The sequence below is a fragment of the Ranitomeya imitator genome, chromosome 4, assembly GCF_032444005.1.
Source record: "Ranitomeya imitator isolate aRanImi1 chromosome 4, aRanImi1.pri, whole genome shotgun sequence".
Lineage (NCBI taxonomy): Eukaryota > Metazoa > Chordata > Amphibia > Anura > Dendrobatidae > Ranitomeya > Ranitomeya imitator.
In genome coordinates, this window is record NC_091285.1 from 695,583,514 (window position 1) to 695,871,871 (window position 288,358).

Here is a 288,358-nt window from a genome sequence, read left to right on the forward strand (position 1 = left end):
TCTCAAGGTATCATACTGAATTAATCTCAATAGTCGAGCAGGCCTTTGAAAAAGGAATCATTACCCGTAAAATGTTGGACACTGTTCAAAATCTAAGTCCCAAATTACCTACTCTATACCTCATACCAAAATTGCACAAAAATCCTGAGGACCCTCCAGGAAGACCCATCATCTCGGGCAATGGAGGTCTTTGTGAGGTGATCTCTGACTTTATTGATTACTTTTTGAAACCGATAGTGTCCACGTTACCATCATATATTCAGGATACCACATCAGCCTTACAAAAGCTTAATAATCTATCCCTGGAAAAACATATGGTTATGGTCACGGCCGATGTGGAGGCCTTGTACACCTCCATTAAACATCAGGATGGCCTAAAGGCAGCGGAATGGTTTTTGAGAACTAGCAATCTGGATCAAGCTCTAATCCCCCTGATCATCTCCCTCTTGGAGTTTGTATTGACTCATAACATCTTTATTTTTAATAAATATATTTATTTGCAGACACAAGGCACCGCCATGGGTGCTTCCTGTGCCCCGTCGTATGCTAACTTGTTTTTAGGGGCATGGGAAAGGGAGATTTTTCAGGGGGATTTGTATCCAGAAGTACAGTCAGCACACGGATGGATGAGATATATCGATGACGTGTGGTTCGTCTGGGAAGGCACAATCAGTGAACTCCACAATTTTATGACTAAATTAAATGACAACAATTTAAATATATACTTGACCTATCAATTTGGTCGAGAACTGGAGTTCCTAGACATCAAAATTGATGTCCTTCATGATGGCATGATTCGTACTAATCTCCATAGAAAACCCACATCCACAAATTCCATATTACATGCAGCCTCCTCGCATCCACCAACTACAATCAAAGGAATACCAGTGGGCCAATTCTTACGAGCAAAACGTATCTGCTCAGAACAACAGGACTTTGAAAACCAGGCCATTGACCTTACCAATAGATTTCTCGACCGGGGTTACAGCAGACGGTATATAAGAAACGGATATAGGAGAGCAAAGACAATCACTAGAGATAAATTGCTCTTTTCCTCCAATAAAAACAAAAAATCTAAAACAAACAGTGACCAGGTCAGATACATTTCAACATATAACAACCGTTGGAATGACCTCAAAACCCTATTTAAGAAACATTGGAATATCCTGATGACGGATCCTGTCCTACAGAAAATTCTCCCAGACGGTCCTTTACTAATATCAAGAAGAAGTAAAAATTTACGTGACTTACTAGTCCACAGTCATTACAAGCCAGCATCTAAATCAACTCAAAAACCATCACAGCAGGGTTTTTTCCCTTGCGGCATGTGTAAGGCGTGCCTGAATACAAAAAGGGCCCATCTATTCACTAACTTTGATGGATCTAAAACCTTTGAAATTCGCAAACATCTCACATGCTCTTCCAAGGGAATTATTTATCATGCCACCTGTCCATGCGGGCTGATCTATATTGGCCTGACAACCCGTGAGGCAAAAATTCGTGTCCGAGAACATATCCTGGACATTGAAAAGGCCAAAACCATAGACGACTTATCTTTATTGAAATCCGTACCACGCCACTTCAAAACTCATCATAGCTGTAATTCCAGAGGCCTCTTATTTAAAGTTATTGATCAGATCAATTTGGGCCTACGTGGAGGTGATTTGGCTAAGTCTTTAGCACAATTAGAGAGTAAATGGATATATAGACTTGGCACAATCACACCACGTGGCCTAAATGAAAGCTTCGGCTTCAATTCATTTTTGTAAACTGTATCTCTTCAATTTTATTTTTAGGTTTTTAAGGCATTTTTTAGTGTAATATACTTAGTATGTATTTATATATATTTATTAATTTTTGTAGGTAGTTAGCATCTCTTAGTATGTGGTTTTTAGGATTCTTGTTTTTAATTGTTGCAAACTTGTATTGTCTACTCCATATTCTTCCATACTAACTTCTGTTTTAATTTATAGGATTATGTATTTACGCTGCTTAACCCGTATAATACTCAGCATGAACATCTGAGAGGCTCGCAAGATCCAACGGAACTTAGCTACATTAAACCTCTTCTCCAGTTTCATGGAACTTACCTGATGCATGAAAACTCCTCTTTGCCTCCATGCGACTGAGACCCGCCTGGATTGGGAGTGGACACTTCGGGATGGGGGATCTCTGTTGACCTTCCAGGGAGGGGTGGTATGGTGCCTTGGACGTAGTACTCTGGGACTAGACGGAGTCAAAAGAGATAGATTGAGTGTTTTTTCTTTACTATAGTATTTATCCTTTTCCAGCCCCCCCCCCGTAGTCACATAGACACTTTATGTATGTCTGGTTTGCACATAGTTAGGTGTGTCAACAATTGTTTACAACATTTATTTATTACATAACTTGTATAAATATATACTTATATTAGCATGTCCCTCACTTTTGCCTGCTAAAATATTCTGGGGTCTTCCCCATTGTCACACAAGCACTTTGTTCATGTACAAATATATGCTTGCAATTAGCATATAAATCCTTATAAATGATGCCATAATATTTTCCCCATTGTCCCACCAGCACTTTGTTTACGTATATATAAATATATGCTTGCAACAGTATTTCTTTCCGTACATACTGTCACTATATTTGGTCCCTCCCCATTGTCACATTAGCACTTTATTTACGCCTACTCGGCACATATTTAGGTGTACCAATAACATCTTTTACAATATATATTCACTACCCAATATACATTAATAGACTTTTGTAATTAATATTTTCCCCCCCCCACTATAGTCCTAAATATCCTGCTTTCCCCTTAGCCACACAGGCACTTTACTTATGCTCAGCTTACACATGCCCAGGGGTTTCCACTAACATTTTTAATTATGCCCAATCCTTTCCCAACAGGTATTAATATACTGTGGTATCAGCACCTTTTTTCAGCATTTGTCCAAACATTCGGCTTTTATTCCCACTACGTATGTCCTTCATAATACCCCCTAATGTGGTATAGCCTTAGGCTTAGTTCTTTCAAGCACTTGGTTACTTTGCCCCCCCCCCCTTTCCTTTTAATAGCGGTCACTCCTTTCAACATCTTTTTCCTCACTCATCAACCTTCTTTGCGCCACACACGCATCAAAATAAACCCAGCCCCGTGATCTCACCCTCCCCATCTCTTCCCTCCTCGTTCAGTGCCGGCATCTCTTGGAGTTCTCGCGCGCGTGTGCGGGGTCCGTCCGCCTCTGACCTCCTGACGGCGCCGCCTCACGTGACCGCAGTGCGTTCCACTGCGTGTCACGGAGCGCCCCTGGGAGGTTCCCTTGGCAACGGTGGGGCGGCCCTGCATGCGCGCGCACCTTTGAACTCCTCCTGTATGCTTCCGGGTTATCCATCTAGCGGCGATATATAACTCCATATGCCTAACCATTCCTCACACGCCCCAGTTGAAGAAGCTTGTGCGAAACGGCGCTCGTCGGGCTCGGGACCATAGCACCAGCTATCCTGCACACCACACAGCCGGCCTCCTTATGATATAGCAGCGACACTACAGGTAACCATTACCCCCTCTTGGGCCGTTTGTACATTGAGTATACTACTTTATAGACTTTGAATTAGTGCTATGCACATGTACCAGATATATTAGCAATTTTTGCATTTTCTGGCACCAAAGCCTTGCATTGTCAGTTCCAATACTCTATGTGTAGTTGTCTGATTTTGGACAATCTGCACATTCCTTTGGGGAATTTTGGTCGCAATCTATATATTTTATACACTCCGGTACCTGCTATAACTTGGCCTTAGCTATTATGATCTAATGACAACACTATTGGCACATTATATATAAGTTTCATCGTGCTGTGTGGACTCTATGTAGCTACATAGCTCCAATATCCCTGTTTACAGGAACTATTATTTTTCGGTGCTACCTTTTCCCGTAGTAGTCTGGTGTTTTTCACCACCCCCCTGTCTATTGTTCTCTTTACGTATTTTATTGTTGTATTATGATTTGATTATGTAATAAAATTTACCTTTTTAATTTTTAAAAATATTCTTTTTTTTTTCTTTCACTTCTCCCCCGGTGCGGGATACCACACCGGGATATGTGTCTATGTATATCGAAGTGACCATAAGCAATATTGTGGACTATGGGTATATATACTTACAGATTTGGGCCTACTCTCTGTGTCAGCCTCTCATTCCAGTTGTCCTCCACTGAACAAAACAATGCCCCCTGGTTAGTCCTGTTGCCAATTTTGAACTGCATTTAGCCCACTTTATTCTTTGGGCCTATATCTGTGTTTCCTCCTCATCCTGTCCATTGCCCAGCCAGTGATAGATGAGTCTGCTGGTACATTGACCCATCACGCAACATTCCCCATGCACGCTACACTGCAAGATTGTGACCCTGCTGAAAGTCAGGTCCCCCTTCCCGCATACCATACCACCTTACATGGGGACAAAGAGGAAGGTGCAGATGAAGGTGCAGGTTCCTTCATCAGGTGGGGGGAGGAATACTCGTTGGCGACGTCACTGGCACAGGGCCCCTCATAGTACGCAAAAGTGTTGCTGCCGGTGGAAGGCGTGCAAACACACCGCAGTACTTTGAGGGGCCCTGTGCCAGTGCCAATGCCAACGAGGGGCCCCCCCTTCTTGCTCAGGATCACAGCACTTGCAAAGTTGAAATACTTACCTCTCCCTACTCCACTGCCGTGACGTGGTCCAGATTTACTGGGCCCACTAATTACTTGAACTGGCCCTACCCCCCACAACTTTAGCCAAATGACCCCCAATTTCAAATGCCTTACAATTATTATAAGCTAAATTAAGATTGACAAGCTTCAGTAACAAGAATGGATGTTTTTGCCATTAAAATGGGCTCTGTACATGTTTTCCTGGCCTCTACTCACTGCCGACTATACTCCCCCATTGACTTGCATTGGGTTTCGTGTTTCGGTCGATATCCGACTTTTCGCGATAATCGGCCGATTCCACCCGACTCGACTCTAAAAAGGTCAAGGTCGCTCAACCCTAGTTCTGTCTGCTAGCCTTGCTATACTGATTTTTTATTTTTTTCAAAAATTAACACAAAACATTAAAAAATATACAGTCTGTTATCTCAGGCTGAGGCCTGATGCATCTGTGGTGGAAAAATCTTCGCTTCACAGACATACGTTGCATAGTTCGGTCTGCTAGCCTTGTTCTGCTCATTTTTTATTGTTTTCAAAAATTAGCCAAAAGCATAAACAAATTTGTACAGTCTGTTATCTCAGGCTGAGGCCTGGTGTATCTGTGGTGGAAAAATCTTTGCTTCACAGGCATACGTTGCATAGTTCTATCTGCTAGCTTGTTCTACTCATTTCTTATTGTTTGAAAAATATTTAAAAAAACATCTTTTAACTGTCTGGTATGTCCGTCAGACGCTCTGTGTATCTGTGGTCTTCAAATACTTGCTTTTTAGGCATAGTGATCACATATAATTTTTCTCAAAATAAAATCAATTTGTTTTGAGCGTTTAAAATATTTTAGTAGTCCATTTCAAATGGGCAAGGCAAGGGGCAAGGGAAGTGGACATAATGCGGATGGTGCATGCAGAGGATGAAACCGTGGCAAGAAGAAAGTGGGCCACAACAAAGACCCACTTCTTCACACTCGACCTTCCAGTGCCAGTTTCTAGGGGACCACAGCACACCACTATTGATGCCAGACCAGTGTGAAATCATTGATGGTTGGATAGCGGATAATGATTCCCGTCACTTAGCCACCACCTCCACCATGTCTTCCACATGGTCAAGTCTGAGTAGCTGTGAGTGTGGAGAGGATATTCCTCACCCTGATACTCCTTCCTCCCATCATGTCGAGTGCCCTGAGAAAACTTATCCCACACATGGACACTTCAAAGAGCTGTTCAGTTTTCCCTTTCAAGATTCTGGACTCTCGGATGGTCAACTTGAAGTGGGGCCAGATGAGATTGCATGCAGCGATTTCCAAAAGCTTTAAAAAGCCACGGTCACAAAAACACGATGGTGAGAAAGTGTCACAAGAGGTAGATGATGATGAGACAACTGCTAGAAAGTCAGGAGGGGGAGCTGGGTGTGGATGTGGAAGATGAGGTGGTGGATGACATAGTGACTGACTCCACCTGGCAGGAGGACATGCAGAGTGAGTACAGCAGCACACATGGGGAAGGAGGCATATCACTCCAACAGGCAGGAAGAAGTAGTGTGGTGGCCACAGACAGAAGGCATGCATCCATTCCCCGTAACACTAACATCAGGGAGGTTGCCAATCTAACTGTTAGATTTTCCAGAGTCTAATTATTTTTTAAAGACTCTGCTGATAAACCCAAACAGGCCATTTGCAGCACCAGCCATGCCCGCATTAGTAAAACTACCAGCCTGACCACCACCAGCATGATCAGGCATATGGAAGCAAAGCACTCGACCTTGTGGGTTGAACCCCTAGTCCAGGAACACTGTCTGCAGGTGACAACACTGCTTCTTCCACTGTTTTGCATAGAAGCCAAACTCCATTTCACCGTGCATGTGAAGATGCCTCTAGCCCTGCACCTGTTGTGGACCACAGTTGCCATTATCAAGCCCATCCACATCCTTGTCCCAGAATAGCCTTCAGTTGTCTATACCCCAGTCAATGGAACGCAAGCGGAAATACCCAGCCAACGCCCCACAGGCCACAGTACTAAATTATTATGTTTCTCTTCTCCTTGCGCTTTAAATGTTGCCCTTTAGGCTCATTGAGATGGAAGCTTTCCCCAACCTGATGGTGGCAGCCATCCCAAGGGACTCAGTCCCCAGTCACCACTATTTCTCCTGGTGTGTCGTACCGGCATTACACCAGCATGTGTCCCACAACATTACCCGTGCCCTCAACAGTGCTGATACTGGGAAAGTCCACCTAACCACGGACACATGGACAAGTGTTTGTGAACAGGGAACGATACATCTCACTAATGGCACACTGAGTTACCATAGTAGAAGCCGGGACCAAGTAGGACCTTGGAATGGACCACATCCTCCCGATGCTGAGGATTGGGGGTCCTACATCAATCTGGGTTGCCCCCACAGTCTACATCTCCTGCACCTACTCCTCTTTCTCCTCCTCCTATTTAGCCTCTGTCTGTGAAATGAACACATCAGTCAGGAGCTGGAAGCACTGGAGCACTGCCTCAGCCAAGCTGCAACAGGCTGTGCTGAAGCTAATCTGCTTAGGTGAAAAACCGCACAGTGCTGAAGCGTTGTGGACAGCGCTGAAAGATCAGTCAGATATTTGGATGACACCGCTCAACCTACAGCCAGGCATGGTCATGAGTGACAATGGCCATAACCTGGCTGCGGCTCTGAGGCAAAGTGAGCTCAAACATGTTCCTTGCCTGGTCCATGTGCTTAACCTCGAGGTTCAATGTTTTCTGAAAAGCTACCCAAAGCTGCTGGATCTGCTAGTGAAAATGCGCCGTCTGTCTGCCCATTTTAGAAAGTCTGCTACAGCTTCAGCCGCTCTTGCTGTGCTTCAGCAGCATTTGCAGCTTCCGGCTCACTGACCGGTGTTTGAAATCCCCTCATGTTGGAACTCTACACTGCATACCTTGGAAAGGATTTGTGAGCAGAAGAGGGCAGTTGTTGTCTACTAGCATCAACAAGGCCATCGATATTCAGTTGAGACTCCACACATAAGACCTCAGGAGTGGACATGGATGTCAGACAAACAGTATGTACCATCCCCCAAAACTTTGAGGACTGCACCAAGATACTGAGCGGTGATGATGCCATAATTAGAGTCACCATTCCGCTTCTCAGCATTCTGAAAACCTCTCTGCTCACAATTAAAGATGATGCATTGCCGACAGATCACGAAGACATGGAGCAAGGAACCATACAGGGAGATTACACTCAGCCCATCCTTATGTCTTCCCAACCTGGATTGGTAGACAATGAGGAGGAGGAGGAGGAAGAACAGGAGCTACTTTCATGCGCTGGTACTACAAGCACAGCTGTCATACCGTCTGTTTAGCGGAGATGAACTGAAAACAGGGAGTAGAAGGATGAGGATGAGGAGGAGGATGACAGCATGGTCACTCATCCTGTAGTGGAATTACTTAACAAATTCCCATGTGAGAATGCTGTCAGCAGACGTCAGAGTTTGTTGTACAACCAAGGAGTTCAAGCGAGAGAGACAGAAGTACAATACAGCTCAGGCAGGGGAACAATGGCAAAGTTCTAGGACAGTTTTCTCAGACCCTCCCTTCCTGCCAGCACAGAGGCAAGGTGTGCTGTCACAAGAAGTGCAATTTTTGAAAAGATGCTGAGGTAGTACCTTGCAGATCGTTCAAACATCCTCTGGGATTTCTCTGTGCCTTTTAATTATTGGCTATCCAAGCTGGAAATGTGGCATGAACTGGCTCTCTATGCCTTGGAGGTCCTGGCCTGTGCTGCTGTTAGCGTTCTGTCTGAGCGGGATTTTAGTGCCGCTGGTGGAATTAACAGATAAGCGCATCCGCCTGTCAACTGAAAATGCTGACTCTTATAAAAATGAACAAGGGCTGGATTTGGCAAGACTTCTGTACACCACCAAGTGAAAACAGTAAAACATAACCTCTAATACATTCTCTTTTTTTGGGTCTTTTTGGTGTTATCCTCCTTATCCTCATCCGCAACCAGTTAAACACCGGGGTGAACGGTTTTCTTGATGCCAATGTCACTAATTTGTTTGTGCAAGGGTGTTTTTCTGATGACCATTACTAATTGGAAACCAAAACAAATGTCACTCCCACAGGGGGAAATGTCATAAAAAAAGAGATGCACGTCTATTCTTCCCATTTCTTATATTTTCCAGTTTTCCTATCTCTGGACAGTCCTCTAATGAGGTAGTGTATACCTCTACAATAGAAAATTATTCAAATACTTTTATATTATATTTTTATTTGGATTTCTGTCTCTGAGCTGTTGCTACAAACAAATATATCTCGTTGGACATATTCTGGATTCATATTTATTAATCTGTCTTCGCCCCGCCCCCCCTTTTGTTATTTTTTTTTTTCATAGGTGGATTCACATGTTTTATTTATTTCTTTATTTTCAGTATGATTTATCTTATGTCTCCTCATTTTCAGCCACTAGATCACAAGATTTAACATGTTCTTTCCTGCTACACCAGTGCAATTTTTGGCAAGGGTGTCTTTGATGCCCATAAACTATTTTTAAAAAATTGAACCTGAGTGGGGAAATGTTTTGCAGCCCATGCACTTCATGTATGGGCATTACAAGTCTAGGAGACCCGCTCCTTTACATTGGGCCTAGTTTTTACTGAGGCATTCATCATTGTCTCCTCACTTTCCGCCACTAGATCACCAGGTTTAACGTGTTCTGTGCTGCTACACCAGTGCAATTTGGGCAAAAGTGTCTATATGATGCCCGTTACCAATTTGAAAACAAAAGAAATGTTACTCCCCTGGGGGAAATTTAGTAAAAAAGGAGATGTACGTATCTTCTTCCCATTTATTCTTCTATTTTCAATTTTTAATAGCTCTGGACAGTCCTCTAGTGAGGTAGTGAATACCTCTACAATAGAAAATTTTATATTATATTTTTAGACTTTTATATTATATTTTTATTTATAGCCCTGTCTCTGAGCTGTTGCTAGGGACAAACATATCTCATTGGGCACATTATGGCTTCATATTTATGAACCTGTATTCGCCCCTCCCTTTTGTTATTTTCTTTCATAGCTGGAGTCAAATTTTTTATTTATTTCTTTTATTTCAGTATGATTTATCTTATGTCTCATTTCTCCACCACTAGATTACCAGGGTTGACGAGTTTTGTGCTGCTACAGCCAGTCCATTTTTTCGAAAAGGGTGTATAGGATGCCCATAAAAGATTTTTTTAAAATGTACTCCCCATGGGGAAAAGTTTGGACAATTTTAGTACCCCAAATGATTTATTTTAGTGGCATAGCCAAAAAACGGAACACATTTTGATCACTCTGTTATCTCCGTCACACACACAGTGTATAGGCTCCTCTCCTCTTCTCGTCCGACTACATGCACCACCGACCCCATTCCCTCACACCTCCTCCAGTCTCTCTCTCCAGTCGTCACATCTCATCTAACTACAATTTTTAATCTCTCCCTCTCCTCTGGCATTTTCCCCTCCTCCTTCAAACACTCTGTCATTACACCATTACTAAAAAAACCACCCTTGACCCATCATGCGCAAACAACTACAGACCGGTCTACTCCCGCCTTACCCGTTACCTCTCCAATTATTCCCTCCTAGACCCTTCACAGTCCGGGTTCCGCCCCCTACATTCGACAGAAACTGCACTCATCAAGGTGACCAATGACCTTCTGACAGCAAAATGTAATGGTGACCACTCTCTGCTCATTCTCCTCGATCTTTCTGCAGCTTTCGACACTGTTGACCACCCTCTCCTGCTCTCTAGGCTCCAGTCACTAGGCATTAAGGACACTGCTCTCTCCTGGTTCTCTTCCTATATTTCTGAACGCTCCTTCAGTGTTCTGTTCTCCGGCTCCACTTCATCTCCTCTTCCTCTCACTGTCGGGGTACCTCAGGACTCAGTCCTTGGCCCCCTTCTCTTCTCCCTCTACACAGCCCCAATTGGACAGACCATCAGCAGATTTGGCTTTCAGTACCATCTTTATGCTGATGACACACAACTATACACGTCAGCCCCTGACCTTACTCCCGCTGTACTACAGAACGCCACTGACTGTCTGTCTGCAGTCTCTAACATCATGTCCGCTCTCTATCTGAAACTCAACCTCTCCAAAACTGAACTTCTTCTGCTCCCGCCATCTACTAACCTCCCTAAATCTGACATTTCCCTCTCCGTGGGTGGCACCATAATAACACCCCGGCAGCAGGCACGCTGTCTGGGTGTTATGTTTGACTCCGATCTCTCCTTCACCTCCCACATACAATCTCTTGCCCGCTCGTGCCGCTTACACCTAAAGAGCATCTCTAGAATCCGCCCTTTTCTCACCATGGAGACAACAAAAACTCTCACTGTCACCCTAATCCACTCCCGCCTGGACTACTGCAACTCTCTATTAATTGGCCTCCCCCTCACGCGACTTTCCCCTCTCCAGTCCATCCTTAATGCAGCAGCCAGGGTCGTCCATCTGGCTAATCGTTACTCGGACGTGTCCGCTCTTCGCCAGTCGTTACACTGGCTGCCCATTCATTACAGGATATAATTCAAAGTACTTGTTCTCACCCACAAAGCTCTCCACAGTGCGGCACCCCCTTACATCTCCTCCCTCATTTCTGTCTATCGGCCCAGCCGACCGCTGCGCTCTGCAAACGACTTTCGACTAACCTCTGCACTAATCCGTACCTCCCACTCTTGACTCCAAGACTTCTCCCGTGCTGCGCCAATCCTCTGGAATGCTCTACCCCAAGATATTAGGACCATCCACAACTTGCATAGTTTTAGGCGCTCGCTCAAAACTCATTTGTTCAAAGCGGCCTATCACGTTCCCTAATCAAAGTCATTTTATGTTTGTGTGTGTGTAGCCCATTCACTATCTCCATCTACCCCCCACCCCCTGAAGATGGCCGGACCCTCATTGTAAATACATCATTGTAAATACACACCTGTACTTTGTATCTCCCCCACCTCATTGTAGATTGTAAGCTCTCACGAGCAGGGGCGTCTTATTGTGCTTCATTACTGTATTGTTAACATTGTTACCTATGACTGTTGTGTTTGAAACTGTTAAACTGTAAAGCGCTGCGGAATATGTTGGCGCTATATAAATAAAGATTATTATTATTAATATTATCTGTGGTGTCCAAATCCTTCCTTTGCAGGCATACATTGCATTTTTTGGTCTGCTAGATTGCTACCCTTGGTCTATACAATATTTTGTTTTTTTTTTTATTTAAAAAATAAATCCCACATATTGATACAGTCTGTTATCTCAGTCACACATCTCGTCTATGCATGGTCTTCAAATCTTGGCTTTTCAGCCATATATTCCAGTTTTTGGTCTGACACCCCTGCTGTATACAGTATTTTTTGTTTTTTAAATATTTAAAAATACATCCCACATATTGAAACGGTCACATGTCTGGCCTATCAGTTGTCTTCAAACCTTGTCTTTTCAGACATACATTCCATTTTTTTTCTCTGATACCCTTGGTTTATACAGTATTTTGTGGTTTGACATTTTTTTAAAACACAGGCCACATATTGAAACAGTCTGTTATATCCGTCTGTTGGCCATTTTATGTGTGGTCTAAAAATAGCTTTTTTTCATGCATACATTCCAATTTTTGGTCTGTCTAATACCCTAGGTCTATACACTATCTTGCTTAAAACAAAAAAAAAAAGTACAGTGTGGTCGTTCCGTGATACGCCTCATCTATCTGTGGGCTACAAAGTGGGCGTTTGAGGCTTCCATTCTCCTTTCTTTGCTGTGTGTTACCCTAGCTTAAAACAGTAAACACTATTTTGTCATGGTTTTTTTTTTTTTAATTTACCCCCCATGGTGAAATGTTGGTCAGCCCATATACTTAGTGTATGGGCAGTACGAGTCTAGGTGACACGCTCCTTGGTAATGGGACAGTTTTGTTTAGGAGGCCCTCCTCCATGTTTCTTCCAAGGGGGGGATTGGGTGCGTGCAAATTTGGGTCAAGGCGACCCTTGCATTAAATGCATAATGAACCTGAATGGCCAACTGGAGACTGTGAACTGGGGCTTCCTGTGGCCATCCAGTATCTGGGTTCAAAGGCTTATTGGGGTGTATATGACTCGGTAGCAGGGCAGGCCTTGCATTCAATGCAACATTTTTTCAGAAGGCCCTCTTGTACCTCTCGGGATTGGGGTGCGTTGTAATTCTTGGCAGCCCAACCACTCATTGCATAGGCAATAACAGCATAGGAGACCCACTGTTTAATAATGGCCCTTTAAGAATATTAATGCCACCTGATGCCCCTCTAAAAATAGGACTTTAAGAGTCCCTCCTTCAGAAATGAAACAAGATGGGTCTCCTTATGTGTCACACACCACATGGCCAGCTAGGGTTGTTAAATGTTACAATGACATTTCCAAGTGAAGGCATTTGTAGTGGTTGAAAGCAATGTTGAAGTTGAAAGAAGCATCAAAACACTGCCTGTGAACATTTTTCCTTATATACAAGTTATTACCCTGGAAAGGATGTCCTTAACATATTTCCCAGCAAAATCCATTTTGGTTTCGTTTTTGCATGTTTTTTGGTGCACCTGTAAAAATGGCGAGAAACTCTGACAACATTGTTTACAGCTGTGACCTAAGAGTCAGAAATGCTTCCTGGGGCGATCCCAGTGATGTTCCTGTGTCATTTGAGAAGGGTTTCCATCATTTTCAGATGTTTTTAGACATTAAAAGGGGGATCGTGGTAAAAATACTTGTGTTTCCCATAGACTTACAGTTAGGTCCATATATAACTGCATCTGAATTGTTTTGTTTAAAATTCATTGTGGTAATGTCTATAACCAAAATTAGAAAAATGTTGTCTCTGTCCAAATATATATGGACCTAACTGTACATTGTGCTCGTTGCTTGGGTCGTGTACCCGAGTATTCCAATTTGCTCGACCTGAGCAATGAGCACCAGAGCATTTTAGTACTCGCTCGTCACTAGTGGTGAAATCATCCCCGCAGGTCAGAGAGCCGTGTTTCTTATGCTGTCAAAAGACAGTGAGCGTGAAGCTGTGATCAGAGGTATAAAGTTTACCTCCGGTCACTGGTGTCAACTTGTGGATCTACAGCTCCTATAAGCTGATGCCTGCTGCGACTAATAACCGAGAGAGCAGGAGTGGCTGATGGGAGGATTCATCAGCTGCTGCGCTGTACATAAATAATTACAAAACAACCTTGCCTGGGTTCCCTAATATTTTTGATAACCAGCCAGGTGGAGGCTGTAACCCTCAGTTGTCAGCATCAGCAAAGCTGGTTATCAAGAATAAAGGGGTCCCCACACTGTATTTTTCAATTATTTAAATAATTTAAAAAACACAGCATGGGGTCCCACCATTTTTGATAACCAGCCATGCTATAGTTATGCTACTCCCCGCCCTTTTCCTGTCCTCGTTCTGTGCAGTCCGGTGTTGTAAGCACCCTTCACTATCCTTCCTTTCCCACCTACGCTCCTTAGACTTCATCATGATAACACTTCCCCTTACGTTCATCTTCTCTGCGGCGTGTGCGCTCCATCGCTGCCTGGGTTACTGCGTTGCTGTGGAGACGCGTCCATGGCGTCACTGACTCCGCCCCCTGTCTTGACGCGTCGAACGGGGAAGCGAAGCGGTGACGTGGCCCAATTCAGCTATGTGAGCGCCATTACAATGCCGCTGCTACCAATGAAAGACAGGGTCTTAGGGACTGGCGGAACGCACCAAGTATAGATGATATGAAACTAGGTGCGTTCGCAGTCCGAGGTCCACCGTGCAGGTATAAACCCTGCTGCTAGTAAGACGGACTATATGGCGATACTATAAGTACACACGCATGGGTTAACTTCACCCTGCGTGAAGGAAGCGATCCTGTTGCGTCACAGGACCGCGGTACCGCACATAGAGCACGAGCAAGAAGTCAGCGAACACAACTCCAACTCAGGATTGAAGTCCAATTAGACCACTTGCTGGCACAACACCGCAACTGGGTGTGTAAGGAAACTATTAAATAATGTATAGAGGCACGAGAGTGCATGCGGTGCCGCACTGACGGACGCCACTAACCACTCAGGCTTGGGTAAGGAAAGCACAGAGGAAGCGCACGGCGCCGTACTGGCAGACACAGCCTGTTACGTGCAGATGGCTAGAGAGCTACCATCATCCGCGAGCAGTCAACAACACTAGGGAGGGATACTTAGGAGCTTTCATCCATCGACATACATCCATCTACACACACACATTATAACAAGACAATACCAGCGCATGGCCGTGCGGTCATGCGCAGTTTATATAGTTGCAGCACAGGAAGCAGCTACAGAAGTTTTGCCCTTTCAGGACCTTCCTGGAGGACCAATGGGATGTGCTGCAGTACCTGAGCATGTGACCTTTGATCTCCAACGGGAGATCTTGCCCTGGGCATGCTCAGTGTGTGCAAATAAGGACTTAGTCCCAGAGAAGCCTGCTCGCCACAGATCAGTGCAGGGTACAACAGGAGAGCCGGAAAAGGCAGCAGTAACCCTCTGCACAGAATCAGTCCCAGCAAGACGCTGGGAGCGACGCCTCCGCTGAGCAGAACCCACTGCGGCCGGTACAGAATGGGAGACTGCAGCAGACACGGATCGAGATTCCCCCTGTGCAGCAGAGGAAACTCGACTCCTAACACAGGGCTATAAAAGCCCCTGACACGTATACCCACACATACATTCCCCCGGAAGAAGCAAGATGCGAAACGCGCGTGCAGGTTAAATATTGCATCCATACTCCTCTGTTATTTATATGCGCATAATATGGGGCATATTGTGGCTACCAGCCCCCTATGCACAGCTTGCTTAGAGGACTGTTAACTATGTGATGGCAGCTATGTGAGAGAGTTTACAGAGCACTTAGCACTTTACTTTAATGGCAGCTATTTCTACATATCGGTCCATACATATTATAGTGAGGTGATAGTATTCCCCACATATTTACGACACTGTGTCATTTGCCTTGGACTGATTCCTATTTGTTTACAGTACTCTGTCCATATTTTTACTTATCAATACTTAGTTCTGTGCATTAAGATACTATTTTTGGAGACTTAGTGTGGTTGCGGTGCATGGACTTGTGCCTGCAGTTATATTTTGCATGTGCGTCTCTCAGAGGACGGTATAAAATATGTTTTATATTTAATGGTGATTTGTCTTGTGTATACTCAATAAAATTTGTTCTTTTTAGATACGTATGACATATGCTTCCATTGTTCTCTTTTTGTTTTTTTCATGCTATAGGCAGACAGTTGGGGGCTGCTACTCTCAGGCTGGTAAGAGGCTATGGATATTGGCCCTCCCCAGCCTAAAAATAGCAGCCTGCAACCACTCAGAAAAGGCACATCTGTTAGATGGGCCATTTATGGCACTTTTCACAGGTTTTCCCACTTGCCCTGTAGCAACCACAAACAAAATCCCTCACCTATCCATCGTTCTGTTCTACACCATAATCTATGTCTGGGGATAAACAGTTTTCAACCTGTACAGTGCAAAGATGGTACTGTCCAGGCTGAGAATCACTTGGACATGAGATGCTGCGAGCGAAGCCTCAGTGACTAGTGGAGATGTCATCAAGGTTACCTCCAGTCACTGAGGCTCCCAGGCTGAACTGTGGCAAAGTTAGCACTGTCTGAAAAAGTTAGTGATGAGGTCACTACAATTCAAGCTCATTGAATTCACAACAGATCACCTTGAGAATTTCTCACATTGGGGTGAGTGCCGTAGGAAAATATCTAGCGGCACTCACGCTACTGTGAGAAAGGTGAAATAGGTTTAATGGCTGTAAACTCCCAGGACCATTCTGACGGCACCAGCTGCGTGAGAACTTAAGAATAGGGTTGAGCGAAACGGATCGGACAAATTCAAAAATTGCTGACTTTCGGCAAAGTCAGGTTTCATGAAACCCGACCCGATCCTAGTGTGGGATCGGCCACGACATCGGCGATCTTCACACCAAAGTCACGTTTCGTGTGGCGCGTGCAGCTCCATTTTTCAGCCAATGAAGGAGGATGCAGAGTGTGGGCAGCATGTGTTAGGTGTCGAGTTCCCACCTCTGCACAGGGGGAATCTCTGCTGCGGTCTCCCATTCTTCTCCAGCCGCAGTGGAGTCTGCTCAGCGGAGACGTTGGTCCCAGCGTCTTGCTCAGTCTCACTCTGTGCAATGGATTACTGCTGCTTTTCCTGTTGTGAATTCTGTGGCAGAGCTCCCTCTTGTGGTCACAAGTGGTACTTCGGCTGATTCTCTCTGTAAGCTTCCGTTGGTGGAGGAAAGTGGTACTGCGGCTTCTGAGTTTCCTTCCTCAGGTGATATTGTGAAGTCGTTAGGTGCTACCCTATTTAACTCCACCTAGTGCTTTGATCCTGGCTTCCAGTCAATGTTCTAGTATTGGACCTGCTTCCTCCTGGATCGTTCCTGTGGCCTGCTGCTCTGCATAGCTAAGTTCCTCTTTGCTATTTGTTTGCTGTTTTTTTTCTGTCCAGCTTGTCAATTTGTTTTTTCTGCTTGCTGGAAGCTCTGGGACGCAGAGGGTGTACCTCCGTGCCGTTAGTTCGGTACGAAGAGTCTTTTTGCCCCCTTTGCGTGGTTTTTGTAGGGTTTTGTGTTGACCGCAAAGTCACCTTTCCTATCCTCGCTCTGTTCAGAAAGTTGGGCCTCACTTTGCTAAGTCTATTTCATCTCTACGTTTGTCTTTTCATCTTAACTCACAGTCATTATATGTGGGGGCTGCCTTTTCCTTTGGGGTATTTCTCTGAGGCAAGGTAGGCTTATTTTCTATCTTCAGGCTAGCTAGTTTCTCAGGCTGTGCCGAGTTGCATAGGCAGCGTTAGGCGCAATCCACGGCTGCCTCTAGTGTGGTTGGAGAGGATCAGGGATTGCGGTCAACAGAGTTCCCACGTCTCAGAGCTCGTTCTTGTTTTTTGGGTTATTGCCAGGTCACTGCATGTGCGCTGACCTCTATGTCCATTGTGGTACTGAATTACCTTTCATAACAGTATTGGAAGCCAAAAGTACTAATGATTCTCAATAGAGGGAAAAAAGAAGTTCTGAGACCATTTTTTTTTCTTTGCACTGTGTTTTGCCTTTTTTTTCCCCTAGACATTTGGGTAGTTCAGGACACAGGTGTGGACATGGATATTCAGGGTCTGTGCTCTTCATTGGATAATCTCGTTATAAATGTACAAAAGATTCAAGATTTGGTGGTTCAGAAGCCTATGTTAGAACCAAGAATTTCTATTCCTGATTTGTTTTATGGTGATAGAGCGAAGTTTGTGAATTTCAAAAATATTTGCAAACTGTTTCTGGCCTTGAAACCTCGCTCCTCTGGTGATCCAGTTCAACAAGTGAGAATTGTTATTTCTTTTTTGCGTGGCGATCCTCAGGACTGGGCATTTTCCCTTGCGCCAGGGGATCCTGCATTAAGTAATATTGATGCGTTTTTCCTGGCGCTCGGATTGCTGTACGATGAGCCTGATTCAGTGGATCAGGCAGAGAAGAATTTGCTGGCTCTGTGTCAGGGTCAGGATGAGATAGAGGTATATTGTCAGAAATTTAGAAAGTGGTCTGTACTCACTCAGTGGAATGAAGGTGCGCTCGCAGCTATTTTCAGAAGAGGTCTCTTTGAAGCCCTTAAGGATGTCATGGTGGGATTTCCTATGCCTGCTGGTCTGAATGAGTCTATGTCTTTGGCCATTCAGATCGGTCGACGCTTGCGCGAGCGTAAATCTGTGCACCATTTGGCGGTATTACCTGAGCTTAAACCTGAGCCTATGCAGTGCGATAGGACTTGGACCAGAGTTGCACGGCAAGAACATAGACGTCTGAATGGGCTGTGTTTCTACTGTGGTGATTCCACTCATGCTATCTCTGATTGTCCTAAGCGCACTAAGCGGTTCGCTAGGTATGCCACCATTGGTATGGTACAGTCAAAATTTCTTCTGTTCGTTACCTTGATCTGCTCTTTGTCATCGTATTCTGTCATGGCATTTGTGGACTCAGGCGCTGCTCTGAATTTGATGGACTTGGAGTATGCCAGGCGTTGTGGGTTTTTCTTGGAGCCCTTGCAGTGTCCTATTCCATTGAGAGGATTTGATGCTACGCCTTTGGCCAAGAATAAGCCTCAGTACTGGACCCAGCTGACCATGTGCATGGCTCCTGCACATCAGGAGGTTATTCGCTTTCTGGTGTTGCATAATCTGCATGATGTGGTCGTGTTGGGGTTGCCATGGCTACAAGTCCATAATCCAGTATTAGATTGGAAATCCATGTCTGTGTCCAGCTGGGGTTGTCAGGGGGTACATGGTGATGTCCCATTTCTGACTATTTCGTCATCCACCCCTTCTGAGGTTCCTGAGTTCTTGTCTGATTACCGGGATATATTTGATGAGCCCAAGTCCGATACCCTACCTCCGCATAGGGATTGTGATTGTGCTATCGATTTGATTCTTGGTAGTAAATTCCCAAAAGGTCGGCTGTTTAATTTATCTGTGCCTGAGCACGCCGCTATGCGGAGTTATGTGAAGGAGTCTTTGGAGAAGGGGCATATTCGCCCGTCATCGTCGCCATTAGGAGCAGGGTTCTTTTTTGTAGCCAAGAAGGATGGTTCACTGAGACCTTGTATAGATTACCGCCTTCTAAATAAGATCACAGTTAAATTTCAGTACCCTTTGCCATTATTATCTGATTTGTTTGCTCGCATTAAGGGGGCTAGTTGGTTCACCAAGATAGATCTTCGTGGTGCGTATAATCTTGTGCGTATTAAGCAAGGCGATGAGTGGAAAACTGCATTTAATACGCCCGAGGGCCATTTTGAGTATCTTGTAATGCCATTCGGACTTGCCAATGCTCCATCATTGTTTCAGTCCTTTATGCATGACATCTTCCGAGAGTACCTGGATAAATTCCTGATTGTGTACTTAGATGACATTTTGATCTTCTCGGATGACTGGGAGTCTCATGTGAAGCAGGTCAGAACGGTGTTTCAGGTCCTGCGTGCTAATTCTTTGTTTGTGAAGGAATCAAAGTGTCTCTTTGGTGTCCAGAAGGTTTCATTTTTGGGGTTCATCTTTTCCCCTTCTACTATCGAGATGGACCCTGTTAAGGTCCAAGCCATCCATAATTGGACTCAGCCGACATCTCTGAAAAGTCTGCAAAAGTTCCTGGGCTTTGCTAATTTTTATCGTCGCTTCATCTGCAATTTTTCTAGTATTGCTAAACCATTGACCGATTTGACCAAGAAAGGTGCTGATGTGGTCAATTGGTCTTCTGCTGCGGTGGAAGCTTTTCAAGAGTTGAAGCGTCGTTTTTCTTCTGCCCCTGTGTTGTGTCAACCAGATGTTTCGCTTCCGTTCCAGGTCGAGGTTGATGCTTCTGAGATTGGAGCAGGGGCCGTTTTGTCGCAGAGAAGTTCTGATTGCTCGGTGATGAAACCATGCGCCTTCTTTTCCAGGAAGTTTTCGCCTGCTAAGCGAAATTATGATGTGGGCAATCGAGAGTTGCTGGCCATGAAGTGGGCATTCGAGGAGTGGCATCATTGGCTTGAAGGAGTTAAGCATCGCGTGGTGGTCTTGACTGATCATAAGAACTTGACTTATCTCGAATCCGCTAAGCGCTTGAATCCTAGACAAGCTCGTTGGTCGTTGTTTTTTGCCCGTTTTGACTTTGTGATTTCATATCTTCCGGGCTCTAAAAATGTGAAGGCGGATGCTCTGTCTAGGCGTTTTGTGCCCGACTCTCTGGGTGTATCTGAGCCGGTGGGTATCCTCAAAAAGGGAGTAATTGTGTCTGCTATCTCCCCTGATTTGTGGCGGTTACTGCAAAAATTTCAGGCTGATAAACCTGATCGTTGCGCAGTGGAGAAACTGTTTGTCCCTGATAGGTGGACGAATAAAGTTATCTCTGAGGTTCATTGTTCGGTGTTGGCTGGTCATCCTGGAATCATTGGTACCAGAGAGTTAGTGGCTAGATCCTTTTGGTGGCCATCTCTGGCGCGGGATGTGTGTACTTTTGTGCAGTCCTGTGGGATTTGTGCTCGGGCTAAGCCCTGCTGTTCTCGTGCCAGTGGGTTGCTTTTGCCCTTGCCGGTCCCGAAGAGACCTTGGACACATATCTCTATGGATTTTATTTCAGATCTTCCCGTCTCTCAAAAGATGTCAGTCATTTGGGTGGTCTGTGATCGCTTCTCTAAGATGGTCCATTTGGTACCCTTGTCTAAATTGCCTTCCTCCTCTGATTTGGTGCCATTGTTTTTCCAGCATGTGGTTCGTTTACATGGCATTCCAGAGAATATCGTTTCTGACAGAGGTTCCCAGTTTGTTTCGAGGTTTTGGCGAGCCTTTTGTGGTAGGATGGGCATTGACTTGTCTTTTTCCTCGGCTTTCCATCCTCAGACTAATGGCCAGACCGAACGAACCAATCAGACCTTGGAAACATATCTGAGATGCTTTGTTTCTGCTGATCAGGATGACTGGGTGTCCTTTTTGCCTTTGGCTGAGTTCGCCCTTAATAATCGGGCCAGCTCGGCTACCTTGGTTTCACCGTTTTTCTGCAACTCTGGGTTCCATCCTCGTTTCTCTTCAGAGCAGGTTGAGTCTTCGGACTGTCCTGGTGTGGATACTGTGGTGGACAGGTTGCAGCAGATTTGGACTCATGCAGTGGACAATTTGACCTTGTCCCAGGAGAAGGCTCAACGTTTCGCTAATCGCAGACGCTGTGTGGGTCCCCGACTTCGGGTTGGGGACTTGGTTTGGATATCTTCTCGTCATATTCCTATGAAGGTTTCCTCTCCTAAGTTTAAACCTCGTTTTATTGGTCCATATAGGATTTCTGAGGTTCTTAATCCTGTGTCTTTTCGTCTGACCCTTCCAGATTCTTTTTCCATACATAACGTATTCCATAGGTCATTGTTGCGGAGATACGTGGCACCCGTGGTTCCATCTGTTGATCCTCCTGCCCCGGTTTTGGTGGAGGGGGAGTTGGAGTATATTGTGGAGAAGATTTTGGATTCTCGTGTTTCTAGACAGAAACTCCAGTATCTGGTTAAGTGGAAGGGTTATGCTCAAGAAGATAATTCCTGGGCCTTTGCCTCTGATGTCCATGCTCCCGATCTTGTTCGTGCCTTTCATATGGCTCATCCTGGTCGTCCTGGGAGCTCTGGTGAGGGTTCGGTGACCCCTCCTCAAGGGGGGGTACTGTTGTGAATTCTGTGGCAGAGCTCCCTCTTGTGGTCACAAGTGGTACTTCGGCTGATTCTCTCTGTGAGCTTCCGTTGGTGGAGGAAAGTGGTACTGCGGCTTCTGAGTTTCCTTCCTCAGGTGATATTGTGAAGTCGTTAGGTGCTACCCTATTTAACTCCACCTAGTGCTTTGATCCTGGCTTCCAGTCAATGTTCTAGTATTGGACCTGCTTCCTCCTGGATCGTTCCTGTGGCTTGCTGCTCTGCATAGCTAAGTTCCTCTTTGCTATTTGTTTGCTGTTTTTTTTTCTGTCCAGCTTGTCATTTTGTTTTTTCTTGCTTGCTGGAAGCTCTGGGACGCAGAGGGTGTACCTCCGTGCCGTTAGTTCAGTATGGAGGGTCTTTTTGCCCCCCATTGCGTGGTTTTTGTAGGGTTTTGTGTTGACCGCAAAGTTACCTTTCCTATCCTCGCTCTGTTCAGAAAGTTGGGCCTCACTTTGCTAAGTCTATTTCATCTCTACGTTTGTCTTTTCATCTTAACTCACAGTCATTATATGTGGGGGCTGCCTTTTCCTTTGGGGTATTTCTCTGAGGCAAGGTAGGCTTATTTTCTATCTTCAGGCTAGCTAGTTTCTCAGGCCGTGCCGAGTTGCATAGGCAGCGTTAGGCGCAATCCACGGCTGCCTCTAGTGTGGTTGGAGAGGATCAGGGATTGCGGTCAACAGAGTTCCCACGTCTCAGAGCTCGTTCTTGTTTTTTGGGCTATTGTCAGGTCTCTGTATGTGCGCTGACCTCTATGTCCATTTTGGTACTGAATTACCTTTTATAACATTTTCCTGCTTCTGCCATTGAAGCCAGTGTTGGGCAGCGGCGAGCAGACGCTTTTAGGACTAAGTCCTGCTTTTTCCCTTCTGAGCATGCCCAGGATGAGATCTCCCATTGGAGATCGAGAGTCACATGCTCAGATGCTGCAGCGGTTCCCATTGGTCTTCCAGGAAGGTCCTGAAGGTGCTAAACTTCTGTGTCAGCTTCCCATTGGTCCTTTATTGGAAGGTCCTATACATGCTGCAGCTATATAAGCTTCGCATGACCGCACGGCCATGCGCTAGTGTACAATTGTTTTCGTGTGTGTGTTGATGAGTGCAAGTCGTTCCTTAAAAAACCCATCCCTTGTGTATGATTGTTCGCGTAAGGTGTATGGCTGCAATCTAGCGCCCGGATGAACTCACAGCGTTAACACACGAAACAGCGCCTACTGCTGTGACCGCCAGTACGGTGCCCCGTGCCATTGGAGCGCTTCTTTAACCCAAGTCAGGGTGGTTAGTGGCGTCCGCCAGTACGGCACAGTTCGCACTCTGTGCTATTTAATTATTAGTTTTGTTACGTGCGGTACTGCAGCCCTGTGACGCAACATGGTTCGCTTCCTTCACACAGGGTGAAGTTAACCCATGTGTGTATATGCATTGTACCACCATATAGTCCGTCATTACTTGGCAGCAGGTTCCATCTCTGCACGGTGGACCCCGGGCTGCGAACGCACCTTATTCCATCTTATTATTTTGTGCGTTCCGCTAGCCCTAACAGCGTGTTGACATAGGTCTCGGTCCCCACCATCTTATAGAAGGGCATGGCAGTGATTGGCTTGCTTTCTGTGGCGTCACAAGGGCTATAAAGGGGCGAGCACGCCGACCGCCATCTTACTTCTGCTGATCTTAGCATAGGGAGAGGTTGCTGCAGCTTCATCAGAAGAAGGGATAAAGTTGGGGAGGGAATATTAACCCCCAAACCGCTTGTGCTGTAGCGATTTCCACTGTCCAACACCACCTTTTTTTGCAGGGACAGTGGAGGCTAGATTTTTGTGCATCAGCTCTGTAGCTTATTAGGCTGCCTTTTAAGGCTCCCTGATAGCTGCATTGCTGTTTGTATGCTGTGTGCAAACCAACTGCTTTTTTAAAAGCAAAAATCCTGTTGCTCCTTCCTGCACAGTTATCTTTCTTATTTGTCCACACTTTTGTGTGCAGCAGTCCTTTATATTGCTGCCATACTTGTCCTGAGATCATTGTAGGGAGATTGAAATTGTACCACAGTCCTTGTATTTTTCATATATTTTCCAGCCACTTTCTGCCACTTACATTATGCAGTGTAATACACTGGGCCAGAGTTTTAGTGCAGTCTCCCCCCCAAAAAAGGAGATTCAAATTGTTACAAAGTGGATCTACGTCAGTTCTGTTAGTTTGTCGTATATCTTCCAGCCACGTTCTGCCACTTACATTGTGTAGTGTAATACACTGGGCCTGAGTTTTAGTGCAGTCTCCCCCCCAAAAAAGGGAGATTCAAGTTGTCACAAAGTGGATCTACGTCACAGTTCTGTTAGTTTGTCGTATATCAGCCAGCCACGTTCTGCCACTTACATTGTGTAGTGTTATGCACAGGGCCTGAGTTTTGGTTCAGTCTCCCCCCAAAAAAGGGAGATTTAAATTCTCAACAAGTTTATATACACCTTCTACCTTGTTTTACAGTACCATATAACGGTTGTTATTTGATCCTTTAGTCAGTCCTATAAATTTAGTAGCATCTTAAGGGGTGCACGCGTGTGGGGTCAGGCACGCGCATCCCTGCAGCAAAGCATCACGGCAGCTAAGCATACAGACGCCGCAGTTATTTCAATGGCAGTTAGTCACGGCAGGAGTCAGGACCCCACTTTATGTTCTGTTTCTTCTGGGTGTGTCTTCCGAGTAAGCACTTCTTATTACTTGGATCTAGCTTTTCTATTAACCCATCTTACTACTTCGCCATGTTTACCTATGCCCCTACAGTGTTTGCTCCACTAGTCCTCTCTCTCCTTCGCTATCACAAATCCCAGCACTCTCTAACCTAATAATCATCTCCCCTTCCCTCTTACCTCCCCACCTTTCCTCCCCTGCTGACCTGCTCCTCAACCTCAAATCTGTCCAACAAACACATAAAACAAGTCGGCCACTCTCTTTCTCCCACCTGCTCTCTCTCTCTCATTCTCCTCACTGCTGGAGACATATCTCCCATCCCTGGACCCCCACATCTCATACCTCCCATTACTACTCCCTCCTATCACTCCCTATCCAACATGAACTTCCGCAATCTTTCCAACATAAAACCCGTGCCCCTGACGCCCACCCCCCTGCTCCCTCTCTCTGGAGCACTCTGGAATGCCCGCTCAATCTGCAATAAGCCTCATGTGATTCACAACCTTTTTCTCTCCCGCAATCTCGTCTTCCTTGGCCTCACAGAAACATGGCTAACACCCTCTGACACCGCCTCCCCTGCTGCGCTGTGTTACGGAGGCCTCCACTTCACCCACACCCCTCGACCCGGCAACAAACATGGTGGAGGAGTGGGTCTTCTCCTTTCTTCAAACTGCACCTTTAACCCAATCCCACCTCTACCCTCCCTTATCCTCCCCTCTTTTGAAGTCCATTCTGTCCGCATCTACTCTCCCTCCAACCTCCAAGTGGCCGTCATATACCGACCTCCGGGCCCAGCCACTGCCTTTATTGACCAATTCTCCACCTGGCTTCTTCACTTTCTCTCTGCTGACACTCCCACCATCATCATGGGTGACTTCAACATCCCCATTGATACCCTTCAGTCAACAGCCTCCAAACTTCTGTCCCTTACCTCATCCTTTGGACTTACTCAGTGGTCCTCCGCAGCCACCCACACGGATGGGCATACACTAGACCTGGTATTCACCCGTCTCTGCTCTCTATCTAACTTCACCACTTCCCCTCTCCCTCTATCCGACCACCATCTGCTCACCTTCTCATCCCTGTCCTCCTCACCAATCATCCATATCCAGCAACATGCGCACCCACGCAGAAACCTTGCATACCTAGACACCCACACACTCTCTGACTCCATCCTACCACTGGCATCCATATCCTCACTCCACGACACAGACAGTGCCGCTGCTTTCTACAATGCCACTCTCGCATCAGCTATTGACACGGTTGCCCCTCTCGTCCATGGCAGAGCGCGACGTATCAATAGACAACCTTGGCATAATAACACCACCAAAAAGCTCTGGCAAGTGTCCAGGGTTGCGGAGCGGCGTTGGAAGAAAACACACTTGCAAGATGACTTCACTGTATTCAAACAAGCAACACTCGCTTTTAAATCTGCACTCACCTCTGCTAAACAGGCCTACTTCACAACCCTCGTATCTTCCCTATCCCACAACCCCAAACAGTTATTCAAAACATTTAACTCCCTCCTCCGCCCCCCACTACCCCCTCCAACCTCCCTCATCTCTGCTGAGGACTTTGCCACACACTTTAAAAATAAGATCGACCAGACAAGGCAAGTCTTTATTGTTCAACCACCACAACCCCTTTGTATACCAGACCAATGCCCAAACCCCATAACCTCCCTATCCAACATCACTGAAGGGGGACTTAATTGTCTCCTCTCCAAATCCCACCTCACCACCTGTGCGCTCGACCCCATCCCATCCCATCTCCTCCCCAACCTCACCACCACACTTATCCCATCCCTAACCCACCTCTTCAACCTATCACTAACTTCTGGCACCTTCCCCTCTGCGTTCAAACATGCCACAATCACGCCTATCCTTAAAAAGCCAACCCTCGATCCAACTGCTATGTCCAGCTATCGCCCAATATCGCTGCTCCCATTTGCTTCCAAACTCCTGGAGCAGCACGTCCATGCTGAACTCTCCTCCCACCTCTCATCTAACTTGTTGTACGACAATATACAATCTGGTTTCAGCCCCCATCACTCAACTGAGACTGCCCTGACCAAAATCACTAATGACCTACTTACCGCCAAAGCTACTGGACAATACTCTGTACTCCTCCTTCTAGACCTGTCCTCTGCTTTCGACACAGTTGACCACTGCCTCCTACTGCAGATGCTCTCCTCCTTTGGCATCAAAGACCTCGCCCTATCCTGGATCGCCTCGTACCTTTCCAACCGCACATTCAGCGTCTCCCACTCCCATACTACCTCCTCATCCCACCCTCTCTCTGTTGGAGTCCCCCAAGGCTCTGTTCTAGGACCCCTACTCTTCTCAATCTATACACTTGGCTTGGGACAACTCATAAAGTCCCATGGATTCCAGTACCACCTCTATGCTGATGACACTCAGATCTACCTCTCTGGCCCAGACGTCACCGCTCTGCTGTCCAGAATCCCAGAGTGCCTATCAGCCATATCCTCCTTCTTCTCCTCTCGCTTCCTCAAACACAATGTGGACAAATCTGAACTCATCATCTTTCCTCCATCCCACAAATCTTCCTTACCTGACCTATCTATCGCAGTCAATGACATCATGCATTCCCCTGTACCCGAAGTCCGCTGCCTCGGAGTAACCTTCGACTCTGCCCTGTCCTTCAAACCACACATCCAAGCTCTTTCCACCTCCTGTCGCCTCCAGCTCAAAAATATCTCCAGGATCCGTCCTTTCCTCAACCCCCAATCTACTAAAATGCTTGTGCATGCCCTCATCATTTCCCGCCTTGACTACTGCAACATCCTTTTCTGTGGCCTCCCTGCTAACACCCTTGCACCTCTCCAGTCCATCCTTAACTCTGCTGCCCGACTAATCCATCTCTCTCCTCGCTACTCCTCCGTTTCCCCCCTCTGCAAATCTCTTCACTGGCTCCCATTCCCTCAGCGTATCCAGTTCAAATTGCTAATACTGACCTACAAAGCCATCCACAACCTGTCTCCTCCATATATCTCTGAACTAATCTCTCGATATCTTCCCTCACGTGATCTCCGGTCCTCCCAAGACCTCCTTCTCTCCTCCACACTTATTCGATCCTCATCCAATCGCCTCCAAGACTTCTCCCGAATATCCCCCATCCTCTGGAACTCTCTGCCCCAACACGTCCGACTATCAACCACAGTCGGATCCTTCAGACGGAACCTGAAAACTCATCTCTTCAGGAAAGCCTACAGCCTGCACTGACACCGCTGCTGCCTCATCACTATCGAAGCTACCGCCTCACCAACACCGGAGATACCGCCTCACCAACACCGGAGCTACCGCCTCACCAACACCGGAGCTCCTGCAACCTTCAACCTACTGTCTCCTTCCCCATAATCCTGTAGAATGTAAGCCCGCAAGGGCAGGGTCCTCGCCCCTCTGTATCAGTCCGTCATTGTTAGTTTGTTTACTGTATGTGATATTTGCAACTTGTATGTAACCCCTTCTCATGTACAGCACCATGGAATCAATGGTGCTATATAAATAAATAATAATAATAATAATAATTTTGGTTACATTTTCCCAAAAATGAGGAAGTCTGGTGGAAGAGACCGTGGGCGGTCGTTGCCAGCTGGTACTGATTGTGGTGGTGGTGGTGGAGCATCTGGTGGTAGTGGGAAAAGCACCTAAGGGTCGAGGTGTTGAGCCAGCGCCATCGTCTGGCTACACAAGGCCTCAAAGGCTCCCTTTTCTGGGAGTAGGAAAACTGCTTTTAATGCCGAAGCAGCAGGAAAAAGTTTTGTCTTTCCTTGCTGACTCAGCCTCTAGCTCTCTCGCCTCCTCTTCAGAAAGTTCCAAATCTAAAAGCAGCGAGTCGTCAGTGGATGCTCCCGGTCAGGAACAAGTCACTTTCTTGTGTTCTTCACTCAAACCAAAAGTGAAGGATGCGGCAGCCGACACTGCAGTTTACTCCATGGAGCTCTTTGCACATACCTTGCCTGGGTTAGAAAGGTGTTGTGAATTCTGCTTTTTGGGTTCCCTCCGGTGGTTGTAGGTGGTAATGCAGTTGTCCCTGGGTTGCAGTCCTGGTCAGGTGTATCTGCTGATTGCAGTTCTGACTGGGGTATTTAGGTGTGCAGGATTCATTAGTCCTTGCCAGTTGTCCATGGTTTTTGGGAGGTTTTGGATCTCTGTCTGGTTCCTCTTGCCTTGCTGCCAAATCAGCAAAGATAAGTGTCTGGTTTTTGTTTCTGTGGCACACATGCTGTGTGCTTAATAATTGAGTGCTATTCATTTGTTTTTTCTTGTCCAGCTTAGATTGTGTCAGTATTTTCTCAGTCTTGTTGGATTCTCAGGAGTTGCAGATATACGTTCCACGTCTTTAGTTAGATGGTGGAATTTTTGTACTATCTGCTGTGGATATTTTTGGGAGGGTTTTAATACTGACCGCTTAGTATTCTGTCCTATCCTTTCCTATTTAGCTAGAGTGGCCTCTTTTGCTAAAATCCTGTTTTCTGCCTGCGTGTGTCTTTCCTCTATTACTCACAGTCAATATTTGTGGGGGGCTGCCTATCCTTTGGGGCTCTGCTCTGAGGCAAGGTAGATTTCCTATTTCCATCTATAGGGGTATTTAGTCCTCCGGCTGTGTCGAGGTGTCTAGGGTTTGTTAGGCACACCCCACGGCTACTTCTAGTTGCGGTGTTAGTATAGGATTTGCGGTCAGTACAGTTTCCACCTACTCCAGAGTAAGTTACATGCGGCTCCAAGGTCACCGGATCATAACAGAAAGGTAAATTGTTAACAGCCCATTACAAGATGAATCGGACATGGAGTGCACTGATGCACAGCCACAGCTAGATTATTATGCTGTTCCATTGACTCAGATCACTACATTGCCCTCGCAGTGTACTGAGCCAGAATCTGACCCTGATGAGACTATAGTGCCCCGTCCCGAATTCTATAGCACCTTACACGGTGACACAGAGGAAGGTGCACATGACATTGAAGAGGAGGTAATAGATGACCCAGTTGTTGACCCAGATTGGCAGCCATTGGGGGAAGAGGGTGCCGCTGGCTGTAGCTCAGAAGCGGAGGAGGATGATCCGCAGCAGCCATCTACATCGCAACAGCTTTCATCTGGCAGGCCCATATATGGCCAAAAAGTTTGTCAAAAATAAAAACAGTTTTAGGACAGCGTGGCCATCCAGTGAAAGTAGCACAGCGTGCAATGCCTGAAAAGGTATTCGATAGTAGAAAGAGTGCAGTGTGTGGATTTTTTAACCAAGATCCGAATGATCAGTGCAAAGTTATCTGTAAGAAATGCTCAAAGACCTTTAGCAGAGGGAAGAATGTCCAAAATATAAATACAACGTGCATGCGTAGACCTTTAACCAGCATGCACTTGCAAGCCTAGACTAACTACCAAACGTCCCATTGCGTTGGTGCACCTGCTCAGAATGAAGGTGGTCAGCAACGCTACATTGCTTCCCTCACTGTAAGCCCACCACGTAGGACACCACCAGCAGCAAATATGGAGTTATCATCGCAAGTAGTGTTGAGCGATACCGTCCGATACTTGAAAGTATCGGTATCGGATAGTATCGGCCGATACCCGAAAAATATCGGATATCGCCGATACCGATATCCGATACCAATACAAGTCAATGGGACATCAAGTATCGGAAGGTATTCTCATGGTTCCCAGGGTCTGAAGGAGAGGAAACTCTCCTTCAGGCCCTGGGATCCATAGGGATGTGTAAAATAAAGAATAAAAATAAAAAATATTGATATATTTACCTCTCCGGCGGCCCCTGAACTCAGCGCGGGTAACCGGCAGGCTTCTTTGTTCAAAATCAGCGCTTTTAGGACCTGAGAATCACGTCCCGGCTTCTGATTGGTCGCGGGCCGCCCATGTGACCGCCACGCGACCAATCACAAGCCGTGACGTCATTCGCAGGTCCTTAACGCGCTCATTTTTTAAAAATGAGCGTGGTAATGACTTTCAAAGACGTAGCGGCTTGTGATTGGTCACGGCCACGCGACCAATCACAAGCCGCGACGTCACCGCAAGCTATTAACGCGCTCATTTTTAAAAATGAGCGCGTTAATGACTTTCAAAGATGTAGCGGTTTGTGATTGGTCGCGTGGCCGCGACCAATCACAAGCCGCTACGTCTTTGAAAGCCATTACCACGCTCATTTTTAAAAATGAGCGCGTTAATAGCTTGCGGTGACGTCGCGGCTTGTGATTGGTCGCATGGCCGCGACCAATCACAAGCCGCTACGTCTTTGAAAGTCATTAACGCGCTCATTTTTAAAAATGAGCGCGTTAATAGCTTGCGGTGACGTCGCGGCTTGTGATTGGTCGCGTGGCCGCGACCAATCACAAGCCGCTACGTCTTTGAAAGTCATTAACGCGCTCATTTTTAAAAATGAGCGCGTTAATAGCTTGCGGTGACGTCGCGGCTTGTGATTGGTCGCGTGGCCGCGACCAATCACAAGCCGCTACGTCTTTGAAAGCCATTAACGCACTCATTTTTAAAAAATGAGCGCGTTAAGGACCTGCGAATGACGTCGCGGCTTGTGATTGGTCGCGTGGCGGTCACATGGGCGGCCCGCGACCAATCAGAAGCCGGGACGTGATTCTCAGTTCCTAAAAGCGCTGATTTTGAACAACGAAGCCTGCCGGTTACCCGCGCTGAGTCCAGGGGCCGCCGGAGAGGTAAATATATCAATATTTTTTATTTTAATTCTTTATTTTACACATCTCTATGTATCCGATACCGATACCCGATACCACAAAAGTATCGGATCTCGGTATCGGAATTCCGATACCGCAAGTATCGGCCGATACCCGATACTTGCGGTATCGGAATGCTCAACACTAATCGCAAGGCCAAAGCAGTGAGGGAATCACAAAGTTCTTGGTAGGAAACACTGTATGTAGGCCAACATCAAGAATACCATCACCAACCCTCTCTCATTCTGCCATGTTCACCACCACCACCCCCGCTGGTTCCGCCATATGCAGCTCTCCAGTCCAGCTCACCTTACAAGAGACTCTCATTAAGAAAAGGAAATACTCATCTTCTCATCCGCGTACACAGGGTTTGAACGCCCACATTGCTAGACTAATCTTGTTACAGATGATGCCCTACCGGTTGGTTGAAAGCGAAGCTTTCAAAGCCCTGATGGCCTACGCAGTACCACGCTATGACCTACCCAGTTGACACTTCTTTGCGAGAAAAGCCATCCCAGCCCTCCACCAGCATGTCAAAGACCGCATTGTCCATGCACTGAGGCAATCAGTCAGTAGAAAGGTGCACCTCACAACAGATGCATGGACCAGTAGGCATGGCCAGGGACGTTACGTGTCCATCACGGCGCACTGAATTAATGTGGTGGATGCAGGGTCCACAGGGGACAGCCATAGTGGGACAGTTCTGCCTAGCCCACGGTCTAGGAAACAGTTGGCTGTAGGCGTTCGACACCCCTCCGCCTTCTCCTCCAGAAGCGAAAGCTCGTCCACAGAGCTCAGTCGCCCGACCACTCCATCCGCAGCTGCCAGTGTTGCACACGAGGTGTCCTATTATTGAGTGGTAAGTGTCAGCAGGCTGTGGAAATGAAGTGTTTGGGCGACAACAGACACAACGCGGAAGTTCTGGCCGAGTACATGCAGCAAGAAGCTCAGTCATGTCTGGGCAGTGTACATCTTGAGGCAGGAAAGGTAGTCAGAGATAACGGAAGGAATTTTATGGCTGCCATAGCCATTTCAGAACTGAAACACATACCTTGCCTGGCTCACACCTTGAACCTGGTGGTGTAGTGCTTCCTTAAAAATTATCCGGGGTTACCAGCTCTGCTCCTGAAGGTGCAAAGTCTTTCCTCGCACATCCGCCGGTCGCCCGTACACTTCAGCCGTATGCTGAACCTTCAGCGATCGCTGAAGCTTTCCCAGCACCGCCTAATAATCAATGTTGCAACAAGGTGGAACTCCACACTACACATGCTTCAGAGGCTGTGCGAACAGAGGCGTGCTGTAATTAATTTGTGGGAGGATACACATACATGAGCAGGCACTTGGATGGCAGACATGGAGTTGTCTGGTGTGCAGTGGTCGAAGCTACAAGACCTCTGTCAAGTCTTTCAGTGTTTTGAGGAATGCACACGGCTTGTAAGTGCAGACGAAGCCATCATAAGCATGAGCATCCCACTAATACATCTGCTGATGCAAAGTTTGATGAACATAAAGGAGCAGGCGTCTGCAGCCGAGGAGGAGGGAAGCCTTGATGACAGTCAGCCATTGTCTGCTCAGGGAACTCTCTTGGACAAGGTGGCGGACAAAGAGGAGGAGGAGGAGGATGATGGGGATGAATATTTTAGGGAGGAGGATGCTTCTAAGGGGGCAATAGAAACTGGTGGCGTTGCAAGGTCTTGTACAGGTTTTTTGCGGGAGACTAGTGATGTTGATTTGCAAGAAAGTGCTCCTCAACCCAGCACAAGCAGTGAATTGACACCTGGCACATTGGCCCACATGGCTGATTATGCCTTGCATATCCTAAAAAGGGACCCCCGCATTATAAAAATGATGACCCATGACGATTACTGGTTGGCCTGCCTCCTGGATCCACGATATAAAGGAAAATTACAAAATATCATGCCACATGAGAACCTTGAGCAAATATTGGCAACCAAACAAGCAACTCTTGTGGACCGTTTGGTTCAGGCATTCCCAGCACACAGCGGCGGTGATGGCTCTCACATGATCTGTAGGGGGGAACATGGCAGAGGTGTTAGAGGTGCACAAATCAGAAGTGGCATTAGACAGAGGTGTTTTATGACCAGGTTGTGGAGCTATTTCGCAATGACCGCAGACACGACAGGTACTGCTGCATCGATTCAAAGTGACAGGAGACAGCATTTGTCCAGTATGGTTACAAACTTTTTTTCCTCACTTATCGATGTTCTCCCTAACAGGTCATTCCCCTTTGATTACTGGGCATCTAAAATAGACACCTGGCCTGAATTGGAAGAATATACATTACTGGAGCTCACTTGCCCAGCTGCTAGTGTGCTATCAGAAAGAGTCTTCAGTGCTGCTGGTTCAATACTGACCGAAAAAAGGACTCGTCTGCCTACCCGAAATGTTGATGATCTAACCTTCATTAAAATGAACCAATCATGGATTTCAAATTATTTTGCCCCACCTTCCCCTGCTGACACGTAGCTTGCCTGAAAAATGTCTTGCTTTTGGCCTCCTCTTTCTGCTCCAATTCCTCCATTTGCAGCTGCTGAATATCCACCATAGGCCATTTTTATACCTCCCTAAATGTTCTGACTACACCCACAGGGCCGTGGTCACCACTTGGCACAAGCACCCGTTCGAGTGCCGTTTGCCTGGACAGGTGGATGTGCCCACTTTTGGGCGATGGCACTAGCTCAGGGTCCCTCATAGTACAATGAAGTGTCTCTGATGGTGGTGGTGCACACCCAACGTCAGACACACCATCGTAATATGAGGGGCCCTGTGCCAGTACCACCACCCACGAGAGACTGTTCCCCCCAGCTCGAACAGTGCTCTACCACTTGCAAAACTTACCTCTCACTGCTCCACCACTGTTTAGTCTGTGCTGTTAAATCCTTCAATGGCACTGCCAATACAAATTTGTTGAAATGATAGATGATAGTTAAAATATACAGGGGCCCTGCCCTCCATTTAGACCAGTTAATACTGTGCGCGAACTACCACTGTCTGCTACTCAGCAGAGGAGCCCACCCCTTTACCTAGCAATGCCACCTGTTTATTTAGGAACATTGTTTTGGCAGACATTTAGCCCACTTTATTATTTTGGCCTACTAACTGTGTTAGCCACTCCTTCCAGTTGTCCTCCACCGAACAAAACAATGCCGCCTGTGTACTCCTGTTACCAATTTTGAACTGCATTTAGCCTACTTTTTTATTTTAGGCCTACTACCTGTGTCTGTCTGTGCCACTCATTACAGCTGTCCTCCATTGAACAAAGTGATGCCGCCTGTTTAGTCCTGCTACCAATTTTAAACTGCATTTAGCCTACTTTTTTAATGTGGGCCTACAAACTGTGTCAGCCCCTCCTTACAATTGTCCTCCACTGAACACAGCTATGCCGCCTGTGTACTCCTGTTACCAATTTGTAACTGCATTTAGCCTACTTTTTATTTTAGGCCTACTACCTGTATCTGTCTTCGCCACTCAATACAGCTGTCCTCCACTGAACAAAGCTATGCCGCCCGTGTACTCCTGTAACCAATTTTGAACAGCATTTAGCCTACTTTTTTATTTCAGGCCTACTAAGTCTGTCTGCACCACTCCTTACAGTTGACCTCTACTGAACAAAGCTATGCCGCCTGTGTACTCCTGTAACCAATTATGAACTGCATTTAGCCTACTTTTTTATTTTAGGCCTAATAAGTCTGTCTGCGCCACTCCTTACAGTTGACCTCTACTTTTTTCTTTTAGGCCTACTACCTTTGTCTATCTGTGCCACTCAATACAGCTGTCCTCCACTGAACAAAGCTGAGCCTCAATTCTCATCCTGCTTCCTATATTAAACTGCATTTGGCCTACTTGTTTGTTTGGGCCTACTAACGGTGTCTGCCGCTGCTTGCTTTTCTCCTCTACTGAACAAAGCTGAGCTTCAATTTTCAGGCTTTCAGTCTATATTAAATATTAAACTGCATTTGGCGGCACGGTGGCGCAGTGATTAACACTGCAGCCTTGCAGCGCTGGAGTCCTGGGTTCAAACCACACCAAGGACAACATCTGCAAAGAGTTTGTATGTTCTCTCCGTGTTTGCGTGGGTTTCCTCCGGGCACTCCGGTTTCCTCCCACATTCCAAAGACATACTGATAGGGAATTTAGATTGTGAGCCCCAACGGGGACAGTGATGATAATGTGAGCAAAATGTAAAGCGCTGCAGAATATGTTACCGCTATATAAAAATAAAGATTATTATTATTATTATTATTATTATTATTTGGCCTAATTGTTTGGTAGGCTGTTGTGAATTCTGCTCCTGGGCTCCCTCCGGTGGTTGTAAGTGGCACTTTTGTGAGTTCTGCTCTTGGGCTCCCTCTTGTGGTTTCAAGTGGTATGGCTGCTCCTTGGAGTTAGCTGTCATCAGCTGCCTCCACTTATCGTCTCCTTTCTCGCCTATTTAAGCCTGGCTGTTCCTTCAGCTAGTGCCACTTGTAAATGGTTCCTGGTTGGATTCACATCTCTTTGGAGTTCCCTGTTATCCTGACCAGTTCAGCAAAGCTAAGTTTTTGCTTACTTTTTCTGTCCATAGTTTGTGGAATTATCCATTCTGTGCTTTCTTTGTTTGTCCAGCATTTTCAGTTTGAATTGTTTTCTGTCTTGCTGGAAACTCTGGGAAGCAGAGTGACCCTCCACACCTTTAGTCAGGTGTGGAGATTTTTTGTTTATTCTGCGTGGATTTTTGTAGTGTTTTATACTGACCGCACAGTGTTCCATCCTGTCCTATCTATCAAGCTAGACTGGCCTCCTGTGCTCATCCTGGTTTCATTCTGTGTATGTCTTTTTCCTCTCCACTCACAGTCATTATTTGTGGGGGGCTAATCTATCCTTTGGGGATTTTCTCTGAGGCAAGATAGTTTTCCTGCTTCTGTCTTCAGGGGTAGTTAGCTCTTAGGCTGTGACGAGATGCCTATGGAGAGTTAGGAGCATTCCACGGCTGCTTCTAGTGTTGTGTTGAGCTTAGGGACTGCGGTCAGTACAGTTACCACTTCCCTCAGAGCTCGTTCCATGTTGCTCCTCGACCACCGCATCATAACAGTACAAGTGGCCAAAAATGAATTAATTGCATCTCAAAAGAAGGAAAAAAAAGTTCTGAACCATATTCTTTTCTGTGCTCTAGTTTGTCTTTTTTTTTCTTTCCTCTTGATATCTGGGTGGTTCAGGATATATGCTTTGGCATGGATGTTCAAGGTTTGTTTTCTCGTGTGGATCAACTTGCTGCAAGAGTACAGAGCATCCAGGACTATGTTGTCCAGACTCCGGCTTTAGAGCCTAGAATTCCTACTCCTGATTTGTTTTTTGGGGACAGATCCAAGTTTTTGAACTTTAAAAATAACTGCAGATTGTTTTTTGCTTTGAAACCCCGTTCTTCTGGTGATCCCATTCAACAGGTAAAAATCATCATATCCTTGCTGCGCAGTGATCCTCAAGACTGGGCTTTTTCTCTTGAATCAGGGGATCCGGCATTATTGAATGTTGATGCATTTTTTCAAGCGCTCGGATTGTTATACGACGAACCTAATTCTGTGGATCATGCAGAAAAAACCCTGTTAGCCCTGTGTCAAGGTCAGGAAGAGGCAGAGTTATACTGCCAGAAATTTAGAAAATGGTCTGTGCTCACTAAATGGAATGAAGAGGCTCTGGCTGCTATTTTCAGAAACGGTCTTTCTGAAGCTCTTAACCCCTTAAGCCCCAAGGGTGGTTTGCACGTTAATGACCGGGCCAATTTTTACAATTCTGACCACTGTCCCTTTATGAGGTTATAACTCTGGAACGCTTCAACGGATCCCAGTGATTCTGACACTGTTTTCTCGGGACATATTGTACTTCATGATAGTTGTAAAATTTCTTTGATATTACCTGTGTTTATTTGTGAAAAAAAACAGAAATTTGGCGAAAATTTTGAAAATTTCGCAATTTTCCAACTTTGAATTTTTATGCAATTAAATCACAGAGATATGTCACACAAAATACTTAATAAGTAACATTTCCCACATGTCTACTTTACATCAGAACAATTTTGGAACCAAAATTTTTTTTTGTTAGGGAGTTATAAGGGTTAAAATTTGACCAGCAATTTCTCGTTTTTACAACACCATTTTTTTTTAGCGACCACATCTCATTTGAAGTCATTTTGAGGGGTCTATATGATAGAAAATACCCAAGTGTGACACCATTCTAAAAACTGCACCCCTCAAGGTGCTCAAAACCATATTCAAGAAGTTTATTAACCCTTCTGGTGCTTCACAGGAATTTTTGGAATGTTTAAATAAAAATGAACATTTAACTTTTTTTCACAAAAAATTTACTTCAGCTCCAATTTGTTTTATTTTACCAAGGGTAACAGGAGAAAATGGACCACAAAAGTTGTTGTACAATTTGTCCTGAGTACGCTGATACCACATATGTGGGGATAAACCACTGTTTGGGCGCATGGGAGACCTCGGAAGGGAAAGAGCTCCGTTTGACCTTTCAATGCAAAATTGACAGGAATTGAGATGGGACGCCATGTTGCGTTTGGAGAGCCACTGATGTGCCTAAACATTGAAACCTCCCACAAGTGACACTATTTTGGAAAGTAGGCCCCCTAAGGAACTTATCTAGAGGTGTGGTGAGCACTTTGACCCACCAAGTGCTTCATAGAAGTTTATAATGCAGAACCGTAAAAATAAAAAATCATATTTTTTCACAAAAATTATCTTTTCGCCCCCAATTTTTTATTTTCCCAAGGGTAAGAGAAGAAATTGGACCCCAAAAGTTGTTGTACAATTTGTCCTGAGTACGCTGATACCCCATATGTGGGGATAAACCACTGATTGGGCGCATGGGAGACCTCGGAAGGGAAGGAGCGCCGTTTGACTTTTCAATGCAAAATTGACTGGAATTGAGATGGGACGCCATGTTGCGTTTGGAGAGCCACTGATGTGCCTAAACATTGAAACTCCCCACAAGTGACACCATTTTGGAAAGTAGACCCCATAAGGAACTTATCTAGAGGTGTGGTGAGCACTTTGACCCACCAAGTGCTTCACAGAAGTTTATAATGCAGAACCGTAAAAATAAAAAATCATATTTTTTCACAAAAATTATCTTTTCACCCCCAATTTTTTATTTTCCCAAGGGTAAGAGAAGAAATTGGACCACAAAAGTTGTTGTACAATTTGTCCTGAGTACACTGATACCCCATATGTGGGGGTAAACCACTGTTTGGGCGCATGGGAGAGCTCGGAAGGGAAGTAGCGCCATTTGACTTTTCAATGCAAAATTGACAGGAATTGAGATGGGACCCCATGTTGCGTTTGGAGAGCCACTGATGTGCCTAAACATTGAAACCCCCCACAAGTGACACCATTTTGGAAAGTAGACCCCCTAAGGAACTTATCTAGATGTGTTTTGAGCGCTTTGACCCACCAAGGGCTTCACAGAAGTTTATAATGCAGAGCCGTAAAAATAAAACAAAAATTTTTTCCCACAAAAATTATTTTTTAGCCCCCAGTTTTGTATTTTCCCGAAGGTAGAAGGAGAAATTGGACCCCAAAAGTTGTTGTCCAATTTGTCCTGAGTGCGCTTATACCCCATATGTGGGGGGGAACCACCGTTTGGACGCATGGAAGGGCTCGGAAGGGAAGGAGCGCCATTTGGAATACAGACTTAGATGGAATGGTCTGCAGGCGTCACATTGCGTTTGCAGAGCCCCTAATGTACCTAAACAGTAGAAACCCCACACAAGTGACACCATTTTGGAAAGTAGACCCCCTAAGGAATTTATCTAGATGTGTTTTGAGCGCTTTGACCCACCAAGGGCTTCACAGAAGTTTATAATGCAGAGCCATAAAAATAAAACAAAAATTTTTTCACACAAAAATTATTTTTTAGCCCCCAGTTTTGTATTTTCCCGAGGATAAAAAGAGAAATTGGACCCCAAAAGTTGTTGTCCAATTTGTCCTGAGTGTGCTGATACCCCATATGTGGGGAGGAACCACTGTTTGGCCGCATGGGAGGGCTCGGAAGGGAAGGAGCGACATTTGGAATGCAGACTTAGATGGAATGGTCTGCAGGTGTCACATTGTGTTTGCAGAGCCCCTAATGTACCTAAACAGTAGAAACCCCCCACATGTGACCCATATTGGAAACTAGACCCCCCAGGGAACTCATCTAGATGTGTTGTGAGAGCTTTGAACCCCCAAGTATTTCACTACAGTTTATAACGCAGAGCCTTGAAAATAAAAAAATCTTTTTTTTCCCACAAAAAATATATTTTAGCCCCCAGTTTTGTATTTTCCCAAGGGTAACAGGAGAAATTGGATCCCAAAAGTTGTTGTCCTATTTGTCCTGAGTACGCTGATACCCCATATGTTGGGGTAAACCCCTGTTTGGGCACACGGGAGAGCTCGGAAGGGAAGGAGCACTGTTTTACTTTTTCAACACAGAATTGGCTGGAATTGAGATCGGACGCCATGTCGCGTTTGGAGAGCCCCTGATGTGCCTAAACAGTGGAAACCCCTCAATTATAACTGAAACCCTAATCCAAACACACACCTAACCCTAATCCCAACAGTAACCCTAACCACACCTCTAACCCTGACACACCAATAACCCTAATCCCAACCCTATTCCCAACTGTAAATGTAATCTAAACCCTAACCGTAACTTTAGCCCCAGCCCTAACCCTAACTTTAGCCCCAACCCTAACTGTGGCCCCAACCCTAACCCTAGACCTAACCCTAGCCCTAACCCTAACCCTAGCCCTAACCCTAACCCTAACCCTAACCCTAGCCCTAGCCCTAACCCTAACCCTAACGGGAAAATGGAAATAAATACATTTTTTAAATTTTTCCCTAACTAAGGGGGTGATGAAGGGGGGTTTGATTTACTTTTATAGCGGGTTTTTTAGCGGATTTTTATGATTGGCAGCCGTCACACACTGAAAGACGCTTTTGATTGCAAAAAATATTTTTTGCATTACCACATTTTGAGAGCTATTTTTCCATATTTTGGTCCACAGAGTCATGTGAGGTCTTGTTTTTTGCGAGACGAGTTGACGTTTTTATTGGTAACATTTTCGGGCACGTGACATTTTTAGATCGCTTTTTATTACGATTTTTGTGAGGCAGAATGACCAAAAACCAGCTATTCATGAATTTCTTTTGGGGGAGGCGTTTATACCGTTCCGCGTTTGGTAAAATTGATAAATCAGTTTTATTCTTCGGGTCAGTACGATTACATCGATACCTCATTTAAATCATTTTTTTATGTTTTGGCGCTTTTATACGATAAAAACTATTTTATAGAAAAAATAATTATTTTTGCATCGCTTTATTCTCAGGACTATAACTTTTTTATTTTTTTGCTGATGATGCTGTATGGCGGCTCATTTTTTGCGGGACAAGATGACGCTTTCAGCGGTACCATGTTTATTTATACGTGTCTTTTTGATCGCGTGTTATTCCACTTTTTGTTCGACGGTATGATAATAAAGCGTTGTTTTTTGCCTCGTTTTTTTTTTTTTCTTACGGTGTTTACTGAAGAGGTTAACTAGTGGGCCAGTTTTATAGGTTGGGTCGTTACGGACACGGCGATACTAAATATGTGTACTTTTAATGTTTTTTTTTTATTATTTAGATAAAGAAATGTGTTTATGGGAATAATATATATTTTTTTTCATTATTTAGGAATATATTTTTTTATTTTTTTTACACATTTGGAAAAATTTTTTTTTACTTTCTTACTTTGTCCCAGGGGGGGACAATACAGATCGGTGATCTGCCACTTTGCACAGCACTCTGACAGATCACCGATCTGTCTGAGAGCAGTGCAGCGTTACCAAGTGCCTGCTCTGAGCAGGCACTTGGTAAGCCACCTCCTTCCCTGCAGGACCCGGATCCGCGGCCATCTTGGATCCGGGTGCAGCAAAGAGGAAGGAGGTGGGAGACCCCCGGAGCAACGCGATCACATTGCGTTGCTGCGGGGGGCTCAGGGAAGCACGCAGGGAGCCCCCTCCCTGCACGATGCTTCCCTGCACCGCCGGCACATCGCGATCATGTTTGATCGCGGTGTGCCGGGGGCGGTCTGGAACCGCTCCTGGCACATAGTGCCGGATGTCAGCTGCGATAGGCAGCTGACACCCGGCCGCGATCGGCCGCGCTCCCCCCATGAGCGCGGCCGATCGCCTATGACGTACTATACCGTCGGTGGGAATTAAAGCCCACCCCACCTCGACGGTATAGTACGTCATATGGGATAAAGGGGTTAAAGATGTTATGGTGGGCTTTCCTACGCCTGCTGGTTTGAGCGAATCTATGTCTCTAGCCATTCAGATCGATCGGCATCTGCGCGAGCGCAAAGCTGTGCACCATATGGCAGTATCCTCTGAGCAAAGTCCTGAACCTATGCAATGTGATAGGATTTTCACTAGAATAGAACGGCAGGAATTCAGACGTCAGAATAGGCTGTGTTTTTACTGTGGTGATTCTGCTCATGTTAACTCTGATTGCCCTAAGCGCACTAAGAGAGTCGCTAGGTCTGTTACCATTAGTACTATACAGCCTAAATTTCTCTTATCTGTAACCCTGATTTGCTCATTGTCGTCCTTTTCTGTCATGGCATTTGTGGATTCAGGCGCTGCCCTGAACTTAATGGACTTAGAATTCGCCAGGCGCTGTGGTTTTTCCTTACAGCCTTTGCAAAGCCCTATTCCCTTGAGGGGTATTGATGCTACACCCCTGGCCAAGAATAAACCTCAGTACTGGACACAGATAACTATGTACATGGCTCTAGCACATCAGGAAGATTGCCGTTTTCTGGTGTTGCATAACCTGCATGATGTTGTTGTACTAGGTTTCCCATGGTTACAGGAACATAATCCGGTGCTGGATTGGAAAACTATGTCGGTGAATAGTTGGGGTTGTCAAGGGGTACATAGTGACGTTCCTTTGATGTCAATTTCCTCTTCCCCCTCTCCTGAGGTTCCTGAGTTTATGTCAGATTTCCTGGATGTATTTGATGAGCCCAAGTCCAGTTCCCTTCCTCCTCATAGGGACTGTGATTGTGCTATTAACTTGATTCCTGGTTGCAAGTTCCCTAAGGGCCGACTTTTCAATCTGTCTGTGCCGGAGCATGCCGCCATGCGAAGTTATGTTAAGGAGTCTTTGGAGAAGGGGCATATTCGGCCCTCTTCGTCACCATTGGGAGCGGGTTTCTTTTTTGTTTTTAAGAAGGATGGCTCCTTGAGACCCTGTATAGATTATCGTCTTCTTAATAAAATCACGGTCAAATTCCAATACCCCTTGCCCTTGCTTACGGATTTGTTTGCTCAGATTAAGGGGGCTAGGTGGTTTACTAAGATTGACCTCCGAGGGGCATATAATCTTGTTCGTATTAAACAGGGTGACGAATGGAAAACTGCATTTAATACGCCCGAAGGCCATTTTGAATATCTTGTGATGCCATTTGGCCTTTCTAATGCTCCATCTGTGTTCCAGTCTTTCATGCATGATATTTTCCGCAATTATCTTGATAAATTCATGGTCGTATATTTGGATGATATTTTGATTTTTTCCGATGATTGGAAGTCTCATGTGAAGCAGGTCAGGATGGTGTTCCAGATCCTTCGTGATAATGCTTTATTTGTGAAGGGGTCTAAGTGCCTATTTGGAGTTCAGAAGGTCTCTTTTTTGGGTTTTATTTTTTCTCCCTCGTCTATAGAAATGGATCCTGTTAAGGTCCAAGCTATCCATGACTGGATCAAACCCACATCTGTGAAGGCCCTTCAAAAATTTTTGGGCTTTGCTAATTTTTATTGCCGTTTCATTGCCAACTTTTCCAGTGTGGTTAAGCCCTTTACTGATTTGACGAAGAAAGGCGCTGATGTAACGAATTGGTCCTCAGAGGCTGTTGAGGCCTTTCAGGAGCTTAAACGCCGATTTACTTCTGCCCCTGTGTTGCGTCAGCCGGATGTTTCTCTTCCTTTTCAGGTTGAGGTCGACGCTTCTGAGATTGGGGCAGGGACTGTTTTGTCTCAGAGGGAATCTGATGGTTCTTTGATGAAACCGTGTGCTTTTTTTTCCAGAAAGTTTTCGCCTGTGGAACGCAATTATGATGTCGGCAATCGGGAGTTGTTGGCTATGAAGTGGGCGTTTGAGGAGTGGCAACATTGGCTTGAGGGTGCTAAACACCGCGTTGTGGTTCTAACTGATCATAAGAATCTGATTTACCTTGAGTCGGCCAAGCGGCTGAATCCTAGACAGGCTCGATGGTCCCTGTTTTTCTCCCGTTTTGATTTTGTGGTCTCGTATCTTCCGGGATCTAAGAATGCTAAGGCTGATGCCCTCTCTAGGAGTTTTTCGCTTGATTCTCCTGGAGTCCTTGAGCCGGTTGGCATTCTTAAGGAGGGGGTGATTCTTTCTGCTATCTCCCCTGATTTGCGGCGGGTGCTTCAGGAATTTCAGGCTGATAGGCCTGACCGCTGTCCAGTGGGGAAGCTGTTCGTTCCTGATAGATGGACAAGTGAGGTTATTTCTGAGGTTCATTGTTCAGTGTTGGCTGGTCATCCTGGGATTTTTGGTACCAGAGATTTGGTTGCTAGGTCCTTTTGGTGGCCTTCCTTGTCACGCGATGTGCGTGCTTTTGAGCAGTCCTGTGGGACTTGCGCCCGGTCCAAGCCTTGCTGTTCCCGTGCTAGTGGGTTGCTTTTGCCTTTGCCGGTCCCTGAGAGGCCCTGGACGCATATTTCCATGGATTTTATTTCGGATCTTCCTGTTTCCCAGAAGATGTCTGTTATCTGGGTTGTTTGTGACCGGTTCTCTAAAATGGTCCATCTGGTACCTTTGCCTAAGTTGCCTTCCTCCTCGGATCTGGTTCCATTATTTTTTCAGCATGTGGTTCGTTTGCATGGCATTCCGGGCCTTTTGTGCTAGGATGGGCATTGATTTGTCTTTTTCTTCGGCGTTTCATCCTCAGACTAATGGCCAAACTGAGCGAACTAATCAGACCTTGGAGACCTATTTGAGATGCTTTGTGTCTGCTGATCAGGATGATTGGGTGGCTGTCTTGCCGTTGGCCGAGTTTGCCCTTAATATTCGGGCTAGTTCGGCTACTTTGGTTTCACCTTTCTTTTGTAATTTTGGTTTTCATCCTCGTTTTTCTTCTGGGCAGGTTGAGCCTTCTGATTGTCCTGGTGTTGATTCTGTGTTGGACAGGCTGCAGCAGATTTGGACTCATGTGGTGGACAATTTGACGTTGTCTCAGGAAAGGGCTCAACGTTTGGCTAACCGCCGTCGGTGTGTTGGTCCCCGGCTTTGTGTGGGGGATTTGGTTTGGTTGTCTTCTCGTCATGTTCCTATGAAGGTTTCCTCCCCTAAGTTTAAGCCTCGGTTTATTGGTCCTTATAAAATTTCTGAAATTATTAATCCGGTGTCTTTTCGTTTGGCTCTTCCAGCCTCTTTTGCCATTCATAATGTTTTCCATAGATCTTTGTTACGGAGATATGTGGTGCCCGTTGTTCCCTTGGTTGACCCTCCTGCCCCGGTGTTGGTTGAGGGGCAGTTGGAATATGAGGTTGAGAAGATTTTGGATTCTCGTTTTTCGAGGCGGAGGCTTCAGTATCTTGTCAAGTGGAAGGGGTATGGCCAGGAGAATAATTCTTGGGTTGTTGCCTCCGATGTCTATGCCACCGATTTGGTTCGTGCTTTTCATTTGGCTCGTCCTGATCAGCCTGGGGGCTCTGGTGACCCCTCCTCAAGGGGGGGTACTGTTGTGAATTCTGCTCCTGGGCTCCCTCCGGTGGTTGTAAGTGGCACTTTTGTGAGTTCTGCTCTTGGGCTCCCTCTTGTGGTTTCAAGTGGTATGGCTGCTCCTCTGAGTTAGCTGTATTCAGCTGCCCCCCCTTATCGTCTCCTTTCTCGCCTATTTAAGCCTGGCTGTTCCTTCAGCTAGTGCCACTTGTAAATGGTTCCTGGTTGGATTCACATCTCTTTGAAGTTCCCTGTTATCCTGACCAGTTCAGCAAAGCTAAGTTTTTGCTTACTTTTTCTGTCCATAGTTTGTGGACTTATTCATTCTGTGCTTTCTTTGTTTGTCCAGCATTTTCAGTTTGAATTGTTTTCTGTCTTGCTGGAAGCTCTGGGAAGCAGAGTGACCCTCCACACCTTTAGTCAGGTGTGGAGATTTTTTGTTTACTCTGCATGGATTTTTGTAGTGTTTTATACTGACCGCACAGTGTTCCATCCTGTCCTATCTATCAAGCTAGACTGGCCTCCTGTGCTCATCCTGGTTTCATTCTGTGTATGTCTTTTCCTCTCCACTCACAGTCATTAATCACTAATCTATCCTTTGGGGATTTTCTCTGAGGCAAGATAGTTTTCCTGCTTCTGTCTTCAGGGGTAGTTAGCTCTTAGGCTGTGATGAGATGCCTAGGGAGAGTTAGGAGCATTCCACGGCTGCTTCTAGTGTTGTGTTGAGCTTAGGGTCTGCCGTCAGTACAGTTACCACTTCCCTCAGAGCTCGTTCTATGTTGCTCCTAGACCACCACATCATAACAGTTGGCCTACTAACGGTGTCTGCCGCTGCTTGTTGTTCTCCACTGAACAAAGCTGAGCTTCAATTTTCAGCCTATATCACATATTAAACTGCATTTGGTCTACTTGTTTGGTTGGGCCTACTAACGGTGTCTGCCGCTGCTTGTTGTTCTCCTCCACTGAACAAAGCAGTGCCGCCTGTTTTCTCCTGTTACCAATTTTGAACTTCATTTAGCCTACTTTATTACTTGGGCCTACTAACTGTGTCTACCACTCATTACAGTTGTCCTCCACTGAACAAAGCAATGCCACCTGTTTAGTCCTGATACCAATTTTGAACTGCATTTAGCCCACTTTATTATTAGGGCCTATATCTGTGTTTCTTCCTCATCCTGCCCATTGCCCAGCCACTGCTAGATGAGTCTGCTGGTACATTGACCCAGACTACTACATTCCCCTTGCACTCTACACAGCCAGAATCTGACCCTGCTGAAAGTCAGGTTCCCCTTCCCGTATACTATACCACCTTACACGGGGACAAAGAGGAAGGTGCAGAGGAAAGTGCAGGTTCCTTCATCAGATGAGGGGACATACTCGTTGGCAATGTCACTGGCACAGGGCCTCTCACAGTACGCAAAAATTTCTCTGCCGGTGGGAGGCGCCCCCGCCGTCAAACACACCGCCGTACTTTGAGGGGCCCTGTGCCAGTGCCAATGCGAAGGAGTGGGCCCTCCCTGCTTGCTCAGGATCACAAAACTTGCAAAGTTGAAATACTTACCTCTCCCTGCTCCACCGCCGTGACGTAGTCCACGTTTCCTGGGCCCACGAAAAACTTGAACCAGCCCTACCCCCCACAACTTTAGCCAAATTACCTCCAATTTTCAATGCCTAACTATTATTGTAAGGTAAATTATGATTGACAAGCTTAAGTAACAAGAATTGATGTTTTTGGCATTAAAATGGGCACTGTAGGTGTTTTCCTGTCCTCCACTCACTGCCGACTTTGATTCCCCATTGACTTGCATTGGGTTTCGTGTTACGGTCAGCCCCCGACTTTTCGCAATAATCGGCCGGTTTCACCCGACCAGTGTTTTGACAAAGTCGGGTTTCACAAAACCCCACTCGATCCTAAAAAAGTAAAAGTCGCTCAACTCTAATTATCGTTATTCCACAAAACATTGACTTCTGAACTCTCCCTGAGTTAAAACATTAGTATTGTTGTTTCTAAATGATTATGAACTGGTTTCCTTTGCATCATTTGAAGTCTGAAAACACTGGGGTTTTATTTGATTTTCACCATTTTTCTTTGTCAGAACAAAAATACAAAATTTATTGCTTGGAAATTTGGAGACATGTTGTCAGAAGTTTATAGACTAAGGCTAAGTGCACACGTTGCAGAATTGCCGTGGAAATTTCCGCGGCAATTCTGCGCCTCCTGACACGGGTATATCGCATGCGGAATTGGCATGCATATTCCCGCAGAAAACTAGCGTTTTGCAAGCATAATTAGCTTGCAGAATGCTAGCGTTCTCCAAGCGATCTGTAGCATCGCTTGAAGAACCGATTGACAGGTTGGTCACACTTGCCAAACAGTGTTTGACAAGTGTGACCAACTTTTTACTATTGATGTAGCCTATGCCGCATCAATAGAAAAAATTAGAATGTTAAAATAATAAAAAAAAATAAAAAAAAATGGTTATACTCACCTACCGCAAACCGCCGCTCTCCTCAGCGGCTTCCGTTCCTATAGATGGTGTTTGTGCAGGACCTTCGATGACGTCGCGGTCACGTGACCGCGATGTCATCGCGGTCAAGTGACCGCAACGTCATCGCAGGTCCTTCACACACCATCTACAGGAACGGAAGCGGCAGCGTGCACCGCTGAGAGGCAGGAAGACTCCGGGGGCCATTGAAGATGAGTATATCACGATTTTATTTTAATTCTTTTTTTTTTAACAATTATATGGTGCCCAGTCCGTGGAGGAGAGTCTCCCCTCCTCCACCCTGGGTACTAACCGCACATGATCTGCTTACTTCCCGCATGGTGGGCACAGCCCCATGCAGGAAGTAAGCAGATCAATGCATTCCTAGGTGTGTGGAATCCCCGCGATTCTGCAAATTTAATGAACATGTGCACAAAAAATGTGGATAGCATTCTATTAAATAGGATGCTTAATTTGAGCGTTTTTTTCGCAGTTTTATAGTGTTTTTATAGCGAAAAACCGTGAAAAAAACGTGAAAAATCTGCTACGTGTGCACACAGCCTAAAAGAAGAATTTACATTTTGCTCATTATATACCTGTAAAGGGAAAAATCAGACAAACTGAACATTTTGCAGTGGTCTCTTAATTTTTGCCAGAGCTGTATGGTACAACCTGGCTGCTATCTACGGACCCTTTCCTCGCCATCCTCCATAAATAAAAACGAAAACATGGCTGTATTCAGGAAAGGTTAAAAAAAAAGGTTGAGTTTTCCCTTTGTAAAATGTGAATTTCTTCCCCATTGCACAATTTTTTCATTTCGAATGGAAGTGAACATGAGTTAAACATTTCTGCAAATCTGAAATAGTTATTAATCATAAATTTTTTCCCAATCGAATAACTTATTTAGTCTGCAAATCATTGTGATAATTTAGCTTTTAATTATTCCCAAATTCCCTGAGCAATTACCAGTACATGAAGATGCAGACTATACATCCATAAATAGGGGGAAGAATAATGAGAATGTTCTTTACTATGGATGATCGTCCTCTTGGTATCTTCTGCCTCTGGCACAGGTAAGCTTCATATGACGGTTGTTTCCTAATAATATGTGGGGAAAGTCGTAGTTTCATTGTATACAAGGATCTGCTGCTAATGCTCGCTCATGTTACAACAGTGAGTTTAAGTCCTTGGACAAATGATAAGTCTGTAAGTCTCCGATGATATACTGACCAAACATTACTCTTGTCTTCCCTTCAGTGGAACCAAATGTACAATATAGATTTTCCAGAGAAATCCATATATTAGGGTCTTATTTGTAATAGGGAAATATAGTTTTTAAAATCATAATGGAAAATAAATGTGCAAATTGTCTCTTCCAAGAGAAGGACTCTAGTGCCATCTACTAGAAGTGGCAACCATGAAAGTCAATATCGACATTTAATGAAGCTTGTCATGTGGCTCAGAATAAAACTCAAGCATATACTCTATTTACAGAAACTTGTTTCAGGGTTTTGCTCCTCTTCAGTGCAAAGCAAGAGATTTGATATTGCTGCATGATAGGCCTCTGACCGGGTTCGAAGGGGTAACATCAAACCATTACCATTACAAAAACATGTCTGCTTTCTTCTAGAAACAACATTACCACATTTCCTTAAATAGAATATGGTATTCAAGATCTAGTGATAAAAAAATGGGCTTAGATTTTAAAACACACACAACCTGTGGACAGGGGTGGCCCTGTTTCTGGAAAGAAAGCAACCATGGTTTTCCGATCCTTGAAATCATTTTAAAAGTCATGCCTTTTTCTGAGTGTCAACTTGCCATTATGCAATTATTATTACTGCGAAGTGAACACGACTATCTAGAATTAAAAAAAATAAGGAGCAATCAGATAAATTGTGAAAAATAATATTTGACTCTCTGTTTTTTAAGGATAACAAGATGAAAACCAATTTGACCACTATGCATTTTTTACATTGATTGTCACTAGTGATGAGCGAGTGTACTCGTTGCTTGGGTTTTTCCGAGCACGCTCGGGTGTCCTCCGATTATTTGTAACTGCTCGGAGATTTAGTTTTCATCATGGCAGCTGAATGATTTACAGCTACTAGCCAGCCTGAGTACATGTGGGGGTTGCCTGGTTGCTAGGGAATCCGCACATGTAATCAAGCCGGCTGGTAGCTGTAAATCATTCAGCTGCCTCGATGAAAACTAAATCTCCGAGCAGTCATAAATACTCAGAGGTCAAGCGAGCGTGCTCAGGAAAACCCGAGCAATGAGTACACACGCTCATCACTAAATGTCACTCATCTTCTCAGACAATTTAACATCTTGGTGTTGAAAATCCTTTAACAGCTGCCTGGATTGTTTTTCACACTGTGTTTTAACTCATTGTCATTTTGTGGTAGCATCTATTTTCAAGACAAATTGAATTTTAAAGTATTTAATGGCGAGTAAGGTGAAAAAATAAGTAAACTAAACCACCATTTTGGGGATAGGCAAGGCCCAAACTCAGAATCATTGCCCTAGTGATTAACCACTCTGTTGTAAAAAGTCATATTTTGCCTCCTCCTTTTCTTTCCAGCCATGGCTGCATGACGTGATGGTCACATTGGTTTTATTAATTAAAACAATGGACAAAAACCAGACAACAGTCACCAAATTCTTTCTCCTTGGTTTCCAGATCTGGCCACCTTTCCATATGTTACTGTTTACTTTCCTCCTGCTGATCTACATGATAACCTTAACCGGTGACTTTCTTATAGTGATTCTGGTGACAATAAGTCATCGACTCCAGCATCCGATGTTCTACTTCCTCAAGCACCTCTCGGTTTCAGAAATCTTATTTACGTCTAATCTCACTCCCAATATGTTGTATGTCATTTCCAGAAGTGGTGGCTTCATATCATACACTGGTTGCATCATACAGTTCTACCTTTACATAGCTTCAGGCAGCTTGGAGTCTCTTCTCCTCACGGTTATGTCTTACGATCGATATTTAGCCATATGTAACCCGTTACGTTATGCCAACATGATGAACCTCCAATTTTGTCAAACCCTCGTCTTGAGCTCCTGGTTACTGAGCTTCACACTCGTTTTAATAACCGTTACTCTTTTATGTCAACTAAACTTCTGTTCCTCGAAAACCGTTGACCATTTCTTCTGCGACTTTGCTCCTCTTGTGGATCTCTCTTGCTCAGATACCTCTGTCATCAGGATGGAAGTTTTTTTCCTCTCCATCCCGATAGTGGCCTCCACATTTTCGTTTATCCTTTGGTCCTATATTTGTATTTCTATGACCATACTCAATATTCCTTCCACCACTGGGAGACGAAAAGTCTTCTCCACCTGCAGCTCTCATTTGACTTCCGTATGCTCATATTATGGTCCTCTCATCGTAATATACATGGTGCCATACAGGAGGGATTCCCTTAATGTGAACAAGTTCTTGTCAGTTCTGTACACTGTGTTTACTCCATTTTTTAACCCTTTAATATACAGTTTAAGGAATGAAGAGCTTCAACGTGTTCTCTGGAGGCTACTGAACCTTGAACATACATAACCAGCAGCACCCTTCTGGCGATAGTGTTGAATATGATTGTGTGGCGTATATTTGAGCTTACGTAGAATTAGGTCTGCATCAGTTAAAAAGGGCAGAACAGCAATAATAAAGAGTACAAATATAAATACAGAGTAATATTTTTTCCTGTTATTTTATTTTTTCCTTTAAATTATTATTTTAGATTTTAATTTATCATTGTGTTTGTTTTTAAATAAATAGCAAAATTAATACGTAATAACGATAACGATTTATTTTTTCACATAAACAAATCCCACTTTTTTTTTAATTATCCAGGAACATGTCAATCAATTAATTAATGAATATAACAAATTAAATAAATTATATTTGAATTCATTAAATTTATAAATTTATATACATATGTATATCATTTATTAATTTAATTTATTCATTAATTAATTCATTGACATATCCCCTGGATAATTTACAAACTTTGTGGGATTTGTATATGTGAAAAAAATAAAATTATTATTATTATAATTTATTAATTGTATTAAACTTTTAATTCATTGTATTAATGTGTTAAACTGAAATAAAATCATCCGTAAATATATTTTTAATCAAATGCGTTATATGGTAAACTTAAATAGGACAAAATAAATGAATCTGTCAAACCACATGGTAGTCAGCAATTAAACAATAACAATATCTCTGCAATCACCTAAACAATCAAAAGACTGGATATACATTTCCCAAAATGACGCACATAACACAATGCAGTGACTTATCCCGGAGAAGTAAAGTACAAGCATATTATCTCAGTTTCATTCTCCTTAGAGGGACTAAAAATAAAACATTTTTAAAAATATTTAAAAATGTCTTTAAAAAAAACAGGAGTTTACATTTTCTCTTTTCTCAAATGCAACAAAAAGAAATAAAAAAGTACAGTCATGGACAAAAATTTTGAGAATGAGACAAATATTATTTTTTCCAAAGTCTACTGCTTCATTTTTTCTAATGGCAATTTGCATATACTCCTGAATGTCAGTGATCAGCTTAACAGCAATTACTGCACTTGCAAAGTCAATATTTGCCCAGAAAATGAACTTTAACCCCCAAAACACATTTCAACATCATTGCAGTCCTGCCTTAAAAGGAGCAGCTAACATCGTTTTAGTGATTGATCCATTAACACAGGTGTGGGTGTTGATGAGGACAGGGCTGGCGATCAATCAGTCATGATTAAGTAAGAATGACATCACTGGACACTTTAAAAGGAGGCTGGTGCTTGGTATCATTGTTTCTCTTCAGTTAACCATGGTTATCTCTAAAGAAACACGTGCAGCCATCATTGCACTGCACAAAAATGGCCTAACAGGGAAGAGTATCGCAGCTACAAAGATTGCACCTCAGTCAACAATCTATCGCATCATCAAGAACTTCAAGGAGAGAGCTTCCATTGTTGTCAAAAAGGCTCCAGGGCACCCAAGAAAGACCAGCAAGCGCCAGGACCGTATCTTAAAACTGTTTCAGCTGCGGGATCGGACTACCAGCAGTGCCGAGCTTGCTCAGGAATGGCAGCAGGCTGGTGTGAGTGCTTCTGCACGCACTGTGAGGCGGAGACTCTTTGAGCAAGGCCCGGTTTCAAGGAGGGCAGCAAAGAAGCCACTTCTCTCCAGAAAAAACATCAGGGACCGACTGATATTCTGCAAAAGGTACAGGGAGTGGACTGCTGAGGACTGGGACAAAGTCATTTTCTCTGATGAATCCCATTTTCGATTGTTTGGGACATTTGGAAAACAGCTTATTCGGAGAAGAAGAGGTGAGCGCTCCCACCAGTCTTGTCTCATGCCAACTGTAAAGCATCCTGAAATCATTCATGTGTGGGGTTGCTTCTCAGCCAAGGGAATCTGCTCACTCACAGTCTTGCCTAAAAACACAGCCATGAATAAAGAATGGTACCAGAATGTCCTCCAAGAGCAACTTCTCCCATCCGTCCAAGAGCAGTTTGGCGCCCAATAATGCCTTTTCCAGCATGATGGAGCACCTTGCCATAAAGCAAAGGTGATAACTAAATGGCTCATGGAAATAACATAGAGATTTTGGGTCCATGGCCTGGAAACTCCCCAGATCTTAATCCCATTGAGAACTTGTGGTCAATCATCAAGAGACAGGTGGACAAACAAAAACCAACAAATTCTGGCAAAATGCAAGCATTGATTATGCAAGAATGGACTGCTATCAGTCAGGATTTGGTCCAGAAGTTGATTGAGAGCATTGCAGGGAGAATTGCAGAGGTCTTGAAGAAGAAGGGTCAACACTGCAAATATTGACTTGCTGCATTAACTCATTCTAACTGTCAATATAACCTATTGGTATTCATAATATGATTGCAATTTTATTTCTGTATGTGATATAAACATCAGACAAACGCTAATAAAAACCAGAGGGCAGCAGATCATGTGAAAATATAATTTTGGTGTCATTCTCAAAAATTTTGGCCATGACTGTATATGGGGTATCCCATAAATAAACGCAGTGTAGCTCAAAAAATTGAAACAACAGAATTGCCTTTTTTTGGTGTTTTTACTCCCAAAAATGGAGCAGAAAGTGATTAAACATTATACTGTATGGATACAAAAATTAGACCAGTGAAAACAATAAAAAAAAACTAGCAGCATCATTGAAAAACATATGGGTCTCAGGGAACAGCAACAAAAACTACATTTGTTTTTCTTCAAAGTTCTGTTTATTTTTACCTCTAAAATATACAAATGTAATATCACCAAAATCATACTTGCCTGGGAAATAAGCCTGCCAAGTAATTCTTACACAACGTATGCCATAAAAGCAAAACACCAAAAACCTTTTCCAGCATTGTATTGTGGTTTTCACAATTTCATCCTACTTGGATTTTTTTTACATAGTAAAGTGAATGGTGTCATTCAAACTACAACTGTTCTTGCTAAAAAGCAAGATGTCACAGGTCGATTGAACAAAAAAAAAGGAAATGGCTCTTGGAGGAGAAAAAAACTAAAAGCGATAAAGCAAAAACTGGCCACCTTAGGGCAAGGTGACAAATGTGTCATTTAAAATCTTCTGCTCTCTTGATAAAACTATGAAGTGTCTGAATTTGCATCTTTGAAAGATATCTGCTCGTCATGAAATATGGGCTTCATAAATGAATTAATTAAATGGAATCCCTGTGGCTCAGTCATCGATAGTGGCATAGTGTGATCTGTTGCGCTACTTCAGTCTTCCGAGAGCACACAGTGCAAATTTCTGAAGAGGAGCATACCCCTTAATGAATTTGGGGCATCTCATCTCTGAGACTCCACACCCATAGCGTTACATCCAGCAATTAGGTATTTGGCCTTCGGTACCAATCACACAGTCAATGCAGTTTTGGTCCAAATGCATTCATTTTTTTTTGCTTTCCACAGGTAGCGCATCACCTAAACAAACTCATGAACATAAATCCAGGCCTTGTCTAGGCACTAACTAAACAGAATAATCCAAGGCTACACATTCACAGCCTGAGCTAGCCCTAGTCAGGCCAAACAAAGAAGATATTGTTCATAGCAACCACTGATAAATGTGATTCTCAGAGAGGGATTATGTCCTGTCTCTCTTTTTAGCCCCAAAACAAATCCAGTCTGGTCAGCTCACCTGACCTGACTTCCAAAGGTGACCAACTAGCCTGGTTATATGCAGGGTTAGCCAAGTAATCTAATGAGAACCTGTAGAGCTAGGATTTCACCCTAGCCTAGCCTAACTGGCTTTGCTATACAGCGAATAAATTTAGACATTTCTCACGCTCATAAATGCTTTAGAAAATTCACATAGCATAGAGAAGAGAGAAAATCCCACTTACGTTAAAAGCTTCCATTCTACAGATGACACAGGGAGGACACAGCTGACCATAAGAGATTACACTCTATGGGAGAGAGAGAAGACCCTGCTGAGCATAAGAGTTTAAAATCTACGAGAAGGAGAGACTTGGTCAATGACTCGCAGATGGAAAACAACTCTGCTGTATAAACTGGGCTTTACTGAGTGCTGCTGACTTTTAATTGCTCAGGTATTGACCACCACTGCACAAGGTAGCTGCAGGGTATTATGGGTGGCCCAAAATGCTAGCCTGCTCTGTGATGCTTCAGCTATGTAGGCAATCAATAACATCCCTGTCATCTATTAATGAGTAAAGATGAGCGAACCCAAACTGTAAAATTTGAGGCCCACACCGAACACCTAGTATCCATGCACGGACCCCGTACATCGCCTTCTCCAGGAAGTTAATTCGTGTTACTGTTCGTGTTTGGCACACCGATCATCTGTTGTTTACCAGGCTGTAATCCGCATGACAGTGCAGCAAACATCGGCGATTCCCACGCTGTCAAATAACAGCGTGACAAATAGATAAATGGCTGCACTCAGTTGTACTAATGCAAATTGATGTGTGATACATGAAATGTGAATAGCATAATGGCTTGTGAAATCTATGAAAAAAGACGGGATGCTTAGCACAAAATTTGGCCAAAAAATGTGAGCCCATCCACCAACGTCAAGGTAATCTCAAGAATCGGATGGGTCCCTGACCTAACTGCCTAGTGTGAACACTTACCTCTGGTTAATGTCATGGTAAAGCCTGTATTTATAGGAAGTTTGGAACCAAATGTGTTAGGATGTAATTAAAATCACAGCATCTATGAAAACATACATGAGATGCTTAGCACAAAATTTGGCCAAATAATTTGAGTGTTATGATCCGTTCCAGGGTTTAATCCTGTCTGCCCTTTTTCTGGGCGGATCATGTAAAGGGTTAACTTTGCTCTGCCTCATTCTGGGTTTAGATTTGCTATTTAGCTCTGATACATCCTGCTGGCGGTGTCAGCTATACTTCTGCTTTCGGCATGTGAACCTGACTCTGGTAGCTCTTGATTTGTCTTGCTGTGATCCCTGACTTGCGCCGTGTCTGACTCCCTCTGTCTGCCCTTTTCCCAGCATTTCCCTGTTTGTTGGTTTGATTCTCTGGTTTTTAACTTGGCTTGTAATCTGACTCGCTTCCGCCTTCTGTCTTTGCCTTATCCACTTCTGACCCTTTCTGAACCTCCTGGCTTGTTCCTGACCATGTGTACTGCTGCTACATTTGGTACTTCTGCCTCTGACTGTTTTGTGACCTGGCTTGTCTAACTACTCTCTCGCCACTTGGTGCACCCTGTGCTGCTGCTCTGTGGTGCTACTCTGTGAAAGCAGTCTCACTTCCCTCTCAAGCTCCCTCTGGTGGAGGTTGCGCTATACTGCACTGCAGCAGCATTACAGTGAGCCCATCCACCAACGCCAAGGTAATCCCATGAATCGGATGGGTCCCTGACCTAACTGCCTAGTGTGAACACTTACAGTACCTCTGGCTAATGTCATGGTAAAGCCTGTACTTACAGGAAGGTCAGAACCAAATATGTTTGGATGTAATTAAAATCACAGTATGGTGAAGAGTAGGGTGTTTGTTATGATCCGGTGACCTTGGAGCTGCATGAGAACTTTCACTGGAGAAAGTGGCCACTATACTGACCGCAAAACTGAACTTAACACCGCAACTAGAAGTAGCCGTGGAGTGTACCTAACACACCTAGACACCTCGTCACAGCCGGAGGACTAAATACCCCTAAAAGATGGAAATCGGAATACTATCTTGCCTCAGAGAAAATCCCCAAAGGATGGACAGCCGCCCACAAATATTGGCGGTGAGTCGGAGAGGAAAAAACATACACAGGCAGAAAAAACAGGATTTAGCACAGGAGGCCACTCTAGCTAGATAGGACAGGATAGGACAGAGTTCTGTGCGGTCAGTATTAAAACCCTTCAAAAAATCCACAGCAGAATATACAAAAAACTTCCTACATCTAACTAAAGATGTAGGAGCGTATATCTGCAACTCCAGTGAATCCTACAAACAGAGCAGGAATAAACTGAAACAAGCATACAGCAGTGTGCCACAGATACAAAAACAAAACACTTATCTTTGCTGAATTTGGCAGCAAGCAGGAGAAGCCAGAAAGAGATCTAAACTTCACAAGGAACATTGACAACTGGCAAGGGCTAAAGGATCCTGCACACCTAAATATCCCAGTCAGAATTGTAATTATTCGATACACCTGGCCAGGACTGCGAGTCAGAGACAACGGCATTCCCACCAACAACCACTGGAGGGAACCCAAGAGCAGAATTCACAACAGGTGTTCAAGTCAGAAAAAATAATACATAGCAAGTAATGGTAAACTGACTGAACAGAGAACTAGTCTGAACTGGTGTATAACCAAAAACAACTTACATAGGAAATAGATAAATGGCTGCACTGAACAGTAATAAAGCAAATGAATGTCTGATACATGAAATGTGAATAGCATAATGGCTTGTGAAATTATGAAAAAACACATGAGATGCTTAGCACAAAATTTGGCTAAAATATGTGAGCCCATCCACCATCGTCAAGGTAATCTCATGAATCGGATTGGTCACAAGCCATCATGCTATTCACATTTGATGTGTCTGTCACTAGTGTTGAGCGATACCGTCCAATATTTGAAAGTATCGGTATCGGATGGTATCGGATGATATCCAAAAAATATCGGATATCGCCGATACCGATATCCGATACCAATACAAGTCAATGGGACACAAATATCGGAAGGTATCCTCTATGGTTCCCAGGGTCTGAAGGAGAGGAAACTCTCCTTCAGGCCCTGGGATCCATATTCATGTGTAAAATAAAGAATAAAAATAAAAAATATTGATATACAGTTAGGGCCAGAAATATTTGGACAGCGACACAAGTTTTGTTATTTTAGCTGTTTACAAAAACATGTTCAGAAATACAATTATATATATAATATGGGGTGAAAGTGCACACTCCCAGCTGCAATATGATAGTTTCCACATCCAAATCGGAGAAAGGGTTTAGGAATCATAGCTCTGTAATGCATAGCGTCCTCTTTTTCAAGGGACCAAAAGTAATTGGACAATGGACTCTAAGGGCTGCAATTAACTCTGAAGGCGTCTCCCTCGTTAACCTGTAATCAATGAAGTAGTTAAAAGGTCAGGGGTGGATTCCAGGTGTGTGGTTTTGCATTTGGAAGCTGTTGCTGTGAGCAGACAACATGCGGTCAAAGGAACTCTCAATTGAGGTGAAGCAGAACATCCTGAGGCTGAAAAAAAAAGAAAAAATCCATCAGAGAGATAGCAGACATGCTTGGAGTAGCAAAATCAACAGTTGGGTACATTCTGAGAAAAAAAGAATTGACTGGTGAGCTTGGGAACTCAAAAAGGCCTGGGCGTCCACGGATGACAACAGTGGTGGATGATCGCCGCATACTTAATTTGGTGAAGAAGAACCCGTTCACAACATCAACTGAAGTCCAGAACACTCTCAGTGAAGTAGGTGTATCTGTCTCTAAGTCAACAGTAAAGAGAAGACTCCATGACAGTAAATACAAGGGGTTCACATCTAGATGCAAACCATTCATCAATACCAAAAATAGACAGGCCAGAGTTAAATTTGCAGAAAAACACCTCAAGAAGCCAGCTCAGTTCTGGAAAAGTATTCTATGGACAGATGAGACAAAGATCAACCTGTGCCAGAATGATGGGAAGAAAAAGTTTGGAGAAGAAAGGGAATGGCACATGATCCAAGGCACACCACATCCTCTGTATAACATGGGGGAGGCAACGTGATGGCATGGGCATGCATGGCTTTCAATGGCACTGGGTCACTTGTGTTTATTGATGACATAAGAGCAGACAAGAGTAGCCGGATGAATTCTGAAGTGTACCGGGATATAATTTCAGCCCAGATTCAGCCAAATGCTGCAAAGTTGATTGGACGGCGCTTCATAGTACAGATGGACAATGACCCCAAGCATACATCCAAAGCTACCCAGGAGTTCATGAGTGCCAAAAAGTGGAACATTCTGCAATGGCCAAGTCAATCTCCAGATCTAAACCCAATTGAGCATGCATTTCACTTGCTCAAATCCAGACTTAAGACGGAAAGACCCACAAACAAGCAAGACCTGAAGGCTGCGGCTGTAAAGGCCTGGCAAAGCATTAAGAAGGAGGAAACCCAGCGTTTGGTGATGTCCATGGGTTCCAGACTTAAGGCAGTGATTGCCTCCAAAGGATTTGCAACAAAATATTGAAAATAAAAATATTTTGTTTGGGTTATGTTTATTTGTCCAATTACTTTTGACCTCCTAAAATGTGGAGTGTTTGTAAAGAAATGTGTACAATTCCTACATTTTCTATCAGATATTTTTGTTCAACCCTTCAAATTAAACGTTACAATCTGCACTTGAATTCTGTTGTAGAGGTTTGATTTCAAATCCAATGTGGTGGCATGCAGAGCCCAACTCGCGAAAATTGTGTCACTGTCCAAATATTTCTGGCCCTAACTGTACTTACCCTCGGACGCGCCCTGGTTGTCACCGCTGCAACCGCCATGATTCCCTTCCTAAGAATGAGCGTGTTAAGGACCTTCGATGACGTCGCGGCTTGTGATTGGTCGCGTGAGCGTCATGTGACCGCTCACGCGACCAATCACAAGCCGCGACGTCATCGAAGGTCCTTAACGTGCTCATTCTTAGGAATGAGCGTGTTAAGGACGTTCGATGATGTCGCGGCTTGTGATTGGTCGCGTGAGCGGTCACATGACGCTCCCGCGACCAATCACAAGCCACGACGTCATCGAACGTCCTTAACGTGCTCATTCTTAGGAACGGAAGCATGGCGGTTGCAGCAGTGACAACCAGGGCGCGTCCGAGGGTAAGTACAGTGGGGCAAAAAAGTATTTAGTCAGTCAGCAATAGTGCAAGTTCCACCACTTAAAAAGATGAGAGGCGTCTGTAATTTACATCATAGGTAGACCTCAACTATGGGAGACAAACTGAGAAAACAAAATCCAGAAAATCACATTGTCTGTTTTTTTATCATTTTTTTTGCATATTATGGTGGAAAATAAGTATTTGGTCAGAAACAAACAATCAAGATTTCTGGCTCTCACAGACCTGTAACTTCTTATTTAAGAGTCTCCTCTTTCCTCCACTCATTACCTGTAGTAATGGCACCTGTTTAAACTTGTTATCAGTATAAAAAGACACCTGTGCACACCCTCAAACAGTCTGACTCCAAACTCCACTATGGTGAAGACCAAAGAGCTGTCAAAGGACACCAGAAACAAAATTGTAGCCCTGCACCAGGCTGGGAAGACTGAATCTGCAATAGCCAACCAGCTTGGAGTGAAGAAATCAACAGTGGGAGCAATAATTAGAAAATGGAAGACATACAAGACCACTGATAATCTCCCTCGATCTGGGGCTCCACGCAAAATCCCACCCCATGGGGTCAGAATGATCACAAGAACGGTGAGCAAAAATCCCAGAACCACGCGGGGGGACCTAGTGAATGAACTGCAGAGAGCTGGGACCAATGTAACAAGGCCTACCATAAGTAACACACTACGCCACCATGGACTCAGATCCTGCAGTGCCAGACGTGTCCCACTGCTTAAGCCAGTACATGTCCGGGCCCGTCTGAAGTTTGCTAGAGAGCATTTGGATGATCCAGAGGAGTTTTTGGAGAATGTCCTATGGTCTGATGAAACCAAACTGGAACTGTTTGGTAGAAACACAACTTGTCGTGTTTGGAGGAAAAAGAATACTGAGTTGCATCCATCAAACACCATACCTACTGTAAAGCATGGTGGTGGAAACATCATGCTTTGGGGCTGTTTCTCTGCAAAGGGGCCAGGACGACTGATCCGGGTACATGAAAGAATGAATGGGGCCATGTATCGTGAGATTTTGAGTGCAAACCTCCTTCCATCAGCAAGGGCATTGAAGATGAAACGTGGCTGCGTCTTTCAACATGACAATGATCCAAAGCACACCGCCAGGGCAACGAAGGAGTGGCTTCGTAAGAAGCATTTCAAGGTCCTGGAGTGGCCTAGCCAGTCTCCAGATCTCAACCCTATAGAAAACCTTTGGAGGAGTTGAAAGTCCGTGTTGCCAAGCGAAAAGCCAAAAACATCACTGCTCTAGAGGAGATCTGCATGGAGGAATGGGCCAACATATCAACAACAGTGTGTGGCAACCTTGTGAAGACTTACAGAAAACGTTTGACCTCTGTCATTGCCAACAAAGGATATATTACAAAGTATTGAGATGAAATTTTGCTTCTGACCAAATACTTATTTTCCACCATAATATGCAAATAAAATGTTAAAAAAACAGACAATGTGATTTTCTGGATTTTTTTTTCTCAGTTTGTCTCCCATAGTTGAGGTCTACCTATGATGTAAATTACAGATGCCTCTCATCTTTTTAAGTGGTGGAACTTGCACTATTGCTGACTGACTAAATACTTTTTTGCCCCACTGTATATCAATATTTTTTATTTTTATTCTTTATTTTACACATGAATCTTAATCCCAATACCTATTCTCGATATCACAAAAATATCGGAACTCGGTATTGGAATTCCGATACCGCAAATATCGGCCGATACCCGATACTTGCGGTATCGGAATGCTCAACACTATCTGTCACACATTCATTTGCTTTAGTTCAATTGAGTGCAACCATTTATCTATTTGCTATGTAAGTTATTTTTGATTATGCACCAGTTCAGACTAGGGTTGAGCAACCTTGACCTTTTTAGAGTCGAGCCGTGTTTCGCGAAACCCGACTATCTTAGAAGTCGAGTTGAGTGGAATCGGCCGATTATCGCGAAAAGTCGGGTATCGCCCGAAACACGAAACCCAATGCAAGTCAATGGGGGAGCATAGTCGGCAGTGAGTGGAGGCCAGGAAAACATCTACACTGCCCATTTTAATGGCAAAAACATCCATTCTAGTTACTGAAGCTTGTCAATCGTAATTTAGCTTATAATAATTTGAAGGCATTTGAAATTGGGGGTCATTTGGCTAAAGTTGTGGGGGGTAGGGCTGGTTCAAGTAATTAGTGGGCCCAGGAAATCTGGAACACATCACGGCAGTGGAGCAGGGAGAGGTAAGTATTTCAACTTTGCAAGTGCTGTGATCCTGAGCAAGCAGGGGGGGCCCACTAGTTGGCATTGGCACTGGCACAGGGACCCTCAAAGTACAGCAGTGTGTTTGCACGGCGGGGGCGCCTCCCACCGGCAGCAACACTTTTGCGTACTATGAGAGGCCCTGTGCCAGTGACGTCGCCAACTAGTATTCCTCCCCCCACCTGATGAAGGAACCTGCACTTTCATCTGCACCTTCCTCTTTGTCCCCGTGTAAGGTGGTATGGTATGCGGGAAGAGGAACGTGACTTTCAGCAGGGTCACAATCTTGCTGTGTAGCATGCACAGGGAATTTTGCGTTATGGGTCAATGTACCAGCAGACTCATCTATCACTGGCTGGGCAATGGGCAGGATGAGGAGGAAACACAGATGTAGGCCCAAAGAATAAAGTGGGCTAAATGCAGTTCAAAATTGGTAACACAGGACTAACCAGGGGGCATTGCAGTGGAGGACAACTGGAATGAGAGGCTGACACAGAGAGTAGGCCCAAATCAGTAAGTAGTCGAAATGCAGTTCAAAATTGGCAACCGTAGTAAACAGGCGGCACAGCTTTGTTCAGTGGAGGAGAACAGCAAGGAGCGGCAGACACTGTTAGTAGGCCCCAAACCAACTAGTACGCCAAATGCAGTTGTTCCATTTAACTACTATTTAACAAGAGCCTGAAGATAGAAGCTCAGGAAAGGCAACCTGGAGAACACCTTGTAGTGTAACACACCATCTCTCTACACCCCATACCCAATTTGTAGGCCTAATGCAGTGTAGTTTCCAACAACTACTAAACGAGAGCATGAAGATCGAAGCAATGGAGAGGAAACCTGGGGAACACCTTGGAGTGGAACACACCATCTCTCTACACCCCATACCCAATTTGTAGGCCTAATGCAGTGTAGTTTCCAACAACTACTAAACGAGAGCATGAAGATCGAAGCAATGGAGAGGAAACCTGGGGAACACCTTGGAGTGGAACACACCATCTCTCTACACCCCATACCCAATTTGTAGGCCTAATGCAGCGTAGTTTCCAACAACTACTAAACGAGAGCATGAAGATCGAAGCAATGGAGAGGAAACCTGGGGAACACCTTGGAGTGGAACACACCATCTCTCTACACCCCATACCCAATTTGTAGGCCTAATGCAGTGTAGTTTTCTACAACTACTAAACGAGAGTCGGAAGACCCAAGCAATGGAGAGGAAACCTAGGGAACACCTTGGAGTGTAACACACCATCTCTCTACACCCCATACCCAATTTGTAGGCCTAATGCAGTGTAGTTTCCAACAACTACTAAACGAGAGCATTAAGATCAAAGCAATGGCGAGAAAACCTGGGGAACACCTTGGAGTGGAACACACCATCTATCTACACCCCATACCCAATTTGTAGGCCTAATGCAGTGTAGTTTCCAACAACTACTAAACGAGAGCATGAAGATCAAAGCAATGGAGAGGAAACCTGGGGAACACATTGTAGTGGAACACACCATCTCTCTACACCCCATACCCAATTTGTAGGCCTAATGCAGTGTAGTTTCCAACAACTACTAAACGAGAGCCAGAAGATCGAAGCTCAGAAAAGGCAACCTGGAGAACACCTTGGAGTGGAACACACCATCTCTCTACACCCCATACCCAATTTGTAGGCCTAATGCAGTGTAGTTTCCAACAACTACTAAACGAGAGCATGAAGATCGAAGCAATGGAGAGGAAACCTGGGGAACACCTTGGAGTGGAACACACCATCTCTCTACACCCCATACCCAATTTGTAGGCCTAATGCAGTGTAGTTTCCAACAACTACTAAACGAGAGCCAGAAGATCGAAGCTCAGGAAAGGCAACCTGGAGAACACCTTGGAGTGGAACACACCATCTCTCTACACCCCATACCCAATTTGTAGGCCTAATGCAGTGTAGTTTCCAACAACTACTAAACGAGAGCATGAAGATCGAAGCAATGGAGAGGAAACCTGGGGAACACCTTGGAGTGGAACACACCATCTCTCTACACCCCATACCCAATTTGTAGGCCTAATGCAGTGTAGTTTTCTACAACTACTAAACGAGAGTCGGAAGACCGAAGCAATGTGGACGAAACCTGGGGAACACCTTGGAGTGGAACACACCATCTCTCTACACCCTATACCCAATTTGTAGGCCTAATGCAGTGTAGTTTCCAACAACTACTAAACGAGAGCCAGAAGATCGAAGCTCAGGAAAGGCAACCTGGAGAACACCTTGGAGTGGAACACACCATCTCTCTACACCCCATACCCAATTTGTAGGCCTAATGCAGTGTAGTTTCCAACAACTACTAAACGAGAGCATGAAGATCGAAGCAATGGAGAGGAAACCTGGGGAACACCTTGGAGTGGAACACACCATCTCTCTACACCCCATACCCAATTTGTAGGCCTAATGCAGTGTAGTTTCCAACAACTACTAAACGAGAGCATGAAGATCGAAGCAATGGAGAGGAAACCTGGGGAACACCTTGGAGTGGAACACACCATCTCTATACACCCCGTACCCAATTTGTAGGCCTAATAATAATAATAATAATAATAATTTTTATTTATATAGCGCCAACATATTCCGCAGCGCTTTACAAATTATAGAGGGGACTTGTACAGACAATAGACATTACAGCATAACAGAAATACAGTTCAAAACAGATACCAGGAGGAATGAGGGCCCTGCTCGCAAGCTTACAAACTATGAGGAAAAGGGGAGACACGAGAGGTGGATGGTAACAATTGCTTTAGTTATTCGGACCGGCCATAGTGTAAGGCTCCGGTGTTCATGTAAAGCTGCATGAACCAGTTAACTGCCTAAGTATGTAGCAGTACAGACACAGAGGGCTAATACTGCATAAAGTGAATGAGAACATGATGCGAGGAACCTGATAGTTTTTTTTTTTTTTTTTATAAATAGGCCACACAGGGATAGTTAGGTTAATGCATTGAGGCGGTAGGCCAGTCTGAACAAATGAGTTTTTAGGGTACTCTTAAAACTGTGGGGATTGGGGATTAATCGTATTAACCTAGGTAGTGCATTCCAAAGAATCGGCGCAGCACGTGTAAAGTCTTGGAGACGGGAGTGGGAGGTTTTGATTATTGAGGATGCTAACCTGAGGTCATTAGCGGAGCGGAGGGCACGGGTAGGGTGGTAGACTGATACCAGGGAGGAGATGTAGGGTGGTGCTGAGCCATGGAGTGCTTTGTGGATAAGGGTAGTAGTTTTGTACTGGATTCTGGAGTGGATGGGTAGCCAGTGTAATGACTGGCACAAGGTAGAGGCATCGGTGTAACGGTTGGTGAGGAATATGATCCTGGCAGCAGCATTCAGGACAGATTGGAGCGGGGAAAGTTTGGTAAGAGGGAGGCCGATTAGTAGAGAGTTACAATAGTCCAGACGAGAATGAATAAGTGAAACAGTAAGAGTTTTTGCAGAGTCGAAAGTAAGAAAAGGGCGAATTCTAGAAATGTTTTTGAGATGCAGGTAAGAAGAGCGAGAAAGTGATCGGATGTGGGGGGTGAATGAAAGGTCAGAATCAAGGATGACCCCAAGGCAGCGGGCATGTTGCTTTGGAGTAATGGTGGAACCGCACACGGAGATGGCAATGTCTGGCAAAGGTAGGTTAGTAGAGGGAGAGAACACGAGGAGTTCAGTTTTTGACAGGTTAAGTTTCAGATAGAGGGAGGACATGATGTTAGAGACAGCGGTAAGACAATCACTGGTGTTTTCTAAAAAGGTCGGTGTGATATCAGGAGAAGAAGTGTATAATTGGGTGTCGTCAGCATAGAGATGGTACTGGAAACCAAATCTACTGATTGTTTGTCCAATAGGGGCAGTATACAACGAGAAGAGGAGGGGGCCTAGGACTGATCCTTGAGGAACCCCAACAGTAAGGGGAAGGTGAGAGGAGGAGGAACCAGCAAAACATACAGTGAAGGATCGGTCAGAGAGATAGGAGGAGAACCAGGAGAGAACGGTGTCCTTGAGGCCGATGGAGCGGAGCATAGTGAGGAGGAGCTGATGATCCACAGTATCGAATGCTGCAGAGAGATCCAAGAGAATTAGCATGGAGTAGTGACCATTAGATTTAGCTGTTAGTAGGTCATTAGAGACTTTAGTGAGGGCAGTTTCAGTAGAGTGTAAAGAGTGGAAGCCAGATTGAAGAGGGTCGAGAAGAGAGTTATCTGAGAGATAGCGGGTAAGACGGGAGTGGACCAGGCGTTCGAGGAGTTTAGAGATGAAGGGAAGATTAGAGACAGGTCTATAATTAGCGGCACAGTTTTGATCGAGGGATGGTTTTTTAAGTAATGGATGTATGATGGCATGCTTAAATGAGGAGGGAAAAATACCGGAAGTGAGGGAAAGGTTGAATATTTTTGTTAGGTGAGAGGTGACAGCCGGGGAAAGGGACTGGAGGAGATGTGACGGAATGGGGTCACTGGTGCAAGTGGTCGGGCGAGAAGATGCAAGGAGCCTGCTTACTTCTTCTTCTGTAACTGCTTCAAAGTCAGAGAGTGAACTAGATGCAGTGGGGGAGGGAGGACAGTGCATGGTATGAAGAGATTGGGAGATGATTTCCTGTCGAATGTGGTCAATTTTTTCTTTGAAGTAATTGGCCTGATCGTCAGCACGGAGATCCGTGGTTGGGGCCTGCTCTCTTGGGTTGAGTAGGGACTGGAACGTGTCAAAGAGACGTTTAGGGTTATTGGACAGGGAGGTGATGAGGGTGTTGAAGTAGGTTTGTTTGGAGATGTGAAGGGCAGAATTGTATGTCTTTAGCATGAACTTATAATGGATGAAATCTTCGGGTAGATTAGATTTTCTCCACAGACGTTCTGCGCACCTGGAGCACCGCTGCAGGAAACGTGTTTGCAGCGTGTGCCACGGTTGTTGCCGTCTGTGCAAAGTTGTTTTATGTATAGGAGGAGTAGCTTCATCCAGAGCACTTTGCAGGGTTTCATTGTAATGCTTCAGAGCAGAGTCAGGACATGAGATGGAGGAGATTGGGGCCAATGAGGACTGCAAGTTCTTCATAAGTTTCTGGGTGTTAATGGCCTGTATGTATCTATAAGTGTGGAAAGTGGGGGTGACCTGAGCGGGATGGCAGTTCTTGATAGAGAATGAAAGAAGGTTGTGGTCCTAATACTATCTAATAGACCTGACAGAATAACAAATCTGCAGGTGGTTGGGCATTTAGGAAATAGCGACCACAATATTGTGCAGTTTCACCTGTCTTTCACTAGGGGGACTTGTCAGGGAGTCACAAAAACATTGAACTTTAGGAAGGCAAAGTTTGAACAGCTTAGAGATGCCCTTAATCTGGTAGACTGGGACAATATCCTCAGAAATGAGAATACAGATAATAAATGGGAAATGTTTAAGAACATCCTAAATAGGCAGTGTAAGCGGTTTATACCTTGTGGGAATAAAAGGACTAGAAATAGGAAAACAAAGAAGTAAGACAGGCAATTAACAGTAAAAAGAAAGCATTTGCACTACTAAAGCAGGATGGCACCATTGAAGCTCTAAAAAACTATAGGGAGAAAAATACTTTATCTAAAAAACTAATTAAAGCTGCCAAAAAGGAAACAGAGAAGCACATTGCTAAGGAGAGTAAAACTAATCCCAAACTGTTCTTCAACTATATCAATAGTAAAAGAATAAAAACTGAAAATGTAGGCCCCTTAAAAAATAGTGAGGAAAGAATGGTTGTAGATGACGAGGAAAAAGCTAACATATTAAACACCTTCTTCTCCACGGTATTCACGGTGGAAAATGAAATGCTAGGTGAAATCCCAAGAAACAATGAAAACCCTATATTAAGGGTCACCAATCTAACCCAAGAAGAGGTGCGAAACCGGCTAAATAAGATTAAAATAGATAAATCTCCGGGTCCGGATGGCATACACCCACGAGTACTAAGAGAACTAAGTAATGTAATAGATAAACCATTATTTCTTATTTTTAGTGACTCTATAGCGACAGGGTCTGTTCCGCAGGACTGGCGCATAGCAAATGTGGTGCCAATATTCAAAAAGGGCTCTAAAAGTGAACCTGGAAATTATAGGCCAGTAAGTCTAACCTCTATTGTTGGTAAAATATTTGAAGGGTTTCTGAGGGATGTTATTCTGGATTATCTCAATGAGAATAACTGTTTAACTCCATATCAGCATGGGTTTATGAGAAATCGCTCCTGTCAAACCAATCTAATCAGTTTTTATGAAGAGGTAAGCAATAGACTGGACCACGGTGAGTCATTGGACGTGGTATATCTCGATTTTTCCAAAGCGTTTGATACCGTGCCGCACAAGAGGTTGGTACACAAAATGAGAATGCTTGGTCTGGGGGAAAATGTGTGTAAATGGGTTAGTAACTGGCTTAGTGATAGAAAGCAGAGGGTGGTTATAAATGGTATAGTCTCTAACTGGGTCGCTGTGACCAGTGGGGTACCGCAGGGGTCAGTATTGGGACCTGTTCTCTTCAACATATTCATTAATGATCTGGTAGAAGGTTTACACAGTAAAATATAGATATTTGCAGATGATACAAAACTATGTAAAGCAGTTAATACAAGAGAAGATAGTATTCTGCTACAGATGGATCTGGATAAGTTGGAAACTTGGGCTGAAAGGTGGCAGATGAGGTTTAACAATGATAAATGTAAGGTTATACACATGGGAAGAGGGAATCAATATCACCATTACACACTGAACGGGAAACCACTGGGTAAATCTGACAGGGAGAAGGACTTGGGGATCCTAGTTAATGATAAACTTACCTGGAGCAGCCAGTGCCAGGCAGCAGCTGCCAAGGCAAACAGGATCATGGGGTGCATTAAAAGAGGTCTGGATACACATGATGAGAGCATTATACTGCCTCTGTACAAATCCCTAGTTAGATCGCACATGGAGTACTGTGTCCAGTTTTGGGCACCGGTGCTCAGGAAGGATATAATGGAACTAGAGAGAGTACAAAGGAGGGCAACAAAATTAATAAAGGGGATGGGAGAACTACAATACCCAGATAGATTAGCGAAATTAGGATTATTTAGTCTAGAAAAAAGACGACTGAGGGGCGATCTAATAACCATGTATAAGTATATAAGGGGACAATACAAATATCTCGCTGAGGATCTGTTTATACCAAGGAAGGTGACGGGCACAAGGGGGCATTCTTTGCGTCTGGAGGAGAGAAGGTTTTTCCACCAACATAGAAGAGGATTCTTTACTGTTAGGGCAGTGAGAATCTGGAATTGCTTGCCTGAGGAGGTGGTGATGGCGAACTCAGTCGAGGGGTTCAAGAGAGGCCTGGATGTCTTCCTGGAGCAGAACAATATTGTATCATACAATTATTGGGTTCTGTAGAAGGACGTAGATCTGGGTATTTATTATGATGGAATATAGGCTGAACTGGATGGACAAATGTCTTTTTTCGGCCTTACTAACTATGTTACTATGTTACTATGTGGTCGGAAAGTGGGAGAGGGGAGTTTGTGAAATCATCCACTGAGCAAAGCCGGGAGAAGACCAAGTCAAGGGAGTTTCCATCTTCATGTGTTGGAGAGTTAGTATGCTGCGAGAGGCCGAAAGAGGAGGATAGCGATAAAAGGTGAGAAGCAGATGGGGAGAGGGGAGAGGCAATGGGGATGTTGAAATCACCCATGATAAGGGTGGGGGTGTCACAGGAGAGAAAGTGTGGAAGCCAGGTGGCAAAGTGATCAAGGAACTGATGAGAGGGGCCGGGAGGACGATACACCACCGCCACTCGCATGGAGAAGGGGACGTAGAGTCTGACCACATGGACCTCAAAGGAAGGGAAGACAAGTGAGGGTACTTGGGGAATAACTTGGAAGGTACATTTGGGTGAAAGGAGCAGACCAACGCCTCCACCTGCTCTGTTGTCTGATCTTGGGGTATGAGAAAAGTGTAGTCCACCATATGAAAGAGCAGCAGCAGCGGTGGTGTCTGACTGCTGGATCCAGGTTTCAGTAAGAGCCAGGAGATTAAGAGAATTAGAAAGGAAGAAGTCATGAATGAAGGAGAGTTTATTACACACAGAGCGAGAATTCCAAAGGGCACAATTCAAAGAGACAGCAGGCATGCAGGCAATATTAATAAGGTTAGAGGGGTTTCTGGGTGTAGCAATTGGGAGGTTTGACTGGCTATAACATGGGGGGCCGGGGTTTGGAGATATGTCTCCAGCGACTAGGAGAAGGAGGATCGAAAGAGAGAGCAGATGGTTAAGTGATTTGTGAGAGCGTCTCTTGTGTTGGATGGTGGGACTGAATGGATCTGCGCTAGGGTTGAGCGAAACGGGTCGAACATTTTCAAAAGTCGCCGACTTTTGGCTAAGTCGGGGTTTCATGAAACCCGATCCGACCCCTGTGCGGGGTCGGCCATGCGGTACGCGACTTTCGCGCCAAAGTCGCGTTTCAATGACGCGAAAAGCGCCATTTCTCAGCCAATGAAGGTAAACGCAGAGTGTGGGCAGCGTGATGACATAGGTCCTGGTCCCCACCATCTTAGAGAAGGGCATTGCAGTGATTGGCTTGCTGTCTGCGACGTCACAGGGGCTATAAAGAGGCGTTCCCGCCGACCGCCATCTTACTGCTGCTGATCTGAGCTTAGGGAGAGGTTGCTGCCGCTTTGTCAGAAGCAGGGATAGCGTTAGGCAGGGTCCATTAACCACAAAACCGCTTGTGCTGCAGCGATTTGCACTGTCCAACACCACCCTCGGTGTGCAGGGACAGTGGAAGTTTTTTTTTTTTTTTTTTTTTCCCCTCAGCGCTGTAGCTCATTGGGCTGCCCTAGAAGGCTCCCTGATAGCTGCATTGCTGTGTGTACGCCGCTGTGCAAACCAACTGCTTTTTTCAAAGCACAAATCCTCTTGTTCCTTCCTTTCTGCACAGCTATCTTTTTTGTTTGTCCACACTTTTTATTTCATTTGTGCATCAGTCCACTCCTTATTGCTGCCTGCCATACCTGGCTGAGATTACTGCAGGCAGGGAGATAGTAGCTGCCTGCCATACCTGGCTGAGATTACTGCAGGCAGGGAGATAGTAATTGTAGGACATTCCCTGTTTTTTTTTTTGTTTTTTTTTTGGTGGGAGATTAAGATTGGCAATTTGGCATTTCTGCTAGAGTGCCATCCCTGTGTGTGCCATCTCTCTCACATAGTGGGCCATAGAAAGCCTTTTCATTTTTCTGTATTTTTTTTTGTGGGGTGTATAAATTCTCCCTGATAAAAATACAGTGGGAGATTAATATTGGCCTTTGGGCTTGTGTGCCAGTCCTGAGTGTGCCATCTCTCTCACAAATAGTGGGCCATAGAAAGCCTATTTTATTTTTTTTGGGGTTTTATAAATTCTCCCTGAAAAAAAGGGAGATTAATATTGGCCTCTGGGCTTGTGTGCCAGTCCTGAGCGTGCCATCTGTGCCAGCCCTGAGCGTGCCATCTCTCTCACAAATAGTGGGCCATAGAAAGCCTATTAATTTTTTTTTTTGGTTTTATAAATTCTCCCTGAAAAAAAGGGAGATTAATATTGGCCTCTGGGCTTGTGTGCCAGTCCTGAGCGTGCCATCTGTGCCAGCCCTGAGCGTGCCATCTCTCTCACAAATAGTGGGCCATAGAAAGCCTATTTAATTTTTTTTTTTGTTTTATAAATTTTCCCTGAAAAAAGGGAGATTAATATTGGCCTCTGGGCTTGTGTGCCAGTTGTGAGCGTGCCATCTGTGCCAGTCCTGAGCGTGCCATCTCTCTCACAAATAGTGGGCCATAGAAAGCCTATTTAAATTTTTTTTTGGTTTTATAAATTCTCCCAGAAAAAAAGGGAGATTAATATTGGCCTCTGGGCTTCTGTGCCAGTCCTGAGCGTGCCATCTGTGCCAGTCCTGAGCGTCCCATCTCTCTCACAAATAGTGGGCCATAGAAAGCCTATTTTATTTTTTTGGGGGGTTTTATAAATTCTCCCTGAAAAAAAGGGAGATTAATATTGGCCTCTGGGCTTGTGTGCCAGTCCTGAGCGTGCCATCTGTGCCAGCCCTGAGCGTGCCATCTCTCTCACAAATAGTGGGCCATAGAAAGCCTATTTATTTATTTTTTTTGTTTTATAAATTTTCCCTGAAAAAAGGGAGATTAATATTGGCCTCTGGGCTTGTGTGCCAGTTGTGAGCGTGCCATCTGTGCCAGTCCTGAGCGTGCCATCTCTCTCACAAATAGTGGGCCATAGAAAGCCTATTTAAATTTTTTTTTGGTTTTATAAATTCTACCAGAAAAAAAGGGAGATTAATATTGGCCTCTGGGCTTCTGTGCCAGTCCTGAGCGTGCCATCTGTGCCAGTCCTGAGCGTCCCATCTCTCTCACAAATAGTGGGCCATAGAAAGCCTATTTTTTTTTTTTTTGGGGTTTTAGAAATTCTCCCTGGAAAAAAAAAGGGAGATTAATATTGCCCTTTGGGCTTGTGTGCCAGTACTAAGCGTTCCATCTCTCTCTCTCTCTCTCTCAGTCAGTGGGCCATAGAACGCCTATTTTTGGTTTTATTTGTTTTCTAAATCCTCCCTGAAAAAATCATTTTATTTTATTTGGTTTCTAAATTCTTCCTGATAAAATCACATTTTTTTTATTATTTTTTTTTCTAAAGTCTCCCTGAAAAAAAAAAAAAAAACAGTGGGAGATTAATATTGGCCTTTCTGCTTGTGTGCCAGTCTTGACTCCTGGGTGCGTCATCTCTCAGTCAGTGGGCCATAGAACGCCTATTTTTGGTTTTATTTGTTTTATAAATTCTCCCAGAAAAAATCATTTTATTTTATTTGGTTTCTAAATTCTTCCTGATAAAATCACATTTTTTTTATTATTTTTTTTTCTAAAGTCTCCCTGAAAAAAAAAAAAAAAAACAGTGGGAGATTAATATTGGCCTTTCTGCTTGTGTGCCAGTCTTGACTCCTGGGTGCGTCATCTCTCAGTCAGTGGGCCATAGAACGCCTATTTTTGGTTTTATTTGTTTTATAAATTCTCCCAGAAAAAATCATTTTATTTTATTTGGTTTCTAAATTCTTCCTGATAAAATCACATTTTTTTTATTATTTTTTTTTCTAAAGTCTCCCTGAAAAAAAAAAAAAAAACAGTGGGAGATTAATATTGGCCTTTCTGCTTGTGTGCCAGTCTTGACTCCTGGGTGCGTCATCTCTCAGTCAGTGGGCCATAGAACGCCTATTTTTGGTTTTATTTGTTTTCTAAATTCTCCCTGAAAAAATCATTTTATTTTATTTGGTTTCTAAATTCTTCCTGATAAAATCATATTTTTTTTATTATTTTTTTTTCTAAAGTCTCCCTGAAAAAAAAAAAAAAAAAAAAAAACAGTGGGAGATTAATATTGGCCTTTCTGCTTGTGTGCCAGTCTTGACTCCTGGGTGTGCCATCTCTCTCTCTCTCTCTCTCTCTCTCCAATTGTGGTCCATAGAAAGCCTACATTTTTTTTCCTTGATTTGGGTTCCAAAATCTACCAGAGAAAATAACTCCATCAATCATTGGTAGAAAAATATTGGCCTCTGGGCTTGTGTGCCACTCCTGATTCCTGTGTGCGTCATCTCTCACTCAGTGGCCCATAGAAAGCATATAGTTTGTTACATTTGTTTTCTAAATTCTCCCTGCAAAAATCTTTTTTTTTTTTTTTGGGGGGTTTCTAAAGTGTTCCTGAAAAAAATAAAAATAAAAAAAAAATAATAGTGTGACATTAATATTAACATTTGTGCTTCAGTGACAGTCCTGCGTGTGGGGCATCTCTCTAATTTGCAGCCACCAAAAAAAGAGTGTGTAACATTGGGCCTGATTTTCGCTGTGGTCTCACCAACCTGTAAAGGGGTAGCTAAATCATACTGAAGTTATAGCTCACCGTGTAAGTTGTGTGACTGCAACAAATAACGTTAGTTTGGTTACGTTTTTAAAACAATGAGGAAGTCTAGTGGAAGAGGTCGTGGCCGGGGGCGTTCATTGTCAGCTGGTAATGAGGGTAGTGGTAGTGGTGGAGCATCAGGTGGTCGTGGGGGAAAAAATATTGCACCTAAGTCTGGAGCTGTGGAGCCAGGTTCGTCGTCCGGCTACACAAGGCCTCGAACGCTCCCTTTTCTGGGATTAGGAAAACCGCTTTTAAAGCCGGAGCAGCAAGAGCAAGTTTTGGCTTATCTTGCTGACTCAGCCTCTAGCTCTTTTGCCTCATCTCGTGAAACTGGTAAAAGTAAAAGCAGCGCGTCGTTAGTGGATGTTCACGGTCAGGGACAAGTCACTTCCTTGTCCTCTTCAGCAAAAACAACAACAGAGAAGAATGCAGCAGGCGACACAACGGGTTACTCCATGGAGCTCTTTACACATACCGTCCCTGGCTTAGAAAGTGAAGCAGTTAACAGTCCATGCCCATTACAAATTGAATCTGACATGGAGTGCACTGACGCACAGCCACAGCCAGACTACTATGCTGGTCCTTTGACTCAGACCACAACATTGCCCTCGCAGGGTGCTGATCAAGAATCAGACCCTGATGAGACTATGTTGCCCCATCACGAACGCTATACCACCGAACGACACGGTGACACAGACGAAGTTGCGCAGGAGGTACAAGAAGAGTTATTAGATGACCCAGTTCTTGACCCCGATTGGCAGCCATTGGGGGAACAGGGTGCAGGCGGCAGCAGTTCTGAAGCAGAGGAGGAGGAGGGGCCGCAGCAGGCATCAACATCGCCACAGGTTCCATCTGCCGGGCCCGTATCTTGCCCAAAACGCGTGGCAAAGCCAAAACCTGGTGGAGGACAGCGTGGCCATCCGGTTAAAGCTCAGTCTGCAATGCCTGAAAAGGTATCCGATGCTAGAAAGAGTGCAGTCTGGCATTTTTTTAAACAACATCCAATTGATCAGCGCAAAGTCATCTGTCAAAAATGTTCTACTTCCTTAAGCAGAGGTCAGAATCTGAAAAGTCTCAATACTAGTTGCATGCATAGACATTTAACCACCATGCATTTGAAAGCTTGGACTAACTACCAAACGTCCCTTAAGGTTGTTGCACCCTCGGCCAATGAAGCTAGTCATCAACGCAACATCCCTTCCGGCAGTGTAGGACCACCATTTAGCGCACCACCTGCTGTATCTGTGCAGGTATCTTTGCCAGGCCAAAGCAGTCAGGGTCAGGGAATCACCAGTTTCGTAGTAGGAAACACTGCATCTAGGGCACCGGCGGCAACAATACCATCTCCCACCGTCTCTCAGTCTGCCATGTCCACCGGCACCCCCGCTAGTTCCACGATCTCCAGCTCTCCAGTCCAGCTCACCCTACATGAGACTATGGTTAGAAAAAGGAAATACTTAGCCTCGCATCCGCGTACACAGGGTTTGAACGCCCACATAGCTAGACTAATCTCGTTAGAGATGATGCCCTACCGGTTAGTTGAAAGCGAAGCTTTCAAAGACCTGATGGACTACGCTGTACCACGCTACGAGCTACCCAGTCGACACTTTTTTTCCAGAAAAGCCATCCCAGCCCTCCACCAGCATGTTAAAGAGCGCATCGTCCATGCACTCAGGCAATCTGTGAGCACAAAGGTGCACCTGACAACAGATGCATGGACCAGTAGGCATGGCCAGGGACGTTACGTGTCCATCACGGCACACTGGGTAAATGTGGTGGATTCAGGGTCCACAGGGGACAGCAAGTTTGGGACAGTTCTGCCTAGCCCACGGTCTAGTAAACAGTTGTCTGTAGCCGTTCGCACCCCCTCCTCCTCCTCCTCCTCGTCCTCCTGCAGAAGCAAGAGCTCGTCCACAGACCGCAGTCGCACAAACACTCCATCCGCACCTGCCACTGTTGCACACCAGGTCTCCCATTATGGGGCAGCTACTGGCATACGTCAGCAGGCTGTATTGGCTATGAAGTGTTTGGGCGACAATAGACACACCGCGGAAGTTCTGTCCGAGTTCTTGCAGCAAGAAACGCAGTCGTGGCTGGGCACTGTAGATCTTGAGGCAGGCAAGGTAGTGAGTGATAACGGAAGGAATTTCATGGCTGCCATCTCCCTTTCCCAACTGAAACACATTCCTTGCCTGGCTCACACCTTAAACCTGGTGGTGCAGTGCTTCCTGAAAAGTTATCCGGGGTTATCCGACCTGCTCCTCAAAGTGCGTGGACTTTGCGCACATATCCGCCGTTCGCCTGTACACTCCAGCCGTATGCAGACCTATCAGCGTTCTTTGAACCTTCCCCAGCATCGCCTAATCATAGACGTTGCAACAAGGTGGAACTCAACACTGCACATGCTTCAGAGACTGTGCGAACAGAGGCGGGCTGTTATGTTTTTGTGGGAGGATACACATACACGGGCAGGCAGTAGGATGGCAGACATGGAGTTGTCAGGTGTGCAGTGGTCGAAGATTCAAGACATGTGTCAAGTCCTTCAGTGTTTTGAGGAATGCACACGGCTGGTTAGTGCAGACAACGCCATAATAAGCATGAGCATCCCCCTAATGCGTCTGCTGATGCAAAGTTTGACGCACATAAAGGATCAGGCGTCTGCACCAGAGGAAGAGGAAAGCCTTGATGACAGTCAGCGATTGTCTGGTCAGGGCAGTGTACATGACGAGGTACCGGGCGAAGAGGAGGTGGAGGATGAGGAGGATGATGGGGATGAGTATATTTTTAATGAGGAAGCTTTCCCGGGGGCACGGGAAATTGGTGGCGTGGCAAGGCCGGGTTCTGGTTTTTTGAGGGACACAAGTGACGTAGATTTGACTGCAACTGCCCCTCAACCAAGCACAACCGCAGATTTGACAACTGGAACTTTGGCCCACATGGCGGATTATGCCTTGCGTATCCTCAAAAGGGACACACGCATTACAAAAATGATGAACGATGACGATTACTGGTTGGCCTGCCTCCTTGATCCTCGCTATAAAGGCAAATTGCAAAATATTATGCCACATGAGAACTTGGAACTAATATTAGCAACAAAACAATCAACTCTTGTTGACCGTTTGCTTCTGGCATTCCCTGCACACAGCGCCCGTGATCGTTCTCACACGAGCTCCAGGGGCCAGCAGACCAGAGGTGTTAGAGGGGCAGAAATCAGAAGTGGCGTTGGCCAGAGGGGTTTTCTGACCAGGTTGTGGAGTGATTTTTCTATGACCGCAGACAGGACAGGTACTGCAGCATCAATTCAAAGTGACAGGAGACAACATTTGTCCAGTATGGTTACAAACTATTTTTCATCCCTTATCGACGTTCTCCCTCAACCGTCATTCCCATTTGATTACTGGGCATCCAAATTAGACACCTGGCCAGAATTGGCAGAATATGCATTGCAGGAGCTTGCTTGCCCGGCAGCTAGTGTCCTATCAGAAAGAGTATTCAGTGCTGCAGGTTCAATACTAACAGAAAAAAGGACTCGTCTGGCTACCCAAAATGTAGATGATCTAACCTTCATTAAAATGAACCACAACTGGATTTCAAAATCTTTTGCCCCACCCTGCCCGGCTGACACCTAGCTTTCCTATGAAAAGGTCTTGCCTGTGGACTATTCTGAATGACTTTTCCAATCTCGTAATTTTCTTCACCTGATTGTCCAGCATACGACATGTTTCCACCTCACGAAATGGCCAAACTCCCCACACGGGGCCGTGCTATCGCCACTTTGCGCTTGGACCCTTGAGAGTGCTGTTTGTCTGAAGAGGTGGGTGTGGCCGCTTTTGGTCGACGGCACTGCCACTGGGTCCCTCATAGTACAATAAAGTGTCTCTGGCGGTGGTGGTGCGCACCCAACGTCAGACACACCGTTGTAATATGAGGGGCCCTGTGCCTGTAACGCCGGCCACAAGACAGTTCCCCCCCCCAGCTCAAACAGTGCTCTACCACTAGCAAAATTATCTCTCACAGCTTCACCAATGTGTAGTCTAGGCGCTGACATCCTTCAATGCCTGGCACTGACAATACCATTGTTTTGACATTTTTGTTATGTTAGGCCTTCGAAGCCTGTCTGCGGTCCCTTCTTTCTACAACTACTACACTGACCAGGCCACTGCTGGCCGTGTTACCCTGGAACCAATTTAAAAGTGCCTACAGTCAGCCCAATTTTGTTATGTTAGGCCTTCGAAGACTGTCTGCCGTCACTCCTTCCACTAGACTTCCACTGACCATACACTGCTGCCCATGTACCCCTGGAACCAATTTAAAGTGCCTACAGCCAGCCCAATTTTGTTATGTTAGGCCTTGGAAGCCTGTCTGCGGTCACTCCTTCCACTAGACTTCCACTGACCAGACCACTGCTGCCCGTGTACCCCTGGAACCAATTTAAAATTGCCTACAGCCATGTGTTATTATTTTAGGCCTTCGATGCCTGTCTGCGGTCACTCCTTCCACTAGGCCTCCACTGACCACACCACTGCTGCCCGTGTACCCCTGGAACCAATTTAAAATTGCCTACAGCCAGCCCAATTTTTTTATTTTAGGCCTTCGATGCCTGTCTGCGGTCCATTCTTTCAACTACTACTACACTGACCAGGTCACTGCTGCCCGTGTACCCCTGGAACCAATTTAAAATTGCCTACAGCCAGCCCAATTTTTTTATTTTAGGCCTTCGATGCCTGTCTGCGGTCCATTCTTTCAACTACTACTACACTGACCAGGTCACTGCTGCCCGTCTACCCCTGGAACCAATTTAAAATTGCCTACAGCCATGTGTTATTATTTTAGGCCTTCGATGCCTGTCTGCGGTCACTCCTTCCACTAGGCCTCCACTGACCACACCACTGCTGTCCGTGTACCCCTGGAACCAATTTAAAATTGCCTACAGCCATGTGTTATTATTTTAGGCCTTCGATGCCTGTCTGCGGTCACTCCTTCCACTAGGCCTCCACTGACCACACCACTGCTGCCTGTGTACCCCTGGAACCAATTTAAAATTGCCTACAGCCAGCCCAATTTTTTTATTTTAGGCCTTCGATGCCTGTCTGCGGTCCATTCTTTCAACTACTACTACACTGACCAGGTCACTGCTGCCCGTGTACCCCTGGAACCAATTTAAAATTGCCTACAGCCATGTGTTATTATTTTAGGCCTTCGATGCCTGTCTGCGGTCACTCCTTCCACTAGGCCTCCACTGACCACACCACTGCTGTCCGTGTACCCCTGGAACCAATTTAAAATTGCCTACAGCCATGTGTTTTTATTTTAGGCCTTCGATGCCTGTCTGCGGTCCATTCTTTCAACTACTACTACACTGACCAGGGCACTGCTGGCCGTGTTACCCTGGAACCAATTTAAAAGTGCCTACAGTCAGCCCAATTTTGTTATGTTAGGCCTTCGAAGACTGTCTGCCGTCACTCCTTCCACTAGACTTCCACTGACCATACACTGCTGCCCATGTACCCCTGGAACCAATTTAAAGTGCCTACAGCCAGCCCTATTTTGTTATGTTAGGCCTTCGAAGCCTGTCTGCGGTCACTCCTTCCACTAGACTTCCACTGACCAGACCACTGCTGCCCGTGTACCCCTGGAACCAATTTAAAAGTGCCTACAGCCAGCCCAAGTTTGTTATGTTAGGCCTTGGAAGCCTGTCTGCGGTCACTCCTTCCACTAGGCCTCCACTGACCACACCACTGCTGTCCGTGTACCCCTGGAACCAATTTAAAATTGCCTACAGCCAGCCCAATTTTTTTATTTTAGGCCTTCGATGCCTGTCTGCGGTCCATTCTTTCAACTACTACTACACTGACCAGGTCACTGCTGCCCGTGTACCCCTGGAACCAATTTAAAATTGCCTACAGCCATGTGTTATTATTTTAGGCCTTCGATGCCTGTCTGCGGTCACTCCTTCCACTAGGCCTCCACTGACCACACCACTGCTGCCCGTGTACCCCTGGAACCAATTTAAAATTGCCTACAGCCAGCCCAATTTTTTTATTTTAGGCCTTCGATGCCTGTCTGCGGTCCATTCTTTCAACTACTACTACACTGACCAGGTCACTGCTGCCCGTGTACCCCTGGAACCAATTTAAAATTGCCTACAGCCATGTGTTATTATTTTAGGCCTTCGATGCCTGTCTGCGGTCACTCCTTCCACTAGGCCTCCACTGACCACACCACTGCTGTCCGTGTACCCCTGGAACCAATTTAAAATTGCCTACAGCCATGTGTTTTTATTTTAGGCCTTCGATGCCTGTCTGCGGTCCATTCTTTCAACTACTACTACACTGACCAGGGCACTGCTGGCCGTGTACCCCTGGAACCAACATCAGAAAATATAAAAATAAGTATTTTGCTTATAAAAAAGAAAATACTGGTGAGATATCAAATGCAGACATTTTAACATTAAAAACAAACACACAACTAAAATCTGGTACAGTACTAAAAATGGCCACCAGCTACAATTACTTTCTCCTGCAAGTAGTTAACTGAAAGTTTTTTTAAATTGAAAACACACATATGGCATCCACCGAGTATTGTCCTGTCGCGTCTTCTTTATATTATTGCCGAGAAGATGCAAAATAATGAAAATAATAAAATCATTAATTACCAAAATAATAGAGAAAGTCAACACCACATTGCAAATAAACATTCATTCCAAATAAAGAAGCAGGGCGCGTCCGAGGGTGAGTATATACCTAATAAGAATCTAATCACCCTCGGACGCGCAATGCTTATTTCCAACAGCCTTCTTTCCTAAGAATCAGCCCTTCCGTCGTGTAGAGAGACGTTGTGTTACACTCCAAGGTGTTCCCCAGGTTGCCTTTCCTGAGCTTCGATCTTCCGGCTCTCGTTTAGTAGTTCTTGGAAACTACACTGCATTAGGCCTTCAAATTGGGTATGGGGTGTAGAGAGAGGGTGTGTTACACTCCAAGGTGTTCCCCAGGTTGCCTTTCCTGAGCTTCGATATTCCGGCTCTCGTTTAGTAGTTGTTGGAAACTACACTGCATTAGGCCTTCAAATTGGGTATGGGGTGTAGAGAGAGGGTGTGTTACACTCCAAGGTGTTCCCCAGGTTGCCTTTCCTGAGCTTCGAAATTCCGGCTCTCGTTTAGTAGTTGTTGGAAACTACACTGCATTAGGCCTACAAATTTGGTATGGGGGAAACATTGGCGCATCTGCGGTCCCTCCTTCCTCTAGGCCTCCACTGACCTGTCTACTGCTGCCCGTGTTCCCCTGGAACCAATTTTAAATTGCCTACAGGCAGCCCAATTTATTATGTTAGGGCTTCGAAGCCTGTCTGCGGTCCCTCCTTCCACTAGGCCTCCACTGACCTGTCTACTGCTGCCCGTGTACCCCTTGAACCAACATCATAAAATAAAAAAAAAAGGATTTTGCTTATAAAAAAGAAAATACTGGTGAGATATCAAATGCAGACATTTTGACATTAAAAACAAACAAACAGCTAAAATCTGGTACAGTACTAAAAATGGCCACCAGCTACAATTACTTTCTCCTGCAAGTAGTTAACTGAAAGGTTTTTTAAATTGAAAACACACATATGGCATCCACCGAGTGTTGTCCTGTCGCGTCTTCTTTATATTATTGCCGATAAGATGCAAAATAATGAAAATAATAAAATCATTAATTACCAAAATAATAGAGAAAGTCAACACCACATTGCAAATAAACATTCATTCCAAATAAAGAAGCAGGGCGCGTCCGAGGGTGAGTATATACCTAATAAGAATCTAATCACCCTCGGACGCGCAATGCTTATTTCCAAGAGCCTTCCTTCCTAAGAATCATCCCTTCCGTGGTGTAGAGAGACGTTGTGTTACACTCCAAGGTGTTCCCCAGGTTGCCTTTCCTGAGCTTCGATCTACCGGCTCTCGTTTAGTAGTTGTTGGAAACTACGCTGCATTAGGCCTTCAAATTGGGTATGGGGTGTAGAGAGATGGTGTGTTCCACTCCAAGGTGTTCCCCAGGTTGCCTTTCCTGAGCTTCGATCTTCCGGCTCTCGTTTAGTAGTTCTTGGAAACTACACTGCATTAGGCCTTCAAATTGGGTATGGGGTGTAGAGAGAGGGTGTGTTACACTCCAAGGTGTTCCCCAGGTTGCCTTTCCTGAGCTTCGATATTCCGGCTCTCGTTTAGTAGTTGTTGGAAACTACACTGCATTAGGCCTTCAAATTGGGTATGGGGTGTAGAGAGAGGGTGTGTTACACTCCAAGGTGTTCCCCAGGTTGCCTTTCCTGAGCTTCGAAATTCCGGCTCTCGTTTAGTAGTTGTTGGAAACTACACTGCATTAGGCCTACAAATTTGGTATGGGGGAAACATTGGCGCATCTGCGGTCCCTCCTTCCTCTAGGCCTCCACTGACCTGTCTACTGCTGCCCGTGTTCCCCTGGAACCAATTTTAAATTGCCTACAGGCAGCCCAATTTATTATGTTAGGGCTTCGAAGCCTGTCTGCGGTCCCTCCTTCCACTAGGCCTCCACTGACCTGTCTACTGCTGCCCGTGTACCCCTTGAACCAACATCATAAAATAAAAAAAAAAGGATTTTGCTTATAAAAAAGAAAATACTGGTGAGATATCAAATGCAGACATTTTGACATTAAAAACAAACAAACAGCTAAAATCTGGTACAGTACTAAAAATGGCCACCAGCTACAATTACTTTCTCCTGCAAGTAGTTAACTGAAAGGTTTTTTAAATTGAAAACACACATATGGCATCCACCGAGTGTTGTCCTGTCGCGTCTTCTTTATATTATTGCCGATAAGATGCAAAATAATGAAAATAATAAAATCATTAATTACCAAAATAATAGAGAAAGTCAACACCACATTGCAAATAAACATTCATTCCAAATAAAGAAGCAGGGCGCGTCCGAGGGTGAGTATATACCTAATAAGAATCTAATCACCCTCGGACGCGCAATGCTTATTTCCAACAGCCTTCCTTCCTAAGAATCATCCCTTCCGTGGTGTAGAGAGACGTTGTGTTACACTCCAAGGTGTTCCCCAGGTTGCCTTTCCTGAGCTTCGATCTACCGGCTCTCGTTTAGTAGTTGTTGGAAACTACGCTGCATTAGGCCTTCAAATTGGGTATGGGGTGTAGAGAGATGGTGTGTTCCACTCCAAGGTGTTCCCCAGGTTGCCTTTCCTGAGCTTCGATCTTCCGGCTCTCGTTTAGTAGTTCTTGGAAACTACACTGCATTAGGCCTTCAAATTGGGTATGGGGTGTAGAGAGAGGGTGTGTTACACTCCAAGGTGTTCCCCAGGTTGCCTTTCCTGAGCTTCGATATTCCGGCTCTCGTTTAGTAGTTGTCGGAAACTACGCTGCATTAGGCCTACAAATTGGGTATGGGGTGTAGAGAGAGGGTTTGTTACACTCCAAGGTGTTCCCCAGGTTGCCTTTCCTGAGCTTCGATCTTCCGGCTCTCGTTTAGTAGTTGTCGGAAACTACGCTGCATTAGGCCTACAAATTGGGTATGGGGTGTAGAGAGAGGGTGTGTTACACTCCAAGGTGTTCCCCAGGTTGCCTTTCCTGAGCTTCGATATTCCGGCTCTCGTTTAGTAGTTGTCGGAAACTACGCTGCATTAGGCCTACAAATTGGGTATGGGGTGTAGAGAGAGGGTTTGTTACACTCCAAGGTGTTCCCCAGGTTGCCTTTCCTGAGCTTCGATCTTCCGGCTCTCGTTTAGTAGTTGTTGGAAACTACGCTGCATTAGGCCTTCAAATTGGGTATGGGGTGTAGCGAGAGGGTGTGTTACACTCCAAGGTGTTCCCCAGGTTGCCTTTCCTGAGCTTCGATCTTCCGGCTCTCGTTTAGTAGTTCTTGGAAACTACACTGCATTAGACCTTCAAATTGGGTATGGGGTGTAGAGAGAGGGTGTGTTACACTCTAAGGTGTTCCCCAGGTTTCCTTGCCATTGCTTCGGTCTTCCGACTCTCGTTTAGTAGTTGTAGAAAAGTACACTGCATTAGGCCATACAAAATGGGTATGGGGTGGAGAGAGATGGTGTGTTACACTCCAAGGTGTTCCCCAGGTTGCCTTTCCTGAGCTTCTATCTTCAGGCTCTCATTAAATTGTGGTTAAATGGAACAACTGCATTTGGCGTACTAGTTGGTTTGGGGCCTACTATCGGTGTCTGCCACTCCTTGCTGTTCTCCTGGTTTCCTGTCCTGAAATTCCATTTTCAGGCTCTCGTTAAGTAGTTGTTAATGTTAGACTGCATTTGGCCTACTAGTTGGGTTGGGGCCTACTATCGGTGTCTGCCACTCCTTGCTGTTCTCCTCCACTGAACAAAGCTGTGCCGCCTGTTTACTACGGTTGCCAATTTTGAACTGCATTTCGACTACTTACTGATTTGGCCCTACTCTCTGTGTCAGCCTCTCATTCCAGTTGTCCTCCACTGCAATGCCCCCTGGTTATTCCTGTGTTACCAATTTTGAACTGCATTTAGCCCACTTTATTCTTTGGGCCTATATCTGTGTTTCCACTTCATCGTGCCCATTGCCCAGCCAGTGATAGATGAGTCTGCAGGTACATTGACCCATAACGCAACATTCCCCGTGCATGCTACACAACAACATTGTGACCCTGCTGAAAGTCAGGTTGCTCTTCCCGCATACCATACCACCTTACACGGGGACAAAGAGGAAGGTGCAGATAAAAGTGCAGGTTCCTTCATCAGGTGGGGGGAGGAATACTAGTTGGCGACGTCACTGGCACAGGGCCTCTCATAGTACGCAAAAGTGTTGCTGCCGGTGGGAGGCGCCCCCGCCGTGCAAACACACCGCTGTACTTTGAGGGGCCCTGTGCCAGTGCCAATGCCAACAAGTGGGCCCCCCCTGCTTGCTCAGGATCACAGCACTTGCAAAGTTGAAATACTTACCTCTCCCTGCTCCACTGCCGTGACGTGGTCCAGATTTCCTGGGCCCACTAATTACTTGAACCAGCCCTACCCCACACAACTTTAGCCAAATGACCCCCAATTTCAAATGCCTTCCAATTATTATAAGGTAAATTACGCTTGACAAGCTTCATTAAGAAGAATGGATGGTTTTGACATTAAAATGGGCACTCTAGGTGTTTTCCTGGCCCCCACTCACTGCCGACTATGCTGCCCCATTGACTTGCATTGGGTTTCGTGTTTCGGTCGATCCCGACTTTACGTCATAATCGGCCGATTTCACTCGACCCGACTTTGGACATAGTCGGGTTTCGCAAAACCCGGCTCGACTCTAAAAAGGTCAAGGTCGCTCAACTCTAATCTGCGCTGTTAAGCAATGTGAATAGAGCATGAGTGCTATACATAGGAGAGGCAAGGACAGAGGGGCCGATATGGATGGAGTGTAGAGAGTTAATGCGAGGGCGGTGAATGTGAGTGAATGCAGCAGCCAGAATATAGATTATACAAATAAATATGGTGAGTATTTGTGCTGTTTCAAGTGAATATGGATTAGATTTAGATTGTCTTACCTGTCTCCTGCCATGTTATAACTGCCGAGTACTTAGAAAAAAAAGTACTTTGAATAAAAAAACACGAATAATAGTGCACGAATGCACCCCTGCACGAATGCATCCCCAAGCTAAGTCTACATTTATAGAAGGCTAGCCCTTAGATCTCTCTTTTTGTTTTTTTGTTTTTTTGGGTTAAAGCTCGTTAGCAATCAATCTAACTCAGTTGAGACAACAGGACACAATAAATGTAGTGATCAGATAAACAAATGTCCAGGTCTACATGGATCATAAACCGCTTTGAAACAGTTATGTGATCTCTCTGAATAAGGACATGCAAAAGTGAGTTAAATATCTATAAACACAAACAAATGTATTATATAACACAGAAGTTACCACGGAATATCACAGAATCTATGTCTATGCCATATATATATGCGACAAATTGTTTAAAATAGTGATTCCAGGTACTCTTGTGAAAAGATGTGTGTTTACCACCACCTCACGAAGTAAAGAAAACACTCCTACCCCGCGACTATAGACCTTCCAGAGATTACCACCACACCAAGATCTTAATCACTAAAATAAATTTTATTATACAGTTCAAGAATAGCAACATTACAACAACATATAAAAGTAAAAACAATTACCAGTACGCACCACAGGACAATAATATAATACCAATATAATATACAATATAATAGCAGCAATACCCAGAGTGATATAGATCCCTACCAATGTTATATGCAGTATCCAAATTTAATATATAGCAAGAAGAGCAATTTATACAGAAAATATTAATATGAACCAATAAAAAAAGGGGAACTACATGTAAAAATTAAAGTGTTTGGTAAAAAAATATATATATACGAAAATCCGTGAAAAAAACATAAAAATATATACATAAATATATAATATCTATATATAAGGAAATTGTGCCTATAAAACGGTCAATATATATTCTGCCACACACTAGTGTAATAAAAAAGATATCAAAACAATAATCAATATGTTATGGTGCTATAAATCAAAGAAGAATATATTACATGCAAAATTATGTAAACCCAACTAATGACTATAACCAACTATCGCTTCCTTACTAAATGAGTAAAGATCACCTGAAAGGTGACTCAGCTGTAGGTGATACACATGATACTCTAGATCGCTGTGCTACCCGGATTACAATGAGGTACTTATATACTTATAACAAATGCCAAAGGGGGATCTGAAAATATATTGCCAATGTATACCTTAGGGTCGCTGAGTCCTGTGGAAAACGCACCCCGACGCGCGTTTCGGATGATTTCCTTCGTCAGGGGGTGTTCTAAACACAAACAAATGCATAATAGGATGACTAACATATATAGATACATGCAGGATTCAATGCCGAAAATAGAATGACTCAGATACCATCCAAGCTGCTTGCTGTCAGGGACTGGAGCAATAGACATGCAGGATATTTCAGATCAGAGAATGAATGATATGTTTACCATCCAAGCTGCTTGCTGTCAGGGACAGCAGTGTAGTTTCCAACAACTACTAAACGAGAGCCAGAAGATCGAAGCTCAGGAAAGGCAACCTGGAGAACACCTTGGAGTGGAACACACCATCTCTCTACACCCCATACCCAATTTGTAGGCCTAATGCAGCGTAGTTTCCAACAACTACTAAACGAGAGTAGGAAGATCGAAGCAATGGTGAGGAAACCTGGGGCACACCTTGGGGAGGCAGACACCGTTAGTAGGCCCTACCAAAGTTGTACCCCCAATGCAGTTTTAAAATTCCTAGAGGCTGAAAACAAGACTATTGACGCTCAGCTTTTTTCAAAGGAACACAGCTGAATTGAGTGGCGCAGACAGACACAGGTAGTAGGACTTAAACCAAAAATGTGGCTCACTGCAGCTTAAAAAAGTTACAGGGGTACACAAGCAGCAGTGCTCTGGGCAGTGGAGGACAATTTCAATAGTGGACCGCAGACTGACTTTGTACGCCTACTATTAAAAAAAGGATGCTCTATGCAATTAAAAATAGGTTCCAGGGGTCCACGGGCAGCAGTGGTGTGGTCAGTGGACGAGAATTGGAAGGAGGGACCGCAGACAGGCGTAGTAGGCCTAACATAACAAAATTAGGCTGTAGACACTGTAAAATTGGTTCCAGGGGTACACGGGCAGCAGTGGTGTGGTCAGCGGAGGAAAATTGGAATTAGGGACTGCAGACAGACTTTGTAGGCTGTCCCCTGTGGACCATGCATCCAACACATTAACCCAGTGCGCCGTAATGGACACGTAACTTTTTGTGGACATGCCTACTGGTCCATGCGTCTCTTGTCAGGTGCACCATTCTACTGTTTGATTGCCTGAGTGCTATGACAATGCAGACTTTTTTATGCCGCTGGAGGGCTGGGATGGCTTTTCTCGCAAAAGAAATGTCGACTGGGTAGCTTGAACCGTGGTACAGCGTAGTTCATCTGGGCTTTCTAAATATAAAACAAAGAAAAAAAGGAGGCTACATGCACTTTCAGCTGGGTTCCAGGGGTACACGGCCAGCAGTGGTCTGGTCAGTGGAGAACTATTGGAAGGAAGGACCGCAGACAGGCTTCGAAGGCCTAACATAATAACAGATGGCTGTAGGCAATTTTAAATTGGTTTCAGGGGTATACGGGCAGCAGTGGTGTGGTCAGTGGAGGCCTAGTGGAAGGAGTCACCGCAGACAGGCATCGAAGGCCTAACATAATAACACATGGCTGTAGGCAATTTTAAATTGGTTCCAGGGGAACACGGGCAGCAGTGGCCTGGTCAGTGTAGTAGTAGTAGAAAGAACGGACCGCAGACAGGCTTCGAAGGCCTAACATAAAAAAATTGGGCTGGCTGTAGGCAATTTTAAATTGGTTCCAGGGGTACACGGGCAGCAGTGGTGTGGTCAGTGGAGGCCTAGTGGAAGGAGTGACCGCAGACAGGCATCGAAGGCCTAATATAATAACAGATGGCTGTAGGCAATTTTAAATTGGTTCCAGGGGAACACGGGCAGCAGTGGTGTGGTCAGTGGAGGCCTAGTGGAAGGAGTGACCGCAGACAGGCATCGAAGGCCTAACATAATAACAGATGGCTGTAGGCAATTTTAAATTGGTTCCAGGGGAACACGGGCAGCAGTGGCCTGGTCAGTGTAGTAGTAGTAGAATGAAGGGACCGCAGACAGGCTTCGAAGGCCTAACATAAAAAAATTGGGCTGGCTGTAGGCAATTTTAAATTGGTTCCAGGGGTACACGGGCAGCAGTGGTGTGGTCAGTGGAGGCCTAGTGGAAGGAGTGACCGCAGACAGGCATCGAAGGCCTAACATAATAACAGATGGCTGTAGGCAATTTTAAATTGGTTCCAGGGGTACACGGGCAGCAGTGGTGTGGTCAGTGGAGGCCTAGTGGAAGGAGTGACCGCAGACAGGCATCGAAGGCCTAACATAATAACAGATGGCTGTAGGCAATTTTAAATTGGTTCCAGGGGAACACGGGCAGCAGTGGTGTGGTCAGTGGAGGCCTAGTGGAAGGAGTGACCGCAGACAGGCATCGAAGGCCTAACATAATAACAGATGGCTGTAGGCAATTTTAAATTGGTTCCAGGGGAACACGGGCAGCAGTGGCCTGGTCAGTGTAGTAGTAGTAGAAAGAACGGACCGCAGACAGGCATCGAAGGCCTAATATAATAACAGATGGCTGTAGGCAATTTTAAATTGGTTCCAGGGGTACACGGGCAGCAGTGGTGTGGTCAGTGGAGGCCTAGTGGAAGGAGTCACCGCAGACAGGCATCGAAGGCCTAACATAATAACACATGGCTGTAGGCAATTTTAAATTGGTTCCAGGGGAACATGGGCAGCAGTGGCCTGGTCAGTGTAGTAGTAGTAGAAAGAACGGACCGCAGACAGGCTTCGAAGGCCTAACATAAAAAAATTGGGCTGGCTGTAGGCAATTTTAAATTGGTTCCAGGGGTACACGGGCAGCAGTGGTGTGGTCAGTGGAGGCCTAGTGGAAGGAGTGACCGCAGACAGGCATCGAAGGCCTAATATAATAACAGATGGCTGTAGGCAATTTTAAATTGGTTCCAGGGGTACACGGGCAGCAGTGGTGTGGTCAGTGGAGGCCTAGTGGAAGGAGTGACCGCAGACAGGCATCGAAGGCCTAACATAATAACAGATGGCTGTAGGCAATTTTAAATTGGTTCCAGGGGAACACGGGCAGCAGTGGCCTGGTCAGTGTAGTAGTAGTAGAAAGAACGGACCGCAGACAGGCATCGAAGGCCTAACATAATAACAGATGGCTGTAGGCAATTTTAAATTGGTTCCAGGGGAACACGGGCAGCAGTGGCCTGGTCAGTGTAGTAGTAGTAGAAAGAACGGACCGCAGACAGGCTTCGAAGGCCTAACATAAAAAAATTGGGCTGGCTGTAGGCAATTTTAAATTGGTTCCAGGGGTACACGGGCAGCAGTGGTGTGGTCAGTGGACGAGAATTGGAAGGAGGGACCGCAGACAGGCGTAGTAGGCCTAACATAACAAAATTAGGCTGTAGACACTGTAAAATTGGTTCCAGGGGTACACGGGCAGCAGTGGTGTGGTCAGCGGAGGAAAATTGGAATTAGGGACTGCAGACAGACTTTGTAGGCTGTCCCCTGTGGACCATGCATCCAACACATTAACCCAGTGCGCCGTAATGGACACGTAACTTTTTGTGGACATGCCTACTGGTCCATGCGTCTCTTGTCAGGTGCACCATTCTACTGTTTGATTGCCTGAGTGCTATGACAATGCAGACTTTTTCATGCCGCTGGAGGGCTGGGATGGCTTTTCTCGCAAAAGAAATGTCGACTGGGTAGCTTGAACCGTGGTACAGCGTAGTTCATCTGGGCTTTCTAAATATAAAACAAAGAAAAAAAGGAGGCTACATGCACTTTCAGCTGGGTTCCAGGGGTACACGGCCAGCAGTGGTCTGGTCAGTGGAGAACTATTGGAAGGAAGGACCGCAGACAGGCTTCGAAGGCCTAACATAATAACAGATGGCTGTAGGCAATTTTAAATTGGTTTCAGGGGTATACGGGCAGCAGTGGTGTGGTCAGTGGAGGCCTAGTGGAAGGAGTCACCGCAGACAGGCATCGAAGGCCTAACATAATAACACATGGCTGTAGGCAATTTTAAATTGGTTCCAGGGGAACACGGGCAGCAGTGGCCTGGTCAGTGTAGTAGTAGTAGAAAGAACGGACCGCAGACAGGCTTCGAAGGCCTAACATAAAAAAATTGGGCTGGCTGTAGGCAATTTTAAATTGGTTCCAGGGGTACACGGGCAGCAGTGGTGTGGTCAGTGGAGGCCTAGTGGAAGGAGTGACCGCAGACAGGCATCGAAGGCCTAATATAATAACAGATGGCTGTAGGCAATTTTAAATTGGTTCCAGGGGAACACGGGCAGCAGTGGTGTGGTCAGTGGAGGCCTAGTGGAAGGAGTGACCGCAGACAGGCATCGAAGGCCTAACATAATAACAGATGGCTGTAGGCAATTTTAAATTGGTTCCAGGGGAACACGGGCAGCAGTGGCCTGGTCAGTGTAGTAGTAGTAGAATGAAGGGACCGCAGACAGGCTTCGAAGGCCTAACATAAAAAAATTGGGCTGGCTGTAGGCAATTTTAAATTGGTTCCAGGGGTACACGGGCAGCAGTGGTGTGGTCAGTGGAGGCCTAGTGGAAGGAGTGACCGCAGACAGGCATCGAAGGCCTAACATAATAACAGATGGCTGTAGGCAATTTTAAATTGGTTCCAGGGGTACACGGGCAGCAGTGGTGTGGTCAGTGGAGGCCTAGTGGAAGGAGTGACCGCAGACAGGCATCGAAGGCCTAACATAATAACAGATGGCTGTAGGCAATTTTAAATTGGTTCCAGGGGAACACGGGCAGCAGTGGTGTGGTCAGTGGAGGCCTAGTGGAAGGAGTGACCGCAGACAGGCATCGAAGGCCTAACATAATAACACATGGCTGTAGGCAATTTTAAATTGGTTCCAGGGGAACACGGGCAGCAGTGGCCTGGTCAGTGTAGTAGTAGTAGAAAGAACGGACCGCAGACAGGCATCGAAGGCCTAATATAATAACAGATGGCTGTAGGCAATTTTAAATTGGTTCCAGGGGTACACGGGCAGCAGTGGTGTGGTCAGTGGAGGCCTAGTGGAAGGAGTCACCGCAGACAGGCATCGAAGGCCTAACATAATAACACATGGCTGTAGGCAATTTTAAATTGGTTCCAGGGGAACACGGGCAGCAGTGGCCTGGTCAGTGTAGTAGTAGTAGAAAGAACGGACCGCAGACAGGCTTCGAAGGCCTAACATAAAAAAATTGGGCTGGCTGTAGGCAATTTTAAATTGGTTCCAGGGGTACACGGGCAGCAGTGGTGTGGTCAGTGGAGGCCTAGTGGAAGGAGTGACCGCAGACAGGCATCGAAGGCCTAATATAATAACAGATGGCTGTAGGCAATTTTAAATTGGTTCCAGGGGTACACGGGCAGCAGTGGTGTGGTCAGTGGAGGCCTAGTGGAAGGAGTGACCGCAGACAGGCATCGAAGGCCTAACATAATAACAGATGGCTGTAGGCAATTTTAAATTGGTTCCAGGGGTACACGGGCAGCAGTGGTGTGGTCAGTGGAGGCCTAGTGGAAGGAGTGACCGCAGACAGGCATCGAAGGCCTAACATAATAACAGATGGCTGTAGGCAATTTTAAATTGGTTCCAGGGGAACACGGGCAGCAGTGGTGTGGTCAGTGGAGGCCTAGTGGAAGGAGTGACCGCAGACAGGCATCGAAGGCCTAACATAATAACAGATGGCTGTAGGCAATTTTAAATTGGTTCCAGGGGAACACGGGCAGCAGTGGCCTGGTCAGTGTAGTAGTAGTAGAAAGAACGGACCGCAGACAGGCATCGAAGGCCTAACATAATAACAGATGGCTGTAGGCAATTTTAAATTGGTTCCAGGGGAACACGGGCAGCAGTGGCCTGGTCAGTGTAGTAGTAGTAGAAAGAACGGACCGCAGACAGGCTTCGAAGGCCTAACATAAAAAAATTGGGCTGGCTGTAGGCAATTTTAAATTGGTTCCAGGGGTACACGGGCAGCAGTGGTGTGGTCAGTGGAGGCCTACTGGAAGGAGTGACCGCAGACATGCATCGAAGGCCTTACATAATAACAGATGGCTGTAGGCAATTTTAAATTGGTTCCAGGGGAACACGGGCAGCAGTGGTGTGGTCAGTGGAGGCCTAGTGGAAGGAGTGACCGCAGACAGGCATCGAAGGCCTAACATAATAACAGATGGCTGTAGGCAATTTTAAATTGGTTCCAGGGGAACACGGGCAGCAGTGGCCTGGTCAGTGTAGTAGTAGCAGAAAGAACAGACCGCAGACAGGCTTCGAAGGCCTAACAAAAAAAAATTGGGCTGGCTGTAGGCAATTTTAAATTGGTTCCAGGGGTACACGGGCAGCAGTGGTGTGGTCAGTGGAGGCCTAGTGGAAGGAGTGACCGCAGACAGGCATCGAAGGCCTAACATAATAACAGATGGCTGTAGGCAATTTTAAATTGGTTCCAGGGGAACATGGGCAGCATTGGTGTGGTCAGTGGAGGCCTAGTGGAAGGAGTGACCGCAGACAGGCATCGAAGGCCTAACATAATAACAGATGGCTGTAGGCAATTTTAAATTGGTTCCAGGGGAACACGGGCAGCAGTGGCCTGGTCAGTGTAGTAGTAGTAGAAAGAATGGACCGCAGACAGGCTTCGAAGGCCTAACATAAAAAAATTGGGCTGGCTGTAGGCAATTTTAAATTGGTTCCAGGGGTACACGGGCAGCAGTGGTGTGGTCAGTGGAGGCCTAGTGGAAGGAGTGACCGCAGACAGGCATCGAAGGCCTAACATAATATCAGATGGCTGTAGGCAATTTTAAATTGGTTCCAGGTGAATACGGCCAGCAGTGGCCTGGTCAGCGGAGGATGATTGTAATGAGTGTCTGCCAGTTAGTAGTCCAAAACAATAAATAAATGTGAATGTCTCACATTAAAATCCAGCGAAAACACTAAAGGGTGCAATCTTTAGGTACAGGGGTGGGATCCTCTGCGTTGTTTCTGACCTACTAATTTGGCGCAAAGTTTTTACTTTGGTAAATAAAGGACACTGCCCCTGACTATGTTAAGTACCATTATACATGTCAACACAATGGTATTGTCAGTGGCAGGAATGGAAGGATGTCAGCGCATAGTCTAAACATTGGTGGAAGTGTGAGAGATAATTGTGGAAGTGGCAGAGCGATGTTTGACCTGGGGGTGGGTGAACTCTCTTGTGGACGGCGGTAGAGGCCCAGGGCCCCTCATGTTACAACAGTGTGTCTGACGTTGGGTACGCACCACCACCGCCAGAGACAGTTTAGTGTACTATGAGGGACCCAGTGGCAGTGCTGTCGACCAAAAGCGGGCACACCCACCTCTTCAGACAAACAGCACTCTCACGGGTGCTTGCGCCAAGTCACGATACCACGGCCCCGTGTGGGGAGTTTGGCCATTTAGGGAGGTGTAAACATGTCATATGCTGGACAATCAGCTGCTGCAAATTAAGACATTTGAAAAGTCATTCACAGTAGTCCACAGGCAAGAGCTTTTCTACGGAAAGCTAGGTGTCGCCCGGGCAAGGTGGGGCAAAAGAATTCGAAATCCAGTTGTGGTTCATTTTAATGAATGTTAGACCATCAACATTTTGTGTAGCCAGACGAGTCCTTTTTTCGGTTAATATTGAACCTGCAGCACTGAATACTCTTTCTGATAGGACACTAGCTGCCGGGCAAGCAAGCTCCTGCAATGCATATTCCGCCAATTCTGGCCAGGTGTCTAATTTTGATGCCCAGTAATCAAATGGGAATGACGGTTGAGGGAGAACATCGATAAGGGATGAAAAATAGTTTGTTACCATACTGGACAAATGTTGTCTCCTGTCACTTTCAATTGATGCAGCAGTACCTGTCCTGTCTGCGGTCATAGCAAAATCACTCCACAACCTGGTCAGAAAACCCCTCTGGCCAACGACACTTCTGATTTCTGCCCCTCTAACACCTCTGGTCTGCTGCACCCTGGAGCTCGTGTGAGAACGATCACGGGCACTGTGTGCTGGGAATGCCTGAAGCAAACGGTCAACAAGAGTTGATTGTTTTGTTGCTAATATTAGTTCCAAGTTCTCATGTGGCATAATATTTTGCAATTTGCCTTTATAGCGAGGATCAAGGAGGCAGGCCAACCAGTAATCGTCATCGTTCATCATTTTAGTAATGCGTGTGTCCCTTTTGAGGATACGTAAGGCATAATCCGCCATGTGGGCCAAAGTTCCAGTTGTCAAATCTGCGGTTGTGCTTGGTTGAGGTGCAGTTGCAGGCAAATCTACGTCACTTGTGTCCCTCAAAAAACCAGAACCCGGCCTTGCCACGCCACCAATTTCCAGTGCCCCCGGGAAAGCTTCCTCATTAAAAATATACTCATCCCCATCATCCTCCTCGTCCTCCACCTCCTCTTCGCCCGCTACCTCGTCCTGTACACTGCCCTGACCAGACAATGGCTGACTGTCATCAAGGCTTTCCTCTTCCTCTGGTGCAGACGCCTGATCCTTTATGTGCGTCAAACTTTGCATCAGCAGACGCATTATGGGGATGCTCATGCTTATTATGGCGTTGTCTGGACTAACCAGCCGTGTGCATTCCTCAAAACACTGAAGGACTTGACACATGTCTTGAATCTTCGACCACTGCACACCCGACAACTCCATGTCTGCCATCCTACTGCCTGCCCGTGTATGTGTATCCTCCCACAAAAACACAACAGCCCGCCTCTGTTCGCACAGTCTCTGATGCATGTGCAGTGTTGAGTTCCACCTTGTTGCAACGTCTATGATTAGGCGATGCTGGGGAAGGTTCAAAGAACGCTGATAGGTCTGCATACGGCTGGAGTGTACGGGCGAACGGCGGATATGTGAGCAAAGTCCACGCACTTTGAGGAGCAGGTCGGATAACCCCGGATAACTTTTCAGGAAGCACTGCACCACCAGGTTTAAGGTGTGAGCCAGGCAAGGAATGTGTTTCAGTTGGGAAAGGGAGATGGCAGCCATGAAATTCCTTCCGTTATCACTCACTACCTTGCCTGCCTCAAGATCTACAGTGCCCAGCCACGACTGCGTTTCTTTCTGCAAGAACTCGGACAGAACTTCCGCGGTGTGTCTGTTGTCGCCCAAACACTTCATAGCCAATACAGCCTGCTGACGCTTGCCAGTAGCTGCCCCATAATGGGACACCTGGTGTGCAACAGTGGCAGCTGCGGATGGAGTGGTTGTGCGACTGCGGTCTGTGGAAGAGCTCTTGCTTCTGCAGGAGGACGAGGAGGAGGAGGAGGGGGTGCGAACGCCTACAGCCAACTGTTTCCTAGACCGTGGGCTAGGCACAACTATCCCGAAATTGCTGTCCCCTGTGGACCCTGCATCCACCACATTCACCCAGTGTGCCGTGATGGACACGTAACGTCCCTGGCCATGCCTACTGGTCCATGCATCTGTAGTCAGGTGCACCTTTGTGCTCACAGATTGCCTGAGTGCATGGACGATGCGCTGTTTAACATGCTGGTGCAGGGCTGGGATGGCTTTTCTGGAAAAAAAGTGTCGACTGGGTAGCTCGTAGCGTGGTTCAGCGTACTCCATCAGGGCTTTGAAAGCTTCGCTTTCAACTAACCGGTAGGGCATCATCTCTAACGAGATTAGTCTAGCTATGTGGGCGTTCAAACCCTGTGTACGCAGATGCGAGGATAAGTACTTCCTTTTTCTAACCAGAGTCTCATGTAGGGTGAGCTGGACTGGAGAGCTGGAGATCGTGGAACTAGCGGGGGTGCCGGTGGACATGGCAGACTGAGAGACGGTGGGAGATGGTATTGTTTCCGCCAGTGCCCTAGATGCAGTATTTCCTCCTACAAAACTGGTGATTCCCTGACCCTGACTGCTTTGGGCTGGCAAAGAAACCTGCACAGATACTGCCGGTGGTGCGGAAAATGGTGGCCTTACAGTGACGGAAGGGATGTTGCGTTGCTGACTAGCTTCATTGGCCGAGGGTGCTACAACCTTAAGGGATGTTTGGTAGTTAGTCCAGGCTTGCAAATGCATGGTGGTTAAATGTCTATGCATGCAACTTGTATTGAGACTTTTCAGATTCTGTCCTCTGCTTAAGGTAGTTGAACATTTTTGACAGATGACTTTGCGCTGATCAATTGGATGTTGTTTAAAAAAATGCCAGACTGCACTCTTTCTAGCATCGGATACCTTTTCAGGAATTGCAGACTGAGCTTTAACCGAATGGACACGCTGTCCTCCAACAGTTTTTTGCTTTGCCACGCGTTTTGGGCCAGATACGGGCCCGGCAGATGGAACCTGTTGCGATGTTGATGCCTGCTGCGGCCCCTCCTCCTCCGCTTCAGAACTACTGCCGCCTGCACCCTGTTCCCCCAATGGCTGCCAATCGGGGTCAAGAACTGGGTCATCTATTACCTCCTCTTCTACCTCGTGTGCAACTTCGTCTGTGTCACCATGTCGGTCGGTGGTATAGCATTCGTGATGAGGCAACATAGTCTCATCAGGGTCTGATTGTGGATCAGTACCCTGAGAGGGCAATGTTGTGGTCTGAGTCAAAGGACCAGCATAGTAGTCTGGCTGTGGCTGTGCATCAGTGCACTCCATGTCAGATTCAACTTGTAATGGGCATGGCCTGTTAACTGTTTCACTTTCTAAGCCAGGGACGGTATGTGTAAAGAGCTCCATGGAGTAACCCGTTGTGTCGCCTGCTGCATCCTTCTCTCTTTTTGTTGTTTTTGCTGAAGAGGACAAGGAAGTGACTTGTCCCTGACCATGAACATCCACAAACGACGTGCTGCTTTTACATTTACCAGTTTCAGAAGAGGAGGCAAAAGAGCTAGAGGCTGAGTCAGCAAGGTAAGCCAAAACTTGCTGTTGCTGCTCCGGCTTTAAAAGCGGTTTTCCTATTCCCAGAAAAGGGAGCGTTCGAGGCCTTGTGTAGCCAGACGACGAACTTGGCTCCACAGCTCCAGACTTAGGTGGAATATTTTTTTTCCCACGACCACCTGATGCTCCACTACCACTACCATCATTACCAGCTGACAATGAACGCCCACGGCCACGACCTCTTGCACCAGACTTCCTCATTGTTTTAAAAACGTAACCAAAGTAACGATATTTGTTGCTGTCAAACAAATTACACGGTGAGCTATAACTTCAGTATGATTTAGCTACCCCTTTACAGGTGAGTGAGACCACAACGAAAATCAGGCACAATGTTACACACTCTGTTTTCTGTGGCACCAAATCACAGAGATGCCACACACGCAGGACTGTCACTCAAGCACAAATGTCAATATAAATCTCCCAATTTTTTTTTTATTTTTTTTTTCAGGGAGACTTTATAAACAAAATAAAATAAAATGATTTTTTCAATGACAATTTAGAAATCAAATAAAAAAAAAAAGGCTTTCTATGGTCCACTGAGTGAGAGATGACGCACACAGGAGTCAGGAGTGGCACACAAGCCAAGAGGCCAATATTTTTCTCCCACTGATTGATGTAGTGATTTTTTCAGGTAGATTTTAGAACCCAAATCAAGCAAAAAAATTAATAGGCTTTCTATGGCCCACAATTTGAGAGAGAGAGAGAGAGAGATGGTACACCCAGGAGTCAAGACTGGCACACAAGCAGAAAGGGCAATATTAATCTCCCACCTATTTTTTTTTTTTCAGGGAGACTTTATAAACAAAATAAAATAAAATTATTTTTTCAGGAATAATTTAGAAACCAAATAAAATAAAATGATTTTTTCAATGACAATTTAGAAACCAAATAAAAAAAAAAAAAAGGCTTTCTATGCCCCACTGAGTGACAGATGGCACACACAGGAGTCAGGAGTGGCCCACAAGCCCAGAGGCCAATATTTTTCTCCCACTGATTGATGTAGTGATTTTTTCAGGCAGATTTTAGAACCCAAATCAAGCAAAAAAATTAATAGGCTTTCTATGGCCCACAATTTGAGAGAGAGAGAGAGAGAGATGGTACACCCAGGAGTCAAGACTGGCACACAAGCAGAAAGGGCAATATTAATCTCCCACCTATTTTTTTTTTTTTCAGGGAGACTTTATAAACAAAATAAAATAAAATGATTTTTTCAGGAATAATTTAGAAACCAAATAAAATAAAATGATTTTTTCAATGACAATTTAGAAACCAAATTAAAAAAAAAGGCTTTCTATGGCCCACTGACTGAGACATGGCACACACAGGAGTCAGGAGTGGCACACAAGCCCTGAGGCCAATATTTTTTTCCCACTGATTGATGTAGTGATTTTTTCAGGTAGATTTTAGATCCCAAATCAAGCAAAAAATAAATAGGCTTTCTATGGCCCACTGAGAGATGGCACACACAGGAGTCAGGAGTGGCACACAAGCCCTGAGGCCAATATTTATCTCCCACTGATTGATTTAGTGATTTTTTCAGGTAGAATTTAGAACCCAAATCAACCAAAGAAATAAATAGGCTTTCTATGGCCCACTGAGTGAGAGATGGCACACACAGGGATGGCACTCTAGCAGAAATGCCAATCTTAATCTCCCACAAAAAAAAAAAAAAAAAACAGGGACTGTCCTTCAATTACTATCTCCCTGCAGTAATCTCAGCCAGGTATGGCAGGCAGCAATAAGGAGTGGACTGATGCACAAATTAAATAAAAAGTGTGGACAAACAAAAAAGATAGCTGTGCAGAAAGTAAGGAACAACAGGATTTGTGCTTTGAAAAAAGCAGTTGGTTTGCACAGCGGCGTACACGCAGCAATGCAGCTATCAGGGAGCCTTCTAGGGCAGCCCAATGAGCTACAGCGCTGAGGGGAAAAAAAAAAATGTAGCTTCCACTGTCCCTGCACACCGAAGGTGGTGTTGGGCAGTGGAAATCGCTACAGCACAAGCGGTTTGGTGGTTAATGGACCCTGCCTAACGCTATCCCTGCTTCTGACAAAGCGGCAGCAACCTCTCCCTATGCTCAGATCAGCAGCAGTAACATGGCGGTCGGCGGGAACGCCCCTTTATAGCCCCTGTGACGCCGCAGACAGCAAGCCAATCACTGCAATGCCCTTCTCTAAGATGGTGGGGACCAGGACCTATGTCATCACGCTGCCCACACTCTGCGTTCACCTTCATTGGCTGAGAAATGGCGCTTTTCGCGTCATTGAAACGCGACTTTGGCGCGAAAGTCGCGTACCGCATGGCCGACAACGCACAGGGGTCGGATCGGGTTTCATGAAACTCGACTTCGCCAAAAGTCGGCGACTTTTGAAAATGTTCGACCCGTTTCGCTCAACCCTAGTTCAGACTACTTCTGTGTTCGCTCAGTTTACCATTACTTGCTAAATAACAGCGTGAGCCAGCAGATGTGACCAGCAATAAAAAGGTCACCGCCAGTCGCAGGCAACAGCTGATGAGCGAGTACTACTCTCATCAGCCTATGCCTGCTGATGCTGATAACAGCCAGAGCATGTGCTGCATGAGTTTTCATCATCCGGCGCCAATGCTATTGATAAATACATTATTTTTAAAAATGACCTGGGTCTCTTCTATTTTTAATAACCAGTGCAGGCATAACTGAGAGCTGTGGGCTGAACTCCAGTGTGGAAGTGTGGGGCCAGGTATTGTGAGGCCTGGTTGTCATCGCCCTGCGGCTGGGTGGAGAGACAGATATAACCAGAGGGGGCCAGGACGTGAGAACAGGCTGTGGTTTACTGTCCAGAAGCCTCCTCCATTGTGGTTAGATGGTAAGGGCCTCATCGGCCAAGGCAGCTGCTCTATCCATGGTGCACGACACACTCAATCTCTGCCAAACTTTGAGGTAGTGCCATGTGGATGGTCCATGGAACCACAGCCAGCAGAGACCTCAAAAAGCAAAAGTAACTGCTGCAGATCTTGGTGCTCAGACTTCTTGGCTGATTTCCAAGTGAGTGGGGTGGAGATGCACGGGCCTCTGGTGCAAAATCAGGGCCTCAGATGCGCTTTCAGCAAGGGACCGGGTGAAAGACAAATTGAAGAAACTGAAGATACTCTTAGCCAAGCAATTTAAAACTTGTTCTGGCCTCACAATTCATTCAACAGTACTCGGGCCTACAAAATTACACAGAACATCCTGTCGCCTTCTTACACCAAAGGAAGATGTTTAATTTAGACTCATACAGAGGGAAAAAAGTATTTAGTCAGCCACCAATTGTGCAAGTTCCCCCACTTAAAAAGATGAAAGGCCTGTAATTGACATCATAGGTGTCCGCAACTATGAGAGTCAAAATGAGAAAACAAATCCAAAAAATCACCTTCTCTGATTTGGAAAGATTTATTTTGCATATTATGATGGAAAGTAAGTACCTAAAAACATGCAAGATTTCTGGCTCTCACAGACATGTACCTTCTTTTTAAGAGGTTCCTGTCCTCCACTCATCACTTGTAGTAATGGCTCCTGTATGAACTTGTTATCAGTATAAAAGAAATCTGTCCACAACCTCAGTCACACTCCAAACTCCACTATCGTGAAAACCAAAGAGCTGTCGAAGGACACCAGAAACAAAATTGTAGCCCTGCACCAGGCTGGGAAGACTGAATCTGCAATAGGCAAGCAGTTTGGTGTGATTAAATCAACTGTGGGAGCAATAATAAGAAAATGTCAGGCATACAAGACCACTGATAATCTCCCTCAATCGGGCTCCACGCAAGATCTCATCCTGTGGGGTCAAAATGATCACAAGGATGGTGAGAAAAAATCCCAGAACCACATGGAGGGAACTAGTGAATGACCTGCATAGAGCTGGGACCACCATAACAAAGGATACCATCAGTAACACACTACACTGCCAGGGACTCAGATTTTGCAGTTCCAGACTTGTCCCCCTGTTTAAGTCAATTCATGTCCGGCCCATCTGAAGTTTTCTAGAGAGCACATGGATTATCCAGAATAGTATTGGGAGAATGTCATATGGTCTGATGAAACCAAAGTAGAACTGTTTGGTAGAAACAAAACTTGTCATGTTAGGAGGAAACAGAATGCTGAGTTGCATCCAAAGAACACCATACCTACTGTGAAGCATGGGGGTGGCAACATCATGCTTTGGGGCTGTTTCTCTGCAAAGGGACAAGGACAAGATGGATCCATGTACATGAAAGAATGAATGGGGCCATGCATCGTGAGATTGTGAGTGCAAGCCACCTTCCATCAGCAAGGGCATTGAAGATGAAACGTGGATGGGTCTTTCAGCATGATAATTTTCCCAAAAACACTGCCAAGGCAACAGGAGTGGATTTGTAGGGAGCATATGTCAACCCCATAGAAAAAAATTTGGAGGGAGTTGAAAGTCCGTGTTGCCCAGCAACAGGCCCAAAACATCAATGCTCTAGATGAGATATGCATGGAGGAATGGGCCAACATATCACCAACAGTGTGTGCCAACCTTGTGAAGACTTACAGAAAACGTTTGAGATGAACTTTTGTTAATGATCAAATACTTATTTTCCACCATAATTTGCAAAAAAATCTTACAAAATCAGACAAGGTGATTATTGGTGGCTGCCTAAATACTTTTTTCCCCACTGTACAGATGAATTATGCCCTCCGCCTCTCTGCAGCGGATAAACCACGACAACAAGTAACTCGGCCATGTCTTCTATTTGATGCTCTCCTCATTCTTTTCAACCCAAAAAATAGCAGAGTATTACACAGCCTGTATACAGAGAGAGAGAGGCCAGGAGATTATTACACTGCCTGTTTTTTGAGTACCCTCAAAAAAACAATAAAAACAAAACACAAAAACAGTGTTGGCTACCTCCCCCTCCTCCGCCTCATCCACCTACCCAGCCACCTCCACATCCACCACCTCCTCAACCTCCTGCTATACTTGGACTTGAATTTAAATGCAGTTTAATTGTTCTGCTCTTACCCCTATTTAGTTTCCTTTTGCAGCCCACGAGCCCTAACTACGACCATTGTACAGCCATTTTAAATCACCAAAGTCAGGGTCTCTTTTAACTTAAATTGGGTTCAGGGTCACGATCGGGGTCAAGTTTAATGTATATTTATCGAACCTGTAGAACTACCTACTGTATAAGTTTTCAATGTTGATGTGGATTTCATCTCCAGTTGTTTTGAAGGTTCATACGGTATAAAACTTATTTGTAAACTCCCCCTTATTCTTCACTAGATGGTGGCCCGATTCTAACGCATCGGGTATTCTAGAATATGTATGTAGTTTATTTATGAAGATTTCAGAATAACGTAATGAATACTCAGGATTTTCTGGGTAAAATATGTTTATTATCATTAAATTTTATTGCTCATAGAACTTAATACAATTGAATGAAATTATGAAACAGATCATCAAAATACATAAACCACTACATGAGTATCTAACTGTATTTAAATAAGTCACCAAACAAAAGAAATACATCGACACTATAATATATTTGTTAACAATATCATCCCAAAATATTTTTTGTACACCACATTTTTTGTGAATACCTTTTGACTACCTATAAGCAACTTTCCTTGTAACGGGGTAGGAAGAACTTGCACCTTGACGTTGGATCTCATTCTAACTCTTGAAAATGCAACGTAGAGTTGTCCCTGACCAAAAACAGGCTGCGGTAGATATATGCCAACACGGTGTGGAGTTTGACCTTGTGACTTGTTTAACTGGAAACTGTCAAAGACGAAGCCTAAATGGAAGACCGGTGTCTGAAGGATATACTGTAAATCAATGCGTGGAATGAACACTTCATCTCCTTTTGCTGATCCAGTGATCCAGTGATCACTCTTGCTTGAATGATGTTAGAATGGAGTCCAGTAACAATAAGGCGAGTTCCATTACATAGAACATTTTTCGTACTTAGATTCCACAGCAACATTATGATTGTTCCAACTTTGAGTTGAAGTCTGTGGGATGGCATTCCTGATGGCGTAAGACTATTTAAAAATTCAACTGGATAATACTTTCGTTCATCTTCATTGTCTACATCCACTAAATCATCACTTTTGTACAACTTATACTCTCCAGGCATTCTATCCATCACACGGGAATTTAGCAGAGCCACGGCATCATTCTTGGGACAGAGAATTGCAGGAGAAGAGGCCCTCTCAAAACTGTTTTGGTCATTCACATCAATTTCAATCCATTGCCCAAAAACATCACTTACGATGCAGTCAGTGCACAACATGTCTTCTGGTATTTCAATAATGTCTTCTCCAAGGTTGTATTCATTGCTAAGTTCACCGTTGCCAAGTTTAAGAAGACAGTTGCTATACATTGGGTCAGAAGATCGTATGTTGTTAATTAGTTGGAGTTTAGTAAACTGTTTCCAAAGGTCAGCCGTTTTTAAGCTGGACTCGATAACATCTGTTCTTGTTCCATTTGGTATGACTGGAAGGCATTGCCTAAAATCTCCGCCAATGACAAAAACTTTACCCCCAAACGGAATTTCATTTTTTTCAGCAACATTTGCAGTCATTACTTCACGCAGATGTCTGTCAATTAAGCTCAAAGCGTATTTGGGTGCCATGGTGCACTTGTCAAGTAAGAAAAGATTTGCCTTCAGTCTTCCTGCAAATGTGTCTTGTTTTATTCTGGAAACCGTGATTTTGTTTACTGGAACTGGTATCACAAAGAGTGAATGGATAGTGCGACCTCCTTGTAAAAGGTTTTCTGCAATCCCTGTTGTAGCCAATGGCAATACGACTTTTCCCAACCCTCTAACGTGATGCATTAAAGCTTCATAGATGTATGTTTTACCGCTCCCTCCTGGACCGTCAATAAAGAAACATTTTGGCCTTGCATATGATTGGTTTTCTATAGCGCTCACAATAGTGTCATATGCAATCCGTTGTTGTTCATTTAACCCCGCTGTTCTGTTCGCATTTGCTATACACCCTGGATCAACATGTTAGGGCATGTTAGGTGAGGCTATGGGTTGAACTAGATGGACTTAAAGTCTTCCTTCAACCTTAATAACTATGTAACTATGTAACTTGTACTGTTCCCGGGTCAATATGACCCGACCTATTAATTCTTGATTTTTAGCTACTCTAAGTGTTTTATTTGAATACTTTTTTTCATTATTATACTGTATGTGAACTTGGTTGATCATAAACAAATGAAAAATTTAAATGTAAACTTAATAATTTTTTTTTTTTCATAAAAAGGTTATACAGGCTTTATACAATTATCTTTGATTGTTGGCATTCTGCACACAAATAACAAAAAAGCTTTACATTACTATTACTAAAACATGAAATTTAACTTTTTGAAAACAATATTTATAAATCAACATATGAAAAATCATAAAAACTTCAGCCTTTTTAGAAAGAAAAAAGAAAAACTGAACATGTTCATGTGTTTTTACACTCAACACAATAATAAGACACATGTCCTTTACACAGATATTGTGAACATCCAGCACATGTCAGATTAGTCTTATTGTCACAGGAAGATGGACAGAAGCGACATCTCTTCCTTTTTTTGCTGGTAGCTGTGCTGCTGGTAGCTGTGCTGCTGGTAGCTGTGCTGGTGGAGGCCATGCTGCTGGTAGCTGTGCTGGTAGCTGTGCTGCTGGTAGCTGTGCTGGTGGTAGCTGTGCTGCTGGTAGCTGTGCTGGTAGCTGTGCTGCTGGTAGCTGTGCTGCTGGTAGCTGTGCTGGTGGTAGCTGTGCTGGTAGCTGTGCTGGTGGTAGCTGTGCTGCTGGTAGCTGTGCTGCTGGTAGCTGTGCTGCTGGTAGCTGTGCTGGTGGTAGCTGTGCTGCTGGTAGCTGTGCTGGTGGTAGCTGTGCTGGTAGCTGTGCTGGTGGTAGCTGTGCTGCTGGTAGCTGTGCTGGTGGTAGCTGTGCTGGTGGTAGCTGTGCTGGTGGAGGCCATGCTGCTGGTAGCTGTGCTGGTAGCTGTGCTGCTGGTAGCTGTGCTGGTGGAGGCCATGCTGCTGGTAGCTGTGCTGGTAGCTGTGCTGCTTGTAGCTGTGCTGGTGGTAGCTGTGCTGCTGGTAGCTGTGCTGCTGGTAGCTGTGCTGGTGGAGGCCATGCTGCTGGTAGCTGTGCTGGTAGCTGTGCTGCTGGTAGCTGTGCTGGTGGTAGCTGTGCTGCTGGTAGCTGTGCTGCTGGTAGCTGTGCTGGTAGCTGTGCTGCTGGTAGCTGTGCTGGTGATAGCTGTGCTGCTGGTAGCTGTGCTGCTGGTAGCTGTGCTGGTGGAGGCCGTGCTGCTGGTAGCTGTGCTGGTAGCTGTGCTGCTTGTAGCTGTGCTGCTGGTAGCTGTGCTGCTGGTAGCTGTGCTGGTGGTAGCTGTGCTGCTGGTAGCTGTGCTGGTGGAGGCTGTGCTGCTGGTAGCTGTGCTGGTGGAGGCCGTGCTGCTGGTAGCTGTGCTGCTGGTAGCTGTGCTGGTGGTAGCTGTGCTGCTGGTAGCTGTGCTGGTGGTAGCTGTGCTGTGGAGGCCGTGCTGCTGGTAGCTGTGCTGGTGGAGGCTGTGCTGCTGGTGGCTGTGCTGCTGGAGGCCGTGGATGTGGAGTCTCTCTCTTGAGCATGCTGGACACTTTTTACAATGGCTGTTGCTCCTTCACTTCTGGGGGTCACTTTTCTGCTCTCAATATATGGCCTAACCAGGGATTTGCCCAATTCCTCAAGAAATAATCTTCTTTTATGCAGCTTATTCCGGTTCCAATCGGGGTCGATTTCTCTCCATAAGACAAATGCATTGTATGCAGAAACGTCCAGTATGTTATAAAATAAAATCATTGGCCACCGATTGGTTTTGCGTTTGCATGTATATGTTGATATTGCTTGATCTAAAGTATCAACTGCTCCCTTTGTGGCATTATAATCCAAAATAATGTCAGGCTTTCTGTCTTCTCTATCACTTACGGCATTGTCATGGTGCATTGTGCTCATTAGAATTACCTAAGTTTGGAAAAGAAAAGAATAGTTGTAAAGATTTGTATTCACAGCGTCAGTCAATAGACATTTTAGAATCATTTTTATCCAAGTTTTGAAAAAAAAAGAATACCTGTAAAGATGTGTATTCACAGCTCAGTGCTCTCTCTCTCACAGATTCCAGTGTCTCTTTCACAGGACTTAGCTTCAGGGTGTAAGTCAAATGACTGGTGTCCAAATTATAAGACAACAGTGTCTTCTCTCACAAACTGAAAATGCATTTGACTAAATAATTACTTGATTACTGATGACAGTGAAACCCCCAGCCTTTGAATGATAGACAACTAGTCTCCTTTCTCACAAACAGCAAATGGATAATACTAGATAATTACTTGTTTACTGATAAGAACAGTGAAACCACCACCATTTTGAGATGAAGTACACATAAAAAAACATAACTTTTGCAGTCAGAAATAATCAGAGACCTGTAGAACAGTATAAAGTGCTATCGGGTCATATGGACCCGAACAGTACAAGTGTAACAATCAGCGTGTAGCAAAAAGTAAGCAAAATATATATATATATATATATATATATATATATATATATATATATATATATATATATAGAGCTCCACAAATGAGGAGAAGTCAAGATACCACTAGTTTCAAATCCTCATAAAAAAAATCTACAGGGTCTCAAAAATCATTTCAGGTCATATTGACCCGAAGAGTACAGCAGGGCTAATGGGAGGTAAAAACAAACATATAGATAACACCTTTAGAGATGGCAAAAAGCTTCACAAACATGTAAAATTAGGGGCACACACCAGGACAAGAAGCATCAATTGACCCACAGTAGAAGTTTTCAAATGGCACAGTAGCAGTCAGCCATGGTCCATGCATGAGGTATCAGGGTCGTGCCCAGCATTTACAGCTTGGAATTGAAGTTTTAATGAGGACCTGGTGGTTAAGGGAGCATTGTAAGCCTTCTTAGCTGGGAAATCTCAAACCTTATGCAAACCCCTTCAATATTTTTTTTTATTATTTCATCTATACTCACATGGCAAAAACATCAGTTTATAGAAAAATGAAAGGAAGGTAACACAGGTAGTTGACTGAATGTAAGTGCAGGCTTGCCTGTCAGTGAGACCTACTTACACGAGCAACCCACCAGATGGAGACCCAACTTGCAGTCTACATATTTAAAAAATTGTTTGTAACATCAGCAGCAGTAGCAACAGCAGACACAGAAGACAACACAAAGATGGCACAGACTGGAATAACACAAGCTCAATAAATGACACTAAATATGACACTACCACCTAGCCTGCCCAATCTGCAAACTGAGGTTCAAAAGTCATCGGAGAGCCATGACTTGTTCATGTTAATAAAAGTTAGGCAGTCTACACTTTGAGAAGACAGCTGGATACAATTATTCATCAGGACACCACCAGCAGTGCTAAAGTCATGTTCAGAAAGAACGCTGGCTGCCGGGCTTGACAAAACCTCCAAGGCGTGACAGGCGAGCTCAGGTCACTCTTCCATTTTTAAAGATCAAAATGTAAAAGGGTTAAAACTCCTCCTGATGGCATTGATATTGAGCTCAATATACTCCTGAACCATCCTCTCCAGTTATTCACAACGTGACAGACTTGTACTCTGTTCTGCTGGTGCATGGGCTGGTCTAAAAAATGTGTTAAATTACTCACAGAAATTGCCTATACAACTTACACTACTGCTGCTTCTACAAATGTTTTGGTGATGATGCCTTGACATTCCCATGGTTGCACGTCTACAACTGGTATGCACACTGTTGTGCCTTACTACTGTCTTGGGGAAAACCACTCTTAAGATTGTCTACAAGTGTATTTTGATATTCCAGCATGTGTGCATACCTTTCCAGGGGGGAAAGGATCTGGCTAAATTTACTCTTGTACCATGGATCTAACAGAGTGGCAACCCAGTAGTCAGCACTATTTCTAACCCTAAAAATGCAGGCATCATTTTGAAGACAGTGCAGCAAGAAGGCTCTCATTTGTCGGGTGCTTCCATGAGGTCCAAGTCCATGGTGTTGGTGGCAGGATAACACTCAAGGTTGCTTCCTCCATCCTCTCTCAATAACCACAGAAAATAGAGTGGATAATTAGACTCTTGATATCCTGACTGTTGCGAGTCCATAACCTTGGCTTACTGAATTTGTTCCTTTTCTTCTGCATCTTCACTAACAGTTTATCTGGTACTATGAGCTCCCCTTGATCGATTTAAGCCACATTCCGATGGCACCCGCTTGTGCGATGACAGTACAGAAATTTGAGATATTGTTATCCCCTCTGCATCCACCTCTGCTTTCATCCCATCACGCAGACTATTCAAAGTGTGCTCCAGAATGTAGATGACTGGAATTGTAATGCTGATAAAGGCGTCATGAGCACTAACCATCTATCACCTGTGCCCACTCCGTAATCATGATTTGCACCAGGTCCGAACTGCACTGGCCCAGGCTATGCTAAAGGACACACTGCAACAGAGATCATTGCTGCCACAGTAGCTGCTATATGTGCAGAGTGGAATTCCCCCAAGTCGATGACCTGCGTGGTGCAATCGGCAGAAGTGAACACACAGAGACCGTGCTTTCTGCAGCAGCACATCCATGCCAGGAAAGTGGCAGAGAAATTGCTGCATAATCAGGTTGAGGACATCAGCCATGCAAAGCATGTGTGAGGTTGCCATGGTGTAGGGTCACCCACAGACTTGCATTGAACAGTCTTCCCTGGCTCCAGATTTAGTGGAGACATCCATTACTTTAACTTGAGCTGTGTGACTGGAATCTCCAAGGCTTATTAATTTAAATACTGCCTGATAGCGGTGAGCCATGGCTGCACAGTACAGAGGTGGGAGAGATTCTATCTGCACTGTTGGAACTCGTGTCTGATTAAGGGAGAAGTTGAGGGCACAGGTGGAGGCCCTGGAGGAGGTGGAGGAGGCATAAGCAGAGGAGGAACAGTTAGATACAGACTTTTGTTCTGCAAGCCAAGGGGATTCAATGACTTGTGGAGCAGCCCCTTGACCTCCTGCCCCCACAGCCACCAGAGTCACCCAGTGCCCAGTCAGTGAGATGTAACACCCTTGCCAAAGTTTGCTTGTCCAGGTGTCACTGGTGAAATACACCCTGACAGACATAGATTTTTTCAAGGAATGGGTGATGTTGTCAGCGACATACTGGTGTAGAGCAGGCACAGCTTTATTTGAGAAGTAATGGTGACTGGATAACTGATACTGAAGGACTGCGGTGGCCATCAACTTTCAGAAACCATCTGAATCCACCAGGTGGAAAGGCAGCATTTCTGTGGCCAATAGGTTGGAGATGGTGGAGTTCAAGCTCTTAGCTTTGCCATATATAGGAGGGAACATTCTTTTAAGTGACCAAAACAGCTGAACTAAGGGGTGGCTGCTGTGCTGTGAGAGGGCAGAGTACAGAAAACAGCACAAACTGCTGGACTGTGAGTGAGGTGCAGGAGGAGATGTTATGATGGATTGAGAAAGATGTGTTGTGCTAGGTGACACAAATGCAGCAGTCATGTTCACTTGCATAACAGCTGACCAGTTCTCACTCATCCCGACTGTTGTAGTTAAAAAATTGTAGTTTCTCCGACCGGAGACTTGTATGTGAACACTTGGAAAGGTGATGGGGAAGGAAGAAGCAGATGGGGGTTGATGGGATGGCCGGTGGTTGGCGAGGCCCAACAGTATAGTGAGAATCCTACACTAAGGCATGCTAATATTGCATATGCCGTTTCATGCATATAGTTGTCAAATTATTGCAATTTTTGACTCTGAGTTTATTTAAGTTTAAAAAAACGCCCAGGTGGGCAACTCTTGCCACCCCTGCAAACTGCTTCCTCGTGACTGGTGCTGGCCACAGGCAGAGTTGGGGCTGAAGATGTAGTGCTAGTCGTGGTTGCATCACTTTGCTTTTGTGTGGGAACCTGCAAAGTAACCTCCTCATTTTCCTCCTCCTCCACCTCCTTTGCTGAGCTACTCAGCTGCATACCTCTGGGTTCACAACAGTTGGGATTTACAACCTCACCTTTATCCTCTCTGTTTTCACTCTCCTCACCCTGAGAGTCACCCTCCTCTTCCTGCCCTGACACCATAGTTCAGTCTGCATGCGCCTCTCATATCTGAGTTTTTTCAGGATCACCTCCACCCTTGGTGGTTAACATCTGGTGACAAGTGTCTGGATTCTGTTCACACACTACTTCGTCCAGCCCCATATACAGCATAAAATTTTTTTGGACATCTGTGCAGATGCTCTCCTCCTCTGGGTTCTGTGATTCTTCAGAGCAGACCTCTGATGCCCATGGAATTCAATATGGTAACAGCTCTTCAGAATGGGCCCAACTGAGGTTCCCCACAGTCAGTTGTGCATTTGGAAATTTTTGACACTGGGGCAACAAGGGTGATTGGGGTGCACCTCTGAGGATTGTGCTGTGTGTGATGTTAAGGTGGAGGAAGAGGAGGAGAGGATACTTGATGCAGCTCTTGCCATCCACTCAAGCACATGCTCTTTCTGAGCAGCATGTACAAACTGTACCACTGTGTGGCTGCCAAAGAAAGGGAGTCAAGGAGGCCAGCCAGTAAAAGATGTTTGTCAGTGGTCTTTGCAAAGGATGAGACAGTGTTTGTTCATTTGGGCTTTCATTCATATTGCAAATAACCAACGTTCATGTCGAACACCAAACCTATTCCCTTTTTGACCACGACCTCGCTTTTTCACCCTCGTGTTGTAAGTAGACCTCCACTCTTGTACCTTGCTATTTCACAACCTTAGGCCCACATCTGTCAGTCACCTGTCATTAAATGAACAATCACTATTTAATTTCTTAGAAAATATGCCTGAACAACACTGTTATGCCTAACAATTTTTAAGTGGAAATGTGGCCTTCTGATTTGCCACTGAAACACAGTTTTAGCACAAACGATTAGGAGTAGCTAATTGAACCTCGTGGATGCAATAGTATAGAAAGCCTAATTATTTTTACATGGAAAGCTGGCCTTCTGATTTGCCACTGAAACACAGTTTTAGCATATACTATTAAGAGTAGCTAATGGGGCTTCCGGAGATTGCCATACAGTTTTTTAACAATATACTTCGATGCTGGAAGATTGATTTCAAACAGGATCTTTAGCGCAGGAGTGACGTCTCTGCACTGTGACACTGTGCAAATGGCGCCAGCAAAACAAGATGCCCGCTTCTAATATGGCCAGGGACATGTGACTTCAGCAACCAATCACAGAACACCTTGTGTCATGATGTTTTGGATGGTTTCTACACTCCGAATGGTTGCCAGTTAACCTCTCAACATACTTCTCTGACCTAGACACTGTTAGCACCACGCCGGATCGATGCTCTGACAGGCAGGGCCTTCGGCGTTTCACTTTACTCACCCACGCTCTGGTCAGTTCTCCCCTTTCTTGTGCTCCACATGCTTCCAGCAGAGCTTCCAGCCGGGCCTCTAGCCATGTCCTTAGAGTGCGCATGCACACTTCTGCCCTCTTAAAGGGCCAGCACGTTCACTTGCTATTTCCTCCCCAGTATGTATATTGCTTCCTCCCAGTCTAGTTCAGATCCTGCCTGCTGCACTCTGATGCAGATCCTGCCTGCTGCACTCTGATGCAGATTCTGTCTGCTGCATTCTGGTTCAGAAACTGCCTGCTGTACTCTGATACAAACTCTGCCTGCTGCATTCTGATACGAATTCTGCCTGCCGCGCCATCCAGTCTGTCCTTCCGGGTCCAGCTGCTGAGCATCCATTGTTCTGTCTTGGAGTAGCACCTGGCATCAGGAGCCAAGCCTAACCTCACCATCAGAGGCTCTAGTGAACTGTCCTGTCCTCACTTAGTCATGCCCCTCCAGGCTCTCCGTGGTACGGCACACAGTGGTTCCACAACCACGTCCACGACTGACACATCCCTCCCTCATCAAACTCATCCCCATGCCTCATGCTCATCATACAGCACCCCACTATCATAGCCAAAGTTATAACAAAAGCATCAATGTAAACGCGATAATTTACTGAACTGCGACCGACTGTTGCCGAGTTTGAGTAAAAATGCACGAATCCGAATGTGCTACATTCGTGCCGAATTTGAGTTTGGCAAACGTGTTCTGAACACGTTTGCTCATCTCTACTCCTATATATATATGTATTTTGGATAGCATTTTGTGTCAAAATCATAATTTGAAGAAAATGTACATAGGCGTTCAAGGCACTCCAAGTATGACCAATTATTACTTTATTGTAGAGCATATGAGAAAAAAAACAGTGGTGCTCATTTCTCAATATGGCATGCCTTCTTCAGACCTGTGGCACACGGCACCCACTTGGAGAGTTGTACAATGACATTTGACAATATATGAAAACTACATTTGAAAGAATCTAATAAAACCATTGGGGTAGGAGACAGTACGAAGTCTCAACTGCTGACTGTAGGAGCATTTCCCGATGTGAACTAAACTATTGTATTGAGTTTATTTGTAATCTAGTTTCTTATTGATTGTTATTCTTTTTCTAAATAACTTTCCCATTGCAACTTTCATCTCTTGATTCCTTAAACAATATATGATCGGGTTAAATAGCGGGGTTACTACAATGTATAAAACCGAAATAAATTTGTTGATGGTCAAGGTTTCGTCATCTGCTGGAACTGTGTAGATAGTGACAAGGGTTCCATAGTACATGGTGACCACAGTCAGGTGGGAGCTACAGGTGGAGAAGCTTTTCTTCCTTCCATTTGAAGAAGAGATTCCAAAAATTGTTATAAAGACACAAATGTAACTGATTATAACTAAAATGAAAGGCATAACAATTATAGGGATTGATATGATCAGTATCTCCATCTGTAAGGCAAACTTATAAAAACAGGAAAGTTTAACAAAAGGAAAAATATCGCAGAAAAAATGGTCAATCAGATAAGGGTCACAGAACTCAAGTTGACAAAGAAAATTAAGAGTGATCTGGGTCACGAGAAAGCCAAAAACCCAACAGTAGATGACCAAGAGATGCTGAAGTCTCGTGTTCATGATGGTGTTGTAACGAAGAGGGTTACAAATGGCCAAGTAGCGGTCATAAGCCATGACTGTGAGGAGGTGACATTCTGCGCACCCTATGGCACAATACAAATAGGCCTGGGTGATACATCCAATAACAGAGATGGTGGCTCCTTCTAACCAGATGACACGGAGCATGTTGGGAACAACAACGGTCAAGAACGTGGATTCAACCAATGATAACTGCTGGAGGAAGAAGTACATGGGAGAATGGAGTTGCGACTTGATGGAAACCAACACCATGACCAAAGTGTTTATCATGAGTGTGAAGATGTAAAAAGCCAGAATGACAAGGAAGAAAACAATGGCCTTGTAGCCAGTAATATCTGGGAATCCCAATAAAAAGAACTTAGTAACTGACGAATGGTTGGCTTTAGCCATTGGCAGATGATTTTGCAATTTTAAACATTAGGATTCTTTTTTTATTAAGGATTTTCTTTTAGAGTTGATTATTGCACAGATTTATTTTGGTATTTCATATTTTTGGACATTTTAATGCATAATAATGTGGTTTGAGGTAAGATGACAGAAGAACCATGTCTTATGTCTCCAGTGATGAATCTATGTATTTCTTCCGTGACCTCATTCTTCTGTCCTAATTGTTAGAAAATATTCAGTAATTGATGTGTTAGTGACAATAGTGATCAACCAATTGTAATTTGTGTCATTAGATTAATTATCTAGAAATATAAAGCACTTACTGCCCCATAACATAATTATACAACTTGATTTGCATTATGGTAAATAAAGGCTACGGAATGTCCGCTCGCATCATGGTGTGTGGCTTGTGATTAACACAGCCCTTAATATACTGGATTCAAAAACAACCACAACTTTATGAGGTCTGACACAGAAAGGGGTGTTTATTGGCTCCCCATGACAATGTGTAGTTGTGTAAGTGTAACTCCCTTCATTACTGGCATACAATACAAAGTATTATGAATGCAATAATATGCTCCTTAGCGGGGGTTTAACCCCTTTCTGACATTGGTCATTTACACCGATGTCGGACACCCTCACTTTGATGTGGGCTCCGGCTCTGTGCTCACATCTTTTCTGGCACATGTCAGCTGATTAGAACAGCTGACATGTGCTTCTAACAGCCGCAGGTGGAATTGAGATCCACACTCGGCTGTTAACTAGTTTAATGCTAAACTCTGACAGCGGCATTTATCACATGCTTCTGGCAAGCACGCCGGAAATCCCACCCATTGGCACTCGTGTCACATGACCACAGGTCACCGATGGGTTAGCATGACAACGAGAGGTCTCCAGCAGACCTCTATCATGGTCACTGCTGGACTGCTATGAGCACCGACCGGTGGTGGGCAATCATTGCAAGTCATTAATTCTGCTACATACAGGCAGTGTCGAACTGGGGTGCCAAGGGGCCTCCAGTAATATTGACTTTAGGGGCCCACTTTTCACCTGCATGCAAATATTACACGACCCTGGTTCACAAATGTACCTATATATATAATAATAATCTGGGTAGTTCGGTAAGGGTATGTTTCCACGTTCAGTATTTGCTGCGGATTGAATGCTGCGTACAGTAGTAGCGTCCAATCCGCAGTGAACAGATGTTACAGCGTAGTGGATGGGATTTTATGAAATCCCATCTCCACTACGTGTTCCAAGACGCAGGTGGCAGACCCGCGTATACGCACATGCGACGCATCTTTATAGACTGCAGCATGTCTACTTATCTTGTGCAGAAGCTACCTCTCCGCAAGATAAATAGCATTGTCCTGTTTATTGGATGCGGTGATTCCGCCTGATTTCAATGAACACAGGCGGAATCACCATGCAGACAAAAGCCCTCAGCGCTTTGGAAAAAGTCATAACGCCAGAATTGCGTTTTTTATTTTTTCACTGCGACATTCCATTAAAATGCATTAATGGGCGATCAAAAGGTCGTATCTGCACCAAAATGGTATTACTAAAAAGATCAGCTCAGCATGGAAACAAATCAGCCCTCAACCAACTCCAGATCATGAAATATGGAGACTCTACAGGTCTCGGAAAATTATGCAATTTATAATTTTTTTTAACAGAGTTTGGAATTTTTTTCCCTACTTAGATAAAAAAGAACCTAGACGTGTTTGGTGTCTATGAACTCAGAAAGACCTGGGGAATCATAAAGGCAGATCAGGTTTAGCATCTAGTGAACATAATAAAAAATCAAAGCAAAAAACAATTGTGGAATTCCACTTTTTTTAAAATTTCACTGCACTTGGAATTTTTTCCCCCATTTTCCAGAACACGATATGTTAAAACCAATGGTGTCATTCAAAAGTACAACTCGTCCCACAAAAAAAAAGCCCTCAAATGGCCATATTGATGGGAAAAATAAAAAAAGTTATGACTCTGGAAAGAAGTGGAGCGAAAAAACGAAAACGCAAAATTAAAAATACCTCCGGTCATGAAGGGGTAAAGGAAAATAATGAAGTTTATAAACGAAAGCTTCATATGACTATACAACAGAGACGTATAAAATATATTAATTGGAACAAAATATTCTTACCTTGCAAAAGGATTACAATATAAAGCACAGACAAAATTATCATTCCTAGGAAACCTGTCACGTGAAAAATTGCTAATAACATGCAGATATGGGGTTAATCTATGGGGTAATAGTGAACCTGCCCGGCGTGGCACTCAGATCTCCTCTGTCGGGAGGAAATGAAATGTATTCTTCCTGGTAGTATTCGGTGGTACCGGCGCTAGTTCAGTCACCGCTCTGTGTATAGAGAGCGACAGCTGTATCTGCACCCCTGACACTGACTGACAGCCAGCTCAGCATTAGGGCCGGCGATTGCAAACTCTTCGCATTCAGGAGCCTTTAATTGCCCCTCCTGTCTCATATGGGTCTTAGGAACTACTTGGACAATACCAGAATGACTTGTGCAGCAACAGAGAAAATTGTATGGGGCGTATGGAGTTCTCTAAGGTTTTTATGTGTTGATGTTGGCTATCGGGGGACCAATATCCATTTAATGAACCGATACAGTTCACACGTGTTTATACTAATCATAGATCTATGAAGATCTTCTCAGCTCTGAGATTTGTAATTGTCCCTCAAATTATTATGTAATTGCTCTTTTAAATATAGAAAAATACATATTTAGAGCCAGTCATAAAACACAGTATAAGAAAATGAAGATTATGAACAAATGTAATGATGGCCTCTGTACACTGTTGTACAGATATTTTTGAGCACCTAAGGGGGATAACTGGTTAAACAAAGACCCCAATGCCGTTCCATTGTCACATACATATATGTATATGTATACAGTATACATACATATGCAGTATATACTGTATACACGGTATATGTTTCATTTTTTCTTCTTCTATGGTTTAACCCCTTAGCGGCAGAGCCAATTTTCACCTAATACAACAAAAAACATGGAAGAGGGCAGCATGAGAAGCACCAAGTGGTTTGATTGAGATGTTGCAATGGAAGGTCCCCCATTAGCCTTTCACCTGGAAGGGTTGTGCACCCCTGCACAACTCCGGTAGTTGATGTCTCCATGCAATCCTGCATGCTCCAGGACTGCTCCTGTGCTTCCTGGTCTGGTCACGTGGGCCCAAGATCCAGTCACGTGATGCCACTTCACTGGATGTGACTTCACTTCAGGTCCTGTTGCCCGGAGATGCACGCTATGGCCCCAAGCTGCTCCAGCCACAATCCCTCAAGGGGGATGTAAACTTTATTTGGGAAAAAATGTGATCAATTTAAGGAGCACTATGGCTATAGATTACACAACAATAGATTAGTGGTGAACAAACCTTTTATTGAACCACTATGCATTTCGGCAGCGGACTGCTACCTTCTTCAGGTGGATTAACCTGAGGAAGGTAGCAGTTTGCTGCCAAAATGTGTAGTGATTCAATGAAAGTTTTGTTCACCAATAATCTATTGCAGTGTGCTCTATAGCCATAGCGCTTCTTAAATTGACCACATTTTTCCCCAAAAAATGTTAACCTAATGATTAAGCCCCATTTTTCAAATCTGATTAGGGATGCGTTAACATGCTCGATGATACTCGCATATATCTTGAGTATCACGGTGTTCGGCACTCGGCAAGTATTAGCTGGTGCTCAATTTCAAACTCAAATCCCCGCCCTGCATCATTGGCACCTGTTACACGGCCATGTGACATCATTAAGGGTCATAAAAGAACAGGCACCGCCAGGCCACTATTACTGTGCATAAATAGGGAAAGGGGCACTGGAATGTCCCTAGGGATGGGACCTCAATAGTGATGACTGTGTATACTCATTGCTCGGGTTTTCCCGAGGACGCTCAGGTGATCGAGTATTTGTGACTGCTCGGATATTTAGTTTTTGTTGATGCAGCTGCATGATTTACGGCTGCTAGCCAGCCTGAGTACATGTGGGGGTTGCCTGGTTGCTAGGGAATCCTCAGATATAATCAAGCTGTCTAACAGTCACAAATCATGCAGCTGTGGCAATCTAAACTAAATCTCTGAGCAGTCACAAATAATCGGAGATCACCCAAGCGTCCTCGGGAAAACCTGAGCAATGAGTATACTCACTCATCACTAGAACTTAACTAACCCTGCTCTCAAAGGTGCCTCTAAAGGTGAGGAGGCTTGGGCCACCAGCCTTACTATTCTCCTGCTATTTCCGAAGCTGTCCCCTCTCCAGGAGGCGTGGGACAGAAATGTTAGTGTATAAACATGTGAGACAAACATGGATAGCAAAATGCAATTAACTAGAGATGCACAAACACCTGGAACTTCAGGTCGGGTGGGTTCGGCCGAACAGTTACAAAAAGTTCAGGTTCGGGTACCAGAGCAATACCCAGACTCGAACCCAAACCCGGACCCCATTCACTTGAATGGCGAGCCCGGACATCAAGACTTTACTGCACTGTAATGTGCAAGACAGCGCCGCAAACACGGCTTCTTATCAGCGGTGAAATCATCTCCGCCGGTCAGAGAGCTGTAATTCCCATGCTGACGAAAGACAGCGCGAGTGGTCAGCTGTGATCGGAGGTATAAAGTTTACCTCCGGTCACTGGTGTCAGCTGATGGGACAACTGCTCCCATCATCTGACACCTGCTGCCGCTAATAACAGTGGGAGCAGGATCGGCGGATGGGAATAGTCATCAGCCGCTCCTGCACTGTAAATAAATGTTTTTGTACAAAATGGCGTGGATTCCCCTGTATTTTGTTAACCAGCCAGGCAAAACTCAACTGTCAGCTTCAGCAAGTCTTGTTATCAAGAATAGAGCGGTCCCCATGACATATTTTTCAAATATGACATGACAGAATAACAAATACCTGGTGTTCGGGCAGCCAAGCAAAAACAGTAACACGGACATCCTGGTGAAGTCCGTGTTCGGTGTCTGTGCCCGCACTGTAGGTGTTCAGTATGGATTCTGAACTTTACTGTTCTGGTTAGCCCATCTCTGATTTTCTAACCCCTGATTTCCAAGGAGGGTGCGACCCACTCGTCACAGACAGTTGTTATTGGAGGGAGAGAGTGGTTGACAAGGCCTGTGTGTGCACAGTTTAATGAATCAGAGTCCTTTAATGTTGACACTGGTGCTGCAGCTGAACCATCAAACTAACAGCCCTTGTAAAGGTTAGTTTTGTGATTTGCTGTTTATATCACATACATTCTGCATTTAGCCTAGAGAGGGAGAAAAAATTGCAGGAGCAGGGAGAGTGTCTGAATACATTCTCTAGGCAGGGATTAGGGCTTTGCAGTCCGTTGCTACATATAGAGCTGCAGCAGTTGACCACATTTTTTTTATATATAAAAACCTACTACATATTTATAATATATAAAGTATTATGCGTTTTCTTTTTCATTTCAGTGTTATATAACATTCCCAAAAAATGTTGAAACATTTTTGTGCATTCAATTACTCAATTACTTATCCATATACTATTACTAGATGGTGGCCTGATTCTAAAGCATCAGGTATTCTAGAATATGCATGTCCACATAGTATATTGCACAGCCACGTAGTATATTACCCAGTCACATAGTATAGTGCCCAGCCACATAGTATATTGCCCAGCCACGTAGTATATTGCCCAGCCACGTAGTATATTGCACAGCCCACGTAGTATATTGCCCAGTCACGTAGTATATTGCCCAGCCACATAGTATATTGCCCAGTCACGTAGTATATTGCCCAGCCACATAGTATATTGCCCAGTCACGTAGTATATTGCCCAGCCACATAGTATATTGCCCAGCCACGTAGTATATTGCACAGCCCACGTACTATATTGCCCAGTCACGTAGTATATTGCCCAGTCACGTACTATATTGCCCAGCCATGTAGTATATTGCCCAGTCACGTACTATATTGCCAAGTCACGTAGTATATTGCCCAGCCACATAGTATATTGCCTAGCCACGTAGTATATTGCCCAGTCACGTAGTATATTGCCCAGTCACTTAGTATATTGCCCAGCCACATAGTATATTGCCCAGTCACGTAGTATATTGCCCAGTCACGTAGTATATTGCCCAGCCACGTAGTATATTGCCCAGTCACGTAGTATATTGCCCAGCCATGTAGTATATTGCCCAGTCACGTACTATATTGCCAAGTCACGTGGTATATTGCTCAGTCACGTAGTATATTGCCAAGTCACGTAGTATATTGCCCAGTCACGTAGTATATTGCCCAGAAACATAGCATATTGCCCAGCCACGTAGTATATTGCCCAGCCACATAGTATATTGCCCAGCTACATAGTATATTGCCCAGCCACGTAGTATATTGCCCAGCTACGTAGTATATTGCCCAGCCACGTAGTATATTGCCCAGCTACATAGTATATTGCCCAGCTATGTAGTATATTGCACAGCGACATAGTATACAGCACAGACACATAGTATATTGCCCAGCTACATAGTATATTGCCCAGTCACGTAATATATTGCCCAGTCACGTAGTATATTGCCCAGCGACATAGTATACAGCACAGAGCCATGTAGTATATTGCCCAGTCACGTAGTATACAGCACCGAGCCACGTAGTATACAGCACAGAGCCACGTAGTATACAGCACAGAGCCACGTAGTATACAGCACAGAGCCATGTAGTATATTGTCCAGTCACGTCGTATATTGTTCAGTCATGTAGTATATTGTCCAGTCACGTAGTATATAATACAGCACACTCAGTATATAACAGTGGCAGTGTAATATCTAGCACAGCCCACGGAATATATCACACAGCCCCCGCAGTATATCACACTGCCCATGTAGTATATAGCAGCCACGAGGTATCTAACACAGCCCACATAGTATACAACAGTGTGGGCACCAGATCCCTGTTAAAAAAATATTAAAATAAAAAATAGTTATATACTCACCCCCTAGGATCCACCGAAGCTCCGGCGATAGGCGCGCGGCTGCCGCCATCTTCCATTCCCAGGATGCATTGCGAAATTACCCAGATGACTTAGTGGTCTCATGAGACCACTAAGTCTTCTGAGTAATTTCACAATGTATCGCTGGGAATGGAAGATGGCGGCAGGTGCGAGCGGGTCGGCGGACAACGGAGGGTGAGTATAGCAGGTTTTTTGTTTTTTTATTATTTTTAACATTACATTTTTTACTATTGATGCCGCATAGGCAGCATCAATAGGTAAAAGTTGCGGACACACAGGGTTAATAGCGGCGGTAACAGAGTGCGTTACCCGTGGCATAACACGGTCCATTACCGCCGGCATTAATCCTGTGTGAGCGGTGACCGGAGGGGAGTATGCGGGCACTGGGCACTGGGCACTGACTGCAGGGAGTAAGGAGCGGCCATTTTCTTCCGGAAAGTTTGGAAACACCTTCTCATTTAAAGATTTTTCTGTAATTTCATGACTATGAAAATTGTAAATTCACACTGAAGGCATCAAAACTATGAAGTAACACATGTGGAATTATATACTTAACAAAAAAGTGTGAAACAACTGAACTTATGTCTTATATTTTAGGTTCTTCAAGGTAGCCACATTTTGCTTTGATGACTGCTTTGCACACTCTTGGCATTCTCTTGATGAGCTTCAAGAGGTAGTCACCAGGAATGGTTTTCACTTCACAGGTGTGCCCTGTCATGTTTAATAAGTGGGATTTCTTGCTTTATAAATGGGGTTGGGACTGTGCAGAAGTCTGGTGGATACACAGCTGATAGTCCTACTGAATAGACTGTTAGAATTTGTATTATGGCAAGAAAAAAGCAGCTAAGTAAAGAAAAATGAGTGGCCATCATTACTTTAAGAATTGAAGTTCTGTCAGTCCGAAAAATTGGGAAAACTTTGAAAGTGTCCCCAAGTGCAGTGGCAAAAACCATCAAGCGCTACAAAGAAACTGGCTCACATGAGGACCGCCCCAGGAAAGGAAGACCAAGAGTCACCTCTGCTTCTGAGGATACGTTTATCCCAGTCACCAGCCTCAGAAATTGCAGGTTACCAGCAGCTCAGATTAGAGACCAGGTCAATGCCACACAGAGTTCTAGCAGTAGACATATCTCTACAACAGCTGTTAAGAGGAGACTTTGTGCAGCAGGCCTTCATTGTAAAATAGCTGCTAGGGAACCACTGCTAAGGACAGGCAACTTGTTTGCCAACTTGTTTGGGCTAAAGAACACAAGGAATGGACTAATTAGACCAGAGGAAATCTATGCTTTGGTCTGATGAGTCCAAATTTGAGATCTTAGGTTCCAAACAATGTGTTGTGCGACACAGAAAAGGTGAACGGATGGACTCTACATGCCTGGTTCCCACCGTGAAGCATGGAGGAGGAGGTGTGGGGGTGCTTTGCTGGTGACACTGTTGGGAATTTATTCAAAATTGAAGGCATATTGAACCATCATCGCTACCACAGCATCTTGTAGCGGCATGCTATTCCATCCGGTTCACCTTTAGTTGGACCATCATTTATTTTTCAACAGGACAATGACCCAAACACACCTCCAGGCTGTGTAAGGGCTTTTTGACCAATAAGGTTAAAAGAGATGTGGTACATTTAAGTGTCATATAACTTAAGTGTTTTATAAAACTCCTAAAAAGCGTTGAAAAAATTGTTTGGATTTAATTAGTCATCCATGGAGTAGGTGTTTTCTGTTGCATTTTGGTATTACATAAGACTCAAAAAAGTGTTGAAAATTTTTGTCTCTATTCAATTAGTCGTCTATGAAGTATTAGGTGTGTTCTGTGACATTTTGGTGGTATATAATGCTCCAACAAAGCATCAGAAAAGTTGTCTGGATTCAATTAGTCATCGATACTGTATTAGATACTTTCTACGACATTTTGGTGGCTTAGAGCCCTCCAAAAAATGCATTGAAAAATTTGTCTAGATTCAGTTAGTCATCCATACAGTATTGGGTGACATCTGTTAAACTTCAGTGGTATATAACACTACAAGAAAGTGTTGAAAAATGTGACTGTATTCAACTAGTCACCCATACAGTGTTAGGTGCTTTCTGTGACATGAGGCAGCACTATGACACTCCAAAAAAGAGTTGAAAAATTTATCTGGATTCAATTGCTGTTTCATACAGCATTAAGTGCTTTTTGTTAATTTCCGAAGGTACATAACACTCAAAAAAAAGTGTTTAAAAAAGTTGCCTGAATTCAGTTACTCATCTATACAGTATTAAGTGTTTTCTGTGACTTTAAATTGGTATATTATACTCCAAAAACATGGAAAAATTGGTCTGGATACAATTACTCATCCATAGAGTTTTACGTGCTTTCTATTAAATTTTGGTGGTATATAACACTCCGAAAAAGCATTGAAAAATGTTTCTGAATTCATTTAGTCATCCATAGACTACACTGTGTTCCAAATTATTATGCAAATTGGATTTAAGTGTCATAAAGATTTAATTGTTTTGTTTTTCAAATAAATTTGTGGATGGTATTGTGTCTTAGGGCTCAATAGATAACTGAAATCAATCTTAAACACATGTGATAATTAGTTTTCCAGGTGATTCTAATTAAAGGAAAACTACTTAAAAATGATGTTCCACATTATTAAGCAGGCCAAAGGTTTCAAGCAATATGAGAAATAAAAAGGATCTATCTCCTGCTGAAAAGCGTTAAATAGTGCAGTTCCTTGGACAAGGTATGAAAAATTAGACACTTCACAAAAACTTTGTGATCATCATACTGTGAAAAGATTTGTGACTGAAACAGAGCACAGACAGAGTTCATGCAGATAAAGGCATAATGAGGAAGGTTTCTGCCAGACAAATTCATTGGATTAAGAGAGCAGCTGCCAAAATACCATTACAAAGTAGCAAATAGTTATTTGAAGCTGCTGGTGCCTCTGGAGTCCCTCAAACCTCAAGGTGTATGATCCTTCAAAGGCTTGCTGTGGTGCATAAACCTACTATTCAGCCACCCCTAAACAGTGTTCATGAGCAGAAACGGTTGCAGTGGGCCCAGACATACATGAAGACTAATTTTCAAACAGTCTTGTTTACTGATGAGTGTCGAGCAAGCCTGGATGGTCCAGATGGATGGAGTAGTGGATGGTTGGTGGATAACCACCATTTTGCAACAAGGCTGCGATGTCAGCAAGGAGGTGGAGAAATCATGTTTTGGGCCGGAATCATGGGGAAACAGCTGGTGGGGGCCTTTAAGGTTCCTGAAGATGTGAAAATGACCTCTGTAAAGTAAATAGCGTTTCTGACTGACAACTTTCTTCCATGGTCTAAAAGCAGAAACGTGCCTTCAGGAGCAAAATCATCTTCATGCTGACAATGCCCCATCTCATGCTGCAAATAATACCTCATTGGCTGCTATGGGCATGAAAGGAGATAAACTCATGGTGTGGCCACCATCTTCCCCTGACCTCAACCCTATAGAAAACCTTTGGAGTTTCATCCAGCACAAGATCTATGAGGGTGGGAGGCAGTGCACCTCAAAACAGCAGCTCTGGGAAGCTATTCTGACTTCATGCAAAGACGTACAAGCAGAAACTCTCCAAAAACTCAAGAATGCAAGAATTGTGAAGGTGATATCAAAGAAGGGTCCTATGATAACATGTAACTTGGCCAGTTAGGATGTTTTGGAGTTAAATAGCTTTTTTGTTCAGTGAATGTGACCTCCTAATGCTGCAAATTCCACAAATGAGCATTTTCAGCTCATTAAAACCTATCAAATGTTTAGAAATTCTACTGTGCCTAATAATTTGGAACAGTGCATTGTGAGGTGTTATTCATTTTGGAGATTATACTGTTATCATTGGGAGGTTTATTCAATAAAATTTGATGTATACTCTAACGAGTGATGACTTTTATTAGACTGACTGTCATTTGCACCTACCATTTAGGAAAATCTGAGAAAAATGTCATCTGCATAATAATTTGGAACATAGTGTATTTGGGGCTTTATGCAACACTATGGTGGTATATAATACTCCAAAAAAGCATTTTAAAATTTGTTTGGATTCAATTGCTCATCCATACAGCTTTATGGTAAATTTTGGTGGTATATAACACTTCAAAAAAGTTCATTTTTTTTATGGATTCAATTAGTCATCTATACAATTTTACACTGTGTGTTAAGGACTGGCGGAACGCACCAAGTATAGAAGATATGAAACTAGGTGCGTTCGCAGTCCGAGGTCCACCGTGCAGGTAAAAACCCTGCTGCTAGTAAGACGGACTATATGGCGGTACTATAAGTATACACGCACGGGTTAACTTCACCCTGCGTGAAGGAAGCGATCCTGTTGAGTCATAGGACCGCGGTACCGCACATAGAACGCGAGCAAGATGTCAGCGAATACAACCCCAACACAGGATTGAAGTCCGATTAGACCACTTGCTGGCACAACACCGCAACTGGGTGTGTAAGGAAACTATTAAATAGTAAATAAAGGCACGAGAGTGCATGCGGTGCCGCACTGACGGACGCCACTAATCACCCAGGCTTGGGTAAGGAAAGCACAGAGGAAGTGCACGGCGCCGTACTGGCGGTCACAGCAACTAGACGCTGTTATGTGTGTAACGTGCTGTTGGATAAGTCGGGCGCTAGATAGCAAACATACACCTTCTGCGAACAGTCATCCAATAGGGAGGGTATTTTAACCCCTTTACCCCCAAGGGTGGTTTGCACGTTATGGACCGGGCCAATTTTTACAATTCTGACCACTGTCCCTTTATGAGGTTATAACTCTGGAACGCTTCAACGGATCCCGGTGATTCTGACACTGTTTTCTCGTGACATATTGTACTTCATGATAGTGGTAAAATTTCTTTGATATTACCTGCGTTTATTTGTGAAAAAAACGGAAATTTGGCAAAACTTTTGAAAATTTCGCAATTTTCCAACTTTGAATTTTTATGCAATTAAATCACAGAGATATGTCACACAAAATACTTAAGAAGTAACATTTCCCACATGTCTACTTTACATCAGCACAATTTTGGAACCAAAATTTTTTTTTGTTAGGGAGTTATAAGGGTTAAAATTGACCAGCAATTTCTCATTTTTACAACACCATTTTATTTTAGGGACCACATCTCATTTGAAGTCATTTTGAGGGGTCTATATGATAGAAAATACCCAAGTGTGACACCATTCTAAAAACTGCACCCCTCAAGGTTCTCAAAACCACATTCAAGAAGTTTATTAACCCTTCAGGTGCTTCACAGGAATTTTTGGAATGTTTAAAAAAAAATTTACTTCAGCTCCAATTTGTTTTATTTTACCAAGGGTTACAGGAGAAAATGGACCCCAAACGTAGTTGTACAATTTGTCCTGAGTACGCTGATACCCCATATGTGGGGGTTAACCACAGTTTGGGCGCATGGCAGAGCTCGGAAAGGAAGGAGCGCCATTTGACTTTTCAATGCAAAATTGACTGGAATTGAGATGGGACGCCATGTTGCGTTTGGAGAGCCACTGATGTGCCTAAACATTGAAACCCCCCACAAGTGACACCATTTTGGAAAGTAGACCCCCTAAGGAACTTATCTAGAGGTGTGGTGAGCACTTTGACCCACCAAGTGCTTCACAGAAGTTTATAATGCAGAACCGTAAAAATAAAAAATCATTTTTTTTCACAAAAATTATCTTTTCGCCCCCAATTTTTTATTTTCCCAATGGTAAGAGAAGAAATTGGACCACAAAAGTTGTGGCACAATTTGTCCTGAGTACTCTGATACCCCATATGTGGGGGTAAACCATTGTTTGGGCGTATGGGAGAGCTCGGAAGGGAAGGAGCGCCGTTTGACCTTTCAATGCAAAATTGACAGGAATTGAGATGGGACGCCATGTTGCGTTTGGAGAGCCACTGATGTACCTAAACATTGAAACCCCCCACAAGTGACACCATTTTGAAAAGTACACCCCCTAAGGAACTTATCTAGATGTGTGGTGAGCACTTTGACCCAATAAGAGCTTCACAGAAGTTTATAATGCAGAGCCGTAAAAATAAAACAAAAATTTTTTCCCACAAAAATAATTTTTTAGCCCCCAGTTTTGTATTTTCCTGAGGGTAACAGGAGAAATTGGACCCCAAAAGTTGTTGTGCAATTTGTCCTGAGTGCGCTGATACCCTATATGTGGGGGAGAACCAGCGTTTGGGCGCATGGGAGGGCTCGGAAGGGAAGGAGCGCCATTTGGAATACAGACTTAGATGGAATGGTCTGCAGGCGTCACATTGTGTTTGCAGAGCCCCTAATGTACCTAAACAGTAGAAACCCCCCACAAGTGACCCCATATTGGAAACTAGACCCCCCAAGGAACTTATCTAGATGTGTTGTTTGAACTTTGAGCCCCCAAGTATTTCACTACAGTTTATAATGCAGAGCCGTGAAAATAAAAAAAAAAATTTCCCCTCAAAATTATTTTTTAGCCCCCAGTTTTGTATTTTCTCGAGGGTAAAAGGAGAAATTGGACCCCAAAAGTTGTTGTCCAATTTGTCCTGAGTGCGTTGATACCCCATATGTGGGGGGGAACCAGCGTTTGTGCGCATGGGAGGGCTCGGAAGGGAAGGAGCGCCATTTGGAATGCAGAGTTAGATGGAATGGTCTGCAGGCGTCACATTGCGTTTGCAGAGCCCCTAATATACCTAAACAGTAGAAACCCCCACAAGTGACCCCATATTGGAAACTAGACCCCCCCCACGAACTTATCTAGATGTGTTGTGAGAACTTTGAGCCCCCAAGTGTTTCACTACAGTTTATAACGCAGAGCCGTGAAAATAAAAAATCTCTCTTTTTCCCACAAAAATTATTTTTTAGCCCCCAGTTTTGTATTTTCCCAAGGGTAACAGGAGAAATTGGACCCCAAAAGTTGTTGCCCAATTTGTCCTGAGTACGCTGATACCCCATATGTTGGGGTAAACTCCTGTTTGGGCACACGGGAGAGCTCGGAAGGGAAGGAGCACTGTTTTACTTTTTCAATGCAGAATTGGATGGAATTGAGATCGGTCGCCATGTCGCGTTTGGAGATCCCCCTGATGTGCCTAAACAGTGGAAACCCCCCAATTATAACAAACCCTAATCCAAACACACCCCTAACCCTAATCCCAACGGTAACCCTAACCACACCTCTAACCCAGACACACCCCTAACCCTAATCCCAACCCTATTCCCAACCGTAAATGTAATCCAAACCCTAACTTTAGCCCCAACCCTAACTGTAGCCTTAACCCTAACCCTAGCCCTAACCCTAGCCCCAACCCTAACCCTAGCCCTAACCCTAGCCCTAGCCCTAACCCTAACCCTAGTCCCAACCCTAGCCCTAACCCTAGCCCTAGCCCTAACCCTAGCCCTAACCCTAGCCCTAGCCCTAACCCTAGCCCTAACCCTAGCCCTAACCCTAGCCCTAACCCTAGCCCTAGCCCTAACCTTAACCCTAACCCTAGCCCTAGCCCTAGCCCTAACCCTAACCCTAGCCCTAACCCTAATGGGAAAATGGAAATAAATACATTTTTTTCATTTACTTTTATAGCGGGTTTTTTAGCGGATTTTTATGATTGGCAGCCGTCACACACTGAAAGACGCTTTTTATTGCAAAAAATATTTTTTGCGTTACCACATTTTGAGAGCTATAATTTTTCCATATTTGAGTCCACATAGTCATGTGAGGTCTTGTTTTTTGCGGGACGAGTTGACGTTTTTATTGGTAACATTTTCGGGCACGTGACATTTTTTGATCGCTTTTTATTCCGATTTTTGTGAGGCAGAATGTCCAAAAACCAGCTATTCATGAATTTCTTTTGGGGGAGGCGTTTATACCGTTCCGCGTTTGGTAAAATTGATAAAGCAGTTTTATTCTTCGGTTCAGTACGATTACAGCGACACCTCACTTATATCATTTTTTTATGTTTTGGCGCTTTTATATGATAAAAACTATTTTATAGAAAAAAATAATTATTTTTGCATCGCTTTATTCTGAGGACTATAACTTTTTTATTTTTTTGCTGATGTTGCTGTATGGCAGCTCATTTTTTGCGGGACAAGATGACGCTTTCAGCGGTACCATGGTTATTTATATCCGTCTTTTTGATCGCGTGTTATTCCACTTTTTGTTTGGCGGTATGATAATAAAGCGTTGTTTTTTGCCTCGTTTTTTTTTTTTTTATTCTTACGGTGTTTACTGAAGGGGTTAACTAGTGGGCCAGTTTTATAGGTCGGGTCGTTACGGACGCGGCGATACTAAATATGTGTACTTTTATTGTTTGTTTTTTTTATTTAGATAAAGAAATGTATTTATGGGAATAATATATATGTTTTTTTTTTCATTATTTAGGATTTTTTTCTTTTTTTCTTTTTTACACACTTGGAAATTTTTTTTTTTACTTTTTTACTTTGTCCCAGGGGGGGACAATACAGATCGGTGATCTGCCAGTTTGCACAGCACTCTGACAGATCACCGATCTGTCTGAGACCAGTGCAGCGTTACCAAGTGCCTGCTCTGAGCAGGAACTTGGTAAGCCACCTCCCTCCCTGCAGGACCCGGATCCGCGGCCATCTTGGATCCGGGACTTACTGCAGGGAGGGAGGTAGGAGACCCCCGGAGCAACGCGATCACATCGCGTTGCTGCGGGGTTCTCAGGGAAGCACGCAGGGAGCCCCCTCCCTGCGCGATGCTTCCCTGCACCGCCGGCACATCGCGATCATCTTTGATCGCGGTGTGCCGGGGGTTAATGTGCCGGGGGCGGTCCATGACCGCTCCTGGCACATAGTGTCGGATGTCAGCTGCGATAAGCAGCTGACACCCGGCCGCGATCGGCCGCGCTCCCCCCGTGAGCGCGGCCGATCGCGCTGGACGTAATATTCCGTCCTTGTGAATTAAGGCCCACCCCACATGGACGGAATATTACGTCCAATGGCAGAAATGGGTTAAAGAGCGACTCTCACTCACAACACACACACATAATATCAAGACAATACTAGCGCATGGCCGTGCGGTCATGCGCAGTTTATATAGTTGCAGCACAGGAAACAGCTACAGAAGTTTTGCCCTTTCAGGACCTGCCAGAAGGACCAATGGGATGTGCTGCAGTACCTGAGCATGTGACCCTCGATCTCCAATGGGAGATCTTGCCCTGGGCATGCTCAGTGTGTGCAAATAAGGACTTCGTCTCAGGGAAGCCCGCTCGCCGCAGATCAGAGCAGAGTACAACAGGCAGCAGAAAAGGCAGCAGTAACCCTTTGCACAGAGTCAGTCCCAGCGAGACGCTGGGAGCGACGCCTCTGCTGAGCAGGCTCCACTGCGGCCGAAGCAGAATGGGAGACCGCAGCAGACACGGATCGAGATTCCCCCTGTGCAGCAGAGGAAACTCGACTCCTAACACTGTGTCTTTCTTCAAGGGTGTACAGATGACCCTGCTTGTAATTATTGGCAAGCTTTGCACGTTTTGAAGAGATGTTATGAGTAGAGTTGAGCGACCTTGACCTTTTTAGAGTCGAGCCGGGTTTCGCGAAACCCGACTATCTCAAAAGTCGGGTCGAGTGAAATCGGCCGATTATGACGTAAAGTCGGGATCGACCGAAACACGAAACCCAATGCAAGTCAATGGGGCAGCATAGACGGCAGTGAGTGGGGGCCAGGAAAACACCTAGAGTGCCCATTTTAATGTAAAAACCATCCATTCTTCTTAATGAAGCTTGTCAAGCGTAATTTACCTTATAATAATTGGAAGGCATTTGAAATTGGGGGTCATTTGGCTAAAGTTGTGTGGGGTAGGGCTGGTTCAAGTAATTAGTGGGCCCAGGAAATCTGGACCACGTCACGGCAGTGGAGCAGGGAGAGGTAAGTATTTCAACTTTGCAAGTGCTGTGATCCTGAGCAAGCAGGGGGGGCCCACTTGTTGGCATTGGCACTGGCACAGGGCCCCTCAAAGTACAGCGGTGTGTTTGCACGGCGGGGGCGCCTCCCACCGGCAGCAACACTTTTGCGTACTATGAGAGGCCCTGTGCCAGTGACGTCGCCAACTAGTATTCCTCCCCCCACCTGATGAAGGAACCTGCACTTTCATCTGCACCTTCCTCTTTGTCCCCGTGTAAGGTGGTATGGTATGCGGGAAGAGCAACCTGACTTTCAGCAGGGTCACAATGTTGTTGTGTAGCATGCACGGGGAATGTTGCGTTATGGGTCAATGTACCAGCAGACTCATCTATCACTGGCTGGGCAATGGGCACGATGAAGTGGAAACACAGATATAGGCCCAAAGAATAAAGTGGGCTAAATGCAGTTCAAAATTGGTAACACAGGAATAACCAGGGGGCATTGCAGTGGAGGACAACTGGAATGAGAGGCTGACACAGAGAGTAGGGCCAAATCAGTAAGTAGTCGAAATGCAGTTCAAAATTGGCAACCGTAGTAAACAGGCGGCACAGCTTTGTTCAGTGGAGGAGAACAGCAAGGAGTGGCAGACACCGATAGTAGGCCCCAACCCAACTAGTAGGCCAAATGCAGTCTAACATTAACAACTACTTAATGAGAGCCTGAAAATGGAATTTCAGGACAGGAAACCAGGAGAACAGCAAGGAGTGGCAGACACCGATAGTAGGCCCCAAACCAACTAGTACGCCAAATGCAGTTGTTCCATTTAACCACAATTTAATGAGAGCCTGAAGATAGAAGCTCAGGAAAGGCAACCTGGGGAACACCTTGGAGTGTAACACACCATCTCTCTCCACCCCATACCCATTTTGTAGGCCTAATGCAGTGTACTTTTCTACAACTACTAAACGAGAGTCGGAAGACCGAAGCAATGGCAAGGAAACCTGGGGAACACCTTGGAGTGTAACACACCATCTCTCTCCACCCCATACCCAATTTGTAGGCCTAATGCAGTGTAGTTTCCAAGAACTACTAAACGAGAGCCGGAATATCGAAGCTCAGGAAAGGCAACCTGGGGAACACCTTGGAGTGTAACACACCCTCTCTCTACACCCCATACCCAATTTGAAGGCCTAATGCAGTGTAGTTTCCAAGAACTACTAAACGAGAGCCGGAAGATCGAAGCTCAGGAAAGGCAACCTGGGGAACACCTTGGAGTGGAACACACCATCTCTCTACACCCCATACCCAATTTGAAGGCCTAATGCAGCGTAGTTTCCAACAACTACTAAACGAGAGCCGGAAGATCGAAGCTCAGGAAAGGCAACCTGGGGAACACCTTGGAGTGGAACACACCATCTCTCTACACCCCATACCCAATTTGAAGGCCTAATGCAGCGTAGTTTCCAACAACTACTAAACGAGAGCCGGAAGATCGAAGCTCAGGAAAGGCAACCTGGGGAACACCTTGGAGTGGAACACACCATCTCTCTACACCCCATACCCAATTTGAAGGCCTAATGCAGCGTAGTTTCCAACAACTACTAAACGAGAGCCGGAAGATCGAAGCACAGGAAAGGCAAACTGGGGAACACCTTGGAGTGGAACACACCATCTCTCTACACCCCATACCCAATTTGAAGGCCTAATGCAGCGTAGTTTCCAACAACTACTAAACGAGAGCCGGAAGATCGAAGCTCAGGAAAGGCAACCTGGGGAACACCTTGGAGTGTAACACACCCTCTCTCTACACCCCATACCCAATTTGAAGGCCTAATGCAGTGTAGTTTCCAAGAACTACTAAACGAGAGCCGGAAGATCGAAGCTCAGGAAAGGCAACCTGGGGAACACCTTGGAGTGGAACACACCATCTCTCTACACCCCATACCCAATTTGAAGGCCTAATGCAGCGTAGTTTCCAACAACTACTAAACGAGAGCCGGAAGATCGAAGCTCAGGAAAGGCAACCTGGGGAACACCTTGGAGTGGAACACACCATCTCTCTACACCCCATACCCAATTTGAAGGCCTAATGCAGCGTAGTTTCCAACAACTACTAAACGAGAGCCGGAAGATCGAAGCTCAGGAAAGGCAACCTGGGGAACACCTTGGAGTGGAACACACCATCTCTCTACACCCCATACCCAATTTGAAGGCCTAATGCAGCGTAGTTTCCAACAACTACTAAACGAGAGCCGGAAGATCGAAGCACAGGAAAGGCAAACTGGGGAACACCTTGGAGTGGAACACACCATCTCTCTACACCCCATACCCAATTTGAAGGCCTAATGCAGCGTAGTTTCCAACAACTACTAAACGAGAGCCGGAAGATCGAAGCTCAGGAAAGGCAACCTGGGGAACACCTTGGAGTGTAACACAACGTCTCTCTACACCACGGAAGGGCTGATTCTTAGGAAGGAAGGCTGTTGGAAAGAGCATTGCGCGTCCGAGGGTGATTATATTCTTATTAGGTATATACTCACCCTCGGACGCGCCCTGCTTCTTTATTTGGAATGAATGTTTATTTGCAATGTGGTGTTGACTTTCTCTATTATTTTGGTAATTAATGATTTTATTATTTTCATTGTTTTGCATCTTCTTGGCAATAATATAAAGAAGACGCGACAGGACAACACTCGGTGGATGCCATATGTGTGTTTTCAATTGAAAAAACCTTTCAGTTAACTACTTGCAGGAGAAAGTAATTGTAGCTGGTGGCCATTTTTAGTACTGTACCAGATTTTAGTTGTGTGTTTGTTTTTAATGTTAAAATGTCTGCATTTGATATCTCTCCAGTATTTTCTTTTTTGTAAGCAAAATACTTATTTTTATATTTTCTGATGTTGGTTCCAGGGGTACACGGGCAGCAGTGCCCTGGTCAGTGTAGTAGTAGTTGAAAGAATGGACCGCAGACAGGCATCGAAGGCCTAAAATAAAAAAATTGGGCTGGCTGTAGGCAATTTTAAATTGGTTCCAGGGGTACACGGGCAGCAGTGGTGTGGTCAGTGGAGGCCTAGTGGAAGGAGTGACCGCAGACAGGCATCGAAGGCCTAAAATAATAACACATGGCTGTAGGCAATTTTAAATTGGTTCCAGGGGTACACGGGCAGCAGTGGTGTGGTCAGTGGAGGCCTAGTGGAAGGAGTCACCGCAGACAGGCATCGAAGGCCTAAAATAATAACACATGGCTGTAGGCAATTTTAAATTGGTTACAGGGGTACACGGGCAGCAGTGGTGTGGTCAGTGGAGGCCTAGTGGAAGGAGTCACCGCAGACAGGCATCGAAGGCCTAACATAACAAAAATGTCAATACAATGGTATTGTCAGTGGCAGGCATTGAAGGATGTCAGCGCATAGACTAAACATTGGTGGAGCTGTGAGATAATTTTGCAAGTGGTAGAGCACTGTTTGAGCTGGGGTGGGGGGAAACTGTCTTGTGGCCGGCGGTACAGGCCCAGGGCCCCTCATATTACAACGGTGTGTCTGACGTTGGGTGCGCACCACCACCGCCAGAGACACTTTATTGTACTAGGAGGGACCCAGTGGCAGTGCCGTCGACCAAAAGCGGGCTCACCCACCTCTTCAGACAAACTGCACTCTCACGGGTGCTGTCGCCAAGTGTCGATACCATGGCCCCGTGTGGGGAGTTTGGCCATTTAGTGAGGTGTAAACATGTCGTATGCTGGACAATCAGGTGCAGAAAATTACGAGATTGGAAAAGGCATTCAGAATAGTCCACAGGCAAGACCTTTTCATAGGAAAGCTAGGTGTCAGCCGGGCAAGGTGGGGCAAAAGATTTCGAAATCCAGTTGTGGTTCATTTTAATGAAGGTTAGATCATCTACATTTTGGGTATCCAGACGAGTCCTTTTTTCTGTTAGTATTGAACCTGCAGCACTGAATACTCTTTCTGATAGGACACTAGCTGCCGGGCAAGCAAGCTCCTGCAATGCATATTCTGCCAATTCTGGCCAGGTGTCTAATTTTGATGCCCAGTAATCAAATGGGAATGACGGTTGAGGGAGAACATCGATAAGGGATGAAAAATAGTTTGTAACCATACTGGACAAATGTTGTCTCCTGTCACTTTGAATTGATGCTGCAGTACCTGTCCTGTCTGCGGTCATAGCAAAATCACTCCACAACCTGGTCAGAAAACCCCTCTGGCCAACGACACTTCTGATTTCTGCCCCTCTAACTCCTCTGGTCTGCTGGCCCCTGCAGCTCGTGTGAGAACGATCACGGGCGCTGTGTGCAGGGAATGCCAGAAGCAAACGGTCAACAAGAGTTGATTGTTTGGTTGCTAATATTAGTTCCAAGTTCTCATGTGGCATTATATTTTGCAATTTGCCTTTATAGCGAGGATCAAGGAGGCAGGCCAACCAGTAATCGTCATCATTCATCATTTTAGTTATGCGTGTGTCCCTTTTGAGGATACGTAAGGCATAATCCGCCATGTGGGCCAAAGTTCCAGTTCTCAAATCTGCGGTTGTGCTTGGTTGAGGGGCAGTTTCAGGCAAATCCACGTCACTTGTGTCCCTCAAAAAACCAGAACCCGGCCTTGCCGCGCCACCAATTTCCAGTGGCCCCGGAAAAGCTTCCTCATTAAAAATATAATCATCCCCATCATCCTCCTCGTCCTCCTCTTCGCCCGCTACCTCGTCCTGTACACTGCCCTGGCCAGACAATGGCTGACTGTCATCAAGGCTTTCCTCTTCCTCAGCTGCAGACGCCTGATCCTTTATGTGCGTCAAACTTTGCATCAGCAGACGCATTAGGGGGATGCTCATGCTTATTATGGCGTTGTCTGCACTAACCAGCCGTGTGCATTCCTCAAAACACTGAAGGACATGACACATGTCTTGAATCTTCGACCACTGCACACCTGACAACTCCATGTCTGCCATCCTACTGCCTGCCCGTGTATGTGTATCCTCCCACAAAAACATAACAGCCCACCTCTGTTCACACAGTCTCTGAAGCATGTGCAGTGTTGAGTTCCACCTTGTTGCAACGTCTATGATTAGGCGATGCTGGGGAAGGTTCAAAGAACGCTGATAGGTCTGCATACGGCTGGAGTGTACGGGCGAACGGCGGATATGTGAGCAAAGTCCACGCACTTTGAGGAGCAGGTCGGATAACCCCGGATAACTTTTCAGGAAGCACTGCACCACCAGGTTTAAGGTGTGAGCCAGGCAAGGAATGTGTTTCAGTTGGGAAAGGGAGATGGCAGCCATGAAATTCCTTCCGTTATCACTCACTACCTTGCCTGCCTCAAGATCTACAGTGCCCAGCCACGACTGCGTTTCTTTCTGCAAGAACTCGGACAGAACTTCCGCGGTGTGTCTGTTGTCGCCCAAACACTTCATAGCCAATACAGCCTGCTGACATTTGCCAGTAGCTGCCCCATAATGGGAGACCTGGTGTGCAACAGTGGCAGCTGCGGATGGAGTGGTTGTGCGACTGCGGTCTGTGGACGAGCTCTCGCTTCTGCAGGAGGACGAAGAGGAGGAGGAGGGGGTGCGAACGGCTACAGCCAATTGTTTCCTAGACCGTGGGCTAGGCAGAACTGTCCCAAACTTGCTGTCCCCTGTGGACCCTGCATCCACCACATTTAACCAGTGTGCCGTGATGGACACGTAACGTCCCTGGCCATGCCTACTGGTCCATGCATCTGTTGTCAGGTGCACCTTTGTGCTCACAGATTGCCTGAGTGCATGGACGATGCGCTCTTTAACATGCTGGTGGAGGGCTGGGATGGCTTTTCTGGAAAAAAAGTGTCGACTGGGTAGCTCGTAGCGTGGTACAGCGTAGTCCATCAGGGCTTTGAAAGCTTCGCTTTCAACTAACCGGTAGGGCATCATCTCTAAAGAGATTAGTCTAGCTATGTGTGCGTTCAAACCCTGTGTACGCGGATGCGAGGATAAGTACTTCCTTTTTCTAACCATAGTCTCATGTAGGGTGAGCTGGACTGGAGAGCTGCAGATCTTGGAACTAGCGGGGGTGCCGGTGGACATGGCAGACTGAGAGACGGTGGGAGATGGTATTGTTGCCACCGGTGCCCTAGATGCAGTGTTTCCTACTACGAAACTGGTGATTCCCTGACCCTGAAGGCTTTGGCCTGGCAAAGAAACCTGCACAGATACTGCAGGTGGTGCGGAAAATGGTGGCCCTACACTGCCGGAAGGGATGTTGCGTTGCTGACTAGCTTCATTGGCCGAGGGTGCTACAACCTTAAGGGACGTTTGGTAGTTAGTCCAGGCTTGCAAATGCATGGTGGTTAAATGTCTATGCATGCAACTTGTATTGAGACTTTTCAGATTCTGTCCTCTGCTTAAGGTAGTTGAACATTTTTGACAGATGACTTTGCGCTGATCAATTGGATGTTGTTTAAAAAAATGCCAGACTGCACTCTTTCTAGCATCGGATACCTTTTCAGGCATTGCAGACTGAGCTTTAACCGGATGGCCACGCTGTCCTCCAACAGGTTTTAGCTTTGCCACGCGTTTTGGGCAAGATACGGGCCCGGCAGATGGAACCTGTTGCGATGTTGATGCCTGCTGCGGCCCCTCCTCCTCCGCTTCAGAACTGCTGCCGCCTGCACCCTGTTCCCCCAATGGCTGCCAATCGGGGTCAAGAACTGGGTCATCTATTACCTCTTCTTGTTGCTCATGTGCAACTTCGTCTGTGTCACCGTGTCGGTCGGTGGTATAGCGTTCGTGATGGGGCAACATAGTCTCATCAGGGTCTGATTCTTGATCAGCACCCTGCGAGGGCAATGTTGTGGTCTGAGTCAAAGGACCAGCATAGTAGTCTGGCTGTGGCTGTGCATCAGTGCACTCCATGTCAGATTCAACTTGTAATGGGCATGGACTGTTAACTGCTTCACTTTCTAAGCCAGGGACGGTATGTGTAAAGAGCTCCATGGAGTAACCCGTTGTGTCGCCTGCTGCATTCTTCTCTGTTGTTGTTATTGCTGAAGAGGACAAGGAAGCGACTTGTCCCTGACCGTGAACATCCACTAACGACGCGCTGCTTTGACATTTACCAGTTTCACGAGAGGAGGCAAAAGAGCTAGAGGCTGAGTCAGCAAGATAAGCCAAAACTTGCTCTTGCTGCTCCGGCTTTAAAAGCGGTTTTCCTACTCCCAGAAAAGGGAGCGTTCGAGGCCTTGTGTAGCCAGACGACGAACCTGGCTCCACAGCTCCAGACTTAGGTGCAATATTTTTTTTCCCACGACCAGCTGATGCTCCACCACTACCACTACCCTCATTACCAGCTGACAATGAACGCCCCCGGCCACGACCTCTTCCACCAGACTTCCTCATTGTTTTAAAAATGTTAACAAACGAACGGTATTTGTTGCTGTCACACAACTTACACGGTGAGCTATAACTTCAGTATGATTTAGCTACCCCTTTACAGGTGGGTGAGACCACAACGAAAATCAGCCACAATGTTACACACTCTGTTGTTGTTGGCAACAAATGAGATGGCACACACGCAGGACTGTCACTGAAGCGCAAATGTAAATATTTATCTCCCACTGATTTGTGTTTGTTTTTTTTAAAAGGGAGACTTCAGAAAAAAAAAAAATTAAAAAAAATTATTTTTTACAGAAGAATTTATAAAACAAATAAAATGAAATGATTGTTTCAGGGAGAATTTAGGAAAAAAAAAAAAAAAAAAAAGGCTTTGTAGGGCCCACTGAGTGAGAGAGGACGCACACAGGAGTCAGGAGTGGCACACAAGCCCAGAGGCCAATATTAATCTCCCACCGATTGATTTAGTTATTTTTTTTGGTAGATTTTGGAACCCAAATCAAGCAAAAAAATTAATAGGCTTTCTATGGCCCACAATTGGAGAGAGAGAGAGAGATGGCACACCCAGGAGTCAAGACTGGCACACAAGCAGAAAGGGCAATATTAATCTCCCACTGATTTGTTTTTTTTTTTTTTTTTTTTCAGGGAGACTTTAGGAAAAAAAAAATAGAATAAAATGATTTTTTCAGGAAGAATTTAGAAACCAAAGAAAATAAAATGATTTTTTCAGGGAGATTTTAGAAAACAAATAAAACAAAAAAAGGCTTTCTATGGCCCACTGAGTGAGAGATGACGCACACAGGAGTCAGGAGTGGCACACAAGCCCAGAGGCCAATATTTATCTCCCACTGATTGATGTAGTGATTTTTTCAGGTAGATTTTGGAACCCAAATCAAGCTAAAAAAAATAATAGGCTTTCTATGGCCCACAATTGGGGAGAGAGAGAGAGATGGCACACCCAGGAGTCAAGACTGGCACACAAGCAGAAGGGGCAATATGAATCTCCCACAGATTTTTTTTTTTTTTTTTCAGGGAGACTTGAGAGAAAAAAAAATACCAAAAAAATGATTTTTTTCAGAATAATTTAGAAACCAAAGAAAATAAAATGATTGTTTCAGGGAGAATTTAGAAAACAAATAAAACAAAAAATAGGCTTTCTAGGGCCCACTAAATGACAGATGACGCACACAGGAGTTAGGAGTGGCACACAAGCCCAGAGGCCAATATTAATCTCCCACTGATTGATTTAGTGATTTTTTTCGGTAGATTTTGGAACCCAAATCAAGCAAAAAAATTAATAGGTTTTCTATGGCCCACAATTGGGGAGAGAGAGAGAGATGGCACACCCAGGAGTCAAGACTGGCACACAAGCAGAAGGGGCAATATGAATCTCCCACAGATTTTTTTTTTTTTTTTTCAGGGAGACTTGAGAGAAAAAAAAATACCAAAAAAATGATTTTTTTCAGGAATAATTTAGAAACCAAAGAAAATAAAATGATTGTTTCAGGGAGAATTTAGAAAACAAATAAAACAAAAAATAGGCTTTCTAGGGCCCACTGAGTGACAGATGACGCACACAGGAGTCAGGAGTGGCACACAAGCCCAGAGGCCAATATTAATCTCCCACTGATTGATTTAGTGATTTTTTTCAGGTAGATTTTGGAACCCAAATCAAGCAAAAAAATTAATAGGCTTTCTATGGCCCACAATTGGGGAGAGAGAGAGAGATGGCACACCCAGGAGTCAAGACTGGCACACAAGCAGAAGGGGCAATATGAATCTCCCACAGATTTTTTTTTTTTTTTTTTTTTTCAGGGAGACTTGAGAGAAAAAAAAATACAAAAAAAATGATTTTTTTCAGGAATAATTTAGAAACCAAAGAAAATAAAATGATTGTTTCAGGGAGAATTTAGAAAACAAATAAAACAAAAAATAGGCTTTCTAGGGCCCACTGAGTGACAGATGACGCACACAGGAGTCAGGAGTGGCACACAAGCCCAGAGGCCAATATTAATCTCCCATTTTTTTTTTTTTCCAGGGAAAATTTATAAACCCAATAAAAAAAATAATAATAAATAGGCATTCTATGGCCCACTATCTGAGAGAGAGAGATGGCACGCTTAGGACTGACACACAAGCCCAAAGCCCAATATTAATCTCCCACTGATTGATTTAATGATTTTTTCAGGTAGAATTTAGAACCCAAATCAAGCAAAAAAATTAATAGGCTTTCTATGGCCCACTGAGTGAGAGATGGCACACACAGGAGTAAGGAGTGGCACACAAGCCCTGAGGCCAATATTTTTCTCCCACTGATTGATTGATTGATTTTTTCAGGTAGAATTATGAACCCAAATCAACCCAAAAAATAAATAGGCTTTCTATGGCCCACTATTTGTGAGAGAGATGGCACGCTCAGGACTGGCACACAAGCCCAGAGGCCAATATTAATCTCCCACTTTTTTTTTTTTTCCAGGGAAAATTTATAAACCCAATAAAATAATAAAAAAATAGGCTTTCTATGGCCCACTATCTGAGAGAGAGAGAGATGGCACGCTTAGGACTGGCACACAAGCCCAAAGGCCAATATTAATCTCCCACTGATTGATTTATTGATTTTTTCAGGTAGAATTTAGAACCCAAATCAAGCAAAAAAATTAATAGGCTTTCTATGCCCCACTGAGTGAGAGATGGCACACACAGGAGTCAGGAGTGGCACACAAGCCCAGAGGCCAATATTTTTCTCCCACTGATTGATGTTGTGATTTTTTCTGGTAGATTTTGGAACCCAAATCAAGCAAAAAAATAAATAGGCTATCTATGGCCCACAGAGTGAGAGATGACACACACAGGGATGGCACTCTAGCAGAAATGTCAATCTTAATCTCCCACCAAAAAAAAAAAAAAAAAAAAAAGGAACTGTCCTTCAATTACTATCTCCCTGCAGTAATCTCAGCCAGGTATGGCAGGCAGCAATAAGGAGTGGACTGATGCACAAATTAAATAAAAAGTGTGGACAAACAAACAAGATAGCTGTGCAGAAAGGAAGGAACAAGAGGATTTGTGCTTTGAAAAAAGCAGTTGGTTTGCACAGCGGCGTACACACAGCAATGCAGCTATCAGGGAGCCTTCTAGGGCAGCCCAATGAGCTACAGCGCTGAGGAAAAAAAAAAAAAAGGAGCTTCCACTGTCCCTGCACACCGAAGGTGGTGTTGGGCAGTGGAAATCGCTACAGCACAAGCGGTTTGGTGGTTAATGGACCCTGCCTAACGCTATCCCTGCTTCTGACGAAGCGGCAGCAACCTCTCCCTATGCTCAGATCAGCAGCAGTAACATGGCGGTCGGCGGGAACGCCCCTTTATAGCCCCTGTGACGCCGCAGACAGCAAGCCAATCACTGCAATGCCCTTCTCTAAGATGGTGGGGACCAGGACCTATGTCATCACGCTGCCCACACTCTGCGTTTACCTTCATTGGCTGAGAAATGGCGCTTTTCGCGTCATTGAAACGCGACTTTGGCGCGAAAGTCGCGTACCGCATGGCCGACCACGCACAGGGGTCGGATCGGGTTTCATGAAACTCGACTTCGCCAAAAGTCGGCGACTTTTGAAAATGTTCGACCAGTTTCGCTCAACCCTAGTTATGAGTGCAGGAGTAACACAACTACACTTTGTGCACAATTTTTGAAAGAGGCAATAAAGTTGATGCCTTCAAGAGTGTATGGATGACTCGGCTTTTAATTTTTGGCAGGCATTCCACTTAGTGCATAGCATTTATGAATCTAGTAGTAACACTACATGACAACTTGAATAGAATGTGTATAAGGCCCTCCTTTATGTCTAATACAGGATGTATCTGAATCCCTCTTTGATCATATTTTTGGCATTCATGTTTCCTTCAATGACAATCAGTCGTCCTTTCCCCCATAGCATGATGCTGCCACAACCATGTTTCACTGTTGGGACTGTATTGGGCAGGTGATGAGCAGTGCCTTGTTTTCTCAACACATGCTGCTTAGAATTATCACTAAAAAGGTCTATCTTAGTCTCAAACCAGAGAATATTATTTCTCATAGTCTGAGGGTCCTTCATGTGCTCTTTAGCAAACTCTATGTGGGCTTTCATATGTCTTGCACAGAGGAAAGGCTTCCTTCGGGTCACTCTGCCATAAAGGCCCAACTGGTGGAGGTCTGCAGTGATAGTTGACTTTGTGGAACTTTCTTCCATCTCCCTACTGCATCTCTGGATCTCAGCCACAGTGATCTTGGGGTTCTTTATCTCTCTCACCAAAGCTTTTCTCCCACGATTGCTCAGTTTGGCTGGACGGCCAGGTCTAGGAAAACTTCTGGTGCTCCCAAACTTCTGCCATTTAAGGATTATGGAGGCCACTGTGCTTTTAGGAGCATTGAGTACTGAAAAAATTCTATTGTAACCTTGGCCAGATCTGTGCCTTGCCACAATTCTGTCTCTGAGCTCCTTGGCCAGTTCTTTGATTCTCATTTGGTCTTACATTCACTGTGAGCTGTGAGGTCTTATATAGACATGTGTGCACCTTTCCAAATCAAGTCCTCTCAGTTTAATTAAACACATCAGGTCTTCATTGAAGGAGTAGAACCATCTCAAGAAGGATCACAAGGAAATGGACATCAAGTGACTTAAATATGAGTGTCTGAGAAAAGGTTCTGAATACTTGTAACCATGTGATATTTCTGTTTTTCTTTTATATTAAATTTGCAAAAATTTCTACATTTCTGCTTTTTCAGTCAAAATGGGGTGTAGAGTGTACATTAATATGAGAATATGAACTTTTTGAAATTTACCAAATGGCTGCAATGAAACAAAAAGTGAAAAATGGTCTGAATACTCTACACCCACTGTATGTATCTATCTATCTATCTATCTATCTAGTTTCAAAAAATGAGGCAGCACTCCATTGTTCAATATAAAAACGTGCAGGGTTTAATTTACCCACATGTTCTGGCAACGTTTCAGCTCACACTGAGCCTTTCTCAAGCCTCAGTGTGAGCTGAAACGTTGCCAGAACATGTGGGTAAATTAAACCCTGCACGTTTTTATACTGAACAATGGAGTGCTGCCTCATTTTTTGAAACTATATGAAAACTTGGATGATCGATGGACTGATTGTCTGGGGGCTCTGCACCCGAAGATAAGTATTCCTGTGCTGTTCCTTTTTTCCTTTTGTTATCTATCTATCTATCTATCTATCTAATGTGACACAGCGATCATTAGCGGGTTGGGGAATGCTCTCTTGGCTGCGAGATTTAAGGCACACAGGAACACGTTCCACTTTAAACAGTCTATGCGGTTTATTATACAGTCATAAACCGTACCACGAACAGTCTATTACACACTGTATCAGAACATAACATTAAGTTGCGGTCACTAAGCATGTTGGATCTTACTCTGTCCAGTTACCATGGGTGACCGCACAGTTCATTAACTGACCCTCGTCAGTACACACAGTCCCCCAACTCTGGGTTACCTTCCAGGAGCTCCTGCTCGACACGCTGACCTCCTGTTAGTCCTCTCTCTTGGGGAAACTGTCTTACTGGGATCACTGTCCTTGTGACCAGGGCACTCACGACAGTCCAGACCCACAGAAGAAATGGTAGCTTTCCCATTGCAGTGCCGTCACAGACTCTGCACATACAGCCTTTCCATGTGCTATTCAGGAAGTCCTACGCCCAAGTCTTCCAACACAGATTGTGCTAATCAGGAAGTTCTACTCCCAGGATCCTCCAACACAGGCCTTCAGATCCATGGCCTCACCATGTGCTTTTCAGGGATCTGATCCTATTAAAATAAAAGGGGAGAAGCTAGCGCTGCTTATGGTCAGAACACAATACAAAAAGTGCACATGCACTTATTAATTTCTCACTGTATATCAAAATGAGACATTTAGCAAACAATTTATCAATTCTTTGAGCCACCCCACCACGCCAAGGCATTCTCATAATGAGGCAGTTCTACTCTACGATTTTTATATTCACTGTGCCATTACGGCCTCCTAAATGTGTTGGAAGCAAGACCACATTAACTTCACTTTACATTTTTTATATTCACTGTGCCATTACGGCCTCCTAAATGTGTTGGAAGCAAGACCACATTAATCCCACATTACGTTTTTTATATTCGATGTGCCATTACAGTATTAAAAGTGGGACCATATTGAATGCAAACTGTACCTGTAGCGTTTCAGAATCACTCCCATGGCTCCAGAAAGGGTACGCGCAGATAAAGGTCGACCAGGTCCAAACATAGACATTTCAGATCTGACCTCCACACTGCCTGACCAGCACCGCAGATAAATAGCGAGGCAGGCCCAGACACAGGTGCACAAAACAAACATTTATCAATTCTTTGAGCCAACCCGCCACGCCAACGCATTCTCATAATGGGGCAGTCCTACTCTACGATTTTTATATTCACTGTGCCATTATGGCCTCCTAAATGTGTTGGAAGCAAGACCACATTAACCCCACTTTACATTTTTTATATTCGCTGTGCCATTACGGCCTCCTAAATGTATTAAAAGCGTGACCATACTAAATGCAAACTGTACCTGTAGCATTTCAGAATCACTTCCATGGTGCCAGAAGGGCAAGTGCAGATAAAGGTTGACCAGGTTTGGACATAGACATTTCAGGTACAACCTCCACACTGCCTAACCAGCACCACAGATAAAGAGTGAGACAGGCCCAGACACAGGTGCAAAAATAAAACAGAGCCTGGGGCAGGGCAGGTCTGCTGTATGTGTATGCAGCAGCCTAGTTCAATCACAATGAAAACAGAAAGAATGGCCTAGTAGTGACACCCTTCTATTAGCTCAGGCAGGCTGCCCAGCACTATCCAAATGCACCCCATGTGATCAGACACCACAGTTTACAAGACAAAATGGGCCCAACTGCACCCCAAAAAAGTGCAAAAAACACATAAATGTGAGGTATTAGTTTATATTTTGGCCAAAATACGCAAGCTTGTAACCCACGTCACGAGTCCTCGCGCTTACGAGTCCTAACTCTAATTAGCAATAGCTAGTGTTGAGCATTATGATACTGCAAGTATCGGGTATCGGCCGATATTTGCTGTATCGGAATTCCGATACCGATTTCCGATATTTTTGTGATATCGGAAATCGGTATCGGAGTGTGCGGTGCGTATGGTTCCAAGGGTTTGGAGGAGAGGAAACTCTCCTTCAGGCCCTGGGATCCATATTAATGTAAGAAATAAAGAATAAAAATAAAAAATATGGCTATACTCACCCCTCCGAAGAACCCTGGCTGTCACCGCTGCAAGCGTCCGCCTCCGTTCCTGAGAATGTAGTGAGTGAAGGACCTTCGATGACGTCACGGTCAGGTGAGCGGTCACGTGAGCGGTCAGGTGAAAGGTCCTTCACTCTCTGCAATTCTCAGGAACGGAGGTGGACGCTTGCAGCGGTGACAGCCAGGGTCCTTCGGAGGGGTGAGTATAGCCATATTTTTTTTTTTATTCTTTATTTTTTATATTAATATGGATCCCAGGGCCTGAAGGAGAGTTTCCTCTCCTTCAGACCCTGGGAACCATCAAGGGTACATTCGGATATTTGTGTCCCATTGACTTGTATTGGTATCGGGTATCGGTATCGGCGAGATCCGATATTTTGCCGGTATCGGCCGATACCATCCGATACCGATACTTTCAAATATCGGAAGGTATCACTCAATACTAGCAATAGCACAAAAAGAGGAATCATAGATCCTCCAAAAATTCAGAAAACAGCAAAAAGGCAGAGATGCTTACCTGCCTAGGCCTCCAAACAAATGCAGGATGCAGTGGACCATGTGGTTAGGATGGCAGAATTACCGATGAGACAACCACTCACAACCTACCAAACTAATGGAGGGGGTGGCTGCTTGGCACATTATTGCACATAAAAGACTTGTATGTGGCGCTGTTCACACAATGGAGATGCACAGCACCCAGGTTAATAGCCTAGTGGTGACACCCTTCTAATACCTCACATATTTTTTATGTGTTTTTTTCACTTTTTTTCGGGGTGCAGTAGGGCCCATTTTGTCTTGTAAACTGTGATGTCTCTTCACATGGGGTGCATTTTGACAGCGCTGGGCAGCCCACCTGAGCTAATAGAAGAGTGTCACTACTAGGCTGTTAACCTGGATGCTGTGCATCTCCATTGTGTGAACAGCGCCACATACACGTCTTTTATGTGCAGTGATATGCCAAGCATCCTCCCCCTCCATTACTTTAGTAGGTTATGAGTGGTTGCCTCATTGGTAGTGTTGAGCGATACCTTCCGATATATGAAAGTATCGGTATCGGATTGTATTGGCCGATATCTGAAAAATATCGGATATCGCAGATACCAATACCCGATACCAATACAAGTCAATGGGACACAAATATCGGAATTTATCCTCGATGGTTCCCAGGGTCTGAAGGAGAGGAAACTCTCCTTCAGGCCCTGGGATCCATATTCATGTAGAACATAAAGAATAAAAATAAAAAATATCGATATACTCACCCCTCCGGCGGACCCTGGACCTTAGCGGTGTAACCGGCAGCCTCCGTTCCTAAGAATGCAGGGTGAAGGACCTTCGATGACGTCGCGGCTTGTGATTGGCCGCATGACCGCTCATGTGACCGCTCACGTGACCAATCACAAGCCGCGACGTCTTCGCAGGTCCTTCACTCGCTCATTCTTAGGAACGGAGGCTGCCGGTTGCAGCAGTTACAACCAGGGCGCATCCGAGGGTGAGTATATCATTATTTTTTATTTTTATTCGTTATTTTAGATACCCGATACCGATTCCCGATATCACAAAAATATCGGAACTCTGTATTGGAATCCCGATACCGCAAATATCGGCCGATACCCGATACTTGCGGTATCGGAATGCTCAACACTACTCATTGGTAATTATGCACCGGTGTTGCCGCCATCTTAACCACATGGGTCCACTGCATCCTGCATTTGTTTGGAGGCCTAGGCAGGTAAGCATCTCTGCCTTTTTGCTGTTTTCTGAGTTTTTGGAGGATCTCTGAATCCTCTTTTTGTGCTATTGCTGTTTAGAATTCTTCCAAGTAAACAAGAGACTTTGTCTGGGATTTGGGGGTCAGGGAGCATGCAGGGAGCATTCAGATGGACGACAGCTGTTTTGAGCAGTGAGCGCTTCAATGGGTCCACGTTTAAAAAATAATTGTAACACACCACTAAGGTGGCATCAAATTCCACAGTGTATTTAAATGCACTTTTCCTTTTTACTTCTTTAGCTACAGTAGGGTTTTTGCTCATTTTGTTTCTTGTACGTTTTGTTTGTTTTATGACCAATGTGAACAAGTGTTTATGTGCTGCATGTATATCAACTCAAACCAAGCTCAATTTTTTGTGTATTTTTTCTTTGTACTTTTGCATTCTTTGCAAGCCGGGGTGTGGGCTCCCTTTCCTGAGCTGGAAAGTACATTTAAAGGCTTTCCCAGACTAGTGTCCAAAGATTGGGACTCGGTCCTTTTGTCTGTCTTTATTCACAGACTGAGGTCAACTTTGACACATGGTAAGGCTTTTAATATTAGACAGGGTAGGTCCCTTCCCGATCAGGGGCACCTTTTTTTGGACGGTAGGATGGCTTTGGTTTTGTATGTTTTATTGTCAGTCTGTAAAAGTAGCGTAATACTCTGACAACATTGTTCCCTGCAGCAGCGGCCTGGGATTCACAGATGTGTCCAGGTGTCTTCCCCATGCTGTTTCCATGCCATTTCAGAGCTATTTCCAATGATTTGAGCAATTTTTAGATCCTCTTGACCTTCGTGAGGTTGGGGTGTGGGCGAAAAAATGCTCGAGTTTCCCATTGACTTTCATTATCCTCAATACTTGAGTCGAGCCCCCAAGCATTATAATTTGCTTGACTCGAGTAATGAGTACCCAAACATTTTAGTGCTTGCTCATCTCTACTACTTACCTGTTTATTGGTATATAGATGGAGATTAGGGAAACCTTGGAACCTGCTGATCGGGGTGGCTGATGTAGGGCCTGTGCTTTAACTTGATAAGCTTTAGCGATCATGCCATATTGCAGATGCCCTGTTTTGTGGCAAGTCACTTGGGTAACTTCCTTGAAATCCTGGTCAATTGACAAGTATGACATGACATGATGGCAGCAACCACGCCCTTGCCATAAAATACTCACACTCCTTCTCCAAAATAATTTCAGAACACATTCCACATTTAATGTTACTGATATTTGTACAAATCCACTGTGAAACAAATTGAAAGCGTTTTCAGGGAGAAAATAAAAATTACAAAATTAAAATACTTTGGTTGCAAAAGAGTGAACACCATCTCATAATTGGGAACATGGCTGTGTTTAGAATTTGCCAATCACATTGAATCTCATTTTATATAGTAGTCGCTAAGTCATTGTAATCTACCTCACATAAAGATTAGCTGTTCTTGTAGAATTTTCCTCATGTTTTCTTAGCTGCATTTTGCAGTAACAGCCATGGTTCATAAACAGCTTACAACACAACAAAGGGATCTCATTATTGAAGTTTATCAGTCCAGAGAAGTGTGCAAAAAATTTCCAAGGCATTAGATATACCATGAAATACTGTGGAGATGATTATCGAGCAGTGGATTAAATTTAGCATAACATTGACTTTATTTAGAACTGGAAATCATTCAAAAATTGATGAGAATACAAGAAGAAATTTTATCCCAAAGGTTGCCAAAAGGCCTACAACAACATTCAAGGAGCAGCAGAAAGTCCTGGTAAGTACTTGTTGTGTACTGTATATGAAAACAAAATCCTGTGGTCTTCATACATCTAGCATACATCTTCTTACAGAGGCCTGTTCTTCCAAGCTTGCTATGTTTTGCCGAAACCTACATCAATTCTTCTAAAAGCATGTATTAAGGAAGGCCTGATGAGACTTAGATTGACCTTTTTTAGCCAAAATTTCAATGGTATGTCACCAGGATCTTTGCTCTGATGGGCTTGAGAACTTTCTAGGGTTTCCACAAGTCGGACATAGTTGCCTTAGTTGATAGCTCTTACAAACTGGACAACATCCATGTAAAAACAGAGATTGTGCTATATGTAAGGTAAGAGTGGTCCTACTTATCCCAAACCTAGAGATTGGTGGAAGAAGCAAAATATGAACCTAATTGGAAAGCCGCTCCTCTTCTTTGTTAAGGTAATTCAAACAAAATCACAACAGAAGACAGTAACACGGACCCTTATTCTTGTAAGGCTTCCTGTATATAAGATAACACCTTACTTTATTTAAGATGCCTTGATGAAATAAAACTTTGTGTTGATGATGGTTTTGCAAATAATGTGAAGATGGAACAGTACTGGACTATCATGTGTGTATTTCTGGGTTACATTAATGTACCATTTCCTTCACATACATGCACTTAATATTGTGGATGGCTTAAATGGATGTCATTTTAGACTAATTCCGTCCATGTATTTTTTTTCTTACTGTAAGTTCACAGTTACGTGTGTTAGGTCTCGAGTTCACACTTCTGCACAGGGGGAATCTCGGGCCGTCTCCGCTGTGGTCTCCCATTCCTATCCAGCCGCAGTGGAGTCTGCTCAGCAGGGACGTCGGTCCCAGCGTCTTGCTCGGTCTCGCTCGGTACAGAGAGTTACTGCTGCTTCTTCAGCTCCTGCCATTAAAGTCAGTGCTGGTCAGCAGCGAGCGGACTTCTCTGGGACTAAGTCCTTATTTGCGCATACTGAGCATGCCCAGGGCAAGATCTCTCGTTGGAGATCAAGGGTCATGTGCTCAGGCTCTGCAGCGCATTCCATTGGTCATCTTGGCAGGTCTTGGAAGGGCAAAGTTTCTGTGGCCACTTCCTATCCTGCAACTATATAAACTGCGCATGACCGCACGGCCATGCGCTAGTGTACAATTATTATGTGTGTGTGTAGATGGATGTCTGTCGAAGGATGAAAGCTCCTAAGTATCCCTCCCTAGAGTTGTTGATTGCTCGCGGATGATGGTAGCTCTCTAGCGCCCGACTATCCATCTGTATGTTACACACATCACAGCGTCCTATAGCTGTGCCTGCCAGTACGGCGCCGTGCGCTTGCCTCGCGCTTTCCATACCCAAGCCTGGGTGGTTAGTGGCGTCCGTCAGTGCGGCATCGCGCGCACTCTTGTGCTCATATACTGCAGAAAAGGTTCTTTTCACACCCAGTTGCGGTGTTGTGCCAGCAAGGGTCTAATCGGACTTCAATCCCTTTTGGGGTTAAGTTCGCTGACTACTTGCTCGCGCTCTATGTGCGGTACCGCGGTCCTGTGACTTAACAGGATCTCTTTCTTCACGTTGGGTGAGGTTTAACCCACGTGTTTATACTTTTAAGTACCGCCATATAGTCTGTCATTTACTAGCAGCGGGTTTCTCCTGCACGGTGGACCCCGGATTGCGAACGCATCTATATCATCTTACTTGGTGCGTTCCGCCAGTCCTAACAACGTTGAAATTACTTAACTTTTGAATTAATAACTTTTCAATAATGACTCTTATCTCTTGATTTCTCAAGCAATATATTACAGGGTTAAACAATGGAGTTACCACAATGTACAGAAAGGAGATAAGTTTGTTGACAGTCAATGTTTGTCCATTTGGTGGAACCATATATATTGTGACCAACGTCCCAAAGTATGAGGTGACCACAATGAGGTGGGAGCTGCAGGTGGAGAAGGTTTTCTTTTTGCCTTTTGATGAAGAAATTCTAAAGATTGTGATGAAAACACGAATGTAACTGATGATAACTAAGACAAAGGGAATAATTATTGTAGGAAAAGCACCGATTAAGATCTCCAACTGCAAGGCAAAGTTGTGAGAGCATGAGAGCTCAACGAAAGGAACAAGATCACAGAAAAAATGATCAATGACATTTGGCCCACAGAAATAAAGTTGACAAAGAAAATTAAGAGTGACTTGGGTCAGAAGGAAGCCAAAAGCCCAGCAATAAATGACCAACAGTTGTTGTAGTCTCCTATTCATGATGGTGTGATAACGAAGAGGGTTACAAATGGCCAAGTACCGGTCATAAGCCATGACTGTCAGGAGGTGACATTCCGAAGTTCCTATGGCACAGTATAAGTAAGTCTGGGTGATGCATCCTACAGTAGAGATGGTGGCTCCTTCCAGCCATATAACGCGCAGCATATTAGGAACTATAACTGTCAGGAATACAGACTCAATGATTGACAGTTGCTGGAGGAAGAAGTACATGGGGGAATGGAGCTGTGACTTGATGGACACTAACACAACGATGGCAATGTTTATTACAAGAGTCATAATGTAGATAACCAGAATTATATAAAATAAAACAGCTGTATTGGAGCCTTTAATTTCAGGGAATCCCAAAAGTAAGAATTCCGAAACTGTTGTATGATTCTCCGTATTCATAGTGAAATGAGCTTCTTAAAGTTCAAGGAGATTAGAGTCATTATGACCTTTAACAAGAGCTACGTTTCTATGTTTCCTCATCTTGATTACATCCTAGGTATGTCATATAGATTTGAAAACATTTTTTCCATTACATTTAGTGATAATAGACTCACCAAAGATAATTATCATTTTCTTTAAATGAGAAAAGAGTATGCAGAAGAGGTCAGAAGATCAATAGATTCAACTCATCGAAGAGTCTAGTTAAAAAAAAAAAAAATTTGTAAATCATAAGTTTGCTTGTGCACCTTCAGGTTCAGAGCTCAGTGGTCAAACAATATATAATTAAAGTGTTTGAGTATACTACGCAACAATACTTTGTAGCTGCTCTGACCACGGATGCTCCAGGAGTAGTTTGAAGATGTTTTTAGGTATTTAAGCTATCGAAGGGTTTTCAAAAATAATGTTTTTAATTTTATTAGACAGCATTCCAGACCTCAATGAACTTTGTGGTTTTACTGGTAAAGTTAGTGCTTTGTCCACTTTTCACAGTGGGACTCTTTCTCTTATGATTTTATAAATTTAGATTATTGATGTCTAAGACAAGAGCTATCATGTGATCCCAAGGTTTCGTATCAGTATGTCGATATTGGGGGACACACAGTGTTTTTTTATAGCTCTTAAGTGCGAAGAACGTTCTTCATCAGATGAAAAAAACCTCAAAAACAAAACAGAATAACATGTAAATGTGGTGAATGCACTTGCGTAAAAGAACATATACAAAGCAAAATATCAACTTGTTTATGGTATCTGTTTAAAAGTAAACTGCAGCGTAAATATGAAAGGTTGGCAAACTTAAAGTTGGTCTTTTGTACACAATAACTCATTAACTATAAAATTATGAACATGAGTCTGGAATACAGATTAAAAAAAATGCTTGTGATTTAAAGACCTTAGGTCTTACGCGAATGCCTGCCCTACATACCTGTTATATTGAGCCAATTTTGCGAGTACTCTTTTTACAAAGTTTTTAAAATTATTTTGCCTAAAACTAATCCATGTATATGGAAATAAGAGTCTTGAATATCGGTAAGGTTCTGAGAATAAATTAATTCATTTGACGCAAATATAAAGAGAACTAATGACAAGATCATTTCTAATCTATTGTTTCTGGTTACATCAATCATATGCTTTTTTTCAGAAAGAGGTTAAATTGAATGTAGAAAATTATTTTTAGAAACTTGGAAGGCCTTGTTCTAAGATCTGTAATATCTTTACCAATTTTTCTATTTCCATGTTAAAAGAAATATCAGGGCAAAGTGGAATTTTGATATGTGCTCCTGAAATAAAATGTGAGGCAGCGACAGGTGTTATTTGCGAAGGTCGCTATGTGTCCCCCAGGATGCGCACAGAAGCATATTGAGGCCGCTTGAGTGCATTGCAGTCACAGGCATAGCTGTGATTGCAGTGCAAAAGAAAAGTAAGTTTTGGTCTTGGGTAAGCTATTTACCCAAGGCATATTTAAGAAAACTCAGCATTGGGCTTTTATTTTTGGAGTGGACTACAGGATGGTAGTGGGGCGATCTGCTTCCTCTCGGCCAGGTCTTACAGGTGGCCGATGGCTACAGATTCCTTTTAAAAACCTTGAAGCAAAAGGTTGGGTGTGTTAGTCTTGGTTTGCCAACTTGGAGAGCAGCTGTCTCTGCAAAGCTCAGCCTGTGTGAAGTAACATGGAGCCAATCGAAGCCAAAAGGACTGGCACCCCTCAGAGTAGCGCGGTGGTGCTGTCGCCCATGGCAATACAGTCTGTCTTGGCTCCTGGCTGCGTTCCGGAGGATACCATTTGCTTTTTTTGTTTGTGAGTACGTTGGACTTTAAAGAGACTTTGTTTGAACTTTTCCCGCGGTCACTGCCTGTCTGTCACACTGCACCAACCCTGCTGCACTAGAAACACAATCCGAATAATCTCAGGAAAAAATGATTTAATGTCAAGATTTTTCAGAAACCGTCTGACTCCTTCATGGAACCACTTTTTATCGTTAATTGTCCTGAAAAAGATGTCAGATGGACTCTAAAACACGTTGACATTAAGCCACTTTTTCCTGAGATAATTTGTATTGTGTTATATCAGCACCGCGTATCAAAAATCCACTGTGCCCTGATATTTCTCTTAAAACACTGGTGGATATTGCAGTAGCTGACTTTCTCGCCTCAACAATGGTCATGTCTAGCACCACCCCTTCAGATGAGCTTATAACTTTTTTCGCTCAACAGTTTACTGGAATTTCCTGCAGGCAACTGGACCCAAAATCAGCTACATTATTGTTTCCTATTCATTAGTACATAGTTTTGAAAATTAAAAATTATGACTAGGTTGTTGGGGAACAAGGTTGGGGGAAATTTGTATCTGGTGTACTTAAAATAAGAAAGATAGTGATATAATGCCACTTTTAAATAGTTATTAAGGTTGAAGGAAGACTTTAAGTCCATCTAGTTCAACCCATAGCCTAATCTAACATGCCCTAACATGTTGATCCAGAGGAAGGCAAAAAAAAACCCATGTGGAGGAAGATTAGGACAACAAGATAGTAGAACTTGACACTCTGCCTGTCTCCATTAGCAGATTTGATAGGGAGCAGTTGGAGAAAAAAGATTTGGTAAGCGCATGGCAATGCTACTCTGTTGTCCAGCATTCATCTACCATCGGTGAGATACTTGTAATGGTCATCAAAGTTACAAAAGTCACCAAGTTAATCAAAGGTCCAAAAATACAACTATCTAGATAACTCATTGTTTTGATCCTTATTGATATTAATTTTATCTACCGGTAGTGATCCCTCCTTACAAACAGGTATGGATTATCTTCTCCGAGTCCTGGAATAAATTGTCTTTCTTACTTTTCTAAGCAACCATGATGCCATAAACCAGTGAATTCCAACCATTGGCTCTCCACCTATAAGAAGACTACATCTTGCCGATGGCTATAGACAGCATCATAGAAGCATTTCAACATGTTATGGAAACATCTGTTGTAATATTCCAAGGAGTTTCTTACCAGAAAATGAAGAAGAAATGATGTTCACAAGAAAATACTGTTGTGGGCTTCAGAAAAGCAACCTTAAAATCAAAATGTCCTCATTTGGAGCATTAGCAGGTGACAGAGCGTGTGGATGACAATTTCAGTAATTGTTCTGACATACAAAGCTCAGCAGGCATTTTATAGCTAAAAAACACAGTGGAAATCATCAGTTATCGAAGAGTTAATGAGCCATCTAGGGACACCTATTTATTATACTAACCAGAGAATGTGTCCCTATTGAATTAATTATTTTTTTTTATAATTTCTAAACTGAAATATAAAATAGTATATACCTCGGTATAAACAGGTATGCGCTGGGCAGGAGAAGATGGTAAATAATGATAAAGAAATGAGGTCCTAAATAGTCCACACAAAAATGAAATATAGTGTCCCGAGATTTCTAATGTGAGCCATAGGCTATAAAACCCTTAGGTTGGTACAGAAAACCTATGGAAAGGAGTAAAAACAGATGTTCCTACCTTCAAATTTAAGCTTTCACAGTTTGGAAAGCTGTAATCATGCCGCTCGTAGACTGGATAAATCCGAGTGACAGTGTGCTATCCAAGCAGGTGGCTGCCCCGGCCGGTAGCAGCCACCTCAGACTGACCTCTGGGATAAAGCGGGATCCTGCAAGGCCAGTGCCGCGTGAGGTGTCAGCGGTGAATCCGGATGGTGCGCAAGACCTTCGTGATGTATGAGATCACGTGACCACTATCGGAGGCCGAAAGTGTCTATGGAGTGCAGTGAGGATAAAAATTCAATGCGTTTCGGAGACGAATGTCTCCTTCCTCAGGGTTGATCGCTGCAGGGATATTTAGCTTAGTGACACTTGGCGCCACCATATTTTGGCTATATTTGGAATTTCTAAACTGAACTGATGGAAACAAAAATTGAGCAATGATAAATTCTGAAGGATTCAGAGGATTACTTTGAAAAACTTTTGTTACAGACCTGTAACTTCTTCTTTAAGAGTCTCCTCTTTCCTCCACTCATTACCTGTAGTAATGGCACCTGTTTAAACTTGTTATCAGTATAAAAAAAAAACCTGTGCACACCCTCAAACAGTCTGACTCCAAACTCCACTATGGTGAAGACCAAAGAGCTGTCAAAGGACACCAGAAACAAAATTGTAGCCCTGCACCAGACTGGGGAGACTGAATCTGCAATAGCCAACCAGCTTGGAGTGAAGAAATCAACAGTGGGAGCAATAATTAGAAAATGGAAGACATACAAGACCACTGATAATCTCCCTCGATCTGGGGCTCCACGCAAAATCCCACCCCGTGGGGTCAGAATGATCACAAGAACGGTGAGCAAAAATCCCAGAACCACGCGGGGGGACCTAGTGAATGAACTGCAGAGAGCTGGGACCAATGTAACAAGGCCTACCATAAGTAACACATTACGCCACCATGGACTCAGATCCTGCAGTGCCAGACGTGTCCCACTGCTTAAGCCAGTACATGTCCGGGCCCGTCTGAAGTTTGCTAGAGAGCATTTGGATGATCCAGAGGAGTTTTGGGAGAATGTCCTATGGTCTGATGAAACCAAACTGGAACTGTTTGGTAGAAACACAACTTGTGGTGTTTGGAGGAAAAAGAATACTGAGTTGCATCCATCAAACACCATACCTACTGTAAAGCATGGTGGTGGAAACATCATGCTTTGGGGCTGTTTCTCTGCAAAGGGGCCAGGACGACTGATCCGGGTACATGAAAGAATGAATGGGGCCATGTATCGTGAGATTTTGAGTGCAAACCTCCTTCCATCAGCAAGGGCATTGAAGATGAAACGTGGCTGGGTCTTTCAACATGACAATGATCCAAAGCACACCGCCAGGGCAACGAAGGAGTGGCTTCGTAAGAAGCATTTCAAGGTCCTGGAGTGGCCTAGCCAGTCTCCAGATCTCAACCCTATAGAAAACCTTTGGAGGGAGTTGAAAGTCCGTGTTGCCAAGCGAAAAGCCAAAAACATCACTGCTCTAGAGGAGATCTGCATGGAGGAATGGGCCAACATACCAACAACAGTGTGTGGCAACCTTGTGAAGACTTACAGAAAACGTTTGACCTCTGTCATTGCCAACAAAGGATATATTTCAAAGTATTAAGATGAAATTTTGTTTCTGACCAAATACTTATTTTCCACCATAATATGCAAATAAAATGTTAAAAAAACAGACAATGTGATTTTCTGGATATTTATTTCTCAGTTTGTCTCCCATAGTTGAGGTCTACCTATGATGTAAATTACAGACGCCTCTCATCTTTTTCAGTGGTGGAACTTGCACTATTGCTGACTGACTAAATACTTTTTTGCCCCACTGTAATCAAGCTGTGGCAATCTAAACTAAATCTTGATAACAAGACTTGCTGAAGCTGACAGTTGAGTTTTGCCTGGCTGGTTAACAAAATACAGGGGAACCCACGCCGTTTTTTACAAAAACATTTATTTACAGTGCAGGAGTGGCTGATGAATATTCCCATCTGCCGATCCTGCTCCCACTGTTATTAGCGGCAGCAGGTGTCAGATGATGGGAGCAGTTGTCCCATCAGCTGACACCAGTGACCGGAGGTAAACTTTATACCTCCGATCACAGCTGACCACTCGCGCTGTCTTTCGTCAGCATGGGAATTACAGCTATCTGACCGGCGGAGATGATGTCACCGCTGATAAGAAGCCGTGTTTGCGGCGCTGTCTTGCACATTACATTACAGTAAAGTCTTGATGTCCGGGCCCGCCATTCAAGTGAATGGTGTCCGGGTTTGGGTTCGAGTCTGGGTACTGTTCTGGTACCCAAACCTGAACTTTTTGTAACTGTTCGGCCAAACCCACCCGACCTGAAGTTCCAGGTGTTTGTGCATCTCTAGTTAATTGCTTTTTGCTATCCATGTTTGTCTCACATATTTATACACTAACATTTCTGTCCCACGCCTCCTGGAGAGGGGACAGCTTCGGAAATAGCAGGAGAATAGTAAGGCTGGTGGCCCAAGCCTCCTCATCCTTAGATGCACCTTTGAGAGCAGGGTTAGTTAAAGTCTAGTGATGAGCGAGTATACTCATTGCTCGGGTTTTCCTGAGGACGCTTGGGTGATCTCCGATTATTTGTCTAGATTCAGTTAGTCATCCATACAGTATTGGGTGACATCTGTTAAACTTCAGTGGTATATAACACTACAAGAAAGTGTTGAAAAATGTGACTGTATTCAGTTAGTCACCCATACAGTGTTAGGTGCTTTCTGTGACATGAGGCAGCACTATGACACTCCAAAAAGCGTTGAAAAATTTATCTGGATTCATTTGCTGTTTTATACAGCATTAAGTGCTTTTTGTTAATTTCCGAAGGTACATAACACTCAAAAAAAAAGTGTTTAAAAAATTTGCCTGAATTCAGTTACTCATCTATACAGTATTAAGTGTTTTCTGTGACTTTAAATTGGTATATTATACTCCAAAAACATGGAAAAATTGGTCTGGATACAATTACTCATCCATAGAGTTTTACGTGCTTTCTATTAAATTTTGGTGGTATATAACACTTCGAAAAAGCGTTGAAAAATGTTTCTGAATTCATTTAGTCATCCATCGACTACACTGTGTTCCAAATTATTATGCAAATTGGATTTAAGTGTCATAAAGATTTAATTGTTTTGTTTTTCAAATAAATTTGTGGATGGTATTGTGTCTTAGGGCTCAATAGATAACTGAAATCAATCTTAAACACATGTGATAATTAGTTTTCCAGGTGATTCTAATTAAAGGAAAACTACTTAAAAATGATGTTCCACATTATTAAGAAGGCCAAAGGTTTCAAGCAATATGAGAAATAAAAAGGATCTATCTGCTGCTGAAAAGCGTTAAATAATGCAATGTCTTGGACAAGGTATGAAAAATTAGACACTTCACAAAAACTTTGTGATCATCATACTGTGAAGAGATTTGTGACTGAAACAGAGCACAGACAGAGTTCATGCAGATAAAGGCATAATGAGGAAGGTTTCTGCCAGACAAATTCATTGGATTAAGAGAGCAGCTGCCAAAACACCATTACAAAGTAGCAAATAGTTATTTGAAGCTGCTGGTGCCTCTGGAGTCCCTCAAACCTCAATGTGTATGATCCTTCAAAGGCTTGCTGTGGTGCATAAACCTACTATTCAGCCACCCCTAAACAGTGTTCATGAAAAGAAACGGTTGCAGTGGGCCCAGACATACATGAAGACTAATTTTCAAACAGTCTTGTTTACTGATGAGTGTCAAGCAACCCTGGATGGTCCAGATGGATGGAGTAGTGTATGGTTGGTGGATGGCCACCATTTCGCAACAAGGCTGAGATGTCAGCAAGGAGGTGGATAAATCATGTTTTGGGCTGGAATCATGGGGAAACAGCTGGTGGGGCCCTTTAAGGTTCCTGAAGATGTTAAAATGACCTCTGTAAAGTAAATAGTGTTTCTGACTAACAACTTTCTTCCATGGTCTAAAAGCAGAAACGTGCCTTCAGGAGCAAAATCATCTTCATGCATTACAATGCCCCATCTCATGCTGCAAATAATACCTCATTGGCTGCTATGGGCATGAAAGGAGATAAACTCATGGTGTGGCCACCATCTTCACCTGACCTCAACCCTATAGAAAACCTTTGGAGCATCATCCAGCACAAGATCTATGAGGGTAGGAGGCAGTTCACCTCAAAACAGCAGCTCTGGGAAGCTATTCTGACTTCATGCAAAGACGTACAAGCAGAAACTCTCCAAAAACTCAAGAATGCAAGAATTGTGAAGGTGATATCAAAGAAGGGGTCCTATATTAACATGTAACTTGGCCTGTTAGGATGTTTTGGAGTTAAATAGCTTTTTTGCTCATTGAATGTGACCTCCTAATGCTGCAAATTCCACAAATGAGCATTTTCAGCTCTTTAAAACATATCATATATTTAGAAATTCTACTGTGCCTAATAATTTGGAACAGTGCATTTTGAGTTTTTATTAATTTTGGAGATTATACTGTTATCACTGGGAGCTTTATTCAATAAAATTTGATGTATACTCTAACGGGTGATGACTTTTATTAGACTGACTGTCATTTGCACTGACCATTTACGAAAATCCGAGAAAAATGTCATCTGCATAATAATTTGGAACATAGTGTATTATGGGCTTTATGCAACACTATGGTGGTATATAATACTCCAAAAAAGCATTTCAAAATTTGTTTGGATTCAATTGCTCATCCATACAGCTTTATGGTAAATTTTGGTGGTATATAACACTTCAAAAAAGTTCATTTTTTTATGGATTCAATTAGTCATCTATGCAATTTTACACTGTGTCTTTCTTCAAGGCTGTACAGATGACCCTGCTTGTAATTATTGGCAGGCTTTGCACGTTTTGAAGAGATGTTATCAGTGCAGGAGTAACACAACTACACTTTGTGCACAATTTTTGAATGAGGCAATAAAGTTGATGCCTTCAAGAGTGTATGGATGACTCGGCTTTTAATTTTTGGCAGGCGTTCCACTTAGTGCATAGCATTTATGAATCTAGTAGTAACACTACATGACAACTTGAATAGAATGTGTATAAGGCCCTCCTTTATGTCTAATACAGGATGTATCTGAATCCCTCTTTGATCATATTTTTGGCATTCATGTTTCCTTCAATGACAACCAGTCGTCCTTTCCCCCATACCATGATGCTGCCACAACCATGTTTCACTGTTGGGACTGTATTGGGCAGGTGATGAGTAGGGTTGAGCGAAACGGATCGTTCATTTTCAAAAGTCGCCGACTTTTGGCAAAGTCGGGTTTCATGAAACCCGACCCGACCCCTGTGTGGGGTCGGCCATGCGGTACGCGACTTTCGCGCCAAAGTCGCGTTTCAATTACGCGAAAAGCGCCATTTCTCAGCCAATGAAGGTGGACGCAGAGTGTGGGCAGCGTGATGACATAGGTCCTGGTCCCCACCATCTTAGAGAAGGGCATTGCAGTGATTGGCTTGCTGTCTGCGGCGTCACAGGGGCTATAAAGAGGCGTTCCCGCCGACCGCCATCTTACTGCTGCTGATCTGAACCTAGGGAGAGGTTGCTACCGCTTAGTCAGAAGCAGGGATAGCGTTAGGCAGGGTCCATTAACCACCAAACCGCTTGTGCTGTAGCGATTTCCACTGTCCAACACCACCTTTTGTTTGCAGGGACAGTGGAAGCTACATTTTTTTTTCCTCAGCGCTGTAGCTCATTGGGCTGCCCTAGAAGTCTCCCTGATAGCTGCATTGCTGTGTGTACGCCGCTGTGCAAACCAACTGCTTTTTTCAAAGCACAAATCCTGTTGTTCCTTCCTTTCTGCACAGCTATCTTTTTTGTTTGTCCACACTTTTTAATTAATTTGTGCATCAGTCCACTCCTTATTGCTGCCTGCCATACCTGGCTGAGATTACTGCAGGGAGATAGTAATTGTAGGACAGTCCCTTTTTTTTTTTTTAATTCTCCCTAAAAAAAAGTTGTGGGAAATTAAGATTGGCATTTCTGCTAGAGTGCCATCCCAGTGTGTGCCATCTCTCTCACATAGTGGGCCATAGAAAGCCTTTTTATTTTTCTGTTTTTTTTTGGGGGGGTTATAAATTCTCCCTGAAAAAAAACAAACAGTGGGAGATTAATATTGGCCTTTGGGCTTGTGTGCCAGTCCTGAGTGTGCCATCTCTCTCTCAAATAGTGGGCCATAGAAAGCCTATTTTTTTTTCTTTTTTAAATTTGGTTTCTAAATTCTCCCTGAAAAAATAACAAAAAACAGTGGGAGATTAATATTGGCTTTTCTGCTTGTGTGCCAGTCCTGACTCCTGAGTGTGCCATCTCTCTCAAATAGTGGGCCATAGAAAGCCTATTTTTTTTTATTTGGTTTCTAAATTCTCCCTGAAAAAATTAAAAAAAACAGTGGGAGATTAATATTGGCCTTTCTGCTTGTGTGCCAGTCCTGACTCCTGAGTGTGCCATCTCTCTCTCTCAAATAGTACACACTTAGATAGGAGAAAAAAGGATCATCCCCGCACTGCCGCAAGAAGAATTTCAAAAATTGTAGAGGTTTCAACGTGGTTTATTTTACGCGTTTCAGGGTTCAGGTGACCCCTTCATCAGGACGTACCAAAAATATTTTTCTCCTATCTAAGTGTGTGCTTCAATCAGGTCCTGCACTGACCTGTGGATCTGCAGCAGCCGCCATTAATATATGTCCTTCCTTTAATCTCACCAGGTGAGTAGTTTTCTTGGTGGGCAACTTTGTGTAACGTTTGATAAGACCCTATTTGCGCTTTTGTGTCTCCCTCTTTTCACTGACTCTCTCAAATAGTGGGCCATAGAAAGCCTATTTTTTTTTATTTGGTTTCTAAATTCTCCCTGAAAATATTAAAAAAAACAGTGGGAGATTAATATTGGCCTTTCTGCTTGTGTGTCAGTCCTGACTCCTGAGTGTGCGATCTCTCTCTCTCAAATTGTGGGCCATAGAAAGACTATTTTTTTTTTATATTCAGTTTCTAAATTCTCCCTGAAAAAATAAAAAAAAAACAGTGGGAGATTAATATTGGCCTTTTTGCTTGTGTGCCAGTCCTGACTCCTGAGTCTGCCATCTCTCTCTCTCTCAAATAGTGGGCCATAGAAAGCCTATTTATTTTTTTGTATTTGGTTTCTAAATTCTCCCTGAAAAAATAAAAAAAAAACAGTGGGAGATTAATATTGGCCTTTCTGCTTGTGTGCCAGTCCTGACTCCTGAGTGTGCCATCTCTCTCTCTCAAATAGTGGGCCATAGAAAGCCTATTTTTTTTTTATATTTGGTTTCTAAATTCTCCCTGAAAAAATAAAAAAAAACAGTGGGAGATTAATATTGGCCTTTCTGCTTGTGTGCCAGTCCTGACTCCTGAGTGTGCCATCTCTCTCTCAAATAGTGGGCCATAGAAAGCCTATTTATTTTTTTTTATTTGGTTTCTAAATTCTCCCTGAAAAAATAAAAAAAACAGTGGGAGATTAATATTGACATTTGTGCTTGAGTGACAGTCCTGCGTGTGTGGCATCTCTCTCATTTGGTGCCACCGAAAACAGAGTGTGTAACATTGTGCCTGATTTTCCTTGCGGTCTCACCCACCTGTAAAGGGATATCTAAATCATACTGAAGTTATAGCTCACCGTGTAAGTTGTTTGACAGCAACAAATACTGTTACTTTGGTTACGTTTTTAAAACAATGAGGAAGTCTGGTGGAAGAGGTCGTGGCCGTGGGCGTTCATTGCCAGCTGGTAATGATGGTAGTGGTAGTGTAGCATCAGGTGGTCGTGGGAAAATAAATATAGCACCTAAGTCTGGAGCTGTGGAGCCAGGTTCGTCGTCTGGCTACACAAGGCCTCGAACGCTCCCTTTTCTGGGAGTAGGATAACCGCTTTTAAAGCCGGAGCAGCAAGAGCAAGTTTTGGCTTACCTTGCTGACTCAGCCTCTAGCTCTTTTGCCTCCTCTTTTGAAACTGGTAAATGTAAAAGCAGCGCGTCGTTAGTGGATGTTCATGGTCAGGGACAAGTCGCTTCCTTGTCCTCTTCAGCAAAAACAACAACAGAGAAGGATGCAGCAGGCGACACAACGGGTTACTCCATGGAGCTCTTTACACATACCGTCCCTGGCTTAGAAAGTGAAACAGTTAACAGGCCATGCCCACTACAAGTTGAATCTGACATGGAGTGCACTGATGCACAGCCACAGCCAGACTACTATGCTGGTCCTTTGACTCAGACCACAACATTGCCCTCGCAGGGTACTGATCCAGAATCAGACCCTGATGAGACTATGTTGCCCCGTCACGAACGCTATACCACCGACTTACACGGTGACACAGACGAAGTTGCACACGAGCTAGAAGAGGAGGTTATAGATGACCCAGTTGTTGACCCCGATTGGCAGCCATTGGGGGAACAGGGTGCAGGCGGCAGTAGTTCTGAAGCGGAGGAGGAGGGACCGCAGCAGGCATCAACATCGCAACAGGTTCCATCTGCCGGGCCCGTAGATGGCACAAAACGCGTGGCAAAGCCAAAACCTGTTGGAGGACAGCGTGGCCATCCGGTTAAAGCTCAGTCTGCAATGCCTGAAAAGGGATCCGATGCTCGAAAGAGTGCAGTCTGGCATTTTTTTAAACAACATCCAATTGATCAGCGCAAAGTCATCTGTCAAAAATGTTCAACTACCTTAAGCAGAGGTCAGAATCTGAAAAGTCTCAATACAAGTTGCATGCATAGACATTTAACCACCATGCATTTGCAAGCCTGGACTAACTACCAAACGTCCCTTATGGTTGTAGCACCCTCGGCCAATGAAGCTAGTCAGCAACGCTACATCCCTTCCGTCACTGTAAGGCCACCATTTTCCGCACCACCTGCAGTATCTGTGCAGGTTTCTTTGCCAGGCCAAAGCAGTCAGGGTCAGGGAATCACCAGTTTCGTAGTAGAAAACACTGCATCTAGGGCACCGGCGGAAACAATACCGTCTCCAACCGTCTCTCAGTCTGCCATGTCCACCGGCACACCCGCTAGTTCCACGATCTCCAGCTCTCCAGTCCAGCTCACCCTACATGAGACTCTCGTTAGAAAAAGGAAGTACTTATCCTCGCATCCGCGTACACAGGGTTTGAACGCCCACATAGCTAGACTAATCTCGTCAGAGATGATGCCCTACCGGTTAGTTGAAAGCGAAGCTTTCAAAGCCCTGATGGACTACGCTGAACCACGCTACGAGCTACCCAGTCGACACTTCTTTTCGAGAAAAGCCATCCCAGCCCTCCACCAGCATGTTAAAGAGCGCATCGTCCATGCACTCAGGCAATCTGTGAGTACAAAGGTGCACCTGACAACAGATGCATGGACCAGTAGGCATGGCCAGGGACGTTACGTGTCCATCATGGCACACTGGGTGAATGTGGTGGATGCAGGGTCCACAGGGGACATCAATTTCGGGACAGTTCTGCCTAGCCCACGGTCTAGGAAACAGTTGGCTGTAGGTGTTCGCACTCCCTCTTCCTCCTCCTCCTCGTCCTCCTGCAGAAGCGAGAGCTCGTGCACAGACCGCAGTCGCCCAACCACTCCATCCACAGCTGCCACTGTTGCACACCAGTTGTCCCATTATGGGGCAGCTACTGGCAAGCGTCAGCAGGCTGTATTGGCTATGAAGTGTTTGGGCGACAACAGACACACCGCGGAAGTTCTGTCCGAGTTCTTGCAGAAAGAAACGCAGTCGTGGCTGGGCACTGTAGATCTTGAGGCAGGCAAGGTAGTGAGTGATAACGGAAGGAATTTCATGGCTGCCATCGCCCTTTCCCAACTGAAATACATTCCTTGCCTGGCTCACACCTTAAACCTGGTGGTGCAGTGCTTCCTGAAAAGTTATCCGGGGTTATCCGACCTGTTCCTCAAAGTGCGCGGACTTTGCTCACATATCCGCTGTTCGCCCGTACACTCCAGCCGTATGCAGACCTATCAGCGGTCTTTGAACCTTCCCCAACATCGCCTAATCATAGACGTTGCAACAAGGTGGAACTCAACACTGCACATGCTTCAGAGACTGTGCGAACAGAGGCAGGCTGTTATGTTTTTGTGGGAGGATACACATACACGGGCAGGCAGTAGGATGGCAGACATGGAGTTGTCAGGTGTGCAGTGGTCGAAGATACAAGACATGTGTCAAGTCCTTCAGTGTTTTGAGGAATGCACACGGCTGGTTAGTGCAGACAACGCCATAATAAGCATGAGCATCCCCCTAATGCGTCTGCTGATGCAAAGTTTGACGCACATAAAGGATCAGGCGTCTGCAGCAGAGGAAGAGGAAAGCCTTGATGACAGTCAGCCATTGTCTGGTCAGGGCAGTGTACAGGACAAGGTAGTGGGCAAAGAGGAGGTGGAGGACGAGGAGGATGATGGGGATGAGTATATTTGTAATGAGGAAGCTTTCCCGGGGCCACTGGAAATTGGTGGCGTGGCAAGGCCGGGTTCTGGTTTTTTGAGGGACACAAGTGACGTAGATTTGCCTGAAACTGCCCCTCAACCAAGCACAACCGCAGATTTGACAACTGGAACTTTGGCCCTCATGGCGGATTATGCCTTACGTATCCTCAAAAGGGACACACACATTACTAAAATGATGAACGATGTCGATTACTGGTTGGCCTGCCTCCTTGATCCTCGCTATAAAGGCAGATTGCAAAATATTATGCCACATGAGAACTTGGAACAATTATTAGCAACCAAACAATCAACTCTTGTTGACCGTTTGCTTCAGGCATTCCCTGCACACAGCGCCCGTGATCGTTCTCACACGAGCTGCAGGGGGCAGCAGATCAGAAGTGTTAGAGGTGCAGAAATCAGAAGTGGCGTTGGACAGAGGGGTTTTCTGACCAGGTTGTGGAGTGATTTTGCTATGACCGCAGACAGGACAGGTACTGCTGCATCAATTCAAAGTGACAGGAGACAACATTTATCCAGTATGGTTACTAACTATTTTTCATCCCTTATCGATGTTCTACCTCAACCGTCATTCCCATTTGATTACTGGGCATCCAAATTAGACACCTGGCCAGAATTGGCAGAATATGCATTGCAGGAGCTTGCTTGCCCGGCATCTAGTGTCCTATCAGAAAGAGTATTCAGTGCTGCAGGTTCAATATTAACCGAAAAAAGGACTCGTCTGGCTACTCAAAATGTTGATGATCTAACCTTCATTAAAATGAACCACAACTGGATTTCGAATTCTTTTGCCCCACCTTGCCCGGCCGACACCTAGCTTTCCTATGAAAAGGTCTTGCCTGTGGACTACTCTGAATGACTTTACTAATCTCGTAATTTGCAGCAGCTGATTGTCCAGCATACGACATGTTTACACCTCCCTAAATGGCCAAACTCCCCACACGGGGCCGTGGTATCGCCACTTGGCGCAAGCACCCGTGAGAGTGCTGTTTGTCTGAAGAGGTGGGTGTGCCCGCTTTTGGTCGACGGCACTGCCACTGGGTCCCTCATAGTACAATAAAGTGTCTCTGGCGGTGGTTTTGCGCACCCAACGTCAGACACACTGTTGTAACATGAGGGGCCCTGGGCCTGTACCGCCGGCCACAAGAGAGTTCCCCCACCCCCAGCTCAAACATTGCTCTACCACTTGCACAATTATCTCTCACACTTCCACCAATGTTTAGTCTATGCGCTGACATCCTTAAATTCCTGCCACTGACAATACCATTGTGTTGACATGTATGATGGTACTTAACATAGTCAGGGGCAGTGTCCTATATTTACCCAAGTAAATACTTTGTGCCAAATTACTAGGTCTGAAACTACGCAGAGGAGCCCACCCCTGTACCGAATGATTGCACCCTTTGGTGGTTTCGTTTTGTTGTCATGCGAGAGATTAACATGTATTTATTGTTTGGGACTACTCACTCGAAGACACTCATTACAATCAGCCTCCGCTGACAACACCAATGCTGCCTGTGTACCCCTGCAAGAGAATTCCAAGTGTCTACAGCCATATTTTATTATGTTAAACCTACTACGCCTGTCTGCGGTCCCTCCTTCCACTAGGCCTCCACTGACCAGACCACTGCTGCCCGTGTACCCCTGGAACCAATTTTAAAGTGCCTACAGCCATATTTTATTATGTTAGGCCTACTACGCCTGTCTGCGGTCCCTCCTTCCACTAGTCCTCTACTGACCAGACCACTGCTGCCCGAGTACCCCTGGAACCAATTTTAAAGTGCCTACAGCCATATTTTATTATGTTAGGCCTACTACGCCTGTCTGCGGTCCCTCCTTTCACTTGTCCTCCACTGACCAGACCACTGCTGCCCGAGTACCCCTGGAACCAATTTTAACCCCTTCATGACCCAGCCTATTTTGACCTTAAAGACCTTGCCGTTTTTTGCAATTCTGACCAGTGTCCCTTCATGAGGTAATAACTCAGGAACGCTTCAATGGATCCTAGCGGTTCTGAGATTGTTTTTTCGTGACATATTGGGCTTCATGTTAGTGGTAAATTTAGGTCAATAAATTCTGTGTTTATTTGTGATAAAAACGGAAATTTGGCGAAAATTTTGAAAATTTCGCAATTTTCACATTTTGAATTTTTATTCTGTTAAACCAGAGAGTTATGTGACACAAAATAGTTAATAAATAACATTTCCCACACGTCTACTTTACATCAGCACAATTTTGGAAACAAAATTTTTTTTTGCTAGGAAGTTATAAGGGTTAAAATTTGACCAGCGATTTCTCATTTTTACAACGAAATTTACAAAACCATTTTTTTTAGGGACCACCTCACATTTGAAGTCAGTTTGAGGGGTCTATATGGCTGAAAATACCCAAAAGTGACACCATTCTAAAAACTGCACCCCTCAAGGTGCACAAAACCACATTCAAGAAGTTTATTAACCCTTCAGGTGCTTCACAGCAGCAGAAGCAACATGGAAGGAAAAAATGAACATTTAACTTTTTAGTCACAAAAATGATTTTTCAGCAACAATTTTTTTATTTTCCCAATGGTAAAAGGAGAAACTGAACCACGTAAGTTGTTGTCCAATTTGTCCTGAGTACGCTGATACCTCATATGTGGGGGTAAACCACTGTTTGGGCGCACGGCAGGGCTTGGAAGGGAAGGAGCGCCATTTGACTTTTTGAATGAAAAATTGGCTGCACTCTTTAGCGGACACCATGTCACATTTGGAGAGCCCCCGTGTGCCTAAAAATTGGAGCTCCCCCACAAGTGACCCCATTTTGGAAACTAGACGCCCCAAGGAACTTATCTAGATGCATAGTGAGCCCTTTAAACCCCCAGGTGCTTCACAAATTGATCCGTAAAAATGAAAAAGTACTTTTTTTTCACAAAAAAATTCTTTTAGCCTCAATTTTTTCATTTTCACATGGACAACAGGATAAAATGGATCCTAAAATTTGTTTGGCAATTTCTCCTGAGTACGCCGATACCTCATATGTAGGGGTGAACCACTGTTTGGGCACATGGTAAGGCTCGGAAGGGAAGGAGCGCCATTTGACTTTTTGAATGAAAAATTATCTCCATCGTTAGCGGACACCATGTCGCGTTTGGAGAGACCCTGTGTGCTTAAACATTGGAGCTCCCCCACAAGTGACCCCATTTTGGAAACTGGACCCCCCAAGGAACTTATCTAGATGCCTAGTGAGCACTTTAAACCCTCAGGTGCTTCACAAATTGATCCGTAAAAATGAAAAAGTACTTTTTTTTCACAAAAAATTTATTTTCGCCTCAATTTTTTCATTTTCACATGGGCAATAGGATAAAATGGATCCTAAAATTTGTTGAGCAATTTCTCCCGAGTACGCCGATACCTCATATGTGGGGGTAAACCACTGTTTGGGCACACGGCAGGGCTCGGAAGGGAAGGCGCGCCTTTTAACTTTTTGAATGGAAAATTAGCTCCAATTGTTAGCGGACACCATGTCGCATTTGGAGAGCCCCTGTGTGCCTATGCAATGGAGCTCCCCCACAAGTGACCCCATTTTGGAAACTAGACCCCCCAAGGAACTTATCTAGATGCATACTGAGCACTTTAAACCCCCAGGTGCTTCACAGAAGTTTATAATGCAGAGCCATGAAAATAAAAAATAATTTTTCTTTTCTCAAAAATGATTTTTTAGCCTGGAATTTCCTATTTTGCCAATGGTAATAGGAGAAATTGGACCACAAATGTTGTTGTCCAGTTTGTCCTGAGTATGCAGATACCCCATATGTGGGGGTAAACCACTGTTTGGGCGCACGGCAGGGCTCAGAAGGGAAGGCACGCCATTTGGCTTTTTAAATGGAAAATTATCTCCAATCATTAGCGGACACCATGTCGCGTTTGGAGAGCCCCTGTGTGCCTAAACATTGGAGATCCCCCACAAATTACCCCATTTTGGAAACTAGACCCCCAAAGGAACTAATCTAGATGTGTAGTGAGCACTTTGAACCCTCAAGTGCTTCACAGAAGTTTATAACGCAGAGCCATGAAAATAAAAAAAAAAAATTATTTTCTCAAAAATGAATTTTAGCCCGCAATTTTTTATTTTCCCAAGGGTAACAGGAGAAATTTGACCCCAAAAGTTGTTGTCCAGTTTCTCCTGAGTACGCTGATACCCCATATGTGGGGGTAAACCACTGTTTAGGCACATGCTGGGGCTCGGAAGTGAAGTAGTGACGTTTTGAAATGCAGACTTTGATGGAATGCTCTGTGGGCGTCACGTTGCGTTTGCAGAGCCCCTGATGTGGCTAAACAGTAGAAACCCCCCACAAGTGACCCCATTTTGGAAACTAGACCCCGAAAGGAACTTATCTAGATGTGAGGTGAGCACTTTGAACCCCCAAGTGCTTCACAGAAGTTCATAACACAGAGCAGTGAAAATAATAAATACGTTTTCTTTCCTCAAAAATAATTTTTTAGCCCAGAATTTTTTATTTTCCCAAGGGTTACAGGAGAAATTGGACCACAAAAGTTGTTGTCCAGTTTCTCCTGAGTACGCTGATACCCCATGTGTGGGGGTAAACCACTGTTTGGGCACACGTGGGGGCTCAGAAGGGAAGTAGTGACTTTTGAAATGCAGACTTTGATGGAATGGTCTGCGGGCGTCACGTTGCGTTTGCAGAGCCCCTGGTGTGCCTAAACAGTAGAAACCCCCCACAAGTGACCCCATTTTGGAAACTAGACCCCCAAAGGAACTTATCTAGATGTGTGGTGAGCACTTTCAACCCCCAAGTGCTTTACAGAAGTTTATAACGCAGAGCCGTGAAAATAATAAATACGTTTTCTTTCCTCAAAAATAATTTTTTAGCCCAGAATTTTTTATTTTCCCAAGGGTTACAGGAGAAATTGGACCACAAAAGTTGTTGTCCAGTTTCTCCTGAGTACGCTGATGCCCCATGTGTGGGGGTAAACCACTGTTTGGGCACACGTGGGGGCTCAGAAGGGAAGTAGTGACTTTTGAAATGCAGACTTTGATGGAATGGTCTGCGGGCGTCACGTTGCGTTTGCAGAGCCCCTGGTGTGCCTAAACAGTAGAAACCCCCCACAAGTGACCCCATTTTGGAAACTAGACCCCCCAAGGAACTTATCTAGATATGTGGTGAGCACTTTGAACCCCCAAGTGCTTCACAGACGTTTACAACGCAGAGCCGTGAAAATAAAAAATCATTTTTCTTTCCTCAAAAATGATGTTTTAGCAAGCAATTTTTTATTTTCTCAAGGGTAACAGGAGAAATTGGACCCCAGTAATTGTTGCGCAGTTTGTCCTGAGTATGCTGGTACCCCATATGTGGGGGTAAACCACTGTTTGGGCACACGTCGGGGTTCGGAAGTGAGGGAGCACCATTTGAATTTTTGAATACAAGATTGGCTGGAATCAATGGTGGCGCCATGTTGCGTTTGGAGACCCCCTGAAGTGCCTAAACAGTGGAAACCCCTCAATTCTACCTCCAACACACCCCTAACCCTTATCCCAACTGTAGCCGTAACCCTAATCACAACCCTAACCCCAACACACCCCTAACCACAACCCTAACCCCAACACACCCCTAACCCTAACCACAACCCTAATTCCAACCCAACTCTAAGGCTATGTGCCAACGTTGCGGATTCGTATGAGATTTTTCAGCATCATTTTTGAAAAATCCGCGGGTAAAAGGCACTGCGTTTTACCTGTGGATTTACCGTGGATTTCCAGTGTTTTTTGTGCGGATTTCACCTGTGGATTCCTATTGAGGAACAGGTGTAAAACGCTGCGGAATCCGCACAAAGAATTGGCATGCTGTGGAAAATACAACGCAGCGTTCCCGCGCGGTATTTTCTGCACCATGGGCACAGCGGATTTGGTTTTCCATATGTTTACATGGTACTGTAAACCTGATGGAACACTGCTGCGGATCCGCAGCGGCCAATCCGCACCGTGTGCACATAGCCTAATTCTAAAGGTATGTGCACACGCTGCGGAAAACGCTGCGGATCCGCAGCAGTTTCCCATGAGTTTACAGTTCAATGTGAACCTATGGGAACCAAAAATCGCTGTACACATGCTGCGGAAAAACTGCACGGAAACGCAGAGGTTTACATTCCGCAGCATGTCACTTCTTTCTGCGGATTCCGCAGCGGTTTTACAACTGTTCAAATAGAAAATCGCAGTTGTAAAACCGCAGTGAAATGCGCAGAAAAAAACGCGGTAAATCCGCCATAAATCCGCAGCGGTTTAGCACTGTGGATTTTTCAAATCCGCTGCGGAAAAATCCGCAGAGGACCAGAATACGTGTGCACATACCGAAACCCTAACCCTAGCCCTAGCCCTAACCCTAACCCTACCCCTAACCCTAACCCTACCCCTAACCCTAACCCTAGCCCTACCCCTAACCCTAACCCTACCCCTAACCCTACCCCTAACCCTAACCCTAGTTCTTACCCCAACCTTAGTGAAAAAAAAAAAATTCTTTATTTTTTTTATTGTCCCTATCTATGGGGGTGACAAAGGGGGGGGGGGTCATTTACTATTTTTTTTATTTTGATCACTGAGATATAATCTATCTCAGTGATCAAAATTCACTCTGGAACGAATCTGCCGGCCGGCAGATTCGGCGGGCGCACTGCACATGCGCCCGCCATTTTGGAAGATGGCGGCGCCCAGGAAAGAAGACGGACGGACCTCGGGCGGCCAGGTAAGTATAAGGGGGGGGAGATCAGGGCACGGGGGGGGGGCGTCGGAGCACGGGGGGGTGGATCGGAGCATGGGGGGGGGTGGATCGGAACACGGGAGGGAGGATTGGAGCACGGGGAAGGATTGGAGCACGGGGTGAGGGATCGCTGTGCGGGGGGGGTGGATCGGAGCACGGGGGGGGGTCGCTGTGTGCGGGGGGGGGATCGGAGTGCGGGGGGGTTTGATTGGAGCGCGGGGGGTGTGATTGGTGCACGGGGAAGCGGACAGGAGGACGGGGGAGCTGAGCACAGGACGGAGGGGAGCGGACCACAGATCGGGGGGCTGGGGGGGCGATCGGAGGGGTGGGGTGGGTGCACATAAGTGTTTCCAGCCATGGCCGATGATATTGCAGCATCGGCCATGGCTGGATTGTAATATTTCACCAGTTTTTTAGGTGAAATATTACAAATCGCTCTGATTGGCAGTTTCACTTTCAACAGCCAATCAGAGCGATCGTAGCCACGAGGGGGTGAAGCCACCCCCCCTGGGCTAAACTACCACTCCCCCTGTCCCTGCAGATCGGGTGAAATGGGAGTTAACCCTTTCACCCGGCCTGCAGGGACGCGATCTTTCCATGACGCATATGCTGCGTCATGGGTCGGAATGGCACCGACTTTCATGACGCAGCGTATGCGTCAAAGGTCGGGAAGGGGTTAAAGTGCCTACAGCCATATTTTATTATGTTAAGCCTACTACGCATGTCTGCGGTCCCTCCTTCCACTAGGCCTCCACTGACCAGACCACTGCTGCCCGTGTACCCCTGGAACCAATTTTAAAGTGCCTACAGCCATATTTTATTATGTTAGTCCTACTATGCCTGTCTGCGGTCCCTCCTTACACTTGTCCTCCACTGACCAGACCACTGCTGCCCGTGTACCCCTGGAACCAATTTTAAAGTGCCTACAGCCCAATTTTATTATGTTAGGCCTTCGAAGCCTGTCTGCGGGCCCTCCTTCCACTAGTCCTCCACTGACCAGACCACTGCTGCCCGTGTACCCCTGGAACCAATTTTAAAGTGCCTACAGCCCAATTTTATTATGTTAGGCCTTCGAAGCCTGTCTGCGGGCCCTCCTTCCACTAGGCCTCCACTGACCAGACCACTGCTGCCCGTGTACCCCTGGAACCAATTTTAAAGTGCCTACAGCCATATTTTATTATGTTAGGCCTACTACGCCTGTCTGCGGTCCCTCCTTCCAATAGTTCTCCACTGACCAGACCAATGCTGGCCGTGTACCCCTGGAACCCAGCTGAAAGTGCATGGAGCCTACTTTTTTTCTTTGTTTTATATTTATAAAGACCAGATGAACTACGCTGTACCACGGTTCAAGCTACCCAGTCGACACTTCTTTTGCGAGAAAAGCCATCCCAGCCCTCCACCGGCATGAAAAAGTCTGCATTGTCATAGCACTCAGGCAATCAAACAGTAGAAAGGTGCACCTGACAAGAGACGCATGGACCAGTAGGCATGTCCACAAAAAGTTACGTGTCCATTACGGCGCACTGGGTTAATGTGTTGGATGCATGGTCCACAGGGGACAGCCTACAAAGTCTGTCTGCAGTCCCTAATTCAAATTGTCCTCCGCTGACCACACCACTGCTGCCCGTGTACCCCTGGAACCAATTTTAAAGTGCCTACAGCCTAATCTTGCTATGTTAGGCCTACTATGCCAGTCTGCGGTCCCTCCTTTCAATACTCCTCCACTGACCACACCACTGCTGCCCGTGGACCCCTGGAACCTATTTTTAATTGCATAGAGCATCCTATTTTTAATAGTAGGCGTACAAAGTCTGTCTGCGGTCCATAATTGAAATTGTCCTCCACTGACCAGACTAATGCTGCCTGTGTACCCCTGTAACCTTTTTTAAAATGCATTGAGCCACATTTTTGGTTTAAGGCCTACTACCTGTGTCTGTCTGCGCCACTCAATACAGCTGTCCTCCTTTGAAAAAAGCGGAGCGTCAATAGTCTGGTTTTCAGCCTCTAGGAATTTGAAAACTGCATTGGGGCTACTACTTCGGTAGGGCCTACTAACGGTGTCTGCCGCTCCAAGGTGTTCCCCAGGTTTCCTCGCCATTGCTTCAATCTTCTGACTCTCGTTTAGTAGTTTGTGAAAACTACACTGCATTAGGCCTACAAATTGGGTATGGGGTGTAGATACGGTGTGTTCCACTCCAAGGTGTTCCCCAGGTTTCCTCTCCATTGCTTCGATCTTCTGACTCTCGCTTAGTAATTGTTGAAAACTACACTCCATTAGGCCTACAAATTGGGTATGGGGTGTAGAGACGGTGTGTTCCACTCCAAGGTGTTCCCCAGGTTTCGTCTACATTGCTTCGATCTTCTGACTCTCGTTTAGTAGTTGTTGAAAACAACACTGCATTAGGCCTACAAATTGGGTATGGGGTGTAGAGAGATGGTGTGTTCCACTCCAAGGTGTTCCCCAGGTTTCGTCTACATTGCTTCGATCTTCTGACTCTCGTTTAGTAGTTGTTGAAAACTACACTGCATTAGGCCTACAAATTGGGTATGGGGTGTAGAGACGGTGTGTTCCACTCCAAGGTGTTCCCCAGGTTTCCTCTCCATTGCTTCGATCTTCTGATTCTCGTTTAGTAGTTGTTGAAAACTACCCTGCATTAGGCCTACAAATTGGGTATGGGGTGTAGAGACGGTGTGTTCCACTCCAAGGTGTTCCCCAGGTTTCCTCTCCATTGCTTCGATCTTCTGACTCTCGCTTAGTAATTGTTGAAAACTACACTCCATTAGGCCTACAAATTGGGTATGGGGTGTAGAGACGGTGTGTTCCACTCCAAGGTGTTCCCCAGGTTTCGTCTACATTGCTTCGATCTTCTGACTCTCGTTTAGTAGTTGTTGAAAACAACACTGCATTAGGCCTACAAATTGGGTATGGGGTGTAGAGAGATGGTGTGTTCCACTCCAAGGTGTTCCCCAGGTTTCGTCTACATTGCTTCGATCTTCTGACTCTCGTTTAGTAGTTGTTGAAAACTACACTGCATTAGGCCTACAAATTGGGTATGGGGTGTAGAGACGGTGTGTTCCACTCCAAGGTGTTCCCCAGGTTTCCTCTCCAGTCTCCATTTCTTCGATCTTCTGGCTCTACTTTAGTAGTTGTTGAAAACAACACTGCATTAGGCCTACTAATTGGGTATGGGGTGTAGAGACGGTGTGTTCCACTCCAAGGTGTTCCCCAGGTTTCCTCTCCAGTCTCCATTTCTTCGATCTTCTGGCTCTACTTTAGTAGTTGTTGAAAACAACACTGCATTAGGCCTACTAATTGGGTATGGGGTGTAGAGACGGTGTGTTCCACTCCAAGGTTTTCCCAAGGTTTCGTCTCCATTGCTTCGATCTTCTGGCTCTTCTTAAGTAGTTGTTGAAAACAACACTGCATTAGGCCTACTAGTTGGGTTGGGGCCTTCTATCTCTGTCTGCCGCTCCTTGCTGTTCTCCTACAGTGAACAAAGCTGTGCCACCGGTTTACTACTGTTGCCAATTTTGAACTGCATTTAGAATACTTACTGATTTGGGCCTACTCTCTGTGTCAGCCTCTCATTCCAGTTGTCCTCCACTGAACAAAGCAATGCCCCCTGGTTAGTCCTGTTACCAATATTGAACTGCATTTAGCCCACTTTATTCTTTGGGCCCATATCTGTTTCCCCCTCATCCTGCCCATTGCCCAGCCAGTGATAGATGAGTCTGCTGGTACATTGACCCATAACGCAACATTCCCCGTGCACGCTACACTGCAAGATTGTGACCCTGCTGAAAGTCAGGTCCCCCTTCCCGCATACCATACCACATTACACGGGGACAAAGAGGAAGGTGCAGATGAAGGTGCAGGTTCCTTCATCAGGTGGGGGGAGGAATACTCGGCGACGTCACTGGCACAGGGCCTCTCATAGTACGCAAAAGTGTTGCTGCCGGTGGGAGGCGCCCCCGCCGTGCAAACACACCGCTGTACTTTGAGGGGCCATGTGCCAGTGCCAATGCCAAACAGTGGCCCCTCCCTGCTTGCTCAGGATCACAGCACTTGCAAAGTTGAAATACTTACCTCTCCCTGCTCCACTGCCGTGACGTGGTCCAGATGTCCTTGGCCCACTAATTGCTTGAACCAGCCCTACCCCCCACAACTTTAGCCAAATGACCCCCAATTTCAAATGCCTTACAATTATTATAAGCTAAATTACGATTGGCAAGCTTCAGTAGCAAGAATGGATGTTTTTGCCAATACAATGGGCTCTGTACATGTTTTCCTGGCCTCTACTCACTGCCGACTATGCTCCCCCATTGACTTGCATTGGGTTTCGTGTTTCAGTCGATCCCCGACTTTTCGCGATAATCGGCCGATTCCACTCGACTCGACTTTTGAGATAGTCGGGTTTCGCGAAACCCGGCTCGACTCTAAAAAGGTCAAGGTCGCTCAACTCTAGTGATGAGCAGTGCCTTGTTTTCTCAACACATGCTGCTTAGAATTATCACTAAAAAGGTCTATCTTAGTCTCATCAAACCAGAGAATATTATTTCTCATAGTCTGAGAGTCCTTCATGTGCTCTTTAGCAAACTCTATGTGGGCTTTCATATGTCTTGCACAGAGGAAAGGCTTCCTTCGGGTCACTCTGCCATAAAGGCCCAACTGGTGGAGGGCTGCAGTGATAGTTGACTTTGTGGAAATTTCTTCCATCTCCCTACTGCATCTCTGGATCTCAGCCACAGTGATCTTGGGGTTCTTTATCTCACTCACCAAAGCTTTTCTCCCAAGATTGCTCAGTTTGGCTGGATGGCCAGGTCTAGGATAACTTCTGGTGCTCCCAAACTTCTGCCATTTAAAGATTATGGAGGCCACTGTGCTTTTAGGAGCATTGAGTACTGAAAAAATTCTATTGTAACCTTGGCCAGATCTGTGCCTTGCCACAATTCTGTCTCTGAGCTCCTTGGCCAGTTCTTTGATTCTCATTTGGTCTTACATTCACTGTGAGCTGTGAGGTCTTATATAGACATGTGTGCACCTTTCCAAATCAAGTCCTCTCAGTTTAATTAAACACATCAGGTCTTCATTGAAGGAGTAGAACCATCTCAAGAAGGATCACAAGGAAATGGACATCAAGTGACTTAAATATGAGTGTCTGAGAAAAGGTTCTGAATACTTGTAACCATGTGATATTTCTGTTTTTCTTTTATATTAAATTTGCAAAAATTTCTACATTTCTGCTTTTTCAGTCAAAATGGGGTGTAGAGTGTACATTAATATGAGAATATGAACTTTTTGAAATTTACCAAATGGCTGCAATGAAACAAAAAGTGAAAAATGGTCTGAATACTCTACACCCACTGTATGTATCTATCTATCTATCTATCTATCTAGTTTCAAAAAATGAGGCAGCACTCCATTGTTCAATATAAAAACGTGCAGGGTTTAATTTACCCACATGTTCTGGCAACGTTTCAGCTCACACTGAGCCTTTCTCAAGCCTCAGTGTGAGCTGAAACGTTGCCAGAACATGTGGGTAAATTAAACCCTGCACGTTTTTATACTGAACAATGGAGTGCTGCCTCATTTTTTGAAACTATATGAAAACTTGGATGATCGATGGACTGATTGTCTGGGGGCTCTGCACCCGAAGATAAGTATTCCTGTGCTGTTCCTTTTTTCCTTTTGTTATCTATCTATCTATCTATCTATCTAATGTGACACAGCGATCATTAGCGGGTTGGGGAATGCTCTCTTGGCTGCGAGATTTAAGGCACACAGGAACACGTTCCACTTTAAACAGTCTATGCGGTTTATTATACAGTCATAAACCGTACCACGAACAGTCTATTACACACTGTATCAGAACATAACATTAAGTTGCGGTCACTAAGCATGTTGGATCTTACTCTGTCCAGTTACCATGGGTGACCGCACAGTTCATTAACTGACCCTCGTCAGTACACACAGTCCCCCAACTCTGGGTTACCTTCCAGGAGCTCCTGCTCGACACGCTGACCTCCTGTTAGTCCTCTCTCTTGGGGAAACTGTCTTACTGGGATCACTGTCCTTGTGACCAGGGCACTCACGACAGTCCAGACCCACAGAAGAAATGGTAGCTTTCCCATTGCAGTGCCGTCACAGACTCTGCACATACAGCCTTTCCATGTGCTATTCAGGAAGTCCTACGCCCAAGTCTTCCAACACAGATTGTGCTAATCAGGAAGTTCTACTCCCAGGATCCTCCAACACAGGCCTTCAGATCCATGGCCTCACCATGTGCTTTTCAGGGATCTGATCCTATTAAAATAAAAGGGGAGAAGCTAGCGCTGCTTATGGTCAGAACACAATACAAAAAGTGCACATGCACTTATTAATTTCTCACTGTATATCAAAATGAGACATTTAGCAAACAATTTATCAATTCTTTGAGCCACCCCACCACGCCAAGGCATTCTCATAATGAGGCAGTTCTACTCTACGATTTTTATATTCACTGTGCCATTACGGCCTCCTAAATGTGTTGGAAGCAAGACCACATTAACTTCACTTTACATTTTTTATATTCACTGTGCCATTACGGCCTCCTAAATGTGTTGGAAGCAAGACCACATTAATCCCACATTACGTTTTTTATATTCGATGTGCCATTACAGTATTAAAAGTGGGACCATATTGAATGCAAACTGTACCTGTAGCGTTTCAGAATCACTCCCATGGCTCCAGAAAGGGTACGCGCAGATAAAGGTCGACCAGGTCCAAACATAGACATTTCAGATCTGACCTCCACACTGCCTGACCAGCACCGCAGATAAATAGCGAGGCAGGCCCAGACACAGGTGCACAAAACAAACATTTATCAATTCTTTGAGCCAACCCGCCACGCCAACGCATTCTCATAATGGGGCAGTCCTACTCTACGATTTTTATATTCACTGTGCCATTATGGCCTCCTAAATGTGTTGGAAGCAAGACCACATTAACCCCACTTTACATTTTTTATATTCGCTGTGCCATTACGGCCTCCTAAATGTATTAAAAGCGTGACCATACTAAATGCAAACTGTACCTGTAGCATTTCAGAATCACTTCCATGGTGCCAGAAGGGCAAGTGCAGATAAAGGTTGACCAGGTTTGGACATAGACATTTCAGGTACAACCTCCACACTGCCTAACCAGCACCACAGATAAAGAGTGAGACAGGCCCAGACACAGGTGCAAAAATCAAACAGAGCCTGGGGCAGGGCAGGTCTGCTGTATGTGTATGCAGCAGCCTAGTTCAATCACAATGAAAACAGAAAGAATGGCCTAGTAGTGACACCCTTCTATTAGCTCAGGCAGGCTGCCCAGCACTATCCAAATGCACCCCATGTGATCAGACACCACAGTTTACAAGACAAAATGGGCCCAACTGCACCCCAAAAAAGTGCAAAAAACACATAAATGTGAGGTATTAGTTTATATTTTGGCCAAAATACGCAAGCTTGTAACCCACGTCACGAGTCCTCGCGCTTACGAGTCCTAACTCTAATTAGCAATAGCTAGTGTTGAGCATTATGATACTGCAAGTATCGGGTATCGGCCGATATTTGCTGTATCGGAATTCCGATACCGATTTCCGATATTTTTGTGATATCGGAAATCGGTATCGGAGTGTGCGGTGCGTATGGTTCCAAGGGTTTGGAGGAGAGGAAACTCTCCTTCAGGCCCTGGGATCCATATTAATGTAAAAAATAAAGAATAAAAATAAAAAATATGGCTATACTCACCCCTCCGAAGAACCCTGGCTGTCACCGCTGCAAGCGTCCGCCTCCGTTCCTGAGAATGTAGTGAGTGAAGGACCTTCGATGACGTCGTGGTCAGGTGAGCGGTCACGTGAGCGGTCAGGTGAAAGGTCCTTCACTCTCTGCAATTCTCAGGAACGGAGGAGGACGCTTGCAGCAGTGACAGCCAGGGTCCTTCGGAGGGGTGAGTATAGCCATATTTTTTTTTTATTCTTTATTTTTTACATTAATATGGATCCCAGGGCCTGAAGGAGAGTTTCCTCTCCTTCAGACCCTGGGAACCATCAAGGATACATTCCGATATTTGTGTCCCATTGACTTGTATTGGTATCGGGTATCGGTATCGGCGAGATCCGATATTTTGCCGGTATCGGCCGATACCATCCGATACCGATACTTTCAAATATCGGAAGGTATCACTCAACACTAGCAATAGCACAAAAAGAGGAATCATAGATCCTCCAAAAATTCAGAAAACAGCAAAAAGGCAGAGATGCTTACCTGCCTAGGCCTCCAAACAAATGCACTATGAGGATGCAGTGGACCATGTGGTTAGGATGGCAGAATTACCGATGAGACAACCACTCACAACCTACCAAACTAATGGAGGGGGTGGCTGCCTGGCACATTACTGCACATAAAAGACTTGTATGTGGCGCTGTTCATACAATGGAGATGCACAGCACCCAGGTTAATAGCCTAGTGGTGACACCCTTCTAATACCTCACATATTTTTTATGTGTTTTTTTCACTTTTTTTGGGGGTGCAGTAGGGCCCATTTTGTCTTGTAAACTGTGATGTCTCTTCACATGGGGTGCATTTTGACAGCACTGGGCAGCCCACCTGAGCTAATAGAAGAGTGTCACTACTAGGCTGTTAACCTGGATGCTGTGCATCTCCATTGTGTGAACAGCGCCACATACACGTCTTTTATGTGCAGTGATATGCCAAGCATCCTCCCCCTCCATTACTTTAGTAGGTTATGAGTGGTTGCCTCATTGGTAGTGTTGAGCGATACCTTCCGATATATGAAAGTATCGGTATCGGATTGTATCGGCCGATATCTGAAAAATATCGGATATCGCAGATACCAATACCCGATACCAATACAAGTCAATAGGACACAAATATCGGAAGGTATTCCTCGATGGTTCCCAGGGTCTGAAGGAGAGGAAACTCTCTTTCAGGCCTTGGGATCCATATTCATGTAAAAAATAAAGAATAAAATAAAAAATATCGATATACTCACCGCTCCGGCGGACCCTGGACCTTAGCGGTGTAAACGGCAGCCTCCGTTCCTAAGAATGCAGGGTGAAGGACCTTCGATGACGTTGCGGCTTGTGATTGGTCACGTGACCGCTCAGGTGACCGCTCACGCGACCAATCACAAGCCGCGATGTCTTCGCAGGTCCTTCACTCGCTCATTCTTAGGAACAGAGGCTGCCGGTTGCAGCAGTTACAACCAGGGCGCATCCGAGGGTGAGTATATCATTATTTTTAATTTTTATTCTTTATTTTAGACATGAATATTCATCCCGATACCGATTCCCGATATCGCAAAAATATCGGAACTCGGTATCAGAATCCCAATACCGCAAATATCGGCCGATACCCGATACTTGCGGTATCGGAATGCTCAACACTACTCATTGGTAATTATGCACCGGTGTTGCCGCCATCTTAACCATATGGGTCCACTGCATCCTGCATTTGTTTGGAGGCCTAGGCAGTTAAGCATCTCTGCCTTTTTGCTGTTTTCTGAGTTTTTGGAGGATCTCTGAATCCTCTTTTTGTGCTATTGCTGTTTAGATGTCTTCCAAGTAAACAAGAGACTTTGTGTGTGATTTGGGGGTCAGGGAGCATGCAGGGAGCATTCAGATGGACGACAGCTGTTTTGAGCAGTGAGCGCTTCAATGGGTCCACGTTTAAAAAATAATTGTAACACACCACTAAGGTGGCATCAAATTCCACAGTGTATTTAAATGCACTTTTCCTTTTTACTTCTTTAGCTAAAGTAGGGTTTTTGCTCATTTTGTTTCTTGTACGTTTTGTTTGTTTTACGACCAATGTGAACAAGTGTATATCAACTCAAACCAAGCTCAATTTTTTGTGTATTTTTTCTTTGTACTTTTGCATTCTTTGCAAGCCGGGGTGTGGACTCCCCTTCCTGAGCTGGAAAGTACATTTAAAGGCTTTCCCAGACTGGTGTCCAAAGATTGGGACTCGGTCCTTTTGTCTGTCTTTATTCACAGACTGAGGTCAACTTTGACACATGGTAAGGCTTTTAATATTAGACAGGGTAGGTCCCTTCCCGATCAGGGGCACCTTTTTTTGGACGGTAGGATGGCTTTGGTTTTGTATGTTTTATTGTCAGTCTGTACATGTAGCGTAATACTCTGACAACATTGTTCCCTGCAGCAGCGGCCTGGGATTCACAGATGTGTCCAGGTGTCTTCCCCATGCTGTTTCCATGCCATTTCAGAGCTATTTCCAATGATTTGAGCAATTTTTAGATCCTCTTGACCTTCGTGAGGTTGGGGTGTGGGCGAAAAAATGCTCGAGTTTCCCATTGACTTTCATTATCCTCAATACTTGAGTCGAGCCCCCAAGCATTATAATTTGCTTGACTCGAGTAATGAGTACCCAAACATTTTAGTGCTTGCTCATCTCTACTACTTACCTGTTTATTGGTATATAGATGGAGATTAGTGAACCCTTGGAACCTGCTGATCGGTGTGGCTGATGTAGGGCCTATGCTTTAACTTGATAAGCTTTAGCGATCATGCCATATTGCAGATGCCCTGTTTTGTGGCAAGTCACTTGGGTAACTTCCTTGAAATCCTGGTCAATTGACAAGTATGACATGACATGATGGCAGCAACCACGCCCTTGCCATAAAATACTCACACTCCTTCTCCAAAATAATTTCAGAACACATTCCACATTTAATGTTACTGATATTTGTACAAATCCACTGTGAAACAAATTGAAAGCGTTTTCAGGGAGAAAATAAAAATTACAAAATTAAAATACTTTGGTTGCAAAAGAGTGAACACCATCTCATAATTGGGAACATGGCTGTGTTTAGAATTTGCCAATCACATTGAATCTCATTTTATATAGTAGTCGCTAAGTCATTGTAATCTACCTCACATAAAGATTAGCTGTTCTTGTAGAATTTTCCTCATGTTTTCTTAGCTGCATTTTGCAGTAACAGCCATGGTTCATAAACAGCTTACAACACAACAAAGGGATCTCATTATTGAAGTTTATCAGTCCAGAGAAGTGTGCAAAAAATTTCCAAGGCATTAGATATACCATGAAATACTGTGGAGATGATTATCGAGCAGTGGATTAAATTTAGCATAACATTGACTTTATTTAGAACTGGAAATCATTCAAAAATTGATGAGAATACAAGAAGAAATTTTATCCCAAAGGTTGCCAAAAGGCCTACAACAACATTCAAGGAGCAGCAGAAAGTCCTGGTAAGTACTTGTTGTGTACTGTATATGAAAACAAAATCCTGTGGTCTTCATACATCTAGCATACATCTTCTTACAGAGGCCTGTTCTTCCAAGCTTGCTATGTTTTGCCGAAACCTACATCAATTCTTCTAAAAGCATGTATTAAGGAAGGCCTGATGAGACTTAGATTGACCTTTTTTAGCCAAAATTTCAATGGTATGTCACCAGGATCTTTGCTCTGATGGGCTTGAGAACTTTCTAGGGTTTCCACAAGTCGGACATAGTTGCCTTAGTTGATAGCTCTTACAAACTGGACAACATCCATGTAAAAACAGAGATTGTGCTATATGTAAGGTAAGAGTGGTCCTACTTATCCCAAACCTAGAGATTGGTGGAAGAAGCAAAATATGAACCTAATTGTAAAGCCGCTCCTCTTCTTTGTTAAGGTAATTCAAACAAAATCACAACAGAAGACAGTAACAAGGACCCTTATTCTTGTAAGGCTTCCTGTATATAAGATAACACCTTACTTTATTTAAGATGCCTTGATGAAATAAAACTTTGTGTTGATGATGGTTTTGCAAATAATGTGAAGATGGAACAGTACTGGACTATCATGTGTGTATTTCTGGGTTACATTAATGTACCATTTCCTTCACATACATGCACTTAATATTGTGGATGGCTTAAATGGATGTCATTTTAGACTAATTCCGTCCATGTATTTTTTTTCTTACTGTAAGTTCACAGTTACGTGTGTTAGGTCTCGAGTTCACACTTCTGCACAGGGGGAATCTCGGGCCGTCTCCGCTGTGGTCTCCCATTCCTATCCAGCCGCAGTGGAGTCTGCTCAGCAGGGACGTCGGTCCCAGCGTCTTGCTCGGTCTCGCTCGGTACAGAGAGTTACTGCTGCTTCTTCAGCTCCTGCCATTAAAGTCAGTGCTGGTCAGCAGCGAGCGGACTTCTCTGGGACTAAGTCCTTATTTGCGCATACTGAGCATGCCCAGGGCAAGATCTCTCGTTGGAGATCAAGGGTCATGTGCTCAGGCTCTGCAGCGCATTCCATTGGTCATCTTGGCAGGTCTTGGAAGGGCAAAGTTTCTGTGGCCACTTCCTATCCTGCAACTATATAAACTGCGCATGACCGCACGGCCATGCGCTAGTGTACAATTATTATGTGTGTGTGTAGATGGATGTCTGTCGAAGGATGAAAGCTCCTAAGTATCCCTCCCTAGAGTTGTTGATTGCTCGCGGATGATGGTAGCTCTCTAGCGCCCGACTATCCATCTGTATGTTACACACATCACAGCGTCCTATAGCTGTGCCTGCCAGTACGGCGCCGTGCGCTTGCCTCGCGCTTTCCATACCCAAGCCTGGGTGGTTAGTGGCGTCCGTCAGTGCGGCATCGCGCGCACTCTTGTGCTCATATACTGCAGAAAAGGTTCTTTTCACACCCAGTTGCGGTGTTGTGCCAGCAAGGGTCTAATCGGACTTCAATCCCTTTTGGGGTTAAGTTCGCTGACTACTTGCTCGCGCTCTATGTGCGGTACCGCGGTCCTGTGACTTAACAGGATCTCTTTCTTCACGTTGGGTGAGGTTTAACCCACGTGTTTATACTTTTAAGTACCGCCATATAGTCTGTCATTTACTAGCAGCGGGTTTCTCCTGCACGGTGGACCCCGGATTGCGAACGCATCTATATCATCTTACTTGGTGCGTTCCGCCAGTCCTAACAACGTTGAAATTACTTAACTTTTGAATTAATAACTTTTCAATAATGACTCTTATCTCTTGATTTCTCAAGCAATATATTACAGGGTTAAACAATGGAGTTACCACAATGTACAGAAAGGAGATAAGTTTGTTGACAGTCAATGTTTGTCCATTTGGTGGAACCATATATATTGTGACCAACGTCCCAAAGTATGAGGTGACCACAATGAGGTGGGAGCTGCAGGTGGAGAAGGTTTTCTTTTTGCCTTTTGATGAAGAAATTCTAAAGATTGTGATGAAAACACGAATGTAACTGATGATAACTAAGACAAAGGGAATAATTATTGTAGGAAAAGCACCGATTAAGATCTCCAACTGCAAGGCAAAGTTGTGAGAGCATGAGAGCTCAACGAAAGGAACAAGATCACAGAAAAAATGATCAATGACATTTGGCCCACAGAAATAAAGTTGACAAAGAAAATTAAGAGTGACTTGGGTCAGAAGGAAGCCAAAAGCCCAGCAATAAATGACCAACAGTTGTTGTAGTCTCCTATTCATGATGGTGTGATAACGAAGAGGGTTACAAATGGCCAAGTACCGGTCATAAGCCATGACTGTCAGGAGGTGACATTCCGAAGTTCCTATGGCACAGTATAAGTAAGTCTGGGTGATGCATCCTACAGTAGAGATGGTGGCTCCTTCCAGCCATATAACGCGCAGCATATTAGGAACTATAACTGTCAGGAATACAGACTCAATGATTGACAGTTGCTGGAGGAAGAAGTACATGGGGGAATGGAGCTGTGACTTGATGGACACTAACACAACGATGGCAATGTTTATTACAAGAGTCATAATGTAGATAACCAGAATTATATAAAATAAAACAGCTGTATTGGAGCCTTTAATTTCAGGGAATCCCAAAAGTAAGAATTCCGAAACTGTTGTATGATTCTCCGTAGTCATAGTGAAATGAGCTTCTTAAAGTTCAAGGAGATTAGAGTCATTATGACCTTTAACAAGAGCTACGTTTCTATGTTTCCTCATCTTGATTACATCCTAGGTATGTCATATAGATTTGAAAACATTTTTTCCATTACATTTAGTGATAATAGACTCACCAAAGATAATTATCATTTTCTTTAAATGAGAAAAGAGTATGCAGAAGAGGTCAGAAGATCAATAGATTCAACTCATCGAAGAGTCTAGTTAAAAAAAAAAAAAATTTGTAAATCATAAGTTTGCTTGTGCACCTTCAGGTTCAGAGCTCAGTGGTCAAACAATATATAATTAAAGTGTTTGAGTATACTACGCAACAATACTTTGTAGCTGCTCTGACCACAGATGCTCCAGGAGTAGTTTGAAGATGTTTTTAGGTATTTAAGCTATCGAAGGGTTTTCAAAAATAATGTTTTTAATTTTATTAGACAGCATTCCAGACCTCAATGAACTTTGTGGTTTTACTGGTAAAGTTAGTGCTTTGTCCACTTTTCACAGTGGGACTCTTTCTCTTATGATTTTATAAATTTAGATTATTGATGTCTAAGACAAGAGCTATCATGTGATCCCAAGGTTTCGTATCAGTATGTCGATATTGGGGGACACACAGTGTTTTTTTATAGCTCTTAAGTGCGAAGAACGTTCTTCATCAGATGAAAAAAACCTCAAAAACAAAACAGAATAACATGTAAATGTGGTGAATGCACTTGCGTAAAAGAACATATACAAAGCAAAATATCAACTTGTTTATGGTATCCGTATAAAAGTAAACTGCAGCGTAAATATGAAAGGTTGGCAAACTTAAAGTTGGTCTTTTGTACACAATAACTCATTAACTATAAAATTATGAACATGAGTCTGGAATACAGATTAAAAAAAATGCTTGTGATTTAAAGACCTTAGGTCTTTTGCGAATGCCTGCCCTACATACCTGTTATATTGAGCCAATTTTGCGAGTACTCTTTTTACAAAGTTTTTAAAATTATTTTGCCTAAAACTAATCCATGTATATGGAAATAAGAGTCTTGAATATCGGTAAGGTTCTGAGAATAAATTAATTCATTTGACGCAAATATAAAGAGAACTAATGACAAGATCATTTCTAATCTATAGTTTCTGGTTACATCAATCATATGCTTTTTTTCAGAAAGAGGTTAAATTGAATGTAGAAAATTATTTTTAGAAACTTGGAAGGCCTTGTTCTAAGATCTGTAATATCTTTACCAATTTTTCTATTTCCATGTTAAAAGAAATATCAGGGCAAAGTGGAATTTTGATATGTGCTCCTGAAATAAAATGTGAGGCAGCGACAGGTGTTATTTGCGAAGGTCGCTATGTGTCCCCCAGGATGCGCACAGAAGCATATTGAGGCCGCTTGAGTGCATTGCAGTCACAGGCATAGCTGTGATTGCAGTGCAAAAGAAAAGTAAGTTTTGGTCTTGGGTAAGCTATTTACCCAAGGCATATTTAAGAAAACTCAGCATTGGGCTTTTATTTTTGGAGTGGACTACAGGATGGTAGTGGGGCGATCTGCTTCCTCTCGGCCAGGTCTTACAGGTGGCCGATGGCTACAGATTCCTTTTAAAAACCTTGAAGCAAAAGGTTGGGTGTGTTAGTCTTGGTTTGCCAACTTGGAGAGCAGCTGTCTCTGCAAAGCTCAGCCTGTGTGAAGTAACATGGAGCCAATCGAAGCCAAAAGGACTGGCACCCCTCAGAGTAGCGCGGTGGTGCTGTCGCCCATGGCAATACAGTCTGTCTTGGCTCCTGGCTGCGTTCCGGAGGATACCATTTGCTTTTTTTGTTTGTGAGTACGTTGGACTTTAAAGAGACTTTGTTTAAACTTTTCCCGCGGTCACTGCCTGTCTGTCACACTGCACCAACCTGTTATGGCTGGCAATCAGGCAACACAGCGTGCAGTAATCAGCGCACATACAGAGATCTGGCAATAACCAAAAACAATAGGACGAGCTCTGAGACGTGGAATCTCTGTAGACTGCAGTACCTGATCTATCCTCACACAACTATAAGCAGCAGTGGATTGCGCCTATCACTACCTATGCAACTCGGCACTGCCTGAGGAGCTGACTAGCCTGAAGATAGAAATACAAGCCTGACTTACCTCAGAGAAATACCCCAAAGGAATAGGCAGCCCCCCACATATAATGACTGTTAGCAAGATGAAAAGACAAACGTAGGAATGAAATAGATTCAGCAAAGTGAGGCCCGATATTCTAGACAGAGCGAGGATAGCAAAGAGAACTATGCAGTCTACAAAAAACCCTAAAACGAAAACCACGCAAAGGGGCAAAAACACCCACCGTGCCGAACTAACAGCACGGCGGTGCACCCCTTTGCTTCTCAGAGCTTCCAGCAAAAGTTAATAGCAAGCTGGACAGAAAAAACAGAAAACAAACTAGAAGCACTTATCTAGCAGAGCAGCAGGCCCAAGGAAAGATGCAGTAGCTCAGATCCAACACTGGAACATTGACAAGGAGCAAGGAAGACAGACTCAGGTGGAGCTAAATAGCAAGGCAGCCAACGAGCTCACCAAAACACCTGAGGGAGGAAGCCCAGAGACTGCAATACCACTTGTGACCACAGAAGTGAATTCAGCCACAGAATTCACAACAGTACCCCCCCCTTGAGGAGGGGTCACCGAACCCTCACCAGAACCCCCAGGCCGACCAGGATGAGCCACATGAAAGGCACGAACAAGATCTGGGGCATGGACATCAGAGGCAAAAACCCAGGAATTATCTTCCTGAGCATAACCCTTCCATTTGACCAGATACTGGAGTTTCCGTCTAGAGACACGAGAATCCAAAATCTTCTCCACAATATACTCCAATTCCCCCTCCACCAAAACAGGGGCAGGAGGCTCCACAGATGGAACCATAGGTGCCACGTATCTCCTCAACAACGACCTATGGAATACATTATGTATGGAAAAGGAGTCTGGGAGGGTCAGACGAAAAGACACCGGATTGAGAATCTCAGAAATCCTATACGGACCAATAAAACGAGGTTTAAATTTAGGAGAGGAAACCTTCATAGGAATATGACGAGAAGATAACCAAACCAGATCCCCAACACGAAGTCGGGGTCCCACACGGCGTCTGCGATTAGCGAAAAGCTGAGCCTTCTCCTGGGACAAGGTCAAATTGTCCACTACCTGAGTCCAGATCTGCTGCAACCTGTCCACCACAGAATCCACACCAGGACAGTCCGAAGACTCAACCTGTCCTGAAGAGAAACGAGGATGGAACCCAGAATTGCAGAAAAATGGAGAGACCAAGGTAGCCGAGCTGGCCCGATTATTAAGGGCGAACTCAGCCAACGGCAAAAATGACACCCAATCATCCTGGTCAGCGGAAACAAAACATCTCAGATATGTTTCCAAGGTCTGATTGGTTCGTTCGGTCTGGCCATTAGTCTGAGGATGGAAGGCCGAGGAGAAAGATAGGTCAATGCCCATCCTACCACAAAAGGCTCGCCAGAACCTCGAGACAAACTGGGAACCTCTGTCAGAAACAATATTCTCAGGAATGCCATGTAAACGAACCACATGCTGGAAGAACAAAGGCACCAAATCAGAGGAGGAAGGCAATTTAACCAAGGGCACCAGATGGACCATTTTAGAAAAGCGATCACAGACCACCCAAATGACCGACATCTTTTGAGAAACGGGAAGGTCAGAAATGAAATCCATCGAAATATGTGTCCAAGGCCTCTTCGGGACCGGCAAGGGCAAAAGCAACCCACTGGCACGTGAACAGCAGGGCTTAGCCCTAGCACAAATTCCACAGGACTGCACAAAAGCACGCACATCCCGTGACAGAGACGGCCACCAGAAGGATCTAGCAACCAACTCCCTGGTACCAAAGATTCCTGGATGACCGGCCATCACCGAACAATGAAGTTCAGAGATAACTTTACTAGTCCACCTATCAGGGACGAACAGTTTCTCGGCCGGACAACGATCAGGTTTATTAGCCTGAAATTTCTGCAACACTCTCCGCAAATCAGGGGAGATGGCAGACACAATGACTCCTTCCTTGAGGATACTCGCCGGCTCAGATAACCCCGGAGAGTCGGGCACAAAATTCCTAGACAGAGCATCCGCCTTCACATTTTTAGAGCCCGGAAGGTATGAAATCACAAAATCAAAACGAGCAAAAAATAACGACCAACGGGCCTGTCTAGGATTCAAGCGCTTGGCAGACTCAAGATAAGTAAGGTTCTTATGATCAGTCAAAACCACCACGCGATGCTTAGCACCCTCAAGCCAATGACGCCACTCCTCGAATGCCCACTTCATGGCCAGCAACTCTCGGTTGCCCACATCATAATTACGCTCAGCAGCAGAAAATTTCCTGGAAAAGAAAGCACATGGTTTGAACACTGAGCAACCAGAACCTCTCTGTGACAAAACCGCCCCTGCACCAATCTCAGAAGCATCAACCTCGACCTGGAACGGAAGAGAAACATCAGGTTGACACAACACAGGGGCACAGCAAAAACGACGCTTCAACTCCTGAAAAGCTTCCACGGCAGCAGAAGACCAATTAACCAAATCAGCACCCTTCTTGGTCAAATCGGTCAATGGTCTGGCAATGCTAGAAAAATTACAGATGAAGCGACGATAAAAATTAGCAAAGCCCAGGAATTTCTGCAGACTTTTTAGAGATGTCGGCTGGGTCCAATCCTGGATGGCCTGAACCTTAACCGGATCCATCTCGATAGTAGAAGGGGAAAAAATGAACCCCAAAAATGAAACTTTCTGCACACCGAAGAGACACTTTGATCCCTTCACGAACAAGGAATTAGCACGCAGTACCTGGAAAACCATTCTGACTTGCTTCACATGAGACTCCCAATCATCTGAGAAGATCAAAATGTCATCCAAGTAAACAATCAAGAATTTATCCAGATACTCACGGAAAATGTCATGCATAAAAGACTGAAAAACAGATGGAGCATTGGCAAGTCCGAACGGCATCACCAGATACTCAAAATGACCCTCGGGCATATTAAATGCCGTTTTCCATTCATCTCCCTGCCTGATTCTCACCAGATTATACGCACCACGAAGATCAATCTTAGTAAACCAACTAGCCCCCTTAATCCGAGCAAACAAGTCAGAAATCAATGGCAAGGGATACTGAAACTTAACAGTGATCTTATTAAGAAGGCGGTAATCAATACACGGTCTTAGCGAACCATCCTTCTTGGCTACAAAAAAGAACCCTGCTCCCAATGGTGACGACGATGGGCGAATATGTCCCTTCTCCAGGGACTCCTTCACATAACTGCGCATAGCGGTGTGTTCAGGTACGGACAAATTAAATAAACGACCCTTAGGGAATTTACTACCAGGAATCAAATCAATAGCACAATCACAATTCCTATGCGGAGGTAGGGCATCAGACTTGGACTCTTCAAATACATCCTGAAAGTCCGACAAGAACTCTGGGATGTCAGAAGGAATGGATGACGAAATAGACAAAAATGGAACATCACCATGTACTCCCTGACAACCCCAGCTGGTTACCGACATAGAGTTCCAATCCAATACTGGATTATGGGTTTGTAGCCATGGCAACCCCAACACGACCACATCATGCAAATTATGCAGTACCAGAAAGCGAATAACTTCCTGATGTGCAGGAGCCATGCACATGGTCAGCTGGGCCCAGTACTGAGGCTTATTCTTGGCCAAAGGTGTAGCATCAATTCCTCTCAACGGAATAGGACACCGCAAAGGCTCCAAGAAAAATCCACAACGTTTAGCATAATCCAAATCCATCAGATTCAGGGCAGCGCCTGAATCCACAAACGCCATGACAGAATACGATGACAAAGAGCACATTAAGGTAATGGACAAAAGGAATTTGGACTGTACAGTACCAATAACGGCAGAGCTATCGAACCGCCTAGTGCGTTTAGGACAATTAGAAATAGCATGAGTAGAATCACCACAATAGAAACACAGTCTGTTCAGACGTCTGTGTTCTTGCCGTTCTACTTTAGTCATAGTCCTGTCGCACTGCATAGGCTCAGGTTTACTCTCAGACAATACCGCCAGATGGTGCACAGATTTAAGCTCCCGCAAGCGACGACCGATCTGAATGGCCAAGGACATAGACTCATTCAAACCAGCAGGCATAGGAAATCCCACCATTACATCCTTAAGAGCTTCAGAGAGACCCTTTCTGAACAAAGCCGCTAGTGCAGATTCATTCCACAGAGTGAGTACTGACCACTTCCTAAATTTCTGACAATATACTTCTACATCATCCTGACCCTGGCATAAAGCCAGCAGATTTTTCTCAGCCTGATCCACTGAATTAGGCTCATCGTAAAGCAATCCCAGCGCCTGGAAAAATGCATCAACATTACTCAATGCAGAATCTCCTGGTGCAAGAGAAAACGCCCAGTCCTGTGGGTCGCTGCGCAAAAAAGAAATAATAATCAAAACCTGTTGAATAGGATTACCAGAAGTATGAGGTTTCAAGGCCAGAAATAGCTTACAATTATTTCTGAAGCTCAGGAACTTAGTTCTGTCACCAAAAAACAAATCAGGAATCGGAATTCTTGGTTCTAGCATCGATTTCTGATCAATAGTATCTTGAATCTTTTGTACATTTACAACGAGATTATCCATTGAGGAGCACAGAGCCTGAATATCCATGTCCACAGCTGTGTCCTGAAGCACTCTAATGTCTAGGGGAAAAAAAAGACTGAAGACAGAGCTAAGAAAAAAAAATGATGTCAGGATTTCTTTTTTCCCTCTATTGGGAATCATTGGGCGGCTCCTTGTACTGTTATGGCTGGCAATCAGGCAACACAGCGTGCAGTAATCAGCGCACATACAGAGATCTGGCAATTACCAAAAACAATAGGACGAGCTCTGAGACGTGGAATCTCTGTAGACTGCAGTACCTGATCTATCCTCACACAACTATAAGCAGCAGTGGATTGCGCCTATCACTACCTATGCAACTCGGCACTGCCTGAGGAGCTGACTAGCCTGAAGAAAGAAATACAAGCCTGACTTACCTCAGAGAAATACCCCAAAGGAATAGGCAGCCCCCCACATATAATGACTGTTAGCAAGATGAAAAGACAAACGTAGGAATGAAATAGATTCAGCAAAGTGAGGCCCGATATTCTAGACAGAGCGAGGATAGCAAAGAGAACTATGCAGTCTACAAAAAACCCTAAAACGAAAACCACGCAAAGGGGCAAAAAGACCCACCGTGCCGAACTAACAGCACGGCGGTGCACCCCTTTGCTTCTCAGAGCTTCCAGCAAAAGTTAATAGCAAGCTGGACAGAAAAAACAGAAAACAAACTAGAAGCACTTATCTAGCAGAGCAGCAGGCCCAAGGAAAGATGCAGTAGCTCAGATCCAACACTGGAACATTGACAAGGAGCAAGGAAGACAGACTCAGGTGGAGCTAAATAGCAAGGCAGCCAACGAGCTCACCAAAACACCTGAGGGAGGAAGCCCAGAGACTGCAATACCACTTGTGACCACAGAAGTGAATTCAGCCACAGAATTCACAACACCAACCCTGCTGCACTAGAAACACAATCCGAATAATCTCAGGAAAAAATGATTTAATGTCAAGATTTTTCAGAAACCGTCTGACTCCTTCATGGAACCACTTTTTATCGTTAATTGTCCTGAAAAAGATGTCAGATGGACTCTAAAACACGTTGACATTAAGACACTTTTTCCTGAGATAATTTGTATTGTGTTATATCAGTACCGCGTATCAAAAATCCACTGTGCCCTGATATTTCTCTTAAAACACTGGTGGATATTGCAGTAGCTGACTTTCTCGCCTCAACAATGGTCATGTCTAGCACCACCCCTTCAGATGAGCTTATAACTTTTTTCGCTCAACAGTTTACTGGAATTTCCTACAGGCAACTGGACCCAAAATCATCTACATTATTGTTTCCTATTCATTAGTAAATAGTTTTGAAAATTAAAAAAATTATGACTAGGTTGTTGGGGAACAAGGTTGGGGGAAATTTGTATCTGGTGTACTTAAAATAAGAAAGATAGTGATATAATGCCACTTTTAAATAGTTATTAAGGTTGAAGGAAGACTTTAAGTCCATCTAGTTCAACCCATAGCCTAATCTAACATGCCCTAACATGTTGATCCAGAGGAAGGCAAAAAAAACCCATGTGGAGGAAGATTAGGACAACAAGACAGTAGAACTTGACCCTCTGCCTGTCTCCATTAGCAGATTTGATAGGGAGCAGTTGGAGAAAAAAGATTTGGTAAGCGCATGGCAATGCTACTCTGTTGTCCAGCATTCATCTACCATCGTTGAGATACTTGTAATGGTCATCAAAGTTACAAAAGTCAACAAGTTAATCAAAGGTCCAAAAATACAACTATCTAGATAACTCATTGTTTTGATCCTTATTGATATTAATTTTATCTACCGGTAGTGATCCCTCCTTACAAACAGGTATGGATTATCTTCTCCGAGTCCTGGAATAAATTGTCTTTCTTACTTTTCTAAGCAACCATGATGCCATAAACCAGTGAATTCCAACCATTGGCTCTCCACCTATCACAAGACTACATCTTGCCGATGGCTATAGACAGCATCATAGAAGCATTTCAACATGTTATGGAAACATCTGTTGTAATATTCCAAGGAGTTTCTTACCAGAAAATGAAGAAGAAATGATGTTCACAAGAAAATACTGTTGTGGGCTTCAGAAAAGCAACCTTAAAATCAAAATGTCCTCATTTGGAGCATTAACAGGTGACAGAGCGTGTGGATGACAATTTCAGTAATTGTTCTGACATACAAAGCTCAGCAGGCATTTTATAGCTAAAAAACACAGTGGAAATCATCAGTTATCGAAGAGTTAATGAGCCATCTAGGGACACCTATTTATTATACTAACCAGAGAATGAGTCCCTATTGAATTAATTATTTTTTTTTATAATTTCTAAACTGAAATATAAAATAGTATATACCTCGGTATAAACAGGTATGCGCTGGGCAGGAGAAGATGGTAAATAATGATAAAGAAATGAGGTCCTAAATAGTCCACACAAAAATGAAATATAGTGTCCCGAGATTTCTAATGTGAGCCATAGGCTATAAAACCCTTAGGTTGGTACAGAAAACCTATGGAAAGGAGTAAAAACAGATGTTCCTACCTTCAAATTTAAGTTTTCACAGTTTGGAAAGCTGTAATCATGCCGCTCGTAGACTGGATAAATCCGAGTGACAGTGTGCTATCCAAGCAGGTGGCTGCCCCGGCCGGTAGCAGCCACCTCAGACTGACCTCTGGGATAAAGCGGGATCCTGCAAGGCCAGTGCCGCGTGAGGTGTTAGCGGTGAATCCGGATGGTGCGCAAGACCTTCGTGACGTATGAGATCACGTGACCGCTATCGGAGGCCGAAAGTGTCTATGGAGTGCAGTGAGGATAAAAATTCAATGCGTTTCGGAGACGAATGTCTCCTTCCTCAGGGTTGATCGCTGCAGGGATATTTAGCTTAGTGACACTTGGCGCCACCATATTTTGGCTATATTTGGAATTTCTAAACTGAACTGATGGAAACAAAAATTGAGCAATGATAAATTCTGAAAGATTCAGAGGATTACTTTGAAAAACTTTTGTTACAGACCTGTAACTTCTTCTTTAAGAGTCTCCTCTTTCCTCCACTCATTACCTGTAGTAATGGCACCTGTTTAAACTTGTTATCAGTATAAAAAGACACCTGTGCACACCCTCAAACAGTGTGACTCCAAACTCCACTATGGTGAAGACCAAAGAGCTGTCAAAGGACACCAGAAACAAAATTATAGCCCTGCACCAGACTGGGGAGACTGAATCTGCAATAGCCAACCAGCTTGGAGTGAAGAAATCAACAGTGGGAGCAATAATTAGAAAATGGAAGACATACAAGACCACTGATAATCTCCCTCAATCTGGGGCTCCACGCAAAATCCCACCCCGTGGGGTCAGAATGATCACAAGAACGGTGAGCAAAAATCCCAGAATCACGCGGGGGGACCTAGTGAATGAACTGCAAAGAGCTGGGACCAATGTAACAAGGCCTACCATAAGTAACACACTACGCCACCATGGACTCAGATCCTGCAGTGCCAGACGTGTCCCACTGCTTAAGCCAGTACATGTCCGAGCCCGTCTGAAGTTTGCTAGAGAGCATTTGGATGATCCAGAGGAGTTTTGGGAGAATGTCCTATGGTCTGATGAAACCAAACTGGAACTGTTTGGTAGAAACACAACTTGTCGTGTTTGGAGGAAAAAGAATACTGAGTTGCATCCATCAAACACCATACCTACTGTAAAGCATGGTGGTGGAAACATCATGCTTTGGGGCTGTTTCTCTGCAAAGGGGCCAGGATGACTGATCCGGGTACATGAAAGAATGAATGGGGCCATGTATCGTGAGATTTTGAGTGCAAACCTCCTTCCATCAGCAAGGGCATTGAAGATGAAACGTGGCTGGGTCTTTCAACATGACAATGATCCAAAGCACACCGCCAGGGCAACGAAGGAGTGGCTTCGTAAGAAGCATTTCAAGGTCCTGGAGTGGCCTAGCCAGTCTCCAGATCTCAACCCTATAGAAAACCTTTGGAGGGAGTTGAAAGTCCGTGTTGCCAAGCGAAAAGCCAAAAACATCACTGATCTAGAGGAGATCTGCATGGAGGAATGGGCCAACATACCAACAACAGTGTGTGGCAACCTTGTGAAGACTTACAGAAACCGTTTGACCTCTGTCATTGCCAACAAAGGATTTATTTCAAAGTATTAAGATGAAATTTTGTTTCTGACCAAATACTTATTTTCCACCATAATATGCAAATAAAATGTTAAAAAAACAGACAATGTGATTTTCTGGATTTTTTTTTCTCAGTTTGTCTCCCATAGTTGAGGTCTACCTATGATGTAAATTACAGACGCCTCTCATCTTTTTAAGTGGTGGAACTTGCACTATTGCTGACTGACTAAATACTTTTTTGCCCCACTGTAATCAAGCTGTCTAACAGTCACAAATCATGCAGCTGTGGCAATCTAAACTAAATCTTGATAACAAGACTTGCTGAAGCTGACAGTTGAGTTTTGCCTGGCTGGTTAACAAAATACAGGGGAACCCACGCCGTTTTTTACAAAAACATTTATTTACAGTGCAGGAGGGGCTGATGAATATCCCCATCTGCCGATCCTGCTCCCACTGTTATTAGCGGCAGCAGGTGTCAGATGATGGGAGCAGTTGTCCCATCAGCTGACACCAGTGACCGGAGGTAAACTTTATACCTCCGATCACAGCTGACCACTCGCGCTGTCTTTCGTCAGCATGGGAATTACAGCTCTCTGACCGGCGGAGATGATTTCACCGCTGATAAGAAGCCGTGTTTGCGGCGCTGTCTTGCACATTACATTGCAGTAAAGTCTTGATGTCCGGGCCCGCCATTCAAGTGAATGGGGTCCGGGTTTGGGTTCGAGTCTGGGTACTGTTCTGGTACCCAAACCTGAACTTTTTGTAACTGTTCGGCCGAACCCACCCGACCTGAAGTTCCAGGTGTTTGTGCATCTCTAGTTAATTGCTTTTTGCCATCCATGTTTGTCTCACATATTTATACACTAACATTTCTGTCCCACGCCTCCTGGAGAGGGGACAGCTTCGGAAATAGCAGGAGAATAGTAAGGCTGGTGGCCCAAGCCTCCTCACTTTTAGATGCACCTTTGAGAGCAGGGTTAGTTAAAGTCTAGTGATGAGCGAGTATACTCATTGCTCGGGTTTTCCTGAGGACGCTTGGGTGATCTCCGATTATTTGTCTAGATTCAGTTAGTCATCCATACAGTATTGGGTGACATCTGTTAAACTTCAGTGGTATATAACACTACAAGAAAGTGTTTAAAAATGTGACTGTATTCAGTTAGTCACCCATACAGTGTTAGGTGCTTTCTGTGACATGAGGCAGCACTATGACACTCCAAATAGCGTTGAAAAATTTATCTGGATTCAATTGCTGTTTCACACAGCATTAAGTGCTTTTTGTTAATTTCCGAAGGTACATAACACTAAAAAAAAAAGTGTTTAAAAAATTTGCCTGAATTCAGTTACTCATCTATACAGTATTAAGTATTTTCTGTGACTTTAAATTGGTATATTATACTCCAAAAACATGGAAAAATTGGTCTGGATACAATTAGTCATCCATAGAGTTTTACGTGCTTTCTATTAAATTTTGGTGGTATATAACACTCCGAAAAAGCGTTGAAAAATGTTTCTGAATTCATTTAGTCATCCATAGACTACACTGTGTTCCAAATTATTATGCAAATTGGATTTAAGTGTCATAAAGATTTAATTGTTTTGTTTTTCAAATAAATTTGTGGATGGTATTGTGTCTTAGGGCTCAATAGATAACTGAAATCAATCTTAAACACATGTGATAATTAGTTTTCCAGGTGATTCTAATTAAAGGAAAACTACTTAAAAATGATGTTCCACATTATTAAGCAGGCCAAAGGTTTCAAGCAATATGAGAAATAAAAAGGATCTATCTGCTGCTGAAAAGCGTTAAATAATGCAATGCCTTGGACAAGGTATGAAAAATTAGACACTTCACAAAAACTTTGTGATCATCATACTGTGAAGAGATTTGTGACTGAAACAGAGCACAGACAGAGTTCATGCAGATAAAGGCATAATGAGGAAGGTTTCTGCCAGACAAATTCATTGGATTAAGAGAGCAGCTGCCAAAATACCATTACAAAGTAGCAAATAGTTATTTGAAGCTGCTGGTGCCTCTGGAGTCCCTCAAACCTCAAGGTGTATGATCCTTCAAAGGCTTGCTGTGGTGCATAAACCTACTATTCAGCCACCCCTAAACAGTGTTCATGCAAAGAAACGGTTGCAGTGGGCCCAGACATACATGAAGACTAATTTTCAAACAGTCTTGTTTACTGATGAGTGTCAAGCAACCCTGGATGGTCCAGATGGATGGAGTAGTGTATGGTTGGTGGATGGCCACCATTTCGCAACAAGGCTGAGATGTCAGCAAGGAGGTGGAGAAATCATGTTTTGGGCCGGAATCATGGGGAAACAGCTGGTGGGGCCCTTTAAGGTTCCTGAAGATGTTAAAATGACCTCTGTAAAGTAAATAGTGTTTCTGACTAACAACTTTCTTCCATGGTCTAAAAGCAGAAACGTGCCTTCAGGAGCAAAATCATCTTCATGCATTACAATGCCCCATCTCATGCTGCAAATAATACCTCATTGGCTGCTATGGGCATGAAAGGAGATAAACTCATGGTGTGGCCACCATCTTCACCTGACCTCAACCCTATAGAAAACCTTTGGAGTATCATCCAGCACAAGATCTATGAGGATGGGAGGCAGTGCACCTCAAAACAGCAGCTCTGGGAAGCTATTCTGACTTCATGCAAAGACGTACAAACAGAAACTCTCCAAAAACTCAAGAATGCAAGAATTGTGAAGGTGATATCAAAGAAGGGGTTCTATGTTAACATGTAACTTGGCCTGTTAGGATGTTTTGGAGTTAAGTAGCTTTTTTGTTCAGTGAATGTGACCTCCTAATGCTGCAAATTCTGCAAATGAGCATTTTCAGCTCTTTAAAACATATCAAATGTTTAGAAATTCTACTGTGCCTAATAATTTGGAACAGTGCATTTTGAGTTTTTATCCATTTTGGAGATTATACTGTTATCATTGGGAGGTTTCTTCAATAAAATTTGATGTATACTCTAACGGGTGATGACTTTTATTAGACTGACTGTCATTTGCACCTACCATTTAGGAAAATCCGAGAAAAATGTCATCTGCATAATAATTTGGAACATAGTGTATTTGGGGCTTTATGCAACACTATGGTGGTATATAATACTCCAAAAAAGCATTTTAAAATTTGTTTGGATTCAATTGGTCATCCATACAGCTTTATGGTAAATTTTGGTGGTATATAACACTTCAAAAAAGTTAATTTTTTTTATGGATTCAATTAGTCATCTATACAATTTTACACTGTGTCTTTCTTCAAGGGTGTACAGATGACCCTGCTTGTAATTATTGGCAGGCTTTGCACGTTTGGAAGAGATGTTATCAGTGCAGGAGTAACACAACTACACTTTGTGCACAATTTTTGAATGAGGCAATAAAGTTGATGCCTTCAAGAGTGTATGGATGACTCGGCTTTTAATTTTTGGCAGGCGTTCCACTTAGTGCATAGCATTTATGAATCTAGTAGTAACACTACATGACAACTTGAATAGAATGTGTATAAGGCCCTCCTTTATGTCTAATACAGGATGTATCTGAATCCCTCTTTGATCATATTTTTGGCATTCATGTTTCCTTCAATGACAACCAGTCGTCCTTTCCCCCATAGCATGATGTTGCCACAACCATGTTTCACTGTTGGGACTGTATTGGGCAGGTGATGAGCAGTGCCTTGTTTTCTCAACACATTCTGCATAGAATTATCACTAAAAAGTCTATCTTAGTCTCATCAAACCAGAGAATATTATTTCTCATAGTCTGAGAGTCCTTCATGTGCTCTTTAGTAAACTTCATGCGGGCTTTCATATGTCTTGTACAGAGGAAAGGCTTCCTTCGGGTCACTCTGCCATAAAGGCCCAACTGGTGGAGGGCTGCAGTGATAGTTGACTTTGTGGAACTTTCTTCCATCTCCCTACTGCATCTCTGGATCTCAGCCACAGTGATCTTGGGGTTCTTTATCTCTCTCACCAAAGCTTTTCTCCCACGATTGCTCAGTTTGGCTGGATGGCCAGGTCTAGGAAAACTTCTGGTGCTCCCAAACTTCTGCCATTTAAGGATTATGGAGGCCACTGTGCTTTTAGGAGCATTGAGTACTGAAAAAATTCTATTGTAACCTTGGCCAGATCTGTGCCTTGCCACAATTCTGTCTCTGAGCTCCTTGGCCAGTTCCTTTGACCTCACAATTTTCATTTGGTCTTACATGCACTGTGAGCTGTGAGGTCTTATATAGACAGGTGTGCACCTTTCCAAATCAAGTCCTCTCAGTTTAATTAAACACAGCAGGTTTTCATTGAAGGAGTAAAACCATCTCAAGAAGGATCACAAGGAAATGGACATCAAGTGACTTAAATATGAGTGTCTGAGAAAAGGTTCTGAATACTTAATACCATGTGATATTTCTATTTTTCTTTTTTATTAAATTTGCAAAAATTTCTACATTTCTGCTTTTTCAGTCAAAATGGGGTGTAGAGTGTACATTAATGTGAGAATATGAACTTTTTGAAATTTACCAAATGGCTGCAATGAAACAAAGAGTGAAAAATGTAAAGGGTCTGAATACTTTCGACACCCACTGTATGTATGTATCTATCTATCTATCTATCTATCTATCTATCTATCTATCTATCTATCTATCTATCTAATGTGACACAGCGATCATTAGCGGGTTGGGGAATGCTCTCTTGGCTGCGAGATTTAAGGCACACAGGAACACTTTCCTGTTGTGAATTCTGTTGTCGAGCTCCCTCCTGTGGTCGTGAATGGTACTTCGGTGAGTTCTGTCTATGGGCTCCCTCTGGTGGCTATGAGTGAAGCTGCTGCTTCTGAGGTTCCTTACACAGGTGACGTGGTTTATCCTTTGGTTGGCTTCTCTATTTAACTCCACTCAGATCGTTACTCCATGCCAGCTGTCAATGTTTTAGCATTGGTTCAGTTCGCTCCTGGATCTGCCTGGTGACCTGTCTTCTCCTGCAGAAGCTAAGTTCCTTATTGTTATTTTTGCTGTTTGTTTCTTTGTCCAGCTGGTTATCCTGATTTTGTCTTGCTAGCTGGAAGCTCTGGGATGCAGAGTGGCACCCCCCGCACCGTGAGTCGGTGCGGAGGACCCTTTTGCACACTCTGCGTGGTCTTTTGTAGGTTTTTGTGCTGACCGCAAAGATTCCTTTCCTATCCTCTGTCTATTTAGTAAGTCTGGCCTCCCTTTGCTGAAACCTATTTCATTTCTGCGTTTGTGACTTTCATCTTTACTCACAGTCATTATATGTGGGGGGCTGCCTATTCCTTTGGGGAATTTCTCTGAGGCAAGGTAGGCTTTATTTTCTTCTCTAGGGCTAGCTAGCTCTGAGGCTGTGACGAGGCGCCTAGGGAGCGTCAGGAGCGCTCCGCGGCTATTTTTAGTGTGTGTGATAGGATTAGGGCTTGCGGTCAGCAGAGCTCCCACATCCCAGAGCTCGTCTTGTATGAGTTTAACTATCAGGTCGGGTGCTCCTAACCACCAGGTCATAACAGTACAGCTGGCCCAAAGTATTAATGCATCTCAATAGAGGGATAAGAGGACTTCTGAGACCATTTTTTTTCTTTGCACTGTGTTTTGTCTTTCTTTTCCCCTAGACCTTTGGGTGGTTCAGGACACAGGTGTAGAGATGGACATTCAGGGTCTATCCTCTTGTGTGGTTTATCTCACTGCAAGGGTCCAAAACATTCAAGATTTTGTGGTTCAGAATCCTATGTTAGAGCCTAGAATTCCTATTCCTGATTTATTTTCTGGGGATAGATCTAGATTCTTGAATTTCAAAAATAATTGTAAATTGTTTCTTGCTTTGAAACCTCGCTCCTCTGGTGACCCCGTTCAACAAGTAAAAATCATAATTTCTTTGTTGCTTGGTGACCCTCAAGACTTGGCATTTTCCCCTGCGCCAGGAGATCCTGCATTGCGAGATGTAGATGCGTTTTTTCTGGCGCTTGGATTGCTTTATGATGAACCAAATTCAGTGGATCAGGCAGAGAGAATCTTGCTGGCTTTGTGTCAGGGTCAGGATGAAGCGGAGGTGTACTGTCAGAAGTTTAGAAAGTGGTCTGTGCTTACTCAGTGGAATGAATGTGCCCTGGCGGCAATTTTCAGAAAGGGTCTTTCTGAAGCCCTTAAGGATGTCATGGTGGGATTTCCCACGCCTGCTGGTCTGAATAAGTCTATGTCCTTGGCCATTCAGATCGATCGGCGCATGCGTGAGCGCAAAGCTGTGCACCATCTGGCGGTATTCTCTGAGCATAGGCCAGAGCCTATGCAATGTGATAGGACTTTGACTAGAGCTGAACGGCAGGAACACAGACGTCGGAATGGGCTGTGTTTTTACTGTGGTGAATTCACTCATGCTATCTCCGATTGTCCGAAGCGCACTAAGCGGTTCGCTAGGTCTGCCACCATTGGTACGGTACAGTCTAAATTTCTTTTGTCCGTTACTCTGATTTGCTCTCTGTCGTCCTATTCTGTAATGGCATTTGTGGATTCAGGCGCTGCCCTGAATTTGATGGACTTGGAGTTTGCCAGGCGCTGTGGTTTTTTCTTGGAGCCCTTGCAGTATCCTATTCCATTGAGAGGAATTGATGCTACGCCTTTGGCCAAGAATAAGCCTCAGTACTGGACTCAATTGACCATGTGCATGGCTCCTGCACATCAGGAGGATATTCGCTTTTTGATGTTGCATAATCTGCATGATGTGGTCGTTTTGGGGTTGCCATTGTTAGGGGTCGAGTTCCCGCTTCTGCACAGGGGGAATCTCGAGCCACTTCCGCTGCGGTCTCCCATTCTTGTCCAGCCGCAGTGGAGCCTGCTCAGCAAGGACGTCGGTCCCAGCGTCTTGCTCATTCTCACTCTGTTCTGAGAGTTAGTGCTGCTTCTCCAGTCTCTGCCATTAAAGTCAGTGCTGGTCAGCAGCGAGCGGACTTCTCTGGGACTAAGTCCTTGTCTGCATGTACTGAGCATGCCCAGCGTAAGGTCTCCCGTTGGAGATCGAGGGTCATGTGCTCAGGCTCTGCAGCACATTCCATTGGTCCTCTTGGCAGGTCCTAGAAGGGCAAAAGTGCTGTGGCCACTTCCTGTGCTGCTGCTATATAAACTGCGCATGACCGCACGGCCATGCGCTAGTATTGTCTTACAATTGCTTATGTGTGTATGTTGTGAGTGCAAGTCGTCCTTGGAAACCCCTACCCTATTGAATGTCTGTTCGCGGAAGGTGTATGGCTGCTATCTAGCGCCCGACTTAGCCTACAGCACTAAACACACATCACAGCGTCCTGTAGCTGTGCCTGCCAGTACGGCGCCGTGCGCCTGCCTTGCGCTTTCCATACCCGAGTCTGGGTGGTTAGTGGCGTCCGTTAGTGCGGCATCGCTCGCACTCTTGTGCACATAGATTTCTTAAGGTTCTCTACACACCCAGTTGCGGTGTTACGCCAGCAAGGGTCTAATCGGGCTCCAATCCCTTCTGGGGTTAAGTCCGCTGACCACTTGCTCGCGCACTAGTGCGGTACTGCGGTCCTGTGAATTAACAGGATCGCTTTCTTCATGCTGGGTGAGGTTTAACCCACGCGTGTATACTTTAGTGTACCGCCATATTGTCTGCAAATTGCTAGCAGCAGGTTCTCACCTGCACGGTGGACCCCGGACTGCGAACGCACCTTTATCATCTGTCTTGGTGCGTTCCGCCAGTCCTAACAGAATACTAGCGCCAGGGTCTGGCTAGTAAAATGGCGGACGATCAGCGTTTACAGCGGTACATCCAGCAGCTGGAGGGAAGGTTGGCGGCTCTTGAGCGTTCAACCTCAGCTGTGGATGTTACTGCTGTCGCTGTTCAGGCTGCAAGTGTGGCTGCAGCTACCTTGTCCACTGCCGCTCCTGTACCGACGCTATCTCGCCTCCCGCTACCAGAGAAATTTTCTGGTGACAGTAAGTCCTATAGGGGATTCGTGAGTCAGTGCTCAATACATCTCGAGCTTCTGGCCTCTCGTTTCCCTACAGAGCGGGCTAAGGTGGGCTTTATAATTTCCTTATTGTCGGACAAGGCGTTGCAGTGGGCTACGCCGCTGTGGGAGCGTGGCGATCATGTGGTGCAGAGTGCTCCGTTATTCCTGAGCACTCTGAAACAGGTCTTTCTAGGACCTCGTGTCACCCATGACACGGCGCTCCAACTGTTGGCACTGACTCAGGGCTCGTCCTTGGTCAGCCTTTTTGCCGTCCATTTCCGCACTCTGGCATCTGAGCTGGAGTGGTCGGATAAAGCCCTTATCCCTATATTTTGGAGGGGGCTGGCTGACCACGTTAAGGATGCTCTGGCCACTAGGGAGATTCCCGCCACACTGGAGGAGTTAATAGCAGTATCTACTCGCATTGACCTCCGTTTTCACGAGCGGAGGTTAGAGCGAGCCCAGTGTAGGCAGAGGTTTCGGCTGGCTCCTACCTTCGCCAAACCTTTGGAATCTCCAGTTCAGGCTCCTGAGTTCCAGGAACCTAAGGTGGTGTCACGAGCGGGATCTAAGTCCCAGACTGCTCGTGCACTCCAGGGTTGCCATGTTTGCCAACAGTCAGGACATCTTGCCACCAGATGTCATCAGCGGTCGAGGAAACGTCAGCGTCTAGTGGTAGTAGGTGGAGGTGCACTAGACACTGCGACGTTTGCCTCCAAATTGTCCTTTAAGGGGACAATTACCTTTGGCTCATCCTCCCACTCGGTAGACCTCTGCGTGGATTCTGGGGCGGAGGGCAATTTTATGTCTTCTGCCTTCGCCCAACGTCACGCAATACCCCTGGTTATGCTATCCCAACCAGTAACGGTACAAGTGGTGAATGGGTCGACACTCCCCGCACAGATAACACATCAGACCATCCCTGTTACTCTGTCCCTGTCGCCATCCCATCAGGAGATTATTTCTCTGCTCGTCATTCCTGAGGGTATTGATGAGGTCCTGTTGGGGATACCTTGGCTACGGTACCACTCTCCTCACATCGAGTGGTCCTCAGGCAGAATTCTGGGATGGGGTGAATCATGTGGGGGTAGGTGTCACCGAGAGTGCGTTCAGGTTGCTACTACTGAGGTACCCGCAGATCTATCCTCTCTCCCCAAGCAATATTGGTCTTATGCAGACGTGTTCTCCAAGAAGGCGGCGGAGACCCTTCCGCCCCATCACCCCTATGACTGTCCTATCGATCTCTTGCCTGGTGCTGAGCCTCCCCGGGGTCGAGTCTATCCATTATCTCTCCCGGAAACGGAGGCAATGTCTCAGTACATACAAGAGAATCTGGCAAGAGGGTTCATCAGGAAGTCAGTGTCACCTGCTGGGGCAGGGTTCTTCTTCGTGCAGAAGAAGAATGGAGAACTACGTCCATGCATAGACTACAGGGGTCTTAATGCTATCACAGTTAAGAACAAGTACCCTTTGCCGTTGATATCTGAGCTTTTCGATAGGCTTCGGGGAGCTAGAGTGTTTACGAAACTAGATCTGCGGGGTGCTTACAACCTGATTCGCATCCGTGAGGGGGACGAGTGGAAAACGGCATTTAACACCAGAGATGGGCACTATGAGTATCTGGTGATGCCCTTCGGGCTCTGTAATGCACCTGCCGTTTTTCAAGACTTTGTCAACGACATCTTCCGGGATATGCTTTCCACCTCGGTTGTAGTCTATCTGGATGATATTCTCATCTTTTCTCCAGATATTGACTCCCACCGGAGAGATGTTGGCAGAGTCTTCGACCTCCTACGGGCAAACTCTCTTTACGCAAAGTTGGAGAAGTGTGTGTTTGAGCAGGAGTCCTTACCTTTCCTGGGCTATATCATCTCCGCCCAGGGATTGGCTATGGATCCTGCCAAACTACAGGCTGTGATGGACTGGCAAGAGCCCCATTCTCTTAAAGCGGTGCAGCGCTTTATGGGGTTCATAAACTATTACCGCCAGTTCATTCCCCACTTCTCAACTCTGGTAGCTCCCTTGGTAGCCCTCACCAAGAAGGGAGCGAATCCCAAATTGTGGTCGGAAGAGGTCTCCAAGGCCTTCACTTCTATTAAGTCCCACTTTGCTAGCGCTCCCATCTTACATCGTCCCGATGTGGATAAGCCATTCCTACTGGAGGTGGATGCCTCATCCGTTGGTGCTGGAGCAGTCCTCTACCAAAAGGATGCTCAAGGTCGGAAGCATCCATGCTTCTTCTTCTCCAAGACCTTCACGCCAGCGGAGAGGAACTACTCCATCGGGGACAGGGAGTTGCTAGCAATGAAGTTGGCCTTTTCGGAGTGGAGACACCTTCTGGAAGGTGCGCGGTTTCCCTTCCAAGTTTACACGGACCACAAAAATTTGGTCTATTTGCAGACAGCCCAGCGGCTAAATTCTCGCCAGGCCAGATGGTCCCTGTTCTTCTCCCGGTTCCACTTTTCCCTTCATTATCTCGCCGGGGAGAAGAATATCCGTGCTGACGCTCTCTCTCGCTCCCTTATGTCAACTGAGGAGGAGGAAGAGGAGCCTCGGCTTATTGTCCCTTCCGAGAGCCTGAGAACCGTGGCGCCGGTTTCGCTAGAGTCTGTGCCTCCGGGCAAGACTTTTGTGCCCATTAATTTGCGACCGGAGGTTCTCTCTTGGGCTCATTCGTCCAGGGTGGGTGGACACTTTGGGACAAAGAGGACATCTGAGCTACTGGCGAGGACGTACTGGTGGCCGCATATGGTCCGGGATGTCAGGGATTATGTTCTGGCGTGTGTCTCCTGCGCCAAAAATAAATCTCCGCGTCAAAGGCCAGCTGGTTTGCTCTATCCCTTGCCGGTGGCAGATAGGCCCTGGGAGATGGTCGGGATGGACTTTGTTGTGGGTTTGCCCAAGTCTCGCGGCTGTACCATCATTTTGGTCATCACCGATCATTTCTCAAAAATGGTGCATTTGGTGCCGCTGCCGCGGTTACCTTCTGCACGGGCCTTGGCAGCGTTGTTCATTAGACATATCTTCCGCCTACATGGTATGCCAGACAAAATTGTCAGTGACCGGGGTCCCCAGTTTGCGTCTCGGTTCTGGAGAGAGCTCTGTCGTCTTCTCAGTATTGAGTTGAATCTCTCTTCCGCTTATCATCCCGAGACGAATGGGTTGGTAGAGAGGGCCAACCAGACCTTGGTCACATACCTGCGACATTTTGTTTCAGCCAGGCAGGATGACTGGGCATCCTTGCTATCATGGGCAGAGTTTGCACTGAACAACGCTGTAGCCGACTCCACTGGACAAACCTCATTCCTCCTCAACTATGGTCAGCATCCACGGGTACCTGTGCCTATGCCCGTGTCTTCCGCCGACTCCAGGGTGGCAGACTGGGCTGTGGAGGCACGGGATATTTGGGACCGCACTCAGGATGCCATTCGGGCCTCTAAGGAGAGAATGAGGTCCTCCGCTGATGCTCATCGGCGCCCCGCTCCGACCTTTGCTCCTGGCGACTTGGTGTGGCTCTCCGCCCGTAACATCAGGCTGCGAGTTGAGTCCACTAAATTTGCTCCTCGCTACTTGGGTCCATTCAAGGTCCTCGAGCAGGTTAATCCTGTGGTCTATCGTTTGGCCCTTCCGCCACGCCTGGGTATCACCGACACCTTTCATGTGTCCCTCTTGAAACCCGTGTATATGTCCCGGTTTTCCGAGTCATCTGCTGGGACATCGGGTTCATCTACGGACGATTATGAGGTGAACGCTATTTTGGGGTGCAAGGTGGTGCGTGGTAAAAAGTTTTATTTGGTGGACTGGAAGGGTTATGGCCCCGAGGACAGGTCCTGGGAGCCTGTTGAGCACATTCGGGCTCCGCAGCTCATTGCTGCCTTCGAACGTAGCGAGGCCCAAGGAGGGGGGGTAATGTTAGGGGTCGAGTTCCCGCTTCTGCACAGGGGGAATCTCGAGCCACTTCCGCTGCGGTCTCCCATTCTTGTCCAGCCGCAGTGGAGCCTGCTCAGCAAGGACGTCGGTCCCAGCGTCTTGCTCATTCTCACTCTGTTCTGAGAGTTAGTGCTGCTTCTCCAGTCTCTGCCATTAAAGTCAGTGCTGGTCAGCAGCGAGCGGACTTCTCTGGGACTAAGTCCTTGTCTGCATGTACTGAGCATGCCCAGCGTAAGGTCTCCCGTTGGAGATCGAGGGTCATGTGCTCAGGCTCTGCAGCACATTCCATTGGTCCTCTTGGCAGGTCCTAGAAGGGCAAAAGTGCTGTGGCCACTTCCTGTGCTGCTGCTATATAAACTGCGCATGACCGCACGGCCATGCGCTAGTATTGTCTTACAATTGCTTATGTGTGTATGTTGTGAGTGCAAGTCGTCCTTGGAAACCCCTACCCTATTGAATGTCTGTTCGTGGAAGGTGTATGGCTGCTATCTAGCGCCCGACTTAGCCTACAGCACTAAACACACATCACAGCGTCCTGTAGCTGTGCCTGCCAGTACGGCGCCGTGCGCCTGCCTTGCGCTTTCCATACCCGAGTCTGGGTGGTTAGTGGCGTCCGTTAGTGCGGCATCGCTCGCACTCTTGTGCACATAGATTTCTTAAGGTTCTCTACACACCCAGTTGCGGTGTTACGCCAGCAAGGGTCTAATCGGGCTCCAATCCCTTCTGGGGTTAAGTCCGCTGACCACTTGCTCGCGCACTAGTGCGGTACTGCGGTCCTGTGAATTAACAGGATCGCTTTCTTCACGCTGGGTGAGGTTTAACCCACGCGTGTATACTTTAGTGTACCGCCATATTGTCTGCAAATTGCTAGCAGCAGGTTCTCACCTGCACGGTGGACCCCGGACTGCGAACGCACCTTTATCATCTGTCTTGGTGCGTTCCGCCAGTCCTAACAGCCATGGCTACAGGTCCATAATCCAGTGTTGGATTGGAAATCTATGTCTGTGTCCAGCTGGGGTTATCAAGGGGTACATGGTGATGTTCCATTGCTGTCAATTTCGCCTTCCACTCCTTCTGAAGTCTCTGAGTTTTTATCAGATTACCGGGATGTATTTGAAGAGCCCAAATCTGGTGCCCTACCTCCTCATAGGGATTGCGACTGTGCTATTAATTTGATTCCTGGTAGTAAGTTTCCTAAGGGACGACTGTTTAATTTATCTGTGCCAGAGCACACCGCTATGCGGAGTTATATAAAGGAATCCTTGGAGAAGGGTCATATTCGTCCGTCGTCGTCACCATTGGGAGCAGGGTTCTTTTTTGTGGCCAAGAAGGATAGTTCTATGAGACCTTGTATTGATTACCGCCTTCTTAATAAGATCACAGTCAAATTTCAGTATCCTTTGCCGCTGCTGTCTGATTTATTTGCTCGGATTAAGGGGGCTAGTTGGTTCACCAAGATAGATCTTCGAGGGGCGTATAATATTGTGCAAATTAAACAGGGTGATGAATGGAAAACAGCATTTAATACGCCCAAGGGCCATTTTGAGTACCTGGTTATGCCATTCGGGCTTTCTAATGCTCCATCTGTGTTTCAGTCCTTTATGCATGACATCTTCCGAGAGTACCTGGATAGATTTATGATTGTATATTTGGATGACATTTTGGTCTTTTCGGATGATTGGGAGTCTCATGTGAAGCAGGTCAGAATGGTGTTCCAGGTCCTTCGTGCGAATTCCTTGTTTGTGAAGGGGTCAAAGTGTCTCTTTGGAGTTCAGAAGGTTTCATTTTTGGGTTTCATTTTTTCCCCTTCTACTATCGAGATGGACCCTGTTAAAGTTCAGGCCATTTACGATTGGACTCAGCCGACATCTGTGAAGAGCTTGCAGAAGTTCCTGGGCTTTGCTAATTTTTATTGTCGCTTCATCGCTAACTTTTCCAGTATTGCTAAACCGTTGACTGATTTGACCAAGAAAGGTGCTGATGTGGTCAAGTGGTCCTCTGCGGCTGTAGCGGCTTTTCAGGAGTTGAAGCGTCGTTTTGCTTCTGCCCCTGTGTTGTGCCAGCCAGATGTTTCGCTCCCTTTTCAGGTGGAGGTTGATGCTTCTGAAATTGGAGCAGTGGCTGTTTTGTCGCAAAGAAGTTCTGATGGCTCGGTGATGAAACCCTGTGCCTTCTTTTCTAGAAAATTCTTGCCTGCTGAGCGCAATTATGATGTGGGCAATCGGGAGTTGTTAGCTATGAAGTGGGCATTCGAGGAGTGGCGACATTGGCTTGAAGGAGCTAAACATCGCGTGGTGGTCTTGACGGATCACAAGAATTTGACTTATCTCGAGTCTGCCAAACGGTTGAATCCTAGACAGGCTCGATGTTCGCTCTTTTTCTCCCGTTTTGATTTTGTGGTTTCATACCTTCCGGGATCTAAGAATGTGAAGGCTGATGCCCTGTCAAGGAGTTTTGTGCCTGACTCTCCGAGTGTTCCGGAGCCGGCGGGTATTCTTAAAGAAGGGGTAATTTTGTCTGCCATTTCCCCTGATTTGCGGTGTGTGCTGCAAAAGTTTCAGGCTGATAGACCTGACCGTTGTCCTACGGAGAAACTGTTTGTCCCTGATAGATGGACTGGTAGAGTTATCTCGGAGATTTATTGTTCAGTATTGGCTGGTCATCCTGGAATCTTTGGTACCAGAGATTTGGTGGCTAGATCTTTTTGGTGGCCTTCTTTGTCACGGGATGTGCGTTCTTTTGTGCAGTCCTTTGGGATTTGTGCTCGGGCTAAGCCCTGCTGTTCTCGTGCCAGTGGGTTGCTTTTGCCCTTGCCGATTCCGAAGAGGCCCTGGACGCATATTTCCATGGATTTTATTTCTGATCTCCCTGTTTCTCAAAAGATGTCGGTCATTTGGGTGGTTTGTGATCGCTTCTCTAAGATGGTCCATTTGGTACCCTTATCTAAACTGCCTTCCTCCTCTGATTTGGTGCCATTGTTTTTCCAGCATGTGGTTCGTTTGCATGGCATTCCGGAGAACATCGTCTCGGACAGAGGTTATTATTATTATTATTATACATTTTTATAGCGCCATTTATTCCATGGCGCTTTACATGTGAATACGGGGCAAATATAGACAAATACATTAAACATGAGCAGATAACAAGGCACATGAGTACATAAGGAGGGAGGACCCTGCCCGTGAGGGCTCACAGTCTGCAGGGAATGGGTGAGGATACACTAGGAGAGGGAAGAGGTTCCCAGTTTGTTTCGAGGTTTCTCTTCAGGGCAGGTTGAGCCTTCGGACTGTCCTGGTGTGGATGCGGTGGTGGACAGGTTGCAGCAGATTTGGACTCATGTGGTGGACAATTTGACATTGTCCCAGGAGAAGGCTCAATGTTTCGCTAACCGCCGGCGTTGTGTTGGTCCCCGACTTCGTGTTGGGGATTTGGTTTGGTTGTCATCTCGTCACGTTCCTATGAAGGTTTCCTCTCCTAAGTTTAAGCCTCATTTCATTGGACCATATAAGATTTCTGAGGTTCTTAATCCTGTGTCATTTCGTTTGGACCTTCCAGCTTCTTTTGCCATCCATAATGTGTTCCATAGGTTGTTGTTGCGGAGATACGTGGCGCCTATGGTTCCCTCCGTTGATCCTCCTGCCCCGGTGTTGGTCGAAGGGGAGTTGGAGTATGTCGTGGAGAAGATTTTGGATTCTCGTGTTTCGAGACCGAAACTCCAGTACCTGGTCAAGTGGAAGGGTTATGGTCAAGAAGATAATTCCTGGGTTTTTGCCTCTGATGTTCATGCTGCCGATCTTGTTCGTGCCTTTCATTTGGCTCATCCTGATCGGCCTGGGGACTCTGGTGAGGGTTCGGTGACCCCTCCTCAAGGGGGGGTACTGTTGTGAATTTTGTTGTCGAACTCCCTCCTGTGGTCGTGAATGGTACTTCGGCGAGTTCTGTCTATGGGCTCCCTCTGGTGGCTATGAGTGAAGCTGCTGCTTCTGAGGTTCCTTACACAGGTGACATGGTTTATCCTTTGGTTGGCTTCTCTATTTAACTCCACTCAAATCGTTACTCCATGCCAGCTGTCAATGTTTTAGCATTGGTTCAGTTCGCTCCTGGATCTGCCTGGTGACCTGTCTTCTCCTGCAGAAGCTAAGTTCCTTATTGTTATTTTTGCTCTTTGTTTCTTTGTCCAGCTGGTTATCCTGATTTTGTCTTGCTAGCTGGAAGCTCTGGGATGCAGAGTGGCACCCCCCGCACCGTGAGTCGGTGCGGAGGACCCTTTTGCACACTCTGCGTGGTCTTTTGTAGGTTTTTGTGCTGACCGCAAAGATTCCTTTCCTATCCTCTGTCTATTTAGTAAGTCTGGCCTCCCTTTGCTGAAACCTATTTCATTTCTGCGTTTGTGACTTTCATCTTTACTCACAGTCATTATATGTGGGGGGCTGCCTATTCCTTTGGGGAATTTCTCTGAGGCAAGGTAGGCTTTATTTTCTTCTCTAGGGCTAGCTAGCTCTGAGGCTGTGACGAGGCGCCTAGGGAGCGTCAGGAGCGCTCCACGGCTATTTTTAGTGTGTGCGATAGGATTAAGGCTTGCGGTCAGCAGAGCTCCCACATCCCAGAGCTCGTCCTGTATGAGTTTAACTATCAGGTCGGGTGCTCATAACCACCAGGTCATAACACGTTCCACTTTAAACAGTCTATGCGGTTTATTATACAGTCATAAACCGTACCACGAACAGTCTATTACACACTGTATCGGAACATAACATTAAGTTGCAGTCACTAAACATTTTGGATCTTACTCTGTCCAGTTACCATGGGTGACCGCACAGTTCATTAACTGACCCTCGTCAGTACACACAGTCCCCCAATTCTGGATTACCTTCCAGGAGCTCCTGCTCGACACGCTAACCTCCTGTTAGTCCTCTCTCTTGGGGAAACTGTCTTACTGGGACCACCGTCCTTGTGACCAGGGCACTCACGACAGTCCAGACCCACAAAAGAAATGGTAGCTTTCCCATTGCAGTGCCATCACAGACTCTGCACATACAGCCTTTCCATGTGCTATTCAGGAAGTCCTACGCCCAAGTCTTCCAACACAGATTGTGCTATTCAGGAAGTTCTACTCCCAGGATCCTCCAACACAGGCCTTCAGATCCATGGCCTCACCATGTGCTTTTCAGGGATCTGACCTTATTAAAATAAAAGGGGAGAAGCTAGCGCTGCTTATGGTCAGAACACAATACAAAAAGTGCACATGCCCTTATTAATTTCTCACTGTATATCAAAATGAGACATTTAGCAAACAATTTTTTCAATTCTTTGAGCCACCCCACCACGCCAAGGCATTCTCATAATGAGGCAGTCCTACTCTACAATTTTTATATTCACTGTGCCATTACGGCCTCCTAAATGTGTTGGAAGCAAGACCCCATTAACTCCACTTTATGTTTTTATATGCGCTGTGCCATTACGGCCTCCTAAATGTGTTGGAAGCAAGACCACATTAATCCCACTTTACGTTTTTTATATTCGATGTGCCATTACAGTATTAAAAGTGAGACCATATTGAATGCAAACTATACCTGTAGCATTTCAGAATCACTCCCATGGCTCCAGAAAGGGTACGCGCAGATAAAGGTTGACCAGGTCCAAACATAGACATTTCAGATCTGACCTCCACACTGCCTGACCAGCACCGCAGATAAATAGCGAGACAGGCCCAGACACAGGTGCACAAAACAAACAGTGCCTGGGGCAGGGCAGGGCTGCTGTATGTGTGTACAGCAGCCTAGATCAATCACAATGAAAAGAGAAAGAATAGCGCACATAATCCAGCATGCACAGCAACAGTGGGGGTCCGTCACAAACCAATATTAAAATAAAAGGGGAGAAGCCAGCGCTGCTTATGGTCAGAACGCAATACAAAAAGTGCACTGCACATACTAATTTCTCACTGTATATCAAAATGAGACATTTAGCAAACAATTTATCAATTCTTTGAGCCAACCCGCCACGCCAACGCATTCTCATAATGGGGCAGTCCTACTCTACGATTTTTATAATCGCTGTGCCATTACGGCCTCCTAAATGTGTTGGAAGCAAGACCACATTAACCCCACTTTACATTTTTTATATTCGCTGTGCCATTACGGCCTCCTAAATGTATTAAAAGCGTGACCATACTAAATGCAAACTGTACCTGTAGCATTTCAGAATCACTTCCATGGTGCCAGAAGGGCAAGCGCAGATAAAGGTTGACCAGGTTTGGACATAGACATTTCAGGTACAACCTCCACACTGCCTAACCAGCACCACAGATAAAGAGTGAGACAGGCCCAGACACAGGTGCAAAAATAAAACAGAGCCTGGGGCAGGGCAGGTCTGCTGTATGTGTATGCAGCAGCCTAGTTCAATCACAATGAAAACAGAAAGAATGGCCTAGCAGTGACACCCTTCTAATACCTCACATATTTTTTATGTGTTTTTTTCCCTTTTTTTCGGGGTGCAGTAGGGCCCATTTTGTCTTGTAAACTGTGATGTCTCTTCACATGGGGTGCATTTTGACAGCGCTGGGCAGCCCACCTGAGCTAATAGAAGAGTGTCACTACTAGGCTGTTAACCTGGATGCTGTGCATCTCCATTGTGTGAACAGCGCCACATACACATCTTTTATGTGCAGTGATATGCCAAGCATCCTCCCCCTCCATTAGTTTAGTAGGTTATGAGTGGTTGCCTCATTGGTAGTGTTGAGCGATACCTTCCGATATATGAAAGTATCGGTATCAGATTGTATCGGCCGATATCTGAAAAATATCGGATATCGCAGATACCAATACCCGATACCAATACAAGTCAATGAGACACAAATATCAGAAGGTATTCCTCGATGGTTCCCAGGGTCTGAAGGAGAGGAAACTCTCCTTCAGGCCCTGGGATCCATATTCATGTAGAAAATAAAGAATAAAAATAAAAAATATCGATATACTCACCCCTCCGGCGGACCCTGGACCTTAGTGGTGTAACCGGCAGCCTCCGTTCCTAAGAATGCAGGGTGAAGGACCTTCGATGACGTCGCGGCTTGTGATTGGCCGCATGACCGCTCATGTGACCGCTCACGTGACCAATCACAAGCCGCGACGTCTTCGCAGGTCCTTCACTCGCTCATTCTTAGGAACGGAGGTTGCCGGTTGCAGCAGTTACAACCAGGGCGCATCCGAGGGTGAGTATATCATTATTTTTTATTTTTATTCTTTATTTTAGATACCCGATACCGATTCCTGATATCACAAAAATATCGGAACTCTGTATTGGAATCCGGATACCGCAAATATCGGCCGATACCCGATACTTGTGGTATCGGAATGCTCAACACTACTCATTGGTAATTATGCACCGTTGTTGCCGCCATCTTAACCATATGGGTCCACTGCATCCTGCATTTGTTTGGAGGCCTAGGCAGGTAAGCATCTCTGCCTTTTTGCTGTTTTCTGAGTTTTTGGAGGATCTCTGAATCCTCTTTTTGTGCTATTGCTGTTTAGATGTCTTCCAAGTAAACAAGAGACTTTGTGTGTGATTTGGGGGTAAGGGAGCATGCAAGGAGCATTCAGATGGACGACAGCTGTTTTGAGCAGTGAGCGATTCAATGGGTCCACGTTTAAAAAATAATTGTAACACACCACTAAGGTGGCATCAAATTCCACAGTGTATTTAAATGCACTTTTCCGTTTTACTTCTTTAGCTACAGTAGGGTTTTTGCTCATTTTGTTTCTTGTACGTTTTGTTTGTTTTATGACCAATGTGAACAAGTGTATATCAACTCAAACCAAGCTCAATTTTTTGTGTATTTTTTCTTTGTACTTTTGCATTCTTTGCAAGCCGGGGTGTGGACTCCCTCTCCTGAGCTGGAAAGTACATTTAAAGGCTTTCCCAGACTGGTGTCCAAAGATTGGGACTCGGTCCTTTTGTCTGTCTTTATTCACACACTGAGGTCAACTTTGACACATGGTAAGGCTTTTAATATTAGACAGGGTAGGTCCCTTCCCGATCAGGGGCACCTTTTTTTGGACGGTGGGAAGGCTTTGGTTTTGTATGTTTTATTGTCAGTCTGTAAAAGTAGCGTAATACTCTAACAACATTGTTCCCTGCAGCAGCGGCCTGGGATTCACAGATGTGTCCAGGTGTCTTCCCCATGCTGTTTCCATGCCATTTCAGAGCTATTGCCTATGATTTGAGCAACTTTTAGATCCTCTTGACCTTCGGGAGGTTGGGGTGTGGGCGAAAAAATGCTCGAGTTTCCCATTGACTTTCATTATCCTCAATAATTGAGTCGAGCCCCCAAGCATTATAATTTGCTTGACTCGAGTAATGAGTACCCAAACATTTTAGTGCTTGCTCATCTCTACTACTTACCTGTTTATTGGTATATAGATGGAGATTAGTGAACCCTTGGAACCTGCTGATCGGTGTGGCTGATGTAGGGCCTGTGCTTTAACTTGATGAGCTTTAGCGATCATGCCATATTGCAGATGCCCTGTTTTGTGGCAAGTCACTTGGGTAACTTCCTTGAAATCCTGGTCAATTGACAAGTATGACATGACATGATGGTAGCAACCACGCCCTTGCCATAAAAAACTCACACTCCTTCTCCAAAATAATTTCAGAACACATTCCATATTTAATGTTACTGATTAGGGTTGAGCGACCTTGACCTTTTTAGAGTCGAGCCGTGTTTTGCGAAACCCGACTATCTTAGAAGTCGAGTCGAGTGGAATCGGCCGATTATCGCGAAAAGTCGGGTATCGCCCGAAACACGAAACCCAATGCAAGTCAATGGGGGAGCATAGTCGGCAGTGAGTGGAGGCCAGGAAAACACCTACACTGCCCATTTTAATGGCAAAAACATCCATTCTTGTTAAAGAAGCTTGTCAATCGTAATTTACCTTATAATAATTGGAAGGCATTTGAAATTGGGGGTCATTTGGCTAAAGTTGTGGGGGGTAGGGCTGGTTCAAGTAATTAGTGGGCCCAGTAAATCTGGACCACGTCACGGCAGTGGAGCAGGGAGAGGTAAGTATTTCAACTTTGCAAGTGCTGTGATCCTGAGCAAGCAGGGGGGGCCCAATCGTTGGCATTGGCATTGGCATAGGGCCCCTCAAAGTACAGCGGTGTGTTTGCATGGCGGGGGCGCCTCCCACCGGCAGCAACACTTTTGCGTTCTATGAGAGGCCCTGTGCCAGTGACGTCGCCAACTAGTATTCCTCCCCCCACCTGATGAAGGAACCTGCACTTTCATCTGCACCTTCCTCTTTGTCCCAGTGTAAGGTGGTATGGTATGCGGGAAGAGGAACCTGACTTTCAGCAGGGTCACAATCTTGCTGTGTAGCGTGCACGGGGAATTTTGCGTTATGGGTCAATGTACCAGCAGACTCATCTATCACTGGCTGGGCAATGGGCAGGATGAGGAGGAAACACAGATATGGGCCCAAAGAATAAAGTTGGCTAAATGCAGTTCAAAATTGGTAACACAGGACTAACCAGGGGGCATTGCAGTGGAGGACAACTGGAATGAGAGGCTGACACAGAGAGTAGGCCCAAATCAGTAAGTAGTCGAAATGCAGTTCAAAATTGGCAACCGTAGAAAACAGGCGGCACAGCTTTGTTCAGTGGAGGAGAACAGCAAGGAGTGGCAGACACCGATAGTAGGCCCCAAACCAACTAGTACGCCAAATGCAGTTGTTCCGTTTAACCACAATTTAATGAGAGCCTGAAGATAGAAGTTCAGGAAAGGCAACCTGGAGAACACCTTGGAGTGGAACACACCATCTCTCTACACCCCATACCCAATTTGTAGGCCTAATGCAGTGTAGTTTCCAAGAACTACTAAACGAGAGCCGGAAGATCGAAGCTCAGGAAAGGCAACCTGGAGAACACCTTGGAGTGGAACACACCATCTCTCTACACCCCATACCCAATTTGTAGGCCTAATGCAGTGTAGTTTCCAAGAACTACTAAACGAGAGCCGGAAGATCGAAGCTCAGGAAAGGCAACCTGGAGAACACCTTGGAGTGGAACACACCATCTCTCTACACCCCATACCCAATTTGTAGGCCTAATGCAGTGTAGTTTCCAACAACTACTAAACGAGAGCATGAAGATCGAAGCATTGGCGAGGAAACCTGGGGAACACCTTGGAGTGGAACACACCATCTCTCTACACCCCATACCCAATTTGTAGGCCTAATGCAGTGTAGTTTCCAAGAACTACTAAACGAGAGCCGGAAGATCGAAGCTCAGGAAAGGCAACCTGGAGAACACCTTGGAGTGGAACACACCATCTCTCTACACCCCATACCCATTTTGTAGGCCTAATGCAGTGTAGTTTCCAAGAACTACTAAACGAGAGCCGGAAGATCGAAGCTCAGGAAAGGCAACCTGGAGAACACCTTGGAGTGGAACACACCATCTCTCTACACCCCATACCCAATTTGTAGGCCTAATGCAGCGTAGTTTCCAACAACTACTAAACGAGAGTCGGAAGATCGAAGCTCAGGAAAGGCAACCTGGAGAACACCTTGGAGTGGAACACACCATCTCTCTACACCCCATACCCAATTTGTAGGCCTACTGCAGTGTAGTTTCCAAGAACTACTAAACGAGAGCCGGAAGATCGAAGCTCAGGAAAGGCAACCTGGAGAACACCTTGGAGTGGAACACACCATCTCTCTACACCCCATACCCAATTTGTAGGCCTAATGCAGTGTAGTTTCCAAGAACTACTAAACGAGAGCCGGAAGATCGAAGCTCAGGAAAGGCAACCTGGAGAACACCTTGGAGTGGAACACACCATCTCTCTACACCCCATACCCAATTTGTAGGCCTAATGCAGTGTAGTTTCCAAGAACTACTAAACGAGAGCCGGAAGATCGAAGCTCAGGAAAGGCAACCTGGAGAACACCTTGGAGTGGAACACACCATCTCTCTACACCCCATACCCAATTTGTAGGCCTAATGCAGCGTAGTTTCCAACAACTACTAAACGAGAGCATGAAGATCGAAGCATTGGCGAGGAAACCTGGGGAACACCTTGGAGTGGAACACACCATCTCTCTACACCCCATACCCAATTTGTAGGCCTAATGCAGCGTAGTTTCCAACAACTACTAAATGAGAGTCGGAAGATCGAAGCTCAGGAAAGGCAACCTGGAGAACACCTTGGAGTGGAACACACCATCTCTCTACACCCCATACCCAATTTGTAGGCCTACTGCAGTGTAGTTTCCAAGAACTACTAAACGAGAGCCGGAAGATCGAAGCTCAGGAAAGGCAACCTGGAGAACACCTTGGAGTGGAACACACCATCTCTCTACACCCCATACCCAATTTGTAGGCCTAATGCAGCGTAGTTTCCAACAACTACTAAACGAGAGCATGAAGATCGAAGCATTGGTGAGGAAACCTGGGGAACACCTTGGAGTGGAACACACCATCTCTCTACACCCCATACCCAATTTGTAGGCCTAATGCAGCGTAGTTTCCAACAACTACTAAACGAGAGCCGGAAGATCGAAGCTCAGGAAAGGCAACCTGGAGAACACCTTGGAGTGGAACACACCATCTCTCTACACCCCATACCCAATTTGTAGGCCTACTGCAGTGTAGTTTCCAAGAACTACTAAACGAGAGCCGGAAGATCGAAGCTCAGGAAAGGCAACCTGGAGAACACCTTGGAGTGGAACACACCATCTCTCTACACCCCATACCCAATTTGTAGGCCTAATGCAGTGTAGTTTCCAAGAACTACTAAACGAGAGCCGGAAGATCGGAGCTCAGGAAAGGCAACCTGGAGAACACCTTGGAGTGGAACACACCATCTCTCTACACCCCATACCCAATTTGTAGGCCTAATGCAGTGTAGTTTCCAAGAACTACTAAACGAGAGCCGGAAGATCGGAGCTCAGGAAAGGTAACCTGGAGAACACCTTGGAGTGGAACACACCATCTCTCTACACCCCATACCCAATTTGTAGGCCTAATGCAGTGTAGTTTCCAACAACTACTAAACGAGAGCATTAAGATCGAAGCAATGGCGAGGAAACCTGGGGCACACCTTGGGGAGGCAGACACCGTTAGTAGGCCCTACCAAAGTTGTACCCCCAATGCAGTTTTAAAATTCCTAGAGGCTGAAAACAAGACTATTGACGCTCAGCTTTTTTCAAAGGAACACAGCTGAATTGAGTGGCGCAGACAGACACAGGTAGTAGGACTTAACCCAAAAAAGTGGCTCACTGCAGCTTAAAAAAGTTACAGGGGTACACAAGCAGCAGTGCTCTGGGCAGTGGAGGACAATTTCAATAGTGGACCGCAGACAGACTTTGTACGCCTACTATTAAAAAAAGGATGCTCAATGCAATTAAAAATAGGTTCCAGGGGTCCACGGGCAGCAGTGGTGTGGTCAGTGGACGAGTATTGGAAGGAGGGACCGCAGACAGGCGTAGTAGGCCTAACATAACAAAATTAGGCTGTAGACACTGTAAAATTGGTTCCAGGGGTACACGGGCAGCAGTGGTGTGGTCAGCGGAGGAAAATTGGAATTAGGGACTGCAGACAGACTTTGTAGGCTGTCCCCTGTGGACCATGCATCCAACACATTAACCCAGTGCGCCGTAATGGACACGTAACTTTTTGTGGACATGCCTACTGGTCCATGCGTCTCTTGTCAGGTGCACCTTTCTACTGTTTGATGGCCTGAGTGCTATGACAATGCAGACTTTTTCATGCCGGTGGAGGGCTGGGATGGCTTTTCTCGCAAAAGAAATGTCGACTGGGTAGCTTGAACCATTGCACAGCGTAGTTCATCTGGGCTTTCTAAATATAAAACAAAGAAAAAAATTTTAAATTGGTTCCAGGGGTATACGGGCAGCAGTGGTGTGGTCAGTGGAGGCCTAGTGGAAGGAGTGACCGCAGACAGGCATCGAAGGCCTAACAATAATAACACATTGCTGTTGGCAATTTTAAATTGGTTCCAGGGAAACACGGGCAGCAGTGGCCTGGTCAGTGTAGTAGTAGTAGAAAGAACGGACCGCAGACAGGCATCGAAGGCCTAAAATAAAAAAATTGGGCTGGCTGTAGGCAATTTTAAATTGGTTCCAGGGGTATACGGGCAGCAGTGGTGTGGTCAGTGGAGGCCTAGTGGAAGGAGTGACCGCAGACAGGCATCGAAGGCCTAAAATAAAAAAATTGGGCTGGCTGTAGGCAATTTTAAATTGGTTCCATGGGTACACGGGCAGCAGTGGCCTGGTCAGTGTAGTAGTAGTAGAAAGAACGGACCGCAGACAGGCATCAAAGGCCTAAAATAAAAAAATTGGGCTGGCTGTAGGCAATTTTAAATTGGTTCCTGGGGTACACGGGCAGCAGTGGTGTGGTCAGTGGAGGCATAGTGGAAGGAGTGACCGCAGACAGGCTTCGAAGGCCTAACATAACAAAAATGTCAATACAATGGTATTGTCAGTGGCAGGCATTGAAGGATGTCAGCGCATAGACTAAACATTGGTGGAGCTGTGAGATAATTTTGCAAGTGCCGCAGGGGTCAGTATTGGGACCTGTTCTCTTCAACATATTCATTAATGATCTGGTAGAAGGTTTACACAGTAAAATATCGATATTTGCAGATGATACAAAACTATGTAAAGCAGTTAATACAAGAGAAGATAGTATTCTGCTACAGATGGATCTGGATAAGTTGGAAACTTGGGCTGAAAGGTGGCAGATGAGGTTTAACAATGATAAATGTAAGGTTATACACATGGGAAGAAGGAATCGATATCACCATTACACACTGAATGGGAAACCACTGGGTAAATCTGACAGGGAGAAGGACTTGGGGATCCTAGTTAATGATAAACTTACCTGGAGCAGCCAGTGCCAGGCAGCAGCTGCCAAGGCAAACCGGATCATGGGGTGCATTAAAAGAGGTCTGGATACACATGATGAGAGCATTATACTGCCTCTGTACAAATCCCTAGTTAGACCGCACATGGAGTACTGTGTCCAGTTTTGGGCACCGGTGCTCAGGAAGGATATAATGGAACTAGAGAGAGTACAAAGGAGGGCAACAAAATTAATAAAGGGGATGGGAGAACTACAATACCCAGATAGATTAGCGAAATTAGGATTATTTAGTCTAGAAAAAAGACGACTGAGGGGCGATATAATAACCATGTATAAGTATGTAAGGGGACAATACAAATATCTCGCTGAGGATCTGTTTATACCAAGGAAGGTGACGGGCACAAGGGGGCATTCTTTGCGTCTGGAGGAGAGAAGGTTTTTCCACCAACATAGAAGAGGATTCTTTACTGTTAGGGCAGTGAGAATCTGGAATTGCTTGCCTGAGGAGGTGGTGATGGCGAACTCAGTCGAGGGGTTCAAGAGAGGCCTGGATGTCTTCCTGGAGCAGAACAATATTGTATCATACAATTATTAGGTTCTGTAGAAGGACGTAGATCTGGAGATTTATTATGATGGAATATAGGCTGAACTGGATGGACAAATGTCTTTTTTCGGCCTTACTAACTATGTTACTATGTTACTATGTAAGTGGTAGAGCACTGTTTGAGCTGGGGGGGGGAACTGTCTTGTGGCCGGCGGTACAGGCCCAGGGCCCCTCATATTACAATGGTGTGTCTGACGTTGGGTGCGCACCACCACCGCCAGAGACACTTTATTGTACTAGGAGGGACCCAGTGGCAGTGCCGTCGACCAAAAGCGGGCACACCCACCTTTTCAGACAAACAGCACTCTCACGGGTGCTGTCTCCAAGTGTCGATACCACGGCCCCGTGTGGGGAGTTTGGCCATTTAGTGAGGTGTAAACATGTCGTATGCTGGACAATCAGGTGCAGAAAATTACGAGATTGGAAAAGGCATTCAGAATAGTCCACAGGCAAGACCTTTTCATAGGAAAGCTAGGTGTCAGCCGGGCAAGGTGGGGCAAAAGATTTCGAAATCCAGTTGTGGTTCATTTTAATGAAGGTTAGATCATCTACATTTTGGGTAGCCAGACGAGTCCTTTTTTCTGTTAGTACTGAACCTGCAGCACTGAATACTCTTTCTGATAGGACACTAGCTGCCGGGCAAGCAAGCTCCTGCAATGCATATTCTGCCAATTCTGGCCAGGTGTCTAATTTGGATGCCCAGTAATCAAATGGGAATGACGGTTGAGGGAGAACATCGATAAGGGATGAAAAATAGTTTGTAACCATACTGGACAAATGTTGTCTCCTGTCACTTTGAATTGATGCTGCAGTACCTGTCCTGTCTGCGGTCATAGCAAAATCACTCCACAACCTGGTCAGAAAACCCCTCTGGCCAACGCCACTTCTGATTTCTGCCCCTCTAACTCCTCTGGTCTGATGGCCCCTGCAGCTCGTGTGAGAACGATCACGGGCGCTGTGTGCAGGGAATGCCAGAAGCAAACGGTCAACAAGAATTGATTGTTTGGTTGCTAATATTAGTTCCAAGTTCTCATGTGGCATTATATTTTGCAATTTGCCTTTATAGCGAGGATCAAGGAGGCAGGCCAACCAGTAATCGTCATCGTTCATCATTTTAGTTATGCGTGTGTCCCTTTTGAGGATACGTAAGGCATAATCCGCCATGTGGGCCAAAGTTCCAGTTCTCAAATCTGCGGTTGTGCTTGGTTTAGGGGCAGTTTCAGGCAAATCCACGTCACTTGTGTCCCTCCAAAAACCAGAACCCGGCCTTGCCGCGCCACCAATTTCCAGTGGCCCCGGAAAAGCTTCCTCATTAAAAATATAATCATCCCCATCATCCTCCTCGTCCTCCTCCTCCTCTTCGCCCGCTAACTCGTCCTGTACACTGCCCTGGCCAGACAATGGCTGACTGTCATCAAGGCTTTCCTCTTCCTCAGCTGCAGACGCCTGATCCTTTATGTGCGTCAAACTTTGCATCAGCAGACGCATTAGGGGGATGCTCATGCTTATTATGGCGTTGTCTGCACTAACCAGCCGTGTGCATTCCTCAAAACACTGAAGGACTTGACACATGTCTTGAATCTTCGACCACTGCACACCTGACAACTTCATGTCTGCCATCCTACTGCCTGCCCGTGTATGTGTATCCTCCCACAAAAACATAACAGCCCGCCTCTGTTCGCACAGTCTCTGAAGCATGTGTAGTGTTGAGTTCCACCTTGTTGCAACGTCTATGATTAGGCGATGCTGGGGAAGGTTCAAAGAACGCTGATAGGTCTTCATACGGCTGGAGTGTACGGGCGAACGGCGGATATGTGAGCAAAGTCCACGCACTTTGAGGAGCAGGTCGGATAACCCCGGATAACTTTTCAGGAAGCACTGCACCACCAGGTTTAAGGTGTGAGCCAGGCAAGGAATGTGTTTCAGTTGGGAAAGGGAGATGGCAGCCATGAAATTCCTTCCGTTATCACTCACTACCTTGCCTGCCTCAAGATCTACAGTGCCCAGCCACGACTGCGTTTCTTTCTGCAAGAACTCGGACAGAACTTCCGCGGTGTGTCTGTTGTCGCCCAAACACTTCATAGCCAATACAGCCTGCTGACGTTTGCCAGTAGCTGCCCCATAATGGGAGACCTGGTGTGCAACAGTGGCAGCTGCGGATGGAGTGGTTGTGCGACTGCGGTCTGTGGACGAGCTCTCGCTTCTGCAGGAGGACGAAGAGGAGGAGGAGGGGGTGCGAACGGCTACAACCAACTGTTTCCTAGACCGTGGGCTAGGCAGAACTGTCCCAAACTTGCTGTCCCCTGTGGACCCTGCATCCACAACATTCACCCAGTGTGCCGTGATGGACACGTAACATCCCTGGCCATTAGGGTTGAGCGAAACGGGTCGAACATTTTCAAAAGTCGCCGACTTTTGGCTAAGTCGGGGTTTCATGAAACCCGATCCGACCCCTGTGCGGTGTCGGCCATGCGGTACGCGACTTTCGCGCCAAAGTCGCGTTTCAATGACGCGAAAAGCGCCATTTCTCAGCCAATGAAGGTAAACGCAGAGTGTGGGCAGCGTGATGACATAGGTCCTGGTCCCCACCATCTTAGAGAAGGGCATTGCAGTGATTGGCTTGCTGTCTGCGACGTCACAGGGGCTATAAAGAGGCGTTCCCGCCGACCGCCATCTTACTGCTGCTGATCTGAGCTTAGGGAGAGGTTGCTGCCGCTTTGTCAGAAGCAGGGATAGCGTTAGGCAGGGTCCATTAACCACAAAACCGCTTGTGCTGCAGCGATTTGCACTGTCCAACACCACCCTCGGTGTGCAGGGACAGTGGAAGTTTTTTTTTTTTTTTTTTTCCCCTCAGCGCTGTAGCTCATTGGGCTGCCCTAGAAGGCTCCCTGATAGCTGCATTGCTGTGTGTACGCCGCTGTGCAAACCAACTGCTTTTTTCAAAGCACAAATCCTCTTGTTCCTTCCTTTCTGCACAGCTATCTTTTTTGTTTGTCCACACTTTTTATTTCATTTGTGCATCAGTCCACTCCTTATTGCTGCCTGCCATACCTGGCTGAGATTACTGCAGGCAGGGAGATAGTAGCTGCCTGCCATACCTGGCTGAGATTACTGCAGGCAGGGAGATAGTAATTGTAGGACATTCCCTGTTTTTTTTTTTTTTTTTTTTTTGGTGGGAGATTAAGATTGGCAATTTGGCATTTCTGCTAGAGTGCCATCCCTGTGTGTGCCATCTCTCTCACATAGTGGGCCATAGAAAGCCTTTTCATTTTTCTGTATTTTTTTTTGTGGGGTGTATAAATTCTCCCTGATAAAAATACAGTGGGAGATTAATATTGGCCTTTGGGCTTGTGTGCCAGTCCTGAGTGTGCCATCTCTCTCACAAATAGTGGGCCATAGAAAGCCTATTTTATTTTTTTTGGGGTTTTATAAATTCTCCCTGAAAAAAAGGGAGATTAATATTGGCCTCTGGGCTTGTGTGCCAGTCCTGAGCGTGCCATCTGTGCCAGCCCTGAGCGTGCCATCTCTCTCACAAATAGTGGGCCATAGAAAGCCTATTTAATTTTTTTTTTGGTTTTATAAATTCTCCCTGAAAAAAAGGGAGATTAATATTGGCCTCTGGGCTTGTGTGCCAGTTGTGAGCGTGCCATCTGTGCCAGTCCTGAGCGTGCCATCTCTCTCACAAATAGTGGGCCATAGAAAGCCTATTTAATTTTTTTTTTTGTTTTATAAATTTTCCCTGAAAAAAGGGAGATTAATATTGGCCTCTGGGCTTGTGTGCCAGTTGTGAGCGTGCCATCTGTGCCAGTCCTGAGCGTGCCATCTCTCTCACAAATAGTGGGCCATAGAAAGCCTATTTAATTTTTTTTTTGGTTTTATAAATTTTCCCTGAAAAAGGGAGATTAATATTGGCCTCTGGGCTTGTGTGCCAGTTGTGAGCGTGCCATCTGTGCCAGTCCTGAGCGTGCCATCTCTCTCACAAATAGTGGGCCATAGAAAGCCTATTTAAATATTTTTTTGGTTTTATAAATTCTCCCAGAAAAAAAGGGAGATTAATATTGGCCTCTGGGCTTCTGTGCCAGTCCTGAGCGTGCCATCTGTGCCAGTCCTGAGCGTCCCATCTCTCTCACAAATAGTGGGCCATAGAAAGCCTATTTTTTTTTTTTTGGGTTTTAGAAATTCTCCCTGAAATAAAAAGGGAGATTAATATTGCCCTTTGGGCTTGTGTGCCAGTACTAAGCGTTCCATCTCTCTCTCTCTCTCAGTCAGTGGGCCATAGAACGCCTATTTTTGGTTTTATTTGTTTTCTAAATTCTCCCTGAAAAAATCATTTTATTTTATTTGGTTTCTAAATTCTTCCTGATAAAATCATATTTTTTTTATTATTTTTTTTTCTAAAGTCTCCCTGAAAAAAAAAAAAAAAAAAAAAACAGTGGGAGATTAATATTGGCCTTTCTGCTTGTGTGCCAGTCTTGACTCCTGGGTGCGTCATCTCTCAGTCAGTGGGCCATAGAACGCCTATTTTTGGTTTTATTTGTTTTATAAATTCTCCCTGAAAAAATCATTTTATTTTATTTGGTTTCTAAATTCTTCCTGATAAAATCATATTTTTTTTATTATTTTTTTTTCTAAAGTCTCCCTGAAAAAAAAAAAAAAAAACAACCAAAAAAAACAGTGGGAGATTAATATTGGCCTTTCTGCTTGTGTGCCAGTCTTGACTCCTGGGTGTGCCATCTCTCTCTCTCTCTCTCTCTCTCTCTCTCTCTCTCTCTCTCTCTCCAATTGTGGTCCATAGAAAGCCTATATTTTTTTTCCTTGATTTGGGTTCCAAAATCTACCAGAGAAAATAACTACATCAATCATTGGTAGAAAAATATTGGCCTCTGGGCTTGTGTGCCACTCCTGACTCCTGTGTGCGTCATCTCTCAGTCAGTGGGCCATAGAACGCCTATTTTTGTTTTTATTTGTTTTATAAATTCTCCCTGAAAAAATCATTTTATTTTATTTGGTTTCTAAATTCTTCCTGATAAAATCATATTTTTTTTATTATTTTTTTTTCTAAAGTCTCCCTGAAAAAAAAAAAAAAAAAACAAACAAAAAAAACAGTGGGAGATTAATATTGGCCTTTCTGCTTGTGTGCCAGTCTTGACTCCTGGGTGTGCCATCTCTCTCTCTCTCTCTCTCTCTCTCTCCAATTGTGGTCCATAGAAAGCCTATATTTTTTTTCCTTGATTTGGGTTCCAAAATCTACCAGAGAAAATAACTACATCAATCATTGGTAGAAAAATATTGGCCTCTGGGCTTGTGTGCCACTCCTGACTCCTGTGTGCGTCATCTCTCAGTCAGTGGGCCATAGAACGCCTATTTTTGTTTTTATTTGTTTTATAAAGTCTCCCTGAAAAAATCATTTTATTTTATTTGGTTTCCAAATTCTTCCTGATAAAATCATATTTTTTTTATTATTTTTTTTTCTAAAGTCTCCCTGAAAAAAAAAAAAAAAAAAAAAAAAAAAAACAAACCCCCCCAAAAAATGGGAGATTAATATTGGCCTTTCTGCTTGTGTGCCAGTCTTGACTCCTGGGTGTGCCATCTCTCTCTCTCTCTCTCTCTCTCTCTCTCTCTCCAATTGTGGTCCATAGAAAGCCTATATTTTTTTTCCTTGATTTGGGTTCCAAAATCTACCAGAGAAAATAACTCCATCAATCATTGGTAGAAAAATATTGGCCTCTGGGCTTGTGTGCCACTCCTGATTCCTGTGTGCGTCATCTCTCACTCAGTGGCCCATAGAAAGCATATAGTTTGTTACATTTGTTTTCTAAATTCTCCCTGCAAAAATCTATTTTTTTTTTTGGGGGGGGTTTCTAAAGTGTTCCTGAAAAAAATAAAAATAAAAAAAAAATAATAGTGTGACATTAATATTAACATTTGTGCTTCAGTGACAGTCCTGCGTGTGGGGCATCTCTCTAATTTGCAGCCACCAAAAAAAGAGTGTGTAACATTGGGCCTGATTTTCGCTGTGGTCTCACCAACCTGTAAAGGGGTAGCTAAATCATACTGAAGTTATAGCTCACCGTGTAAGTTGTGTGACTGCAACAAATAACGTTAGTTTGGTTACGTTTTTAAAACAATGAGGAAGTCTAGTGGAAGAGGTCGTGGCCGGGGGCGTTCATTGTCAGCTGGTAATGAGGGTAGTGGTAGTGGTGGAGCATCAGGTGGTCGTGGGGAAAAAAATATTGCACCTAAGTCTGGAGCTGTGGAGCCAGGTTCGTCGTCCGGCTACACAAGGCCTCGAACGCTCCCTTTTCTGGGATTAGGAAAACCGCTTTTAAAGCCGGAGCAGCAAGAGCAAGTTTTGGCTTATCTTGCTGACTCAGCCTCTAGCTCTTTTGCCTCCTCTCGTGAAACTGGTAAAAGTAAAAGCAGCGCGTCGTTAGTGGATGTTCACGGTCAGGGACAAGTCACTTCCTTGTCCTCTTCAGCAAAAACAACAACAGAGAAGAATGCAGCAGGCGACACAACGGGTTACTCCATGGAGCTCTTTACACATACCATCCCTGGCTTAGAAAGTGAAGCAGTTAACAGTCCATGCCCATTACAAATTGAATCTGACATGGAGTGCACTGACGCACAGCCACAGCCAGACTACTATGCTGGTCCTTTGACTCAGACCACAACATTGCCCTCGCAGGGTGCTGATCAAGAATCAGACCCTGATGAGACTATGTTGCCCCATCACGAACGCTATACCACCGAACGACACGGTGACACAGACGAAGTTGCGCAGGAGGTACAAGAAGAGTTATTAGATGACCCAGTTCTTGACCCCGATTGGCAGCCATTGGGGGAACAGGGTGCAGGCGGCAGCAGTTCTGAAGCAGAGGAGGAGGAGGGGCCGCAGCAGGCATCAACATCGCCACAGGTTCCATCTGCCGGGCCCGTATCTTGCCCAAAACGCGTGGCAAAGCCAAAACCTGGTGGAGGATAGCGTGGCCATCCGGTTAAAGCTCAGTCTGCAATGCCTGAAAAGGTATCCGATGCTAGAAAGAGTGCAGTCTGGCATTTTTTTAAACAACATCCAATTGATCAGCGCAAAGTCATCTGTCAAAAATGTTCTACTTCCTTAAGCAGAGGTCAGAATCTGAAAAGTCTCAATACTAGTTGCATGCATAGACATTTAACCACCATGCATTTGAAAGCTTGGACTAACTACCAAACGTCCCTTAAGGTTGTTGCACCCTCGGCCAATGAAGCTAGTCATCAACGCAACATCCCTTCCGGCAGTGTAGGACCACCATTTAGCGCACCACCTGCTGTATCTGTGCAGGTATCTTTGCCAGGCCAAAGCAGTCAGGGTCAGGGAATCACCAGTTTCGTAGTAGGAAACACTGCATCTAGGGCACCGGCGGCAACAATACCATCTCCCACCGTCTCTCAGTCTGCCATGTCCACCGGCACCCCCGCTAGTTCCACGATCTCCAGCTCTCCAGTCCAGCTCACCCTACATGAGACTATGGTTAGAAAAAGGAAATACTTAGCCTCGCATCCGCGTACACAGGGTTTGAACGCCCACATAGCTAGACTAATCTCGTTAGAGATGATGCCCTACCGGTTAGTTGAAAGCGAAGCTTTCAAAGACCTGATGGACTACGCTGTACCACGCTACGAGCTACCCAGTCGACACTTTTTTTCCAGAAAAGCCATCCCAGCCCTCCACCAGCATGTTAAAGAGCGCATCGTCCATGCACTCAGGCAATCTGTGAGCACAAAGGTGCACCTGACAACAGATGCATGGACCAGTAGGCATGGCCAGGGACGTTACGTGTCCATCACGGCACACTGGGTAAATGTGGTGGATTCAGGGTCCACAGGGGACAGCAAGTTTGGGACAGTTCTGCCTAGCCCACGGTCTAGTAAACAGTTGTCTGTAGCCGTTCGCACCCCCTCCTCCTCCTCCTCCTCCTCGTCCTCCTGCAGAAGCAAGAGCTCGTCCACAGACCGCAGTCGCACAAACACTCCATCCGCACCTGCCACTGTTGCACACCAGGTCTCCCATTATGGGGCAGCTACTGGCATACGTCAGCAGGCTGTATTGGCTATGAAGTGTTTGGGCGACAATAGACACACCGCGGAAGTTCTGTCCGAGTTCTTGCAGCAAGAAACGCAGTCGTGGCTGGGCACTGTAGATCTTGAGGCAGGCAAGGTAGTGAGTGATAACGGAAGGAATTTCATGGCTGCCATCTCCCTTTCCCAACTGAAACACATTCCTTGCCTGGCTCACACCTTAAACCTGGTGGTGCAGTGCTTCCTGAAAAGTTATCCGGGGTTATCCGACCTGCTCCTCAAAGTGCGTGGACTTTGCGCACATATCCGCCGTTCGCCTGTACACTCCAGCCGTATGCAGACCTATCAGCGTTCTTTGAACCTTCCCCAGCATCGCCTAATCATAGACGTTGCAACAAGGTGGAACTCAACACTGCACATGCTTCAGAGACTGTGCGAACAGAGGCGGGCTGTTATGTTTTTGTGGGAGGATACACATACACGGGCAGGCAGTAGGGTGGCAGACATGGAGTTGTCAGGTGTGCAGTGGTCGAAGATTCAAGACATGTGTCAAGTCCTTCAGTGTTTTGAGGAATGCACACGGCTGGTTAGTGCAGACAACGCCATAATAAGCATGAGCATCCCCCTAATGCGTCTGCTGATGCAAAGTTTGACGCACATAAAGGATCAGGCGTCTGCACCAGAGGAAGAGGAAAGCCTTGATGACAGTCAGCGATTGTCTGGTCAGGGCAGTGTACATGACGAGTAGTGTTGAGCATTCCGATACCGCAAGTATCGGGTATCGGCCGATATTTGCGGTATCGGAATTCCGATACTGAATTCCGATACTTCCCGCGTATCGGATACCGGAATCGGAAGTTCCCAGAATTCAAATTGAACGCAGCAGCCAATGAGGAATGAATGAAAGTGTGGGCACATCCTGTTTAGCATGGTGGGCATGTAAGTACTGGCAAGGCTGGGATTGGCTGCTGAAATGATGTCACTCTGCACTATAAAAAAGCGCTGCCGCCATTTTGCGCTCACTCTGCTGTGATTTCAGTTAGGGACAGGACGCTGTGTTCTAACTGAGGGCCAGTCGAGCTAGCTAATTGCTTTATTTTCCTTTCCAAAGGCTAATTTAGCAAAACGCTGTGTGTTCTTCACTGTTCACCTTGCTCTTGCCTTGCAGCGCTGTTTTAACAGCGTTCTGCAAGGTCTCTGTGTGTGTGTGTGTGTGCAGCTCACTCTGTAGTCTGTGTGCAGCCATATACCCGGTTGTATTCAGCTCAGGGGGGGTTCACACTGCCTCACACAGTTGTTCTTTTTTGCTCTTAGTGCAGCCTGCTGCACATTTTTTCTCAAATTTCCTATTAGTGTTTTTCCACCAGTCTCCAGCTCTATTGTGGAAAAACACTACATAGGATAAGCTAGAGGGGGGTTTTTGGGCCTTGCAGCGCCGTTTACGGCTGTCTGCACGGTCTCCGTGTGAGCCCAGCTCGCCCTGTAGTCTGTGTGCAGCCATAGCCGGTTGGATTCAGCTCAGGGTTCGTTACTGGCTCATACCTTGAGAAAAATTTTCCTTTTTTTCAAATAGTGCAGCCTGTTTAAAATTTGAAAAAAAAAATTCCTATTAGTGTCTTTCCACTCGTATCCAGCTAAATAGTGGAAAAACACTATATAGGATAACCTAGAGGAGGGTTTTTTGGCCTTGCAGCGCCGTTTACGGCTGTCTGCACGGTCTCCGTGTGAGCCCAGCTCGCCCTGTAGTCTGTGTGCAGCCATAGCCGGTTGGATTCAGCTCAGGGTTCGTTACTGGCTCATACCTTGAGAAAAATTTTCCTTTTTTTCAAATAGTGCAGCCTGTTTAAAATTTGAAAAAAAAAATTCCTATTAGTGTCTTTCCACTCGTATCCAGCTAAATAGTGGAAAAACACTATATAGGATAACCTAGAGGAGGGTTTTTTGGCCTTGCAGCGCCGTTTACGGCTGTCTGCACGGTCTCTGTGTGAGCGCAGCTCGCCCTGTAGTCTGTGTGCAGCCATAGCCGGTTGGATTCAGCTCAGGGTGCGTTACTGCCTCATACCTTGAAAAACAATTTCCTTTTTTTCAAATAGTGCAGCCAGTTTAAAATTTGAAAAAAAAAATTCCTATTAGTGTCTTTCCACTCGTATCCAGCTAAATAGTGGAAAAACACTATATAGGATAACCGAGAGGAGGGTTTCTTGGCCTTGCAGCGCCGTTTACGGCTGTCTGCACGGTCTCCGTGTGATTTAAACTAGCTCTGTAGCCCGATCTGCACCAAAAAAAAGGTTAAGTTCACCAAACACAACTTACACTTGTGTAGGCCACATTTGAAAAATAATAAAGTTTAGTCCACAATTTACAACATTAGTGTTTCTTACACCTGTTAGGAGGAGCATTACAGGAATAAGCACACTAAGGCCTTAGTACTTTTCTGCTTATCTTTATCTGTCAACCAAGATGAAGAGGGCAGGGAGTAAGGCACGTGGGCGTGGGCGCGGAGCAGGGAGAGGAGCAGGGAGAGGACGTGGTGATTCTGTGCCTGCTGCGGGCGCCGGTGACTCGTCGTCACTCAGTTTCAGCAGGGAACAGTCCTTCATGCGCAGCTTTGTCGGAGAGCGCCGTGCACCGCTGCTGCGTGAAGACCAAATTGAAGCCGTTGTCGGGTGGATGGCAGCTAACGCCTCGGCATCGACTTCAGTTAGTGCCACATCCTCTCAGGCACAGAGCACTGGAGAGCAGCCATCTGTCTCTTCACCACCTGCCAAATTGGCCAGGCAGTCAGAGAGCCCAGGACAGGAGCCGTCTCTACTTCTGTTCTCTGAATCTCTTGGCTTGGAAACAGGGGGCCAGCCAAGCAGCATTGGAGAAATGGAAGAAGAGGCAGTGTGCAGTGATGCCCAACACCTTTTTCTCTCTGACTCTGAAGAGGCAGGTGGGCCAGTGCCTCCGGTGACCACAGCGCAGTACGCATCTGATGATGAAACTCAGGTGCCGCTTTCTCGTGCGTACTGTGCTGCTGAGACTACCCAGGAGGAGCAGTTGGTGGCAGAGGGTAGTGGAGATGATGAGGTCCTTGACCCATCGTGGCGTGAGGAACAGGAAGGTGGTGGGAGCAGCTCAGAGGAAGAGCTTCCTCTTACGGGCCAAAGAGGGAGAGGGAGGGGGAAGACTGCGGAGCCTGTAGCCTCCACTTTGGCACCCGTTAGGAGCCTGTCTCTTTCCAAAGCCAAAAAGGGCGCTCCCAAGACTTGCAGTGCCTGGTCCTTTTTTGACACAGTTGCAGATGACATTTGTTTTGTCAAATGCAAGCTGTGTCATCATAAAGTAAAAAGAGGGAAAAATGTCAGCAACCTCAATACCACAAATATGTGGAAACATGTGCGGACCAGGCACGCGGTGGAGTTACAGAAACACACTGAAGATGTAGGCCAACCAACAGCGGCAGCTACCACCTCTTCAGCTCGTGTTGCCTCTTCCTCCAGCTCACGCACAGCTGGTTTGGCTTCCTCCCAGAGACCTTGTGTAATTCCACCCACAGCACCACCTTCCCAGTCATCCTCACACTCCCAGTCTACTCTACAGCCATCGGTAGTCCAGGCATGGGAGAAAAGGCGGGCATTCTCGGCCAACCACCCCCGAGCACAGGCTCTGAATGCAGGCATTGCCAAACTGTTGTCCCTGGAAATGCTCTCGTTCAGGCTGGTGGAGACTGACAGCTTCCGTGACTTGATGGCATTGGCAGTCCCACAGTACAAGGTGCCCAGCCGCTTTTACTTCAGCAGGCAGGCTGTCCCTGCCCTGCACAGGCATGTTGAGGCAAACATAAAACATGCGCTACTGAACGCCGTCAGTAGCAAGGTCCACCTCACCACCGATGCGTGGACCAGTCAGCATGGACAGGGGCGATATGTTTCCCTCACTGCCCATTGGGTTAATGTTGTTGAGCCAGGTACAGATCGTGCGAGTGGCGCAGGACGTGTCCTGCCCACTCCAAGGATTGCAGGAATCCAGTCTGTACGCATCGACTCCTCCTCTTACACCAGTTCCTCTGATTCCTCTCTGCAGGATCCGTCACAGTCCACCCCCACATGGACCCGTGAACGTTTACCTATGACCGACATGAGCACAGCCGTGGCCAAACGTCAGCAGGCCGTCTTGAAACTAGTTTCATTGGGGCATCGAAGCCACACAGCGCAGGAGCTCTGGAATGCTATAAAGCAGGAGAGCGATGTGTGGTTACTGCCAGCGAATCTCCAGCCAGGCATGGTAGTGTGTGACAATGGCCGAAATCTGGTGGCAGCTTTGGCCCTTGGCAACCTCACTCACATCCCATGTCTGGCACATGTGCTCAATTTGGTTGTGCAGAGTTTTCTGAGGGACTATCCGGATCTTGATGCCCTGCTGCACAAGGTCCGCCTAGAGTGTGCTCACTTGCGGCGTTCCAGCTTGGCCAGATCCCGCATTGCTGCTCTGCAGCGCCGATTCCGCCTTCCGGAACACCGCATCATATGTGACCTACCTACCCGGTGGAATTCCACGTTACATATGTTGGAGCGGTTGTGTGAGCAGCAGCAAGCAGTTATGGAGTACCAGCTGCATCAGGCGCAAAGAAGTCGCAGTCAGCGCCGATCAGACTTCACAACCACAGAGTGGGCCACTATGAAGGACGTCTGCCAGGTTTTGCGTCCTTTTGATTATTCCACGCGGATGGCAAGTGCAGATGATGCACTAGTCAGCATGACTGTCCCCCTTATCTGCCTGCTTCAGCAAACTTTGCAAGGGTTAAGGGATGATGTGGTGGAAGAGGTGGAGGATGAGGAGTCACCTTTTCCATCAGCTTCTGGAGAGTCAGCGCCACGTGGTTCCTCACAAAGGGGTACGCAGGGGCCAATTTGTGAGGAGGATGAGGAGGAGTCAATGGAGGAGGAAGAGCTCCGTCCAGAGGAGGGAGCGACACAATTGTCCAGTGGTCAGTGTGTACAGCGAGGGTGGGGTGATGACGAGCGGGCAGAGATCATGTCTCAAGCAGGGGACAGCGTTTCTGGGCCGGTTGGCACTCTGCAGCACATGGTGGATTTCATGCTGCAGTGCCTGAGAAACGACCGCCGCATCGACCACATTCTCAACATGCCTGATTATTGGGTGTTCACCCTCCTCGATCCTCGCTACCGGGACAACGTCCAAAACCTCATCCCTGCGTTGACCCGGGAGCGTAAATTGCGGGAGTACCACGACACACTGGTGAATTCCATCATCTTCTCCTGTCCAACTGAGAGGAGTGCTGCTAGTGCTTTACAAAGCAGCTCAGTGCGTCGAGGCAGTGGGGGAGGCTCTGCCCAAAGAGGGAGCAGAAGCAGTGCCTCTGCCCAAGGCAAGCCCAGTATGGCACAACTCTGGCACACTTTTGTGTGCCCGCCCCAAATGTCTACACCATCACCGGCGGCTCCAGTCAGCAGGAGGCAACGGTTCCGTCAGATGGTGACAGACTACATGGCTTGCCCTCTTACTGTACTCCCAGACGGCTCTTCCCCGTTCAAGTTTTGGGTCTCTAAGCTGGATACATGGCCAGAGCTAAGCCAGTATGCATTGGAGGTGCTGGCTTGCCCTGCGGCTAGTGTCTTATCGGAACGTGTCTTTAGTGCCGCAGGTGGTGTACTAACAGACCGTCGCATGCGACTATCCTCCGATAACGTTGACCGGCTTACTTTCCTGAAAATGAACCAGGCCTGGATCTCGCAGGAATTTGCCACTCCTCTGCCTGATTAAGTAATTGGGTGTCATCCAGGTCTCCTGCTGTGTTCATCTTTCTACCACCTGAACTGCTATTCCTGGGCTCCAACACCGCCAGTTGCGGCTCAGAAGTGCAGGCTGCACAGTAAAAACATACGACCCAGTGTTATTGGGTTTCAGTAACGTCAGCTGATCCCCAGCTGTGTAGCCGGCAATGTGTCCTGCGACCGCCACGCTGGCACAACAACCTAAATGTAAGGGAACCTGTCCCCCCCCCCCCCCCCCGTCGTTTGTTACTGAAAGAGCCATCTTGTGCAGCAGTAATGCTGCACAAGGAAAAGGTAGCTCTTTTTTTTTAGCTCTTTGCACACGCAGAACTTAACACTTATAAAATGTGTTCACTGATACCGTTATACCGTCCCGGAGCTGGGACTTTCCTTCGTAATGTGACGCAGCACAGCCGTCATTCCTACCCCCTTGGTGCCATGCGCTGCCTCCTCAGCGTTGTTTTAAGCTGTCACGGAGCCTGCGCTGTTCTGTTATCCCTTGGGCATGCCCTATTTGCGCTGCCTGTCTTCTGACATAATTTGGTGTCAGGCTGGCTGCGCCTGTGCGGCCGCGGTGCCCGAGATCCCGCCTCGCAGTGTCTTCTGATTGAGTCACACTGCGGGCCTGGGATCCATGGGCATGCGCAGTGCATATCTTCCCCTCGGGCTCTCGCTCATTTCCCTCCGCATTCTTTAGACTGTGCGCCGTCAGCTGATCCCTAGCATGCCACGGCCGTGACACCGCACAGTCTGAAGAAGAGGGAAGGAGGGGAGTGAGAGTCGAGGTTATGCACTGTGCATGCCCATGGTTCCAAGGCCCGCAGTGGGATTACGTTAGATGAGACTGCGAGGTGGGATCTGGAGCAGCGTGGACGCACAGGCACTGACAGCCTGACACCAAATTATGTCAGAAGACAGGCAGCGCTAATTGGGCATGGCCAAGGGCTAACAGAACAGCGCAGGCTCCGTGGCAGCTTAAAACAACGCTGAGGAGGCAGCGCACGGCATCAAGGGGATAGGAATGACAGCTGTGCTGTGTCCCATTACGAAGGAAATTCGCACCTCCGGAACGGTTTAACGGTATAAAGGGACACATTTTTAGTGTTTACTTCGGTGTTTGCAAGGAGCATAATTAAAAGAGCAACCTTTTCCTTTTGCATCCTTAGTGCTGCACAACATGGCTCTTTCAGCTACAAACGTCTTGGGGGGGGGGGTTAAAGGTTTCCTTTCAACTTGCTCCAATCAGGCTTCGGCCTACACTCTGTTCCTCTGCTCCTCCTGCTGTCCCTGGGCTCTAACACCGCCAGTTGGTGCCTGGAAGTGCTGTGTGCACAGTCAACAGTCGCTCCTCTGTTATTGGGGTTCAGTAACGTCAGCTGATCCCCAGCTGTGTGTGCGGCAATACCTCCAATCTGCTCCTCCTGCTGTCCCTGGGCTCTAACACCGCCAGTTGGTGCCTGGAAGTGCTGTGTGCACAGTCAACAGTCGCTCCTCTGTTATTGGGGTTCAGTAACGTCAGCTGATCCCCAGCTGTGTGTGCGGCAATACCTCCAATCTGCTCCTCCTGCTGTCCCTGGGCTCTAACACCGCCAGTTGGTGCCTGGAAGTGCTGTGTGCACAGTCAACAGTCGCTCCTCTGTTATTGGGGTTCAGTAACGTCAGCTGATCCCCAGCTGTGTATCCGGCAACGTGTCATGCGACCGCCACGCTGGCACAACTAAAATGTAAGGGGACCTGTCCCCCCCCCCCCCCCCCTAGGCGTTTGTTACTGAAAGAGCCACCATGTGCAGCACTAATACTGCACAAGGGAAAGGTCGCTCTTGAAATTATGCTCCTTGCAAACGCTGAACTACACACTCATGTAATGTGTCCCCTCACACCGTCCAACCGTCCTGGAGGTGGGACTTTCCTTTGTAATGTGACGCAGCACAGCCGTCATTGCTACCCCCTTGGCACCGTGCGCTGCCTCCTTAGCGTTGTTTGATTCCGTCATGGACCCTGCGCTGTTATGTTATCCCTTGGCCATGCACAGTTTGCGCTGCCCGTCCTCTGACATCATTTGTTGTCGTCCTGGCTGCGCCTGTGCGTCCACGCTGCCCGAAATCACACCTCGCAGTGTCGTCTAATGTGATCCCACAGTGGGCCTGGTATCCATGGCCATGCGCAGTGCATATACTAGCCTCTCACTCCCCTTCTTCACGCTTCTTCAGACTAGGCGGCGTCAGCTGATCCCTAATAGCATGCCACGGCCGTGACGCCGCACAGTCTGAAGAAGCAGGAAGGAGGTGAGTGAGAGGCGATGATATGCACTGCGCATGCCCATGGATCCCTGGCCCGCAGTGGGACTACATTAGATGACACTGCAAGGTTGGATCTCGGGCAGCTTGGACGCACAGGCACTGCCAGCCTGACACCTACATGATGTCAGAAGACGGGCACCGCTAACTGTGCATGGCCAAGGGATAACATTACAGTGCGGGCTCCGTGACAGAACCAAACAACGTTGAGGAGGTGGTGCCCGGCACCAAGGGGGTTGGAATGACGGCTGTGCTGTGTCACATTACAAAGGAAAGTCCCACTTCCGGGATGGTTTGACGGTGTGAGGGGACACATTATATGAGTGTGTACTTCAGCGTTTGCAAGGAGCATAATTTTCGGAGCCACCATTTTCCATGTGCAGTATTACTGCTGTACAAGATGGCTCTTTCAGCAACAAATGCCTGGGGGGGGGGGGGGTTAAAGGTTCCCTTTCAACTTGCTCCACTGCAGGCTTCGGCCTACACTCTGCTCCTCTTTGATTCCCTGGGTTTCAACACTGTCAGTTGCCACCTGGAAGTGTTGTCTACACAGAAAAAAACACTAGGTGATGTGTCAGTGGGGTTCAGCACCGCCAGCTGTTCCCCTGCTGTGTAGTCGGCAACGTGTCCAGCACAAGCCACGCTGGCACAACAGAACAAAAGCTGCCACCAGTGCAGGCTTCGGCCTACACTCTGCTCCTCTCCTCCTCCTGCTGACCCTGGGCTCAAACACCGCTAGTTTTTGCCCGGAAGTGCTAGCTGCACAGAGAAAAACACCAGCCAATGTGTTAGTGGGGTTCAGCAACGCCAGCTGTTCCCCTGCTGTGTAGCCGGCAACGTGACCTGCAAACGCCATGCAGGCACAGGAACTGAAATTAAAAGGGAACCTGGCCCCACCCCCCCAGGTGTTTCTATGTATAACAGCCACCTAGTACAGCAGTACTGCTGCATTTGTACAAGGTGGCTGACTTTTTCTCCTTGCCCACGTGGAACTCAACACGTACAAAATGTGTCTCATTGAGACCATTCCACTGTCCCTGAGGTGTGACTTTCCTTTGTAATGATACGCAGCACCCCCCTTGGTAGCGTTTCCCGTCTTTTGTCATCATGGTTAGCTGGCTGCGCCTGTGCATCCGCCCTGCTAGAAACAACGCCCCTCGTTGTCATATTTATTTTGTCAGCGAGGGTGTGGTTTATGGGCACGAGCAGTGCATATGTTCGCCTGTCTTAACTCATCTCCTTCCGCCTTCTTCAGACTGTGCGGCCTCCTGGCCGTGGTAGGCGATAAGGGATCAGCTGAGGCCGCCCAGTCTGGAGCAGGTGTAAGGACATGTGTAAGCGGCAAACCTATTTACTGCACAAGGCCACGAATCCCAGCCACGCAGTGTGATTTTTTGAAAACACACTGTGGGTCTGGGATTCATGTCCATCGCTAACCGCAACGGCCGACATGAAATGAGGTCAGAAGACAGGAAGCGCTCACAGCGCATGGCCAAGGGATCACAATAGCGCAGACTCCTGTACAGCAAATAACAACGCTCAGGAATCTGCGCCCAGTACCTAGGTGCAAATTTTGACACCTGTGCTGCGTCTCGTTAAAAAGACAAGTCACGCCTCCACAACTGTTTGACAGTATAATGGGCTAAATAGTGTACGTGTTTTAGTCAGCGTGTGCAAGGAGCAAAACAAATAGAGCAACCTTTTACTTGTGCAGCATTAATGCTGCACAAGGTGTGGCTCTTGTACCTTGCAACACCTGAGGAGGGGGTTAAAGGTAACCTTTGAAATTGGTTCAACTAGGCTTCGGCCTACACTCTGCTCCTCTACTCCTCCTGCTGACCCTGGGCTCAAACACCGCTAGTTTTTGCCCGGAAATGCTAGCTGCACAGAGAAAAACACCAGCCAATGTGTTAGTGGGGTTCAGCACCGCCAGCTGTTCCCCTGCTGTGTAGTCGGCAACGTGTCCAGCACAAGCCACGCTGGCACAACCGACCAAAAGCTGCCACCAGTGCAGGCTTCGGCCTACACTTTGCTCCTCTCCTCCTCCTGCTGACCCTGGGCTCAAACAACGCCAGTTTCTGCCCGGACATGCTAGCTGCACAGAGAAAAACACCAGCCAATGTGTTAGTGGGGTTCAGCACCGCCTGCTGTTCCCCCGCTGTGTAGCCGGCATCGTGTCCAGCACAAGCCACGCTGGCACAACCGACCAAAAGCTGCCACCAGTGCAGGCTTCGGCCTACACTTTGCTCCTCTCCTCCTCCTCCTGCTGACCCTGGGCTCTAACACCGCTAGTTTTTGCCCGGACATGCAATCTGCACAGAGAAAAACACCAGTCAATGTGTCAGTGGGGTTCAGCAACGCCAGCTGTTCCCCTGCTGTGTAGCTTGCAACGTGACCTGCAAACGCCACGCAGGCACATGAACTGAAATTGAAGGGAGCCTGCCCCCCACCCACAGGTGTTTCTATGTATATCAGCCACCTTGTACAGCAGTACTGCTGCATTTGTACGAGGTGGCTGACTTTTTCTCCTTGCCCACGTGGAACTCAACACGTACAAAATGTGTCTCATTAGAGACCATTACAATGTCCCTGAGGTGTGACTTTCCTTTGTAATGACACGCAGCACCACCCTTGTTAGCGCTGCCCGTCTTTTGACATCATTGGTTAGCTGGCTGCGCCTGTGCATCTCCCCTGCTCGAAACAACGGCCCTCGGTGTCTTATTTTTTTGGACAGCGAGGGTGTGATTGATGGGCATGTGCAGTGCATATGTTTGCCTGTGTTCACTCATCTCCTTCCGCCTTCTTCAGACTGGGTGTCCTCATGGCCGCGGCAGGCGATAAGGGATCAGATGAGGCCGCCCAGTCTGAAGCAGGTGTAAGGACATGTGTGAGCGGCAAACATATTTAGTGCACCAGGGCACGAATCCCAGCACCGCAGTGTGATTTTTTAAAAACACACTGTGGGTCTGGGATTCATGTCCATCGCTAACCGCAACGGCCGACATGAAATGAGGTCAGAAGACAGGAAGCGCTCACAGCGCATGGCCAAGGGATCACAATAGCGCAGACTCCTGTACAGCAAATAACAACGCTCAGGAATCTGCGCCCAGTACCTAGGTGCAAATTTTGACACCTGTGCTGCGTCTCGTTAAAAAGACAAGTCACGCCTCCACAACTGTTTGACAGTATAATGGGCTAAATAGTGTACGTGTTTTAGTCAGCGTGTGCAAGGAGCAAAACAAATAGAGCAACCTTTTACTTGTGCAGCATTAATGCTGCACAAGGTGTGGCTCTTGTACCTTGCAACACCTGAGGGGGGGGTTAAAGGTAACCTTTGAAATTGGTTCAACTAGGCTTCGGCCTACACTCTGCTCCTCTACTCCTCCTGCTGACCCTGGGCTCAAACACCGCTAGTTTTTGCCCGGAAATGCTAGCTGCACAGAGAAAAACACCAGCCAATGTGTTAGTGGGGTTCAGCACCGCCAGCTGTTCCCCTGCTGTGTAGTCGGCAACGTGTCCAGCACAAGCCACGCTGGCACAACCGACCAAAAGCTGCCACCAGTGCAGGCTTCGGCCTACACTTTGCTCCTCTCCTCCTCCTGCTGACCCTGGGCTCAAACAACGCCAGTTTCTGCCCGGACATGCTAGCTGCACAGAGAAAAACACCAGCCAATGTGTTAGTGGGGTTCAGCACCGCCTGCTGTTCCCCCGCTGTGTAGCCGGCATCGTGTCCAGCACAAGCCACGCTGGCACAACCGACCAAAAGCTGCCACCAGTGCAGGCTTCGGCCTACACTTTGCTCCTCTCCTCCTCCTGCTGACCCTGGGCTCAAACAACGCCAGTTTCTGCCCGGACATGCTAGCTGCACAGAGAAAAACACCAGCCAATGTGTTAGTGGGGTTCAGCAACGCCAGCTGTTCCCCTGCTGTGTAGCTTGCAACGTGACCTGCAAACGCCACGCAGGCACATGAACTGAAATTGAAGGGAGCCTGCCCCCCACCCACAGGTGTTTCTATGTATATCAGCCACCTTGTACAGCAGTACTGCTGCATTTGTACGAGGTGGCTGACTTTTTCTCCTTGCCCACGTGGAACTCAACACGTACAAAATGTGTCTCATTAGAGACCATTACAATGTCCCTGAGGTGTGACTTTCCTTTGTAATGACACGCAGCACCCCCATTGTTAGCGCTGCCCGTCTCCTGACATCATTGGTTGGCTGGCTGTGCCTGTGCGTCCCCCCTGCCCGACACAACGCCCCCCGTTGTCTCATATATTTTGACTGCGAGGGTGTGATTGATGGGCACGAGCAGTGCATATGTTCCCCTGTTTTCACTCCCCTCCTTCCGCCTTCTTCTGACTGTGCGGCCTCATGGCCGCGGCATGCGATAAGGGATCAGCTGAGGCCGCCCAGTCTGAAGCAGGTGTAAGGACATGTGTGAGCGGCGAACATATTTACTGCACAAGGCCACGAATCCCAGCACCGCAGTGTGACTTTAGGAAAAGCCACTGTGGGTCTGGGATTTATGGCCATCGTTAACCGCACCGGCCAACATGAAATGAGGTCATGAGACGGCCTGCACTAACAGGGTATTGCCAAGGGATAACACAAGAGCGCAGACTCCTGTACAGCAAATAACAACGCTCAGGAATCTGCGCCCAGTACCTAGGTGCAAATTTTGACACCTGTGCTGCGTCTCGTTAAAAAGACAAGTCACGCCTCCACAACTGTTTGACAGTATAATGGGCTAAATAGTGTACGTGTTTAATTCAGCGTGTGCAAGGAGCAAAATTAAATAGAGCAACCTTTGACTTGTGCATCATTAATGCTGTTCAAGGTGTGGCTCTTGTACCTTGCAACACCTGAGGGGGGGGTTAAAGGTAACCTTTGAAATTGGTTCAACTAGGCTTCGGCCTACACTCTGCTCCTCTACTCCTCCTGCTGACCCTGGGCTCAAACACCGCTAGTTTTTGCCCGGAAATGCTAGCTGCACAGAGAAAAACACCAGCCAATGTGTTAGTGGGGTTCAGCACCGCCAGCTGTTCCCCTGCTGTGTAGTCGGCAACGTGTCCAGCACAAGCCACGCTGGCACAACAGAACAAAAGCTGCCACCAGTGCAGGCTTCGGCCTACACTTTGCTCCTCTCCTCCTCCTGCTGACCCTGGGCTCAAACAACGCCAGTTTCTGCCCGGACATGCTAGCTGCACAGAGAAAAACACCAGCCAATGTGTTAGTGTGGTTCAGCACCGCCAGCTGTTCCCCCGCTGTGTAGCCGGCATCGTGTCCAGCACAAGCCACGCTGGCACAACCGACCAAAAGCTGCCACCAGTGCAGGCTTCGGCCTACACTTTGCTCCTCTCCTCCTCCTCCTGCTGACCCTGGGCTCTAACACCGCTAGTTTTTGCCCGGACATGCAATCTGCACAGAGAAAAACACCAGTCAATGTGTCAGTGGGGTTCAGCAACGCCAGCTGTTCCCCTGCTGTGTAGCTTGCAACGTGACCTGCAAACGCCACGCAGGCACATGAACTGAAATTGAAGGGAGCCTGCCCCCCACCCCCCCAGGTGTTTCTATGTATAACAGCCACCTTGTACAGCAGTACTGCTGCATTTGTACAAGGTGGCTGACTTTTTCTCCTTGCACACGTGGAACTCAACAAGTACAAAATGTGTCTCATTACAGACCATTACAATGTCCCTGAGGTGTGACTTTCCTTTTTAATGACACGCAGCACCCCCATTGTTAGCGCTGCCCGTCTCCTGACATCATTGGTTGGCTGGCTGTGCCTGTGCGTCCCCCCTGCCCGACACAACGCCCCCCGTTGTCTCATATATTTTGACTGCGAGGGTGTGATTGATGGGCACGAGCAGTGCATATGTTCCCCTGTTTTCACTCCCCTCCTTCCGCCTTCTTCTGACTGTGCGGCCTCATGGCCGCGGCATGCGATAAGGGATCAGCTGAGGCCGCCCAGTCTGAAGCAGGTGTAAGGACATGTGTGAGCGGCGAACATATTTACTGCACAAGGCCACGAATCCCAGCACCGCAGTGTGACTTTAGGAAAAGCCACTGTGGGTCTGGGATTTATGGCCATCGTTAACCGCACCGGCCAACATGAAATGAGGTCATGAGACGGCCTGCACTAACAGGGTATTGCCAAGGGATAACACAAGAGCGCAGACTCCTGTACAGCAAATAACAACGCTCAGGAATCTGCGCCCAGTACCTAGGTGCAAATTTTGACACCTGTGCTGCGTCTCGTTAAAAAGACAAGTCACGCCTCCACAACTGTTTGACAGTATAATGGGCTAAATAGTGTACGTGTTTAATTCAGCGTGTGCAAGGAGCAAAATTAAATAGAGCAACCTTTGACTTGTGCATCATTAATGCTGTTCAAGGTGTGGCTCTTGTACCTTGCAACACCTGAGGGGGGGGTTAAAGGTAACCTTTGAAATTGGTTCAACTAGGCTTCGGCCTACACTCTGCTCCTCTACTCCTCCTGCTGACCCTGGGCTCAAACACCGCTAGTTTTTGCCCGGAAATGCTAGCTGCACAGAGAAAAACACCAGCCAATGTGTTAGTGGGGTTCAGCACCGCCAGCTGTTCCCCTGCTGTGTAGTCGGCAACGTGTCCAGCACAAGCCACGCTGGCACAACAGAACAAAAGCTGCCACCAGTGCAGGCTTCGGCCTACACTTTGCTCCTCTCCTCCTCCTGCTGACCCTGGGCTCAAACAACGCCAGTTTCTGCCCGGACATGCTAGCTGCACAGAGAAAAACACCAGCCAATGTGTTAGTGTGGTTCAGCACCGCCAGCTGTTCCCCCGCTGTGTAGCCGGCATCGTGTCCAGCACAAGCCACGCTGGCACAACCGACCAAAAGCTGCCACCAGTGCAGGCTTCGGCCTACACTTTGCTCCTCTCCTCCTCCTCCTGCTGACCCTGGGCTCTAACACCGCTAGTTTTTGCCCGGACATGCAATCTGCACAGAGAAAAACACCAGTCAATGTGTCAGTGGGGTTCAGCAACGCCAGCTGTTCCCCTGCTGTGTAGCTTGCAACGTGACCTGCAAACGCCACGCAGGCACATGAACTGAAATTGAAGGGAGCCTGGCCACCACCCCCAGGTGTTTCTATGTATAACAGCCACCTTGTACAGCAGTACTGCTGCATTTGTACAAGGTGGCTGACGTTTTCTCCTTGCCCACGTGGAACTCAACACGTACAAAATGTGTCTCTTTGAGACCATTCCACTGTCCCTGAGGTGTGACTTTCCTTTCTAATGATACGCAGCACCCCCCTTGGTAGCGCTTCCCGTCTTCTGACATCATTGGTTGGCTACTTGCGCCTGTTCGTCCGCCCTGCCTGAATAAAATGCTCCTCGTTGTCTTAATTATTTTGACTGCGAGGGTGTGATTGATGGGCACGAGCAGTGCATATCTTCGCCTGTCTTAACTCATCTCCTTCCGCCTTCTTCAGACTGTGCAGCCTCATGGCCGCGGCATGCGAGAAGGGATCAGCAGAGGCCGCCCAGTCTGAAGCAGGTGTAAGGACGTGTGTGAGCGGCCAAAATATTTACTGCTCAAGGCCACGAATCCCAGCACCGCAGTGTGGCTTTATGAAAAGACACTGTGGGTCTGGGATTTATGGCCATCGTTAACCGCACCGGCCAACATGAAATGAGGTCATAAGATGGGCAGCGCTAACAGGGCATTGCCAAGGGATAACACAAGAGCGCAGACTCCTGTACAGCAAATAACAACGCTCAGGAAGCTGCGCCAAGCACCAAGGCGTTATTTTGGACACCTGTGCTGCGTCTCATCAAAAAACCAAGTCACGCATCCACTACAGTTTGACTGTAGAATGGGGTAAATTGTGTATGTCTTTCATTCAGCGTGTGCAAGTAGACAAATTAATAGAGCAACCTTTCACTTGTGCAGCATTAATACTGCACAAGGTGTGTCTCTTGTACTTTGTAACACCTGAGGGGGGGGTTAAAGGTTTCCTTTGAAATTGGTTCAACTAGGCTTCGGCCTACACTCTGCTCCTCTCCTCCTCCTCCTGCTTCAACACGGGCTCTAACATCGCAAGTTTTTGCCCGCAAGTGCTAGCTGCACAGATAAAAACACACGCCATTGTGTTAGTGGGGTTCAGCAACGCCAGCTGTTCCCCCAGTGTGTAGCCGGCAAAGTGTCCTGCAAACGCAACGCAGACACAAAGCTGCCTCCAGTGCAGGCTTCGGCCTACACTCATCTCCCCCTGCTTACCCTTTGCTCCAACACCGCTAGTTGGGGCTCTAGGAAGACAATCTTTAATAGGCAAGGCAACGCATCCGGGTTCCAGCACCGCCAGCTGGTTCTCGGCAGTGTTCTTGTCACAGGTACTCCCTCGTGCCAAGCCTGGTTTCAGCACCGTCAGCTGTTTCCGGGTTGTGTCAACTTCACTGAGACGCCTATGCTTGCCCCGTCGTGGGGCGGTCGAGTTAGCCAACTCCAGGGTGCCTCCAGTTTAGGAGCTTCCTATGTGGGCTGCGTGAACTGGTAGTCAAGGCTGGTTCTGTAGTGCCAGTAGGCCCAGCTCCCCCTGTAGGACTGTTGGGGTTCGGTAACTGCGGCTGCCTCGCGGCCTAGCTGTTCTCTCCTCTCCTGTGGGCCTTGGGGTCCACCACCTGGTTCCAGCACCGTCAGCTGGTTCCGGGCCGAGCCTTTGGCTTAGGTGCCTCCTCCTGGGTATCCGAGTTCCGCCAACGCCAGGCGGTCCTTGGTAGTGCTTTTAAGCGCGGGCACCTACAGCTTAGTAACCGGGTTCCAGCACCGTCAGCTGGTCCTCGGTCGTGCCATTGGCTCTTGCACACTGGGGCAACGCATCCGAGTTCCAGCACCGCCAGCTGGTTCTCGGCAGTGTTCTTGTCACAGGTACTCCCTCGTGCCAAGCCTGGTTTCAGCACCGTCAGCTGTTTCCGGGTTGTGTCAACTTCACTGAGACGCCTATGCTTGCCCCGTCGTGGGGCGGTCGAGTTAGCCAACTCCAGGGTGCCTCCAGTTTAGGAGCTTCCTATGTGGGCTGCGTGAACTGGTAGTCAAGGCTGGTTCTGTAGTGCCAGTAGGCCCAGCTCCCCCTGTAGGACTGTTGGGGTTCGGTAACTGCGGCTGCCTCGCGGCCTAGCTGTTCTCTCCTCTCCTGTGGGCCTTGGGGTCCACCACCTGGTTCCAGCACCGTCAGCTGGTTCCGGGCCGAGCCTTTGGCTAAGGTGCCTCCTCCTGGGTATCCGAGTTCCGCCAACGCCAGGCGGTCCTTGGTAGTGCTTTTAAGCGCGGGCACCTACAGCTTAGTAACCGGGTTCCAGCACCGTCAGCTGGTCCTCGGTCGTGCCATTGGCTCTTGCACACTGGGGCAACGCATCCGGGTTCCAGCACCGCCAGCTGGTTCTCGGCAGTGTTCTTGTCACAGGTACTCCCTCGTGCCAAGCCTGGTTTCAGCACCGTCAGCTGTTTCCGGGTTGTGTCAACTTCACTGAGACGCCTATGCTTGCCCCGTCGTGGGGCGGTCGAGTTAGCCAACTCCAGGGTGCCTCCAGTTTAGGAGCTTCCTATGTGGGCTGCGTGAACTGGTAGTCAAGGCTGGTTCTGTAGTGCCAGTAGGCCCAGCTCCCCCTGTAGGACTGTTGGGGTTCGGTAACTGCGGCTGCCTCGCGGCCTAGCTGTTCTCTCCTCTCCTGTGGGCCTTGGGGTCCACCACCTGGTTCCAGCACCGTCAGCTGGTTCCGGGCCGAGCCTTTGGCTAAGGTGCCTCCTCCTGGGTATCCGAGTTCCGCCAACGCCAGGCGGTCCTTGGTAGTGCTTTTAAGCGCGGGCACCTACAGCTTAGTAACCGGGTTCCAGCACCGTCAGCTGGTCCTCGGTCGTGCCATTGGCTCTTGCACACTGAGGCAACGCATCCGAGTTCCAGCACCGCCAGCTGGTTCTCGGCAGTGTTCTTGTCACAGGTACTCCCTCGTGCCAAGCCTGGTTTCAGCACCGTCAGCTGTTTCCGGGTTGTGTCAACTTCACTGAGACGCCTATGCTTGCCCCGTCGTGGGGCGGTCGAGTTAGCCAACTCCAGGGTGCCTCCAGTTTAGGAGCTTCCTATGTGGGCTGCGTGAACTGGTAGTCAAGGCTGGTTCTGTAGTGCCAGTAGGCCCAGCTCCCCCTGTAGGACTGTTGGGGTTCGGTAACTGCGGCTGCCTCGCGGCCTAGCTGTTCTCTCCTCTCCTGTGGGCCTTCGGGTCCACCACCTGGTTCCAGCACCGTCAGCTGGTTCCGGGCCGAGCCTTTGGCTAAGGTGCCTCCTCCTGGGTATCCGAGTTCCGCCAACGCCAGGCGGTCCTTGGTAGTGCTTTTAAGCGCGGGCACCTACAGCTTAGTAACCGGGTTCCAGCACCGTCAGCTGGTCCTCGGTCGTGCCATTGGCTCTTGCACACTGGGGCAACGCATCCGAGTTCCAGCACCGCCAGCTGGTTCTCGGCAGTGTTCTTGTCACAGGTACTCCCTCGTGCCAAGCCTGGTTTCAGCACCGTCAGCTGTTTCCGGGTTGTGTCAACTTCACTGAGACGCCTATGCTTGCCCCGTCGTGGGGCGGTCGAGTTAGCCAACTCCAGGGTGCCTCCAGTTTAGGAGCTTCCTATGTGGGCTGCGTGAACTGGTAGTCAAGGCTGGTTCTGTAGTGCCAGTAGGCCCAGCTCCCCCTGTAGGACTGTTGGGGTTCGGTAACTGCGGCTGCCTCGCGGCCTAGCTGTTCTCTCCTCTCCTGTGGGCCTTCGGGTCCACCACCTGGTTCCAGCACCGTCAGCTGGTTCTCGGCAGTGTCTTTTGCTCTTGTACCTTCTGCTCCCCATCCTGGTTCCAGTACCGTCAGCTGGTTCCGGGCAGAGCCTTTGGCTTAGGTGCCTCCTTCTGGGTATCCAAGTTCCACCAATGTCAGGTGGTCCTTGGTAGTGCTTTCAGGCACGGGTACCTCCTGCTTAGTAACCGGGTTCCAGTAACGTCAGCTGGTCCTTGGTAGTTCCATTGGCTCTTGGACATTCGGCTACCCATCCGGGTTCCAGTACCGTCAGCTGGTTCTCGGCAGTGTCTTTTGCTCTTGTACCTTCTGCTCCCCATCCTGGTTCCAGTAACGTCATCTGGTTCCGGGCAGAGCCTTTGGCTTAGGTGCCTCCTTCTGGGTATCCGAGTTCCGCCAACGTCAGGCGGTCCTTGGTAGTGCTTTTTAGCACGGGTACCTCCTGCTTAGTAACCGGGTTCCAGTAACGTCAGCTGGTCCTCGGTAGTTCCATAGGCTCTTGAACCTTCGGGTAGCCATCCGAGTTCCAGTTCCATCAGCTGGTTCTTGGCATTTTCTCAGCCTTCTTGTACCTTCTGCTACATTTCCAAGTTGAAGACCCTAACGTCGACAACCCGGAAGACCACCCCGATGACGACGACCCGGAAGACCACCCCGATGACGACGACGACGGCGGAGACGACGACGGCTGAGACGACGACGGCGGAGATGACGACACTGGAGACGAAGACCCTGGAGACGACAACATGGAAGACCGAGAAGCAGAAGAACAAGAGGCTGCAGAACAAAGAGCAGAAGAACATTAAGCATAAGACTTAATATCAGAGCAAAAGATATTATCTAAATTATATGCAGAAGAAGACTAAGCAGTGTATGGGGGTGAGTCCGTTCCTCCTCGTGGTGCCCCTGGATAAAGCCTGATGCTGCAGGCCAAACTGAACGCGGACAAATGTAACTTTTGTGACTGGCAGAACGGAAGGTGTAATCTTCCAACTTTTATAGATAACAACTACGGGAATGCCTGTCACAAATGAGAATATGATGAAGAAGTAGAATAGGAAGAATAATAACAGTGGAATAAAAAGAATATGTAGAATAGGAAGAATAATAATAGTTGAAGAAAATGAATATGAAGAATGTAATAAAAAAAAAAATAGGTAGAAGATGAAGAAGAAGATGAATAAGGTGAAGAAGTTGATGTCAAGGATGCTGATGATGATGAAGATGAAAGTGTGGGAAAAGAAAAAAAAAAAAAAGAAAAAAAAGAAGGGGAAGGGCGTGGAATAGTGAAACATCAATATCTGACAAAATAAAAAAAATTTACATACTCAATATCTTTTTCAATCCGAACTTCTTTAAAAAAAAAAAAAAAACATGCTATTCTATTTGATTGGACTAATCCTCATTGCCTTTAATGTCTCCGCCACCTCCCCCATACATCCTACATTATTCTTAGTTGTTTTCCTTCAGGTAGAATGAACCTACAAGGAAAGAAAGGGTTTATTTTAATTCCGATATTTTGGTCCCATTGACTTGCATTGGGATCGGGTATCGGTATCGGCGATATCCGATATTTTTTGAATATCGGCCGATCCAAACCGATACCGATACTTTCCGATATCGGAAGGTATCGCTCAACACTAATGACGAGGTACCGGGCGAAGAGGAGGTGGAGGATGAGGAGGATGATGGGGATGAGTATATTTTTAATGAGGAAGCTTTCCCGGGGGCACGGGAAATTGGTGGCGTGGCAAGGCCGGGTTCTGGTTTTTTGAGGGACACAAGTGACGTAGATTTGCCTGCAACTGCCCCTCAACCAAGCACAACCGCAGATTTGACAACGGGAACTTTGGCCCACATGGCGGATTATGCCTTGCGTATCCTCAAAAGGGACACATGCATTACAAAAATGATGAACGATGACGATTACTGGTTGGCCTGCCTCCTTGATCCTCGCTATAAAGGCAAATTGCAAAATATTATGCCACATGAGAACTTGGAACTAATATTAGCAACAAAACAATCAACTCTTGTTGACCGTTTGCTTCTGGCATTCCCTGCACACAGCGCCCGTGATCGTTCTCACACGAGCTCCAGGGGCCAGCAGACCAGAGGTGTTAGAGGGGCAGAAATCAGAAGTGGCGTTGGCCAGAGGGGTTTTCTGACCAGGTTGTGGAGTGATTTTTCTATGACCGCAGACAGGACAGGTACTGCAGCATCAATTCAAAGTGACAGGAGACAACATTTGTCCAGTATGGTTACAAACTATTTTTCATCCCTTATCGACGTTCTCCCTCAACCGTCATTCCCATTTGATTACTGGGCATCCAAATTAGACACCTGGCCAGAATTGGCAGAATATGCATTGCAGGAGCTTGCTTGCCCGGCAGCTAGTGTCCTATCAGAAAGAGTATTCAGTGCTGCAGGTTCAATACTAACAGAAAAAAGGACTCGTCTGGGTACCCAAAATGTAGATGATCTAACCTTCATTAAAATGAACCACAACTGGATTTCAAAATCTTTTGCCCCACCCTGCCCGGCTGACACCTAGCTTTCCTATGAAAAGGTCTTGCCTGTGGACTATTCTGAATGACTTTTCCAATCTCGTAGTTTTCTTCACCTGATTGTCCAGCATACGACATGTTTCCACCTCACGAAATGGCCAAACTCCCCACACGGGGCCGTGCTATCGCCACTTTGCGCTTGGACCCTTGAGAGTGCTGTTTGTCTGAAGAGGTGGGTGTGGCCGCTTTTGGTCGACGGCACTGCCACTGGGTCCCTCATAGTACAATAAAGTGTCTCTGGCGGTGGTGGTGCGCACCCAACGTCAGACACACCGTTGTAATATGAGGGGCCCTGTGCCTGTACCGCCGGCCACAAGACAGTTCCCCCCCCCAGCTCAAACAGTGCTCTACCACTAGCAAAATTATCTCTCACAGCTTCACCAATGTGTAGTCTAGGCGCTGACATCCTTCAATGCCTGGCACTGACAATACCATTGTTTTGACATTTTTGTTATGTTAGGCCTTCGAAGCCTGTCTGCGGTCCCTTCTTTCTACAACTACTACACTGACCAGGCCACTGCTGGCCGTGTTACCCTGGAACCAATTTAAAAGTGCCTACAGTCAGCCCAATTTTGTTATGTTAGGCCTTCGAAGACTGTCTGCCGTCACTCCTTCCACTAGACTTCCACAGACCAGACCACTGCTGCCCGTGTACCCCTGGAACCAATTTAAAAGTGCCTACAGCCAGCCCAAGTTTGTTATGTTAGGCCTTGGAAGCCTGTCTGCGGTCACTCCTTCCACTAGACTTCCACTGACCAGACCACTGCTGCCCATGTACCCCTGGAACCAATTTAAAAGTGCCTACAGCCAGCCCAAGTTTGTTATGTTAGGCCTTGGAAGCCTGTCTGCGGTCACGCCTTCCACTAGACTTCCACTGACCAGACCACTGCTGCCCGTGTACCCCTGGAACCAATTTAAAAGTGCCTACAGCCAGCCCAAGTTTGTTATGTTAGGCCTTCGAAGCCTGTCTGCGGTCACTCCTTCCACTAGACTTCCACAGACCAGACCACTGCTGCCCGTGTACCCCTGGAACCAATTTAAAAGTGCCTACAGCCAGCCCAAGTTTGTTATGTTAGGCCTTGGAAGCCTGTCTGCGGTCACTCCTTCCACTAGACTTCCACTGACCAGACCACTGCTGCCCGTGTACCCCTGGAACCAATTTAAAAGTGCCTACAGCCAGCCCAAGTTTGTTATGTTAGGCCTTCGAAGCCTGTCTGCGGTCACTCCTTCCACTAGACTTCCACAGACCAGACCACTGCTGCCCGTGTACCCCTGGAACCAATTTAAAAGTGCCTACAGCCAGCCCAAGTTTGTTATGTTAGGCCTTGGAAGCCTGTCTGCGGTCATTCCTTCCACTAGACTTCCACTGACCAGACCACTGCTGCCCATGTACCCCTGGAACCAATTTAAAAGTGCCTACAGCCAGCCCAAGTTTGTTATGTTAGGCCTTGGAAGCCTGTCTGCGGTCACTCCTTCCACTAGACTTCCACTGACCAGACCACTGCTGCCCGTGTACCCCTGGAACCAATTTAAAAGTGCCTACAGCCAGCCCAAGTTTGTTATGTTAGGCCTTCGAAGCCTGTCTGCGGTCACTCCTTCCACTAGACTTCCACAGACCAGACCACTGCTGCCCGTGTACCCCTGGAACCAATTTAAAAGTGCCTACAGCCAGCCCAAGTTTGTTATGTTAGGCCTTGGAAGCCTGTCTGCGGTCACTCCTTCCACTAGACTTCCACTGACCAGACCACTGCTGCCCGTGTACCCCTGGAACCAATTTAAAAGTGCCTACAGCCAGCCCAAGTTTGTTATGTTAGGCCTTCGAAGCCTGTCTGCGGTCACTCCTTCCACTAGACTTCCACAGACCAGACCACTGCTGCCCGTGTACCCCTGGAACCAATTTAAAAGTGCCTACAGCCAGCCCAAGTTTGTTATGTTAGGCCTTGGAAGCCTGTCTGCGGTCACTCCTTCCACTAGACTTCCACTGACCAGACCACTGCTGCCCATGTACCCCTGGAACCAATTTAAAAGTGCCTACAGCCAGCCCAAGTTTGTTATGTTAGGCCTTGGAAGCCTGTCTGCGGTCACTCCTTCCACTAGACTTCCACTGACCAGACCACTGCTGCCCGTGTACCCCTGGAACCAATTTAAAAGTGCCTACAGCCAGCCCAAGTTTGTTATGTTAGGCCTTCGAAGCCTGTCTGCGTCCCGTTCTTTCAACTACAACTACACTGACCAGGCCACTGATGGCCGTGTTCCCCTGGAACCAATTTTAACTTGCCTACAGCCAGCCCTATGTTATTATGTTAGGCCTTCGAAGCCTGTCTGCGTCCCGTTCTTTCAACTACAACTACACTGACCAGGCCACTGATGGCCGTGTTCCCCTGGAACCAATTTTAACTTGCCTACAGCCAGCCCAATGTTAGGCCTTTGATGCCTGTCTGCCGTCACTCCTTCCACTAGGCCTCCACTGACCTGTCTATTGCTGCCCGTGTACCCCTTGAACCAACATCATTAAATATAAAAAAAAATTAATTTGATTATAAAAAATAAGATCGTGTTGAGATCTCAAATGCAGACATTTTAACAATCAAAACAAACACACAACAAATATCTGGAACTGTACTACAAAGGTCCAACAGCTACAATTTCTTTCTCCTGCAAGAAGTTAACTGAAAGTTTTTTGGAGTTGTTAACACAGATATGGCATCCACCGAGTGTTGTCCTGTCGCGTCTCCTTTAAATTATTTCCAATAAGATGTTAAACTATTAATTTAATAAAATCAATAATTAAAAAAATAATTGAGTAAGTCAAAAGCACATTGCAAATAAACATTAATTACAAATCAAGAAGCATGGCGCGTCCGAGGGTGAGTAGATACCGAATAAGAATATAATCACCCTCGGACGCGCAATGCTTATTTACAACAGCCTTCCTTCCTAAGAATCAGCCCTTTCGTGGTGTAGAGAGAGGTTGTGTTACACTCCAAGGTGTTCCCCGGGTTGCCTTTCATGAGCTTCGATCTTCCGGCTCTCGTTTAGTAGTTGGTGGAAACTACGCTGCATTAGGCCTACAAATTGGGTATGGGGTGTAGAGACAGGTTGTGTTACACGCCAAGGTTTTCACCAGGTTGCCTTTCCTGAGCTTCGATCTTCATGCTCTCGTTTAGTAGTTGTAGAAAAGTACGCTGCATTAGGCCTACAAAATGGGTATGGGGTGGAGAGAGATGGTGTGTTACACTCCAAGGTGTTCCCCAGGTTGCCTTTCCTGAGCTTCGATCTTCATGCTCTCGTTTAGTAGGTGTCGGAAAGTAGGCTGCATTAGGCCTAAAAAATGGGGAATGGGGTGGAGAGAGATGGTGTGTTACACTCCAAGGTGTTCCCCAGGTTTCCTTGCCATTGCTTCGGTCTTCCGACTCTCGTTTAGTAGTTGTAGAAAAGTACACTGCATTAGGCCTAAAAAATGGGTATGGGGTGGAGAGAGATGGTGTGTTACACTCCAAGGTGTTCCCCAGGTTGCCTTTCCTGAGCTTCGATCTTCATGCTCTCGTTTAGTAGGTGTCGGAAAGTAGGCTGCATTAGGCCTACAAATTGGGGAATGGGGTGGAGAGAGATGGTGTGTTACACTCCAAGGTGTTCCCCAGGTTGCCTTTCCTGAGCTTCGATCTTCATGCTCTCGTTTAGTAGGTGTCGGAAAGTAGGCTGCATTAGGCCTACAAATTGGGTATGGGGTGGAGAGAGATGGTGTGTTACACTCCAAGGTGTTCCCCAGGTTTCCTTGCCATTGCTTCGGTCTTCCGACTCTCGTTTGGTAGTTGTAGAAAAGTACACAGCATTAGGCCTACAAAATGGGTATGGGGTGGAGAGAGATGGTGTGTTACACTCCAAGGTGTTCCCCAGGTTGCCTTTCCTGAGCTTCGATCTTCATGCTCTCGTTTAGTAGGTGTCGGAAAGTAGGCTGCATTAGGCCTAAAAAATGGGGAATGGGGTGGAGAGAGATGGTGTGTTACACTCCAAGGTGTTCCCCAGGTTTCCTTGCCATTGCTTCGGTCTTCCGACTCTCGTTTAGTAGTTGTAGAAAAGTACACTGCATTAGGCCTAAAAAATGGGTATGGGGTGGAGAGAGATGGTGTGTTACACTCCAAGGTGTTCCCCAGGTTGCCTTTCCTGAGCTTCGATCTTCATGCTCTCGTTTAGTAGGTGTCGGAAAGTAGGCTGCATTAGGCCTACAAATTGGGTATGGGGTGGAGAGAGATGGTGTGTTACACTCCAAGGTGTTCCCCAGGTTTCCTTGCCATTGCTTCGGTCTTCCGACTCTCGTTTAGTAGTTGTAGAAAAGTACACAGCATTAGGCCTACAAAATGGGTATGGGGTGGAGAGAGATGGTGTGTTACACTCCAAGGTGTTCCCCAGGTTGCCTTTCCTGAGCTTCGATCTTCATGCTCTCGTTTAGTAGGTGTCGGAAAGTAGGCTGCATTAGGCCTAAAAAATGGGGAATGGGGTGGAGAGAGATGGTGTGTTACACTCCAAGGTGTTCCCCAGGTTTCCTTGCCATTGCTTCGGTCTTCCGACTCTCGTTTAGTAGTTGTAGAAAAGTACACTGCATTAGGCCTAAAAAATGGGTATGGGGTAGAGAGAGATGGTGTGTTACACTCCAAGGTGTTCCCCAGGTTGCCTTTCCTGAGCTTCGATCTTCATGCTCTCGTTTAGTAGGTGTCGGAAAGTAGGCTGCATTAGGCCTACAAATTGGGTATGGGGTGGAGAGAGATGGTGTGTTACACTCCAAGGTGTTCCCCAGGTTTCCTTGCCATTGCTTCGGTCTTCCGACTCTCGTTTAGTAGTTGTAGAAAAGTACACAGCATTAGGCCTACAAAATGGGTATGGGGTGGAGAGAGATGGTGTGTTACACTCCAAGGTGTTCCCCAGGTTGCCTTTCCTGAGCTTCGATCTTCATGCTCTCGTTTAGTAGGTGTCGGAAAGTAGGCTGCATTAGGCCTAAAAAATGGGGAATGGGGTGGAGAGAGATGGTGTGTTACACTCCAAGGTGTTCCCCAGGTTTCCTTGCCATTGCTTCGGTCTTCCGACTCTCGTTTAGTAGTTGTAGAAAAGTACACTGCATTAGGCCTAAAAAATGGGTATGGGGTGGAGAGAGATGGTGTGTTACACTCCAAGGTGTTCCCCAGGTTGCCTTTCCTGAGCTTCGATCTTCATGCTCTCGTTTAGTAGGTGTCGGAAAGTAGGCTGCATTAGGCCTACAAATTGGGTATGGGGTGGAGAGAGATGGTGTGTTACACTCCAAGGTGTTCCCCAGGTTGCCTTTCCTGAGCTTCGATCTTCATGCTCTCGTTTAGTAGGTGTCGGAAAGTAGGCTGCATTAGGCCTACAAATTGGGTATGGGGTGGAGAGAGATGGTGTGTTACACTCCAAGGTGTTCCCCAGGTTTCCTTGCCATTGCTTCGGTCTTCCGACTCTCGTTTAGTAGTTGTAGAAAAGTACACAGCATTAGGCCTACAAAATGGGTATGGGGTGGAGAGAGATGGTGTGTTACACTCCAAGGTGTTCCCCAGGTTGCCTTTCCTGAGCTTCGATCTTCATGCTCTCGTTTAGTAGATGTCGGAAAGTAGGCTGCATTAGGCCTAAAAAATGGGGAATGGGGTGGAGAGAGATGGTGTGTTACACTCCAAGGTGTTCCCCAGGTTTCCTTGCCATTGCTTCGGTCTTCCGACTCTCGTTTAGTAGTTGTAGAAAAGTACACTGCATTAGGCCTAAAAAATGGGTATGGGGTGGAGAGAGATGGTGTGTTACACTCCAAGGTGTTCCCCAGGTTGCCTTTCCTGAACTTCGATCTTCATGCTCTCGTTTAGTAGGTGTCGGAAAGTAGGCTGCATTAGGCCTACAAATTGGGTATGGGGTGGAGAGAGATGGTGTGTTACACTCCAAGGTGTTCCCCAGGTTTCCTTGCCATTGCTTCGGTCTTCCGACTCTCGTTTAGTAGTTGTAGAAAAGTACACAGCATTAGGCCTACAAAATGGGTATGGGGTGGAGAGAGATGGTGTGTTACACTCCAAGGTGTTCCCCAGGTTGCCTTTCCTGAGCTTCTATCTTCAGGCTCTCATTAAATTGTGGTTAAATGGAACAACTGCATTTGGCGTACTAGTTGGTTTGGGGCCTACTATCGGTGTCTGCCACTCCTTGCTGTTCTCCTGGTTTCCTGTCCTGAAATTCCATTTTCAGCCTCTCGTTAAGTAGTTGTTAATGTTAGACTGCATTTGGCCTACTAGTTGGGTTGGGGCCTACTATCGGTGTCTGCCACTCCTTGCTGTTCTCCTCCACTGAACAAAGCTGTGCCGCCTGTTTACTACGGTTGCCAATTTTGAACTGCATTTCGACTACTTACTGATTTGGCCCTACTCTCTGTGTCAGCCTCTCATTCCAGTTGTCCTCCACTGCAATGCCCCCTGGTTATTCCTGTGTTACCAATTTTGAACTGCATTTAGCCCACTTTCTTCTTTGGGCCTATATCTGTGTTTCCACTTCATCGTGCCCATTGCCCAGCCAGTGATAGATGAGTCTGCTGGTACATTGACCCATAACGCAACATTCCCCGTGCACGCTACACAACAACATTGTGACCCTGCTGAAAGTCAGGTTGCTCTTCCCGCATACCATACCACCTTACACGGGGACAAAGAGGAAGGTGCAGATGAAAGTGCAGGTTCCTTCATCAGGTGGGGGGAGGAATACTAGTTGGCGACGTCACTGGCACAGGGCCTCTCATAGTACGCAAAAGTGTTGCTGCCGGTGGGAGGCGCCCCCGCCGTGCAAACACACCGCTGTACTTTGAGGGGCCCTGTGCCAGTGCCAATGCCAACGAGTGGGCCCCCCCTGCTTGCTCAGGTTCACAGCACTTGCAAAGTTGAAATACTTACCTCTCCCTGCTCCACTGCCGTGACGTGGTCCAGATTTCCTGGGCCCACTAATTACTTGAACCAGCCCTACCCCCCACAACTTTAGCCAAATGACCCCCAATTTCAAATGCCTTCCAATTATTATAAGGTAAATTACGCTTGACAAGCTTCATTAAGAAGAATGGATGGTTTTGACATTAAAATGGGTACTCTAGGTGTTTTCCTGGCCCCCACTCACTGCCGACTATGCTGCCCCATTGACTTGCATTGGGTTTCGTGTTTCGGTCGATCCCGACTTTACGTCATAATCGGCCGATTTCACTCGACCCGACTTTGGACATAGTCGGGTTTCGCAAAACCCGGCTCGACTCTAAAAAGGTCAAGGTCGCTCAACTCTACTGGCCATGCCTACTTGTCCATGCATCTGTTGTCAGGTGCACCTTTGTGCTCACAGATTGCCTGAGTGCATGGACGATGCGCTCTTTAACATGCTGGTGGAGGGCTGGGATGGCTTTTCTGGAAAAAAAGTGTCGACTGGGTAGCTCGTAGCGTGGTACAGCATAGTCCATCAGGGCTTTGAAAGTTTCGCTTTCAACTAACCGGTAGGGCATCATCTCTAACGAGATTAGTCTAGCTATGTGGGCGTTCAAACCCTGTGTACGCGGATGCGAGGCTAAGTACTTCCTTTTTCTAACCATAGTCTCATGTAGGGTGAGCTGGACTGGAGAGCTGGAGATCGTGGAACTAGCGGGGGTGCCGGTGGACATGGCAGACTGAGAGATGGTGGGAGATGGTATTGTTGCCGCCGGTGCCCTAGATGCAGTGTTTCCTACTACGAAACTGGTGATTCCCTGACCCTGACTGCTTTGGCCTGGCAAAGAAACCTGCACAGATACTGCAGGTGGTGCGGAAAATGGTGGCCCTACACTGCCGGAAGGGATGTTGCGTTGCTGACTAGCTTCATTGGCCGAGGGTGCTACAACCTTAAGGGACGTTTGGTAGTTAGTCCAGGCTTGCAAATGCATGGTGGTTAAATGTCTATGCATGCAACTTGTATTGGGACTTTTCAGATTCTGTCCTCTGCTTAAGGTAGTTGAACATTTTTGACAGATGACTTTGCGCTGATCAATTGGATGTTGTTTAAAAAAATGCCAGACTGCACTCTTTCTAGCATCGGATACCTTTTCAGGCATTGCAGACTGAGCTTTAACCGGATGGCCACGCTGTCCTCCAACAGGTTTTGGCTTTGCCACGCGTTTTGGGCAAGATACGGGCCCGGCAGATGGAACCTGTTGCGATGTTGATGCCTGCTGCGGCCCCTCCTCCTCCGCTTCAGAACTGCTGCCGCCTGCACCCTGTTCCCCCAATGGCTGCCAATCGGGGTCAAGAACTGGGTCATCTATTACTTCTTCTTGTAGCTCGTGTGCAACTTCGTCTGCGTCACCGTGTAGGTCGGTGGTATAGCGTTCGTGATGGGGCAAAATAGTCTCATCAGGGTCTGATTCTTGATCATTACCCTGCGAGGGCAATGTTGTGGTCTGAGTCAAAGGACCAGCATAGTAGTCTGGCTGTGGCTGTGCATCAGTGCACTCCATGTCAGATTCAACTTGTAATGGGCATGGACTGTTAACTGCTTCACTTTCTAAGCCAGGGACGGTATGTGTAAAGAGCTCCATGGAGTAACCCGTTGTGTCGCCTGCTGCATTCTTCTCTGTTGTTGTTTTTGCTGAAGAGGACAAGGAAGCGACTTGTCCCTGACCGTGAACATCCAATACGACGCGCTGCTTTGACATTTACCAGTTTCACGAGAGGAGGCAAAAGAGCTAGAGGCTGAGTCAGCAAGATAAGCCAAAACTTGCTCTTGCTGCTCCGGCTTTAAAAGCGGTTTTCCTACTCCCAGAAAAGGGAGCGTTCGAGGCCTTGTGTAGCCAGACGACGAACCTGGCTCCACAGCTCCAGACTTAGGTGCAATATTTTTCTTCCCACGACCAACTGATGCTCCACCACTACCACTACCCTCATTACCAGCTGACAATGAACGTCCCGGGCCACGACCTCTTCCACCAGACTTCCTCATTGTTTTAAAAACGTAAACAAACTAACGGTATTTGTTGCTGTCACACAACTTACACGGTGAGCTATAACTTCAGTATGATTTAGCTACCCCTTTACAGGTGAGTGAGACCACAACGAAAATCAGGCACAATGTTACACACTCTGTTGTTGGTGGCAACAAATGAGAGAGATGCCACACACGCTGGACTGTCACTGAAGCACAAATGTAAATATTAATCTCCCACTGATTTTTTTTTTTTTTTTTTTTTCAGGGAGACTTTAGGAAAAAAAAATAATAGAATAAAATGATTTTTTCAGGAAGAATTTAGAAACCAAATAAAATAAAATGATTTTTTCAGGGAGAATTTAGAAAACGAATAAAACAAAAAAAGGCTTTCTATGGCCCACTGAGTGAGAGATGACGCACACAGGAGTCAGGAGTGGCACACAAGCCCAGAGGCCAATATTTATCTCCCACTGATTGATGTAGTGATTTTTTCAGGTAGATTTTGGAACCCAAATCAAGCTAAAAAAATAATAGGCTTTCTATGGCCCACAATTGGAGAGAGAGAGAGAGATGGCACACCCAGGAGTCAAGACTGGCACACAAGCAGAAAGGGCAATATTAATCTCCCACTGATTTGTTTTTTTTTTTTTTTTCAGGGAGACTTTAGGAAAAAAAAATAATAGAATAAAATGATTTTTTCAGGAAGAATTTAGAAACCAAATAAAATAAAATGATTTTTTCAGGGAGAATTTAGAAAACAAATAAAACAAAAAAAGGCTTTCTATGGCCCACTGAGTGAGAGACGACGCACACAGGAGTCAGGAGTGGCACACAAGCCCAGAGGCCAATATTTATCTCCCACTGATTGATGTAGTGATTTTTTCAGGTAGATTTTGGAACCCAAATCAAGCTAAAAAAATATTAGGCTTTCTATGGCCCACAATTGGAGAGAGAGAGAGAGATGGCACACCCAGGAGTCAAGACTGGCACACAAGCAGAAAGGGCAATATTAATCTCCCACTGATTTGTTATTTTTTTTTTTCAGGGAGACTTTAGGAAAAAAAATAATAGAATAAAATGATTTTTTCAGGAAGAATTTAGAAACCAAATAAAATAAAATGATTTTTTCAGGGAGAATTTAGAAAACAAATAAAACAAAAAAAGGCTTTCTATGGCCCACTGAGTGAGAGATGACGCACACAGGAGTCAGGAGTGGCACACAAGCCCAGAGGCCAATATTTATCTCCCACTGATTGATGTAGTGATTTTTTCAGGTAGATTTTGGAACCCAAATCAAGCTAAAAAAATATTAGGCTTTCTATGGCCCACAATTGGAGAGAGAGAGAGAGAGATGGCACACCCAGGAGTCAAGACTGGCACACAAGCAGAAAGGGCAATATTAATCTCCCACTGATTTTTTTTTTTTTTTTCAGGGAGACTTTAGGAAAAAAAAAATAGAATACAATGATTTTTTTCAGGAAGAATTTAGAAACCAAATAAAATAAAATGATTTTTTCAGGGAGAATTTAGAAAACAAATAAAACAAAAAAAGGCTTTCTATGGCCCACTGAGTGAGAGATGACGCACACAGGAGTCAGGAGTGGCACACAAGCCCAGAGGCCAATATTTATCTCCCACTGATTGATGTAGTGATTTTTTCAGGTAGATTTTGGAACCCAAATCAAGCTAAAAAAATAATAGGCTTTCTATGGCCCACAATTGGAGAGAGAGAGAGAGAGATGGCACACCCAGGAGTCAAGACTGGCACACAAGCAGAAAGGGCAATATTAATCTCCCACTGATTTGTTTTTTTTTTTTTTTTCAGGGAGACTTTAGGAAAAAAAAATAATAGAATAAAATGATTTTTTCAGGAAGAATTTAGAAACCAAATAAAATAAAATGATTTTTTCAGGGAGAATTTAGAAAACAAATAAAACAAAAAAAAGGCTTTCTATGGCCCACTGAGTGAGAGATGACGCACACAGGAGTCAGGAGTGGCACACAAGCCCAGAGGCCAATATTTATCTCCCACTGATTGATGTAGTGATTTTTTCAGGTAGATTTTGGAACCCAAATCAAGCTAAAAAAATATTAGGCTTTCTATGGCCCACAATTGGAGAGAGAGAGAGAGATAGCACACCCAGGAGTCAAGACTGGCACACAAGCAGAAAGGGCAATATTAATCTCCCACTGTTTTTTTTTTTTTTTTTTTTTTTTTTTTATCAGGGAGACTTTAGGGAAAAAAAATAATAGAATACAATGATTTTTTCAGGAAGAATTTAGAAACCAAATAAAATAAAATGATTTTTTCAGGGAGAATTTAGAAAACACAAACAAAAAAAGGATTTCTATGGCCCACTGAGTGAGTGATGACGCACACAGGAGTCAGGAGTGGCACACAAGCCCAGAGGCCAATATTTATCTCCCACTGATTGATGTAGTGATTTTTTCAGGTAGATTTTGGAACCCAAATCAAGCTAAAAAAATAATAGGCTTTCTATGGCCCACAATTGGAGAGAGAGAGAGAGATGGCACACCCAGGAGTCAAGACTGGCACACAAGCAGAAAGGGCAATATTAATCTCCCACTGATTTTTTTTTTTTTTTTTTTCAGGGAGACTTTAGGAAAAAAAATAATAGAATAAAATGATTTTTTCAGGAAGAATTTAGAAACCGAATAAAATAAAATGATTTTTTCAGGGAGAATTTAGAAAACAAATAAAACAAAAAAAGGCTTTCTATGGCCCACTGAGTGAGAGATGACGCACACAGGAGTCAGGAGTGGCACACAAGCCCAGAGGCCAATATTTATCTCCCACTGATTGATGTAGTGATTTTTTCAGGTAGATTTTGGAACCCAAATCAAGCTAAAAAAATAATAGGCTTTCTATGGCCCACAATTGGAGAGAGAGAGAGAGATGGCACACCCAGGAGTCAAGACTGGCACACAAGCAGAAAGGGCAATATTAATCTCCCACTGATTTTTTTTTTTTTTTTCAGGGAGACTTTAGGGAAAAAAAAAAATAGAATACAATGATTTTTTTCAGGAAGAATTTAGAAACCAAATAAAATAAAATGATTTTTTCAGGGAGAATTTAGAAAACAAATAAAACAAAAAAAGGCTTTCTATGGCCCACTGAGTGAGAGATGACGCACACAGGAGTCAGGAGTGGCACACAAGCCCAGAGGCCAATATTTATCTCCCACTGATTGATGTAGTGATTTTTTCAGGTAGATTTTGGAACCCAAATCAAGCTAAAAAAATAATAGGCTTTCTATGGCCCACAATTGGAGAGAGAGAGAGAGAGATGGCACACCCAGGAGTCAAGACTGGCACACAAGCAGAAAGGGCAATATTAATCTCCCACTGATTTGTTTTTTTTTTTTTTTTCAGGGAGACTTTAGGAAAAAAAAATAATAGAATAAAATGATTTTTTCAGGAAGAATTTAGAAACCAAATAAAATAAAATGATTTTTTCAGGGAGAATTTAGAAAACAAATAAAACAAAAAAAAGGCTTTCTATGGCCCACTGAGTGAGAGATGACGCACACAGGAGTCAGGAGTGGCACACAAGCCCAGAGGCCAATATTTATCTCCCACTGATTGATGTAGTGATTTTTTCAGGTAGATTTTGGAACCCAAATCAAGCTAAAAAAATATTAGGCTTTCTATGGCCCACAATTGGAGAGAGAGAGAGAGATAGCACACCCAGGAGTCAAGACTGGCACACAAGCAGAAAGGGCAATATTAATCTCCCACTGTTTTTTTTTTTTTTTTTTTTTTTTATCAGGGAGACTTTAGGGAAAAAAAATAATAGAATACAATGATTTTTTCAGGAAGAATTTAGAAACCAAATAAAATAAAATGATTTTTTCAGGGAGAATTTAGAAAACACAAACAAAAAAAGGATTTCTATGGCCCACTGAGTGAGTGATGACGCACACAGGAGTCAGGAGTGGCACACAAGCCCAGAGGCCAATATTTATCTCCCACTGATTGATGTAGTGATTTTTTCAGGTAGATTTTGGAACCCAAATCAAGCTAAAAAAATAATAGGCTTTCTATGGCCCACAATTGGAGAGAGAGAGAGAGATGGCACACCCAGGAGTCAAGACTGGCACACAAGCAGAAAGGGCAATATTAATCTCCCACTGATTTTTTTTTTTTTTTTTTTCAGGGAGACTTTAGGAAAAAAAATAATAGAATAAAATGATTTTTTCAGGAAGAATTTAGAAACCGAATAAAATAAAATGATTTTTTCAGGGAGAATTTAGAAAACAAATAAAACAAAAAAAGGCTTTCTATGGCCCACTGAGTGAGAGATGACGCACACAGGAGTCAGGAGTGGCACACAAGCCCAGAGGCCAATATTTATCTCCCACTGATTGATGTAGTGATTTTTTCAGGTAGATTTTGGAACCCAAATCAAGCTAAAAAAATAATAGGCTTTCTATGGCCCACAATTGGAGAGAGAGAGAGAGATGGCACACCCAGGAGTCAAGACTGGCACACAAGCAGAAAGGGCAATATTAATCTCCCACTGATTTTTTTTTTTTTTTTCAGGGAGACTTTAGGGAAAAAAAAAAATAGAATACAATGATTTTTTTCAGGAAGAATTTAGAAACCAAATAAAATAAAATGATTTTTTCAGGGAGAATTTAGAAAACAAATAAAACAAAAAAAGGCTTTCTATGGCCCACTGAGTGAGAGATGACGCACACAGGAGTCAGGAGTGGCACACAAGCCCAGAGGCCAATATTTATCTCCCACTGATTGATGTAGTGATTTTTTCAGGTAGATTTTGGAACCCAAATCAAGCTAAAAAAATAATAGGCTTTCTATGGCCCACAATTGGAGAGAGAGAGAGAGAGATGGCACACCCAGGAGTCAAGACTGGCACACAAGCAGAAAGGGCAATATTAATCTCCCACTGATTTGTTTTTTTTTTTTTTTTCAGGGAGACTTTAGGAAAAAAAAATAATAGAATAAAATGATTTTTTCAGGAAGAATTTAGAAACCAAATAAAATAAAATGATTTTTTCAGGGAGAATTTAGAAAACAAATAAAACAAAAAAAAGGCTTTCTATGGCCCACTGAGTGAGAGATGACGCACACAGGAGTCAGGAGTGGCACACAAGCCCAGAGGCCAATATTTATCTCCCACTGATTGATGTAGTGATTTTTTCAGGTAGATTTTGGAACCCAAATCAAGCTAAAAAAATATTAGGCTTTCTATGGCCCACAATTGGAGAGAGAGAGAGAGATAGCACACCCAGGAGTCAAGACTGGCACACAAGCAGAAAGGGCAATATTAATCTCCCACTGTTTTTTTTTTTTTTTTTTTTATCAGGGAGACTTTAGGGAAAAAAAATAATAGAATACAATGATTTTTTCAGGAAGAATTTAGAAACCAAATAAAATAAAATGATTTTTTCAGGGAGAATTTAGAAAACACAAACAAAAAAAGGATTTCTATGGCCCACTGAGTGAGTGATGACGCACACAGGAGTCAGGAGTGGCACACAAGCCCAGAGGCCAATATTTATCTCCCACTGATTGATGTAGTGATTTTTTCAGGTAGATTTTGGAACCCAAATCAAGCTAAAAAAATAATAGGCTTTCTATGGCCCACAATTGGAGAGAGAGAGAGAGATGGCACACCCAGGAGTCAAGACTGGCACACAAGCAGAAAGGGCAATATTAATCTCCCACTGATTTTTTTTTTTTTTTTTTTTCAGGGAGACTTTAGGAAAAAAAATAATAGAATAAAATGATTTTTTCAGGAAGAATTTAGAAACCGAATAAAATAAAATGATTTTTTCAGGGAGAATTTAGAAAACAAATAAAACAAAAAAAGGCTTTCTATGGCCCACTGAGTGAGAGATGACGCACACAGGAGTCAGGAGTGGCACACAAGCCCAGAGGCCAATATTTATCTCCCACTGATTGATGTAGTGATTTTTTCAGGTAGATTTTGGAACCCAAATCAAGCTAAAAAAATAATAGGCTTTCTATGGCCCACAATTGGAGAGAGAGAGAGAGATGGCACACCCAGGAGTCAAGACTGGCACACAAGCAGAAAGGGCAATATTAATCTCCCACTGATTTTTTTTTTTTTTTTTTTCAGGGAGACTTTAGGAAAAAAAAATAATAGAATAAAATGATTTTTTCAGGAAGAATTTAGAAACCAAATAAAATAAAATGATTTTTTCAGGGAGAATTTAGAAAACAAATAAAACAAAAAAAGGCTTTCTATGGCCCACTGAGTGAGAGATGACGCACACAGGAGTCAGGAGTGGCACACAAGCCCAGAGGCCAATATTTATCTCCCACTGTTTGATTTTTTGATTTTTTCAGGTAGAATTTAGAACCCCAATCAACCAAAAACATAAATAGGCTTTCTATGGCCCTCTATTTGTGAGAGAGATGGCACGCTCAGGACTGGCACACAAGCCCAGAGGCCAATATTAATCTCCCACTTTTTTTTTTTTTTCAGGGAAAATTTATAAACCCAATAAAAAAATAAATAAATAGGCTTTCTATGGCCCACTATCTGAGAGAGAGAGATGGCACGCTTAGGACTGGCACACAAGCCCAAAGGCCAATATTAATCTCCCTTTTTTTTTTCAGGGAGAATTTATAAAACCAAAAAAAAATAAATAAATAGGCTTTCTATGGCCCACTATTTGTGAGAGAGATGGCACGCTCAGGACTGGCACACAAGCCCAGAGGCCAATATTAATCTCCCACTTTTTTTTTTTTGTTCCAGGGAAAATTTATAAACCCAATAAAAAAATATAATAAATAGGCTTTCTATGGCCCACTATCTGAGAGAGAGAGATGGCACGCTTAGGACTGGCACACAAGCCCAAAGGCCAATATTAATCTCCCTTTTTTTTCAGGGAGAATTTATAAAACCAAAAAAAATAAAATAAATACCGTAGGCTTTCTATGGCCCACTATTTGTGAGAGAGATGGCACGCTCAGGACTGGCACACAAGCCCAGAGGCCAATATTAATCTCCCACTTTTTTTTTTTTGTTCCAGGGAAAATTTATAAACCCAATAAAAAAATATAATAAATAGGCTTTCTATGGCCCACTATCTGAGAGAGAGAGATGGCACGCTTAGGACTGGCACACAAGCCCAAAGGCCAATATTAATCTCCCTTTTTTTTCAGGGAGAATTTATAAAACCAAAAAAAATAAAATAAATACCGTAGGCTTTCTATGGCCCACTATTTGTGAGAGAGATGGCACGCTCAGGACTGGCACACAAGCCCAGAGGCCAATATTAATCTCCCACTTTTTTTTTTTTTGTTCCAGGGAAAATTTATAAACCCAATAAAAAAAATAATAAATAGGCTTTCTATGGCCCACTATCTGAGAGAGAGAGATGGCACGCTTAGGACTGGCACACAAGCCCAAAGGCCAATATTAATCTCCCACTGATTGAATTATGGATTTTTTCAGGGAGTATCCAACAATTACTATCTCCCTGCAGTAATCTCAGCCAGGTATGGCAGGCAGCAATAAGGAGTGGACTGATGCACAAATTAAATAAAAAGTGTGGACAAACAAAAAAGATAGCTGTGCAGAAAGGAAGGAACAAGAGGATTTGTGCTTTGAAAAAAGCAGTTGGTTTGCATAGCAGCGTACACACAGCAATGCAGCTATCAGGGAGCCTTCTAGGGCAGCCCAATGAGCTACAGCGCTGAGGGGAAAAAAAAAAATGTAGCTTCCACTGTCCCTGCACACCGAAGGTGGTGTTGGGCAGTGGAAATCGCTACAGCACAAGCGGTTTGGTGGTTAATGGACCCTGCCTAACGCTATCCCTGCTTCTGACGAAGCGGCAGCAACCTCTCCCTAAGCTCAGATCAGCAGCAGTAACATGGCGGTCGGCGGGAACGCCCCTTTATAGCCCCTGTGACGCCGCAGACAGCAAGCCAATCACTGCAATGCCCTTCTCTAAGATGGTGGGGACCAGGACCTATGTCATCACGTTGCCCACACTCTGCGTTTACCTTCATTGGCTGAGAAATGGCACTTTTCACGTCATTGAAACGCGACTTTGGCGCGAAAGTCGCGTACCGCATGGCCGACCCCGCACAGGGGTCGGATCGGGTTTCATGAAACCCGACTTTGCCAAAAGTCGGCGACTTTTGAAAATGAACGACCCGTTTCGCTCAACCCTAATACTGATATCTGTACAAATCCACTGTGAAACAAATTGAAAACGTTTTCAGGGAGAAAATAAAAATGACAAAATTAAAAAACTTTGGTTGCATAAGAGTGAGCACCATCTCATAATTGGGAACATGGCTGTGTTTAGAATTTGCCAATCACATTGAATCTCATTTTACATAGTAGTCGCTAAGTAATTGTAATCTACCTTACATAAAGATTAACTGTTCTTGTAGAATTTTCCTCATGTTTTCTTAGCTGCATTTTGCAGTAACAGCCTTGGTTCATTATCAGCTTACAACACAACAAAGGGATCTCATTACTGAAGTTTATCAGTCCAAAGAAGTGTGCAAAAAATTTCCAAGGCATTAGATATACCATGAAATACTGTGGAGATGATTATCGAGCAGTGGATTAAATTTAGCATAACATTGACTTTATTTAGAACTGGATTTCATTCAAAAATTGATGAGAAGACAAGAAGAAATTTTATCCCAAAGGATGCCAAAAGGCCTACAACAACATTCAAGGAGCAGCAGAGAGTTCTGTGTTCTTCATACATCTAGCATACATCTTCTTACAGAGGCCTGTTCTTCCAAGCTTGTTATGTTTTGCCGAAACCTACATCAATTCTTCTATAAGCATGTATTAAGGAAGACCTAATCAGACTTAGATTGACCTTTTGTGGCCAAAATTTCAATGGTATGTCAACAGGATCTTTGCTTTGATGGGCTTGAGAACTTTCTAGGGTTTCCACAAGTCGAACATAGTTGCCTTAGTTGATAGCTCTTACAAACTGGACAGCATCCATGTAAAAACAGAGATTGTGCTTTATGTAAGGTAAGAGTGGTCCTACTTATCCCAAACCTAGAGATTGGTGGAAGAAGCAAGATATGAACCTAATTGTTAAGCTGCTCCTCTTCTTTGTTAAGGTAATTCAAACAAAATTACTCACAACAGAAGACAGTAACAAGGACCCTTATTCTTGTAAGGCTTCCTGTATATAAGATAACACCTTACTTTATTTAAGATGCCTAGTGTTATAATCAGGTGGCCTTGGAGCAGCATGAAAACCTTCACTGGAGTAGGTGGCACTATACTGACTGCAAACCCTGATCTTATCACCGCAACTAGAAGTAGCCGTGGGTTGTGCCTAACAAAACCTAGACACCTCGACACAGCCGGAGGACTAAATACCCCTAAAGATGAAAATAGGAACACTATCTTGCCTCAGAGTAGACCCCCAAAGGATAGGCAGCCCCCTACAAATAATGACTGTGAGTTGGAGAGGAAAAGACACACGCAGGCAGAAAACAGGCTTAGCAAAGGAGGCCACTTCTAGCTAACTAGAAAAGGACAGGACAGGATACTAAGCGGTCAGCATAAAAATACTACAAAAATATCCACAGCAGAAAATACAAAACTCCACCACCTAACTAAAGATGTTGAGAGTATAACTGCAACTCCAGAGAATCCAACCAGACTGAGAAAAACAACTGACACAGTATAAGCTGGACAAATAGAAACAAAAGATCAGCACTGAAAATAACCACACAGCAAGTGTGCTTCAGAAAAAGAAACAGACACTTATCTTTGCTGAACTGGCAGCTAAGCAGGTGAGGCCAGGCAGAGATCCAATACTTCCAAAGAAACATTGACAACTGGCCAGGGCTAATGAATCCTGCACACTTAAATATCCCAGTCAGAACAGCAATTAGCAGATACACCCGGCCAGGACTGTGACTCAGAGACAACTGCATTCCCACCTACAACCACTGGAGGGAACCCAAGAGCAGAATTCACAACAGCCTAGATGAAATAAAACTTTGTGTTGATGATGGTTTTGCAAATAATGTGAAGATGGAACAGTACTGGACTATCATGTACATATTTCTGGGTTGCATTAATGTACCATTTCCTTCACATACATGCACTTAATATTGTGGATGGCTTAAATGGATGTCATTTTAGACTGATTCCGTCCATGTATTTTTTTTTCTTACTGTAAGTTCACAGTTACGTGGAAATTACTTAACTTTTGAATTAATAACTTTTCAATAATGACTCTTATCTCTCGATTTCTCAAGCAATATATTACAGGGTTAAACAATGGAGTTACCACAATGTACAGAAAGGAGATAAGTTTGTTGACAGTCAATGTTTGTCCATTTGGTGGAACCATATATATTGTGACCAACGTCCCAAAGTATAAGGTGACCACAATGAGGTGGGAGCTGCAGGTGGAGAAGGTTTTCTTTTTGCCTTTTGATGAAGAAATTCTAAAGATTGCGATGAATACACGAATGTAACTGATGATAACTAAGACAAAGGGAATAATTATTATTGGAAAAGCACCGATTAAGATCTCCAACTGCAAGGCAAAGTTGTGAGAGCATGAGAGCTCAACGAAAGGAACAAGATCACAGAAAAAATGATCAATGACATTTGGCTCACAGAAATACAGTTGACAAAGAAAATTAAGAGTGACTTGGGTCAGAAGGAAGCCAAAAGCCCAGCAATAAATGACCAACAGTTGTTGTAGTCTCCTATTCATGATGGTGTGATAACGAAGAGGGTTACAAATGGCCAAGTACCGGTCATAAGCCATGACTGTCAGGAGGTGACATTCCGAAGTTCCTATGGCACAGTATAAGTAAGTCTGAGTGATGCATCCTACAGTAGAGATGGAGGCTCCTTCCAGCCATATAACGCGCAGCATATTAGGAACTATAACTGTCAGGAATACAGACTCAATGATTGACAGTTGCTGGAGGAAGAAGTACATGGGGGAATGGAGCTGTGACTTGATGGACACTAACACAACGATGGCAATGTTTATTACAAGAGTCATAATGTAGATAACCAGAATTATATAAAATAAAACAGCTGTATTGGAGCCTTTAATTTCAGGGAATCCCAAAAGTAAGAATTCCGAAACTGTTGTATGATTCTCCGTAGTCATAGTGAAATGAGCTTCTTAAAGTTGAAGGAGATTAGAGTCATTATGACCTTTAACAAGAGCTACGTTTCTAAGTTTCCTCATCTTGATTAGAAGACTTCTTTTACATCCTGGGTATGTCATATAGATTTGAAAACATTTTTTCCATTACATTTAGTGATAATAAACTCACCAAAGATAATTATCATTTTCTTTAAATGAGAAAAGAGTATGCAGAAGAGGTCAGAAGATCAATAGATTCAACTCATCGAAGAGTCTAATAAAAAAAAAAATGGTCAATCATAAGTTTGCTTGTGCACCTTCAGGTTCAGAGCTTAGTGGTCAACAATATATAATTAAAGTGTTTGAGTATACTACGCAACAATACTTTGTAGCTGCTCTGACCATAGATGCTCCATGAGTAGTTTGAAGATGTTTTTAGGTATTTAAGCTACCGAAGGGTTTTCAAGAATAATGTTTTTAATTTTATTAGACAGCATTCCAGACCTCAATGAACTTTGTGGTTTTACTGGTAAAGTTAGTGCTTTGTCCACTTTTCACAGTGGGACTTTTTCTCTTATGATTTCATAAATTTTGATTATTGATGTCTAAGACAAGATATATCATGTGATCCCAAGGTTTCGTATCAGTATGTCGATATTGGGGGACACACAGTGTTTTTTTTATAGCTCTAAAGTGCGAAGAACGCTCTTCATAAGATGAAAAAAAACTCAAAAGCAAAACAGAATAACATGTAAATGTGGTGAATGCACTTGCGTAAAAGAACATATACAAAGCAAAATATCAACTTGTATATGGTATCTGTATAAAAGTAAACTGCAGCGTAAATATGAAAGGTTGGCAAACTTAAAGTTGGTCTTTTGTACACAATAACTCATTAACTATAAAATTATGAACATGAGTCTGGAATACAGATTAAAAAAAATGCTTGTGATTTAAAGACCTTAGGTCTTACGCGAATGCCTGTACTACATACCTATATTGAGCCAATTTTGCGAGTACTCTTTTTACAAAGTTTTTAAAATTATTTTTCCTAAAACTGATCCATGTATATGGAAATAAGAGTCTTGAATATCGGTAAGGTTCTGAGAATAAATGAACTCATTTGACGCAAATATAAAGAGAACTAATGATATGATCATTTCTAATCTGTAGTTTCTGGTTACATCAATCATAAAGAGAAAGAGGTTAAATTGAATGTAGAAAATCATTCTTAGTTTTTCTAGTATGCATGAATGAAAATTGCAAGTACTTTTCTAAGATCTGTAATATATTTACCAATTTTTCTATTTTCATGTTAAAAGAAATATCGGGGCAAAGTGGAGATTTGATATGTGCTCTTGAAATAAAATGTGAGGCAGCGACAGGTGTTATTTGCGAAGGTCGCTATGTGTCCCCCAGGATGCGCACAGAAGCATATTGAGGCCGCTTGAGTGCATTGCAGTCACAGGCATAGCTGTGATTGCAGTGCAAAATAAAAGTAAGTTTTGGTCTTGGGTAAGCTATTTACCCAAGGCATATTTAAGAAAACTTGACATAGGGCTTTTATTTTTTGAGTGGACTACAGGATGGTAGTGGGGCGGTCTGCTTCCTCTCGGCCAGGCCTTACAGGTGGCCTATGGCTACAGATTCCTTTTAAAAACCCTGAAGCAAAGAGTTGGGTGTGTTAGTCTAGGTTTGCCAACTTGCAGAGCAGCTGTCTCTGCAAAGCTCAGCCTGTGTGAAGTAACATGGAGCTAAGCGAAGCCAAAAGGCCTGGCACCCCTCAGAGTAGCACGGTGGTGCTGTCGCCCATGGCAATACAGTCTGTCTTGGCTCCTGGCTGCGTTCCGGAGGATACCATTTTTGTTTGTGAGTACGTTGGACTTTAAAGAGACTTTTGTTTGAACTTTTCCTGCGGTCACTGCCTGTCTGTCACACTGCACCAACCCCGCTGCACTAGAAACACAATCCGAATAATCTCAGGAAAAAATGATTTAATGTCAACGTTTTTCAGAATCCGTCTGACTCCTTCATGAAAACACTTTTTATCTTTAATTGTCCTGAAAAAGAAGTCAGGTGGACTCTAAACCACGTTGACAGTAAGCCACTTTTTTCTGAGATAATTTGTATTGTGTTATATCAGCACGGCGTATCAATAATCCACTGTGCCCTGATATTTCTCTGAAAACACTGGTGGATATTGCAATAGCTGACTTTCTCGCCTCATCAATGGTCATGTCTAACACAACCCCTTCAGATGAGCTTATAACTTTTTTCGCTCAACAGTTTACTTGGATGAGACCCTATTGAGCTAATTATCTAGCTGTTTACATATTAAGGTGTAGGAACATTGGACTGCTTCTTCGTTCTTACTCCTTATTGACCAAAGTGTAGAGAAGTTCCTGGAGGCAACAGGACTCAAAATCAGCTACATTATAGTTTCCTGTTCATTAGTACATAGTTTTGAATATTAAAAATTATGACTAGGTGTTACACCGCCGCTGCCTCGGGTGCCTTCTTATACTCACCTGTCCATGGTGTCCCGGCGCACTTCTGCATCTCCTGCTGCTTCCGGTCTCCTGCGCATTCGTCCCTTCTCTTTGTCTCATCGGGTGCACGCGCGCTCCAGATCCTACTGCGCACGCGTGCACAGCGCTTGTTGATCCTGCCGCTTCCTCCGCTACTCCCTGTGCTTCTGGAGGACCCTGACCCAGAAGGTACGCTGCCGCTCTGCAGATCAGGCCGCCTCTTCCGTTTGGCGGTGTCTGATTATCATTTGTATCTTTGCAAGTGACTCTGGCCCGGTGTCCCTCTGCGTTCTGTCTTCAGCCAGCCCTCTAACTTGGTTTTCCCAGCCAGTCTGTCATTGACTAACCATTTCTCTCTCCTTTGTTTCCTTCCAGCTCCGGTCTGCCTGTGTCTCCCCTTCCTCAGAGTTCCCGTATGTGTGCGTTGTCACCTGCCTGTACCTTCACCTTGTCCGCTGGTTCGTTTCTCACATCTCCCAGTACTCCCGTCTCCTTCCCAGACTCTGTACGTGGATCTCCCTGTCCCTCTGTGTCCCTGCCCAGCCATTCCCTTCTTCTTGTCTCTCCTTCCATTAGTCCCGTTCTCATTTAGTACAAGCTGCCATAGCAGTAGTCTCCCCAGAGCCTGCTCCTAATGCTCCCTGTGTAGGGGGTGGTCTACTTGGTCCCCTCGCCCAGGGGAGGTTCGCTGTTGCGGTCCAGTGGGTTCACTCTTGGCATTCTCCCAGCTATCTGCGTAACACTATTTTGTTGGGGAACAAGGTTGGGGGAAATTTGTATCAGGTGTACTTAAAATAAGGAAGATAATGATATAATGCCACTTGGAGGAAGATTAGGACAACAAGACAGTAGAACTTGACCCTCTGCCTGTCTCCATTAGCAGATTTGATAGGGAATAGTTGGAGAAAGAAGATTTGGTAAGCGCATGGCAATGCTACTCTGTTGTCCAGCATTCATCTACCATCGGTGAGATACTTGTAATGGTCATCAAAGTTACAAAAGTCACCAAGTTAATCAAAGGTCCAAAAATACAACTATCTTGATAACTCTTTCTTTTGATCCTTATTGATATTAATATTATCTACCGGTAGTGATCCCTCCTTACAAACAGGTATGGATTATCTTCTCCGAGTCCTGGAATAAATTGTCTTTCTTACTTTTCTAAGCAACCATGATGCCATAAACCAGTGAATTCCAACCATTGGCTCTCCAGTCTCCACCTATCACAAGACTACATCTTGCCGATGGCTATAGACAGCATCATAGAACCATTTCAAACATGTTATGGAAACATCTGCTGTAATATTCCAAGGAATTTCTTACCAGAAAATGAAGAGGAAATGATGTTCACAAGAAAATACTGTTGTGGGCTTCAGAAAAGCAACCTTAAAATCAAAATGTCCTCATTTGGGGCAGTAACAGGTGACAGAGCGTGTGGATGACAAGTTCAGTAATTGTTCTGACATACAAAGCTCAGCAGGCATTTTATAGCTAAAAAACACAGTGAGAATCATCCGTTATTGAGGAGTTAATGAGCCATCTAGGGACATCTATTTATTATACTAACCAGAGAATGTGTCCCTATTGAATTAATTTTTTTTTTTAATTTCTAAACTGAACTGGTGGAAACAAAAATTGAGCATTGATAATTTCTGAAGGATTCAGAGGATTCTTTTGAAAAACTTTTGTAACAGTTGTAAAATACCAGAAAGAATTGTTTGTCTATTACGCCGGTTTTGGAATGAATTCTAGTTCTTTGTCATGATCACATACATACAATGTATGAACAGGACTACATCTGAGGGTTTTGTAAAAGGTTTTTTTTTATCTTGAAAAATCCCTAAAATCTTGTAATTTTTCACAGCTCCTGCTTGGCATTGATTGCTGCTATTCGATTTACCTTCTGCATATTTGTGATCTTTTTAGTGTATATAACATTACTCTATAACTGCAACCTACTAAAGTTAACCCCTTAATCCCATATAATGTACTATCCCGTCAAGGTGACCTGGAACTTAATTCACAGTGACAGGATAGTACGTCATATGTGATCGGCCGCGCTCACGGGGGGAGCGCGGCCGGGTATCAGCTGACTATCGCAGCTGACATCCGGCACTATGTGCCAGAAGTGGTCACGGACCACTCCCGGCACATTAACCCCCGGCATACCACCATCAAACATGATCGCGGTGTGCCAGCAGTACAGGGAAGCATCGCGCAGGGAGGGGGCTCTGTTGTGAATTCTGAGATCAAGCTCCCTCCTGTGGTCACGAGTGGTACTGTGGCTTCTGAGTTTCCTTCCTCAGGTGATGAGGTTAAGTCGTTAGGTGCTGCTCTATTTAACTCCACCTAGTGCTTTGATCCTGGCCTCCAGACAATGTTCTAGTATTAGTCTTGCTTCCTCCTGGATCGTTCCTGTGGCCTGTCTGCTCAGCATAAGCTAAGTTCTGCTTGTGTTACTTTTGTTGCTATATTTTCTGTCCAGCTTGCTTAATTGTTTTTTCTTGCTTGCTGGAAGCTCTGAGACGCAGAGGGAGCACCTCCGTACCGTTAGTCGGTGCGGAGGGTCTTTTTGCCCCTCTGCGTGGTTGTTTGTAGGTTTTTGTGTTGACCGCAAAGCTATCTTTCCTATCCTCGGTCTATTCAGTAAGTGGGGCCTCACTTTGCTAAATCTATTTCATCTCTGTGTTTGTGTTTTCATCTTACTCACAGTCATTATATTTGGAGGGCTGCCTTTTCCTTTGGGGAATTTCTCTGAGGCAAGGTAGGCTTATTTTTCTGTCTTCAGGCCTAGCTAGTTTCTCAGGCTGTGTCGAGTTGCATAGGGAGCGTTAGGCGCAATCCACGGCTACCTCTAGTGTGGTGTGATAGGATTAGGGATTGCGGTCAGCAGAGTTCCCACGTCTCAGAGCTCGTCCTATGTTTTTTGGTTATTGTCAGGTCACTTTGTGTGCTCTGAACTTCAAGGTCCATTGTGGTTCTGAATTACCTATTCATAACAGTACTGGAGGCCCAAAGTACTATGCTTCTCAATAGAGGGAAAAAAGAAGTTCTGAGACCATTTTTTTTTCTTTGCACTGTGTTTTGCCTTTTTTTTCCCCTAGACATTTGGGTGGTTCAGGACACAGGTGTGGTGATGGACATTAAAGGTCTGTCTTCATGTGTGGATCTTCTCACTGCAAGAGTACAAAATATTCAAGACTTTGTGGCTCAGAATTCTATGTTAGAACCAAGAATTCCTATTCCTGATTTGTTTTCTGGAGATAGAGCTAAATTTCTGAGTTTCAAAAATAATTGCAAACTGTTTCTGGCGTTGAAACCTCGCTCCTCTGGTGACCCAGTTCAACAAGTTAAGATCATTATTTCTTTATTACGTGGCGACCCTCAAGACTGGGCATTTTCCCTTGCGCCAGGAGATCCTGCATTATGTAATATTGATGCGCTTTTTCTGGCGCTCGGATTACTGTACGATGAACCTAATTCAGTGGATCAGGCAGAGAAAAATTTGCTGGCTCTGTGTCAGGGTCAGGATGAGATAGAGATTTATTGTCAGAAGTTTAGAAAGTGGTCTGTGCTCACTCAATGAAATGAATGTGCTTTGGCAGCAATCTTCAGAAAGGGTCTCTCTGAAGCCCTTAAGGATGTCATGGTGGGATTTCCTATGCCTGCTGGTCTGAGTGAGTCTATGTCTTTGGCCATTCAGATCGGTCGACGCTTGCGTGAGCGTAAATCTGTGCACCATTTGAGCATAAACCTGAGCCTATGCAGTGCGATAGGACTTTGACCAGAGCTGAAAGGCAAGAACACAGACGTCAGAATTGGCTGTGTGTTTCTACTGTGGTGATTCCACTCATGCTATCTCCGATTGTCCTAAGCGCACTAAGCGGTTCGCTAGGTCTGCCACCATTGGTACGGTACAGTCGAAATTTCTTTTGTCCGTTACTTTGATCTGCTCTTTGTCTTCCTATTCTGTCATGGCATTTGTGGATTCAGGCGCTGCCCTGAATTTGATGGACTTGGAGTTTGCTAGGCGCTGTGGGTTTGTCTTGGAGCCCTTGCAGTGTCTTATTCCATTGAGAGGAATTGATGCTACGCCTTTGGCCAAGAATAAGCCTCAGTATTGGACCCAGCTGACCATGTGCATGGCTCCTGCGCACCAGGACGATATTCGCTTTCTGGTGTTGCAAAATCTGCATGATGTGGTCGTGTTGGGGTTGCCATGGCTACAAGTCCATAACCCAGTATTAGATTGGAAATCAATGTCTGTGTCCAGCTGGGGTTGTCAGGGGGTACATGGTGATGTTCCATTTCTGTCTATCTCATCATCCACCCCTTCTGAGGTCCCAGAGTTCTTGTCTGATTACCGGGATGTATTCGATGAGCCCAAGTCCAATGCCCTACCTCCGCATAGGGATTGTGATTGTGCTATCGAGTTGATTCCTGGTAGTAAGTTTCCTAAGGGTTGACTGTTTAATTTATCTGTACCTGAGCACGCCGCTATGCAGAGTTACGTAAAAGAATCCTTGGAGAAGGGTCATATTCGGCCGTCGTCATCGCCATTGGGAGCAGGGTTCTTTTTTGTGGCCAAGAAGGATGGTTCGCTGAGACCTTGTATTGATTACCGCCTTCTAAATAAAATCACGGTCAAATTTCAATACCCCTTGCCGCTGCTATCTGATTTGTTTGCTCGGATTAAGGGGGCTAGTTGGTTCACCAAGATAGATCTTCGTGGTGCATATAATCTTGTGCGTATTAAACGGGGCGATGAATGGAAAACTGCATTTAATACACCCGAGGGCCATTTTGAGTACCTAGTTATGCCATTCGGACTTGCCAATGCTCCATCAGTATTTCAGTCCTTTATGCAAGACATCTTCCGAGAATACCTGGATAAATTCCTGATTGTATACGTGGATGATATTTTGGTCTTCTCGGATGATTGGGAGTCTCATGTGAAGCAGGTCAGAAAGGTGTTCCAGGTCCTGCGTGCTAATTCTTTGTTTGTGAAGGGACCAAAGTGTCTCTTTGGTGTTCAGAAGGTTTCATTTTTGGGGTTCATTTTTTCCCCTTCTACCATGGAGATGGACCCTGTTAAGGTCCAGGCCATTTATGATTGGACTCAGCCGACATCTCTGAAGAGTCTGCAAAAGCTCCTTGGCTTTGCTAATTTTTATCGTCGCTTCATCTGTAATTTTTCTAGTATTGCTAAACCATTGACCGATTTGACCAAGAAGGGTGCTGATGTGGTCAATTGGTCTTCTGCTGCTGTGGAAGCTTTTCAAGAGTTAAAGCGTCGTTTTTCTTCTGCCCCTGTGTTGTGTCAACCAGATGTTTCGCTTCCGTTCCAGGTTGAGGTTGATGCTTCTGAAATTGGAGCGGGGGCTGTTTTGTCGCAAAGAGGTGCTGATTGCTTGGTGATGAAGCCATGCGCCTTCTTTTCCAGGAAGTTTTCGCCTGCTGAGCGAAATTATGATGTTGGCAATCGAGAGTTGCTGGCCATGAAGTGGGCATTCGAGGAGTGGCGTCATTGCTCATTGGCTTGAAGGAGCTAAGCATCGCGTGGTGGTCTTGACTGATCACAAGAACTTGACTTATCTCGAGTCTGCCAAACGGTTGAATCCTAGACAGGCTCGTTGGTCGCTGTTTTTCTCCCGTTTTGACTTTGTGGTTTCGTACCTTCCGGGCTCTAAAAATGTGAAGGTGGATGCCCTGTCTAGGAGTTTTGTGCCCGACTCTCCGGGTTTGCCTGAGCCGGCGGGTATTCTCAAAGAGGGAGTAATTGTGTCTGCCATCTCCCCTGATTTGCGGCGGGTGCTGCAAAAATTTCAGGAAATAAACCTGATCGTTGCCCAGCAGAGAAACTGTTTGTCCCTGATAGGTGGACGAATAAAGTTATCTCTGAGGTTCATTGTTAGGTGTTGGCTGGTCATCCTGGAATCTTTGGTACCAGAGATTTGGTGGCTAGATCCTTTTGGTGGCCATCTCTGTCGCGGGATGTGCGTTCTTTTGTGCAGTCCTGTGGGATTTGTGCTCGGGCTAAGCCCTGCTGTTCTCGGGCCAGTGGGTTGCTTTTGCCCTTGCCGATCCCGAAGAGGCATTGGACACATATCTCTATGGATTTTATTTCGGATCTCCCCGTCTCTCAAAAAATGTCGGTCATTTGGGTAGTTTGTGATCGCTTCTCTAAGATGATCCATTTGGTACCCTTGTCTAAATTGCCTTCCTCCTCTGATTTGGTGCCATTGTTCTTCCAGCATGTGGTTTGTTTACATGGCATTCCAGAGAACATCGTTTCTGACAGAGGTTCCCAGTTTGTTTCGAGGTTTTGGCGAGCCTTTTGTGCTAGGATGGGCATTGATTTGTCTTTTTCCTCGGCTTTCCATCCTCAGACAAATGGCCAGACTGAACGAACCAATCAGACCTTGGAAACATATCTGAGATGTTTTGTTTCTGCAGATCAGGATGATTGGGTGTCCTTTTTGCCGTTGGCTGAGTTCGCTCTTAATAATCGGGCCAGCTCGGCTACCTTGGTTTCACCGTTTTTCTGCAATTCTGGGTTCCATCCTCGTTTCTCTTCAGGGCAGGTGGAGTCTTCGGACTGTCCTGGTGTGGATACTGTGCTGGACAGGTTGCAGCGAATTTGGACTCATGTAGTGGACAATTTGACCTTGTTCCAGGAGAAGGCTCAACGTTTCGCTAATCGCAGACGCTGTGTGGGTCCCCGACTTCGTGTTGGGGATTTGGTTTGGTTGTCATATCGTTATATTCCTATGAAGGTTTCCTCTCCTAAGTTTAAGCCTCGTTTCATTGGTCCGTATAGGATTTCTGAGGTTCTTAATTCTTTGTCTTTTCGTTTGACCCTTCCAGATTCTTTTTCCATCCATAACGTATTCCATAGGTCATTGTTGCGGAGATACGTTGCGCCTGTGGTTCCATCTGTTGATCCTCCTGCCCCGGTTTTGGTGGAGGGGGAGTTGGAGTATATAGTGGAGAAGATTTTGGATTCTCGTGTTTCGAGACGGAAACTCCAGTATCTGGTTAAGTGGAAGGGTTATGGTCAGGAAGATAATTCCTGGGTCTTTGCCTCTGATGTCCATGCTCCCGATCTTGTTCGTGCCTTTCATATGGCTCATCCTGGTCGGCCTGGGGGCTCTGGTGAGGGTTCGGTGACCCCTCCTCAAGGGGGGGTACTGTTGTGAATTCTGTGATCAAGCTCCCTCCTGTGGTCACGAGTGGTACTGCGGCTTCTGAGTTTCCTTCCTCAGGTGATGAGGTTAAGTCGTTAGGTGCTGCTCTATTTAACTCCACCTAGTGCTTTGATCCTGGCCTCCAGACAATGTTCTAGTATTGGTCTTGCTTCCTCCTGGATCGTTCCTGTGGCCTGTCTGCTCAGCATAAGCTAAGTTCTGCTTGTGTTACTTTTGTTGCTATATTTTCTGTCCAGTTTGCTTAATTGGTTTTTCTTGCTTGCTGGAAGCTCTGAGACGCAGAGGGAGCACCTCCGTACCGTTAGTCGGTGCGGAGGGTCTTTTTGCCCCTCTGCGTGGTTGTTTGTAGGTTTTTGTGTTGACTGCAAAGCTATCTTTCCTATCCTCGGTCTATTCAGTAAGTCGGGCCTCACTTTGCTAAATCTATTTCATCTCTATGTTTGTGTTTTCATCTTACTCACAGTTATTATATGTGGGGGGCTGCCTTTTCCTTTGGGGAATTTCTCTGAGGCAAGGTAGGCTTATTTTTCTGTCTTCAGGCCTAGCTAGTTTCTCAGGCTGTGCCGAGTTGCATAGGGAGCGTTAGGCGCAATCCACGGCTACCTCTAGTGTGGTGTGATAGGATTAGGGATTGCGGTCAGCAGAGTTCCCACTTCTCAGAGCTCGTCCTATGTTTTTTGGTTATTGTCAGGTCACTTTGTGTGCTCTGAACTTCAAGGTCCATTGTGGTTCTGAATTACCTATTCCTAAGAGGGGTCCTTGCCGGCTTCCCTGAGACCCCCGCAGCAACGCGATGTGATCGCGTTGCTGCGAGGGTCTCTTACCTCTCCTCCCTGCAGCAGGCCCGGATCCAAAATGGCGGTGGCATCAGAGTCCTGCAGGGAGAGAGGTGGCTTACCAAGTGCCTGCTCAGAGCAGGCGCTTGGTAAGCCTGCAGTGCTGCAAGTCAGATCGCTGATCTGACAGAGTGCTGTGCAAACGGACAGATCAGCGATCTGTGATGTCCCCCCCTGGGACAAAGTAAAAAAGAAAAAAAAAATTCCACATGTGTAAAAAGAAAAAAAAAATCCTAAATAAAGAAAAAAAAATATTATTCCCATAAATACATTTCTTTATCTAAATAAAATAAAACAAACAATAAAAGTACACATATTTAGTATCGCCACGTCCATAACGACCAAACCTATAAAACTGTCCCATTAGTTAACCCCTTCAGTAAACACCGTAAGAAAAAAAAAAAAACAAGGCAAAAAACAACGCTTTTATTATCATACCGACGAACAAAAAGTGGAATAACACGCGATCAAAAATACAGATATAAATAACCATGGTACCGCTGAAAACGCAACTTATCCCGCAAAAAACGAGCCACCATACAGCATCATTAGCAAAAAAATAAAAAAGTTATAGTCATGAGAATAAAGCGATGCCAAAATAATTATTTTTTCTATAAAATAGTTTTTATCGTATAAAAGAGCCAAAACAAAAAAAATGATATAAATGAGATATCGCTGTAATCGTACTGACCCGAGGAATAAAACTGCTTTATCCTTTTTACCAAATGCGGAATGCTATAAACGCCTCCCCCAGAAGAAATTCATGAATAGCAAATTTTTGGTCATTCTGCCTCACAAAAATCGGAATAAAAAGCGATCAAAAAATGTCACATGCCCGAACATGTTACCAGTAAAAACGTCAACTCGTCCCGCAAAAAACAAGACCTCACATGACTCTGTGGGCCAAAATATGGAAGAATTATTGGTCTCAAAATGTGGAGACGCAAAAATCTTTTTACTATAAAAAGCGTCTTTTAGTGTGTGACAGCTGCCAATCATAAATATCCAGTATAAAAAACGCTATAAAAGTAAATCAAACCCCCCTTCATCACCCCCTTAGTTAGGGAAAAATAATAAAATAAAAAAAAATGTATTTATTTCCATTTTCCCATTAGGGTTAGGGCTAGGGTTAGGGTTAGGGCTAGGGTTAGGGTTAGGGCTAAGGTTAGGGCTAGGGTTAGGGTTGGGGCTAGGGTTGGAGCTAAAGTTAGGGTTAGGGTTTTGATTACATTTACGGTTGGGATTAGGGTTTGGATTAGAGTTAGGGGTGTGTCAGGGTTAGGGGTGTGGTTAGGGTTACTGTTGGGATTAGGGTTAGCGGTATGTTTGGATTAGGGTTTCAGTTAGAATTAGGGGTTTACACTATTTAAGCACATCAGGGGCTCTCCAAACGCGACATGGCATCCAATCTCAATTCCAGCCAATTCTGCGTTGAAAAAGTAAAACAGTGCTCCTTCCCTTCCGAGCTCTCCCGTGTGCCCAAACAGGGGTTTACCCCAACATATGGGGTACAAAGTACTCAGGACCAATTGGACAACAACTTTAGGGGTCCAAGTTCTCTTGTTACCCTTGGGAAAATAAAAATTTGGGGGGCTAAACATCATTTTTGTGGGAAAAAAAGATTTCACGGCTCTGCGTTGTAAACTGTAGTGAAACACTTGGGGGTTGAAAGTTCTCACAACACATCTAGATAAGTTCCTTGGGGGTTCTAGTTTCCAATATGGGGTCACTTGTGGGGGGTTTCTACTGTTTGTGTAAATTAGGGGCTCTGCAAATGCAACGTGACGCCTGCAGACTAATCCATCTAAGTCTGCATTCCAAATGGCGCTCTTTCCCTTCCGAGCTCTGCCATGCGCACAAACCGAAGTTCCCCCCACATATGGGGTATCAGCGTACTTAGGACAAATTGGACAACAACTTTCGGGGTCCAATTTATCCTGTTACTCTTGTTAAAATACAAAACTGGGGGCTGAAATATCATTTTTGTGAAAAAAAAATGTATTTTCACGGCTCTGCGTTATAAACTGTAGTGAAACACTTGGGGGTTCAAAGTTCTCATAACATGTCTATATAAGTTCCTTGGGAGGTCTATTTTCCAATATGGGGTCACTTGTGGGGGTTTTCTACTGTTTGGGTACATCAGGGGCTCTGCAAATGCAATGTGACGCCTGCTGCCCAATCCATCTAAGTCTGCATTCCAAATGGCGCTCCTTCCCTTCTCAGCTCTGCCATGTGCCCAAACACTGGTTCCCCCCACATATGGGGTATCAGCGTACTCAGGACAAATAGTACAACAATGTTTGGGGTCCAATTTATCCTGTTACCCTTGTGAAAATACAAAACTGGGGGCTAAAAAATCATTTTTGTGAAAAAAAAAGAATTTTTAATTTCGCCGCTCTGCGTTATAAACTGTAGTGAAACACTTGGGGGTTCAAAGCTCTCAAAACACATCTAAATAAGTTCCTTAGGGGGTCTACTTTCCAAAATGGTGTCACTTGTTGGGGGGTTTTAATGTTTAGGCACATCAGGGGCTCTCTAAACGCGACATGGTGTCCCATCTCAATTCCAGTCAATTTTGCGTTGAAAAGTCAAACGGCGCTCCTTCCCTTCCGAGCTCTGCCATGCGCCCAAACAGTCGTTTACCCCCACATATTAGGTATCAGTGTACTCAGGACAAATTTCCCAACAACTTTTGTGGTCCAATTTCTTCTCTTACCCTTGGGAAAATAAAAGATTGGGGGCGAAAAATCATTTTTGTGAAAAAATATGATTTTTTTATTTTTACGGCTCTGCATTATAACCTTCTGTGAAGCACTTGTTGGGTGAAAGTGCTCACCACACATCTAGATAAGTTCATTATGGGGTCTACTTTCCAAAATGGTGTTACTTGTGGGGGGTTTCAATGTTTAGGCACATCAGGGGCTCTCCAAACGCAACATGGCATCCCATCTCAATTCCTGTCAATTTTGCGTTGAAAAGTCAAACTACGCTCCTTCCCTTCCGAGCTCTCCCATGTGCCCAAACAGTGGTTTACCTCCACATATGGGGTGTCAGCGTACTCAGGACAAATTGTACAACAACTTTTGCGGTCCAATTTCTTCTCTTACCCTTGGGAAAATAAAATATTGGGGCGAAAAAATAATTTTTGTGAAAAATATGATTTTTTATTTTTACGGTTCTGCATTATAAACTTCTGTGAAGCACTTAGTGGGTCAAAGTGCTCACCACACCTCTAGATAAGTTCCTTACGGGGTCTACTTTCCAAAATGGTGTCAATTTTGGGGGGTTTCAATGTTTAGGCACATCAGTGGCTCTCCAAACGCAACATGGCGTCCCATCCTAATTCCTGTCAATTTTGCATTGAAAAGTCAAATGGCTCTCCTTCGCTTCCGAGCTCTCCCATGCGCCCAAACAGTGGTTTACCCCACATATGGGGTATCGGTGTACTCAGGACAAATTGTACAACAACTTTTGGGGTCCATTTTCTCCTTTTACCCTTGGTAAAATAAAACAAATTGGAGCTGAAGTAAATTTTTTGTGAAAAAAAGTTAAATGTTAATTTTTATTTAAACATTCCAAAAATTCCTGTGAAACACCTGAAGGGTTAATAAACTTCTTGAATGTGGTTTTGAGCACCTTGAGGGGTGCAGTTTTTAGAATGGTGTCACACTTGGGTATTTTCTATCATATAGACCCCTCAAAATGACTTCATTTTTTTTAGGGACCACATCTCATTTGGTGTTGTAAAAATGAGAAATTGCTGGTCAACTTTTAACCCTTATAACTCCCTAACACAAAAAAATTTGGTTCCAAAATTGTGCTGATGTAAAGTAGACATCTGGGAAATGTTACTTAATAAGTATTTTGTGTGACATATCTCTGTGATTTAATTGCATAAAAATTAAAAGTTGGAAAATTGCGAAATTTTCAATATTTTCGACAAATTTCCATTTTTTTTCACAAATAAACGCAGGTAATATGAAAGAAATTTTACCACTATCATGAAGTACAATATGTCACGAGAAAAAAATGTCAGAATCACTGGGATCTGTTGAAGCGTTCCAGAGTTATAACCTCATAAAGGGACAGTGGTCAGAATTGTAAAAATTGGCCCGGTCATTAACGTGCAAACCACCCTCGGGGCTTAAGGGGTTAACATATATATATATATATATATATATATATATAACACTGTATATAGGCTGTTAGTCTGTGTCGTTCCGAACCATTTTACTTAGCTTGATATTTCCTGAAATAACTTGTTTTAGATGACCAGTGTCACATATAGACAAGGCACTGTGGGCACCTAGCCAATCCCTTGAACTAGGGGAACCCTAGTCTATCCCTGTCCCTCAGATTATAGAATCATAGAATGTGACAGTTGGAAGGGACCTTCAGGGTTATCATGTTCAACCCTCTGCTCAATGCAGGATTAACTA